This window comes from Lineus longissimus, chromosome 2 (assembly GCF_910592395.1).
Source record: "Lineus longissimus chromosome 2, tnLinLong1.2, whole genome shotgun sequence".
In the NCBI taxonomy this organism is placed as follows: domain Eukaryota; kingdom Metazoa; phylum Nemertea; class Pilidiophora; order Heteronemertea; family Lineidae; genus Lineus; species Lineus longissimus.
Window position 1 is genome coordinate 470,495 of NC_088309.1, and position 215,510 is coordinate 686,004.

General features: G+C 43.3%; 21 protein-coding genes and 1 long non-coding RNA gene across 37 annotated transcripts; 13 read left to right on the forward strand and 9 right to left on the reverse strand.

Moving 5' to 3' along the window:
• The first annotated feature begins 1,952 nt into the window (after positions 1 to 1,952).
• Positions 1,953 to 10,127, forward strand: LOC135483456 (RING-type E3 ubiquitin-protein ligase PPIL2-like). The gene is made up of 18 exons (XM_064764407.1): positions 1,953 to 2,065; positions 2,463 to 2,561; positions 2,780 to 2,842; positions 3,149 to 3,252; positions 3,485 to 3,576; positions 3,827 to 3,916; positions 4,062 to 4,137; positions 4,444 to 4,544; positions 4,787 to 4,831; positions 5,708 to 5,783; positions 6,076 to 6,182; positions 6,427 to 6,516; positions 7,114 to 7,147; positions 7,456 to 7,573; positions 7,946 to 8,002; positions 8,293 to 8,362; positions 9,014 to 9,216; positions 9,591 to 10,127. Exons 1-18 carry the CDS (start codon positions 2,034 to 2,036, stop codon positions 9,679 to 9,681), a joined length of 1,548 nt encoding a protein of 515 aa, XP_064620477.1. The 5' UTR covers positions 1,953 to 2,033; the 3' UTR covers positions 9,682 to 10,127.
• Positions 10,128 to 11,237: 1,110 nt separating this feature from the next.
• On the reverse strand, positions 11,238 to 14,758 carry LOC135500096 (GPN-loop GTPase 1-like). Its single transcript, XM_064791269.1, has 10 exons — positions 14,591 to 14,758; positions 14,101 to 14,194; positions 13,940 to 13,979; positions 13,652 to 13,718; positions 13,434 to 13,471; positions 13,082 to 13,160; positions 12,527 to 12,814; positions 12,205 to 12,287; positions 11,733 to 11,965; positions 11,238 to 11,526 (listed from the first exon to the last, which is right to left on the reverse strand). The coding sequence occupies exons 1-10, from the start codon at positions 14,750 to 14,752 to the stop codon at positions 11,441 to 11,443; spliced, it is 1,170 nt and encodes a 389-aa protein (XP_064647339.1). The 5' UTR covers positions 14,753 to 14,758; the 3' UTR covers positions 11,238 to 11,440.
• Positions 14,759 to 14,950: 192 nt separating this feature from the next.
• Positions 14,951 to 25,281, forward strand: LOC135500086 (serine/threonine-protein kinase 36-like). 2 transcript variants are annotated; one of them, XM_064791247.1, is made up of 24 exons: positions 14,951 to 15,109; positions 15,642 to 15,771; positions 15,946 to 16,086; positions 16,346 to 16,423; positions 16,506 to 16,753; positions 16,999 to 17,225; positions 17,351 to 17,514; positions 17,749 to 17,862; positions 18,022 to 18,168; positions 18,394 to 18,614; positions 18,868 to 19,065; positions 19,324 to 19,429; positions 19,617 to 19,773; positions 20,079 to 20,209; positions 20,396 to 20,761; positions 21,126 to 21,311; positions 21,500 to 21,834; positions 22,082 to 22,201; positions 22,494 to 22,792; positions 23,095 to 23,218; positions 23,530 to 23,587; positions 23,798 to 23,927; positions 24,164 to 24,333; positions 24,529 to 25,281. In XM_064791247.1, the coding sequence occupies exons 2-24, from the start codon at positions 15,688 to 15,690 to the stop codon at positions 24,697 to 24,699; spliced, it is 3,975 nt and encodes a 1,324-aa protein (XP_064647317.1). In that variant the 5' UTR covers positions 14,951 to 15,109; positions 15,642 to 15,687; the 3' UTR covers positions 24,700 to 25,281. The 2 variants fall into 2 exon arrangements, with proteins under 2 accessions (XP_064647317.1, XP_064647326.1); XM_064791256.1 differs by having other exon boundaries at positions 14,952 to 15,109; positions 19,617 to 19,767.
• A 2,135-nt stretch (positions 25,282 to 27,416) lies between these two features.
• LOC135483457 (GPN-loop GTPase 3-like) lies at positions 27,417 to 30,018 on the reverse strand. The gene is made up of 7 exons (XM_064764408.1): positions 29,857 to 30,018; positions 29,441 to 29,637; positions 29,156 to 29,235; positions 28,610 to 28,850; positions 28,249 to 28,348; positions 27,924 to 28,049; positions 27,417 to 27,658 (listed from the first exon to the last, which is right to left on the reverse strand). The coding sequence occupies exons 1-7, from the start codon at positions 29,902 to 29,904 to the stop codon at positions 27,602 to 27,604; spliced, it is 849 nt and encodes a 282-aa protein (XP_064620478.1). The 5' UTR covers positions 29,905 to 30,018; the 3' UTR covers positions 27,417 to 27,601.
• An 87-nt stretch (positions 30,019 to 30,105) lies between these two features.
• On the forward strand, positions 30,106 to 32,802 carry LOC135483458 (uncharacterized). Its single transcript, XM_064764409.1, has 4 exons — positions 30,106 to 30,315; positions 30,824 to 30,987; positions 31,576 to 31,810; positions 32,185 to 32,802. The coding sequence occupies exons 1-4, from the start codon at positions 30,264 to 30,266 to the stop codon at positions 32,406 to 32,408; spliced, it is 675 nt and encodes a 224-aa protein (XP_064620479.1). The 5' UTR covers positions 30,106 to 30,263; the 3' UTR covers positions 32,409 to 32,802.
• A 603-nt stretch (positions 32,803 to 33,405) lies between these two features.
• Positions 33,406 to 36,914, forward strand: LOC135483865 (uncharacterized). The gene is made up of 3 exons (XM_064764917.1): positions 33,406 to 33,495; positions 33,789 to 35,200; positions 35,811 to 36,914. The coding sequence occupies exons 2-3, from the start codon at positions 33,801 to 33,803 to the stop codon at positions 36,910 to 36,912; spliced, it is 2,502 nt and encodes an 833-aa protein (XP_064620987.1). The 5' UTR covers positions 33,406 to 33,495; positions 33,789 to 33,800; the 3' UTR covers positions 36,913 to 36,914.
• Positions 36,915 to 37,488: 574 nt separating this feature from the next.
• Positions 37,489 to 56,085, forward strand: LOC135500119 (protein ABHD15-like). Of its 3 annotated transcripts, none has more exons than XM_064791353.1 (2): positions 37,489 to 37,624; positions 54,428 to 56,085. In XM_064791353.1, exons 1-2 carry the CDS (start codon positions 37,609 to 37,611, stop codon positions 55,654 to 55,656), a joined length of 1,245 nt encoding a protein of 414 aa, XP_064647423.1. In that variant the 5' UTR covers positions 37,489 to 37,608; the 3' UTR covers positions 55,657 to 56,085. The 3 variants fall into 3 exon arrangements, with proteins under 3 accessions (XP_064647423.1, XP_064647433.1, XP_064647413.1); XM_064791363.1 differs by lacking the exon at positions 37,489 to 37,624 and adding an exon at positions 44,281 to 44,345; XM_064791343.1 differs by lacking the exon at positions 37,489 to 37,624 and adding an exon at positions 46,324 to 46,398.
• Positions 56,086 to 58,690: 2,605 nt separating this feature from the next.
• LOC135483459 (arrestin domain-containing protein 3-like) lies at positions 58,691 to 64,505 on the reverse strand. The gene is made up of 7 exons (XM_064764410.1): positions 64,251 to 64,505; positions 63,505 to 63,648; positions 63,095 to 63,309; positions 62,254 to 62,436; positions 61,771 to 61,953; positions 61,314 to 61,572; positions 58,691 to 60,966 (listed from the first exon to the last, which is right to left on the reverse strand). Exons 1-7 carry the CDS (start codon positions 64,399 to 64,401, stop codon positions 60,734 to 60,736), a joined length of 1,368 nt encoding a protein of 455 aa, XP_064620480.1. The 5' UTR covers positions 64,402 to 64,505; the 3' UTR covers positions 58,691 to 60,733.
• Positions 64,506 to 67,296: 2,791 nt separating this feature from the next.
• On the reverse strand, positions 67,297 to 68,451 carry LOC135483874 (uncharacterized). The gene is made up of 2 exons (XM_064764927.1): positions 67,952 to 68,451; positions 67,297 to 67,423 (listed from the first exon to the last, which is right to left on the reverse strand). The coding sequence occupies exons 1-2, from the start codon at positions 68,248 to 68,250 to the stop codon at positions 67,297 to 67,299; spliced, it is 426 nt and encodes a 141-aa protein (XP_064620997.1). The 5' UTR covers positions 68,251 to 68,451.
• Positions 68,452 to 69,058: 607 nt separating this feature from the next.
• LOC135500111 (uncharacterized) lies at positions 69,059 to 73,982 on the forward strand. The gene is made up of 4 exons (XM_064791328.1): positions 69,059 to 69,332; positions 69,810 to 69,875; positions 70,448 to 71,590; positions 72,973 to 73,982. Exons 2-4 carry the CDS (start codon positions 69,813 to 69,815, stop codon positions 73,147 to 73,149), a joined length of 1,383 nt encoding a protein of 460 aa, XP_064647398.1. The 5' UTR covers positions 69,059 to 69,332; positions 69,810 to 69,812; the 3' UTR covers positions 73,150 to 73,982.
• A 337-nt stretch (positions 73,983 to 74,319) lies between these two features.
• Positions 74,320 to 99,820, reverse strand: LOC135500103 (protein hobbit-like). 5 transcript variants are annotated; one of them, XM_064791294.1, is made up of 53 exons: positions 99,711 to 99,820; positions 98,840 to 98,963; positions 98,475 to 98,524; positions 98,010 to 98,166; positions 97,787 to 97,905; positions 97,384 to 97,432; positions 97,083 to 97,172; positions 96,883 to 96,928; positions 96,501 to 96,625; positions 96,262 to 96,320; positions 96,120 to 96,164; positions 95,468 to 95,630; positions 94,984 to 95,147; positions 94,637 to 94,791; positions 94,231 to 94,397; positions 93,722 to 93,980; positions 92,744 to 92,850; positions 92,433 to 92,519; positions 92,177 to 92,288; positions 91,827 to 92,065; positions 91,601 to 91,692; positions 91,401 to 91,470; positions 91,093 to 91,194; positions 90,818 to 90,877; positions 90,416 to 90,509; positions 89,917 to 90,127; positions 89,539 to 89,711; positions 89,064 to 89,162; positions 88,386 to 88,652; positions 88,120 to 88,216; positions 87,763 to 87,856; positions 87,388 to 87,540; positions 87,001 to 87,092; positions 83,628 to 83,880; positions 83,238 to 83,296; positions 83,041 to 83,125; positions 82,678 to 82,758; positions 81,120 to 81,293; positions 80,680 to 80,905; positions 80,267 to 80,433; positions 79,927 to 80,100; positions 79,576 to 79,695; positions 79,186 to 79,281; positions 78,896 to 78,961; positions 78,504 to 78,685; positions 78,071 to 78,216; positions 77,676 to 77,790; positions 77,245 to 77,341; positions 76,828 to 77,053; positions 76,463 to 76,629; positions 76,098 to 76,238; positions 75,540 to 75,647; positions 74,320 to 75,146 (listed from the first exon to the last, which is right to left on the reverse strand). In XM_064791294.1, exons 1-53 carry the CDS (start codon positions 99,767 to 99,769, stop codon positions 75,090 to 75,092), a joined length of 6,720 nt encoding a protein of 2,239 aa, XP_064647364.1. In that variant the 5' UTR covers positions 99,770 to 99,820; the 3' UTR covers positions 74,320 to 75,089. The 5 variants fall into 5 exon arrangements, 4 of the variants coding, with proteins under 4 accessions (XP_064647364.1, XP_064647353.1, XP_064647374.1 ...); XM_064791283.1 differs by lacking the exon at positions 92,744 to 92,850 and adding an exon at positions 93,322 to 93,443; XM_064791304.1 differs by lacking the exons at positions 92,744 to 92,850; positions 96,120 to 96,164 and adding an exon at positions 93,322 to 93,443.
• A 79-nt stretch (positions 99,821 to 99,899) lies between these two features.
• On the forward strand, positions 99,900 to 116,166 carry LOC135500127 (mediator of RNA polymerase II transcription subunit 13-like). 2 transcript variants are annotated; one of them, XM_064791375.1, is made up of 24 exons: positions 99,900 to 100,098; positions 101,451 to 101,706; positions 102,172 to 102,256; positions 102,564 to 102,665; positions 104,576 to 104,721; positions 105,028 to 105,195; positions 105,401 to 105,827; positions 106,260 to 107,030; positions 107,208 to 107,518; positions 107,871 to 108,013; positions 108,174 to 108,279; positions 108,569 to 108,717; positions 108,979 to 109,148; positions 109,275 to 109,993; positions 110,334 to 110,459; positions 110,629 to 110,891; positions 111,144 to 111,453; positions 111,584 to 111,754; positions 112,148 to 112,371; positions 112,586 to 112,768; positions 112,954 to 113,604; positions 113,899 to 114,330; positions 114,598 to 114,713; positions 115,013 to 116,166. In XM_064791375.1, exons 1-24 carry the CDS (start codon positions 100,030 to 100,032, stop codon positions 115,143 to 115,145), a joined length of 6,231 nt encoding a protein of 2,076 aa, XP_064647445.1. In that variant the 5' UTR covers positions 99,900 to 100,029; the 3' UTR covers positions 115,146 to 116,166. The 2 variants fall into 2 exon arrangements, with proteins under 2 accessions (XP_064647445.1, XP_064647452.1); XM_064791382.1 differs by having other exon boundaries at positions 107,208 to 107,455.
• A 1,132-nt stretch (positions 116,167 to 117,298) lies between these two features.
• Positions 117,299 to 120,654, forward strand: LOC135483460 (uncharacterized). Its single transcript, XR_010446323.1, has 2 exons — positions 117,299 to 118,234; positions 118,640 to 120,654. It is a non-coding gene; the product is annotated as an uncharacterized LOC135483460 (long non-coding RNA).
• A 630-nt stretch (positions 120,655 to 121,284) lies between these two features.
• On the reverse strand, positions 121,285 to 123,903 carry LOC135483461 (N-acetylglucosaminyl-phosphatidylinositol de-N-acetylase-like). The gene is made up of 7 exons (XM_064764411.1): positions 123,602 to 123,903; positions 123,337 to 123,436; positions 123,025 to 123,115; positions 122,636 to 122,703; positions 122,418 to 122,449; positions 122,085 to 122,221; positions 121,285 to 121,907 (listed from the first exon to the last, which is right to left on the reverse strand). The coding sequence occupies exons 1-7, from the start codon at positions 123,825 to 123,827 to the stop codon at positions 121,770 to 121,772; spliced, it is 792 nt and encodes a 263-aa protein (XP_064620481.1). The 5' UTR covers positions 123,828 to 123,903; the 3' UTR covers positions 121,285 to 121,769.
• A 273-nt stretch (positions 123,904 to 124,176) lies between these two features.
• Positions 124,177 to 133,938, forward strand: LOC135500141 (cilia- and flagella-associated protein 251-like). Its single transcript, XM_064791391.1, has 20 exons — positions 124,177 to 124,264; positions 124,593 to 125,827; positions 126,171 to 126,317; positions 126,584 to 126,687; positions 126,843 to 127,107; positions 127,343 to 127,671; positions 127,978 to 128,046; positions 128,497 to 128,626; positions 128,815 to 128,870; positions 129,180 to 129,319; positions 129,502 to 129,641; positions 129,969 to 130,136; positions 130,409 to 130,635; positions 130,782 to 130,917; positions 131,168 to 131,259; positions 131,510 to 131,638; positions 131,763 to 131,868; positions 132,161 to 132,251; positions 132,573 to 132,707; positions 132,879 to 133,938. The coding sequence occupies exons 1-20, from the start codon at positions 124,258 to 124,260 to the stop codon at positions 133,118 to 133,120; spliced, it is 3,948 nt and encodes a 1,315-aa protein (XP_064647461.1). The 5' UTR covers positions 124,177 to 124,257; the 3' UTR covers positions 133,121 to 133,938.
• Positions 133,939 to 135,087: 1,149 nt separating this feature from the next.
• LOC135500151 (SH2B adapter protein 1-like) lies at positions 135,088 to 147,198 on the forward strand. Of its 2 annotated transcripts, XM_064791400.1 has the most exons (7): positions 135,088 to 135,909; positions 142,428 to 142,529; positions 142,810 to 142,928; positions 143,249 to 143,319; positions 144,241 to 144,432; positions 145,984 to 146,189; positions 146,432 to 147,198. In XM_064791400.1, exons 1-7 carry the CDS (start codon positions 135,226 to 135,228, stop codon positions 146,795 to 146,797), a joined length of 1,740 nt encoding a protein of 579 aa, XP_064647470.1. In that variant the 5' UTR covers positions 135,088 to 135,225; the 3' UTR covers positions 146,798 to 147,198. The 2 variants fall into 2 exon arrangements, with proteins under 2 accessions (XP_064647470.1, XP_064647474.1); XM_064791404.1 differs by lacking the exon at positions 144,241 to 144,432.
• A 4,263-nt stretch (positions 147,199 to 151,461) lies between these two features.
• LOC135500162 (alpha-2-macroglobulin-like) lies at positions 151,462 to 170,883 on the reverse strand. The gene is made up of 37 exons (XM_064791412.1): positions 170,803 to 170,883; positions 169,308 to 169,465; positions 168,928 to 169,113; positions 168,613 to 168,665; positions 167,889 to 167,961; positions 167,557 to 167,676; positions 167,027 to 167,111; positions 166,509 to 166,617; positions 165,863 to 166,093; positions 165,370 to 165,543; positions 164,988 to 165,206; positions 164,536 to 164,698; positions 163,973 to 164,211; positions 163,387 to 163,536; positions 162,993 to 163,065; positions 162,533 to 162,657; positions 162,242 to 162,317; positions 161,068 to 161,203; positions 160,609 to 160,837; positions 158,768 to 158,914; positions 158,348 to 158,440; positions 157,866 to 158,010; positions 157,525 to 157,701; positions 156,938 to 157,146; positions 156,573 to 156,686; positions 156,172 to 156,337; positions 155,762 to 155,988; positions 155,346 to 155,555; positions 154,938 to 155,062; positions 154,647 to 154,737; positions 154,344 to 154,421; positions 154,012 to 154,114; positions 153,682 to 153,903; positions 153,188 to 153,387; positions 152,972 to 153,056; positions 152,582 to 152,731; positions 151,462 to 152,236 (listed from the first exon to the last, which is right to left on the reverse strand). Exons 1-37 carry the CDS (start codon positions 170,862 to 170,864, stop codon positions 152,067 to 152,069), a joined length of 5,373 nt encoding a protein of 1,790 aa, XP_064647482.1. The 5' UTR covers positions 170,865 to 170,883; the 3' UTR covers positions 151,462 to 152,066.
• Positions 170,884 to 173,290: 2,407 nt separating this feature from the next.
• On the forward strand, positions 173,291 to 184,098 carry LOC135500173 (transmembrane protein 132D-like). The gene is made up of 9 exons (XM_064791423.1): positions 173,291 to 173,473; positions 174,933 to 175,752; positions 176,122 to 176,271; positions 176,678 to 176,873; positions 177,920 to 178,063; positions 178,354 to 178,556; positions 179,333 to 179,633; positions 179,938 to 180,126; positions 180,391 to 184,098. The coding sequence occupies exons 1-9, from the start codon at positions 173,386 to 173,388 to the stop codon at positions 181,435 to 181,437; spliced, it is 3,138 nt and encodes a 1,045-aa protein (XP_064647493.1). The 5' UTR covers positions 173,291 to 173,385; the 3' UTR covers positions 181,438 to 184,098.
• A 926-nt stretch (positions 184,099 to 185,024) lies between these two features.
• On the reverse strand, positions 185,025 to 192,404 carry LOC135500182 (receptor expression-enhancing protein 5-like). Of its 2 annotated transcripts, XM_064791432.1 has the most exons (6): positions 192,209 to 192,404; positions 191,596 to 191,689; positions 191,234 to 191,372; positions 190,770 to 190,926; positions 189,058 to 189,090; positions 185,025 to 187,777 (listed from the first exon to the last, which is right to left on the reverse strand). In XM_064791432.1, exons 1-6 carry the CDS (start codon positions 192,342 to 192,344, stop codon positions 187,692 to 187,694), a joined length of 645 nt encoding a protein of 214 aa, XP_064647502.1. In that variant the 5' UTR covers positions 192,345 to 192,404; the 3' UTR covers positions 185,025 to 187,691. The 2 variants fall into 2 exon arrangements, with proteins under 2 accessions (XP_064647502.1, XP_064647511.1); XM_064791441.1 differs by lacking the exon at positions 189,058 to 189,090.
• Positions 192,405 to 192,575: 171 nt separating this feature from the next.
• Positions 192,576 to 198,523, forward strand: LOC135483462 (trichoplein keratin filament-binding protein-like). Its single transcript, XM_064764412.1, has 12 exons — positions 192,576 to 192,714; positions 193,337 to 193,556; positions 193,788 to 194,055; positions 194,410 to 194,478; positions 194,645 to 194,818; positions 194,952 to 195,064; positions 195,355 to 195,421; positions 195,618 to 195,790; positions 196,265 to 196,346; positions 196,669 to 196,854; positions 197,145 to 197,288; positions 197,632 to 198,523. The coding sequence occupies exons 2-12, from the start codon at positions 193,366 to 193,368 to the stop codon at positions 197,668 to 197,670; spliced, it is 1,506 nt and encodes a 501-aa protein (XP_064620482.1). The 5' UTR covers positions 192,576 to 192,714; positions 193,337 to 193,365; the 3' UTR covers positions 197,671 to 198,523.
• A 1,018-nt stretch (positions 198,524 to 199,541) lies between these two features.
• Positions 199,542 to 202,465, reverse strand: LOC135483463 (ran-specific GTPase-activating protein-like). The gene is made up of 6 exons (XM_064764413.1): positions 202,272 to 202,465; positions 201,672 to 201,793; positions 201,199 to 201,350; positions 200,854 to 200,982; positions 200,421 to 200,489; positions 199,542 to 200,221 (listed from the first exon to the last, which is right to left on the reverse strand). Exons 1-6 carry the CDS (start codon positions 202,296 to 202,298, stop codon positions 200,010 to 200,012), a joined length of 711 nt encoding a protein of 236 aa, XP_064620483.1. The 5' UTR covers positions 202,299 to 202,465; the 3' UTR covers positions 199,542 to 200,009.
• Positions 202,466 to 204,584: 2,119 nt separating this feature from the next.
• Positions 204,585 to 212,773, forward strand: LOC135483465 (tRNA (uracil-5-)-methyltransferase homolog A-like). Of its 6 annotated transcripts, XM_064764414.1 has the most exons (11): positions 204,585 to 204,714; positions 206,858 to 206,981; positions 207,369 to 207,434; positions 208,225 to 209,371; positions 209,768 to 209,871; positions 210,049 to 210,100; positions 210,327 to 210,387; positions 210,752 to 210,949; positions 211,231 to 211,347; positions 211,840 to 211,936; positions 212,165 to 212,773. In XM_064764414.1, exons 4-11 carry the CDS (start codon positions 208,250 to 208,252, stop codon positions 212,499 to 212,501), a joined length of 2,088 nt encoding a protein of 695 aa, XP_064620484.1. In that variant the 5' UTR covers positions 204,585 to 204,714; positions 206,858 to 206,981; positions 207,369 to 207,434; positions 208,225 to 208,249; the 3' UTR covers positions 212,502 to 212,773. The 6 variants fall into 6 exon arrangements, with proteins under 6 accessions (XP_064620484.1, XP_064620485.1, XP_064620486.1 ...); XM_064764415.1 differs by lacking the exon at positions 206,858 to 206,981; XM_064764416.1 differs by lacking the exons at positions 204,585 to 204,714; positions 206,858 to 206,981; positions 207,369 to 207,434 and adding an exon at positions 207,511 to 207,625.
• Positions 212,774 to 215,510: the final 2,737 nt, after the last annotated feature.

Below are 215,510 nucleotides of genomic sequence, written 5' to 3' on the forward strand. Positions count from 1 at the left end.
GGGGATTCATTTCTTGTCATTTTCTCATCCGCCCGGTGAGAATGAGAAGTAGATGAGTATGTTACTGGAGGAGATGACATCGCATCGCTATCATCTCGCGGGTGATACCAAGGTATTGGGGCACAATCATGTCAATGCTTGTGAACTATATGTTCCCGCACCGGCAGATTGCATAGTTGGTTTATCAGTCCGCGCATGGCATCTTTGGGTGTGGCCGAATGAATCTCGTTTGTGGGTGATGAAGAACAGGTCATTTTATATCCTCGATTCATACATCACAGATCTTTTATTGGTCGCGGTCAGTTTTGAAAAGGTGTCAACTCGTTCACATCCGCTGGAGGTCGCTGTGTACGTTGGAAGGTATGATAGACGCAGGATGATAGATCACCCAAGTGTGGCTTTGTAGTCCCCTATTCAATACGACTAGTGAATGAGACAAACCTGTCGCATCCTAATGAAGCAGCATTGAATTTGGTTTTGATGCTGTCATCAAAAATGAATATTTGTGGTGCCATCCGTTTATGATTACCACCGCGTGGAGAGTGACCTCTTATGGAACCATCCAGCCGGGACGTGGGAGGACATCCTGAAATTCAGTGTTTTTTTCACTCCTACGTCGTACATAAAATGAAATATCGAAAGGCGGAGTAACCCTGATGAAGGGAGGAAGGGTCGACCACCAATCATTCTCCACCAATCATTCTCCACCAATCAACTCATGAGCTCTGTAACTTAGCAATTCAATCTCAGCAGGTGGTTACTTTTACCGAAAGAAAGACGTCACAATAGTGCATATCATGAATCGCCCATGCATTAAGTGACAAGATATAGAAGTTCGGAAAATACCTAAAGGAAAATGATACAACATTGAATGAAATCATTGACCATTACTCGACCTACCTGCTGATGGAAGGAGACTCCGCTCAGCTGAATTTACGAATTCCTCAAAGTTGGGACCAAAAAGATTTCTGCAAACGATCAAAGATAACAACTAATCGTATCCACGCTTTAAATAATGCAGGGATTGCTCACTTCGCCGGGTAACAGACGCCGCACGAATGTCTCGCAGCATTTCGCGCGTCGACTTGACGCTCCCGATGAGGCAGGCAACGGAGACACTTACGTTATGTCCTCGCTTGTGAACTCTTTGTTTTATAGAACCTGTCCTTTATTAATGAGATTATTTTAGGTTTAAAATTGTTTCTTGGCACTGATCTGGCTTCAAGATAGGCTGTTCCACAAGGTCCACCCTGTAGAAATATGGTGCACTACGTTGGGAGAGTACACATCTAGATTAGACAAGAGTACGCATAGTGAAGGGGCACGGCACATCCAGCAAAGACTTGGTACACTCTCTGGCAACGTTAGTAGGATGGCATACCGGTGTAATGTTTTTGAGTGTTTCTGTGTTTGAGTGTTTCCCCTCATTGTTTGGGAACGCTCAAAAATAGGTTGACGAGTTTTTCTGTGTATCCCCCCTATTGAAAAGTCATGGTCTCTCTAGCTGCCTATTGTTTGGAAACACTGAAACATGGGGAACAACCACAGATGTTACACCGGTATACATCCCTATGACAAATCGAAGGTTTTCAAATATACTCCGGCTCTCGATATTTTAAACGATTGTATACGATGTAGGAGTATCAAAAACCTGTACCTCAGGATGGTCGATATACCGGTATTGGGTGTATCCATTGATGCCGCCGAGAACAATAAAGCTCTGCCTCTGCCTCACTGCTGTATGCAGTGTCTTATTTACAGTAGGCCCTACTGCCGCACACGTGTCATAACTTTAGTTTCATGGTTTCCCGCAAGAAGAATCAAACTCGCCCCGGAACGAAATTAGCGCCTCTAGTGTCAAGATTTGGAATTCTTCAGTCCGTCAGCTGATCCGCCTCTCGGACAGGCCAAGGCACAATACCACGGCCCGGTCGGATTCAGGCATTGACTTGTGAAATTGATAGTTAGTAGAAAAAAAATAAAGTCGAATATTTTTGTCTTCAAACTACATTTTCTCATTGAGTGCTAAAGATATGGGGAAAAAACAACACCAGAAAGATAAATTGTAAGTTTAATTCTGAGAAGTCGCCAAGTACGGAGATCTACCCTAAGCCGGGCATGTCTGATTGTACAGCAAAGCCACTTAACTTAAACTTACACTTGCAGTTACAGGGTGTTTCAAAATCCTCCAGCAATACTGATACAAGTAAAGACTGTGATTTCCCAAACTGGATGGGATGAACTAACTGCCTTATGTTTTATGTGGTCTCCATGATGTAACCATGAATGACGGTTATATATGATATATATAGATATATATGGTGACACATCCATTGCCTTTCGTTTCGACTCGAGTATGCCGTGGAGACGACAGAGGGCTCAAGGATAGCTGCTGTGTCTCATACATTTTCATCTCATGTCAGTCATAGTTGATATGTTTACATTTGACTTGTCTCTTGCAGATACCTCACGTGTACAGAATGGAGTACCCTGTACGGTGGGAAAAAGAGGGACGACAAAAGCAAGGGTGAATTCAAACGATTGCCATTTCACTGTTGCAGGTCAGTTGATGGCAAAGTTTGCAGTTGAGTCCTATAAATATGACCAATATAAGCAGTATTAATAGCCGAAGTTTGATGGGCTTGTCATTTCTTCAGATGGATGTCTATTTTTGAATTGGTTTGTAGTGATAACCTGTGTAGGCCCTATTGATGCTGTTTATCAGACTCAGAGTGTTTGTTTTTGTGCTTTTTAGTTATTCTTTATCATTTTGTTCCAGCCTCTCGATGCAGCCGTTTGAGCATCCATTGTGCACACTCAATGGTGTGATATTTGATCTTATGTAAGTTTATGGTATCACCTCTCCTCATCAAAAATGAAAGGCACCGAAACTCATATGACTATGATATGACTATCAATAACTGGACGAACCAAAAACTCACCTACTCCTTAGAGTGCAAAGTAAAACCATTTTGATTCCCTGGAGAGCATTCGGTTGACAAAATTAGAAATTGATGACTTTTGATGCATTATTGACATTAGTATATCAAATATCTTGACAATAATAAGCTGAAATATGATAAAGGATCTTGTTCAATAAGCGATATTAGCTGGCTATGTAACCTATGATGTTAGCCTTTCTTTTCAGGAACATAGTTCCATTCCTTCGGAAGCATGGCATCAACCCTGTCACCGGGGAGAAGATGAATGCCAAGGAATTAGTCAAACTAACCTTCTACAAGAATGCTGAAGGTGAGTCGAACCATAGGGATGAACATTATACTTCATTAGCATCTTGGGTCTTGTTTGGCATCTTTATTAGGTTAGTGCATCTCTGAAGCCATCGACCTGAGCATCTTTGTCCTTCTCACTATGCCAATGTGTTCCCCCAAGATGAAAGTGTCAAGTTGAATACATTGTACATCAATCCTTGTCTGCCAGTAGCCTGGAGAAATCTCTCTGACAACTCTGTTATTTCTTTCAGGAAAATATCACTGCCCTGTGACCTACAAAGTGTTCAATGCGAACACACATATTGTTGCTGTGAAACCTACTGGCAATGTCTATTGCTATGATGTGAGTAACCTTATAACATTACAAGCGTTAGATATATGTAATGGTACAGAGAGGTACTTGGTATGAGAATTCAGAAAAACGGTCAGCTTGGTATAAACAAATATTCGTACCCATCCGGCAACTTGTCAGTTGAGTTGTCCTGTAACCAGAGTTGTTGAGAATCGATTCAATGCTTCCTCTGAGCAAGACAAAGTGATATCTTGCTGTCATTGCTTGCAAGTTTTGAAGTATGTCCTTGTTTGTTTTTCAGGCTGTCGAAAGGCTGAACATAAAGCCCCAGCATTATAAAGACTTAGTCTCAGATGCACCATTCACAAGGAAAGATATCATTACTCTTCAGGTAAGAACACATTTTTGCTGCCCTTTTCCCTCAAAAAGGCAAAAATACCCTTCTCTTCAACTCCTGGCCGAAGCAGTTTGATGCTGAGGTTCTCTGTACGAGGTGGAGTAGCACATCACCAATTCTCTCTTCTTGCTTGTTACAGGACCCTTCAAACTTAGACAAGTTCAACTTCGCAATGTTTTACCATGTGAAAAACAACATTAAACTGGTCAGTGAAGGTAAGTATGCTAAGCACTTGAAAACCTTGCTTTAAACATGAAGAATGACCTCCATCTGTTATGCCTTGCTTGAACTAGCGCAGGTCTGTGATGTCATCATATCAACTGATCACAATTGGCGACAACCTAAATCAAGTCACGACATCGCCGCCTTGCTGCCTCCCGGATGACAAGCCCTGGCGACCAGCCACAAGCGTGCTATCAGAGAATCAGGCGTTGACTCGGTGAAAGCTACCACTTTCCAACCAAGACCCAAATGCCAAACCACACATCAACAGGTAATTTGCTAGTTATCTTTTATTCCAGAGGAACTCAAAGCCAGAAAGGATCCTAAGTATCACCTGAATGCGATGAGCACGGAAACACGGGATATCTTGGCTCAACTCGACAGAGACTATAAAGCACCAGTAGGTATTCCAGGTCACTTTCAAACATCTGGCTCATACAATAAAACAGTCTTGGCACTTCATTGGAAACATTCGAGATGCATTTTTAATTGGATTTGTCTTCAAACATTGAAATGAGAGTCGTTCATGTTGCCAATGTGACTGGGGAACTCATGGAATGTTTGACAGTCCCTATTTTACCAGCCAGAAGAGGTATCTGATTGATGGAGCATCCTTCTCAAGAAACCTTTGAACTTTTTCAGGAGAAGAAGACAGAAACAACAAAACATGCAGATCGTATAAATGCTGTAAGTTTTCATGATCAGACGGCACATTTGAGTTAAGTGGAGATGAGTAGACTGGCCTCCTCAGCCCCGGGAAACAACCAGTCCAGAACTCCAAAATCAACTGGATAGTCTGGGCTCATCAGGTGGGAAATGGTAACCAGGCTACGAGACAGAAACTGAAAGAAATCCTAGAATGCACTGGCCATCCTGGCATCTATGAGCTGTGCACACTAGACAGTCATAACGCCTGTGCTGACTACTGCATGTATTACACAGGCAGGCTGAACACATAATGCCTGTGCTGACTACTGCATGTATTACACAGGCAAGCTGAACACATAATGCCTGTGCTGACTACTGCATGTATTACACAGGCAGGCTGAACACATAACGCCTGTGCTGACTACTGCATGTATTACACAGGCAGGCTGAACACATAACGCCTGTGCTGACTACTGCATGTATTACACAGGCAGGCTGAACACATAATGCCTGTGCTGACTACTGCATCTATTACACAGGCAGGCTGAACACATAATGCCTGTGCTGACTACTGCATGTATTACACAGGCAGGCTGAACACATAACGCCTGTGCTGACTACTGCATCTATTACACAGGCAGGCTGAACACATAATGCCTGTGCTGACTACTGCATGTATTACACAGGCAGGCTGAACACATAATGCCTGTGCTGACTACTGCATCTATTACACAGGCAGGCTGAACACATAACGCCTGTGCTGACTACTGCATCTATTACACAGGCAGGCTGAACACATAATGCCTGTGCTGACTACTGCATCTATTACACAGGCAGGCTGAACACATAATGCCTGTGCTGACTACTGCATAGTTACCACAAGCTTTGTGATATTGGTCTTCTCTTCTCTTTCAGGCAACCTACTCTACTGGTGCGGTCGCAGCGTCATTCACATCAACTGCCATGACTCCAGCGACCGAACATGAAGCAGGTAATGTACACAGTCACATGTGATCTGGTCATTGTACCAGTACAGCTTGTGGGCCAGGTGGTCAGCCTAGTGGGCATCACCATATACACTCTCATCACTCTTGATAGCCAACTCCTTACACGGTACATGTTTTGGACTCAATAGTCTTCTTCTGTGTTCGATGTTGGCTATCATACTCTCTAGCGGTCATGAAGGTAGCAGTACAGGCAAGTTGATTCCCCCACAACTTGGTCGTTCTTTCCACTTCCTCTGGCCACGTCTTATGTAAGTTCTTCTATTCAATATCTTGCAGCCATTATTAATGAAGACTCGCTCATCTATGAACGAATCACGAAAAAGGCCTACGTGAGAATCGTCACGAACGTGGGGAACTTGAATGTGGAGCTTCACAGTGATATGGTATGTATATCTTGATAACCATTTACTGCCTTAGACCGCTTGATGTGGGCACCATGGCCAAGACTTTCTCTTTCTACTGTATAGCCTGTAATGGGATGGTGGAATCTGGTACATTCAGAGTGAAAAAGTTGAAGACAAATCCATTTGGTAAAAAAAGACAGCTTGCTTACTAACTACAGATTTGGTCAACAGGTCCCTGTGCTTGCACACGTGTCATCTTCCCATTTGACTTCTTTCTTGTCAGGTGCCAAAAGCATGTGAGAATTTCCTCAAGCTTGTCCAGAGAGGATATTATAACAACACAACATTCCACAGGTCAATCAGAAATTTTATGGTAGGTGTTTACAAAAAGGGAAAAAGTGGGTGAACTGGGCCTTTAAACTGGTGCCAAAGTTTCTGGTAATCCTGAAGCAATGGGTTAAAGATGTTTGTCATAGAGATTAAGTTCAAGGTCATCCATGTGTAATCTTGTTGCTTTCATCTCAAACCTTATCTGGTTTGTATCATGTCTCTCCAATTATGTTGATCTTTTATATGACCTTGGGCAAATTCACCGGATTAGGTGATGTAGGTTATTCTATCGTTAGATCCAATTATCCTTGAATTCATTTGAATCCAGTTGGCCATATGCCGTGGGGAAAATACAGCTACAAAAGACCATTTCAGTTCAAATACTGAGTGCAATTCAAAGCTCAGGCAAGGCCACACAGGGTGCTATCAGGCAGTGGTGTTGAGTTTTGTTAATCACTCTTCTATATTATGCATACAAGATAACTGTAAACACAACGATTTGAAATTCAGATCAGCCATGCCTTCGGGCATATATATTTGATAAGATTCCCAAGAACCATATCTGGTGTTGTTCTTGTCCATAATTGAATGCGATATCTGGGGGTCAAAGCCTGATGATTCTTTCCATTTACTTTCACAGATCCAAGGTGGAGACCCAACAGGTACTGGCAAAGGTACGTAGTGAAATATGACGCGTCTTCTCAGAGTTGAAATTCAAATGCTCACTTTCTGCTTAGTTTGTCTTGGTAAATCAGTAATATGTATGAAATGTTAGAATTGAAATGAGCTCCTGACCTCATTGACTTTCTCTCCAAATAACTTCTCATCCTGCTTTACATATAAGTGACTCTAAAACCTTTCTCGAAGCAGACAGAATAATCAACAACGCCACCAGTACCAACTAGAGTTCCAGTCATTCCCATAACTAGAGGCAATACCAGATCATTAAGAACATTCACACTGATCTTGATTTCTTGTTTAGGTGGCGAGTCAATATGGGGAGCTCCATTCCAGGATCATTTCAAGCCCAACTTGACCCACTCAGGCAGAGGGGTGCTTAGTATGGCAAACTCAGGACCGAACACTAATAAATCACAATTGTGAGTAATCAGTATTATTGTAAACACCCTCTTCCTCCCTCACCCAGCTTGCTCATTATAACTCAGATTCAGCTAACTACCAGTAGTGCTGATTCAGCTGTCATCTGATTTCCTTTGGCTTGGCCTCTGGCAAACATCCAATAGTGTTACACCACCGATGAGGATGATGATTAATAAGCATACATGTACTCAAATTGAACTGATAGGGGATTAGAAACGATTGGCACAACTTTTTTTGGAAACAAGCCAAGAAATGACTATGACTGCCTGTGAGTACGGGAGAAATTGCACAATTATTGGTCACGATAACATGCTCAAAAACATGCTTTTCTCACAAATTTGTTTAACATTTGATGTTTTTCTCACTTTCAGTTTCATAACGTATCGGTCGTGCAGACATCTTGACAACAAACACACTGTATTTGGCAGGTAAGGTTCCATCTTCAGATCAAGATATGTTCCAGCTAAATCCAGTTATTCATATCCTCTATCTCATTCTCCACTTGGGTGGCCCACCCTGAGTGTTTGCACTCAGATCAGCATGATTTTCTTGTTCACATTTTGTGCCAAGTCCTGTATAATGTAGGCCTACATCTTATTCCTCTGAAAGACTTCAGAGCTTCCTTGAGTACCTATAGGATTAGAGCACCCTCCCCTCTGGTCATATCCGCAGAGTTTGCATTTCTCGCATGTCTGATGATGTTCCCTTGCTTGTTTAGGATTGTCGGCGGCTTGGAGACATTAGACAAGATGGAGCGGATAGAGTGTGACAAACATGATAAGCCATTAGTAAGTAACCAAGATGCTTACTGCAATGTTGTTTAGAGGGTTTGACTTGTATAATGCATGATGTCTTCCCATAAGAGTTGATCACTGATCACAGTGGCAGAATAAGGGGGCTGCTTATCTGGAACACTTTTGAGATTGGGCTTTCAGTATGTGGTTGCGGTGTGCATTGGACTGTAAACTTCCTACTGGTCGAGTTCAATCGAGCGCTCAGTAGCTGCTCATTGAAACCCCAGATTGATTTCTGTGGAGACCGGGATGATAATAATGTAGTCCCAAAAGCGCATTGAGCAGGGAACCTGGAAATGCGCTATATAAGAACTCAATTATTATTATTATTATTATATAAGAACTCAATTATTATTATTATTATTATATAAGAACTCAATTATTATTATTATTATTATATAAGAACTCAATTATTATATTATTATTATTATTATTATTATTATTATTATTATTATTATTATTATTATTATTATTATTATTATTATTATTATTATTATTATTATATTATTATTACATTTACATGTCTCCTTAGATGTTTGTGTCAACATCTGTTCTCAGTCTGCTGAATGGGTCTTTTCAAAAGGTAAGGGATCTGTTCAGACTCCCAAGCAATCTTTCCTTCAAACATTGAATTGATCTTTACAGGAAGACATCACGATAGAAAGTTGCACCGTGTTTGTGAACCCGTATGAAGAGGCGGAGGAACAGCTTCAAAAAGACAGAGATGATGCATTGGAGAAAGAGAGACAGGAGAAGCTGGCTGAAGAACAACACAGGGTGACCATCAAGGGCTCAAAACCTCCCACGATATTCAAAAAGGGAGTGGGAAAATACATTAATCCCACCCTGTAAGTTAATGTCAAACTGACTGCATGTTGATTAAGTAATGTCAACAGTCCTTCAAATGAGACTTTCCAAAAACCTGCAGTAGATTCTCGAACCTGTCTAAATATTGAAATCCGCTGAAGACAGATTCGCTGCGCATACATGTACATGGACATGTGTATTGCTCTGTGTTAGAAACTTGTGCAATGAAAACTGCTGATGAAGGGCCAACCCCGAAGGAGACTCGGACAGTCAACTTGGGCCTGGTTGTTCAATGCTACTATTGAAAGTCACTGAAGAACGTCAAGTTGAGCTAACTCTGCTGTTGGTCTCTAACGCTGTGCCTGCTTTGACCAAATGATTTTCTTCACGTAATATATGTATTCTATCTCCACAGGAAAAGAGACGTGGTACCAGAAGACCCTCCCACAGCACCTGTAAAGAAAAAGTCCAAGGCGGTCGGATTTGGGGATTTCAGTTCGTGGTAAACAAACAAATACATTGGTATTGAGAACCAAGTCTTTTTACTGAACAATGGAAGGACTGTGAAAGGATAAATATAAGACACTTGTCTCGAAATGTGAATCGTGGATGTCTTCTTCTTTTGTGCAACATGATGGTTTAAGCCATCAAGGGGGGGGGGGGTATAAAGTGTTTTCTACATGTGTCCTTGTATATACATGGTGTAGTGGCTGATGTACATTTTGAATCATGATGGTTGCACTTCTCAAGTAGGTTCTCCAGCCTCACAACAGCAGACGGCAGGAAAGAGCTCTTGATGAATAACATACCCCAGTCAAGGTCTTGCTTGGGGACTTTTCCAATGTTATTCCTGGATGTTTCAGTGGTTGTAAAAGAATGTGTACCATGTATTGTCCTGTATTTATAGATTTGTATACCGAACAATTGGGTTTTACAGAAGAAGTAAATCCTGTTGCACTAATTGGTGTTGTTTATTTCCTGTGTAGGTAAATTGTGCATGCTGAGTATTGAAAACATTGGAGACGAGTTGAATCCTATCGGGAGAAATCAAGGTCTGTGTGGTCAACATAAAAACCTTTGGGACAGCCTACAGAAGACCATGAAGGACTGAGTGGGATGGACTCAATCCCCGAGTGAACAAGGACACTGGCACATCCCGTCATCTTGGTCACACGCTGAGGCCCCTCCATGCATCATGTATACACAGGAGTACAGTACATGAATACTCTCATACATGTGAGGGATGCATGCAATAGCCTGGTAGGCAAAGTTGTCCTTTCAACAAAACTTCTTTGGTTCTCACTTGCCGTGGTGCACTTTGTCAAACCAGTTGGCTGTTATGATGTCTCGCTATGCATAAAGCCATTGCTGTGTTCATGCTCCAAGTGACCCTGCTGGACATTTTGAGGGCATTTTCAATATGTCAAGACCGGTAGCTTTTGATTTCAGTTGTTGACTTCACTCTGATGATTAAGATGGTACCAACTCCATTGCACCCAATGTGCTGGGTCATAGCCCACATCCCATCATGTCAGGTGTGCCTGTGGCTCTTGAAAATGAAACCTTGCCATGTCTTCTGTGCCATGTCAAAGACGAACGAGAAGTCAATTCATCACAAAGCTCAACGGGTGCCGTTTCACTGTCCAAACCATGGATGGGAGTTCATGCTGCAGGGATCCTCTCTTTCATTGAGAGAACTTTCCAGACATGTGGACCACTTCGTACAATGGGTGTCCGGGCGGAACTTACAGACTGAATGAGGTCAACAGAATCGTTGCACATCCAAGCTGTTTATGTCAATGCGAGAGACATACACGTCACAACCTGTCCTTGTGGAGGACTACGATTCAATATTGGGGTCATTGAAGCCAGTCCATGTGGGAATTGTTGCACATCCAAGCTGTTTATGTCAAAGCGAGGGACATACACGTCACAACCTGTCCTTGTGGAGGACTACGATTCATTATTGGGGTCATTGAAGCCAGTGCATGTGGGAACTGACAGAAATCAGAGGAACAAACTGAAATCAACTTGATATTTATAAATCATTTGATGTATTTTGCACAGAAAATGCCTGCAGAATAACAATTATTCTTGAAGCACTCAACCAAAGTTATCAACGTTCAAGGAATAGCATGATAAAAAGCAGTCCTGTGTCTAAACAATGATCCTGGGTTAATCCTGTGCTTTTAACAGCAACAACTTGCCAAAGTCCCAGCCTTGGTATCTGAACACATTTTAAAGTTCCTTCATCAAGTCACAATGTCACGTCTCCCCTGGTTTACTGGGACAAGCTTTCTGACTTTCCAAGAATCTCTGAAACGACTCCTGCTCTTTGGACTCGTCCAAGTCTGAAAGACAAACAAAACATTGATTAGGGAAGGAAGTGATAGGAGTCTTTTGTTTCTGTTTGTCTTTTGTTTAAGCAGAAGATGGGTTACAGCCATTATTCAGTTGATCCCGAAAGTCCCACAGTCCCACATGGTATAGTGGTCAATGTGTGCGACTCCAAATCTGAATAGATGTTTATAAACAGACTGAGCCCTGTGTCTCCTACCTTCATCGCCTATCCTCACATCCTCCTCACTCTCCTCCTCATCTTCACCACCAGGGTGCAGCACCACTCCACTATGTTGTCGTTCGCTCCGTACTCTTTCTCGCAGACTACCCGGGGCAGCCCCTTTACCACCAGCCGCATCGAGCCGTAATCGCGCAAGTTGTTCTTCTTGATCTTTGAGAATTGACTCAGCCTTCTCTTGCTTGATCTTCTCATACTGTGGTCTGTACTCTCTGGAAGACAATCACTGATCAAGTCACAAAGATGGTGAGGTCACACAGATGTTTCACAATAAAGTGATGGACAACTCATCTGTAGTATACAGTGACACCCCGGAGACTGACAAATGCTCTCCATTGGAGAAAGGTCTTCCCATTCCTGATCACATCAGTGTCCTTCAGAGTGAATGTGTCCGGTTTACATGGATGTCCACTCAGTAAGGTTAAACTCCACAAGATGATAAGGATGTTACCTTTCATATTCTTCAGCTGCATCATCAATCGCCTTGAACAAGTCTGCCATGCCTTCGCCAGTCACAGCAGACACACCAACAGTCTGCAAGGAAACAAGGATTCATTCACCAAGTGTTATTCTACTTTCAGGACTCAGTTTCAGGATTTGCTCTAGTCTTGCAATCTTTCTTATGGGTTAGGGCCATCCATCGGTTATTGGCCTAGTAGATTGGCTTGCGACCACTACAAGTGATGCGACTGTGGCAGGTATCTTACCAATGATTTTCGCCTAACAACTTAACAATTCTTCTTCCTGCTGGATCTCTACTGAAGCCAACTTACCCTGAGGTTATTGTAGAACTCATCCAGCACCAAACTCATGGATCGTGTGAGATTTGACACATATGACGTCTCATGTTCCAAGGCATCTTGGAACGTCTCAAAGTCTGTCATCCAATCCACCGCAAACCGGTGGTCCACAATGTCTATTTTGTTCATGACCACCACAAATGGCAGTTTGGTTTTGTAGAGTATACTACATGCATAGAGCATGTTTGACATGAATGTGACAGGACTGACACTCCTCGGAGTATCCATGACATAAACCACGACTGTGGGGAAGCTGGAGGCCTGAAACAGAAACAAGTTCATGTCAAACATCACATGATGATCAACAAGATAACAGTTATATCTGAACAGGTCTTCTTAACTTTCTCGTATATCATCAAATGCAGGGGTTCTTCTTCAAGAGGCATTATTTAGAGACGATGTCACTAGCAAGTGAGAAGGACCACCACGTCTGACAAGGTCACAACCATCATGTCAACGATGAATGCCAAGTTGTCTTTTGTTGAACTTCAATTGAAACATTGGATCCCTCTGACAGATGATACATACCAGAGCTTCTGTGATAATGCTGCCAGAAGCTGACCAAGTGAACACTTCTATCTGACCAGGAGTATCTATGACAACATATCTGGAAGAAGATTTGAGGAACATCATTCAAATTTGCTGCAAATGACTGGACAAGCTGGTCCAACAAATGATATAGCATTGGGGAGTTTTAACTGGAATTTCTAAGGATTGAGCAGGACCATGAAATCTTGACAGCTCAAAGATTCCTTTAAGGCATTGCTTTTGCTTTGGCTCCTTATTACCCTGGGCTTTCTTACAAATCTTCAGCAGTCACTCTCAAATGGCACTAATATCAAGTCTCATGGTGGTTGAGAACAACCCATCAAGAACTTACTTTGATTCTGGTGCTCTCTTGTCCACAAACTTCATCACCTGCAAAGAAAGGGCAAAGAAAAGATTCCTTCATTATTGCTTGCATTATTAGAATAAGCAACTCATATGTAACACACTAGGAAACTTTGAAAGTATTGACAACAAACACTAGCGTTACTTACTGCCAACGTTAACCTGTACTTGTGCCGACTTGATTAGAAATTTCTGAGGAAATCTTACCTGATCAAATCTTGTCGCGAATAAATTCAGAGATGTGACAATCCCTCCATTAGGACCAAGGTTATATCTGAATTTTGGTAAAGGACAAAACTATTTCCTGATTTCATGTCCTGATATGGACATCTTTTTTGATACTAACTCTCCTCTTCTCTCAATAGACATATGTTCTTATTCCATAAATAACAACTTTGTGCTCCCAAATATCAAAAGAATGGAATGACGACTGCCCACTTCAAGTTCCTCTTCCTTTAAAACTTGATGGCCTGGTAACCATTTTGCAAAAGATACTGTTTCATAACTTCTTTGTAGTTCACTGTGTCTCTTATATCTGAAATGAGAACAGGAATGGTCCGAGAATGACAAGTAGTCTTTGAGTCTTCTGCTTCTTTTAATATGTATTTCACTCCAAAATCGGAAATTAAAAAGGAAGAAGTCATATCCCTACTCACCAATGTTCACTGGAAAAGGAACTTCATGAACAGCCGGATCAAGGTTAATGACGTACGGTGGCGTTTTCGTGGCATGAAGATGGGCTGTTACCCTCTGAAATATGCACAAAATGGGTCAGCTTGTCACAGTCATAACCATAACAATGGTGAACTATATTGTACTGTCTATATATCTCAAAAGCCTATAACAGGAAGCAGCGGTCAACGGTAATGATCGATTGTGACATTGTCTTTCTGTCGTTTTTAGGACTGTGAAGCATATTTCTGGACTCGAGGACTCAACACAGAATGGCACCTTCTTGGTATCAAAATGAAGCTGAACGACCAGACTCATGTGAAATGACCATTTCTGGACATGAGTGTTAGACTGGATATGGTCTGGTACAGAAATTGTATGGCTGTGTTTTTAGGGACACGCTGTAGACAGACACTTTTTCACTGTCAATCGCAACTTCAACACTCAAATCAGGACATCATACAACTAATGTACCTGGACAAATGTAGTTTTGCCAGACCCTGCCATTCCAAGAACAATTAGACATGTCGGTTTTTTCAATTTGACATCTGATGATTGAGTTTCAGTGCTTTTTTCAGAAGAACTTTCTGAAGACATGCTTTCCATTGAAGTAGCCATAGCCGAAGCTACGGCCATCCTAAACAGCGTCCACCAACGTCCACCAGCGCCCACCAGTTTAAAAGAATTATCTAAAGTCTTCAAAATAAAAATCTAATGGTCATAAACGAAATAAGCAGGACATTTTCAAAATTTCCTGATCGTTTCATGACATTTGTGTGCTAGATTAGCGAGTTGTTGCCTGACTTTAAACCTGGTGGACGCTGGTGGGCGCTGGTGGACGCTGTTTAGGATGACCGCTACATACCACGCTCAGGTGCAATGCACAGAAGAGTAATATTTGGCGGCGGCTTTGACAAGGCTATTTGGAAACATGAACTAAGTCACATTTTCTCTTCCCGAATGCTCCCTTGATTTTCTTCTTCGTTGATAGAGGTAATAATGATTATTCAGACATTACAAACATCACAGAAACACTATCATCTACTTTGTAAATTGTTGATAAATGGACCATAAAGTCGATGTAAACAAACTCAAAAATCAATGTTGTGGACATTATTTTTGCATGCATGTATGCATGCAATGTGCACTGTTAATGCTGTTTACATTGAAAACCTAGACCATCTCCTCCCTAAATGTCAGGATGGTTGTTATTTCGCCTGGTGATCATCATGAAAGTAAGTGGGGTCTGACTGAAGGTTGGTCTAATGATGGTCACGGTGTGTCTTATTTCGTCGCAGTCGACGGTCCCCGCAGCCGGCACTGGCATTGCTCTAGGCCTAGGCCTAGCCTACTCTCAGTCAGTCAGTCATAAGGCCTACTCACTACTCCACTGGGGGCGTGGCTCAATGAATGGAGGCTGGCAGTACACAAGCTACTACAACAATGTCGCTAGTAAACGGTTGCTGCTTAGGAGCCCCAAGTGATTAACTCTAGCCTCTGAATTCACATGTTCATGTTGTTTCAGGTTTGTGGTTTTATGGTGAATTAGGAACCAGATCAAAGGAAGCAAGATGGATAACTATCATGTCTTAGAGCTGATTGGGGAAGGGTCTTTTGGTCGCGTCTACAAAGGAAGGAGAAAGTTCAGTGGGCAGGTATGCAATAAATGTCTACCATAACATTAGCAACGGAGTTACAAGATGTTGACTTGTAAATTGTAAGCCCTGTTAAGTCAATTGTGCATTTATACCCTTCTCATTTTCTGTGTAATGGTTGGTCAATGGGCCGTTTCAACTTTTTTCAGAATCTTTAAAAAAAACTATTTGCAGGTTGTTGCCCTGAAGTTCATCCCAAAAGTCGGTCGGTCGGAGAAGGACTTGAAGAATCTGAAGAGGGAGATAGAGATCATGAGAGGTCTACAGCACACAAACATTGTGGAGATGATTGACAGCTTTGAGACGGAGAAAGAGGTGAGTTTGAGTGTGCAGGTTAGATTCATCGTCTTCATAATCACTGTGACAAGGGCTGGCACGTGGCAGTGGTTTGCTTGTAAGGAGAACTACTTTCTTCTTGGTTTTCAATGTCATCATCGAATTGGTATGCGGAAGTTAAAAATAAGGCTTAAGTCCTCAGGTCTCCATCCCCAGCATTTTGGTCTGGACATCAAGATAACCAGATGTTGTCACATAGTATTTCCTGTATCAATTCTTGTTTTCGTCCTCAAACCAGGTAGTGGCAGTGACTGATTATGCTGAAGGAGAGCTCTTTCAAATACTTGAAGATGATGGCAGCCTTCCAGAAGAACAGGTAAGTCAAATTTTAGAATCTTTTTACGTCTCCAAGTATTTTGTGTTTGGCCCATGCTTAATTCCTCGTCATTCTTTGATAGGTTCAATCGATAGCACATCAGCTGTGCTCTGCATTATTCTACCTCCACTCCCACCGCATCCTCCATCGCGACATGAAGCCTCAGAACATCCTCCTAGGGAAAGGTGGCGTCGTCAAGCTGTGTGACTTTGGCTTTGCCCGGGCGATGAGTATCAATACGTTAGTACTGACGTCCATAAAGGGGACGCCACTGTATATGTCACCGGAGTTGGTGGAGGAGAAACCCTATGATCACACTGCTGATCTCTGGTGAGTTGACCAACATTTCTTTTCTAACTTGGTCTGAGATCTCTAACTGTGTTTCAGTTTTCAGATATTCAACTTTTGTAATGTTCATGTAGTGTTTGGTATAGATAATAGGAGGTAAGCACTCTGCCAGAGTAGACTGTTCTTGCGCCATCTATGATCTAAAGTAAAACATGGGTTATGTAGTTTCAGAAGATGATGCCAGCAATAGTGTCAATGAGACTGTCATCACAGTACTCTTCTTTCAGGGCCCTTGGGTGTATATTGTATGAGCTGTTCACAGGCACGCCGCCATTCTACACGAACAGTATCTTCCAGCTCGTGAGCCTGATTATCAAAGATCCGGTCAAGTGGCCCAAGAACATGTCGCCGGCCTTCAAGGACTTCCTCCAAGGCTTATTGACAAAGAACCCAAGGAATCGCCTCCAGTGGCCTGATCTGCTCGTCCATCCATTTGTTGCAGATGGAATGAAAGGTACAGTTACTCTCATTGTCAATTGTAGGTGTTGTGGAATGCATATTTTACCTGTCTCTGACCTTAATCTATTCCAATGAAGAGTGTTCTAGCTTCTGATCTCAGCATTGCCCTCCCTGTTTCAGTTTCTGATGAAGACAAACATCTGCCCAGCCCCTTCACGAATGCCCCATCAGCCAGCCTGGTCTTTGCTAAGGAGCAGCAAGCCAAGGAGAAGGCACATCCACCTGGCACGTCCAAGATTCTAAGTAAAGCGAGGAAGAAAGCTCTGGAGGAAGAACAAAAGAAGGTTAGCTTGTGCTTGGGCAGTTGTTGTCAGGATATCCTTCTGAAAGTTGCTTGTCAGATCAAATGAGGTTTGAGCCTGATGGTCTTCTAGCAGGGTAAATCACTGAAAATTGAAACATTCCAATCTACACAAGAAACATCACACTTTGTTCTAACTTGATGCTTGCTCCAAGCTTGTTTTTCACGACCAGTTGCTCAGTGGTCTCGGTGGCTCATTCCACATCACCACTTTCAGGAGAAGACAAAGAAGGGAAATGCTTGGGTGAAGGATAAAAAAGACCAGGAACCATTGCCGAAACATCCCGACAGACCCCACACTGCTGAATGGACCAAAACAGGCGTGAGTGGAGTAAGTATTAGAACTTTGTGCATCAGTTCGAATCTTCATGCTCTTCTGGTTTGAGTATTTGCTGAAAGTCCTGCCCTGTTATTTAGAGGTCTTCGTCTCGGACCGAATTTCCTGAACTTGTTTTTGATGATTTTACATCAGAGATGGTTTGTATTTCAGGAAGTGACACCAACACCGCGGACTGATCGTATCAACAAGGACTATGAGAAGGACCATCCTGCTGTGGAGATTGAGGCAAGGAAAGTCCTCAACAAAGAGAAGAAGAAGGAGAAAAAGAATATAGAAAATGTCAAACTGGACACTGAGGTGAGACCAAGAGCAAGAAGATGGCAGATCTCATCTTTCTTCATGAAAAGTGGCAGCGGGGCTGCGTGGTCTGGTTGGAAATATATATCACATCACAATCAAAACATGGTTGAAAAGCCAGTGCCAGTGATATCCATCTCTACAGCCTGCAACAAAAGCAAGCACAGAAAAACAGTGAAAAGCATATGAGGGCATTGTAACTGACTGTATGGTTTGCATTTCTAGGAGGTTGACTCTGATGATGAGTGGCAGGGCTACGTTGATGTGACCGACACGGCCAATGATCCTGAACCGTCAGTCTCCCTCATGAGGGACAAGAACTTCATCGCCAGAGTGAAGTCTCGATTGAGTAGGGTTTCCACGCAGGTCTTAGATGGGATGCTTGATGGTGCTTCCAAACTCCGTCCGGTTCTACGTGTGATCACAAACCTGGTTACAATCAAATGGTAAGTTTTGATATCTTCATCGCGCTGCAATAGAAATGATTTGAGAGCGATTCAATATTACACCTTCTCTTCTCTGTCAGTATCTTGTAATCAAATCAGCACCTGTTTGTATCTGGCTAAACCTTTGAGATCGAACAGGTGGCGAGCACCTGCCTTGGTTTGTTCTGCTTAGTGTCGGCGGTGACAGGTATGTCTAAGATTATGTAAAGGAACCTTCATTCCTGTTCATACCTGTCATGTGATTTCCTTTCAGTGAACTGAAAATAGTGCTCCAGTTCATGAAGGCCGTGTCGATGCCGGACATGCCGTTCTCTCTCCTTGCTAAGATCCTTGACAGCTCCAAGGTGAAGCAGCAGCCATGGAGCCAGCAAATCCTGCTCGACCTCGTCGTGGCCATCAATGCTTACTTTGCAAGTGAGGTGATCTGGAATGAAAATGCAGACAAGGCAAGGTAAGCAACACATTCAGATTTCTACCAGTGTTAAGTATTTCTTGACCAATGCTTTCAGCCCTGTATGGTCCTATTCACATTTCATATAGGAGTGCAGTGACAGGTTGACTTACGTTTGAGCCAGTTATTGCTGTCCCAAGTCTACAGTGACAATTGAAGGAATGGAGAATGTACTTGCAAGTTACTTGGCGAAATCACTGCACAGCAATGTGCTTGCAGACAAACCCACCCACAATGATTTGCCCAGCTATTTTTCAGCCTGCAGAGCTACTGTGATAATGCTGTCCAGTTTATGAGTCTGTCACCCAAACTACTCACGCAGAAACTTGATGATGACCTAAAACTTCAGGAACAAACTATTTTAGTAAGTATATTTTTTGACCATTCAATGCTTCCTGACATTGTCGTTAAGGCTTCTGAAGAGACCCTAGTGATGCTTCAGCCCATTAGCGTAGCAGCCAGCTGTGTCAACCACTGGGCTATGGCGGTTCCTCAGTCATGCACCATCTTTTACTTGAGGAAGGATTTCAATATGTATTTGTTGTTTCCAGTGTATTGTGTATCTGTGTGAGACCATGGAACGTACCAAGGCGGGAATAGCCACATCGTTCTTCAGCGGTGTTGCCAGCAAGTCGGGAGAATCCCTCGAGATCCTACTACGCTGCACGCAAATTGATAGTGTTGTGCTCAAAAAGTTAGAAGGTAAAAGTATCTATCGTTTATTCAAATCATCTCTTCATCTTCCTCAGCTTTGCCTCTTGTGAGGGTTATTTGTGTGCCACTGTGGTCTGGTGCCGATAGAGGTTACTCAACTTTATACTTTATGTTTTCACTCAAATGGGTCTATTATTTTCCCTGGCATAGACACGAGGTTCATGACATCTCTACTTTACATCTCATTCATGGGACAGTGGAATAAAGTGAGGGTGATAAAGTGACTTGCCCAAGGACCACTGATGATACCGATCATATTCATATGTTAACATGTGATTTCTTTCCTTTGCCCTGAACAGACATTGCTGGCAGTAACCGAGATGCTGCTGTCCACCGCCAGTTAGAGATGAATGCTCTGGCTTGTGCTGGCCTCGCCGCGTTGGCTCATCTGCCTCATGAAACAGATACAGGGCTTGAGGGGAAGAGGAAGGTAAGTGACACGTCGCGCTGTACTCCTTGTTTAAACAGGTGTTGATGGCCTCCCTGTAGAATCATTTCTTCAGACAGAATCAATAAAATAAGTGGACAACAGAGATACTTGAGAACTATCTGACTGATAATGTAACAGAATATTATGTTAACAGCTCATTTTCACTCCATTTCGGTCATTTTTCAGGTGGCACACTATATCGGGGAAGCGTTGTGCGACAAGAAGATGGTGGACGTGCGTGATGATTTCCTGTGTATGATCACTCGAGAAGATACCTGTAATAACGTGTTGAAGGTTGTTTATGTTGGCTGTCAACAATCAAGCAATTTCTGCAAGTTCTTTGCCACGAACACGGATCACATGGACAGCTTGATTCATATACTCCAGGGGAAGGTGCCTGTTGCTGACATGGAGTTGAACTCGGTGCTGGAGCTTGTGATTCACATCTTGAGCACGCTGGTCGTCCAGCTACAGGATATCCCATCGACGCTGCAAGACAACACGACCTTGATGGTGACCGTCTTCCTCGAGTCACAGATCGCTAGTCACACCGTAAGTTCATGACATACAATCTTAAAACTGAACTGTCTATTCATTTTGCACATACCAAGATCTGTTCAGTAAAGTAGGCACAGTCCACTATCTGTCATATCATGCCAGATCTTGCAAAGCTTTGGAACAGGCCGTAGTGTACACTATAATAAATGTACCCTGAGAGCTTCAAAATTATTTTCTGCTAAGTTTAACGGTGATCTTTAACGGAGGTGATCCTGTGAGTTGATGTTTCTAGTCCTTGTACCCTTGCTTTGAAGAGAGTAACAACAAGATGATAAACTGACAACAGCCATCCCTTTCAGTGGTGTATGGTGTCTGGTCGTGGCATGCTTAATGTGAAATACTCTTCTTGTCTTGGCAGGCTGCAGCTGCCCTCTTGTTCAGCCAGCTGATCTACTGTGGCCAGAGTGTGGAGGTCCATCCTGAAGACATGTTGATGGCAGCATTATCGAGCTTCACTGATCTCACTCAGGTCCTGGTGAGGTGTCCGTTTGACTATGGAATATTTGATGGTGTGTTGCTGCTCATGTGTCAACTCCTGATGCAGGTATGTAAACATAGGAATGTGTAATCAAACTTGTCTGTGAACCACACTTTGAACATGTTTATTCAAGGATCTCTCTCAACTAAGCCAGGAGGCTCGGCGAGACTGGTGTCATATGTAAATTACCACTCATTTATCTCCCGGTGTGTTCCTGTTCCTATCTCATTGTACATTTTGATACTTTTCTCCAGGCTGAAGGTCCAATCGCCAAAGCTATCATCGACTGTGGCCTGTGGACCATACTATGGCATCGTCTCGTCCAGACGTTACAAGTGCGTAATCCCGACACCAATATGCCCATCCATGACATCGAAGTGGAGGAGAACGCAGACAATGTTGGCGTGCTCATCCCTGACTGGAGTCTTATCTCCCCACAAGGTGTCCTCTCTGCCCTGCAGCTGGCTGTCAGTGTCTTCACCAAGGAGTCATACCACTGCGTGCCCACGCTTGGCAAGCATAATGGCATCATCACACTGACTATCATTCATCTCCTGTCGAAGGATTTCCTTGATATGCTTGTCAAAAGGTGAGTTTGTTTCTCTTCAACACTGATGGCGACATCTTTTGCCAATTGGGGTACGTAGAAATTACAAACAAACTGAAGTGACCATTCCTGTTTATGTGGTCAGCCCTTGGATATCTGAAGACTGCATGAAGTTTGTGTCAGTATAAGTTCAGTCAGTATAATGACACAAGATTTCTTGATATTAAGTAGCCATTGTTTTCTTTGCCAGTGATTCGTCTTTTGTTATCAATTGCCTTTTGTTTTTCAGTCCCATGTCAGGAAGCAATAGCCATCAGTTAGCAGGTGATATAGTTATAGAAGCCAGCCAGCTCATGTGCTTCCCATATGCCATTGATATCAGTGAAGAAGTGGTGGCTGACATCAATAAGTAAGTTGTGGACATTCTGTCCTTCATTCATAAGTATACACTGGGTGGTGATAGAGACAGTGCCGGGTTGAGATCCCTTGTTGAGTGCCAGATAAAATACAGCAATTCCCTCCAAAAGGATCAGAATGGTCAAACCCTATTGACATGGCCTCATGTTGGATAGCTTGTGACCTGTACTGCCTGATGGTATCGTTTTTGGAGCATTTGATGTGATATTGAGAACACAACATCTCTAGAGAGCCACATCATAGGCAGCATGTACTTGTATTGAAATATCTGTTGAACCTTTCAGTTCGCTGTACCTGAACCAGTTCGTGGCACGCCTCCTGCAGGCCAGCATCCTCTATCTTGACGAGGACCAACACGACATGACGTTTGGCCTTATATCACGTCTTGTACTCGGGGATTTTACCTTCATTGAACAGTTTGCCAAGTCACTTGAGTCACTCACTGCCGTCCCGTTCCTTACCAAGGTGATCATGTCAGGGAAGTCTCCCTCCAGTGTTTGTGATATCGTCTCTCTATGCAGCCACATCTGTCGGAACACCTCCGACCATCTGGAGACCATCATTAAGGTATTCAAGGGAAAAGGTAAGACCTTTATCGTCTTCATTAGTTGTTGACAGAAGAACATACACGATGAGGACGGTTGTTTTTCAATGATTCATCGCGATCAATCCTTAGCTATTTTGAGATCTTCAGGATCAGTATTCAGAAGACTAGAGGGGCCTGGATGGTTCACCAAGATGTCTGGAAAACATTCTGGTTGGGCTGAACCAAATGCGATAATGATGTCTTAAATCACGTATTTGGCAATGAAATGAGATATAGCTTTGAATTGCCAAGAAAGTGGACTTTCATTATTTCTCACAACTTTCATGTCAATATTTCAGGAGACTTCAGTCCTCTGCTGAGTGTCCTACATCATAACTCAGCCGTCATCCGATCACGAGGTCTGAACATGGTCGGCAATCTGATGAAGTTCAACGATAAGTTCTATCCAAATCTCCGAGAAAAGTAAGTGAAGAATCTATTGAAGATTTCAAGTGTTGATAAATGTAAGCCCCTGTAATGCATTTCCCACACTCACCCTTGCTTTCAAATCCATGTCATATTACCAAACTGCCCTGACATCATACACTATTCATTGTATTTGAATTCTGTCTTTTAGACTAGAGGATGTTGGCTGGGGAAACTTTGGAAGCAAGTCAAGGCTCCGAGTGTGGAGGCCTAGATGTACTTGAATATTGTCTATCAAAATAGAGAGCTTGAATGACTGGCTGTTAATTTTGCCAGCGAATTCATTGTTCTATTCTTCTGTTCTCCAGAGACTTGCTGTCGGCTGTGACTGAAGGGTTGGAAGATGAAGACATTAATGTTGTCAAGGTGAGGTTCCACGTTCAGACTTCTTGTAAGGGCCACCGGGTCAAACATCATCAATGACTGATGACATCTGTCGGATGCTTTTACACGGCTGTGGTTAGCGGCCTGTTCACAGAGAACCTGCCTTGAACTTAGTCAGTTTCTCCGGTCTGTTTTAACATTATTTGTGACCACTGTCTTGTATGTCCATCATCGATCTCTTCCTCCTTGCAGGGAGCATGTTTTGCCCTGGGAAATGCTGCCTTCCACAATGACAAGTTGTACCTGGTCCTGACACCAACCATACCCAAGGTCATCAAGCTGCTCAGGAATAGTAATGCAAAGATTAGGTGTCATGCTGCTAGTAGGTGTCACAGTTACTCTATTGTCCAAGTTCGTTTAAGGTGTTTAGGAGCATATTTGACCTCCAAAAAACACTTCGTGAGGGTCACCCAAAAAACCGTTTGAAGTTTTGACCAGACAGTCCACTGACAAGTGTTGTCATGCTCATTAAAATGATCAATTGTCATGCTCAAAATGAAATACAGGCTGATGAACTTTGAGACCAGTCTTGCTCTAACTTCAGATGTCTTATTCCAGGTGCATTAGGCAATCTCGGCATGCATTCAGGCGCCTTGGTTGAGACTTTGCAGAAGCATAAAGTTATTGAAGGTTTACTTGAAGCAGCGTGTCATGATGGCCAGTCGAGTGTCCAGGAGTGTGCGTTGGCAGCCATACGATCTCTCATCTCTCAGGACAAGTTGAAACAGGTTGGTAAGGGACACTTGAGAACAGTGAAGAGACTTCATGTCCTCCATTTCCTTATTACTGCAGCATGTCATCATGTGTAATCAGTCTTGTCCAATGCCAAGTTCTGCCTAGGCTTGTTGGCACAAGTTAAGTATGACGTTATGGAGAGGCCCCCTAAGTAAAACAAGGTTTTCAGCTTACCTTTTCTTTTCCAGGTCCTTATTCGATCAAATGCGATAGACAAGTTGAATGAGCTCCACCAGACATCAACCCCTCGACCATCCAGTGCTCGGCCATCCAGTGCCCTGAGTGGACGCAGTACCAGTGCCACCACTGTGTCTCATTACTGCAGCCGGCTTGTACAGATATTGGACAGTACTAAATGAAGGGATGTGTGAAGAAACGCTTGTCTGAAAGTCTTATAGTTGTGTAAATACTTCAAGAGGCTTCTACATGGAACACACATTGAATGAGGCATGGCAGTTAATTCCTGCTGCTAAACTACTTCACAGATTTCTTTGAGCACCGATATAGTTTTCACACACATGTTCAAATCATCATGTCTGTACGTTTCCTCTCAGTGCAGTAACCAGAGTGTATTGACCATGTTTGTTATAGCAATGTAATACTAAAACATTCCATTCTAATCACATGTGAGTGTGATAGACCATGCTGTTATCTCTTGTTGGGGATTGATATGTGAATTGTAAACAGACTGAATTGATTGAAGTAAATCACTTTTCATACATTGATGTGTTGAGATTTGACAGGTGCAGCTTACTCTGTGTCACCTTGAGAGATTTGACAGGTGCAGCTTACTCTGTGTCACCTTGAGAGATTTGCTCTGTGTTTGGTGCAGAATTGTCCTTGTAAATGTCATTGTTGTTGTGTAAATGTTATTGTGAATACAATGGGTGCATGTTTTAGTGAGTGCTGGCCACACATTCAAATAAATACTGTAAAATTGACATCATTTCTGTTTGTTGTGTCTGTGACGGCTTGTGACATGGAGATTCAAGTTGTGGCAATGATGGTTCTTGCACAGCCAGGTCCAATTCAATCTGGTTGTGACTGTCTCATCTCGCTTGCCAAGTGGGCAAGACGGTGAGGCTGCCAGAGCAGATTAAGTCTGACTTTGACTTGTGACTGTCTCATCTTTCTCAATGTGTTGGCAAGACGCCTGGCTGTCCCAGATTCCCCTCCATCCAGATTCGGACTGGCTGTCACTGTCTAGTATCTCACGGTGTCGGCTAGTTGACCTGGGGCTGCCAGGGCCTTCTCGGTCACGTTGAGGCGTTCTCATCTCTCAACATGTTGGTGAGACAGTTAAGCTTCAAGCAGGTTCCATTCGGTCTGGTTGTGGAGTCACCATCTGTCACGAGACGTGTCGGAGCTGCCAAACCGAATTCGGTCTGGTTGTGACCGTCTTTCTAACGGTGGGACAAATAATAGACCAACGAACCTTGCTGCTCGATTGTGTCATTAACACCAAGGCCAATTGGCCCGGCTGCCCTTCTATCTCGACACCACAGTGACAGAGATGAGATGGTCACAATGCAGACCAGCTCGGGCCTGGCATCTCCACCGTCCTGCCACCAGTGTAATGGAGACAGTCACATCCAGACCGCATCAGGCCTGGTAGCTCCGCTAACACGGTGAGAGCGACGAGGTGGTCACAATGCAGACCAACTCGGGCCTGACATCTCCACCGTCCTGCCACCAGTGTAATGGAGACAGTCACATCCAAACCTAATCGGGCCTGGTAGCTCGGCTAACACGGTGAGAGCAACGAGGTGGTCACAATGCAGAACGAATTTGACTTGGCGGCTCCACTGTCCGATCCAGTCAACACAGCGAGAGAGAGATGAGAGAGTCAGGACCAGACCAATCGATATGGGCTGCCCCACCTTCCAGTCAACACAGCTAGAAGATGAGACAGGCTGAAACGGGGCAGACTTTCCATTGTGTCGCCTAAACTATGAGAGATATGAGACAACAACAACCAGAGCCGCATGGGTGAAACATTCACATCCAGAGTCGCCTCTGACTGGTCACCGTCCGAGGGAAATCAGACCATCAATGCCCGACCGAATCGGGCCTGGCTGTCCCACAATTCCCCTCCATCAAAATCGGCCTAGTTGTCTCATATCTCATATCGGGGATTCAGTCTGTTTAAGACTGTCGCATCTTTCTCACCGTGTTAGCTCCCAGGTTCCAGTTGGTCTGGTTGTGGCTGTCTCATCTCTTAAGGGGACAAGGTGGAACTGCCAAATCCGATTCTGTCAAGTTGTGACCATCTTCACCATGTTTGCAAGGTGGGACACTTGGACTGAATGGAACCTGGCTGCTCCATTGTGTCACCTACACTGTGAGAGATATGAGACAGCCACAACCAGACCTGCCTGGCACCATCTTCCCAACGGGCAATGAGCAATGAAGCAGTAACCAGCAGATTGAATCGAGCCTGGCACCTATCAAATGGAACCTGGCGAGAGAGACGAGACAGTCACATCCAACGGTTTTCATGCCAGGTTCCATTGATGTGGTGCTATCAGTCTCAACTGTTTAGGAGATGTGATGGAGCGGCCTACATGCTAAGAAGGACGAGACGTTCACATCCAGACCAAATCGGCCCGGGAGCCTCTCGGTCTTGCCAACCAAGAGAGAGAGATAAGACCGCCCAATCACACTGACCCTGACTGCCTGTTCCACAACGTCACTCCATTCAAATCAGACTGGTTGTCACTGTCTCATATCTCTCACAGTTGCCGTGGCGTGGTGATGTGTCTCAACTGTTTAGGAGATGTGATGGAGCTGCCAACCTGTATTTGGTCTGGTCTTTCTCACCATGCTGGAAAGTCAAAGGGACTGCTGAGCCAGATTTCATCTGGTTGTGACCGTTTCATTGCTCAGACCGTGATGGAAATATCAGGTGGTTGTGACTTTGTCTCCATATCAACAAGAAGGACCACAGTCAGTCTCTTCAAAACAGACTGTTCACTGGTGAATGTAATGAAGATTTAGCAGACAAGCCGACTTGATTCCATTTGACATTTGCATTGAGGTTGTCCCCACTTGAGGCAATCAAATAACCAAACCAAGGTTGTATAAAATAATCATTTATTTACAACATTTCCTTAAAAAACAATCGAGGACTGGCAACAACTTTCAGAGACAACTCCTCATCTTCATCATGGTGTGAAATATAATCCAGTTTAGCGGCCCAAAACTGGGATCATGTCTACAATCAGACTCCAAGAGAGAGAGAGCAGTGAACACATCCATCATTCAATCAAAGTGTGTTAAGTTTTCTGATGTCGACTCTGCCTCCACTTCATCAAAATCCTGAAAGACGAATGAGTGATAAAAGTCAATTGTGTCTCTGCCAGCCTACACAAAGCCTGGTCTACTGCAATCAACAAAGGTTTGCACTGAAATCTACAACAATGACATGACCAGAGGCTAGGTGCCTAGTTCTCACTCGTGGCCAGGAATCATGGCTTTAACTGAGGACCACGTCGGCCTAATCCATGTGCATGTCGGCCTCATTCATGTGCCTACAGATGGAGGTTCCCCAAGATTTCACTCGTAGTAATGAACATGACCTCACCTTAACCTTCACATCCAGGTCCTCTCCATATTGTATAGCATTATCAATGTGTAACAACAAATCGTTTAATGAGTCTTCGTCTGTCTGATCGAGGGGCATGAACTTCACAAGGCTGTAGTCTTCAACCTATAAAAACAAACATGACGTAAGGGAGCAGAGTTAGATCTAGAAAGACTATGAATGACTTTTACAAACAGAACTTGTTGAATTGCCGCACAATGGGGCCGAATGTCCAAGGAAAACTATCAGTGAGTTGACTGTCGAATCAAGGAGACTTCGGAACCTTCGTTATTCTTGACCGACAGCAACATTCCAAACGACTTACCAATGTTGCCATAGCAGCATTTAACTTTTGGAACTTCTGACTGGATGTTGAATGTTCGAATTCCTCATTTAGTAAGAGATGGAGGTCTGGTTCTAAGAATCTGAAGAAAATTGAAACATCTTCAGACACATCGCAAGATATCATAGCATTCACCTATATTCAACACATTAAACAGCTGTGTAAAATGTGATATGAAGATACACCTGGTGCTGTAAAAAGGAATGGAGATGGTGTGACCTGAACGCCAGAGACAAAGTAAGTGAGAATCACTTCAGTCCTTCTGACAGGCACTATCAAATAAGAACAGGAGAATCTGGTACATGGGATTCCAAAAGGGTTAACACTAAAGTTTAAATCTCACCTTTCAATATCTTTTTTGTCCTTTTTACTGATTAAATCTAACTTAGTCATCACGTTTACATGCGGAATCTCTAAATTCACCATTGCAGACAAGGCAGCGAGAATCCCGGAGACTAGTTTGCTGGACTGGACAAGAAATTGTGAATCGATAAGGAAAACGCCGCAGACTCGGAAATCCCACCGCTGTAACTGATCCACGAACTGTCTCATGACGGGAAGGTGGGAATAGAGCTCAATTTGTCCTGAAAAGTAATCAGATCTACAAGTTGTAGCAGTATCATCATGAATAAAGTCCCCTTTTCTACTTTCAGAAAACATACGTTGGGATTGAACAAAGTTGACCACCTGCAGCCTCCTTCAGGCCTTTCCTTCAATATAATCTGGACACTCTTCTATCAAACAGTCTGGGATGGCCCTTCGATCTTTTACTCGAAGTTTGCTTTTCAAAGGAGCAAGGTTTCTTTCAAACAAGCTATGTTTGTTTGAACACATTAAAGGGTCTGCCATAGTCAAGTTAACATTCTTAGCATTGAAACAGTTATCTTACCAGGACAGTCAAATATGACATAGTCATCATCGATGTCATCCAACTGTTCCTCCAACCATTCAAGATTCTGAGCAAAGTATCTGAAATGAAATAGAATATGTTCAAAAGGAAAGATCTAGGTCTAGGAGGTAGACTAGCCCACATATGAGGTTGAAATTATTGATTGTGATTATGATATTATCTCTAGTGTTCCACTCTGGTCTCTTAACTTGTTGCTTCTGAGTGTAGCACCCTGCTTGGGTTTACTGACTTGAAGGGCAAGGATCTCAACAACAGTGAACTTACTCCATGCAAAACACTAATCCACCATTCGGCCCAAAGTGAAGTGTCTCATCTTCCATGGCATCGTCCAAGTGGATCAACTCGCGAATATCTGCCAACACCGGGTAGTCGAAGTATTCAGCAGCCGGATCCAAGTTCACAACATGAACTGTTCTTCGCAAAGCTTCACAATGACGCACCAAGCTACTGCAGTAGGTTGACTGAAATAGATATATAAAGAGATTAAAAGCAGCCTATTTTACGTGTAGTAGGCCTATACGCTATTATTAGCCGGTTATAGCGTCTCAGTATTGTCTAACTAACTCAACTGTGGCTGTGTAGGCCTAGTACTAGTAGTACTAGTAGGCTGTGTGTCTGTGTATGCATATAGTGCACGCCTGATTGAGTGTTGGTGGACAAAGAATGAAACAATTGGCTACCTTCCCGCTACCAGCCGGACCCATGACTAACTGCGCATATTTAGGCATTTCGATTGATCGCGTGTGAAAGCAGGACAAATGCAGAAAGCTGTGAAATACACGTCGAAAAATATCAAATTTCGTGAAAAGTTTTCTTCTTCTTTTTTTAATGAAATTTGTAAAGTGACTTGATTAGTTCCAGGTCTGCCGCGGCCTGTCAGCTGCAATGGCGAGTCATCAAGAAACGTCATGTGCCAAAAATAGCGACGGAGCCAAGTAATATACAATAGCAAATAGACGGCCATCATTCAATGCGGATATGCTTCTAGTGTTGAGCTGAACATTCTTTTTTGTTTTATTGAAACAAGACCAAGGCCTTCACAGCTCCCATTTCAGTGTCCGAAGACGAGCGCGGCGGTGCAGGAGAAATGGGTCAGGGTCTTGAAAAGCCCATCGAACGGGAGCGAATTATCCTTTTAGGTATTAAAGGCAAAGTACATCCAACCTTTTCCATTGGCCAACGGAGCCACTGTCTCACAATCCTTACCAGGGCCTTTTTGGTCCTGGGGGGCAGTAGGTCGGCTCTCTGGGGGGGAGGGGGGGGGGACACCTCATTTCATCTCAAAAGACTGAGCCCAACCCTTTTTGGGGGATATTTTGCGGGCAGTTGCCCCGTCCCCCCCGCTAGATACGGCCCTGCTGACAATGTTAGGAAGAGGGTGATTAAGGGTCTATTGGGTTGTCTTCTCAGGTGGGCAATTCATTCCTGGGCAGTTGCCAATTTTTAGATTACGACTGGGGGGGGGGGGGGGAGGCGAGTCATTCTGAACCTCATGGTCTGGACTCCCTCTAAACATAGCCGGGGTGTATCTTTTAAATCTTGATAAGATGCAAAAACCTTGGTGGTCAAGATGGAGGTGAGTTGGCTGTTATTGGGATTGTGAACCACCTTACCCCTTACTAGACCTGGTTTCTTTCCTCCCTGCAGGTAGTTATGCGGGCGGCAAGACTTCCATCCTCCATTGGTTGATGCATGGAGAATTTAAAGAGCAGTTGGAACTAGGCCCGTGGGTTGACCAGGACGAGGAGGTGACTTACAAGGGGATGAGTGTGTTTCACCCTGGAGTAGATGCAGGGGGTCGAAGCCTCACGGTAAGTCAGAAGGCGATGGTGGACAACCCCCGGCCAGGTGCCAATGTCCATCTTCAGGTGCCTAGTCGGGTGCCAACGTCCTTGCCATAGTCCCTGGTCAGGTGCCAATGTCCTTGCTCAAGTCCCTGGTCAGGTGCCAACGTCCTTACTTAGGTGCCAACGTCCCTGCCCAAATCCCGAGCCAGGTACCAACGTCCATTTACAGATGCCAACGTCCCCGCCGAGGTGGCAACGTCCCTGCTTAGCAGCCAACCTCCCTAGTTAAGTCCTAACATCCTTGCTCATTTGCCATCATTCCTAACACCAGCTAGAAGAGTTTTTGTTGGCAATGTAACCTACGGTTTACGTAAGAGGAGGTCGCTTTTAACGATGGTATTCGAGTTGACCTTTAACAGCACCTCGTATGCGCGAGAGCGGATGCCACGTAGCTGTTAATCAATTCTTGCTGAATGTTCCTCGCCACCATCGAACTTTGCTCGGTGCCCCTCCCCACCGCACGCTCATTCAGAGCCGACTACTGGGATACGTGTATACATGTATATTCGTATGTTTCACTCAACTGACTGGACTCTACCCGGGGACTTTCAGCGGCCTTTCCTCCCTCAATACTTCCGCTCCGCCTTGGCAATGGTATACGTGATCGACGCTAGTCGTGACGGGCTGGACATGGACTACACGCAGTATGAACTGAGCGAGGCTCGTAAAGAACCCACCCTGAATGATGCCGTTATAGTCGCCATAGCCAACAAGCTGGACATCCCTGGAGCAAAGACCATGGAGGAGATCGAGGAACTCATCAATGCAGGCGAAGAGAGGAAGATCAGTAAGTTTCGATCATTCTTTTCTGTTTAAAATGGAACCCCTGTATCAGCTGTGTCAGCTTCTCCTCAGATTCGCACTACACTCCGGACGCATTGGACCGGCCTCATCCTGCGAGATCCAACTAGGATGACGCAATGGACTGCCCCGGGATTCTAATTTGCATGGCTCGTTAGGCAACTCTGTGAACTATACGAAGGTCTGCGCGTGTCATCAAGTCCTGGCAAATTCATAGATTCCGGAAATAACACGGACGCACCTAGCGGGGACCTCTACAAAAGCAAACCTTTGAGCATTTCGTATCGCAACGATATTGCAAACGAACTGATAAAACTACATTATGTCATGACGATGTACTGTACCCTCCATACATTTCAGAGATTTTCCCAGCGGCTGCCTGCAAAGGCGAAGGTGTCAACGAGTGTTTTGATTGGCTGATAGACGAGATCACCAAGCAGCACCTTACCAAACCCGTGACCGAGCCCTGGGCAGATGTGGCAAAGGATGTGACAAAAGATGGGAAGGCGGGATTGAACAAAGCGAAGGGAACCTGGAAGAAACTGGTCGCCCGGTTTTGCCGTCCAAGCTCGAGAACTAATTGAACCAAACCCGTATAAGACAGTCTGCGATGGTCATTGCAAATTATATTGACTGGCGTTGCATGAAGTTCTGTGATAAAATGCAATGGTGATACAAAACAACCTTCTTCCCTGATTGTAGCTTCGGCCGGGAACATCGGACTACATGACTGGTGTCAAAGAAATGACATTGGCATGGCCGTCAGAATCGCCAGAAGAACTGCAGCCGTATAGTTAATGGGCGGCCCGCTGGAAACATTGATATCAGAACCATGCGCGCGATGCGACCAAGTATCAATTATCAACATAGCATTAGTCGCGGAGTAATACTATGAACAAATCACGAACTTAATGGAAATCTAAGATCTGCTTTCTTTGTTTGATACACGTATAGGCCTATAGAAAATAACAATAAATATCTCACAGATTTTCGTTTTCTCGTTATCTTTCTTTGCGTGGGAAGAAACGAGAGATTTTTGAAGAACTTTTTGGTGAAATCGAAACAAATATAAAACTTGATATCTATCGTAATCTAAATGTCAAATTTGAACTCCAATCTCAACCAAAGTAAAAATCTTCCAAGCCTTCATAAACAGCATGTACTTGTACAACAGTGAACTATGGACCCTCACCAAAGAGCAAGAACGCAAAATTGATGTTTTCCAACGAACCCTTCTCAGGAGAATCCTAAAAGTAGCCAAGCTAGACAAAATCACAAATTAAATGAAGATCTGTATGAGCGAACCTATACGAGACCCTGGGGCCATCTAATCGAGACAAGACGCCTGGGATGGCTGGGACACCTACGGCTTGACGAGACCACACCTGCCCGTCAGGCTTTGGAAGAATTCGTCAGAAAATCAAAAAGACCAGGGGGAAAACCCAAAACCACCTGGATAAAAACAATTGAGAGAGACCTGGGAACGAGTTTTCAGCTCGATAAACTCGTGAAATTAGCCAATGATAGAGCGGCCTGGAGAGGTCTGTTTTCGGACATGCGCAATGTCAATCAATGACGGAAATGTTTTCGATGATGTTGATGTCGTAATTGCGATTCGGCGAATCTCATCATTGCAGTACTGAGCATACGTGTACTACACGAGCATAGCAGGTTAGTATTTTATGAGTTGTAAACCATCGTACATAATGTACAACACACGCTAACGAACGCAAGAGAGGCATTCCAATGACTCCTTGGCAGCATGGATTTTAGTATTCTTTCTACCAGAACAAACGTTGGGTGCCTCCGAGAAGCCTTCATGGCATCTTTGACATTGGATCAAACCATCACTGGGTGTGCCGGAAAATCATTACCGAGCCTAAAACATGTAAAATATAACTGCTATATAAGTCTATCAAGTCCCACGTGATGTTGACTTAAATCTTACTTTCACTGTTTTCCAGGAGAACTTCAAAATGCCGCTGAATACAATCCTTAGTTTTGATGTCCTCCAACCATGGACTCCAGAAGAGCTTGAAATTCCTGATCAGTTCCTCAAAACGTTTGAAAACATGCAAATGCAAATGATCGCAGAGAGGATGAAGAACGAACCATTTGCGCAGGGAGATTGGTTGAGGAGGATCAGGGAACGTTTCTTCAAGTCTGATTGTGGACCTATCGAACAAGCATTCCTACCGATGTTTTCAATGATGGAAATCGTCGAATCTAAGGCAAATCCTGGAGGAGGTACCATGGGAATGGATCCTCACTATGATGCCAGGCAAAGCTATTATGCTCTAGCACGATTTGTGGAAAAGAATCTCAGTCCAGTTTGTATTCTACTTAAAAATGGCAGTGCAACAGCGCTAATAAACTTAGACATAATTACCTTTGAAGGTAATAAGGTCTGGTGCCTGAAGGAGTACCCCAAAGAACCAATCATATTCGTTCGATGTACATTTCTCCCAATGAGAACACCATTGGAAAAGGACCCATATTGGGAGGGTAATCCAAATGGTGTCGCTATTATCAAATGTGCGAGCAAGGAAGAAATGGACATACATCTCAGAGTGTTTCGGGAGAATGCTTCGAACATTTCACTGGATTTGAAGGCTAAGGTTGACGCTTGCGTTGAAAAAAAGCTGCTGGATATTGCCATGTCTTTCACATCTTACTTCACACTGCTGCTCCCGGAAGAAAAGTCGAAGTTGCCAACGTTTTGTAGAGTGTGTGGTGCTGAGGGTCGGAAGACCTGCAGCAAGTGCAAGGTGGCAAAGTATTGCAGTAAGGAGTGTCAAGTGAAGGATTGGAAGGCCAGCCACAAGCGTGAGTGTCGTCCACCAGAGGAGGTCGCAGACGTGGAAGCTGCTACGTCAGATGCGGACGTAAAAGGAAATGGGAGGAACATGTGGATTGACATTGATCCAAGGGCTGAAGTACCAGTACCTCCGGAAATGGAGGGTAGTAATGTGGTCAAATCGCCTACACAGTCATTCACAGAACCACTCCACAGGTTTGAGGCCCGGGTCACAAGAGCAATGTCGAAAATAGGGCATGAAGGAGAAATGCTAGATCGGGTCAAGCGAGATGTGATTATGATGGTTAAGGTCCAAATCATTCTCTGTTCAACTGGGAATCAGCACGAATGTAGGCCTATTCTCATTTATCCCCAGGGAAAGAGATTTGAATTGGACGCCGTCCCCGAAAACATGGGCAGAGGTGTTGAAGATTACTCTAGGCTTCAAAATCTGATCAAGGCACAAGGAACCGATTCTGGCCTGGGCATGGGAGGCTGCAAGGTTTTTCTGGATGCTTATGTCACTTCGGAAGGAAAGTTACGTGTTATGCTGAATAAGGTCAACCCTTTGCAGACCTGGTAGACATGTTCTGTGTCGACGCTGGACTTAACAATGCCTGTTACACGTCTCATTATATACTCTCCGGATGCAGACGCCGTCACCATGCGTAGAGACTATAAGGATGACGAAATTGACTGCCCCGGAAGTCTGCTTAAGATAGACCTATTGTACAGTCGTCTCTTAACAGGTTAAATGGCGCCCACCAAATAGCGTCCGTGACGGAAACGTTTGCTTGTGTATTTGATCGTATGTGATACATATCGATTCGATGAAAGCATTCAGTACGCGACATGTTTAAGGACCAACCCATTCATAACTCAAAATGTATGCCTATCTTGTAAGCATCGGTAGATTCGGTGAATCTTTTCCCCGAACGGATGATGTATAAACTATAGGTATGTTAATACAGAGCAAAATGTTTATGGATACCGTAATTGAAGTGTTGTATCCGCCAGAGCACTGTCGTGAAAAGGTAGGTTGGCTGTTCTTGTTGACCGAAAATGTAGTTTCATTTGGTAGGGTCATCATGACAACTTAATAATTAACACACATTCACTCGGTAGGGCGGTGAAATAGGAAGGGGTTGGGTGTATAAAGGGTACGCGGAGTGTCATCCACGTAAAAACACCTCATGATCATTCGTTTGCTTGCAGGCAACGCTAAAATGCCAGTGAGTTCTATATTGGGGATTGACAGCCTGCAACCATGGCTTCCAGATAAAGAAGACGAGCAGATGGCGGCACGGATAGAGATATCGCTCGAGAAGTTGAGTGTTGATGAGGCGGAGTATGGACCACTGGCACAAGAGATACTGCGGCGACGAGCCAAAAAAGGACCAGTCGAACAAGCGTTCATCCCGATGTTTTCGATGGGGGAATGCGAGGAATCGTTTGAGCCAGGGGGGACCAGAATGGGTGTGGACCCACACTATGATGCGAGACAAGGCATTCTTGTTTTAGCTGGGATGGTCGACAAGCAATACTCTCGTGCTGCTATCTACAAGATGGGATGTGAGAATACCATGGGAGTACTGAACGTAGACATTGTCTCTCTTGATGGCACAACAGCCTGGTGTTCACCAGACCACCCAAAAGAACCGATCATCTTCGTCCGGTGTGCCTTTTTACCGGGAATGACAAATGCCGAATCGGAACCCTTTCGATATCACATGCATACCTGCATAAGTAAGACAGTTCCAAGCATTGGGTTGAATAACATCAAGTGCACCAGTCGGGATGAGCTAGATATATACCTGCAGGTTTTCAAAGAAAACGCTACGAAGATGTCACCTGAGCTGAAGGCGAAGATTGAAGCCGGTGTTGGTAGAAGCTTGTTAGATATCCCGACATCTTTTACCTCATTCTTCACGCTGCTGCTCCCTGACCTAGTGCCAAGGCCCCCAACGTTTTGTAGAGTGTGTGGTGCTGAGGGTCTGAAGACCTGCAGCAAGTGCAAGATGGCAAAGTATTGCAGTAAGGAGTGTCAAGTGAAGGATTGGAAGGCCAGCCACAAGCGTGAGTGTCGTCCACCAGAGGAGGTCGCAATCGCGGAAGCTGCTACGTCAGATGCGGGTGGTAACCATGACGGCCAGGACCTATGGCTCGATGTCGATCCAAAGGCTACCACTGCTCATTATCCAAATATGCCCGGACAGAATGTGGTCTCATTTTTTAGGTCGACCTCGAACAGAGATCCGCTCTACAGGGATTCACGCCGGAGGCCAATATAAACAGTGGATGAAGCCCTGGATGGTATCAAGCGCGACAAAATGATGGTGGTCAAGGTCCAGATTCTAAATCCTGGTTCCAAACCGGAGGACCATTATGGAGTACTCATTTACCCTCAAGGTAAACGTTTTGAAATGGTCGCATACCCAGAGAACACTTGTAGAGGATTTGAAGGCTACGCGAGGCTTCACAATCTGATCAAGGCTCAAGGAACCGACTCTGGTCTTGGAAAGGGAGGCTGCAAGGCTTTTCTGGATGCATACGTCACGTCGGAAGGAAAGTTGCGTGTCATGCTGAACGAGGTTAAACCATTACACGACTGGTAAATGGAGAACTCGGGCGTCCCCCGGCGTCATTGTAATATAATGTAGACTTGCCTAGTCCCCCCCCCCCCCCATTAGTGGAACCAGGCCTTTAACTTTAGTGGCAAGAGAGCCACCACGCGCCGCATCCAAAAGTTCTCAAATATTGGGCGCGCCAGGCAGGGGCTGCATCCTCGACTCATCGCCTTGTTCACTGCGCCGCATCGCCTGGTCTCGTGTCGACAGTCAGCTGCTAGTCATGGCGGGCAATAGTTTATCACCGAGTCACTCCACTCGGGCCTAGGACGATATATCGGACTATTCATTAATTATTGATAGATTTATAGGATATCACTGTGTTATTGAGGTAATGTCCGATGAGGCTGTCTCTAGCGGATGTTAGGTGAGAAAGGTAAGCTTGTTTAACCTTACTTTGAATGAAGTACTGGTCATTTGTGTTGATGAGAATATCTTCTCTTTGGCGGGGCCTTTGATAGTGATTAAGGTAGAGATACTGCCGGAACGTGTAACTGTGTTTACTTTGTTTATTGACCAGCTTGTAATTGCAATTCATTCCACGTGCCCGTTGTGTGGGAATGGCAAGACGGAAACGTCACTGACACTTGTCTTGTAAACTCACTGCACTCTCCCATCTCTTTGATGCAACAGTGTGACAGAATAGGAAGTGTGACAGAATTGAAGTAATAATGACACCGTGGGTGACCGACTTGATATCATATACATGCACTATTTATATACTCCTCTATATTGACATATTCCTTAGATTCGTCATAAAATAGCAGTGATATTTCAATAACAACACTTGTACTTAATGACTTTCATTGTGTTTGTCAGAGACGCACCGACTCTTGTAGCCCACATATTCTATATATACGAGGAATATCATTAATAAAGCATCAAATATTTACGAATAAATGTGACGCTTTCATTCTGTGACGAATTCGCCGGATCAGAAAATGGCACCTACTTTTGCAATAACAGAAACACATTTTTGCATGCACCTATTTTCGACCATAAATCTTCGGTTTCTAGTTTATAATGGATGAGTTTAATAGCCGTCCTCATTTCGTCTTTCTAATTGTACCAAACCCGTGTGTAAATAGAAGAATAATACTGGAAAATCAGGTTATCAGAATCAGCCTGCGATAATGTCAATGTTTGCTTTTGGTGCTCGTCTCTTGTGGCATCAGGAGAACTTCCCTGGTTGTATCAAGTGTGTAGGCCTACTTTGATCTAGTTCTGAACTTCCCCGGTAAGCTGTCTAATATGATAGTCACCACTGAGACATCTGTTACTAAAATCACCTGTGCATGATCATAAATCAAGTATTTATTGGGACATTTTTCATTTGTTATGGATGTAGGCCTAAATTTATCTTCTGATTTCAGCCTGTCAATGCTACTCCGTACTCAACCCGTCTCAAACCCTGGTCTTGGCCATTAGGCTGTATAATGTACATCATGCCCCTGACAGATTACGTTTACCCTACAGGGAACTGAGCCTTGTTGGCAAAGTGTGTTTGTCATTAATACTCATATTACCAGTGTATATGAACATATTTCCCCATACTATCACCATGGTGCCATAATCTAAGAATACTTTAATGTATTCGCACGACATCCTCTACAAATCACAAAACTGTCAAGTGATTTTAAATCCACTTAGAAGGAAATCAATGAACGAATGACAAATCCCACACCAAACGAAAGACTGATGTAATTGGCTTTATCAAAAATTTATATTTGAATCTGGTTTTGTCCTGATAAATGTTCGGTTTTATTCACATCAGAAAGTTATTGTCTCTTGTTAACCGAAACCTTGCAGAGATTTCGATCTCGGCACAGCAGCATGATGTGGATTCGATGTCTCGGATCTCACCCAGGTCGACAATTCTCAGTTCAGTTTCGTGTACATTGAATGTGTATTCTTCTCAAGATTCTTGAAACGATTTACTAAGAATCTTTCAGGAATTTTATCAAGATTGTACATGTACGAATGAAACACAGTCAAATCCTCTGCCGTACACATCCATCCCTTGCTACCACCAGGTCCTCATGCATAGGTCAAGGCAACACGTGGTATCAGGATTAGCGGACGACCGGCGAACAAAAGCGTTTCGTCAACCAACCTGAGTGATGGCGGTAAAACTGGGCAGTCATGATGGTTAATAGATATCAGATCAGTCCGCCATTTTCCCGTAAATCTGCTTAGCTAAAGCCGCATTACGTTAGAAGAGACGCATTTGACTACGTCAAAAGTCGACTAAAGAAACTGAAAGCTTCTTTAACTTGCAACCATCCAGAATAGCAAACATCCATCTTTTATCAATGGTTGTGTTGATCTGATGGTAATGCCCGCGTCCTATTGAGGCTTGACAGTTATAGTATTGGCCGACGACTTTCTTTGAAAAAATTTGCCCGCCTTCGATGTGTTACTCTTTACCATCGGATTGATGTGTTTTAGTATAGTAAAAAGCTGACCGCATTGTGACCTCAAGTTTTCAGGTTGGTCTTGGCGACGACAGTATATAGCACGACCGGGGAGGTGAACTCTGCAAAAGCCATGGAAATCTTCCCAGGTGTGAATATGATCTGACAAAGTTATTCACAAAGCAATCCTAACCACTGCGATTAGTGGAGCAGTTCGTACGATTTGTTGGCCACTGAGTGTCAGCAATCTGGGGAATTAGAAATGTGTTTGAAGTGGGATTATATTCGTTTTGTCAACGCATGCATCAAACGCTTTGTTTGGGTTTTGCTGCATGCGTTGACAAAAGTGATAAATAACGTGCATAATTTCATTTGGTTTCATTTTGTTCTCCCTGACAAGAGATGCTGAGTCAGGTGGAGGGAGGAATGTACTGCACACAGCTGCCAAAGACCACAGAGAGTAGAGACGTGTCCTTGCCCAACTGACGTAGACAAACACGCCACGTTGCCGCAGTGAATGAGTGAGTGGTTCTACCTCTGAACACAACATGTATAGTGCATGACTTTTCAACCTGGTTGCTTGGTTGTCCTCAGTAAATGAGACCAAAGGTGTCGAAGGCAAACGAAATTCGTCCCAGAGGTGGCCGTCCGTGGGCAGAGAATGATGATCTTCCATGGTCTGTGATGTCAAGGGATTGTCGTTTATCGGGATAACTAGGTATATCATATCCCAAACTAGCATGGCAATGATGACAAATTACTCCTTGTCTTTTTGTTACGATATAACTGAACCCCGGGAGAATATAGTCCAATCTCAGCGAGGGCTGCTCTCAATATTGCATGAGTTGTATTAGCAAGGGAAATTGCCAGCATCAGTGATTCTGAAATATCCGTATGGAGTTCGGTGGCGAATAAAGATAAAGCCACAGAGACTGCGTGCAGGGGAGATGATCAATCCGAACCAAATAAGGAGATCCTCTTTCGGTGAGGTCAACCAAACCACAGGTCAGGTTAAGGATACTATCAAAAACACGTTCCTTTATAAGTGAGTTACCAAACTGCAGCAGCTCGGATCCCGTAAGAGATATGATATAGGAACATCCTCAGAATAACAACACTACAATGCAACTATTAAGGTGTTTTAGAATTTCTCTCCTTTTCAAAGAGTCTGGCTGATTTCTGACTGAAGATCATTCCTTTCCAAGTCAAAAGCTGATTTTCTTTCCTTTCAAGAAGCCTGAATAACTTGTTCAGTGATGCTTCTTCTGTCGATGACAGATCTCTCACTCTCCATATGAGCGATCAAAGAACATCGTCTAAAGCCAGAAAAGATAGCTCGATAAATACCAAGTAAATGCCGATGCTTTGTCGATAGCGGACGTTGTGTCGTTGAACCGTCATCTCTGTTTTCGTGTTCTGGGGTAGTTGTCAAAGAATGTGAGGGACTTGCACGCCCGTGAGTCTCCCTGGCTGTAGGATGGACCAGTTCGTGCGATGTAGAGTATGTATTTGTTTTGGAGAGACTGGGTTAATTTTGCCAATTAAGGGGATGTGCAATCCCACTTATGTGTGGGTTTATGGATGTGCTCGATAGATAAACTCTACTCACACTAGTAAAGGACAGCCAAGTCCGTGGAGGTCGACCTTTGTGTCACTAGTTTAAACTCCTTGATCCGCCAGTCCGCCCCTGGCACTTATTATCTATCATGAACTGCTGAGACCTGATGAGCCGTTGTCCTTGTGGTTTTCACCGTGGCCAATTCAGGTGTTGTCTTCCAGCAGTGAAGGGTCCATTGATTATGTTATTTGTTGTGAAAGGATGACAAGTGCACATTTAACTGTTGCGGCCGATCGGTATATTACCTATCAAACAAGAGGTGGCCAATGGACTCGTCTTCCCTGTAATCTGTCGACCTTTTCCCACAGTGGTATTTGTCTCACCCGAGAATGCTGGGGACGTAACCTTCAGTGTATAGCAGCAAAGGGCAGTTCTGCTTGCTTTGACCTTTCCATGAGAAGCAAACAAGTGTTTTGCCATACTTTGCTATTGCCGCCATTCGTATGGGTTTCTGCTACCACCCAGTCCAGTCTGTTTTTTTCAGATCATCCCCTAGTCCATTCCACATCTCAATCATTATCACCAACTGGTAAAAAATCTGGCCATCGGAACAAGTTCCGGGATTTCTGGTTGAATTTCCAAGATCCCCCAGTCCACTCCACATCAATATTCAATCAGCAGGTGATGGGGATAAGTACAACTTCTGTGGTGGAGTTGTGCTTGCTTGCCTTATTTGCTCAACCTCAATCGGGCAGTCGACGTAACCTCGAGTCGAGTAGACCATTGCCAGATATTCCTGGTTGTAATATCGACGACACTTCCATGGGAAGCAAACACATGTTTTCCCATCATTGCTTTTGATGTCAGTATGGATTTGAGATGTCTTCTGTCGAGGCAGATACTTTAACGTTCACCTTATCAGTTTATGGGTTGTTGCCAGTAAACCCCGTGGGTGACTTCGGTATTTTCTTACAAGGTTTTGATCCTGTTTAGTTGTTGGTCTCGTTTACTTAATGGAAAATGGATAAGAAGCTGGCATAACATTCTTATCTATCGTGACAATATCTGTGGTGATACCATTTCAAATGGCAACTGGGCTCTCAGAGGGGTTGATGTAGTGGCTTATGATCGAGCACAAGCGACTGTTGTGGGTGCTGCTGCCCTAGCATGGTATCGAAATTCGAGATGACAGAAATCTGTAAGAGTTTTTCAAACGTTTCCCATAGCCTATGTCTCCATAGAATGGTCAACCGGAGAGACCATGGCCTTTCGAGAAACACTGTCACCTTTGTTTCCAGCATACACCTACACAATGAAAGGAAACGGTCAGGAATGGGACCACTCGAGTCAAAAGCATTTCACAGGCCTGACAAATCCCCACATCGGACTTCCAACAGACTATTTGAGAGTGCCCGGAAAAGCAGCGGGTACGCACACTCCCTTCTTGTTTTGTCAGCGCACGTTTCTGTTTTTTCGCTGCACTGCACCTACACAAGCTTCTGTCGCATCCGTTGACGAAACGGATAATAAAAAATGTGCACGGTTTATAATTCAAACCGTTGAGTCCAGAATCCAGCTGAGCCAAGGGCTACACAATTTATTCACCAATATAGTGATACCGTGAATGCTGTTCTCTCAATCTCGTATCTTGAATTATTTAGTGTCTAATGTAGACTCACAGCGTTCATGGAAACCTAACCCAGAGCGTTTACTAACACGTTCCTTCGATCTTTAAGATTGAAAGCTGAAATCGTGGTTTGATCGAGAAGATGTGTTTACAGACCAATAGATGCATCTCAGCTGGAAGCATGGCAAATATTTTATGAGAAAGTCGTACGTTCTTTCATACCGGTATCAGATATTTCTATCCTGGGAGGTGTCGTTATAAATCAGTTAAGTGTTCTTTTACTTGAATGCGCTTAAGCATCCTCGTTTTATCATACGTTTTTGTCAACACGTGCAACAAAGGCTTGGTTTGGGTGGTGACAGGTAAGTAGTGAAGCAATTCCTGCTTCCATTAACAAAACAGATGATAAGACTCTGGGGTGAACCAGCCCATCAGATTGAAAAGAGTTACAACGGTTACGATGTGGTACAACGACGAAATGAGAATGTGTCTTCCATACTGGTCTTTTCGTGACCAAGATGGATAGTTGTCATTGAAAGCTTGGAGTTTAGTAACCAAATCATGTTCTCGATTCTGGAGTAGGTGCGTTGTAATGAATTGCTTCAAAGGCGTCTTACAAGAAGTAACTAGTCGCCAGACATTTTAAAACCACATTGCGACACATTAAAGACACATTGCGCTGAAATCTGTGTCAATAACATCGTTCTCATAGTCGCCTCATTAGGTCTTGAGAACACGATCGTGCGAACTGAGAAATTCTCTCACCGCGAGTCCATTGATTGAAACGGATCAGATTATATCTAATGAATGCAGCAATGAGTGCGGTTTTTTCTGTCTCCGTTTTCGCAGTCTAAAGGTATCTATAGGAATTGACGCCTACACGATCTTACAGACATGACATTGGGTATGCGGAGTAAACCCGTCAAATTGTGTGACAATTTCAATCGTGCGTAGGTGTTTGGAAATATCTGAAGTTTAATGCTTTGTTCATATTACTGCATGATTCGATTATGGCAACAGACCCGTCTCCACACAGTTCCTGTCTGTTTGAACAACTATGCTCAATTCTAGATATACGCGTGGATAATTTCTTCGTCGATGTCGTACCAGGGAGAGGCTAGTCGACAGATGTCTTCACATTGCGCTGAAATCTAAGACGATTATTCGCTCCATTATTGAGAACACGGAAAGTGCGAACTGAGAGTTTCTCTCATCGCGAGTTCATTGATTGAAAAGGATCAGATTAAATCTAATGAATGCAGCAAGGAATGCATTTGTTTTCACTCCACGTTTTCGCAGTCTAAAGATACCTAGGAACTGACGCCTGCACAGTCTCGAATCACTTGGGTATACCTGGGTATACCGAGTAAATTTGACAAATTATATGACAATTAGCTGGCGGCTAACCAACCAACCGGCCGCATCGGAATGATCCACTCATGGGCCTCGAACCTTCGACCTTCCGTTCACAAGCGGACGCCCTAACCATCGGGATTAGGTAATGTAATAGTTTAAACATTTTATCATCGATTTTGTTCACAGATGTGTAAAATTTTGTATGGTGCAGTGAAGCATTAAAATCCACTGCCGCGTGCGTTTACAAAACAGTGGCAGACATTTACTGGTGTCTGGGAAGCATGGTGAAGAGGCCACCGGATTTAAAAGACATACCTGTCATTGCCACGGCACTGACAATAAAAACAACTCATATGTGTTGAAGCTATGGCTTCTTCATCTACTGTCTCCACACAATAAATCTATCTACATCAATTGATGTAGCATTTACTCAGCTCGACGCTGTATCTTATTGAATGACAGCTTCCCCTAAAAAGACAGGACGCCGTTCGCGTCTATTCCGTTTCATGAGGAGATAATAGTTGTATTGAATATGAACGCTCTGTCGTCACCAGCGTTAGTTCATTAAGTACAACGCCAGTGGATTGATTGATACATTCATGAGTGCCTGATCTCGCACCTGATCATTGTGATCGTGATAGCTGTGTTGTGCATTACCTGTTAGTAATCAAATTACACGTTATTCGTCGGGACGGGAATGCTTGGCTGCATTCAGCTAATCGTTATGATCTGGCGATGGGCCGATTATAGATTTCTGTCATACCATACCTTCAGCGCATGGAAGTGGACAGTGAATAAGATGTTGTGATTGAGTACTGCCCACGTTGCAGGCTTTGCTTCCGTTGACGAGGCGATGCTTTTTATTGCCCGGGTCACATGTTTACCACACTCGATTCGTTGACTCACCTGCATGTTATGATGTTGGCCACTGTCGGAAGTGCTGAAGATCGTCGTTTCGTTGATGGGGTGGCACGGTATCATTTTGTTTTGCAATGTCTCTTTACAATGATGCTATACGTGATCTGCAGCGTGAGTAGTTCGCAGACTAAGTCGGAGATGAATGGTTACATTTTATGATGTTTGCCCCTATCGGATTGGTATGGTGTTCACATAATTGGCAAGGATCTATATTATGCTTTGTAACGTGACGCTCTTGCAAACTGCTATGCTGGTGTTGAAAGTGGTCGAACTGAAACAGGTATTTGTTTACTGGTCTGGTAGCATTCTATCATGAGATTATTAATCAACCAGTTTACAATAAGAATATAAGAATATAGTTCAGTCAAGACCATCACGTGAGTTAGAGCAGAGACTGGTCTTGTGACAATTCTTGGGGTATGTGGTCTCCCTGGATAAGCATCAACACTCATGCCAAATGAAGTAGATCCACTGTGACAGTGCAGTAATACGGTTGAGTGGTGGGGTATCGAAGGAATAAAGACAATTGATGGGTTGGCAGTGGGTTGATCATGTTTTGAGAATACTATCAAGCGAAGTATCAAATGAAAGCCGCATCTCATTCGTCAGTACAAGAACAACTAGCATGCAGACTCCATGTTGTCTCATACGAATGGCGGTAATTTGCATACTATTATGCAGATAATAATGAAAGGATTCCCTCATTTATTCATGTGGCCGTCTGCGGATTTACTCTGATCATGTCTCATTCTCAACCCTAGAATCTCGTTGCTCAGTCCAAGCTAAACGTCCCCGACTCTTGCCTCTTTCAAATGCTGTAAGACTAGTAACCTAACTGATCCCTCTCCAGCCGCCAATTGCTTATTAATCTGCCATGTCCGCTGCCTTGTTAACATCGACAGGCAACATATGACTTGGCTAATGAGGTGCTAGTGAGGTTAAATATATGTCTTCGGAATCTTGGACACTCTATATCGACGCTCCTAACGTGGCGCAGGAGAAAAAAAGCCACTCTCGTGACAATGAAATGTAATCCAGACTATATCGTACGGACGTAAGCCGATTTCCCAGTGGGGTATGTAGCCATGCGATGAAGATACTGACTCTCACGTTCCTGGCGTAAGAACCATGTCATTCCGAGTACTTTAAATTCAAGATCAGAGATTGGGATTTAGTCTGTTACACGATTTATGATCAGCAACATTTTATGTCAATGTGGAAATTTCCATGATACGGAGCTGAAGGCATGAACACATCGACTTTATTCAAGGGAAGAGGTTAAGTCTTTCTATAACTGCATTTCATTTTGACCACATTCAACTAAGTTCCAGTGAAGTTCTCGTGAAGAGATTGAGACGAAGCATGTGTCAACTAGCCAGAAGCCATCAGCTAACTGCAGTTGATGGATTGCATCCATTGATAGTTCCGCCTGTCATAGCTTAGCGGTTGACTGCTCCATCTCAATACCTTATTGTAATGTACCTTAAGTACTGGTTACACCCTTAATGTAACTTACTTACGATGGAGTGCACGTACATAAAGGCAGTGGTGAAGACAGCCTGTTTTATGACAAGTTGTTTCGGTAGAATTGCGTTTGCTGTGTTCACAGTCCTAGATTAGTGTAAATATGATGTGAAGCTACTATCACCTTCAAAATGAAAGAGTTTGAATATAATGATTAATCCATAATCCATTACTCCTCATTCCATCATAATTGCCACCAGTTTTTATTGCAATTAGTTTTCCTATCATCGATTTCTGCTGACCGCATAAGGAGGCCAGTCAATGGTATCGCCAATCACTGCTGTCCGCATGAAGCGGTCACGTGATATTACCAGCCAATCAAGCTTCACATAGTTTTAACGTTATTTGTTTTGAACATGGCAGCCGATCATTTCCTCTCGTCATCCCCCTCGTGCCTTACTCTTCCCCTGGTTTTCAGCAGATAACAGCTTCAAAGTAGAAACTCTATTGCTTTACTTGCTCTGTGACCTTTATCTTACCAAACCATTCAGTTTGCTCATGATTGGTGTACATGGTGAAGTAGTCGATTATAATGATGATTGATCAATGGCTTTGGTTGATGTCATGGTTGGCTAATGACTTCAGACCTCCTGTCTTTGCAACAAGATTGACATTCTCTTTGGAAGACACCGCAATAAGAGACGCTTCTCTTCTTTTAGTCTCTGCTCAGAGTCATTCTAATCAATGAAGTTCCAGATAGTATACGCTCGATGTCAGAGGACAGAAAACCTTACTGAATAAGTTCGTCACCTTCTAACCGTTACATCATCCATGTTTGCAAGGAGAAAGATACCTGATGGAGGATTTGATAAAGAATGTCTCTGGCTGATTTTAATCCAGTCAGTGGCAGATTCAGGCTTCTTAAGACGACTGTTGTGGTAATGAATCAACGTCTCACTGCCTTAATATCCGTTCGCTACTGGAAGAAAAGTGTTTCAATCAATACACACTGGACAGGTTGCACTCAGCAGTTCCTGCTCAGGAAACATGTTGACGTGGCTTTTTCCATCTGATATTTGCGTTGCGTTTACTAGAAAGTATTCCAAAAAAGATTACAGACTTTGCACAAATACGGCGACGATGGGGACGTCACATCTTTTCACCTTTGGACTTACTACGGTAGTTTAAACTTGGCTCAGGTTTGAAAACAAAATGTTATTGATAGGTTAGTGAATCTGTTTGATGAGCCAATTTTGTCAGGCCTAGTTGAATGACGAATCACTGCCGGGCTCTCTGTATCTGCTGATTAACGGAAGGAAAAACTCTACAAACTCATCAAGTTGATCGTGGTAACTCGGTTATCATATGATATTTTAAAGCGTTGGCGTCCCTTCCGTTTACCTTGATGTATTCGTGTAGTAGGTCTCCGAGGACTGCAGCATGTGATTGTGAAGAGATTTGTCTCAGTAGATTTAATGTGTTCGCAATAACCTGCTTGAGATATCTTCAAATAGTCGACACTCCAACTCTCCTGAGTCGGCCTACCTCTCCAATATCCCTTTGCCCTTTGTTTGGCTTTCTCCACTTCTTCAGCAGTTTCCTCTTCACGTCTGCTCCACGTGTCCGCTGCTAACAAACAACAACTGGACACGGAAGCACAATGATGTCTTTGATATATTGTTTCTCGAAGGAAACGAACATAAGAAACAGTTGCTTTAACCTCGGGGAGTGGCCTAATTGACAGACGAGCTAAATACAGGCACCGCCGAGCAGAGGGGATGATTCATTTTAACATCCTTAGGACAACAGAATTACTTTCGGAAAGAGGCTCGAACCTTCGACCTTCCGTTCATGAGGACGCCTTAACCTCTATGCCATCGGGATCATCAAGTATGATATTCCCAACCGGGACTCATATTGCCAGAGAGGTTCTGGGATGTTCAAAACCATCAACATGAATGTGATGCTTAGAACAAACTTGATCTCCTCATTACTCGTCTGGATCCTTGTCTAGTATCTAGTGGGACTAGCATACTCCTTAGTCACCTACCTTTAGTTTCCCAGCATTTAACCAGAGGCATGTATCAACACCGCCCTTTGTATGTTCCTTGGTATACCGACACTATAACCCTTGGCTATAAGGGTTTACCTTGCTACATTCCGTGTTAGATAACTGTTCCCAACCCATTTCCGCGCCGTCTTCACCACTGGTAGAATAATGTTGGAAACTGGCACAAATGCACGTTTTCTTATCAGTTTTGTCAACGCTCATTCCAATCTAGGCTTAACTTTTTGCCTTTAAACGATGAACCTTTATGTATCCGTCAAATAGGGTCATAGAATGTGCAGCATAAGAATTCACTTGATAAGTTCATCATCCTTTCTCGTTCTTTCTTTTCGTCGTAAGTTGAATAAGAGGTTCAGACATACACCATGTTATGAGTAGCATCCCCATATCCCTAGGTTCTCCTTTGAAGCCAAGAGAAGTTCAACCTGATCAGAGTGCGGAGTTTCTGAATTCCACCTTTCTCTGTTTGATGTGGTGGCTGAAGGCGTCTCGTTCCGTTTTCCAACATCATCACCTGTTAGCAAGACATCTGAAGGCGTGAGCTGTAAGGTGTTAACTTGTGCTTGTTCGGAACGATATAACGATGAAGATGATGTTGGTGTATGATGTTAAAAAGACTAGTCACGCTATAAGTCGCGCATATCAGCATTAAGAAGAACTAAGGAGAACTTGCCAGAAGGCGTCACTCAGTGCATCAGGTGTTTGTTTAGGAATGTCACGCTGCCGATGCTTAACCAGGTTATCTGTTTCTATTCCAGTGAAAGACACTTTCTCTTTTTTATATTTTGCTGCTCTGATTGAAAGAAGTTTCGTTCGAGCAGTTAATGGCATCTTCAATTGATCATCTTGAAATAAAATCCGAGTTCAACAACCGATCTAGACGCTCATAAAAAAGTTTTAAGTAACATGAGACGAGGTTTCTTAGATCAGTAACAGGATGAAGATTATGTTTCATGCTGATTTAGTTGACATTTGAAATATTGATCTTCAAAGTTCTGAAAGCCAATTTTAATGCATGTCACCACAGATTGAAGCCATTGATTACCCATAGAGACCGTACACGACGAGCGGAAATGGTAAAAATCAATGACTTGTTGATAGCATCAAGTCACAGTGCATTTTCAGTGAATGGTTGCAGTGCATTTTCAGTGAATGGTTGCAGTGCATTTTCAGTGAATGGTTGCAGTGCATTTTCATTTCGGAGCAAAATCTGAAACCAGCGGAACTATTCACATGGCTTAGTAGTCATAAATCACCACACCACTGGCTTGGAGCAAATATAGCTTTCTTTCATGAGTCTGCTCATCCTGAGATTCAGGTTTTTGATACTCACTCCTACGTCATATACAAAAATATCGACAGGCAGAGTATCTACTGAAAACAACTTGTGCCAGGATGGAGGCTGCTGTCATCACGGAAAGGGCAAATACTTGATATCATGAAAGTCGTATATGGTAAGTTAAAGAGATTGATGTGAAAACATCAACATCATCAGACAGTAACAAAGTGCGTCTGTCTGTCTCTAATTATGCTAGTATTGATGGGGAATGCACTTCTTTGAGAACATCCAGCCGGTGGACAAAAGTGACTGGCATAGAGTATCGTGTCTTCTATTGTATAAATTGAGTAATAAAGTTGCGCCTGAACTAAAGATAGCAGTGGCATTTTGAATTATGTGTCTACTAATGGGTCTAATGATAAAAATGATCCATTCATGAACTGACGGAGTCCACCCGTATTCACTAGTAAATGTTACTCGTGTGACTTAGTAAACCACGTACATGTACCGCGCGCAATAGATTACATGTATAAGTCATGAGCATTTTTGTGAATGGGTAAAATTTTCGCTCACCTCCCACATATCAGATCAAATGCAAAGCTGGATCAGAGTCTTTTTGTGTCACAGAATGGAAAAAAACTGGTCAAGACTGGTTCCTAATAACTTCAGCCTGGTCAAATACGTTAAATGGAAGTTAGTCAAACATGAAAATTGCCCTTAATTAGCGAGGACGAAATCAGCGCTATTCCTCTACTAGTTTGTACAACGTGACGCAACGACAGTGTCAATATTAAGTCAGTCGTATTCTTAGTGACGTCTTAAACTAGTGGACATTACTCCTTCCATGTTTTATTCAGCCGTTCATGTCTAACCTTGAATAGGTCAAAACCTCACGAAGAAGACACTCTACTTGCTGAAAATTTGACTTTTGCGGCTCACCTGTAATTAGCCTTATTGTACTATCAAACCACCCATGTACTACATGGACTCATCATTATTTTCCTCTCAGCAAAATGTCACGTACTTCCTTCTAAACAGGCCAGAGTTTTCACTTCCCTGCCTCGGGCGTCATTTGCTTCAATTAGGAAGTTTTCCAGTCATAACTGGTTACTTATTTCTACATATAGAGTTGGTCTTCGATTTCTACAGAAAGAACAATTAGCTATAATTTGACCTCTTACTTCTACATAAAGAGTTACTGGATTTTAATACATCCAAGGCTACTCTTATATCATGTTAGTATGTACGAATAAGGATCCCTGATAAGTCGCTGTTCTCAACCTCCCTGTAACATCTTTTATTCGTATAGGACCTATGACTGCGACACTGACAAGTCCGTGCATAGAGTAGAATGGCAATCATTCTGCAGTCATTTTGAAAGCAGTGCTCTTAGCGAGGTTCGTACCACAATACACTTCATAAAACATTAATTCGATAACTCTACACGAGAATGGTGTTTCTTAAATCAATGTGACATTTACTTTCTGGTCGCTTTACGGTGTTGAACATAGCTGGAATAGTTGAAGTGCTAGTTTTTACACGATCTTTGCAATCTTGCAATATGTTACCTGATGTGCTTTCCACTGATATAGGTAAGTGCAGATTTGCTGAGACACTGTTTTTCCTGAATTCGTGAAACCATCTTGATACTATTCAGTGTTTTCTGTTGGATTCTCCACGAAACGTATAAGCTTGTACAAGTAGTTTCTCCCAATTGACATCATTGTCTATCCCCCATTCAGCTGTCCTTTCTGCAGTCCTCTGCAATTTTTGTGCAATCAGCCCGAAAAAGTGTTTGTCTCAATATGTGCAACCCCAACTGGCCTGCTGCTCCACCTCAAACCACAATTCGTCATGACTGTACGTGACTATAGCCTCTCATGATATCAGTAATCACGTTGACTCTGAAGGGAGGATGGTTCCTTATCATCTCATTTAAAGCCGATCTGTCATCAATATAAGCACTGATAATAAGAGAGGGATTACACAATCAGGCGTGGGACGCGAAACATCACGACTACAATGAGGTTGACAGTCACCAGCCGTCAGTTGACCTCAGTGATCGATGTCAACCATTCTAGCTCCCATCATACACCCGATCAGTGAGTCTTGCGCAAGAATTGATTCGCGTCATGAATGAGAGACGTCAGCAGCAGACACTTAAACTACAAAGTGACCTGGGTAGGCTGTTTGCTTGCCTCGACTCGATGTTAATCTCTTAACAGCTGTTGCCCTTCCCTTGCCCTTTCACTGCCGCCTTGTCACAGTCCTATCCTTATCCTGTCCTATCCACCTATGACCTTTGTTATATGTAAAGTAGTGGCCTTAGTTTCTCTGCCTTTTCATTGCCTATCCATTGCCTCCTAAAACCCTATATCGACGTCTATAGTTATATGTAAAGCAATTGCCCTTCCTCTGGCTTTTAATTGCCTCGCCATTGTCTCTTTGACTTATCATTGTCTATCCATCGCCTTCTTGCCACAACCCTTCTCCACTAGTCTTTTGCTCTCTGTCGTAATCGCCTCTCTTCTGTATTGCTTGTCTATTGCCTCATTGCGGCTGGGTGATAAACAGACTTGTAACCTTTAGGCACTAATTCAGATAATTATGAAGAGTTTCTGAATTTGACGAAGAAAACGCATCAAATCAGAAACCAAGGAAAGAAATGTCTTTCGTTGTTATGCGGACTGATGAGAGGTGATTGAGATAATGATGTACGGACATATCAGGAGAGTAAATTAGATTTTGCGTCGGCATGGATATATGCCGAGATCAAAGGTAATGTCCGGTGGCTACTTAATTCCAAAGCTTTGACATCGCGCTGGAATCCGCAGGTAATTCGTGTTTTCTCCTAAAAGTGGCCTGTACTGTTTCTTCATCGTCCCCTACATAGCATTGAGGCTTGCAGTCTGTCATCTTTTTGGTGGTCGGGGTTCGTGATTAATGATCACGATTATCAGCAAAGAGACATTTTAAAACATTTTCTTCTTATAAAGAGGCAGGGGAGGATAATATTCTCGCATTTGCTTTGAGTTGGGACCTTCGAATCTCTCTCTCTCTCCTTTCCATTGTAACCAGAAGGCTGAATCGTCACCTCATTCGCGTCCGTGAACTGATCTCCAAGACAAACACTGAGGAGGACGTGCCCTGGCATTTTATGAAAGTTCAGAATGGTTTTCCTCCCCAGGATATTTCCTCCCCTATCTGGCTTGGGTTCAATTATTTTCAGTGAAGTCGATGGAAACCTTCCAACCATATTTCCTTAGAGTATAATCGTGCCACTCCCAGACCACCTGATGAGCCAACCTGGAGCTTCGTCTGAGAGTGACGTTATTGTTTCAATTACCATAACCCATTTCCGGCTTTCACATTGTTAAAACATCATACACCAGCATTGCGCCTCCGCCAATTCTTGACGCAAGGTTAGAATGAAGCTACGTTGACCAGGGCGATCGACCACCAAAATACAACATCTTCTACATGTCGTTAGCTTCCCCCTGACTAGGCTACATAGTATGCCGTGTTCACCTTGGACTTTTTTTCTGGCGCATTCGCACGGCGAAGCGGAAACACTGTGACTAATTAACGAATCCGATGGGTAAAATACAGTAGTAAGACTAAAAGCCATTAGCGATCTTCCTCGTTGATTTGTCATTAAAAATTCACTAAAGTGGGTAGCACATTTCACGTTTTATTACCAGTTTAATGACAGTGAATAAGAGAACGTTTTTAAGGCTTGTTTACGTCGGGGTTCACGTTGTCACTTGTAACGTATCACGTTAAGATGTATTGAAACGACATGGAAAAGGGTCCGCTGTAAGATATGTCACGAACTCAATCTTCACACAACTGGCACTGACATCTTCTGGCTCTAGCAGCTTCAACCTGCACTGACCGTTTCGTCGCGAAGTTACTCATTGCACGATGGTGAGGGCGCCCATCAGACGGTGTCTTTAGCTCGGCGAGTCAAATGGTAATATCATCGATTTGTTGAGATGGGATGCTGACACCTGGCATGTCAATAGGTGTTCCAGAGGCAGATATGGTTTTTCTACCCTGCGCCTCAGTTGAATTCTCCCATGACATCCCGCAATGTATCTTGTACCAGTCTTGTAGAGTGTCTTGGTATCTCAACCAAGAACCTCCTGGATAATGAACAAAGCCATTTACTGATAAAGGAGGCATTTTAGAGCGAGTCTTGTACGGTTACTTTGTCAACGCATGCGTTCAAAGCTTTGTTTGGGCACAATGCAGCAAAGTCACCAAAGATTTTGTTACATGCGTTGACAAAACGGGCATATTGATGTTCCATTCCCCTTTACGCGAGAAAAATATAGCATATTTCAGATTTCGTTTGTACGGCGTTATTCGATGCTATGGCTCTGTTGTTATTCGACCTGCTGAAGAGTTCAGTCTCCCATGATACCACACACCATGGATAACTACTGTTCTAAGCAATGACTCACTGACATTTTCTACCGTCCTGTTTTTTCAGATGTTGCTGACGTCATCACACAGTGTGTAGATGAAGAGATGCTGACAGTTTCCTGGGTTGAATGGCTGCCTCGCTTCTTCGTCGCTGGGATCATGCTGTTTCTTATGCTTCTCATCCTCGGCTATCTCATCGATTCATTCATCTGCCACAAGGAGGAGCCACCTACTCTATGCTACAGAAACTCACTCCTGTCAAAATATCTGCTGAAGAAATGTGAGCGTCTCCGTCAGCCTTATCATCCTAATGTCTTCTTGAGGAACAGACACATACAGACGCTGCTGTCGCTAGTCATTCGTCCAATACATTGTCGATTCGATAGGACTTATTTACAAATGAAGGATAAGGGAGTGATTGCTTTAGACTGGTTTATCGGAGAGAGAAACCGAGATATTGCAGCTTGCTTGAATATAATACTCATCATTCCACGGATACTTGGGAATGCTCTGTCAGTACATGGTGCTTGTACAGAGGCTTCGAACTTAGGGTATTCAGCTGTTGTCTTCAATAGGCGGGGACAGGGAGGCAGTGAGCTCACCACACCTTTAGTGAAGCCTTATAGTGACCATACGGACTTGGGTCAGGTCGTAGCGTATCTAAAAGACATGTTTCCAAACGCCACTATCACTGCCATAAGCTACGGACTTGGTTCAGGTTGCCTTCTCTCCTACCTCGGTGAGTATGGGTCGTCTGCTAAGATTACCACCGCTGTGTGCATATCACCTGTTTATGATGCTAAAGAGGTTCTACGCAGTGGAATACGCAAACCTTATTCTTGGTTACTGTTGTGGCGTCTCAAACAAATATTAAGACGCCATGCGTCTGCTTTCGAGCGTGTCTTGGACGTCCAGAATGTGTGCCAATCTAATGATCTACTAGAATATGATTACCGTATTTCTGAATGTAACGGATATTCAAACTTTGATTCTTACTGGGAGGAGAACAATCCTTTCCGGGATGTTGACGATATTGCCACGCCTATGCTTTTCATCAACAGCTTAGACGATCCAGTTTGTACGAAAGACACCATAGCATTCGACCTTTTCAAAGCGTATCCCAATTTCATTCTGTGTCTCACTAAATATGGCGGCCATTGTGGATTTCTAGAGAACATGTTTCAAACAACCTCCACGTGGGCAGAATCGTTAGCTATACAATACATCCGGGCTTCTCTGAACTTTATTTGGCACGAGAAAAGAATTAACCTCCATTTGAACAACCATCGGAGGTAACACGTGACCGTACGCTAGCGCCATCTTGTTGCACATGACACCAGCTTGACACGTGACCGTATTGCTAGCGCCATCTTGTGTGTTGTATGATAGGTTGAGATTATATTGATATACTGGATAGTGTACGAGGTTCAACCTGTTCTTTCATTCCAAGCAACAGTAGCAGTGTTCTATTTGCTTTGTATCCTGATGTCATTTATCATTTATTGTTTCCGATTCAGTGGACTAGGTGCTGATCAACGGCTGCCTGAAAAATACTAACCAGAGACTGTTCAACACTTCGGAGTGAAACGAGAGAATGGCCTCTGTTGCATGATACTGGTAACTGATTCTTGCCGAGTTTTCCACAGCGTCAAGTTGACACGAATGTATTATTTTCTCATTAAGTTAATTAAAGTGATTTTTAAAATAAATTCGAGAAGAGACTTATAGAGATCTTTTCCGATACATTTGTTTGAAGTGTAGCGACTGGTGGTTCGTTGCAAGTCCTATCGAACTTTGGAACGCGTGAACAATGAGCGATGTCACAAAGTTCAAAGTCATGTGTTGCCACTTTCTCCAGGACTAATAGTTAATAGAGTTAGCATTTTAGCATGGAAAATATGCCAATTAAGGTTCCATTTTTCCATTAAACCCACCATCGGATGGACCTGCAGTAGCAACTGCCTGTCGTGAGGAGGATGGACGTGCAGGAGCTACTACCTCTCGTGACGAGGACCTAACAATACCAACAAATTTAACAACTCCAGAGTTCCCGACAACCATCCACCGCACCCTGTACGGGCTCAGATGATGTCGTAGGCCCCCAAAATCACTATTCACCAACTCAGACTCTACCTCAAACGAATTATGGTCACAACCGCGATAACGCGCTATGAAATCCCATCATTCTCATTCTGAGATCAAACTATACGGGTTGACTTCAAATATCGATCTACACACACGGCTCAGAGATCACAATTGGCCTCTAAGGAGACTGTCTGCTTTAAAAGTGGGACTTGACTTACTGTGGGTAAGATGCAAATAGCTGTCTTGCATCTCGATCTATCCAGAGCGGGTCTCTCCTTCTAAGAGGGAGTGGAACCAAGTAGGGGAGTGACCCGAGACTCTGATGATTCAAGACAGTTTCAACGACATTTTTAAACCAATCCAGATATCTGAATATTCCTCCATATACCCTAGCTCCATGCATACATTCTCCAAGCAATATCCTTTCTCCTCCGGCGCGAACTCCTATAACTACTGTTCGACTCGCTTCTTACATCCAAACAGTAATAGAAACTCGCGTCTAAATTTTGCAATCGGTAAATTGTAAGCATAAAAGTTCATACCGTAGTTGCAGTATAGAGAAACTGTTGTCAAAGAATAGACAAATTCCATTTCCTCCCGCGAATGTTGGCCTTTTCTTTCAAAGAAGTACAACTGGCTGGCAATGAATGGGAGGATGAAGACCATTGATGTGGTGGAGACTAGTAGAAGCATGACTGTGATCGATCCATCCTTACGGCTCTCCTTGGTCATCTTAGCTTTGAGATGCGTTGTTTTCAAATGATTAGATGTAAGGGTGATGCCAATGCCGACGTTGGCCACAAACATAATAAGAAGAGGAATGATATATGAGGTCGCTGCATTGAAGTTATAGTAGAGATACTGCAAAGATAGTGTCGGGAAATTGAAGTTGCAATATCGTTTGGCATGGCTCGGGGTAGGTTTGCGACTGAATTGAAGGCTTGCATGGACGATGATAAGCACTAGTGTGCTGATACCGACCGTCAACTTGGCTCTGCGAACAGTACAGAGAGATTTAGCCTCCAATGGCTTCGAGACAGCGATCAGACGATCCACCCCCATTGCCGTCAACAAGACCGAAGAAAGTGCTGATGCAACTTTAACGAAAGAATTAACCGTGTTGCAGAAGATCATTGATTCGTTTAGTTCTTCAGATAAAGCTGGTGAGAGTTTAAAAAGTGTCAAGAAAACGAGTGATAGCGTGTCCGAAACTGCTAGCGCTCTCATGTAGAAGCAGGTCGAAGTTGACTTATACTGTGGTTGTGAGAGAAGCATGAACGATAGCACATTACCTGTTATACCTATCACAACAACCACCTGTTGGAGGTAGAGTTCGATCACTACGGTGAGACGATCTAAGATTCCCGAGAACTGTCTTGTCTCATTTGTGCCAGCTGCTGCTACAAGATGGTTGGTATCAGTTGAACGGGCGTTCAATAGCTGACGGTCTCCCATCATCATCTGGACAACTTTCAGAAGTGACTTTGAGGTGAAATAAGATCAGACACAGACTTCTGTCAAAGGATATTCGATGCGACAAGACATAATGTCCTGCCTACTTGAACCACTCGATCACCCACTTTCTCAACGCGACCTCTAACAGTTAATGCGGAGACTGTCACATTACCTGGTGATGCTTCTCGTAAGAGAAAGAAATCACCTTGAGCAAAAGACAGCCTGATTTAAATGCGCCGTTTTCTTTGTTCGATGTTACATCCATAACAGTGGTTTCTATTTCAAGAACTTTATTTGTAACCTCCTTCTATGAAATATAGAAACAGATTTATTTTCGTTTCCAAAAAAGCATAGGATATTCAAAAGAGTAAGATAACTTATTTCATGCCATGCAACCTCATTACCATTAGACAAATCTGCAATAAGCTCGCTGCTTTGATTAAAACGTTTTTGTCCTAGATCCTGTTCAAGATGATATAGTTAGCTTAGATATGTTTCACAAGATTACCACCAGTGATACTGGGTTTCCTGTTTCTTAATCTAGCTGGAAAGAAATCTGCTTTTTCAGAAAATATTTTTTGCTGCGGATGAGCTACGAGCAGTCAGAGACAGCTCCAGCTCCTGTTTTGTGAAGGAAGATCTGGAAGACAATGAACATTGGTGTAAATGGTAACAGAAGGATTGAGAGGTGTGCTACAACGCAATGAGATCGGAATGAACCGGAACAAAAGATACATTTAAATCATACATTTCAATTTTATTTCCAAAACATTATCATTGTAGACATTTACAAGGAAGCGACCACCAGGTGGTATATCACATACCTCACCATACATCCATTTCTCAACGTATATTAAACATACACACATGTTGTGTCTTAAACAACTTACCATGAATTCACCGTTGCAAAAGCATGGTAACTTTTGAGTCAAAAGTTGATTTGCCGTGCCTCATCAGATTGGACCAACCCACCCCATTTGCAGGGGACGAATGACCGAGTTACTTGATTTGTCCAACCATGAAGGGAGTGTGATGTACCTCAACTACAAACTACAGATGATGAATATGAATTACATAACATGTATTTATGAATCCACGAAGGTTACGTCTGCCCCTTTCAGCAACGCACATAGTGGATACCGCAATGGACGTCATTGTGCGGGGACCCAACCCGGCCACCGTCAATGTTTGCCTGCATTCGAGAGAACTGGTCCAGCCATGGATGTAGTGCACATCCGTAGTCCATCTAAGTGGATTTGACCCATAACAAGTGACCAAATTGGAAATGATGATTGGTATTCACGGCTGTGGTAACTGATTAAAGTTGATGGCATACGCTAACATGATTATGAGGAGGACACGCTCTCTGCCTGATCAATCAGAACGGCCGTGTCCACATCATGAACTTTGTTTTGACTTCCTTCTAATCTAACAATAAACACAATAATGCATGTGTCACCGTTTTGTCAACGCACGCGGCGAAAGCCTTGTTTGGGTGCAGTGCAGCGTGAAATACTGAAGCTGTTGTCCTCCTCATTATTAAAGCACATTGGACTTACGTTGACGGGCACAATTAACGATGGCTATAGCGAACAATGACCAACCACAGGAAATTGCGTTCTGTTTGAATATGGTTAGATAGTGCGTCCTCCTCATAATGATGTTAACATATGTGATTAACTTGCGTTCCACTTAATGGGTTGTCGCAGCCTTCCGTACCAATCATATTCCCAATGTGATGTGCATGATGAAATCAAGAGAGAAAAAAGAGCATCTTCCAAACGCAAAGAGGCGATAATGACTTTGTAGTGACGTCATCAATCACAGACCATCTTTGAAAGCCAATCATCATCGTACTTAGTAAGATAATTGACTGTCACTGAACACATCGTTTACCTTCAACGACTCCTGCGTCAATGTTTGACATTCGACCTTTAGACCAGAGACATGATCTTGTTATCAAATTGCACCTTGATTGATTAAATGACTTATCTGCGCACATTCTAACATTATCAGCAGAATCTGATCTGACAAGCCAGTCTAACGATTTGATGAGGGGCACTGACTGAATGCATCGGGATTAATAGACTGGTACCAATAGATGGAGCCACCAACCCAACGAATCTCCAGTAGAGCTTCATTTACTCATCATAGGCAGAGTCACCAACCAAATCAGTCTCGTGTATAGCTCCATTTTCTCAGCACGTCCTTTAGAAGGATAAGAAGAACTGTAATCTTGAAATTCTCTTGAATCTTTCTGTAACTTATGAAAACCTCTTTCTCACGAGGTTTCGCTGACACTTCGCTGTTCCGGCTGCTCTCTTCCACATGTCCCTCACCAGAGTGAACCAGGTTGACCGAGTTCGTTCTCGATGTTGGTACTAAGATTCACAACCACCAAAACATAGTAGAACTCTTTACTACAAGCAACAACAAAACGTTCCAACGACGACAAAATGTTTAACTTTAACATTTGTTACCTTCAAAAGTAGATCAAATAGAAAACCCAGATGATGGGATGTATAGCCTTCAGGCCCTACAGATGTAGATGACCCGCGCCAGCGTAGAAACTCTAGCTACAATACAACCATTGGCTTCAAAATGACAAACAACTGTGTTTCAATATGGCCGCCTGGAGGCCATATTGCGCAACTATGTTTGAATATGGCCGCCTGGAGGCCATATTGCCATAGTCCACAATCACACCGAATTCCAGCGGTTACGAAACGTGCTCCGCTATTGGACGACGATAGACAAGGGACGCCACGGCATTGTTCAAGCTCCTCAACAGCCAAAAGGTGTGCCAAAGACGCCATGCGAAATGGAAGTGTTCTTATAAAACCCCGTCAGCGTGATCGATACTGTAATTCCAATCATAAAATGCATATCTTGGTGAATACGTGACGTCTTCTGAAGTTCTCCTTGACTTATCCGAATCCTTCTCCTTCTTCTTCAGTTTCTTGCTGTCCTTTTCTTTCTTTCCATCCTTCTCCTCCGCCTTTGGCTTCTCGTTATCCTCTTTCTCTTCTGGGAGCAGACCAACGCATTCTGCATATGACGGAGGTGCTGCAAGTCAAATGGAATGCGAAACTATTCATCATAATAGAGCACAGGATGAACGCGCGATGCCGAAGGTACTGAGTTCGAACCCACTAGGACCTGTCTCGTCGATGAACCTGTTGTTTGTGCTGTCAAGTGAGACCAGACAACGGATGTCTATCATGTTTTAAATGCTGTTGGTCGTTTGGGCGGCCCGTTTGTACCTTCTATTGACTGCAGGGGAAGGGTTTGCATGCTTGTCCGCTTAAAGTAAGAGACGGACAAGAGATTTGGGGGTGCTCGAGGCTACGCGTTTGCAGACCACCTCCATGCCAAAAAGCATAGAATTGTCATAGCGAGTAAGTATAACTTACGGATGCCATCGGGTAGAGACGTGGTAGACGTTGGTTGATGGACAATGGCATTGTTGACATTGTTGGTGGCCGCCTGTGTCGCAGCTTCAGCACCTGGTGTATCCTTCGAGGTGAGAGGTGGGATGGATACTGGTGGCACGGTGGCTGTGGCTGTGCCCGGCGTGTAGGGGAAGAACATTCCCTGTAGGGGGATCGTACCGATCACCAACGGCACGCTCATTTCAAGGCACGTGGCAAGACCAGATGGAACGATTTTGAACTGAAAATGTAACAGGGCGCAAAATCAATGGTCAGCAAAGATTACGGAGAAAGGTTGTCAACCAACATTGAAGAATTCATAGTTACTGGTCTAATTCAATGTGCTTTGTGTGGTGCAAGCTGCAAGATCTGATTTTCACCCGAAAACGAGGGTTCGCAAGGATGAACCATGTGCTATAGTTCTGTTCAATGAACTTACCTCAAGTTCATATCGTATATCAATAATACTACAGTCCTCCTTGTCATTAGTCGGGGGGATAGACGGCACCTGCATTTGGTCGGTCCAGATACACGAACCGCCAGGTTCAATCTCGGGCTTTTCGACATCGGCCATTGTCCATGACCTTCTCTTCACGTGACCTTGAGCTCTGTAGGTCACGCACTGTAAAATGAACATGATTTGACGAGACCCCTTGGTACACTATATGTTAGTTCAAAATGGATACATTGGTGTTGTTTTTAAACATTGGTGACTTATCATCCTTGGGCTAGGTATGTCTGTGGTCGAGGTCATTAACCTCTAACGACTGACATTTTCGAACACTACGAGCGGATCGACGTGTGCCCTGTTGATACTTATTGGGTTCATCGACATTCCATGCTGACTTATATGTGGGTGGGCAAATCCGAGGCTGCAGTATCTAGAAACTATTCTCAACATCAGCAACAGCGCAACACCTACCTGTTTCAGTCCTGCCTTACTACGAAATACAGTTCTATTCGAGTTGTTCGTAATTTCTGCATTCAGTGGTATCGCCTCCCCTGGTACATAGCCCGTCTTCTCCATTCGGAAGACAACCTGTATCGGCCCGGATTCACAGCACAGGCAACATAATGTTTTCTGCTTTTCCCTTTGTTCGGGACTCTAGAAATGAGGAAACAAATCAGAAAAGTGATTCGATCGACCAGTTGCGAGGTTTGGGCAAGAGTTCGCTAAGCCGCCTTGACGCCAACGCGGATTTGCGAACGCGAAAGAGTTGCGGGCTACTAAGGACAGGGTGTCTGCTAATAACGAACGTTTTTCTACGACAAGCATGTAATGCGAGTTGCACCCACATTGGAAAAATATCAAACACAGAAAAATAGTTTAAAAATGAAACGGGAGACGAACAAAGATACTGAAGGGAAATTCCGCCCACTCCTTTAAACCCCGGTATCGGTAATGTTCGTGTCGGTGATGGTATAGATTTTTCACTGACACCAAAACGAGATGGAAGACCAACATCAAATACGAGTTCTAACTGGTTGTGTTTTGAGCTGTATTAGTGACAGCGCTGTTTCATATTGTCAAGATTTTAAAACGATTTTTACAATTATGCGGTGTGTATACGAAAGGTTCGATGGCTTTGATGCCAAAACGATATGTAGAGAAGATTCCAGTTTCCACACATTATAAGGTCGCTGGTTTTGAAAAACGAAATCGATTTGAAGTTACGTTTGATGTGTTGGGCCGCGAAGAAAATGTGACTGGTCTGGCTTTTCCTAAAGGGAGCGGTTGCCAATTGAGACGCAAGACTACTCACGCTCAGCCCCTCGATCTGATTCAGGTCTTTATGGGCAATCACGGTGAACGGTCTCGACACAACCTTGTCACGTCCGTCTATTATCTCACAACGGGCTGTGGCTTGGAAGCGGATCTTCCCAAGTAAACCTTCGTAGGAGCTCGGCAGGTTTTGGGGCAACGTATAGGAGAAGTTGTGGGTGTATCGGCCAGGGGTGATTTTATGATCTTTGTTATCTGAAAGGTGTAACTGGGTTTAAGTGACTGATATCATACTGGAGGCAATGATTTTCTCACCGAACTACGCGAGGGTGGAGCTAAAAATAAAGGCTGGGCCAAAATCGAGGCGGCAGCCAATATAGAAATAAAACATTCACGAAGTCATCATTGTCATTTCGGCCTTAAAATGTTTACATTACCAAGTTAGCCTACCAAGTGGGAAATCGATCTTTTGGGTGAAGTATCCCTCGTGGGATTTGTAATGTCTCGTCTCGGTCCTCCTGCTGTCTCCAGTCCCCCGAGTCACCTGCTCTGTCCAGTGGCAGTAAGCGCCACCAGTGAATAACACGGTCACACCTGAAAAGTATCAAAACGTTTGAGATACATCACCGTGTATGATGTACCAGATATGAACAAAAGAGCGTATACTGCGTCCAGGTAGATTTTTCTATTCACAGCTGGAAACGGATTCAACATATCTGAACACTCTAGTAAATGGAAGTATTTGGTATAGTAGAGTATAGGGATTGTAGACCTGGAACAAAAAGTATTCAACACCCATTAGAATAGAAGCTAGCCAACACCAGATCCGAGCCGCACAACCAAAACCGTAGACACCACATGTTCTCAGGACCGCATACCCCGGGCCGATACTGCTACCCCTTCAGCCCTGCCCTCGTCGTCCATGTACAAGACATTGGTCTCCACCAAACAACACGTTCACGAGCCAACATACTAGAAACAGCCTCCGCCATGCAGTGCAGCTGTATAACACAAAGAAATGTACTTTAAAGACATTCCACTTTCACATTCTTAATACATACATTGTACAATACGAGTCGTTCTCACATCGCTCCATCTTTACTTAAAGGTCAAAGGGCAATGGACAACAAGATGTAACTTCATACTTAACAACATAAGAATCCACCACTGATTGCGATAACATTCTCTTGCCTTACCTCTAACAGCGATCTCATCTAATACCTCCATATTGAGGTGGCCTTTCACCAACTCTCCCGCCTGGTAAACCGGTTCCTGTCGATCGTACGCAATGGCAAAAACACTAATCTTCGCCGCCATAGAAAGCGTTGAAATCTTTCTCGTCGCCATCTTGGGGCCGAACGATGAAAACAATTGATAGAAAAGTTGCAATCACCCGCCTCCGAGATTTAGAAAGTTCCCGTCAAAGCATGAGACTGCCTGGCTGTTGTCTATAAGGCATACTAATGGCGCTCCCGCAGTATTCAAGTTAATTTGATGCAGATTGACGTCATGCGCAAGCTCCCTCTTTTAGCCACAAAGGCGCCAGGGGTTACTGTAGTATCTTATCTTCTCGATGTTTGTTGCCATTGACAACATCTCCAACTAAACATCGTATTCTTTACGTGCTGCTACTTACCTCTTTGATGTCTGGGAAGCTTTGTTACGGGGGAGGCTGTAGCGAAAAGGACGTCTTATGATGACGGCGGGTATGTATGGATGTATTTGCTGATATGCTGATATAGGTTTACAATGAATACAAACCCTCTGGAAAGAAGGAGCGAACATTCGCTCTTTAAAAGCTAGTTTGGTGATCGCTCTTTGATATGTCCACTCTGCTATATCTTTCTCTTGTTAGTTTCACCACATCAGAAAGTATTCTCCGATCACTGACGGTTAGGCCAATCAGCACATCAACGTTTCCCTCTTCTGTCGTCTGACGAGCGATTACTAAATGAGCTCTTCTGAGCGAATTTCGATTCTTCTTTTAGGGTCCGTCCTGGGGTAAGGTTTTCTCTGAATGCGATTTTTCTTGCAACGCACACGCGGAACCAGCATCATTTGTCATGCGATCACACATGCCCTGCGCGATTCCAAAGCAAAACCGCGTTCAGTGGAAACCTATGGACCGCGTTCAGCTGGCCTAAGCCTGGAGGAGTGAAATGTCACCGGATTTCTGGGTAATGGACTCAAGACACATAACAAACTGTTTACAAGTTAACTTGATGTTGACTTTAATGCAACCAAAGATACATGTATAGACGTTGTACTTATGCAGTAATGCAACTTCATAAACATAGACACAAGAATAACAATAAGAGGTAAATGAGTATGGCTGTCGACTGAGAATCCCATTGTGGACGTGACTGAGATAATGTTTTCCCTGGTTTCTTAGTGTTGTTCATCTTCCTATACCCCCTGATGCGGACAGCCTCTCGGATCAAACTCTTCCTCCGTTCCTCCTTTTTGTCAACAATGTTAATATGACAATCGCACTTCTTGCTACCAAGCATAGCTAGGTATATGTTATTCGTTCTATCGTCTTGTCATCTAAATGCACTTTGATGTAGAGTCGGTCGTCGATGATGTACTTTCCGCCCATCAGTTCAGACAGTGGCAGGAATCGCGGAAAACCTGAAATAACACTTCGGATAATGCTTAACTGCGCAAAACTATCGTCTTACAAATTTCACTATCTTATCAAGCACATGATGATGTAGGCAGGTTTATGAATGATGCAGATAAACTTCCATGAGTACGAGCGCTATAGAGATGCTGAACATCTTTATCAAGTGTTTCTCTGGTGTTCAACTTGCCTATGCTCAGGTTTCTCTGTAGACCTGGTCTGCCAAGGAACAACTCGTTCTCTTTAACTGGGTTCGGCACAAATGTCCTTGTGACGTGGCATTTCTCTGCCTCCTCTGATTGGTCGAGAACGGAGAAGGTGAGAGGAATGATGAAGGGCCACGCGAGCAAGCCATCATATTCGCCCTTCATGATGCAGAAGAAGAGCGAGACAAACTGGCCTTGAGCTGAAGGTGGAGAAGAGTTCTTTGATCAGAAACTATACTGTCAGGATGGTCGCTGAATTGAGCGGCAACAATCTATAGATAAGGCAGGTTTCTTATCCCCTACGAACGACAAAGTACGAAGCAGGAAAGTCTATCATGCCACCATGTCCTGTGTTAATAATTCATTTACGCTACACTCATTCATCGGCATTACGTTGTTTCGCCCCCTTACCTCGATGTTTGATAGAAGTATTCAGACCGAGTCCAATACACGGTCTATTGTCATCAACAAAGCCCGCTCACACCTAAGCCTCAATTCCCATTGTTCGACTGTCGCTTCACTGGGGTCGATTACAGGCCAAAACCGGCAAGGGCAAATCACCGTTATGGGCTAGAGAAATCTTCAAAAACCTGGGGTGATACAATACTTTTCAATAATTCCACGCTCAGTTGAGAGAGTATACCTTTTCCTTCGCCATTTGGGCAGATGCTGCACAGCATTCTGTAACCACGAGGATGACTCAGAAAAATAGGGCTGTAGATGATCCGTCTCGTCCCCGACATGGCTTCCGTCAGTCTCTGGCGGACGTTATCAATGCGCCAGATGAGCTGGTGTTTACCGTGGACTACCTTGAACCTCCTCACCCGATGTTCAACCTACAGAGCAAATGAAAAGTGGTCATAGAAATGTATCCCTAACCGACCTGACAACACTTCAAAGAGCCCAATGTCTCAGTCAGTTGTACTAAAACACCAGCCAGAGACTGGGTTTAGCACAAGTTCCCAACAGGCATCCGACCCGAGTCATTCCACAACCATCGATATCAGGAAGGGAACAGGCCCGTTATCATACTGGCGTACTGACCCACCAACACTTGTCCTCAGGCTATATTGTACGACACTCTGCCATTGCTCCCATCAATCAACCCAAGGGGTACAAGGCGGACAACACCTACGACCTGGTCACCGCGCTTTGGACGAGAGGTGAGATAGACTCAGTCGCCAGTCACGACAACCAAATAGCCAAAGGCTAGCAAAATTGCCTTGAACCCAGTCCTGTATCGCTATCCCAGAACAGAGGGACGTAGGGTATGCAGTTGGGTATTCGTGTCGAAGATGATGCAAAAGATGGCATTTCTTCGAACATGTAAATTGGTGAAAACGAATACTTGAACCTTTTGATAAGAGCCAAGTGGAGAGAGAATTGATACAAAAGTGGTGATCGAGGTGGTGATCATACCTTGTTCACTGTGTCAAGCCGTTCTGTGAATACTTCTGAATGGTTGGTAAGCATGCGCTTGGCCTCTTGCAGATCGAGAGCTATCTGATACAGCGTCTCGGCTTCTTCAGGGGAAAACACCCTGGAAAATACACGCACTTTTAAAAAACACCCTGTAATATTTTCCAGGCCTCAGGCGCTACAATAGTTGCTCTGAGTTTCACTGATATGACACGTTCAATCCACTTGAAAACCACTTTCACCAGTAAAGCGCGAGGTTGCCATGGAGGCGTGCCTCGTTGTAAAGGTTCCGTACCGGCAAATTGAATTTTAAGTCGCTCTCCAATTTCTCACCTAACTATTTTGCAATATAAAATTAAAACACTGCAACTTGTCGATACCGGTATACGGTATCTGACCACTCAGTACTTTTATAAGAGACTCCATTGGTAAAGTCCCAATGAATAGAAGCAATGCGCAGATAACGACGTAACATGAGTAATATCTGCCTGGCACGATGATCTCGATGCGGGAAATTGACACTGAAACCCAGCCAATTGGCCGGTATTAAAGCAAGGTATTAAAGTCATGATTAATGCCGTTTTTCTACTACGCCCGGGTCAGCAAGAAGCGACAAGGAAGAACAAACATTTGATGAATTAGGACTTACGTTGCTCCGTCAGCGTTAAGCCTGTCCGCAGATGGGGTAGAAAATTCTCTGAGCGCGCTGTCCACATCATCATCCCGAGACAGCATACTCAATGACGAAGCTCGCTTCTGTAGTTTCCTGGCGTTCTTTGGCTTGATCTTCTTCCGTTGGGTGGTGGACTTGCTTCTCCCTCCTGCTGCTGACGGTCGGCGGCTACCCACAGTGCTTCCCTTTCGTTTCGGGGTAGTGGTCTCCTTCGCCTTGACTTTCGCTTGTCGCGCAGCCCTCAGGATGGATGCAGCAGCTCCCGCGTGAAACATATTGGCAGGTTACGTTAAGGCCGCAACAAAAAAAGATTTTTCGTTTCGCTCAATTAGTTCGAATGAGTCTGTATACACGTCAGCAGTGATTGTGGTTACAATGCGATACTTTCAAGGCGTCGATTCCATCGTTGAAAAGAAGTAAATTTTGTTCCTAAGTTACTTTACCCTAACTGCGCACTATGCACACACGTAGCCTTACAGGAGCACGGACCGGACAGAAATGCGAAAATTATCCACTGGACAGGTTTGAAATAACCATTAAGAAGTATGACGTAGGACGCTGTCGAAATGTTTCAAGTATAGAACTGCGGTTTGAATTGATCGATGAAACACCTGAATCTAACGTTAGTAGTGGCTTATGAATTTATTATCACCAGCAGTCCCCCGTGTCCCATGCATGTTCAACATGATGACATGATACCGATAACATTCTTAAAGGATGTGCCTACAATGATAACCCCCTAATACCCGCCTGCTGTGACGAGTATACCACTGGAGTTTCTAGCAGATATGGTATCAGTCGTAACTGGGCCATGGCAGATCTAGCAGGCATGGAGAACTGGTATCTGATTGGTTGTCATTGATGTGACGTCATCCATGATGTTGGCCTCAGGCATAGCCGCGTCACACCTTAGTTAAGAGCGCTTTGTACTGCCTCTCTCTTAGTCAGCTAGGCTGTTCTACCACCATCTGCGATGAGAGCTGGGGAGTTTCTGCCCCATCCGACCGCGTCGCCTCTGCAATCACCAAGCCAAACAATCGCCAATCGATCGGCTTTCATCGTTCATTTACGACCCATGTTGAGCCAGCACACGGACGGTAAAGGCATTGTACTGATCGCTGTTACGGTATTTCAGGCTGGAATTGAAATGTACGAGCGTTCAGCTAGCTCATGAGAGAATCATCGTAGCAATATATAATTCAGTACTTTCTGGGCAAGGCTGCATACTTTCATCACTGGTATAGTTATCGTATTCTGATATGAATATGGACTGGTGCATGCGAAGGGAGGTCCACTGTTACAACTAGGTAGAGATTCATACAAAAACACTGCGGATTGCCTTGGTTTTCCTGGCCCGGTAAGTTGACTTTTTAACTCATACTTTGTGTTTCAAATGGCAGCCTAGTCCGTGTTGGTGTATACACATTGGAGAGTTTTCGCAAAGCAACCGAAACGACGCCAACCCGACCGCCTATCCCATTTGGTGACAGGCAAGTGGTCGAATAAAGGGATTGGCGTTCGCGTTCGGGGGCCTTTCGAAGACTCTCGAATATAGTCTTTGCCGGGAACGCTTCATTCTTACCACGTCAGTCTCAGATAACCTGGGGAGACAATGACCATGTGGTTGCCAAATATCCCGAAGCTACATTTCCTGATGATATTCATACCAGATACAGTGCGAGACAGTATGCTCCAATAACCAATCGCATTCCGTCCGTCATGCCACGATCACAAACACTTTTTGAGTAACTGCTGTATCCCATGACATCCCTAAACTGTTTTCATCACCATCGTTGTAAGCAACCTGACGATTTTCTCCCGTTTCTTTCCTCAGAGGATGTTTTCAAGAAGTGGCCACCTGTCATTGGTCTCCAACGACGATGGTGATCTCAATTTTACGGTAGGCATTCTTCTTGACGCAACAATGCTTCAAGTTCCTCCGGCTACAGTATAAGTTGTCCCGGGATAAGTCGTCCCAGTGTAACATCTGTCAGTGCTTCCCCTATTTCAGTGTTTCCCCTCCAGTCCACTAGTAAGGGTAAGGCCTCCACTAACCAAACAAACAGATACCATACCGCGATTTCGTCCCGGGACCATTCGTCCAGAGAATGATTCGTCCCCGGAGATGATTCGCCCCTGGTTCATTGCATGAAGTTAATACTCAGTAAAGGGGTAATAATCCATCTTTGAGTACCTTTATGTAAGCGTTTGAGTTGACCTCTCTGGAATATCATTTTTCGCAATGACATTTTTAAACTGCTTACAATGCTTGTATCAGGGACATCAGCTTTAGATGTTGCATATCAGGGACATCAGCTTTAGATGTTGCATATATACTTATCTATACAGTTATGTGTCGGCAATATCAACTGGCATGACAGGTTCAGTTGTCTAATTGTACCATCTTCACAAGTCCATATTAAAACTCATTTTCATTGGCCCACCCGAGAAATGATATCCGAACTGTTTCAGTCCATCTTCGGAAGAAAGCGTGGTAATGACGATGTGACATGGACAACACCGGCGAGAGATCAACTCCCCAAGATAAAGGTGGAGCCGATGTTTCGGGACAAGTTGGAGCATATACTGCGGCATCGTCCAGAGCCTGATCCTGGCGAGGAGGAGAGGGATGAGGCCAGTAGTGAGGGCGAACACGGTGCTCAGGTTTCGACTTTAGATACGACATGTAGTACTTTAGACACGAGTGCCTTTGGTCAGTATGATCTTCAGTCAGCTGATCGTGTTGAGGGTCCGACCAGAATTGCTGACGACGAGAGTGAGGGGTCCTCGTCTGATACCGACTCGGCTCCCATTAGAAGTCCTTTTGATATTAGGCTCTACGCGGGGGCTTTGAGCTATAACAGTTGGGACAGGCCAAGGAATGGCAGCGTCTTTGACTCGAATACCTTTGACACATTTGAGACGTTTGAAACAATAGCATTTAGCGCGGAAAGTTCTGTGTCGGATACCGATTGGCACATCATTCCGGAGCCCGCCTCCGCGGTAACAGCACAAGACAACACTGAGTGGGATGGAAGGCACATGGCGGCTTATGGGGCGTCTCTTCACGTACCCTCCACTGGTGACGATAGACGAGGTAGTATTAGGTCGAGTTCTTCAAAGAAGTCAGTGACGTTTTCTGAAACTGCGCCGGTGTACATCGAAAATGCCCCGGTGTACATCGACAATGACCCGGTACGCATTAACGTAAATGATCCGGAATACATCGATGTTGAACCGTCACCGGATTACGAAGACGAAATCAAAGTTCCTGCGGCGCCTATGCAAGACAGCCACAAGAGACAGGGCACAACAAGAGGCAAGGACATCATACGGCTGAGGGAAATCTACGGCAAACCCATCGTGTCCAGCACTGCTGTGGCCAAGGTGAATCCGATATATGTCGAAGATCGGTTGGATTCGGCTGAGGAACAACATGAATCTCTCACAAAGCCGGAGGTGGCACTGTCCATCAATGACACCTACCTCAAACAACTACGGATAGAGAAATATAGACTCAAGTCGGATGTTAAGAATAATAATGATCCATTGGTCGACGTTGGAGGGAAGGAACCTCACGATATTGATGGTATTTGGACAATCGATAAAAAACAGGTGAGTTCATTTCAATCTTCCATTGCCTCCTCCTCGGGGGTTTCCATCTCAACAACAACAACAACGACTGCCGCGTGGGGAGGTTGCTTATACACACACATCTTCTAATCTCTCATCAAATTCAGATCAATGAGTTACTGCATCAAAACCAACAAACGAAATGTATAAGAATGTTGTTTGAGACAATTCGAATATAAAATAGAGTGATATGTTGGTGTGGACCTATCTGAAAGCTACATGTCTATAAGCCTTTGAACACCAACATCTCATCAGGGTGGTATAAAACCATGAGCGTCAGCATGGAGGAATTTTGACTGCGTCAGTCGTGTTCGGACAATGGCGTCTTGACATTATATTTCAACGCTATCGAGTGAATAACCTTGCCCGATATTCCGCCCAAAGTTGGGTGCGCCGGTTTAGGCGGTAACCCGCCATGCTGCCAATCAACACTGGGCAAAGTTTCCGTTCAATGCGCTGCGGTGTATGGGCAAAAGTACTGCTGAGTCAGCCAAAGTATAAGTACCCAACATGATTAGTATGTTGTCAGTATAGGCAACCTCCGGAGTCCATCTCAGACATCAACTGACGGGGAAAAGCACTCAACATGCTCATTAACCAGTAACCAGAATTTAAAATCGATGCATACCGGTACATTTTATGGTCACGATGTATGCATAACGGAGGGGTTGGTTAAATCGATCCTTCAGTATATGTATCATTAAACCAAACTCTCAATGGACTGTGTATAAGCAAATATTAATGACTATACTCATATGTGGGGAAGTATTGAATTCACCATGAGCACCATGAACAGGACCATTGCAAATTGCCATCCACCATCTACACACTCAGGCTATACATAAAATCATGTCAGCTAAACATGAAAGCCCAAGGTGAATTTTAGGTGGAGATTTTACGTACAACATACGTTTGGCTTACAAGAGTGGGAGAAGTACAACCGAACAAATCTTCCACATCAGGTGATTAACCGAAAAACATGTTGACGACCAGAAGGAACTACATCACAATTTCATCGGCTCCATGAGGGCTTTTGACCACGTGTGGCACGAAGGCCTATGGACGGTCATAAGGGACAACAACACAACATCGATGAACCCCTTGTCAAAATCACCAAAGCGCTCTATGAAGACGCAACAAGGGTAGTGTTCCAGAACAACCAATCCGGCGAGTTCTTGGAGTCCGACAAGGATGTCTTCACTCCCCTGCACTCTTCAACAACGTATCAAGCAACGTGCGCTTTGCAGACGACATCGACCTGACAGCAGGCGACGGGGGAGAACATTAAGATCTCTCTGCATACCCGGGTAGAGAGATCTTTTTAAAGAAAAGAGAAGGTCACTTTTTTCATTTTCTCATTTCAGTCAATCTCGAATTCGTTGGACTACGAGTTGCGGGGCTATGACACACTCATCAAAAAGACATTAGACAAGGAAAGAAGGCGCAAAACTGGTCTCCTTATCGTACTGGCTATGCTTGTGTTCCTCTTCTTAGCTTGTGGGATAGGTATGATAGTATACTTCGCTAAACATGCTTCGTGATGACGTTTTCTGTAAATGCCTTCCTGAACATACGTTAGGCGTTTCTTGCACCCTGCGCTTGATTGCCTCTCTAGTCTATATTTCTCAGGCAAAGCGAGGTGAGTAACAAAGGCCGATGCGCAATGTACGCGGCTATAAATTGACTGAGAGACAGTATCGAATGATACATACTAAAAAGCCAGTTAAATCAGCATGTACAACCACAGGCATATGAAGATCAAAACTCCGGCCCAACGTTTAACACTCGTGATGAGTGTTGTCAGTTGAGCTGGAGTTTTGACCTTCATGTGCCTGTGGTAACCTTTCCGAGAATCTCCCACCACTCAGAGGCACGGCAAGCACCTCTCAGAGCGAATTCAGTCGCACACTGAAGGCCATATTTTATGCTGTAAGCTGTATATGCTGGGCCCTAGAGCCTGGACGTTGTCGGTGCCCCTCCTTCATGAAGGAAGGAAGGAAGGCGGAGACTTTGACGACTGACTCACACCGCCGCCGATAAATCGCTCGGCCTATGTGATGGTGAAAATGAAGATGCTGAATATGACATTCATAAGTAGGGTATGTTTGATCAGCGAAGCTGCAGAGCTGCCTGGCCAAAGCACGGAGCCCATTCATTGCTTGTCCGAGAGACACGTTCTAAAGATGACCACGGACATCTGCGACAGTTACCTTTGTTAAGGCGGTGCGCCAACTGCGTCTTATATTGATGCAGTTTTCGTTGGCATTGTATACAACGTATTGCAATAATCATAAACATATCATACTGGTGAAGACGCTGGGTTGTATGAACTAATGGCCTTGTAAAATCGTATTTGAATGTGTCTTAATCTATTGATACAAAAGCTGTTCTCGTGTCAAGAAGATGTTATCGATTTTCTTACTAATTTGTAAAAAGGATTGGAGCGCATTGCTTCCGTTTAATTGTCAGATCATTGGTTTCAAAGGTATCCATGTTAATACAGTGGAGGCCATTTTTAACCAGGGTTAGCAGATGTGTCAAATGCTGTCCTGGATTATGAATTGGCCTTTGTTTATTTATGATAAATCATCAAAGCAACAACAGAGATTGTGAAATATTGCATTCTTTATTTGATATGTTCAGGACAAATTCAAATATATAACTTACTCATAATCGGTGTCTGTCTACATTTATATACACACTTAGGTCTAGCACAACTTCTTTTTCAACCTGAAGTTCTGAATGCCTAACACCAGTGAAAAGGTCATCATGGTGGTTCTCTGGCAAACGTATCGAGCACTGTCAGAATCAACTCGACCATCAGCTGGGGCAAGTCCTTATTGTACAGAACGTCACAATCAGCTGGGGCAAGTCCTTATTGTACAGAATGTCACAATCAGCTGGGGCAAGTCCTTATTGTACAGAATGTCACAATCAGCTGGGGCACAGAATACTCCACAACCACTGTCAAGTTACGACACGTTCAAAACTGTCTCAATACTTTATGGGGGAGTGTAGGTTTTACCATGCTCACCGTGATGAAATATTTCAATGTCCCAATTTACCATAGTGAAGTGTTGTCAGTTGAAGACACTTGGGACCCTCTCTACTTGAGGCGTCACCTGTTTCATGGCCGTAAGTTGGAGACAGTGTGGCTGGCAGGCCAGGATAATGTTCTGGCTGAGGGTTGCATGGAATGAGAAACACAGCAGTTGTATTTACATGAATATAATTTAGTCTGTTCTACATGGCCCAATCAAAAGAACAGTACATTAGTGTTATTTTACAATGATTGTCAAATCGTCAACCTTACTATGACATCTTGACATTATGTTACAGGTTTCTATGGCATTCTGTGAGGCATATCTTGGCTCACATCAGAATCAGCACATAATTATAGTCCAATGCTGTTTGTGTATCTGGATGATTTGAGAGTTTTTTTCTGAACAAAACACGATTCTCCACCCTTCTTTGTTAGAATTCATTTGGCTGTTTTACCAAAGAGATTCTTCTTAGTCGAGTGCTTTTCACTGCCGGACTGAAAGCAAGCAATACAACACGATGAGATGTGGAGCAGCAATGACATATGTTTTACGGATGAAATAAGAATCAAGGGACACGACTGTGCTCAAAGCAGTGATTGCTAGAGAACGAGTAGAATGTACACCAAGTGTTCTTCACTTGACTGAGATAAGAGGGAGCCACTGGCTCATGACCGTGTTCTTCACTTGACTGAGATAAGAGGGAGCCACTGGCTCATGACCGTGTTCTTCACTTGACTGAGACAAGAGGGAGCCACTGGCTCATGACCGTGTTCTTCACTTGACTGAGACAAGAGGGAGCCACTGGCTCATGACTGTGTTCTTCACTTGACTGAGATAAGAGGGAGCCACTGGCTCATGACCTGATACACCAGGAAAGCCTCACTCACCAGTAATTTGGCGCCCAACAACATCTTGGCCTTGTCCTCTTCCTGTTGGACGTCAGTGACCATGTCATCACCCATCCGTGACCTCATATGAAGCTTTTGCTTGATCGCCTGAATAAGAAAAAACAGGTGTCGCTCGTAACGTCTCGCCTCACAGCTAGAGAGGATTCGGTCCAGTGCCACTACAGCTGGGGGCCGGTTGTGGTTATTGGCCTGAGGATCTCATCTTTGGCGAGGCCAGAGGTGGTCATCATCACACATGGACCTGATCTTGAAGAAGCTGGTGATGCAGTTAGTCATATGGTTAGCAAGCGATGGGACGTATCACCAAATGAGTAGATCCCAATTCATACTTGCAAGACACAGCAGCGTCTCTAAGCAGATGCTGGACCAAGTAATGAAACTAATCATGGACTATTGGCTTTTATGGCTAATGAGGAACATTCAACATAACATCCCTGCATGGAACAGAGGTACCTCCAGCATTCACCTGTTCAGGCACTTAGAACACTTTTGACTTCAGAGCACAACTTGTACTTAGTGGATTCAACGCCAAAATACCTGAGTGAGAAGAGCCTTCTTGCTGTTATTCTTGATAGCTAGCAGCATATCCAACCAAGTCCACGTCTGATTATGAAACTCAACTGGAGGCAAGACTACGGCGATGTCATGGACATCAGAGATGTTCTTCTCCTTCTCACCCTGCAATTAGATTAGAATGAATCAGTAATGCAATGAGAATGGAATGAGTATATACTACACTAGTACAATGGCTTATCTGACTCAACTCTACTGTCAATATGATATCACAACTTTTTGACAAGCTGCCTTTATCAGTATGATATTGTCATGGATAGGCATCAATAGTGAAGATCCAATGCAGGAGACAGAGCACTGCCCCCAGCGCCGAGACATCGTAATGTTACCTTGTAACTGATCTTCATTGGTACTTCTGGAATCTTCACGTAAAGGAATGTATTATTCCTGGCTGCGCGTTCCTTCATCTTATCGATATCTGTGTCTAACGGCACATACGCCTTGAAGCCAGACTTGCTATCTTCCTTCTTTTTACTCTTCCCAGATGCCTGTTCATCTGATGAACAAAACATGGTTTAGTGCTTTGGGTGAAAGGGAAATTGACAAAGACCAAGAAGAAACGACAAAAGCCAATGATGTCAACACAATAGAGCCAGACATCAGGCTCATGGCCTACCACAGGCATTACCAATAGGCTGGATTGATTCATTATCTCCTACTGCTAACCAAGAAGCAAAAACAGAATGTACCATACCATGTTTTTCATCCTCTGCCTCGACATTTCGGCCCGGGAAGAAAAATTTCATGAGCGTTCGGAAGAACTGATTAGTCATTTGAATAGTGAGGGGAACAACGTTGACTTCGACATGCTCTTTCACCGAGATGCCACCTACTGGTGGTTTGACACGACACAGGATTCGAAGTGCGACCTGACGCTCTAGGTGACCTTTACCCAGAGGGTCTTGTGGGACAAGCACATCCTGAAAGAGTCAATGTTTGAAGACCTGACAAACGTTGTCAAAAAACAGGGTGCAATCTAAGTGTTTACCAACATTGAACCCATTGCCTCTCTCATTATCAACATTGTCTCATCAGCTAATGGCAGCAATACTTGGCTATAATCAATGGTATTGATGAAGACTTCTGCACTGGGGAAAGTGTATACATTTACCTTGTATATAGAGTTAGGTAACAGGTTCTGCATCTTTGCCCATCCGAGCTCAAGCTGATGGCAGCCAGAGTCATCGTTGTTGTTGATTTTACAATATCTGGAAAGGAAAAGTGAGACCGGAGGAATAAAACGCACATATATTCAGTAAGATGACTTACGTGCCATCGCTTGAATAGCCTCTGAAGTCTTCCGCATCAGAGTTTGTCCCTCACTAAATGCATGGTTGTTATACAAGTGAAGTGATGAGATCATGAGTGAATACGGTCCCATACCTGCTGGTGGTAATCTGACATGTATATGGGGGGTGTTAAAACATGGCTGCCCCGCGCTATGCAAGGTGGGCCTTGTCTAAGCATATACCTGTACCTCCAAGCATATGTTCGGGTCATGAGGCATTGGTAACAAAGATGAGAACTCCTTTTAAAACTTACAAGAAGTTTCTAAGCACAAGGTCAGCAAGGCCTATCTGTCCATCGGATTCTGTAAGTCTCCACTGGGCATGTTTGAAACAGACTTCATTACGGCGCACGACTAGCGATTGTTTGGCTGTGAAAGAAATGAAAGACGATTATGGAATACATTCGGGCAATCGTAGATTCTAGTACAACGATCTGAGATGATATTCATAAACTATATCCCAGGGTCACGTAGGACAGAATACAGTCACACAACACTGATGTCACGATACGTCCACAGATATTGACTTTTCAATCAACAAAACAGTCAGTAATACACTGTACCACTAGATTTTAGTATCAACATGATTGGTAAAGCAAACCCTCGCAGACATTTACAACTCGAGTCATGTATTTCATTTGGTACTCACCATTCTGCGCCTTCATCTTGTGTTTGATCTGAAGCTGGCTCTCCATAAAGCAGCTGATCATGATCCCGAGCTCCTCAGATTCATTGTTCACCTGTTCTTTCAGGGCGTTGAGTGCGTTGACAAGAACCTCACACTGCTGAAGGGGCCTGAAGCAACATCAAACACATTTGAAGTTCATAAGTTGTAATGTGTAATGTGTATGTGTAATGAAATGAAACGTCCACTCGGACCATTGTGCTCACAAGATTAAAATAGGATTGAGCAATGTGCCATACATGTATTTACATCCAAAACAACCAATGTACACCATTGAATCTCTGTGACCTCGAAAAGTAGGGAAAATTGAATGCTTGTGTGAATAATGGGCAACAGAATACAAACTATCATGTATAATTGGTGGGAAAGTAAGTTTGGTCCAAGAATGCCAGCTTACCCCTCTGCAAAAGGGTTCTCATCGAGTATCCGATGGGCAGTATAGAGATCCCTCTCGAGCTGTCGTAGCTTGACCATGCTCTGTCTCAACTCCTCCTGCATCTGTAGAATGGGCGTCTTCTGGTCCTCGATACTCGACAACTGCTGCTTGAAGCGTCTGCTCTGGAGCTTCTCAGTGAATTGCTGAAAAACAGAGAATGATATGAAATGTGATTTAACCAATGTACATTCAACATTGGATGTTTATTTTGTATCTCTAACCATGCTGTGTAACACATTCAACAAGTCATACACTGTTCTCCTCTCATCAGACATACACCTCCAAAAGGTTCATGTTCCCATACAGAGCGGGAAAAATATGATTCGCTTGTTAAGAATATGTATGTAACTTACCTTCTTCTTGGGTTCCACATACAAGAGGAGGTTGTTGACGATATCTAGGACCATAGCGTACTGAAGCTGAAGCCAAGACAGGATGAAAGTCTCTTACAACATCAAGCATCGCGGCTAATGGTCACGAGTTTTCTTTGTCACAGAACAGTTTCCAAGAAGCACCAAATGTAATACATACAACATGTCAAGTTGACCCTGACTATTACAAAGTCCCAGGTGTAATGAATCTGCATCATCACACATATTCTGTCACTATTTGTTAAGCACTGTAACAAGAGAGTTAAACTCACCGAGTTAGTACAGATATTGAGATCATGGTGGAGCAGGGTAAACGCATCTACTCCTTCTTCAAACGTCCTCTCGAGATATTTGTCATCTTCACTCGGCTAGAAATAGAAAACATAACACAATTTGGCTCTGTTCAAAACCTTGGGCCTCTTTTAGCCAAATAAGTCTTGAGTGTATAGTATGACAGGAACCTGCACCCCAGAGAACCCAGAAATGCCAGAGACCAGTAGACACCCCAGAGCATTTGGGAAAACAACAATACTAAAGAGCTGCTGACTGGTTTATATCTTATGTCTAGATGTCTAGCTATCACGATGGGGACAGACTTTCCCAGTGACTACGAGTACCACTGATGCTCTTGGTACCATCTTGGCATGATACAGCAGACTTACTGGTGGTGGAACCTCGGGAAGTGTGTTAGGATCTGCCTCGCCGTAACTCGCATAGAAAAACTGGCATTTACACCGTGATATGATGCGCTGTAACTGGACACTGTTATTGTCTGTGCATTCCTGAAAAGCAGCACAAGTTTTGATATAAGAGTGACAGTCCAACTAACAGCAAGTTTAATGATAAGGAGCATATTTGAGGTGGAATGCAAACATCGTATCATCCTGAAAGGCTCATTCTCAAATGAAGGGGAAGATTCAATCAGAAAGTTTAATAACCTTTTAACTTTGATAACTAACATATCATTTACATGAACTTCCGCTAGGGGTCTGAAATGAGAATGCATGCCTTACCTCTCCAGATGCACCTATCATCTTTGTGACCACCCCACCCACACTCTGTCCGCTGCCAACCATCTCTGGCGTGCCTTCAAAGTCCTCCTCTGCCCTGTCCTCGATATTCTCCATTGTCAGCCACACGGGATCATCAAAGTCTTTGTCTAGGCCACCGTCAACGGTTGCATAGTACTGAAAGGAAAACAGACATCAGTGAACTCAGCATAAACCCATCGACCTGTATCTTCGTCAACATCTAAAGAGGGCCTAATAGTAGATCATATTGCAACGAAAATGGACATCACAGTTATGTATAAGCTCCCCTAAAGGTGTACTAAAAGGTTATAAACCCTGTTACCTGCATGCATTCAACTGATCCCATCCATGTGGTCTTTGTCTTGAGCTGCCGGTCCCTCCAGACAGCTTGGTGCTGGCAGGACAAGATCTGTGCCTTGGATGCACTCACAATCACATAGCCGGCTGTCTCACAACCTTTCAGCATCATCTGACTGTTATGGAGCTCAACTGAAAGACACCCTTCACATCCCTTTATCAAGTAAATCTTCATTTGTCCATCAAAACCGAACTCATTTTTCAGGATAGCCAAGGGCAGGCCGGCTCAGCGAATTGGGAGGCCGACCTCATTCTCCAAAATGGCCAGCATGATATAGCAAATACTGACTGTACCATCATTGTATTTGACTCGAGGTCTGAGAGCTGTGTTTAGAAACGGTTCCCCACAGTGAAGCAAAAGAAATGGAAGGCACGTACTCAACCAGTTCCTCTTGAGGACATCATCCGTCTGACTCGCTGAAACCCCATGTAGTTGCTCCATGTTCCCACCAGAGGGCTCTTCTGTAAACGCCACAAACTTGCTGTCTGTTTCAGAGACAAGTTTTTGCAGTAGGGAATATGCGTGTCCTAGCTGTATACGAGACTGTGGGCTTGGGGTTGCTATGCATGGTGAGGAAGCAGTCAGAGAATGTGTACGGCCCTTCTGCAAAACAAAAAGCACCATTCAGTGAGATGACACGATTTCATAATTACCCCCGATATACCACAAAACACTTGGATCAATCGTCCAAAGTGTTTGTTAGATAATACGCTGAAATTGAATTCAAGTTGGCTGCCATAGTTGGTATGTTCCTGAAATGTATACGACAGCAACACAACATGAGTGTGGCATAAGACAGGCCATTCCATCTACTTACCATAGGTGTTTGAGTTCCCTCCACCTTGAAGCCCTTCATCGCCTCAGATGAGAGGCTTCTCTTCAACGCCGTTGCTTTCAGATAGCCATCAAACAAACCAAATATCACATTCCTGTTGCTAAGCGTCCATGCTCCCTTGAGGTCGTAGATGCGGACACGATGTGTGGGACGTTCCTGGACAAAGAGAGAGGTGTCACCAAAATAAAAACATTCAAGAAAACAGGTTTACTAAACAGTGTAAAGATATATATGTAATGGATAAACATGTGTATTGTCAAGAAAAAGTAAATTTGAAAAACTGCAGATGAATAAGAAAAGCAATTTGAAAAGTGGCCAAGAAATTCATATAAAAAGCAAAAAAACAAGTATCAATTAATTGTAAAGAGGTAAAGTGTAGTACAGTTTACACTGTACGAAGAATGTCAGTTAACATAACCACTGACAAGATCACATACAGCAGGACTTGAACTGACTGCTACAATCAAGAACAAATGGTGGGACAACTATTTGACAGCCAGAACCAAGAGGAAGAATATACTGACAAACTACAGTGGAACTTTCAAGTACCGCGATTACACCAACAACAGAATGGCACAACAACAATCCAAGGTCCAATAGGTTCATCAACTGTCATTCAAGTAGAGGCCCATGACTGGATACGCTTACAACAGGTCTTCATGGTCACAGAGCCACTGGCTGGTGTCTTGGACCATGGTCACAGAGCCACTGGCTGGTGTCTTGGACCATGGTCACAGAGCCATTTGCTGGTGTCTTCGACCATGGTCACAGAGCCATTGGCTGGTGTCTTCGACCATGGTCACAGAGCCATTGGCTGGTGTCTTTGACCATGGTCACAGAGCCATCGGCTGGTGTCTTTGACCATGGTCACAGAGCCATCGGCTGGTGTCTTTGACCATGGTCACAGAGCCACCGGCTGGTGTCTTTGACCATGGTCACAGAGCCACCGGCTGGTGTCTTTGACCATGGTCACAGAGCCACCGGCTGGTGTCTTTGACCATGGTCACAGAGCCATCGGCTGGTGTCTTTGACCATGGTCACAGAGCCACCGGCTGGTGTCTTTGACCATGGTCACAGAGCCACTGGCTGGTGTCTTTGACCATGGTCACAGAGCCACTGGCTGGTGTCTTTGACCATGGTCACAGAGCCACTGGCTGGTGTCTTTGACCATGGTCACACAGCCATTGGCTGGTGTCTTTGACCATGAACACCCATAGTAAACATGTTGTGTTTTCCTGACTCTAGGTGCTGTGTAGGTATCTGGAAAGGGCCTATTGCCCGATTCGCAATTGATCACTGTGCCAAAATGTCATTACTCATTCACATTTTTTGGCAGAGTTATGAGTGTTATTTATAATCATCCTTACAGTACAGACTCCCCACCATTGTTTCATACAAAGCCCATGATAGTTGGACATGTAGCTCGTGAGAAATGGTAAGCTCACCGCAGCTGAGCTTAACAAGCGAACATCATATAAGGAAAATGAAACAATGCCAGCTAGACTAACATCAAAATAATGCTATGGGAAGAAAGCGTTACTTTGTTTTTTGACAACTGATTCCATTTGAAGTTAGAGAAGGTTGTCGTGTTGGAGGCAAAGTTGAAGAAAAATTGGTTGCCCTGAAATGGATTATGGACATCAACAAAAGTCATCAGAACAAAATATTGAAGCGAGTATCAAAACAACCAGGACGTGAACCAAGATGCTCTCGATCACAAGACCAATTCACTACCAGACCCCAGCCCCATTGCAGAAAATGCTGCCTGAGGCTAGAAAACAGGTCGAATTGTGAAAACGGAAGTAAATCTGGACACATGGGCATCATCACACCAAGTGTCAGTCAAATAGCTGCTGCAGTTCTAACACTCAGCAGATGTAAGACAAGGATTGAGGATTCCTACCTCTTCCTCCTCTTCCTGAAGACTTTGTTCTGCTTCCAGTGGTTGCTGTGCATCACCTTTCTCTTCTTCTCTTTCATAGAGCAGCCTACAAGAAAAAACAAGTCGTATATTCATCACACCCAATATCGATCACTGGAGAATCAAGCCCTGGTTTCTTATCATCTCACATAACAAGGAAAACAAAGAAAAGTTTTTACCTTGAAACACTCAGGAAATAGCTTCGGTTGACCGGATTTCGCATGGACTTGTTGAGGACCTGGATCAGGCAGAAGAAACAAGAACTAGTTATGAACTAAAATATCATAACGATTAAGTCGTACCAAGAATCTATAAAGACTAAGAGTATGGAAGCAATACCACAGGACCTTGTCAAGCACTACGTTACAAATTTTGAAACCAATCAGGTCCCATGTTGTGGTTGATTGCTCCTATTGGCTGGTTGTCACTTGATTTCTGATAAAAAATACATGCCTCAAATAGTTCAACTGGTTTACAAGTGCTGACTTAACTAATAGTAGTTAAAATACCCCTCTGTTACATGCGAATAGTTGAGTAGCCATCATGCAATATGTCATTTAGTGACTTACATCCTCCTGTTCCCCTAACAACGTGCTACAGAGCCATGTCTGAGCCTCGTGGAGCTCACAGATGAGCTTCTTGATACTCCAGCTGGATTGTGGACGGCGCTTGAGTAGTGTATCACAGACAGGGTTCACTTCCAGATGCATGCCTAGACCAAGGTTGAAGTTATCACCCAACATCTCCATACCCAGCTGCTTGGCAAATGACGCCCAGTAACAAACTTGGCACATGTGGAAGTTGAGCGAGAGGGTCACATTCCTGAAAGCAACAAAGATCATGAAACGTTTGGTGAGGTGAGCAGCAGATGCTAGCTAGAACATGTCATCCAGCTTGTGATTGGCCAAGACAGGTAACATTGAGCACTATCATCTTTCATCATACACGTCATCTCACAACTAATGGAGGAACTACTCAGGTATACAAACAGTGTCGCAGATTTCCCTGCAAAGGTTGTTTCCTGCAAACTTTTCACAAAGCTATCATCAACTGAGTGTCTGTTTACTTTGAATGTTTGACCATTGTTGACCGTCAATGCCAGACACGACCGAATAGCTTCAGCTAAAACCCATAATTTGGATTTTGGCTGAAGTATTTTGGCCTGAGATGTGATGGACCTGGGGGCACACATCAAGCATACTTGGTGGTATCCTCTCTCTGTGTTGTGAAACCAGAGCAGGTCATCACTCATACTTACTTGTAATGTCTGCATACTTGGTGGTATGCTCTCTCTGTGTTGTGAAACCTTCCACACCAGAGCAGGTCATCACTCATACTTACTTGTAATGCCTGCATACTTGCTGGTATCCTCTCTCTGTGTTGTGAAACCTTCCACACCAGAGCAGGTTATCACTCATACTTACTTGTAATGTCTGCATACTTGGTGGTATCCTCTCTCTGTGTTGTGAAACCTTCCACACCAGAGCAGGTCATCACTCATACTTACTTGTAATGCCTGCATACTTGCTGGTATCCTCTCTCTGTGTTGTGAAACCTTCCACACCAGAGCAGGTTATCACTCATACTTACTTGTAATGCCTGCATACTAGGTGGTATGCTCTCTCTGTGTTGTGAAACCTTCCACACCAGAGCAGGTTATCACTCATACTTACTTGTAATGTCTGCATACTTGGTGGTATCCTCTCTCTGTGTTGTGAAACCTTCCACACCAGAGCAGGTCATCACTCATACTTACTTGTAATGCCTGCATACTTGCTGGTATCCTCTCTCTGTGTTGTGAAACCAGAGCAGGTCACCACTCATACTTACTTGTAATGTCTGCATACTTGGTGGTATGCTCTCTCTGTGTTGTGAAACCAGAGCAGGTCACCACTCATACTTACTTGTAATGTCTGCATACTTGGTGGTATCCTCTCTCTGTGTTGTGAAACCAGAGCAGGTCACCACTCATACTTACTTGTAATGCCTGCATACTAGGTGGTATCCTCTCTCTGTGTTGTGAAACCAGAGCAGGTCATCACTCATACTTACTTGTAATGCCTGCATACTAGGTGGTATCCTCTCTCTGTGTTGTGAAACCAGAGCAGGTCACCACTCATACTTACTTGTAATGCCTGCTGGTGGTATCCTCTCTCTGTGTTGTGAAACCTTCCACACCAGAGCAGGTTATCACTCATACTTACTTGTAATGTCTGCATACTTGGTGGTATCCTCTCTCTGTGTTGTGAAACCTTCCACACCAGAGCAGGTCATCACTCATACTTACTTGTAATGCCTGCTGGTGGTATCCTCTCTCTGTGTTGTGAAACCTTCCACACCAGAGCAGGTCATCACTCATACTTACTTGTAATGTCTGCATACTTGGTGGTATCCTCTCTCTGTGTTGTGAAACCTTCCACACCAGAGCAGGTCATCACTCATACTTACTTGTAATGTCTGCATACTTGGTGGTATCCTCTCTCTGTGTTGTGAAACCTTCCACACCAGAGCAGGTCATCACTCATACTTACTTGTAATGTCTGCATACTTGGTGGTATCCTCTCTCTGTGTTGTGAAACCTTCCACACCAGAGCAGGTGATCACTCATACTTACTTGTAATGCCTGCACACTAGGTGGTATCCTCTCTCTGTGTTGTGAAACCTTCCACACCAGAGCAGGTTATCACTCATACTTACTTGTAATGCCTGCATACTAGGTGGTGTCCTCTCTCTGTGTTGTGAAACCTTCCACACCAGAGCAGGTTATCACTCATACTTACTTGTAATGCCTGCATACTAGGTGGTATCCTCTCTCTGTGTTGTGAAACCTTCCACACCAGAGCAGGTGATCACTCATACTTACTTGTAATGCCTGCATACTTGGTGGTATCCTCTCTCTGTGTTGTGAAACCAGAGCAGGTCATCACTCATACTTACTTGTAATGCCTGCATACTTGGTGGTATCCTCTCTCTGTGTTGTGAAACCAGAGCAGGTTATCACTCATACTTACTTGTAATGTCTGCATACTTGGTGGTATGCTCTCTCTGTGTTGTGAAACCTTCCACACCAGAGCAGGTGATCACTCATACTTACTTGTAATGCCTGCATACTAGGTGGTATGCTCTCTCTGTGTTGTGAAACCTTCCACACCAGAGCAGGTCATCACTCATACTTACTTGTAATGCCTGCATACTAGGTGGTATCCTCTCTCTGTGTTGTGAAACCAGAGCAGGTTATCACTCATACTTACTTGTAATGCCTGCATACTTGGTGGTATCCTCTCTCTGTGTTGTGAAACCAGAGCAGGTTATCACTCATACTTACTTGTAATGCCTGCATACTTGGTGGTATCCTCTCTCTGTGTTGTGAAACCAGAGCAGGTTATCACTCATACTTACTTGTAATGCCTGCATACTTGGTGGTATCCTCTCTCTGTGTTGTGAAACCAGAGCAGGTTATCACTCATACTTACTTGTAATGCCTGCATACTTGGTGGTATCCTCTCTCTGTGTTGTGAAACCAGAGCAGGTTATCACTCATACTTACTTGTAATGCCTGCTGGTGGTATCCTCTCTCTGTGTTGTGAAACCTTCCACACCAGAGCAGGTTATCACTCATACTTACTTGTAATGCCTGCTGGTGGTATCCTCTCTCTGTGTTGTGAAACCTTCCACACCAGAGCAGGTTATCACTCATACTTACTTGTAATGCCTGCTGGTGGTATCCTCTCTCTGTGTTGTGAAACCTTCCACACCAGAGCAGGTCATCACTCATACTTACTTGTAATGCCTGCTGGTGGTATCCTCTCTCTGTGTTGTGAAACCTTCCACACCAGAGCAGGTCATCACTCATACTTACTTGTAATGCCTGCATACTTGGTGGTATCCTCTCTCTGTGTTGTGAAACCTTCCACACCAGAGCAGGTCACCACTCATACTTACTTGTAATGCCTGCTGAGCACCCTCTTCTTAGGCTTGATCGTGTTGTATAATTTACCACGTTTGATTGGACGGCTAACCCTCAACATGCACATCTGCAAGGAGAAGAGCATAATCGTCAGCAGGGCTTAAATCATTTCAACCAGCCTAAATATGTTCCAGAACAAGTCCATGCTTTGCCTAATGTTTACACTCACCTGAAAGACTAGTATCGATCTTGTCTGTAGGCAAGGTTAATCGATGAGGGACCGTGTGCTCACCTACAGCTAAATGAATTCTCTAAGTAGACCACAATTGATACAAGACGTAGACAGAGAGTTCAAGTTATTCATTATGACACACATGTTGATCATGCTTCACAGAACATGAGTGGTATGAAATCAAACGAACCTTAATTTTCTCCAAGAACCTGAGAGTGCTGGCGTAGAAGAGGCAGCATGGGATATCATCAAATCCCTCCTCATCTGTACATGGCTTCGTCTCGTAGCTGAGCGACAGGTTCAGGTTCTGGGAACGGAATGCTCGATAGGAGTCATGTTCTTGCTGGGGAAAGATACAAACAAACATAACAATTATTAACCCTTTCGCAAAAGGTACAGGTAAACGTTGAACCACACACAAACAAATAATTTAGCATGAAACAAGCTCTTGTGACACAGGCACAGAAGAAGAATAGGCCAACTGCGAGTACACTGGATTGAAGAAGAAGACGACACCTAAACTGCCTATATTCTTCATTTACTATTCTCTACCTTTTCAACTAACCTCAAGAGAAAACTCAGGTTTCTTATCTGGTGCACAAGGCATAACAGAATGGTGATCCATCGGGTCTCCTCGACACAACCACTGCAGGTTGATACTGGAAGAGAGTTAGAAACTAAGGTGAAACACACGTCCAAGCAACTTTGAGCGAACAAGGCAAACTCTAGAGCTGGATGGCCGTGCTCTCTGCCATCATCTACAGAACCTAATGGGCAAGCCACTTTACTTGACTTCCACCATAGATGTTACAATATCCTTAAACAAGATCAATCATGTTGAGGTCAGAGGTGCATCCTGCATTCTGTGCATTCCAGTCTGCACATGATGGGCATTTCAAGTTTACTTATGAAAGATACTAACCAGAACCTAAGATTGGGCAAGTGTAATAAGCGACAGTCATCATACTTTGAGGCTGTTCGAAGATAGATGTCGAAGTTGCACTTGAAGACAAACTTGGCTGCAAGGAAAGAATAGGGACATCATTTTAACAAAGAAATGCACTACCACATAATGAACATTGGTTAGAAACCTCTCCTTTGATTTGTGAATAAACAGGGGATATCATTGAACAGCAGGTTAACTACACCTCGTTCATTCTCTAGTTTTAATGAGATCAACAAACTTACCACTTGTCCAGTCCAGTATGAGGTCACTCCAAGTCCAGTCCATGAACTCAGTCCTGTTATAAGGATCAAGAGAAGCATGGTAGAGCCAACTCATCTGCTGGATTGACATGGTTAAGCGGCCATGCAACAGCAGACGGAACTTGTCCCAGAATGGCATAGGACGACTGGGGTCAACGGAAGGTTTGTTGATCAAGTCCAACGCATGGTTGAACTGAGCTATGCATGGTTCCCACGCAGCACCATAGGCTATAGTGATTGACTCGACATCTGCAAAACAAAGCATAAGAGATTGACGCGATGCGTTACCTTGCAAACTTCGACACAACCTATGAACGCAAATGTACTGAAAACCTGAGTTGAATCTATGAGGTTGATGAAAGAAACTACACTGGAACCCCGGTCAGCGACCACCCTGGTAACGCAACCATTCAACCCTGGTCCCATAAGTGGTCATGTTACCGGGGTTCCACTGTAGTCCTCAACCATAAAACTTGCTTAGGATTCTAATTAGGGGACCACCAAAACCACAACACTCAAAAACCTCATGATCTCCATCGGGTCTGGAGATTAAGTGTACTGATCATAATCAGCGGCATGGCAGTGTCGTTTGGTCTCATGTAGTTCCAAGTAGCAAGTGGGCGATGGGTAAAAGAGTAGACGATTGATGGGGTGTCTTACCGCAGCTGAAGTCATGGTAGAACTTGAGAGCCGGCATGTTCTTTTTGACAATCATATCCTCCCAAGGACTTGCAATCTCAACAGTCGCTTCTCTCTTTGCTGAAAAGAGTATTGTTTACGTTACATGTTACGATGAACAAAAAGGTTTCAAGGGCTATTATATGATAAAATGGGGCCTCCTTGAAGAACAATTCAAGCTCAACCATGCCATCTTCCCTTTACTCTTCCAACTGAACTATGCCAGCAATGTTCACCGGAGCTAGATAAGCAGGCCATCCATCAGTCAAGCTGTGTCATGTTCAAGAATAGGTATGCCCAAAGCTGTGAGTTGCTGAAGTTAACGATGAGTACCCAATCAGCTCCGTCAGTTGGTGAAAAATCAGTTGAATATTGGTAGGATTCAGCAAGATATCTTACATCAAAGGTTGGCAGGGGGGTCCTGAAAAACTAAAGGATCAATCTATGTTATGCTTACCTCTTGGTGCGCCCTCCTGCTCTGCTGCCATGAACCGTCCCCAGACATGCATGTCCTTGTAGTCAAAGAACGGCTGTGGGTAGTCACGGAGGCTAATCGTCCATGTCTTCACGCTCGTGTTGATCATGCGGCAGAACAGGGTGTTGAATTCGAGGCCCTCCTCTGGATAGGGACTGAACGGAAGAAACGAGAAGAAAAATCAATGAGTATGCCTTACAATCTTTCACACATACTCCAAGGCCCTTCACTGATTCAACCAACTCAGTAAGTTGGAGGTAACTTGTTGTGATGGGCTTTCAGCAAGCCATTCGTATTAATGAATCGCTATTTCAAACGAGTGTAGTAGAAAGTCAGGTGCTGTATGACATCTTCACCCACCTATCCTTGTCAATATCCTTCATATGCTTGACACAGTTTTCCTTTCCATGGAAGGCTCGATCAGCCATTGCTATCAATTCAAATGCATCCATCTTCCACGTGAATAAGGCTGTTCTCAGTGGGTGGGTCGTATACTGTCCTAGTGACCGCTTCACATAGATGTCCGAGTTCCGCTGGTGCAGGGATGAATACAGTTCATCCACTTTGCTGGCTGAAATAACAACAACAAACTTAGCTAATGGAATCAATACCGAAAGAGGGTATGGGTTGTTGCATCCAACACTACTGCCGAGGTGGACAGGGCTAAACAATTAGTTACTGAGCCAAAAATGTTGCATGTTTGGCAATTTCATATGTGAAAGGTTGGCCCAGGGGTAACCCAGAGCTGGGAGTGATATTACCACTATCATTGAAGGTACAGGCATCAGGGCGCATCACAGTAACAAGCATGACTGGAGGCGGTTCAGTAAGAGATGAACACAGGCTTCAATTAACTCACCCGGTAGTAAACCATGTTGCTTTCTCAAATCCTGGATACGCCTGTCCATTGCAGAAATGCGTTTGGCACTCTCTCTGCACTCATCGACAAGTAGCTGCAAAAGAAGTTTAAAGTTTAGCCACACCATCACTGCGGCTCCTCACATGAGCTGCATGCTTATCAGTCTTGTCTAAGGTCTCAAAGAAGCTGAACCACTCACTGGATTAAGGTATTGTATCTCATCAGATCAATCCCAGTAAACATCCAAGATAAGCTTTTTTTTCAAATGTTCAAACTCCTACAGATTCCTAAGTCAGTAACGCTCTCCTCAGCTGAATGTATCCACTATAGTGGCAAATCAATGCAACCGAGGTCACGTTTAGATCAGGGTGGATCAACGAAATGAAACTAAGATCAACTTACAGCATAGTTATCAGCCAACTTGACCTCGAATGGATCATCACAAACTTGGATGCTGACAGTCTGAAAAGGGATTGTCATCTTGACCTCATGATTTACACAAGTGTGTCACTGCTTCACTTGAAACTTTTCCATGGATTCACACTATTTTCTATCATGTACGGTTATGGATACTTTTAAAACTTGTAGATGGACACAAATTTCTATTTCTCTCATAGTGAGAGCATCTTAGCAACCAGTCATCCTGTTGAATCTGTGAGACTAGAAGACTCACTCACCTTAGCCCTGATAACGATATCTGGTGGTAAGGGTCTGTCAATGGTGAACGGTTTCTTAGTCTTGAAATGTAACATCTTTATGAACTTCTTGATGGCCAGAACCTGAAAAACAATCATCAGATTACTCACCAGGCAGACAAAAACTGAAATCTAAGCACATTGTTGAAACACTTGGCCAGCTATCATGTCAATATTTTGTCATCCAAAAGTGGACTGCAAATATGGCTGCATCTGCCACTGGCAGCAAGATGAACTAAAAGAGTTCAATGGTAATTGTCATGTTATCCCTTCAAGAGTTAAAAACTTACCTCTGACAGACATTTTGAAAAGTGGTATTTGTAAGGGAAGATGATACCGAACTTGTCAAAAGTGATTGCCCTGGAAGGTAAAGAAAACCGTTTAAGCAGAAGCACATCATATGTATACCACCACACTTCCATGAAATGAAATATAGTGATATATATGTAAGCAAATGTTGTAAATTGTAAAAGTAGCAGAGAAAACCTACCACGCTTTGTTTGTGGGTAGTTCTAACAGATCGAACGTCATCCTCTCAAGCTTGAGTTCCTCACTGTGATGCATGGTATATATGGATGCCCCCTGCAAAGCAAACAACTACCAATTAAGAAAACCTGCCCTACTACTAGAGGTAGCGTTGTCCCATTAGTGCTATTTTTATGTTGTAGAAAGTAATGACACCATATTTGCTGAAAACTGGTGAAAGGGAAACCTACCTGCATTTGGAATATGTCGTGTTCATCAAAGGCAATGCTGCATTGATCAGAGAAGAGTGAGATCTTTGAACCTTGTACACTAGCGCTGAACTCTGGTGTGCTGAATGTCGCCTTGTGACCTCGTGATAAGAGAGCCCTCAACATCACATTGGCACGCATCTTTACATTAATACATATTGGAGGTTTCGACGCCAGTGATGTCTGTTTAGGAGTAGACTTCTCTTCTCTCTTTGAGACTCCTGGAAATATGCAAAATGAGCAGCTAAAGTCTTGTCCATAGCTGGCTTATAGAGAATCTACCAACCAAAATGTTGACATTTTTGTTCTTGAAAAATGAGAAATCAACTCACCCACTGTCTTCTTCTTTAACTCGAGTACATCTTGCATTATTTGATAGAAACACATATGTAGGCTTGTATCCCACTGCACATAGACCTCTTCATTCAGGGTGATGGAGACCTCCTGCAATCAATCAATAAATCAATCAATCAATCAATCATGCTCACCATCCGAGAAAAAGGTTTTGATCTTATCAATGACCTCAACCAAGGGATTCCAACAGATCCATCTATGGAGTCGCACCTGAGACGAGGTAGACTGACTTACCCTTTGTTCGCCTCTGATGTGGGCTTTAATGTCTTTCAAGTGTCCCACATACCCCTCAATTTCCGCTGAATTTCGAATTCGATAAGACTGAAAGGAGACATCAAACCAATCATCAGACCACATAACTAAATTGATTCAAAAAACGCTACCGGGGTGGTCGCCGACCGGGGTTCCACTGTATTTAGATTTGGGAACTTATGATATAATATCAACTTATGTCAACGCACTGATGAGATTTTCAGTTTGATCCCTTGACCCAGTGTAGGGGGACTTAGAAGTTCTAATTGAACAATAAGAAAGGTTATACCTACCTTGTCTTTCTGTAGACTAGATACTAGTTTAGCACCAATGATGTTGAGATTAGATTGTTTGTTACTCAAGTCGATGTTAATGGAGTCAACACGGAGCATGGTAAACACTGCAAAGCAACAGGGTTCAGAAGAGTGACGGAGAGCGTGTTAAAGAGATCAGGAGGAGGTGAGCATCTCATCATGTCGTCACTGAAACAACTAGGTGTACACAGTATCAGTCAGTGGGTGTTTGTTAAAAAGGCAATCATATTCACGTTTTATGCAAGGTGCAATTGTGATCATTATTTGCATGTACGATTATTATGTTTTCTTATGAATTTTGACTTCTCTGGTGAAAGTGATTGAGATACAGTGGTGAGGAGAGAAGAAATTAGGGAGAAGAGTCCTTATTAGTCAAGAGGACAAGAGATCAGCAAGCTTTCTTCTATGCTATTTGACTCCATGCAGCAAGTACTAGAACCTGTTGACAAAGCTTGAGAAATCTAAATGGATTTATTAGATTAAAGTGAACCTCAGACATGATTAGGCACACAGAGAGTTATTTGGTGAGAGAAATATGTTTTTCACTCATAAGTTACCTCCATGTGTGCAGGCAATTGGCCAAGGTAGCCAAGTTTGACTTCACAGATTAGTAACGGCAAACTGGAGAATCCTTTCAAGCCGTTCAGCCGGATTTCATTTATCGTGAGGTGTAACCAGACTAAGAAAAACATACACGTAATCAGCATTCAAAAGTGGATTGAAAAAAGTCTTTCCTGACCAAACACTTTCTTTTGAAATTTGAAACTAAGAGCAAACGACTGTAAAAAGTGTAATGAGAATCATCGTTTTCATATGTTTCAAATGTTTTCAGTATCATCCCAACACGAGTGCTTGTATAACGCATTCACATCAAAAACAAATGGGGTCCCCAAGCTCGGTGCATACTATCCTGCATGTCACATGACTAACAACTAAAATGATATAAGACCAACCTACCTCGCTTGGCATTGCAGGCAAACACATTGACATTTGAACATTTAAACTGGACAGAATATGACTGCATCATTGATTTCAGTTCTGGCGACTTGGGACTGGAGACTGGCATGTCCCCTTCCTTTATTGTTGGTACTGCTGGCTGTGTCTTCTTCATAGCAGTGATGAGCTGTATAGCGACATTGACAGCAGTTGTTGACCATTCGAACTGCAAGTCGTGTAGAGATGTATCCAACATTATATCTTGGTGACTCTTCCTTAACTGGAAAACAATTATATGAATAGGTAATGCAGTGAGAAGTCATGATCAGCTATGCTTCCAAGACCAATCACAAGAAACAGTGAAGTAAGTAATATCAAGTTTGGAATAATCTATACTTGATGTTATTCATATGACAACAGATCATTTGAACAGGTGTATATGTGATGAATGTGTTTCTCACTAGTTGTATCACTTTTTCATTCAAGTCTACAACTGTACATGGTACTAATGATACAGAGATGACACGTACATTACAGCTTATCAAGCCAAGGTAAAGCAGTGTGTTCCAGTGGTGTTGCTTAGCATCCAGTTGATCCACCGCAACAGAGCAATCAGCCAACTTGCAGTAGAGGGTGTCGAGCTGAAAGTCAGTTAGGATTATGCAGTTCCTCCAGTAAGCCACTGAGCTGCCGATGCCTGGAACGAATCATACACTTCAAAGAAGTGGAGAGATAAGGAGCAAAACAAAACAATGTTATTGAAAAAGTGTAAGGAAGGCATCCACGCCCAACCCCAAAAGGATGACATTTTCCCAATGGAAATGGGTTAAACCCGATATTACATTTCTTGTTCAAACACCAAAAGGTTAATAGTTGGTGTCACCTCGGAATGTCCTCTAGATGTGAGTCATTAGTGGAAGTTTAGGCGTACTTTACCTGATGCACTAGGTTGGATGCTCAGTGTCATCTGCGAGTGCCTCAAGCCGCCCACGTAACCACTACAGGTTGCCATGGCAACAGAGGTGGACAGATCCCAGACTTGGATGTCTGCTTTGATGGTTTTATTGGAGAGGAACTCGGTCATTGTGTTTCTGGAATGCAGATAAAAGTCACCAAGATAATGGACTTTTTCCCCATCTGTTTAGCCACGTATTGTTACTAACATCAGTTATGGGCAAGTTGGTAGCACTTTTGATGATGCCGATCATGTGGCAGTGATACGGCGATCTGATGTAGGAGTTGAACTAGTGAAACAGCACAAGCTGTAAACAACATTGGTTTACCTTCTCTCAGTTCTCGATCTCTCCGTTGAGACATGTGTCTCTCTCTCAAGTTTTGGAGTGCTTAACTTCCGCAGCACAGCTGCCCAATAGAGGATCTCTTCGTGGTGGTAGACTAAGTAGGCAGAGTAGACCTGGCAGCCAAGCTCTAGCAAATCACTGCGCACCTAGGAAAAACAAGTTTAGGTCAAGTTACTCTATGGACACACTTGTTTTACGGCCCACAGTTCTCTCACCCGAGTCCATTGTCCAAAACAATTTAGAGGGGTGAAAGACACTCTCAGTTCCTTTCACCCCTTAACTTCATCACACACAATAGTGCCTGGCCAGTCTATCATTAACCAGTATATCAAAACTCGATCAGTGGGGGACCAAAGTTGTGCTAAAGTTGCTCTTCATACCAGTGAGCCAGGAATCTAACTGTTGTAAAGATGATGCATAACACTGGTAAACAATGCCACGGCAGTCTCTATATCTCATATCCTACCTTAAGAGTAGCTTCAATTCTGTTGAGGATGGCAAACTTTGCTTGTGGAGAACTGGTATGGAAGTCAACCAAGGTGAAAGCACAGTCGCCGTAGAATGGTGACGTCTCCGTCACATCCTGATTGGCTGACAGTTGAACTGATTTGATACTGACGGAGAGATTTCTGAAACAAGAAAATGCGCCATCTTAAAAAGGGAAAGAAAATGACACTTATTGGATTGAATTATTAACACAAAATGAAATTTCAGCACAAAAAGTTTGACATGCATGAATGTTTCCTCAACAATCTAGTCTATCAATTCTCAAAAACATGCATGATAGCATGCTGATGTTGATTGAGCTGGACATTGTTGGGTCACATAATTACTGCCTCATGTAGACACACTCCAGGCACGATATTGGTCATTTTGAAATGATTGATAAGACATGCAGGCAGCGAGTTGCAATCTGAGGTACAAGCAGAAATATATAGCAAGCGAGAAACATCTAGCTCAATTGTTGATTCCTAAGTCATGATTGAAGAGGCACAGACACTCCTAAAGATGCTCACTTTCTGGTAAAATTAAAGGCAAAGCAAATTACATGTGATAACATAAGCAAGAGAATGGAAAAGAAGCCACGAACAAATACTTCATGAAACATGCAATGGTACCTGGTTGGCAAATCAGGTGCTTCTTCTTGCTGAAGTAGATCAGGGCTGTTGAGGAAATAGGAGAATTTTATATTTTTGTGATTTGTACTGAGCCAAAATATGTGACTTTTGTCCAATCGGTCAAAAGGTTCTGCGTGCTTACCTTGGGGTGGAATCCCTGCATATCACCACAGAAGTATTCTCGATTTTCCACAAAATATTCTGAAATATGATAACGTTATGAAAATGATAATAAGAAATCATTAACACCTGCAAAAATTTCTTAAGTGTGGTCGATAAGAGCAGATTGATGCTGTCGGTACTACTGATTTGACTTTTTGAGACAGTTCAATCACCCAGAAACTATCACCCAAACACATCACTAAACCGCACGATACGTACCCTCGGTAAGAAACCCGATATACTTTGCAACTTCTCCTCCAATGATCTTGAACTCTGAGCTAGACTCACAGCAGGGAGAGACCTTTTCCTCTGTTGTCTGAGATGCTGAAGTTGGGCCAAGAATCCTGAAAATGAAAATGTCACATTTTATACATGTTGCTACTGAAAATTGAAAATTGGTTGTAAACTAAGTAATAGAGAAATTTTGGGCTGGTCCTTGTGATTAAGAATTTCTCGACACTTATATGGGTTGTGTCGTTTTTGGGTCACTTTGTCCAACAACTCATATTGACTAATGACATCATACAGCACAAGCAGTAACAAGTTGTCTTGACATTGACTCATAACTATGTCTGTGGTCCTTGGGGAATATGAGACCTACCTTCAGTGAACTTCATTTGAGGTTTAGCAATAATCATCTTCAGACTCTGCAATTAGAAAATGTGCCATAAACTTGAGGGAAATATACACAGCAAAGCCTACTGGAATGCCCAATAAAATAAACATGTAAACAAACCGTATAAAAAGCTGATTTTGTTGGACACCCATTTTGTTGGACACCCTCTATGTGAAGTGACTTACCTTTGGTGGCAGTATTGTACCACTCTCCAAGTGCATGAAGACTGTTTTACTAAACGATACCTCCGCAATACACGGGTGGCTTGTTTGATCCTTAAATTAGAAGTGGCAAAATCAGATACTTCAGTCAAAAGAAGATTAGTTACTAAAAGATTGCAATCTTTAAACCTTGAAGAGGTAAAGGCCCGGGCCATGCCTAAATGATGATGATGAAGAAGCAAGCCTTGCCATTCACAAACCCCTGGAGATGTATCAAGTCAAGTATGTCTGCAATAAAGTAGAAATGACAGCCAATTCAACTCACCTTTAGAACTTTACAGCTGACAGACTGTACATTCAGCATCAAGCTTTGGCTGGAACGAAGGAAAGACAACATCAGAGTGAACTCGATCATTCAGTGAGTGATTGTTGGCATCACTGAGTACAGTGGAACCCCGGTAACACGACTACTCATGGGACCGAGGTTGAATGGTCGCATTACTGAGTGGTCGCGTTAGTGAAGTTGAAAATCTGGGGACAAAATGCGTGATTAGGTTTTCCCGCCGCACTTCTTCATAAGTTCAAAATTCTGAAAAATTTTCAAAGCCTAAATGTTTTTTTGGCTGATGCTTCTTCATTTTGAGAAGAAAAAAAACAAGTGATAAAAATATTTGGACATTTTGAGATCTTGAATTCCCAGAACTGATTGAGTGTTGGTGTGCACATACCCCGTCTCCTCGACCGGACAGTCTAGGCCGACCTCCTGTATGGTAATATGGAACAAGCATTCTGGGAAAGGGACCTTCAGCAGCATCACATTGACCTTATAGATATGGATACCAATATACTGAAAATTGAGAATACTGTTGATGAACTCATGATATTTTGGATAGGAGGCAAAAAATGTGGAAGTAACTACTGTACATTGCAGGTTTTCTTTCAACATCTTACCTGGAGAACTGAAATGATGGCACCTATTTTGGCCTTTTTCTTTGGAGCAGAAGTTGTTGAAGCAGGTGCTGGGGTCTCCACTGCCATTCCTGTGACTGAGGGATCCTGGGCCTCTGTCTGTAGGCGCACGTCACCAAGACAGAGGGCAATTGGCTTCCTGCAAAGAAACAATCTCCTCTCTTATAGATGTAGGCACCTTCTCACTCCTAGATGAAGAGTGCATATCAAAACATTCCGATTCCGTCTGCACAGCTCAGGCCACCATTTCGGTGGCCGAATGGGCTGCATTCCCACTTTCAAGGGGGAAATGGGTGTATTATCTAATGAAGGATTACCATCACAGTTCCAAAGGGAGCACCTGCCTTGCTGGCTTCTGCGACATGAATCGTTTTGCTGAAAGTGTTAATAAACCTATGCCAACTGGTACCATCCAATTATGTGGATGACATTGCAAATTTGGCTTACCGTATTTCATTGTTGATGAGGCTGCTTGAACACCACACTCGGTCAATGTCCTGAAGAATTGGGGAAGATCATTCATTTCATAAAGAACTTTCACCTCTTCTGGTTACTGTATCAGCTTAGTTATCACACTTGAACAAGTGTTGAAAGCTTCAGTCAACTTGACTTATAAGGGTTGTAGACAAACTCTCCCTGATGAGGTAGGGTGGGGGTCCAATTGACATAACTTTAACTCTTTAAAGTCTGTTAAGTGGTCACCTAAACCTTCCAGGACCATCATTATAATTATCAATACCGTTCTTCTTTTCTCTGAAAACACAAGAATCAAGATGTTTACTAACAAGCTTCGTTCATGCTCAAATACTTACTAAAGTCGTATTCTGATTTAGGATTATCTTAATCTTTCTTATTGTGAAGAATCCAACCTTGCCGACCCGCAGTTCAACCTTCAGGTAGCGATGGAACACCCAGACAAGGATCCATGCCAGGAGCCTGAGAAAGAAGAAAGCGTTCATTTCTTGATTTCAAAAGACATTTACTTCCATATAACTAACACAACATAGCAGTAATAATAATATAAGTTGCATTAGAAATATGCTTGTATATCATTAACCATGAAACCTTCAAAAATTCTAACATTCTTGCGGTGCTTAATTGAAATAAAGCTGCAAAAGGTGATCACCTCATCGGTAAAATCAAACCCGAACGACTAATTGTGTACCCTTGAGAGTTAATCTCCTACTTTTACAGTCCAATACATAACCATGCCTTTGTAATGTGGCATAACTTTATTACTGGGGCTTTTGAGCCTGGGGTTGGTGGGGCCTGGGGTGGTGGAGCCTGGGTTGGCGGAGCCTGGGCTGGCGGAGCCTGGGTTGGCGGGGCCTGGGCTGGTAGAGCCTGGGCTGGTGGGTCTTTGGCAGCAGCCTTGTTTCCTTGAGTTTGTTTCCACCTTGAATCCCGAGCTGGGGCATGCGACACCAGGCTCATCATTACAACAAACTCTTACTTTTTTAACTTAGTGGTGTAATAATAACTGGAGGCTGAACCTCAAGGATCCCCCCTTAAAAAACTTACACTCCTACACTACACTACACTACAATACACATAATCGTACACCTTATACACACTGACTATGTATATACAGTGTATATGTCTATGTCATGGCAATGTCATGTCACAATCATTTTTATCATGTTTTTAGCATCGAATTATGGCATCGAATCAGGAGCAACAAACCTGGTGATGAACCAACAGGAGAATAATACTAAAAGCAACACCCAGACAATGGATGGCATGCTATTTGCTTAAAGTTAGACAGCTATTTCATGATTTAATTTTCATGTCATGATAAGTAGGTCAATGTGGGCCCCGTGACTCAATGGACGAATCAGAGCCAAGTATCCTTACCGCCTTGTTGTTCTTGCAGTCGCCATTACCGTCGCCATTTTATGCAAAAATTTTGTGGATTCCGTGATTTTGAACATGATAATGGTCATTTTCTCATCTTTTCAAGGTTAAATAACTTCTGAACATAGTTTTAGATCATGGAGTGACCATGAGTCACCCGAATACATTGCTGAACGGCTGTAGCTTGGAGGATTGTTATACGAATTTGTTTGCTTTGGTGAGTTCTCTCAATCTCTGGTCGAACAAAATGCGATTGATTGTGATAAACATGCATTGCAAATCAATGGAGCGACTGCAGTGCATGATAAACTACACAGCCGTAGTCGCCCTGCTCCAAAATAGGCCTCCACCCTGGCCTATAGACACTACTTGTTGGTGGTTAACCCCTGGAATAATGAATAGACAACAATTTCGACAAAGCCAGCAGAAGCCATGTCTCACACATTCACACTGAGCATGATGATCAGCATGTCATCAGGCAGAATGACATGAGTCTATGATATGAGCTGAGATTCAAGATTCACTGCCTACTTTGACTTTGCTCTGAATCTGATTGCAAATGCCTTTGGTAAATGCAATGGTGAATTATTAAGCCTCTTATCCAATTATCATGAACATCATCACACTCAAAAGTGCATGTGATTGTGAGATGTGAACATCGGTGATTATGTCTCGCATGCATTTGTAGTTATTAAGTAAGTTATGGTATGCACAGGATTCATAAAAAACATAGTTGATAGGGTTAGGCCAGGTGAAAATAAAAACTTGTTTCCTATCCCTGCTCATCACATTTTGCCGTCACATTTTTAGTCCCAGGAGAAATTGGATACGAGTTTGAATTGATTCCTGACAACAGTCTGAAACACCATCTCAATTTAGCAAGAATCCCTTTTCCTTTTAGTTTTCTTTCTCCCAAAATAGATTGCCTGATCCAACTGATACAGCAGTTTCACTGAATCAATTCTCCAAAAATGATATCTTGATATTGACTGAGATGGCATAAATTATCAATATCAATATCAATAGAATGTGTACTCTGTAGTATTGCATTTTTTTATAAAGCAATTAGCAAAACGAAACTGGCATGTCTGTGAATTTCAACTTATTTTATGAAGCAATTAGGTATTATGACATCTAATATTAGGATTTTGCCAGACCAGAGTATTCTTTTTACAAGTGGGGGAGATTTGAAAATATGCCATCTCTGAAAACAAAAATGATGCAGACACCCGAGTTTAAGAACTCTTTTTTCTCAAACTGTTACTGACTGAAAGAGATGGGGCTTTCGCGGTGTCAGAGTAGAGAACCGGCCACCCAAGGTCAAATCTCCATAACAGCAAAACATGGCGGTTGGCTTGAGAGGGCCTGAAAAACCTCTATGCCAACCAGGTAGGTGCGATCGATGCAGTGGATCAGTGTAAAAACGTCGCAACTAATGTATCCGACAAACGTCCCAACACTTCCTCCCACTCTTCCATGTTTTCCCAACCTGGTATGTGGGAGTGAGAGTCAGCATGTTAAAAAGCAGGAAACAGTGAAATAACAGTTGCATACAATGTTCTCTTTCAGACGGACTTGTGTGGGATTAAATGGCGTAGATACAGTACTGATAGTGGTCATGTGGTGGAACCCTTGGAGGACCCGGTTCTGTCGTCGTTCAGTCGATGTACCAAAGCTGATATTCTCTGCTGTTGGAAGAGGGTGCAGAAGTCCTCGTCAGACTCGCGAGGCAATGAACAGTACTCCTTTAGTAAGGAGCTTTGGCTGTTCTGGTATGGAGGACAGCCGTCCAATCTGCAGGAGCTGCTTTCTCCAGAGTTGACAGGTAATGTTCATTGTTGTATGATTGTTCAGTGTCCATTCTGGAATAAAAGTGGCCTGTAACACTAGACTGATACAAATAGCAGTGTAACAGTGTGTATTTCGATGTTTGCTTAGCTTCCAATGGCAGCATTTAGCAAAAAACAAAAAAATTATAAAATGGGGAAATGTAATGAGGCTTTATGACCACTGTTTTTGGGCTAAATGCCAAATGATAGTCAAGGGCCCATTTCTCATGCACAGCAATGATTTATAGTATACAGATTCATCTGAGTAGGCTTAATGTGGGCCATCAATAAGCATGATGACCAAGGCCTTGGCTGAAACTTTAAACGGTTCACTCATTCGCCAGTGATAGTATAACCAGTCATTATTGAAATAACACGCGTTGAGCACATGGTCCATGAAGCATTCCATTTCAATATTACCTGTTCATTTCTGAGATACGATTTTATATTCCTATTTTCAGAAGCGGAGCAAGGCAGCTGGGATGCTGGTCTCTCCTACGAGTGTCGTACATTGTTATTCAAGGCTCTTCATAACCTAATAGAAGGGTAAGTTGCCACTTTTTGGCTCACAAAGACAGCAAATCTGCACAGTGAAGTGTCGGTCAGTATTTTCACAAACAGTGGTACATTTCTTGACCACAAGGCAGTGGTCAATGGCTTGAGGCCAAGCTGCCAGTGGGGCAACCTGCCAAGTAGAGCAGGTCATCCTTCTTCAAAAAAAGAAACTACTTCTAATGAGGTTGGAGTGTATGCCAGACAAGGGTTTGATTCAGGCTTCTCTACTTGTCACGTGGTCAGTCTGTTCTGACAGCCAAATGGCAAGGTTCTACTGAAGATCTCTTTGTTTTTGCAGGTACCTTCTCCAGAGAAACTTTGTACGCCTTGGAAAATGGTTTGTGCAGCCTTACGACACCTCATACGACTGCTCCTCCTCGGGTCTCTCCACTGAAAAAGGGTAAGCATATTTGCATAGTCTTAAGCATGAATGCATGAAATATCCGTAGTTGTTACTATGTAAATCATTTCAGGTCAGAAGTTTCGTTTGCATAGAAATAATAAGCTGTACTTGGGGTCCCAGGATGATACATGTATGTCTGTGGTGTAAACGTTTGCCATTTTAGAGTAGGTTCTCCGTATTGGCTACAATTAGTTCACTTGAAATGAAGTTGATGTATGCCATTGTCACCTTTATTGTTCTGGCATGGACTGATGCTTGCAGTATTACAACTGGCAACACATGATGGTACACACATCATTCATAAAAGAACCGTTTTGGAGGCTCATTCAAAGCCTTCAACAGGCCTTTCAGGGATTTATAGCCAATACGAGGCAATAAGTGGTCCAATACAATAGAGAACCTTTTATGAATGAAATTGACTCGTGCTGGAAATCTATTGTGTGTTGGGTCTCTTTTATAACTACTGCTGTTTACTAGTAATCAAGTTCTCCATTACATACCATTGTACTGTTGTCACCTTGGCTCTACTAACAGCTTGATCACACATTGTATTTGTTCAGTCTATTTTGGGTGATGTTAGTTTGGCTATTCAGCTGAACATGGTAAAGATCACTTGTTACAGTACCATTTGCTTTTGAAAGTGAATGTGTCGTGTCAGACCCAGCATTTCAAGTTTTTGTAAATTCTAATTTGATATTTTGCCACCCCCTGCCCCTGACCACCACCTAAAGAGAAAACACTGCCCTGAAACTCCACTACATAACCAAGCAATGAGGGCTTCATGGTGCTGGTGCTGCCATAGACACTGACACACTGCTTTTGTGCAGGTTTCCCCTGTCAATCTTGTCACAATGGAACCAAGCACCGTGACACAATGACCAGCAATTATGTTCACTGACCCTTTTGTGAAATGAACATTGAAAAGTGGCAGTCATCACTGTTTTAGAATTCCTCAGAGCTGGCCATTTTTAATCCGTTTGGCTGCCTGTCTGTTCTCAAAGTCTTTGGCTTATGTCTCCCAGAATTTTATGGAAAGTAATGTTTTATAAAAGACTTATAAAGGTTTTTGTGTGCACAACAAATCAGTCTACCTTTTAGAGGTACCGACTTGTGACATAAGAAATGCTGACAAATGCTGAGAAACTAACCAAAGAAGTTGAAATTGTTGCCCTCAGAAGAAGCCATCGTAATGAGTGAAGTCTGTTTCACCATAATCAATATCCAGGGTGATAGCGACAGTCTGGTTCGATGGCCTACGAATGTCGCAGTCGAGACATTGCTCGACTCGGCCATGCGGTTTGCGGCTGTGCAGATGCACGACTGTCATAGTAGCGTGAGTGATATTGGTGTCGAGCATGTTCAGCCTTCCTGCGACTCCACTGCTACTGTTCCACACTAAGACATTTCCAATTATGCCAAGTGCATCAGCAGCAGTAGAACAGAGGTAGAAATCTCTAGCAGTTGACAGTGTTGCTATGGCGACCATAATGGACTGATGGTGAATCATGCTTTACCAAGAGCTCGGTGGTGTCTTTTAAACCTTTGGTTTGCTGAATAGCGCGCTGATCCTGCTTCTTGAAAAACTGAGATTTCTTCTCATACTGGCGTACGTAGTGGACATAGTTGTTGGTTGGCTGTTATGGCCTTTTATGAGGTCAAAGACGCCAAATCTCTGAAATTATATCAATGGTAAACTGGAGAGAAAAAGTTTTGCTCAAAGTTGGTTGGTAGGCGATGGGTTGACCTTTGAGGATGAAGTTTTTTCAAATTTTTAAAGGTGTCTGCCCACATTTGGCAGCATTCAAAACCTTAGCCAGGGAAGGCACTGCAGAATTCAAACCTTAACATTGAAGAAATTATCCGTCATCATCATCATTTTAAAAGAGAATATTGTTTGTGTGTTTCAGGCCACACCTGTCAATCTCATTCTCATTCTTTCTGCACGGGGAAAGTACAGTATGTTCAAGTATAGATGTACGTCAGCATCCACCTGTACGCCCATTGACCATGAAACAGGTGATGCTATGCCAGGAAGCTACCAATGGGGTGCAAGGTAAGTCCCGACAATGGGTCTTTTTCCAATGTATATGTCTGAAAAGATTGCTGAGCTGTCAGTGCAATTTTCTGAACTGTGGCTTAATGCCGGACCCATGTTCGTGTACTTTTTCAATTGTTTGTTTCCACACTGATGAGACATTAGAGCAAGTCAAGGAACGAGGTTGGTTTTCAAAATTTTAGTCACTGGAAAGTGGTTGGCCGATTATCCTCAAAACTGTAAAAAAAAAAATGTTTGGTTTTTGAAAAATTCCAACCATTGTTTGTTGATTATGATAATAATTGTGAAATTGGTATGTTTCAGTGCTTCTTGCACCGCATGGCCTGACAGGTGTCCTGACTGGGCAGACGTTTAAGGATTCAGATCCGGTGGTTCGCAAGCTCTTGGAGGAATGGCTCCACTTCTACATGTCTGAAAGAATTGAAACGGCCAATGAACAGAAGGTGCCAAGTATGGTCGAAGTCATTGTAGGTGGGTTAATTTCTGATGAAATGTTACTTTTGACTCAATGCTGATAGATTTTGTACAAAATTTGCATCATGAAGTAAACTTAGTAGAAAACTAAATGTCCTCAGTGTACCTTTATATGGCTCAGTAAGAGCCATGCACTCGAGTCTCTAGAGTTCTCACATTGGGAGATGACTTAGAATAACATTTCAATATGTTTGTTGTTTAGGTGGTGTCCATATGAAGTATCCCTCAAGATTTGTCCTAGTCACAGATTGCGATGAGCCTCATTACGGTAATCCTGCAAACCTGACATCAAATCCACAAATGCCAAACGTCAGCCGGATGACTTCACTTGTTTCTTCGTTGTCATTGACACCTCCGACATCACCATGTGACGCTGCGTCTGCTTTAGAAGCCAATATCAAGTTAGTCCAGACGTCGTTATATGCACAAGGCAGTGTGGATCCTGGCGGTGGTCTCCCGGCTGCTGACACGATGACCGATTGCCTGGTGGAGAAGGTATGGCAGGACGGCTGTGTGTCTGCTGGGATGAAACGGACACAGCCTGTAGATGGTTCTGGAGACGAGAACGGAATGCTCGGGAACTGGGACTTCGGAGAACCAATACAGAAAAGCCATTGTGGTTGCTCGAAGTAAGTAGATGGCAGATGATTCACTTAAACTGATCATTCAGATACACTTAACCATGAAAAGTTCACTGTTTTGCTTACATGTAAGAGTTGGATGGTGTGTAGAGGTATTCAGTCATCAAAGTGACTCAAATCTTTGTCGATAGTTGGTTCAAAACAACTTTTCTTATTGCACTATAGTAACAGCAGTGCTTGTTGCAGAAAACCATGAAAAACATGCAGGCTTCAATCTGGTCAGTCACTGAAGATACAATTTTACAGAGCCCACGAAAATTTTGTGGTTAACAGAAGAATTGCACATGAATGAAACATCTGCAAATTTGAAATCTCAATATTATATTCCACGCTTAGTCTGCTGGAACAAGTGTACATTTCTTCCTGGATGTATGTAGTCCAAATGAATTTCTTTATAACATGAATCATTCTATTTTGCAGATTAAAGAGCAAAAATCGGTCTGCACTAAGTGCACAAAATAAGGAAAAAACATTAAGTAGCAATAGTAAATATATGAAGTTAGAAAAGGTGGAGAAGTCTGATAAGCAACAGTCAAAACAATCTCGGACACCGTTTCATCGTAGGTTAGAACATTCTGAGGATGTGGTGCACAGCAATGACTTGGACTTCGTGATGCAGCGTGTCCATGTTGCTCCACTTACAAACTTTAAAGGGGCTGTGACACAAGCAAATGTTAGCCTTCCTTCATTGAGGACTACGAATTATGATCAGGCAGTGGAGTCCCCTAATTCCGCAGTTCCATCGCCTTTAGTGGCTTCGCATAGTCAGCCAGCCATCACACAATCTGCATCGGATCCAACCATGCCGACGTTGAGTCCGCATCCACCTGTGAAAAACAATGAGAAGGATCTAAGTCATACGAATCATGTGCAACCTGAATCTCAGACTATTAACGGTGTCACTGGGGGTAACGTGACTATGAATTCTAGTGGTTTTGTTGGTGGCCAAGCAAGTGCTGATGTTTATAATAAGCCACTGGGGTCTGTGCCAAAGTGTGAACCATTATCTATACCATATCAGGCACCAGTGGAATCAAAACCAGATGTCGTGTCGAACTGGTTGGATCTTCACAAACATGAAGCAACGCATCATCCTGGTTTGAAGCGGCCACAGTTGCCGGCGGCTTCATATGAGGAAGACGAGGAACCAATGGGAAAATCGTTGTACGATTTTGCTACGCTCAATGCATGGTAAGTGTACCTCTCCTTCCTTATCAACGTCTCGGCACATATTTGAGGTTGCCTGTAAATCTGGGTGTAAACTTACGATATACTTGTGTTCGGTTGAGGTAAACCACTGGTGTGCCTAAGCCAAGAAGGGGGTTTGCAAGTGTGAGTTCTGATTGGGTGATCTACTTTTATCTCCAGGTTATTGCGGCCTGTAAAGAAAGCGAGGTCCAACCACAGGACAGACGGACATTCAAATTCTTCCGGATCAAGATCTTTGAGTTCTCACAGCACCCCATCGCCTGTGACGAGTTGCTTGCCAATGCATGACCCTTACGAGTTCTCTGATGAGTCTTCAACAAATGCAACAGGATTCTGCTCGCGGGGCTTCCGAGCAAGTCGCGATGATAGTTTCCCTGGTGGGCGACTTATCAAACAGGAGGACGACGGTAAGGACCATCGGAGGAGCTCCGAAGGACCATTTGGCTTCAAAGAGGAGCAGCCTAATGGAGGTATGTGTTGACGTTAGTCTCCCTCTTGAAGCCAAAGCATTCTATTCAATGTTGTCTTGTGTGCTCATCAGATTGAGCACAAGATAGGAGGCAGCAGTCAGGTGGGTCAAATGAAGTTGCCAATAGGAGTCTCTGATATATCACAGTATATCAGTAATATTAACCCTAGTATGAAGAATGATGTTATTACCAGAAGAACTTGACCCAGTTCATATGTCACCCTGAGACCAGCATTTGACCCCAGCTTTAGTCCAAATATTCAAGGTTTATTCCTGTAATCGTGTACACCATCATGATGCAGCTTGATATGTAGTTTTTCTGGTGTGATAGCTGTTGAACTGTTCGATTGCAGACATGGGAGACCTGGGCTCACCACAGACACCTGGTGCCCAGCTGGGGACAACCAGCCTCATGAGTGAAAAGGATTTGGTGCCAACGATTACCGACCTTGATAGGATATTTGACACTTCTGGCGAGGAGGATAACGATGACACTGTAAGTTTACCACATGTTTCTACTCACTTGTCACATCTCCATGGTCACTCTTGTTCCTGTTGTTCCTTGTCTTATCATGGTTTTTACTGATGATGTAAATGACATATGTGATTGCAACTTGAATGTTTGTGACAAGTTCTACATGTTTGCCATCCATTAGTTTCAGGAGCCCATGGGCAATGGTGGCAGCAGATTGTGTGATGATGCAGTGATAAAAGGCAGCAAGGGAACCAGTTTGAATAGCAGTACAGGAGCTGGCATTATAGGTAAGAGGAATCACTCATCTGTTGTAATGATAAAAACACTATGGTGTTCCAGGCTTGGACGACATCGGTGCTCATCAGACACAGCTCGGTAAAAAGTATGCTATTCGTGCTCATTCTGCTAAAACAACAGGCAGAGAACGACTGGTTGAAACACCACAGCCAAACATACCCTAGGAAGAGACCAAAATGCTTGTCAGTATGACTGCTATAAGCTCCCCTAGCAACCAGACAAAACGATCTTGGCTGTTACCAAAGGCAAAGCCTGTAACTCTAATTCCCTCTTGTCCAGGTACAACAGAGTTATCTCGGATGTTTCCTACTCCACCGTCAATGGAAAATAACACCTCACCGTGTAATGGACAGGCTGACCCTGTTCATGAGTTGGACCCTGTTTGTGCTCCCATGGAACATATGGCTAGTCCAGAAGCTCCAGTTAAGGTAAGTAAATCACTCCTTCTTCATCGAGGGCGGTTGAGCCACTTTAGCCATTGTCCAGTCTTCTGTAAGTCCGATCCAGGCCTAAATTGTCGGAAGTTGGCAAATGCCAGATAACTGCCAACTGTTTTCTCACTAACTAATGGAATATGTCCATGCTGATACTTTGCAAGTCTTCCAAAAGATAGGTTCATCTTGCTAGGAGCTGTGTGAGGGCTCTATCCCTCTGTCACTTTAGATAAGATTTCTCATTTTCCTTTACAGGAGTGCCTGTTCGTGCACAAGTCTTTACCATGTGGTCAGTTCATAGGTTCCTCCAAATACAGTCCGATTGAGTTGCCAAGTGGGAAATTGCCATCGATTGAGTTAAACTGTTACTACAAACCATCTTGGCACTATCCATTACCCATGATGGAGAAACACCCACAGCAGAGGTAAGTTTTTAAACTCTTACCCCAAATTTTAGTCGTATCTGATTGTCGACTTGACCACCTAGGGGCAAGAACTGAAAACAAGTGCTGCAAGTCCTAAACTAATGGTGTTTAACTGTTGTTTTTCAGTCAGTACAGCCATATGCCGTCTATGGAGAACGTGGCTAATATGGCTCGCTTACCTGTGGATCGTATGCTGTCTATCCCAGCATCACCAGCAACATTCCCTGGAAGTATGCAGCAACGGACACCAATGAGTTACGAACTGCAATCGCCTGCCTCAAACGCCTCGTCATATTTGAATAAAAACTTGAACTCCATAGACAACCATGGTACAAATAGTCAGGTACCAGAGGCTCATAGTCTGACTGTGAACTTAGTGCTTTCAGACACGATACTCAATTTATTCAAGGATCATAACTTCGATAGTTGTAACATATGTGTGTGTAATATGAGCATAAAGGGTGCTGACGTTGGGATATATATCCCAGAGTCTTTAGTGTCTCAGGAACCGCAATATAAGTGTGCTTGTGGCTTTAGTGCAGTGATGAACAGAAAGTATGGCCACAACTCAGGGTTATTCTATGAGGATGAAGTAGACATCACTGGCATTAGAGACGATCGCTTCGAAAGACATAAACCCTCTTTGTTGCTGACTGATAATCAAAAAGACCCCAAGTGTGGGCCGAATCGTGAACTTGTGCCACATTCGATACTTCACCTGCTGCAGGCGCAGTATGCGTGTCCATTCCCTGGGAGTACAGTATTACATCACTCGAAGAAGATCAAGGTCCATTCGTCTCTCGTCACAAACGTCAATATCGTACCGAATACGCTGGAAATCCAAGGTAGGCATTTGTAGTTTATGTGCGGATGATGTGGCCGCCTCATTGAGTAGCAAGGGCCAGTGATGGCTCTACAACATTGCACTTTGTGATTTCATATACTAAGTGAAGCTTGATGTGTACATTAGTGGTGTCTTGCTGATCATCCAGTAAGGCAACGGTGCATTTCGGGCAGTGATATGTTTCTATTGGGCAAGACGTGGTGGATGGATAAAGTGACAGCTTGTTGACACTATCAAGCTGCTGTGAAATAATCCTATAGTGTTTGCCACTGTGCAAACTTCCGCTGTGCTCAATCTCAAAACATTAAGATCACCTAACAAGTTATCGTTTGTCATTTCAGATGCATGTGAATCATGTATGAGAGCTTTAGAGCAGGGTAAACAGGTCATGGAGAGCTACTCGGCCACCAAGTTAGATGAACCACATCACAAAGCAATGTGCTTACACAAGTGGTCATTTTTGAGAGGTAAATTTGACTTGTCTTCATAAAACATGACCAGGAGTTCTATTTGATATAGCGGTAGCCATATGATCAACTCTTAACTTGAATCTTTAACACGAAGATCACTGTAAAGAGAAGCACCAGAAAGTATTCATGCTGTTCATGTACTATAAGGTTGTTCTTTCTTCTCCAGCTGAGGTGCCAGCCAACAGTCAAGATCTAGTCCGTTTATTGAAGTCATTGCAGCCTCTGCTTCAAGATGCCATACAGAAGAAAAGGACCACACGGTTATGGGAGTCCACGTACACGATCACTGGACCACTCACGTGGAAAGACTTTCACAAGTTGGCTGGGCGAGGCACTGATGAGGCATGTGAGCCTCAGCCGATCCCAGCGATATTAGTCGGCTATGACAAGGATTGGTTATCTTTAGCTCCACATGCTATCAGATACTGGGTGAGTTATCGAATCATGGCCAGTCTTCAAAACCGATGCTGAATCACAGATTTTACTGCCAGCTTACTTTGCTATCTCTTGTGATTGTGTGCCTCTTCCCTCTTTGCCCTGCTTGTAGTGTGATTGCTGGTCTTATACACGTCTCCCCCTTGTAGGTCAGACAACCTCAGCGAACCAAAACACGACTTCTCTGTGTGTTGATGATTGCAATACAATGAAAATGTTTCAAATTCTTTCTCATGTTGTTTTTAGGAAAAACTCCTCCTTGAGCCTTACGGCAAGGCAAGAGATGTGGCCTTTGTCGTGGTCGCCCCTGAGAATGAATTCATCCACAATAATGTCAAAACATTCTTCAAAGAGCTCAGCACCGTGTACGAACTCTGTCGCCTCGGTCGACATTGCCCGATCCCCAAGTTGAAGGATGGTATAATGCGTGTTGGCAAGAAGTATGGACTATCCAAGGGATTAGATGATGAAGTCAGTGAATGGTTTACCAACGTGGGGTCTTCACTCGTGGCATCCAAGCTACGAATGTATGCCCAGGTGTGCCGGCACCATTTGGGTAAGTTGTTCATGAATAGCTATTTGGTGTGTTCTTGATTAGTTCCTCAGTGAAACAGTGGTTGTGATTGAATTAGGATTTATGTCACCCAAGTCTTGTTCTCTAAACATGTTTCACTTGGCATTTGCAGCTCCCTACCTGGCGGACCAATCACTGGACAAAGCGCTCTTTGAGAACCACAGCAATAAAGCAACACCAAAACCTCAGCCACAGCCACAGCCCTCACCTTCTCCTCATCCTCTCATGTCAGATGGACCGGCCTCGGTGCCCACCCCTCAGTCCACCCATGGAGATGAAAGAGGTAAACACTCTTCTCTACTTCATACTGCCAGTTTATATTTCATGTTGTTGCTGCCTGAGACATTTCCCCCACAGCCCATTAAAATTGAACAGCACGCATGAAGTCCTCAACGGCCAAGTGAGGAAATAAAGTGGACTTGGAGAGAGGATCTCAAACATGATAGACCTGCACTATGCAGCCACACTTGGTTTGGGAAAGGAGCCGCAGTATATAGTGGCTTGGACCTCTGACTAGACAAGCTACTGTAGAGTGAACCGTGTCAACAATGTATTCATTATTTCAGTTGAATATAAGGAGAGCTGCTGGGATCTAAATTTATAAAACTTGCTGCACATGTAGAACAAGAATACTAAAACCTTGCCGTTTCCAGTACACTGTGTTTTCTTTCTGCAGAAGGTTGTGAGTCGACTAGTCAAGAGAAAAGCCTGATCCTGCAGGAGCCCGAACCAGACGAAGATGCTGAGATCCCAACCATCGTTGTTTATATGGTCGATCCGTTTACATATGGCAATGAATGGGATGAGCTGAGCAGACTGTCCACACTTGGCATGTTGAGGTGTTACCAAGAGATGGTCGAATCATTACCAGAAACCATGCGTGACCATGTCCAATTACAGGTAAATGTCAGCCAGAATATCCGAGCTCTTCAGCAGCTCGAGGGTCCGGCTGCTTCATCAGCTTGAGGCTCCGGCTGCTTCATCAGCATGGGCAGTATGCTAAAAGAAGTTGTTTTGCATCCATTATATAAGGCTGAGAGTCGCCATCATAGAATCTATATCTAACGACTGTTTACGGATCAAGCAACTTGATTGAGTTTGTTCTTCATTTCAGGTTGTGCCTCTTCAGAGTATCCTTGATCACAATGGGGAAATGCGACAACTACAACTGCTCAAATCTGTCGCGTTTTCCGTGTATACACAGTGCACACAGACCATGCATCACACGTACATGGGCAGGTCACTCACTGGCTTTGGTCCAGCTGCATCTGCTGACGCATTCCTCAAAGTGAAAGAGGTGAGTTCTCTTACTGTACCTGTATACAAGTATTTAGCATGTTAGAATGGGTTGCACCAGCATGCACACTTGTGAATAGAATGTGAGAGTGTTTCCAAGCCCCCGATATCCAAGCTGGCATTGACGTGTTGAAATTCACAATACGTTAAATTTCTTCTGACTTGTGTTGTGTGTTTTGTTTTCAGGCAGACAAGGCTGGTCCGACGAAGCTCTTCAGCCCACCATTCATTATAGCTGCTCAGAAAGATCATCAGTCTCAGCTGGCTGAGTCGTGTGGTGAAATAAAGGAACGCTGTGGTATTCTCATGGTTTCTTACTGTTTGTCGGAGGACCAGAGATGGCTTATCGCCACGTTGACAGATGAACGCGGCGAAGTGTTAGAATCTAGTACAATCAATATAGAAATTCCTAATCGGAATAGACGAAAGAAGGCATCTGCTCGGAAAATCGGTCTTCAGAAACTGTGGGATTTCATTTGTGGTGTGATATCCATGACAGCGTTGACATGGCGGGTAGTGGTGTGTCGATTAGGTCGTTTAGGACATGGTGAACTCAAAGGTTGGGCTGGTTTGCTCAGCCGTAAGAACCTACTTCGTGCCTGCAAGCATATCCGAGACATCTGTGGTTTGTGTAGCTCCTTGTCAGCGACATCAACGGCTGGTGTGCCAAGTATTCTCAGCGCATGCCTCATCTCCATGGAGGCGCAGCCAACATTCCGGATCGTTCCTGATGTGGTCAAGCAGGAGGAGGTGCAGAGTAGTAACTGTCCACTGAGCACGCCCAAGGATGCCACCGTCACTCACATTCTTGTGTTCCCGACCTCAGCCACTGCAGCGGTAAGCATGATACTACTAGTCTTATTGATTTCCTGTAATGTGCACTGACTTGTGTCGCTTGATGATTTTGGTGGATTTACTTGGAATGATCAGCTGTGATAATGAGTTGCGTCTAACCTTGGATCAACAGATTCTTGGCCCAGGAGGTTTTCTGTCCACCTTGGCAAAGCTATGAACCACAGTATGGCAAGCAAATTATGGACCGACTAGAATATTTGGTGATTTAGCCTTAGGCTGATAGGTCATAACTCAGTTTCGATTTACCCTTGACTATTCTTGTCCTCTTATCTTCAGGCCAACACTGCCCCGTTGCAACCTGAAAGCCATATGGATATCACAGCAAGTCTTGGGGCAGACATCGATGATGATGACCCACTCTTCTCTGGCTTGAAGGAGGATCTCAACATGAACATCGACCAAGATCTCAATAGCTTCCTTAGTCTGGCTGACAGTCCCGTCCCATCGCCTGGATCCCCTGGTCGAGGTGGCCAGGCGTCACCCTCGCAGTCACCTGGCTTGGGCTTGGGTTGTTCCACTTCTCCCATGTTTGCTGTGGGCAAAGGCAACTCAGGCTTCACCTGTGATCCCCAGGATGAATCCCCCAATCTGCTCCATCAGCCTCTTGCCATGGGCTACTACGTTACAACTGCCAAAACCGGCCCCCTTCCCAAGTGGTTCTGGTCAGCTTGTCCACATGCGGAGGGGATTTCACCCACTTGTTTCAAGGTAAGTTCAATCCAAAGTGATTCACATGAAACCAATTGTCTTCTCGGAATCATGTTGCTCCACGAGAGGGCTTCACCTCACTTCACATGTACATCAGTTGTTGGCAGCTTATGCAAGCAGAAGGTACGTCAATAGTAACTTGCAATGTTCAGAACAGGAAATTGCTCGTGGAGAATCATTCTCAACGCGAGGGAGGCGATTTTCATTGAGTGCATTGATTTGCATTGTTCGTAATGACTGTTACAACTGGTTTTGTTTTCTCTCCAGTTTGCCCTCCATGTGCATTGTCCGGCTGTGCAGCAGAATCCAGATGACCTCTTCCATGCGTCACACACCAAGCATACTCATTCGTTGGATTCTAATTTCACCTGTGATGTACTCAGGTAAGAACTCGCGTCTCCTTCCTATAAAGTCCTCAAGCAAGTTAAAATGTGCAATATATCCTACCGTACCTAATTTTAGGCCTTGAAGAAAAATATATGCAAATGAGGTAAAATTCAAATGCTCTTCGACCGTCTTGTTCCTCTCAGAATGGATGGCAGCATGAGATTGTTAGTTTGTTGGACATCATAAATCCTCTTGGGCACTGGTCCCCAACCAAGGGGTAGGCCAGTTATGATCAAGGATGACACATGGTAAAACCATTTCTGACCAACCCTAATTCTTCTTCTCATTTCTTCAGATATGTGCTTGAGACTTACAACTCGCTGTCTTGGCTGACGATGGACGTGGCAACGAATGATCGAAGGTCGGCCCTGCCGATCAACTTTCTGGTGCTCATGCAGCTCTACCATGCTCTCAATGCCTTTGTGTAGGATGCGCATGTTCACACTGTGTCTGTGATTGTTGACTGCTTCAACTCAGGATGATTTCAAACATGAAATTTTAAATTATATGCAGCAGGTTTCTCAAATCCAAAGGATAGAAAACTTTATATGATTTCGGGATCGTGTTGCGGCTGTTGGACATTCTTTCATTCGTGTGGGCAGATGGATCAGCCATCTCTGACTGAACGAGGAACCTCTTGAAGAGTGTGGTTTCTCTATTACGAAGGAAATGTGAGGGTATATAATACTCTTCGAGGATTACTCCATTCATTTCAAAGACGGCATTATTCTGGACTGACAAATTCTTGTATATTTCTTACTGGGGGAATCACGTTGATATCCTGGGGTGACTGATGTAAATAAAGATGATCTTTCTCAAGCCTGTGCCTGTAGTGCAGGAGTGCATCGACGGGTTTCAGGTGCTCTCCCGGAAAAACTTGACCCGTACCAAATTCCTTGATCCGCACCTGTAGTCCAAAGTGTCATCAGTGACACATGAAACATAACTATACTCCAGTCTCAACTAAACTTTCTGCTATCGACCTTCAACAGTGATTGTTTCCTCAATTTCCTTGCTTATTCCCAAATTCCCCTCCTCTTTCAAATTTCTGGAAGAATCACGCCAGACTGTGTGTACATGAGGTGGATTGAGCTGGTCCCACTCTGTAATCAGGATGGCAAGTCTGATATTTCCACTATCAGTTAAAAAAAGTCTATAGAATCATGTCAAAATAGCCTCAGTTTCTCAGTGATGTTTTACTGTGAACACTCGAGTTGGAGGCCACATTGGTTAAATTCATGAATGTTTGTTTTTTTAAAGGAAAACAAGAATACTCCGATTCAGCTTTTTAAACAGGTTAAATTATTTTGATATTTAATTAAGTTATACATGTAAATCGTTTGAACATAATGTGTGATTTAACTGCATGTTCAGAAGAAGTTATTTATCAGTTCTGATGAGTTGTCATTTTTATGGTCACAATTTTTGCAGATTGGGTAGCTGGGGGGGGGGGGGAGATACTGCCAATTGTTTAAAATGAATGGGTTTGACTGTTCAGGTATTCCAGTCGGCATGTTGCTGATTGAGGCCTTGGCCTGTTTACACAGTGTTGCCTATGTACTATTGACCAACTGAAAACTGCCAAATTTTCCCGCCTCTTCAGTTTTGCAATTTGTTAAAATTTCTTGAAATTGAACATTTCAAGATTTAATTTTAGCGGATTATAAAATTTCGATCACTTTCCAATCGAAAAATTATTTTGGTGATTTTTTTTGTGGGTCTTGGGTGATTTTGGAAATCCACGGAAACGCAATGCCCCATGAAAATTAGGCAGTTCACAATATGAATAACCTGATGGATTTGCCTTTAGCACACAATAATAAATACGATGCAGATAAGATGAATTCACTGAGTTATTGTTCATTTCTAAATTAGGCAGCACTGTTGGTATCTTCCATTACCATCTCGACATGTTCATGCTTGGTTTCCAACAGATATGATCCGAATGAGGTATTTGAGAAAAAGAGCAAATTTGTTTTACGTGATGCATTAACACTGGCATAGAGTTTTTGATGATTTGATACTCCAGTGAGAAGTATAAAGCACCTCAAATTGGGTTTTAACTCTGTTTCTTCTGTTTGAATTGGAATCTTGACGCAAGGGCCCAACGCGCCGCGTAGCGGCAAAAAAGCGAAGCTGGCGAAACATTTATAACGGGTCACCGTCACTTATTATTGGACTTATAGCGCATTTACGGGGTTGCAACTATTTTGCTTTATAGTGTCACCAGGAAAGAAAAGCATGCGACCTAACGCCGATCTATTTGTATAAAGTGATAATTGGAAGGTATATAGTAGGAAATATCAATAAAATAATCATTCCATGTCGTCTTTTGAGGGCATTTTTGATTGTAAAAAATATATGTGTACGTCACCGTAGTCTCTGCAATGATAATTTTATCAGAGCAGTCTCGCGCAAGTAGAAGTTCTTCACCTACTAGTTCTTCACTTATTAGTCTCAACGTCTGGCGCAAAGCCAGACGTTTTCCATTACGATTTCACTACGATGTTTGACAATAAGGAGCAGTGCGCGAGATATGCTAATGAGCAGACTTCCCTCGCTTGAGTTTCTGAAGAATGTTCCATATCGCGCTAAGCTCATCACTGCTGGTTATGACAGGCGTGCAGCGGTAGGTATCTGCTCCCCAACTTCCACCCTAATACGGTACAATAAGTTACCATTTGATGAGAATGGGACAATGCCCTCACTGTGTATGGAGTCATGGGGATAAGAAGACATTATTCATTAGTGTTGGTACAAGTGATTTTGCCCAAAAAGCATGCGCATTCAAAAAACAAAATATGCAAGGTATCACGTACATGACCATGACGACGTGCAGAAAGTGCACTGGCCAGTGCATACCCTATGGCTATGTATAGTAAACATGGTAAACATGAACAACATCATTATTCATCGGCAGTTCATTTTACTCCGAGCTTTTCCTGAAACTAATTGCCATGATGATTAGGCCTACCATGTACCATGACCAATAACGGCACTAGATCATGTAGATGTCAACAAGTTCACATGAACCGTATAATCCCGCATAATCCCGCATGGCGCATGTGGGGCATGCGTCTAAACCAAAGCCCCAAAATCACTTGTTTTGGTCTATTTCACTTGTGTTTCCCCCGTCTCCCAGTCCATAATACATTTACAGTTTACAATCCCCGATCATGGCCCAACAAAAGGTCATCGGTTGACTAAAGCCAAGGAACACAACTGTTCAATGGATTTATAGTTGAATACGATCAAACTACGTCTTTTCAATCGTGGATTGTAAATTTAACCCCATGGGCCTAGGGAAGGCCCTATAACAATACTTTCGACACAGTTATTATCTCCGCTGCCTTCACCATGTTACACACAGTGCTCACTGCTGATTCTAAAATGCGCCACCTAGTCAATTGCACTATCGTCATCACCTCATCATACTTCATTGACATTACAGGCACACATTGACATAGACCACTGTTGCAATCAACGACACAGTCGCTATCCAAGTAGCATTATAGAGGTAATTATCATTATCATACCTCATTAGCATGTGAACCAATCGCGTCGCGTCCTTTGCGATCACGGCAAAGCCTCATGGAATAATGTCTTTCAACGTTGAATAATTTTTCATATTCCATGCCTACAACTTCAATTTCTTCATAATCCATGGCTAGAAGTTCAATACTAATATAATATCCAAGATAAAGTTACAAGAAGTAGTCAATAGGGGTCTCTCACCTCTCACTGTATGTCCACACTATTCACGCTTGTACGAGGAATACATTCAATGCTGAATCTAACAACACCCAGTGCCCTTACTCTGTATATTAGTCACTGGAAGATGGCCCATTTCACTCCTTGCTTCTACTTCACCTATAGTCTCATTGCAAACGCCTCAGTTCTATGATATCACATTCACTTTCAGCTGTCATGCAACGCAACAACTGTGCTATCTGCCATCGCACATCAACGAAGAAGTGCAGCCGCCCACATTCCACCTCACGTCTGTCCGACCAGCTGCAATCCTCGAGGACGCCCCACTGTACCACGATTTCACTACGATGTTTGACAAGAAGGAGCAGTGCGCGAGATAGGCTAATGAGCAGACTTCCCTCGCTTGAGTTTCAGAAGAATGTTCCATATCGCGCTAAGCTGACCACTGCTGACCATGACAGGCGTGCATTGGACTGGTACAGGTTGGAACTGAACATTGAATATGCTGGTGGTGACGCTTTCTGATGAGAAGTTGGTCGTGACTGATGCAGTATCCTTGGACTTGTCCACAGCATCGTTCAATCATTGCTCTCTGAGCTGCCTTGATTCTGCCTTGATTCTGTACCCAAATACTTAGACCAAATGCCTGTTGACTGTGCTTTAAGAGAGACTGGCGCCATACCTAGAGATATGACTGACCCGTATTGGCAAATTTGTATGACTGTATCTTGCCTACCTAGCTGCTGCCTATAGTCTCCCTTTAACTGCGGAACACTTCAAAGTCGATAAAATGCCATGTTCCACCTTTTAATGTGTTCAGACTGCCATTTTCAAAATAATCAAGTCAGGACACTGCCTTCTAGTCTCATAATAAATTTGCTTTCCTCAATATATAATAACATTTCTTCTTCTTCAATGCTTTCATCATTCCAAACTTCTCCTCCTCTGACTTTTACAGGGGTACAGTCCTGGCAATCAAAACCCAAATACTGAGACCAAATGCCTGTTGACTGTGCTTTAAGAGAGACTGGCGCCATGCCTAGTCTCTCTTAAAGCACAGTCAACAGACACCAACCCCCTCAGACTCAGAAACCACAAACGCCCAACCCTTCCTGCTACCCTAATACTTCTGGATGAATGGTTTCACTTGAATGATTGGTATAGTCTTCTAGTCTCTCAACCTGTGCTCTGAATAAGATTCAATACAAAGGCCACATCTACAAGAGCATGCAGCTGTCGTCTCCTTCATAGTTAACAACTTCCTCTTCGATATCCAGTATTCCAGTCTGACGTGTGATGGCACGAACTGCACACCAAAATACTGGTTCAAATGAATGTCGATATCGCGAATGATGATCTTTAAAGCTGAAAACAAAAGAATAAGGTCTTGAACATCTTGTAATGAAGTGGTGAAGTTGGTCGAATGCAATCTTCACAATAAATAAACTGCACCCAACAAGACATACACTTGCATACTCTTAGATACGATTGGTAGTCTTGATAATTTTCTAGTTTTGTACCGAAACCCATTTTAGTTGTACATGTACGTATTAAAGTAAAGATCAGTTGTCCTGAAAACCATTTTACTTGGTGAGTTTTCAAGTATTCCTATGTCTATCTCCAAAACTGATTACCATGAAGAGAGAGGTAAGCTAGTTGGAAATCCATGCGTGTGAAATAAATCTCCCTATTTTCAGTTTCTCAGGGATGTTACACCCAATGGTAGATATCATAATGAGCCTCTCCCCTATGGATTGGAACATGCTTGCAACCTCTGAAGTGTCTCACTAGCAGAGCCAGATACACAGCATTCTACCAGGATTTTCCGCTTACCCTATTCAAGGTTACAGGGGACGAGGTTTGGAGTAAACTATTGTAAAAGTGCATTGTACATGTTGACCTGAACACATAACATGGCGATTTGGCATGTGATTTCATGATAAGCAGATCGAAGCCAAGTGTGGTGAATTTCTCAGACATGCTGTACATCTTTGATGCCATGAGTGGTCTTTGCAGTTTTTGGTTGTGAGATTAAATTGATGCCAAAATCTTTGTAATAGGAGTTTGTACATAAAGGTTGACCCCAAGTTGTGTACATTTTACCCTTGCACACATACATTATTGAATAAGGTGTATTCCATACAACTTAATGTAAGTTATTTTTCGTAGCTAGTCAATGACTAATGTATGCTAGCTGATGATAAATAAATGTCTATTCTAAGTAAAGATAGCCTTTGCTTCCGACTCTACTCTTGCCATGAAGAAGTCGTGCTGTGGAGAAGCCCTTTGTCTGGCTGTAACAAGCAGGTCCAGTGTTGTCCAACCATATGGGGAGACACACAAGCAGACCGAAGTGGATCTGTGAGCTGGACAATGTCGCCAATAGGGCGAGAGAATCAGTCACAACCAGCAGTCCTGTGTTGCCAACATGGTGAGAGAGACATTCACAACCAGATTAGAATTTGACCTGGTCACCCAACTCCGTTCCAGACACAGCGAGAGCTGTGCTGGCAAGACAAGGAGCGGCCAGGTCTGATTCGGTTTGGTTGTATCTGTTTTATCTCTTTTACTGTGTCAACAACCAATTCAATCTGGTTGGTGTTTCACTGTGTTGAAGTGGTGGGGCAGCCAGGCTCATTGCTGGTGCTGTCTGCTCAGTCCCAGTATGTTGGCCCCATTTGGCAGGCTGTATGTCTATAGCTTGTCATCTGCAGTCGTACAGTGCAGGTGTACTGGCTTCCTGGCTGGCGGAGACTCCAGAGTCTATCTACAGACACAACTGATCATTCCAGTTTATACCTGACAAGAAGCTTCATGGACACAGAAAGAAAATAACCTGAGCATTTTATCCATTTCATGGTCAAGTAAATGTTTTATTATAAATTCCAAGGAGCAGACTACTGTCCACCCAAGGCTTTGAATACGTACAAGCACTCAGTTTTTCCTGAAATGACAAATATGGTTGAAACTGAGATATGTTACCCTATACAATCTTCAAGGTCAGAAGGGAACAGCCTATGGATAAGCAGCTTAATGCATTTCTTAGTTGAGGCAACCAAGAGTGGCCCAACTGGCTGCTTATCATCAGTGCAGAATTGAAATAAACCCTTAATGATTCCTCACAACCTCACAGAGAGGTAAACCAACCCAAAGACTGATCACTGAGGCACTCCTCTCATCACTCAGATACTCCCATCCACTCAAGTGTCCATCTTTCAGGGCACAAATAGAACCTTTGCAATACTTTTCCCTGCCTGGTAGTCTCTGTAGACCAAGGCGCTCTCCTGCCTCTGTTCGTGGATATCACCAGCCAGATATAACTCTCAATGTCATCAACAGTTCTAAGACTTGTTTGGTGGATGGTGTCTTGGTCTTTCTAGTGATAACGGCTTCAAGGTATTGATCACCATGTACCCCGAGAAAATGATATAGAGCATCCTAAACCAGGTGAGCTGACTCCAATGGGCTTGCATTGCTTTCTGAAGTAAACAAAGAAGAATCTGGTTACTCAAGTGAGTTTCCATGAAAATGGTTGGATATGGTGTCCCTCGGCCTTAAGATTGCCGAGAAGATGTACACCTGTTCTTCTGTGTTCAGCTGGTTTACAGCTTGCACATAGTTCTTAGGAAGCCAAAATGGAAAACCTATCAACCTACCTGCCCTCTTATGACATTTTCCCAGTCCGATATGAACACAAATTTGAAGCCTGACGTCAGGAGGCTGATTGGCAGATCTAAAACAGATATATACTTCCGCAGGATATTCGTGGTCTTCAGACAGTAGAATTCCACCCCTGGAATGGAAGCAAAGTGTTAACTCTGACTCGGAGGTTCATGTGGGTCAGTACTGGAATACTGAAGGTACAACAGAAAGAGGCCTCATAAAAGCATAACTTCAGTTAAAATCACAGTCTGTAAAAAGCAGATGAATAACAAGCTCACCTCCTGAATGGATACCATAAATGTGAGAGAAATTTGAGGGATACATACCTTGAGGCAAATTGTCCTGGAACAAACATCGCCTGCAATAAAACAAAGTTGGAGGTAAGTGGTATGACCTGGGTTATTTACCCTCCCACTGAGACTTTTAGACCTCCTCCACTTCTCATCATTATTATCTTTATTATTATTATTATTATGTTTCTTCAAAACAGACTTTGGTGACTTGGTATCATTCATACATACATAGTGAAAAAAGTATATCTTACCAAAAAGCTCTATGTGTAGCCTTATGATTCATGTGTCCACTGACCCCACTTTCATCAAATGTGATTATCTGCAATAAAAAGGGGAAAATCACACCTACATTTTTCATCTTTAAGTTGGCATGACCCCACAGCCATGAGAATGCATTCAATGAAGAGGTACAGGTAACTGCAAGGCGATCAACACGGAGACATTTCCAGCTGAACATCATACTAATGGGTCATCCATAACCCACACTTATCAAGACATTGTCCTTTTTGATGTAGCACTTTGAGCCAGATCAGTCGGGACAAAGTGCTATATAAATTCCATTATTTATTAGGGTAGATCTGGGACCAACTTGCTGCACTGCTATCCAGAATGACAATTCAAGAAGCTGAAAGAAACTTACTGTATTGATATCTAACTTTGTCACATAATCATAAGCATAGAAACATATTCTCTCAGGATCCCAGTTCACTTTTGGATCATCTGGTAATGCTCTGTAAAAATGAGGAGAAGATTAAAAAGTTAATGTACGGGTTACTCATGCAAGCGCTTTTCCACAGAGCAATTGGCCACAATCTTCCTGGGATGTTGAAGGAGAAACAAATAACCTCATCGTCTCATCACTTTTCAAATTTCAAACCATATGATCTTTGATAAGGACAAACTCACCACCTCAATAACACCTCACAGACAACTTATTGACAAAACAACTTACTTATCATCCACAATAAAGACATGCTCCTCTGGAATACCTAAAACTTCGCAGCTTCTAATGAGCTCCACTCTCCTTGTCTCCCCTTGGCCATAGAAGTCACCTGCAACAGAAAGGATATCTTCTTTTCGGTGCTGAACCTGAACCTGCTGAATTCATGAATTGTCATCTCATCCGTCATCAGGTTCATCAGGGCAAGGCAATAGTGCCAACATCAGCTACGGACGATAAAGTCTCATGTTCGTGTCACTATCTTTTCTGATCTTACCTGTCGACAAACACAGCAAGAAAACTTTGTGTCCAGCAGATGTCAGGTGAAGAATGGTTGGGCTGAAGAACATGCATTCATCATCAGGATGAGCAGTCACTAATAACACCTTCCTTTTCCAGCCTACTCTTGAAAAGCGACTCACATGGACAGGGTTCTTGCTTATGAACAAGTACAGTGCAATGCAGAAAAGGCCATAAAGACCAAAAAGAAGTTCTAACATCATCTCCTCTGAAAGTGTCCCTTGGGAAACCCCATGTGCAACTTGGCCTATTTCGATTGAATCTCATCACCGGCCCCATCTGATTCAAATTGATTTATTACACTAAAAATAGTGTAATAAATTACACTGGCCCCCATCTGATGACGTCATTAGGAGGATTTCCATCATATAAAAAGCCAAAGAACTAGTCTAGTCGCAATCGGCGGAGGCTAAATTCACAAATTAAAAAGTTTATCGAGCAACTCAGCAGATTATGAAAGTTAAGCTGAAAACTTCTGATGGCTATTTATTTTTTTCACATATATAATTTTGAGCAAATGCAGTTTAGCGACATCAAGAGCCCAAATATGGTATTTGACGCATGCGCAATTTCATGTAAACAAAGTTTCCCTGGCGACTGGACTCTTTTCATTGCATTTTCACATGCTTCACAATGTCAAGTATGTTTCTCATGTAAAAGCAACCGATTTTGATTATAAATACCAATCAACTCTTTTATTCTATGATATACTTGCTGGTTTACTAGTGTATGACCGTAGGCATTTTTTTTGGTTCAGGTTTCTAACGTAAATAACATCGAAAAAAACTTTACCCAAAAAAAACTGTGCAGTCTGTCCAGGCCTAGTGTCTGTACTGTAGTGTTACTGTACGTTAGTGTGATGATAAATAGGATCACTAACAGCCGATGGCGATGACAAGATATACTTAGGCCCCTTCATGTAATGGCATTGATTAGCTAATTTAAGTTTTATGACTTATATTTTGTAGCTAATGGTGAAATGGATAACACCGGCACGAACGGGATGGCTGATGAAGCTGACATTGACAAGCCAAATGAAGACACTGAGCAAAATGATGTGGCTGAATCCGCCAGTGAAGCGCAGGCAGATGGAGAATTAGGTCAACAAGAAGTCGAAGGTGAAGTTGAAGAGGCAGCTGTTGAAGAGACCAAATCAGCAGAAGATGCACCAGCCTCAGAACAGGGAGGAGAACAGATGGCTGCAGGGGAGGATGTTGCGGCTGAATTCCAAGATGCAGACACTGACGCTATTGAACCAACATCCCAATCACAAAGTCCAAAGGTTTCTGCACCTCCAAGTCCAAAGGGTTCTGCACCTCCAAGTCCAAAGGGTTCCGCACCTCCAAGTCCAAAGGGTTCTGCACCTCCAAGTCCAAAGGGTTCTGCACCTCCAAGTCCAAAGGGTTCCGCACCTCCAAGTCCAAAGGGTTCTGCACCTCCAAGTCCAAAGGGTTCCGCACCTCCAAGTCCAAAGGGTTCCGCAACCCCTGCCGGAAGTGGCAAAGGATCTCCTCTGCAGAGAACACCAAGTCCACAGCAAGCTGAAGATAGTGAGGGTTCTCCTAAAGGAACACCAGCACCTGGAAGTGGCATGGTATCACCTGTTGTGGCTTTAACATCCCAGGTGCTGGCTGAGGCCACGCGAGAAGCAGCTGAGGAAATGGTTGAGCCTGCTGAGGGCAGTCCAGTTCCAACAGAACATTCAGTGGAAGACAAGGCTGATCAGACGGTTGAGGAACTGGAAACTGAGGAAGCTACTGAACAGGGTACTCAAACAGTCCAAGAAGCACCACCATCTCAGAAAGGAACACCACCTCCCCAGGACATGACTGAGGAAGTCTCTCAGACACCAAAGAGGACTCCAACACCACAAGGTTCCCAGGAAGCCAGGACTACAACACCTCAACAAACTGGTTCAAATCACGGGTCACCTTCTTCTAGACAGGGGTCACATAGATCTACAAGGAAGACACCAACCCCGGGGACACCTCCGGGTGGGCACACTCCACAGAGGACACTAACACCCCAAGCAAGCAAACCATCAACACCTCAAAAAGAAAGGACCCCAACCCCTGGCCAAGCAAATACACCAAGTGATGTCCCTCCAAATACTGCTGCAGAAGAAAGAAGGGTTCCCACAGCTCCTCCTGCTCCAGAACTAGCTCAAGAAGAGGCCACTCCAGAAAAGCCATCAAATCCGTTGGTAAGGATGTGTTGAACTGTTTTCTAAGGCATCACAAGCAAGTGAAATGTACTTTAGGCAAACAACCCTGTTGACCATTGTTAAGATTGTGTATGAATCATGGATTAAATTGTGGTGGCCAGAGGGGCGTGTTAGAAAAACTTACAAATGAACTGTCTGGCAAGTAGGTTGAGACAGGCTTTACGTTGAATTATATCTATTATGGTAGTCGAGTGTCTGCTTGAGTTTATTGTGGTGGGGTGTGCTCCACAGCAGATGACCGGAGGCACAACTATTTACACCCATGTCATTGATTATTGTTCTTTAAAATGTGCCTTTATGATGAGTTTATGTATATCTCCAGAGTCTGGTTTGGTCCTTTGGAATGAACCGCCACATTCCCGTTTTGAATATGACCGACGGCAACAGAAAGATGATCATGTACGCCAATGCACACACGGGAATCCTCTATGATATCGAGAAAAATACACAGAAGTTACTTCAAGGCCATGTAAGTCATGTTGAGTAGTATTGGTTGTATGAACACTGACCATTTCTATCCAGCCTCGCCTTGCAACCAGACAAAGATACAACACACTCAGATTCAGAGACAAGTCTTGCCAGATCCATTGTGACCTTTCTCATCCATGAAAGCCTGTTTGATACATTCGGGTAACCAGTTAGTCATGTTTTGGGGCAATCTTCTTTTCTGACTCGGTGATGGCAGTTGGTTCATTCTTGATTCACTTCAGATTTATTTGGTTTTCACTTTTCCAGTCGAATGCTATCACGTGTACCTGCGTGAGCCAGGATAAGAGATGGGTTGTGACGGCTGATAAAGGACAAGACAACACTGCGATTATTTGGGACTCTAATACAGGGTAAGTTTGATCTATTGGCCACATTCTCCGACCTTGGTTTGATCAACTTGTTTGTAAAGAGACAAATCAGGTTCTAATCTATCCTTTTACATGGACATAATACAGCCATATCCCTGTGATTGTAAAGCAAAGGTGTGTTTCTCTCTCTAATTCAGGTTTCCCGTTCGAACAATCTTTGAACCTCACAAGGAAGGAACTGCTGCCATTGCTATAACACCAAATGCCAAGTACCTTGCTACACTGAGTGCTGGAGCGACACAAGTGCTTGCCATCTGGGACTGGACGACTGGTGATGATAATCCTGTGTGTACTGCACAACTCAAACCCTCATACGGAGTGCAGAACTATATCTTATTCAATCCCGAAGATACCACACAATTGGTCACAAACAGCGATTCTCAAGTTATCTTCTACTCCTGGGTGAGTGTTCTTTCAATCTCGATGAAAAGACAATATTTTGTGCTGCATTGTACATTTTGCGCCGTCTTGAGCCATGTCATTTGAACAGATGATTTATGTCCTTACCAATCAACAATCAACATAAGCAGGAGGAGGAATGTTAATAAACGTCAATGATCCCTCCGTCTAATACCTCTCAGCATTATCTGATATGGTTGTGAGACAGGTGTTTTAGTATTTCTGTTTTTCTTTCCAGAAAAATGAAAAGATGCAGTACTTTGCACCACCTCTGTCTGACCGTGATTTCAACAAACCTGTTGGAAAGTACAGTCAAACCATTTACCAGCGAAACAGCAGCCGTGCATTGACTGCCACCTCCATTGGTAACCTTGTGGTTTGGGACAGTAACAAACCATTGACCAAGGTCGCTGCTTCTGAATCAACTCCAGACAAGAAAGCACTGAAGCTGGTGAAGATGCAGGATCGTGGCTTGAATGTGCTCACAACAACTGATAACTTCATTGTGATGGGTGATGCTAATGGACATGTTAAATTCTTTGACCAGACGTTGAAGCTGGCCAACTGGTAAGATATCTCATGTGTAGACATCAATGTGTGTACATGCTGTGCATTCACAATTGCCTCTTAGAAATTACGCTCTCCATAGTTTACAGCATCATTTATAGTGGTCATTCCATAACGACGAGGTCAGAGGCATGGTTTGTCGAGAGAGTTATACAAGTTTGTCCATATATGTTGTTGGAATTGATTCAAAACAAGCCAAGGTCGCCTCTCTTACGGCAAACAACATGGTGCTCCTCGGTCAAAGTTGTGTATATCACTTTATCTGTACAAGTCGTTTCTCCTTCAACTATGTGTTTTGCATTTCAGGTATCAAGATTTTAACATTGGTCCAATCAACTCCCTCTCCTTTGCCTTCGTGCCTGAGTTTGATCTCATGTTAGTATGATTTGTATAGATTGATAATGAACTTACCAGGCGTCAGCCTGTTGGGAGAACTGATCACAGAACTGTTACTCTGGAGCAATTAGTAATCAACTTCGCTTGGATTCTGTAAACCGGAGGTCTTGGTCAACAAATAGTTTAAGTTTGAGCACAATGCTGCCAGGGCGACTGAAAACCTTATGAGCATTTCATTTGAATGATCTGCCGTTCGGATATTTTCAACCTTGAATGTGACCTTAACCACCTTACTATGAGAAGTTCCATGACCTTATTTGATGAATACTGCTTTCTTCAGCATCATTCTAGCAATGCCGACCATCATTCATTGCATCATGACGCTGTCAGACCAACATTTCGATCTACCAGAGCGTGCATCATCACACGTCTGATTGGAATATCTGTCTTCCGTCATGAAGTAGTCAACAGCAGTTTTTTTCTTTCCAGTGATGGGGAGAATGGGGAGTATCCTCCAGATGCCACCATCTCTGCTAGGAAGTTTGTGATCCGAGATTACGCTGTGGGGACGATGTCAGCCGTATATGGTTACATCACATCAGATGGAACCAAAGTAGATGTAAGTTAATTCATCTTATTCTAATTAGTCATAGTTTGTAGCGCATATTATTACAAAATTTTGAAATCATTAGTTTTTATTAGCTTATCGAACTTGGCGGTTATCCATAACTAGTGACTAGTGCCTCAGGAGGGGGCTGCACTCTCTGACATTCTAGTTTTGACATCCAAACAACATTTTTATTTCAGATTGTCCATCGTGATCATGATGCAGCAGTCTTTGCCTTAGCTTCGCATCCTTTTGAGTGAGTATGACTCATAGCTTGTAATAATGTTCTTGTGTCACTTCAGCCAGCTACAGCTAGCATGGGAGTGGGCATTTTATAAACAGCAAACTTAGCTGTAATAGGGACACCCTTGCTACTGAAAGCTGCTGTCCTGGATAGGTGTCCTGATTATCAGAGGTCAAATTGTAAGGAAATGACCAATTCAGATCAGAAGCACAATGTAGTGACCATAAAGTGTAGGGTGTCCTGGTAACATAGGTGTCCGGTAAGAGAGGTCTGCTGTATTTCTATTGACATTACAAACACTTATATCATTGACTGTTTCAGACCAAAACTAGCTATGGGAAGTTATTCTGGATTGTTGAAGATCTGGGACTATGAACGAAAGTTATCAGTTGCTTCAAGATACTTCGAGAGAGGCAACATGATACGATCTTGTGCATTTGATCCCAGAGGAGAATACTTGGGTTTGTATCACTTTTTGGTTCACATCAATTTCCTCTTCTAATCCATGAGCAATCAATTACTGACTATATATATTGTTGCCCACATTAGCAGCACCGTGCGACATCAGGCAGCTCAATCATTACGACCTGTCATGTGTACAGCAGTGCGTGTTTCCAGTAAGTGTTTCTTTTGAACATTTCAGCTGTTGGGTTCATAAACGGCAGTGTGAGGATCTTAGATGCCATCACTCTGGAAGATGAAGTCAGTGAACCATTCCGATACGCTCGTGATGCCATAACGCATTGTGTCTTCAGCCATGATTCACAATATCTGGCCACTGCGGTGAGTTCTTATCCTCCTGTTTGAATCGTGGCCATTAGAGAGATGACACACCATCTGAACTCCTAATCCAAACGATTTTATACCAGGTTTTAATGGTGACTCACTTTCTGCTTCATTGTAGTCGTGCAGTTAACAAACTTGTGATTTAGCCTCATGATTAAGATACAATACAGTCAGACTTTGACGTCTCCCTTTCTTCATCAATACTGGGCTGTTTTGACCCAAAAGTACGAGAGTATGAAAGGATCATGTTGTGATAATGATCATACTCGGATACCCAGGTGGACACGTGGTCCATGGACCATTTGATTTCTCGTATTATTTCAGGATGCAGAATTCACAGTGTCAGTGTTCAAGGCATCGACTGATGATGAACCGTGGGTTTACCTCGGCCGTCATCGGGCTCATTACAAACTCATCAAGGACGTCATCTTCACCATCCAGCTGGATTCAAATCTTCCAAGACTCATGTCTTTAGGTGAAGATCGCATGTTGGTAGGTACTTCACTTGAGGTTTACCCATAACTTATCCAAATATATTGTCTGTATGTCAAAACAATTTTACATGACACCCAGTAATCAAATTTGCCTATTTACTCAATAGCAATGACTCGCGCACCAGTTTTGGGGTTTTGGGTCATTTGTCCTCGATTTGATGGTGACTGAGGCACAGGAGATAAATGCCCCTTGTATTGAGGCCTGCCTAAAAGATCCCTTTATCCTAATGATCACACTTAGATACAATGTCATGATGTTTTCTTGATCAGGTTGAGTATGACCTTGTGAGCAGCAGCAAGGATGACCTTAGAGTCAGCAGCACAGATCGCATTGAACAGAGTGCTGTGCCGTTATCAATCACCATGTATCCAGCAATCACCAAGGAGCAGTTCATCCTCACAACGAACGACCAATTCAAATTCAAACTCTACAACTCTACCACAAAGATGTGCCGAAAAACATTACTTGGTCCGACATATGGAACACCTCTAGAAAAGTAAGTTGACTCTACGTGCTGAAAGGAAAATATGATATACTGGTAAATAACAGTGAGTGTCAAATCATTTTGGCTGATGATTGTCCCTGTACCCAGGATGGGCATGATTTCAACAGTGATGTGTTCATGTCTTGTTTCCATTGCAGAATGATTGTCATTCCTGGGAGCGATACTGACCGGCGATATCTGGCCTACATTACCTCGGATAAAGTTGGTCTCAGCATCATGCCACTGACGGGCAATCCACACAACGCAATGACTCTTATTGCCCACCCAGGAAAGGTACGCTGACCATATTCCCCTATCTCATGTTGCTTTGATTTATACATGTAGTTATCATGGATGAAAAACAACCATTAAAGGAAGATAACAAAGTTAGGTTTTCCATTGTAGGTGTTAGGTCAAATCTGTAAGATCACCACAGCACCTTTTGTCCTGTTCGTGCCATTTGCAATTCTTGACATTTTGAAAAGAGTTGAGTAGAGAGAGTAGACGTTGTGACGGTGGCATCTCCAACCATTTGCTTTTCCAGATCAGTAACTTGGCATGTAGTTACGATGGCACATACATCTTCACAGCAGGCGGGGCAGATGCTACTGCACATATGTGGAGCACAAACTACTCGTGAGTTTCAGTATTTTAATTCGTATCTTAGTTGTGGTGTCAGCTGATTTAGGTGACGAGCAGTGTTGTAATATTGCCAAGCATCAAGAGTGGATAAATGGTGCCATCAAGTCATTTCAGGGCCGTATCTAACTAAGAGTTTGGTCATGGGTGCAATAGATTCTCTCGAGGCGTCTTTTTCCTCCAAAATCTGCTAAAAAACATGTTTCTCAATAACGCTTAGGACCGTGCATGTTTGTTTCTATTTCAGTGCACTTGAAGCTCAAGGGGTCCTCGGGGGTGAAGATTTGATCCCGTTCTACGGACTCCTGGATGGGGGACGAGACGGTGAGCTGTTTGCTGAACTGGAAGACTACTTCTACTATGCACAGATCAGAAGGTGAGTGAGAAAGATCCATCTCAATTGGCTAACTTTGATTTTGTCCTTGCAAAGCTGTCATTGAAACTTGTTTAATAGTCACTTATCTAAAAACGTTTCTTAAATCTCTTTGGCTTTCTTGCAGCCAAGATGTAAATACTATGGACACCCGGCAGGTATCTACCCACATTCCTCTCTCCGAGGTGCCGTTCGTCATGAGAGCTATGGGATTCTACCCGTCTGAACAAGAGGTAAGTTATGATGGCATTCGGGTTGAGCTTGGATATCACTGGAGTGAGGATTATCTGCCGAGTTTAGGAGTGGTCTTAAATGTGGGGCTGCATTTGCACAGAAAGGTGGTTGGCCGCTCGGAGAGGTGAAAAACACTCACATATGTTGTTGCTGATTCCAGGGTGACTTTGTTCACTAGGGTGTGACGATGAGATATTCTAATTGCCTTGTAGACAGTATTCTTAACAGAGATGAAAGTTGATAAATCTCAGTACTCTTGTGTATATACTTGACCTTAAACTTACTTTTTAGATCATGGACATGTTGAATGAAGTCAAATACAGCAAATACGTGGAGACCGGCAAATACATTGACAGAATCGATCTTGGAGATTTCATCAAATGTAAGTGGCCAAGGTGGATCAATGGCATAGTGGTTAGAGTGTGAAACTTATAACCAGGAGGTCATAGTTACGACTATAGGACAAATTAGCACTCTTTGTGTCCCTGAGGCACTTATTAAACCTTGCATGCTTCTCTCCACCCATGAGGTACCTAGCTGGCAGAGGTGGTCTACTTGGAAGTACGTCCTTGAGCAATGATATGGGCAGCTGGACATCAAAAAGCACCTTCATAAACATATAACACGGCCGTTATGCAGCGTTTCTTGCCAGACCATTGATAGACACAAAAAAAGACTCATTTGATTCATCTTTCTACTCTAGTGTATGTGAACCACCGGCCAGCATTTGGTCTCTCGCCAGATCGGCTGAAGTGGGCGTTTGAAGTGCTTGGACTTCCTGGCGACCAGGCTGAATCAATAGAGAGAGGAGAGATGTTGGATCTGCTTCAGAGTAAAGGTACGCCACTTGATTCATCTCAGAGTTCATCAATATTAGCAGAATTAACAAAATGAGATTCTGAAATTGACTGGTTATGAATGGGCCATAAGGTTGGGCTAAAATTTACAAAAAAAGGAACACCCATTGTATCTTGCGGAGATGATGATAAGATTGAAATCCATTTTTCAGGAGAACACATGACTGAGTATGAACTTGCTGAATACCTGACCACATTGTTAGGGTGCAACCCAGAAGGTGGCAGCAGCGAGCAACTGGAGTTTGATCCTACGACAGCGGGTGATCTCATTGCTGATAATCTACCTTTCGAGATCAGTGCGGAGATGTTTGCTAATGAAGTACTTGGATTCTCCATGTACTCGGATGTCCTCAACCTGGAGAATGAACGCACCCTCACTGGTCAGACTGTTTGAAACCTTATTGGTGTGAAATGAATTAAGTGTCAATTATACTGAACTGAAATAGGTGACAGTATTTTCAGAAAAAAACATTATTTACCTTGACAATTACTATTTTTGTCAGGTTAATTATTTCTATATAATATTTGTTATTTGACACATTGCCTTGATCAGAGGGGCACCTGGCACTCACCTTTCGCGGTAGTTCACAGAGAGTTGACATTTCACAGTCAATTTTTCTGGTGTTGGGGTAGGGGGCCTCTGGCCAGTAGATCCACACCTGCTCAGTGGTGTTTGAGGCAAGTCACATCGGTTAAGGAGACAAGGAGTTTGAATATTGTAGGCCAACCAAACAAGGTGCTCCTCATCGAAGGCTCACTTGGGGTTTGTTTGCTGGTTGATTCATGATTTCACTGTTTTGTTTTTTCCAGATTTTTATGTATTGAACTGAGGGACAAGATTCAAATGACCTATTGATTTGTATGATCATTTTGTATATTTGTTTGTTGATTGTAAATAAGATGAAAATGCACATTGTAGCTTTCTGTTAAAGCATTCTTATCCCAGCAATGTGATCAAAAGCCACCACCACAGAATCTGTGCAGGACTGTCATCGTGAGGATGTGATGTGAAGATGTGTTTCCACCACCACAAGGTTTGTGTTGTACTCACCAGATCTATAATTGATGAACAGAAAGTAGTTGGTTCATTTTTACAGCCAAAGAAAGTGTCCTTTGTTAGGAATAATGTAGATGGCCGGGAGCAGGCCACCTTAACTTGTCTAGTGACTGTGATATGTATTCAGTAATATATTGTAATAAAAGTGATGCAGATTAAAGGAGCTCAAGTTTATTCGTATAGTATAATTAGTAGCGCATCTTCTTGGGGAAGACAAGGCTAACTTCATAGCTGCCTTCATCAGTAATGCATGGGAGGATGTCTCTAGTGATGTGTCTTCTTGGAGGAGACTGTCTCCATTAGCCACCTTTGTTAGTTAAGAGGTGGATGTCTCTAGTAATGTGTCTTCTTGGAGGAGACTGTCTCCATTAGCCACCTTTGTTAGTTAAGAGGAGGATGTCTCTAGTAATGTGTCTTCTTGGAGGAGACTGTCTCCATTAGCCACCTTTGTTAGTTAAGAGGAGGGTGTCTCTAGTAATGTGTCTTCTTGGAGGAGACTGTCTCCATTAGCCACCTTTGTTAGTTAAGAGGTGGATGTCTCTAGTAATGTGTCTTCTTGGAGGAGACTGTCTCCATTAGCCACCTTTGTTAGTTAAGAGGTGGATGTCTCTAGTAATGTGTCTTCTTGGAGGAGACTGTCTCCATTAGCCACCTTTGTTAGTGAGAGGTGGATGTCTCTAGTAATGTGTCTTCTTGGAGGAGACTGTCTCCATTAGGCACCTTTGTTAGTGAGAGGTGGATGTCTCTAGTAATGTGTCTTCTTGGAGGAGACTGTCTCCATTAGCCACCTTTGTTAGTTAAGAGGTGGATGTCTCTAGTAATGTGTCTTCTTGGAGGAGACTGTCTCCATTAGCCGCCTTTGTTAGTTAAGAGGTGGATGTCTCTGGTAATGTGTCTTCTTGGAGGAGACTGTCTCCATTAGCCACCTTTGTTAGTTAAGAGGTGGATGTCTCTAGTAATGTGTCTTCTTGGAGGAGACTGTCTCCATTAGCCACCTTTGTTAGTTAAGAGGTGGATGTCTCTTGTAATGTGTCTTCTTGGAGGAGACTGTCTCCATTAGCCACCTTTGTTAGTTAAGAGGTGGATGTCTCTAGTAATGTGTCTTCTTGGAGGAGACTGTCTCCATTAGCCACCTTTGTTAGTTAAGAGGTGGATGTCTCTAGTAATGTGTTTTCTTTGAGGAGACTGTCTCCATTACCCGCCTTTGTTTATTCCTTTTTTAATGGTAGGCCAGAAGTTTCAGTTTATAATGACGCCACGAGGTGCCGCTAGTAGTACATGTGTAGTTAGTGGTGATAGCATGTCTGGCACTATGTCTTCCGGTTTGAGTGAACTCGACGAGCTATCCGTACATTTCATCCATGTCATGCAGGCATGTGGTCACATTTATGCCCGCAGATCTTGTTTTTATGATATTTTATAATGCCTCAATGGTGTAGGACATGGCCTCGGTCAATGGGGATACCAGCTATATCAGATGGTCGGATTTCTGTGAGCAGAATGCCTCCACAGCTGCGGTCGAGTTTGCCAGGAACTTCAGGTTATTTCTCTATGATAATCCAAGCATAGACAGGCCTGGTGTTGGCTCAGAGTTCGCCAGTGCTTTTGTCACACACTTCCTTGAACATTTCCATGCCCTGGTGGAGCCCAAGTATGTTGAGACGTGCTTCCCCTCACCCCTGTCGCTACCAAAAGCCAAGCGGACGAGCAGTTTATCACCGACGCCACATCGAAGCCGACCGCTCATTTTCGATGAGGATTATTCAGAAACAGACGACCAACACTCGCCTGTCAATCACAGCAAATCTCACAAACCATTTTTCCGTAAGTTGTCGTTTCGCCACTTCAAAGGAAGTGTACGTGGCTTATTCAAACAACACAGCGACGAGGTCGAACTGTCTTCCGAATCGAATCGACCTAATTACACTCGGAAGAAACACGCGAGACCGAAAGAAAAGCACGATAAAACAAAGTTGACCAAACTGATTGTGGAATGTATCAAAAAAGGAATAGTGAATCAGTTGGTTGGTGAAGACTATTGTGGTAAATCAAAATGGGATCGGTGTCAACTTGTCCTCGTCAAAACAACAGGCGGACATATGCTAGAATACTACACACCACCAAAGGTAAGTCGAGCAAGTTCTCATATCAAACTGTCTGCCCGAAAGGTCACCGTTGTGACTCAGTCCGAAGTGGGAAGGACCAGTCACTTACACCAGGCGGAGGAAGCTACTGCTAGCCAAAACAAACCTAGGCAACTTGTGGTGTGCGACCATGCGGTCTTTTGTTTGCTGCTTGTTTGTTGTGGCCAGCAGTGGCTTCCTCCGCCTGGTGTAAGGGCGGCCTCTATATAGTTGATGTTGTGCCAGTGGTAGGTGGCTAAACAAACCAATATTGGCACTCCACAACAAACAAAAGAACATGTGGTTGGTCTTGTCTGCTGGTTAGTTGTGGCTGAGCATCTTCCTCCGAATGACAAGAATGACGGGTAGTTATTTGTGACCCGTCACAGCAAAACCAGGCTTGGCAGGTTGAGATGGACTGGTTGTTCATTTCACTGTTGTCTGCCTTTTGTGAAATCTGAGTACGTGTATATCAATTTCTTCGATTATCTCCTGAGGAGTGTCATCTTCTGTGTGAAATGCATCTCGTTTTGCTGTGACAGGTCTCATATGGAGTGCTTGTGACCTCCCTCTCAATCACATGTAAAGATACGTGAACTGATCATTTTGATATTTGAGAGCCATAACTTCCGATAAAGCTCACCCACGCTGAAATTCTAACAAATTTTTCTTTCAATATTTCCACTCATAAAGATGTTATTGCTGATGTAACCCAATGTTGATGATGTCACACCAGCATGCCCAAGTATGGGCGGTTATTTCCGCATAAATAGAGGTTGTCTCAAATAGACATTTTATGTCGTGTTATGACTCGAATAGACGTTTGGTGGCGCTCGTTTTAACGGAGACGTACCTGAAATAAACATATTGTGTCGTATCTCAAATAGACATACACTCAAATAGACGTTTGGTGGCGCTCGTATCTCAAATAAAGCGCCACCAAATGTCTATTTGAGTTATACACACAAATCAGAAAACACGACAATATATGTTTATTTGAGATACGAGCGCCACCAAACGTCTATTTGAGTGTATGTCTATTTGAAAAGCGCCACCAAACGTCTATTCGAGTCATAACACGACATAAAATGTCTATTTGAGACAACCTCTATTTATGCGGAAATAACCGCCCATACCCAAGGTAGACTTGTCATTATGACTATGAGCCATGTGTCGTAGTACTGTCAGACATGTCCGATCGCTGTTGTTGAAGAAAATCATTCATTCTGGAATGCAGAGACACCTCTCATACATGTGCTACAGACAATCGACACTGTTCCCTTGTCATCCCTTGCTCGATTTCATCATTTCCGGGTGAGAATGTCATACCATACAACTTTCTCAAATGACAAGTACCCATTTTTCGTAGAGTAACCGTTAACGTTGTATTGGAATTTTTATCAACTTTTTATGGCAAAGGTCCCTGCCTGGGTCATAAAGCTGAATTTGATGGTCATGATGAAATAAACTTTTGAAAAAAGACTAAAGAGTCAAAAGTGTCTGTTCACCAAAGGCTATATCTCCCTATTGAGATGGCTCTGGTTCGAAGTCCAGAGTTGGCGTGAGTCTTTAGGCAGGTCTCTTTGTCAAGCCTCACTACCCCACCCACCTGTATCTAAAGAGTTCTAAGGAGAGCTTACAGGGTCCCCGCAGATGACAACCTCTCCCATTGGTGATATCTGACTATAAACCATTTGTAACTTTAGATAAGGTGAGAATATTGTAATTGACCAATTCCTCCTTACCCTGAAGTGATACAAAAGGTGTATCTTGAATATAAATCCCAAAATATATACTTAAAATGTGTACCACATATATTGCAGTCATCAATTCTTTTGGTGTCTGGTTAGTTTGATCTCATAATCTGCATTAGTTGGTGTGCAATAAGCAGACATTTTGCGATATACATGCAGCCAGGCAGGTTTTATTGGTCACCAATTCAGTTCTCCGACCGCAATGTGACAAAACTAGCCCTGATTATTTTGATGTCCTGAGGGTGGTGTAACATAGACGTTTGTTCCTTTTTCTGTCAGCTCAACCAAACCCTCCACGATACACTTTATGAATGCATTATTACTCTGGTCTAAGTGTTTGATAGGTGACTAATGACACCCAATAAAACCTGCTTAGGTGCTGAAGTGCCAAAAATCTAAATGGCTATTGTGATGATTGTGCATTTAAGAAAACCAGGTAATGAGATTTTAAAAGATGGATACAAAATATCTTGATCTCAGCTACATGTGGCAGAAATTTGGTGAAAATTAAATTTGTATTTGATGGAGTTATTCAAGATCAAGTGTATACAATCGTTTTGGTGTCACCTGGTACGTTGTCATGACTGAACATGTCATTTTATACCGTCCACTTTGTAATTTCTTTTCAAACAATTCAACCTGTTTCAACCTTCTGGAATTACTGTAATTATTTCAGAAGGGGCTTACTGTAATCCTATTCCCATTCATCCTTGGCTTTAGTTGGATTTTGAATAATTCCAACTCCACTGTTATTTGGTCACATGGGTGAGCTTATATCGTACAACTTGTAGTTGTCGTCCTTAGCATGGATTGAGTATCTACAATGGGATGGGCAGGTAGATAACTCTCTCTGCAAGGGGAGGAGCAAGAGAATGACTCTGTCTGCACCACCGTCTTCGCCGAAAAACAAGCCCCCCCCAGATAAAAATATTTGATACAACCCTACTTCATGTACTTCAGAGCTGCAATATTGTTGAGGAAATGCACTGGCATTAGTGTGCCCATGCTGATCTCCACTGCTGCAGTAGACAATCATTAGCCCTGCCCATCCCTCTCACACAGTGGCTGTGACACGGAGGACCTCTATACTGCTTTGATCACTGCTCCCACAGTGGCTGTGACACGGAGGACCTCTATACTGCTTTGATCGCTGCTCACACAGTGGCTGTGACATGGAGGACCTCTACACTGCTTTGATCGCTGCTCACACAGTGACTGTGACATGGAGGACCTCTATACTGCTTTGATCGCTGCTCACACAGTGGCTGTGACATGGAGGACCTCTATACTGCTTTGATCGCTGCTCACACAGTGGCTGTGACATGGAGGACCTCTATACTGCTTTGATCACTGCTCACACAGTGGCTGTGACATGGAGGACCTCTATACTGCTTTGATCACTGCTCACACAGTGGCTGTGACATGGAGGACCTCTATACTGCTTTGATCGCTGCTCACACAGTGACTGTGACATGGAGGACCTCTATACTGCTTTGATCACTGCTCCCACAGTGGCTGTGACATGGAGGACCTCTACACTGCTTTGATCGCTGCTCACACAGTGACTGTGACATGGAGGACCTCTACACTGCTTTGATCACTGCTCACACAGTGGCTGTGACACGGAGGACCTCTATACTGCTTTGATCGCTGCTCACACAGTGGCTGTGACACGGAGGACCTCTATACTGCTTTGATCACTGCTCACACAGTGGCTGTGACACGGAGGACCTCTATACTGCTTTGATCGCTGCTCACACAGTGGCTGTGACATGGAGGACCTCTATACTGCTTTGATCGCTGCTCACACAGTGGCTGTGACATGGAGGACCTCTATACTGCTTTGATCGCTGCTCACACAGTGGCTGTGACATGGAGGACCTCTATACTGCTTTGATCGCTGCTCACACAGTGGCTGTGACATGGAGGACCTCTATACTGCTTTGATTGCTGCTCACACAGTGGCTGTGACATGGAGGACCTCTATACTGCTTTGATCGCTGCTCACACAGTGGCTGTGACATGGAGGACCTCTATACTGCTTTGATCGCTGCTCACACAGTGGCTGTGACATGGAGGACCTCTATACTGCTTTGATCGCTGCTCACACAGTGGCTGTGACATGGAGGACCTCTACACTGCTTTGATCGCTGCTCACACAGTGACTGTGACATGGAGGACCTCTATCCTGCTCTACTCTATGTGCAAATAGTAAATCTCTGGCTTTTGTCATTCTGAATAGAGTTGATTGTGAAATACTGAAACGTTCAGTGATTACAATACAAGCATGACTTTAGGCCTGATCCTTTCTTTTGAAAAACCTCTTAGAATGAGGTGTTAAGAATATATGTCTGTAAGAGGTTTAGTATTGCGTGGGAAAATTTTATTAGACATAGTTAGATGATAATTTTGATATTGCAAACTTTATAATAAACATGTACTTATCTGGACCACTTGGGCCATTATTGTAAAACAATATGTGATGAAAGTTTATTGTCTAGAAATTAAAAAAAACTTCTCTTGGCAAACTTGTTGGAGATTTGCCCTTTTGAAACTCATTGGTGAAACACCCTGGATGAAATCCCTCCCACATTGAGAAAGACTTATAGCATGTATAGACGTCCCCATCATAGCTAGCTCTCTACCATCCACCCAACATGATCATGGAGACACACGGTTTCCTCGACTGATGGGAACGTGGCACTCCTTCTCTTCGCACTACTGGGCAACATCCAATCTTCAAACATCAATATCATTCATTAACACAGACTGTGCGTGGGCGTTCGTATAACGCTGCACTTGGCTAATATGCTACACATCACCGTCGCTGTGCCGTGTTACGCTATAGTGCGCTCATGTCAAGAACGGGAGATTTCAAAGAATTCATCCCTGAATATTGGTTTTGTGCAGTAACAGTGCTACACCTCAGGAGTTATGGCGCGGTTAAGTCAGGCTAAACCCCCGCATTGATTTGCCGATGGTGTAACATACAAAATGAACATTGCGTCTCAATGACAGGAAATCTGACGAGGAAGTGGGAGTGAGGGGTCAAGGTCATGAGATAGGATGGTGAATCAAAGCAGAATAATGAATGAGCTGCGGTGATAGTAAACATGATGGTGATGACCTGTGTGTGGGGCTGTGGTGTGAGGTTATTGCCCCCTTCCACGAACAAGCAATGGCATTGGGGAGTGGGGGAAAATCCTGATGGCAGGTACAGGCAGGATATTTAACGGATGCTGAGGTCCTCATAATGTGTCGCGCCAGGGGGAGAGGTACCAGTTGGATCAGTGGGTCCTACGTTAGGGCCCAGTTCACGAAACCCTGCAAACTTCCATGTCATGGGAGTCAGTGAAGACATACCTGTGCTTGATGTGGGCATTATGATGATATCCTTGAATGTCTTATTCTTTCAGTCGAGGAGAATTTAAATAAATTGAAATTCCAGCTGTGGCCTTGGATGGTGTGAATGGGAAATGACTCATCCATGAGGGCTGATGATTGGAAATGACTCCTCCATAAGGGATAGGGCTGGGGATGGATATTGGAAAAGACCTTAGTCATCAGGGCTGGCCATAAAGGCTTTAGCCATAAAGGACAGCACCGTTTTATGGGCAGGTGCCATGATAGCGCTTGTTCTATTTCTTGAAGATTCTTTAGGTCTTTATTGAAATAAATGGTTGATATTCCAACAATGGAAAATTCTTGCTTGGCATTCCTCCAGTTCTTGCCATAAGTGCAGGAGGTGTTGACTTTGTACATGAATTAAACGAGGTGAAGTGAAACTGAGAGGAAGTGAGGAGTAAACTTCCATGGTATTTACCTGTCGATGCGCTGAAAGGAAGGTATTTACTTTAAAATAACATTTTGATGATGCAGGTAGACGTGTACAACACCATTGCAGTCCAGACTCCATGTTAGATTTATTGAAACAGCAAATTACCCATTCTGTGGGCATGTTGAGATATGTAAAACCTTCAATGAATGGATCTGTGAACTTGGTCCTTTTCCTTTCTGATCTTGTGACTATTTCCTATTGTTTGCGTCGCATACTTGAATTGCTCAGATTATGTTAGGCTTGTTATTTGAGCTGCTGGTCACCTCATTTCAGTGGAACCTCCCTTGGCAAAGACCCCTCTAACTCCTCTTCATAACACAATCGTTTTTGTCAAAAAGGTGGAGATCTGAAAAAGACCCAAAACATTTTTGCTTCCTTCGGCAATCATCATGTGATACATGGTATATGAGGTATTTCCTGTGAAGCAATGGTTCCCACGTTGTTCTTGATGTTTTTGGGTTAAGAAAACATCTGCCTGTGGAGGGAACGCTGAAAACATTGAAACAAACGTTTTCATATTCATTGTCACATGGATAAAATAAGCCCTTTGAACACCATTTAATCTTTGTCTCTAGAAAGGAGAGGATCAGTCTTCCCAAGTTAACAGTACAGGTGCTGCCATGGTTTGTCAGAAAGTGGAACTGAAATAAGTCAGTGTGGGGGGGGGTGTTGGTGTCATGTCGGAGACTTTCCAGGGAATTCTTCCTGGTATGATGCACTAGAGTTTTGTTGACTTGGTAATGTGGACCACTTGACTCTGGCGGAGGGGAGCCTCCCAAACCTCACATGTTAATGAGGTTTTCTAATATAAAACCTACTCTGTGAAAGAGGGTAACTATCAGGCATGGTCATCTGGCCTCGTTTCCTCGGGCTTCACATCTGTTTTTGCGGTGTCCCTTCACCCAATCTCTTTAATTCTCTCATTGCAGTCGATGAAGCCAAAGGGAGGAGTTTTCTGCTACCTGATCACAGAAGCTAGAGAAACGACAGCGCTTGAGATGCCGGACCATGAGAACACATTTGTGTTGAAGGTAAGGAGACATTTCAAACAATTCTTTGTGTTTGGGCTGTCTGAGGGCTCTATCGAGTGCCAGGGGCTATTGGCCTCATGACGTTTTATTCGACCAGGGAGTACGAGGGCTCTATCGAGTGCCAGGGGCTATTGGCCTCATGACGTTTTATTCGACCAGGGAGTACATCACTAGCTATACATGTTTCTCTCTTGAAGCATCTTTCCCTCAGGGGCAATCGAAATAAAGAGACTTTCCCAAGATCACAGCCCCTAATGTTCAATACTGTGCTCTCTTTCAGGCTGAAAATAATCAAGAGTACATATTTGAGGCAAATGACGTGGAAGAAATGAAATCATGGCTGTTGGCAATACGCCAGTTTACGCGGACGGAGTTGTTTGATCACCAGGCTGCCGGCAGGTTAGTACGCCACTGAAAACCAATATATCCACTCTTTTTGATAAAACGTTTCTTGCAGAATTATTTACTGGTGGTGATATCATTATTGCACTGATTGAGTTCATCTGTCCATGGAGACAAATACAAAACACTATTTAATATACAGAACAAGTCCTTTGGGGGGAATATTTCACTTGGGGATGATTTAGAGCTTTTTTGTGTGGTTTTTGAGTGGCTATATCTTACCATTTAAACTAATCAAACTCAAATCTTGTTATTTATACTGTGCGTCCATATTGGCATATTTGATGAGTTTTGACAAAAATCTCCTTATTTTACAGTCTTCTTGCTGCTGCAAGTGGTAAAATCCAGGCTGGGCTTACAGTCAACTTGCCGCCTATCAAAAGTGCAGGTACGTTACAATAGTGTCACAAACCAGATTGAACTTCCTCAGTTTCTCATTCAAGTCTGATCATTTTAGTGTAGATATGTTTCCCATTAAGGGAAATAAACTGGTTCAAGTTTCAAAAAGGACGGATGGAACGTGTGGCCAATAAATGTGCCTTCGGCATGTACATGTATCAGCCCACATGGCTGCAGATAGAATCAAAAAATCACGCCCGGTTCAATGTGTGCCCATGTTTTGCTCCTGTTTTACTAACAGTGCATGTAACGTGTAAGGTTCTTTTATTGAAAGAGGGTTAGTTAGAACTGTGTGAATGTTAACCCTTGAAAGGTGTGTTGGACGTAAGAATGTTGATGACTTTTTTGACATCTTGGACCAAGACCGAGGAGAAATGTTTGTAAAACTCCCACTAATAGTTAAAACACTTGATGATAGATGGCTCTTCTGGTATGAAGCCACAGACACTCGTGAATACGTAATGAGTCGGCAACCTTCTCTCCTAGTTCAAAACGTCATAACATCCTAAGTCTCCCATACTTTTCAAGAGGGCATATTCTCTTGCCGTGGTTTGATCCATTATCATTCATCTTTATGTTGTTGACGTCTTCTCTAATTTGATTGTTTTGTTTTCCATCAATGTTCAGTTCAAAGTTAGATCACCAAGTACAATCATTTGGCCTCCTCTGTTTCACTGACGGCAGCTGAATGGATTTCTTCCTGCATGTGAGGGCCGCACTTGGACATCTGAATGCAGTATGCAATCAAACAATAATGGTTCCTGGAAGATTTTTCATGGTGTTCAGTGGTCAACTGCAAAACAATTACTGTTGGTGAAGCTGTTAATGTTGAGAATTCTACTGAAAACTGAATTGAACAAGCTTCAAAATCGTCTCAGAACTAATGCAAACTTTCACTGATGAATTTCAGAAGCGGAAACGATTCATGTTTTCCACTCTCAGCGACGTTCCTCCCATGGCAGTGTAGCTAGTGATAATCCACCGGAGGTGCCTCCGAGGACACCCAGTCGACCTTTCAGCACAATAGCAACATCCGGTAGCAGTGGGGGACTATCTCTCAGGTTCTCTAATACCCCCAGTGAAACAGGGTCCCCAAGATCAGGTTCGTACTAACAATGTCAAACAAATGTGGAAAATATGAAGCGTTAGATTGTCCTAATCGGGATTTGTATTCACCGGCTAAGTTGCGACTTTCGTGGTCTTAATTCCTCATCAATACCAAATTTGAGAATTGCTTCAATCTTTTGCAACATATACATGTTCTAGGGGGTCCAGTAGACAGTGCTGCCACCCTCCCTCATATACATGTTCTAGGGGGTCCAGTAGACAGTGCTGCCACCCTCCCTCATATACATGTTCTAGGGGGTCCAGTAGACAGTGCTGCCACCCTCACTCATATACATGTTCTAGGGGGTCCAGTAGACAGTGCTGCCACCCTCCCTCATATACATGTTCTAGGGGGTCCAGTAGACAGTGCTGCCACCCTCCCTCATATACATGTTCTAGGGGGTCCAGTAGACAGTGCTGCCACCCTCCCTCATATACATGTTCTAGGGGGTCCAGTAGACAGTGCTGCCACCCTCCCTCATATACATGTTCTAGGGGTCCAGTAGACAGTGCTGCCACCCTCCCTCATATACATGTTCTAGGGGTCCAGTAGACAGTGCTGCCACCCTCCCTCATATCCATGTTCTAGGGGGTCCAGTAGACAGTGCTGCCACCCTCCCTCATATCCATGTTCTAGGGGGTCCAGTAGACAGTGCTGCCACCCTCCCTCATATACATGTTCTAGGGGGTCCAGTAGACAGTGCTGCCACCCTCCCTCATATACATGTTCTAGGGGGTCCAGTAGACAGTGCTGCCACCCTCCCTCATATACATGTTCTAGGGGGTCCAGTAGACAGTGCTGCCACCCTCCCTCCTTTCATCTTTCCGTAAATTTGTATTTTCACTCATCAACTGACGAACCTTGTCATGCCACTTTTTATTTATCATTCATTTTGTTCCACATCCTTCATACAGTCAGCGATCATTTGTGAGAGCTTGCTTTTGTCCATTATCATCTGTTAGCCATTCACCGATTTCCGAAAGCAAGTTTTAAAGCCTCACAGTATAATCTTCTTGGCTCTTTTCTGTGGGATGCATCATGTGCTTCTTCAGACATACCTATCATAATCTTCATGGTCTTTTTGCAAGATATGTTAGATATAACCACTGAGGCAATTGACAGAAAACTTTGTGAGCCCTCCAAAATTGGCTCATAAGGCATGTGGCATTAGAATGAAAAAAAGTATTGTTCGTGAAGTTACACAGGTCATGAGGTGAGCTCATGGTCCCTGAACCATTTCACTATCCACCCTTGTTTTCCTTTACTTCAGGGTGTCAGTCAAAACATGACCTCATTGAAATACCTTGCAGCTTTTGACTGAAGTATAATACCATCATAACATGTGTAACCAGCTGGTGTAAGGAATGTTAATTGACAGGCATGAGAACACAATGCCTCCTGGCTTTTCATTGGTAAACATTTCCTAAAGCTCTATAATCCATGATGGTATTATTCTTATCAGACATTGTCATTCATAACAATTTGGCGTTTCAATGTGGCCTTGAGTTATACCTTGTCACCCATGTTGACTGCTTGCTTTTTCAGTGCCGAGCCATCTGCGTTCAAGTGACTCAAATATCGATGTGGTGTTGCGAGACTACCCATGGTTCCATGGCACCCTCTCACGAATGGATGCGGCCACCTTTGTACTTCAACACAACATGAACGGCCATGGCATATTTCTTGTTCGGCAGAGTGAAACACGGAAAGGAGAATATGTGCTCACATTCAACTTCCAAGCCAGGGCAAAGGTAGCCTTCTAGTCTTATCTAATGTCTGATTTAAAGGTTGACTTGGGCCAGGAGCTATAATGGTCTTTCAATGACTCTGGACAAGGCTGTATTGGTTTCTGTGTCTAGATGTGGCTATAGTAATGGCTTTCTGGTCTCTAGACACCTATAGACATGGCTATAGCAATGGCTTTCTGGTCTCTAGACACGACATGGCTATAGCAATGGCTTTCTAATCAAATGTGTTTCTGCTCTCTTTTCAGCATCTCCGTATGACTATCAATAATGAAGGACAGTGCCGCGTGCAGCATCTGTGGTTTCAGACAATATTTGACATGCTCGAGCACTTCCGCACGCATCCAATCCCGCTTGAATCCGGTGGTGTGTCGGATGTGACGTTGACAGATTATGTTGTCTGTGTGGAGAGGCCTCGCAGCATGTCGCACAACACCACGCATTCCTCGGGCTCAAGTCAGTCTGGATCTGGTGCTGTTGCCATTCGTGTTGCTGACAATTCAGTTTGGACAGCTGGTGGTTCGGTGCGCATGCGTACAGAATCGCTGGAGAATATGGCGCGAGAACAGGCCGGTCATGGAAGGGCAGTGGAAAATCATTATACATTTGTATGACATGAATCTCTGTTGACGGTGATGATACCCAAGAAATCTGCCACCTTAGCTTGGAATGGCTGAGGTCATGTGCCTTCTTCATTTGAGCATCAGGAGGAGACATTGCCCACTCGGTTATTTTGATCAAATATTGGGTGCGGATTCTTCTCTGTGAGGAATGGTGAGAAGAGACAAGTCGAACATTGGATGAGTTGCCTTTCTGGGAACTCTTTATGACCACATTTGAACGTTCTGATCATAACAACTGTGTTGTAACCATATAAGACAGTGTCAATGTTCCTGTATTGGGTTGGCTGGAGGATACGATAGTTGTGATTTGGAGGCCAGTTTGTCCTGCGTGTGTGCAGGTCGTTGTTAGTGAGCCTGAAAGGGCGAGAGTATGTTACAGTTGTGATCGAGGGGATTAGATGCTGCTTAAGTAGAGAGCGAATATATTCAGGTAGAGATCAGGGTTGCTGTGAATAGACCAGTTTTATTGGTCATTGCTTGTGATGAGTAGGGGTCGCCTGCGTTGCATTGGTCAGTTTAGCAAAACACATCGACAAAAGTAAGTTCCTCCCTTAAGTCCTTGTATTCTCTCATAACACTTGATGGGTTGGGACCATGATTGCAGCGGAATTTGATGATCATTTAAAATACAGACAATAGACAATCTTATGTAGTGAACTTAAAGTTTGATATTTTGCGCCAAAGTGAGTGTATGTTGTCATTGCTATAAGGGAGGACTTGCTTTTGTTATGCTGTGTTTCACATGTACTTAGTGTTCCTCTATGATGTGTTAATCCTAAATATCAAGCCAGTATAAAGTATTTTGGAGAACCGGTAGCATAAAACGACAAAAAAATCAAAGAAGCTATGCTTGATCCCATATTTGATAGATTTAGTATGTCAAGATTTAGTGTGTAATCGAGGTTTGTTTCTTGTCTCTGATACACCTGACAACATCTTCATGTTTTAGGTAGTTACAAGGTCACTTGCTTTGCTACGTATTGAAGTCAACTGTAAATGATCGTCTGAATGCCTTGTTCAATATCAGTTTCAATTGCTATTAATTTTGTCTAATTCTTTGAAATGGAATATTCAAAATATGTGGAACATATGTATTTGATATTCATAAGTATTGATGTGTTGGTATAATCTGGATGATAATATTACAACTGATAATTATAGCTGATGTACTGGAAACCTGGAACTATTTGTGTGCCTTTATTTTCACATTTACAGATACAGTCCTAATCACAATTGACATCCTTCCTGCTTCGTGCGAGTTGCGTGCCAGTGACACACCAGACACACGCTTATCTCTGTGTTTCGCGTGAATAACGGTTAATGATTGTAAAATGATAAATTAAAGGTACAGCGTCCCAATTTCATGAGATACAAAATCAAATGTTTGCGAATCTTTCCAGTTTGACATTACATGTGGAGTGCCATCAGGTCATGTTGTCATTTTCCAGTCGATAAGGTTTTTGAATTGTAGTGGTAGATCAAAGGTACAAGGTACTTAGGCCTTCAATATCTATTTCATATACATTATTTATATTCCCACCAGCATATGTTTGGGGGATACAATGTATGCTATAAAGTGTCTGTATTGACATGTGTTGTAAAGGGTGCCAAACTTCATTCAGTTAATTACTTTCTCTAAAGAATAATTGTGCCATCGAACTTGGTTGGACATACTTTGAATAGAATTGGGCATACAATGTACATGCAGCCAAGGCTTGTGACGCGAATGACTTGAACAGTGGGCTGAAGATGAATCTAAAAGACGAATTCATGAATATATCCAAATTGAAAAAAAACATGTACTGGATTGCCATTAAAACACCCTGTACTAAAGGGTTGATAACTCGATACATATTTACAGTTAACTAATGAACGTCAGCACACACAAAGATAACTATTTTTGACAAAGACATTGTAAAAAGTCATAATAGCCTTCTGATTCTACACAAACTCAACATTTGTTTGATTGCTAGAAGAGATATTTGTGCAGGTCACTTTTCTTTCAGACAAAACTACGAGCTGTGGCGGTCATGGAATATGAAATCCATCGCCAGGTGATGCACTCTTTTGTGTTTATCATTTAAATTCTTGTTGTTGTAGAAATATATTCAGCCGAAAATGATTCAGTTTTGATGGTTTGATGTGATATCAGATACAGGCTTCAAAATAACCTGGGTGAGGGGAGGTTTACACTGAGTGTGATTTCACGTTGCACTGCAGCCAGACAAATGAAGAATCTCACGTGGATGCCTCAAATCACATCCAGTGAAAACCTACTCTAAGTTTGTTTTTGTCCCCATTGACCATTGTTATTGTTTGTCTAATCAAATTCATTGTTGGCATTGTTATAATACATGAGGTGATATTGTTAACAATTATATAAAAAGTCTGTTTATTCTTGGTATATGCATCATGGGTGATTGGTACAACCCTCTCTCTCATTCTGTGTAAGTGTTAGTGTGAATCTCATAGACAATTAAAACTTCTCCTCTTTCGTTGTCCTCCTCTTCAAAGCTGACAAAGCGAACACACCGAGTCAGTTTCTTCCTTTGCAGATCTTTCTTATATGAATACTCAAGGATGCTAGGATCTGATATGAATTGACCTTACTTTATGATACCTTAAAACAGAGCTAGTACTTCACCATCAGAGAAAGACTTTGATGTCACCTATTGTTTTATTCTCCCAGTGAGACCAGAATGGAACTAAAATTGATTGAGATTGATTTGTCGAATCACATGGAACATTTTCACATGAATTCAGCTTGTTTTATGGTATGAGTCGTTTAGTGTAGTTGATAGATAATCACACCACATTGAAGAGACATTTCACGGGTTGCCACCACCTCCTTGATATTCTTCAGTGACAGAGTTCCTAAATAGAGGGCATTCGCAGATTACATCAGTAACTGAATCATCGGATCACTGGTTCTTTCCGATGAACAATGGAGTTTTCCCTAACTTAACATTTCCGGCTCAGCGATGGAACCTTGAAAATTCTTGCCATTGTTTCTGAATTGTCATCTGCTTGTGTGAAAACTATATAATATCAATAAAGTATATTTAAATGCAAAAAAATGTTTTTGTTTTCGTTGAAAGTCCCAATCCTCCCAAAGACGGGTCATAGATTATGTGTATTCACTGCCAATCAGTGGTATCAGTTGCTGGTTTGAGGTTAAAGGTCATATTATGACCTCCCAGGAGACTTAAAGTTCAAGTGCATGGTGAGACTGAATCCCTCCCTAAGGCAGGAGGGTCGTGATACTGTCCCAGGAGTACACTGTATCAGGTACAACCTCGGGGGACATCAAAGCCCAGTGTGGACCTGTCTTCAAGTGCTTGGTGAGATTGAATCCTTCCCAAAGGCAGGAGGGTCGTGATACTGTCCCAGGAGTGCACTGTATCAGGTACAACCTCGGGGGACACTAGGTACTCGAGGTACGAGTTGTCTCAATGGTTTGGCTCGACCAAGTGCACAGTGAGACTGAATCCCTCCCTGAGGCAGAAGGGTCATGATACTGTCCCAGGAGTGCACTGTATCAGGTACAACCTCGGGGGACACTAGGTACTCGAGGTATGAGTTGTCTCAATGGTCTGGCTCGACCAAGTGCACAGTGAGCTTGAATCACCACCTGTGGCAGAAGAGTCCTGATATTGTCCCATGTACTTGAGCTGTACAACCTAGAGGACATAAGGTGACTCTAAGGCCAGTGTTGACCAGTCTTCAAGTGCACTGTGAGATGGAATCTACCCAAGGCGGAAAAGTCCTGATATTGTCCCAGGGACATACGCTGTATCAGGTACAACCTGGAGTGACACTTGAGGTCCATGCCTTGTCTCAATGGTCAGGCTCAGTCTGTCTTCAACCTGGGGGGACATGAGTTGTCTCAATGGTCGGACTTGACCTGTATTCAAGTGCCTAGTAAGATGGAATCAACACAAGATAGAAGGGTCCTGGTATTGTCCCAGGCTACATGGGTTCCATCAACCAGAGGGATATAAGGTGCCTCTATGACCAGTTCAGACCTGTCCTCAAGTGCACTGTGAGATGGAATCTACCCAAGGCGGAAAAGTTCTGATATTGTCACAGGGACATACGCTGTATCAGGTACAACCTGGAGTGACACTTGAGGTCCATGTGTTGTCTTCTTGGTCATGGTCTTCAAGCGCACACCGAGATTGAATCTAACCAAGGTAGAAAGTTCCTGATATTGCCCCGGGACATGGACTATATGGGGTACAACCTTGAGGGACATGAGTTGTCTCAATGATCAGTTGGGGCATATCTTCAAGTGCACAGTGAAAAGCAGAAGGGTCCCGATATTGCTGTCCGACACAGGTGAGGTACCGGAGGCACAAAGGTTACTCTGAAGTAGGTACGTAGGTTCCTTGGGCCAGTCTTCAAGAGCACAGTGAGATACACACTCTACCAGAGGCAGAAGAGTCCTGGTACCGTCCCGTGGACAGGTACATCATGGTGGATAGTGGGGGGGGGGGGGATCTAAGGTTGTACCCAGTGTTGACAGTTATCAACCACACAGCTTGTGAGATCCTACACAATATGAATATAAAAACTCTGGATTCTGATAAAAACATTTTATTAACATTCCACATCCAATCACCTCCATCCACATGGTCCATGCATGGATGATCCAATCACCTCCATCCACATGGTCCATGCATGGATGATAAATTGCCAGAATTAACCTTTGTTCATACATTATAATACGGAACAGGACATTCCATGATATTTTTCTTTTTTGGAACAATCTAAAACAATTTCTTTGTTCACGATGGCGAATTCAGTCTGTGGCAAAGGCATAATGACATAAAATTACAAGAGTATAAACATTTTGAGTAAGAGTGGATTAAAAAATCACAATATTTTATAAAAATGATAGAGATAGGCCTACGAAAAAGTATGATATGTGTATCAAATGATCTTGGCCTACTACTACACATGCATACAGCCAGTAGGAGTTGATACTGAGTGTAGACTTGACAAATAATATACAAAATATATACCGGGATATGAGAGTCATTTCATATCAAGTAATTAAATTGATTCTTTAGACGAGATATTAACCACTTTACTATGATGGATCAATATTTTGGTACGGCGAATAATTACGCACACTATGACAGACTGAAATACTGGTCTTATAATGTGATGATGCAGTCATCGACGTGACTGATGCTGTTATTGCCGTGAACAGAATAACAGTGAGGAACGTTCCGTAGCAAAGTGGTTGATAAACTTCTCAGCCTCTCCTTGAGCAGCCCTGTCGTGCTGTACGGAAAGCTAGTCTCTCCAAGTCTCGGGTAAGAGCCATCACCAACGTGTGATCCAGCATCGTCAGACTGCCACGGTTACTGTCCAACATCTCTAGTTGACCATCATTGGCAAGGATCAAGAATTTGGCATCTCTCTCTGAAATTATGAAATGTTGAATACATGAATACCGGTACATATATCTGGTCTTACTGCTCAGCACAGAAGGGGTTAATATTAACTTGTGATGATTACCAACCGTCTTTAGACACTGAAGTGGACACAGCAGGATGTGGCGCCACCTATTCCACAAGTGGAATACGCTTGCAATACGGGACAGATGACAACAAGACATGTTCTTTTACAAAGAACTGCGCACCGAACGAAGCCCTCCGACAGTACACCTGGTCAGATGGTTTGTCTCAATAGGTTGGTTACCTTTCACCAGCTGCTAGGAGATCGATACAAGTGTTTGATGAGCTAAGAAGAAAGTGTATGACGTACCTGCCAGAGAAAATGCTGAGCAACTGCAATTGGTGGACATTCTGTATTTGGCAAAGACGTTCATGGCCACCTTTCCAGTCTCCGGCCTCAGGTCGGTCATCACCTTGAGAGGGTAAACACTACTGCTGCCCTTGTAGTTAACCTTGTATACTGAAACATGGAGATAAATCAGTTAAGAAATGACACAACTTTAGAATCCCAGCCTCCTCACACCTTAAACTGATAACTGAACAGGTGCTTAGCTCAGCGACAGTCTTTTAGATCAAACATGTACAACATTCACAAGCCATGGATAGGTAGAAACCTTTGACGAGTACATCACTGATAGTCAGCAGATAGGATGGAATGGAGGGGAACAGTACAGAATGGAAGCCAAGAGTTATAACATACCTTTGTCGTAAGTACAGAATCGAGTGACAAAGTTCTGCGGCATGGCATCAGGACACATGGGGCACCCGGGTTCCAACTGACCATTCTGCAAAGGAGAGCACATTCTTTTTGAAAAACAAGACTAACTAGGATGGGAATCCTCTGTACTGGAATGAGAAGACTGTCTGGCTAAAGTGTTCACACAAAATGCTCCTTTCTCTTCTCATTTGGTCCTACCTTAGTTGTCTCTGGTTCTGGTTGACGTGTAGAAGATGAAGGCTGTGTAGGCTCATCAGGTTCTGTCGTATCGTCATCTTTGTCTGTTGACTCTTGTGCCATGTCTGTAGGAGTTGGCGAAGTTTCCTCCTCTGTTGGCTCTGGCTTCGATGGCGTTGGCTCTGGCTCAGTTGGAGAATCGTCTTCTCCATCAACGAAGACTGAAAGAGGACTTGCTATTTTGAAAACCGAACCAATGAGTTATACAGTGCTGACGCTATTTAGCCTGACGCTATTTAGCCTGATGCTATTTAGCCTGACGCTATTTAGCCTGATGCTATTTAGCCTGATGCTATTTAGCCTGATGCTATTTAGCCTGATGCTATTTAGCCTGATGCTATTTAGCCTGACGCTATTTAGCCTGACGCTATTTAGCCTGACCCAGTAAACCACCACACATAACATTGATAAAGGATTTGTTTGCTAAACTGGTGTGAAGAATACAAACAACGTACCAGTGACCTTATTCTCTTGTGCTGGTTCTGGAGGAGAATCAACATCTGGAGACACTTGGTTGTCACCTGGTTTGCCCGGTCCAGCTTGAGGCCCCATTGGTTGGATAGGCAGACGCATCTCAGTAATCTCACCACCGTCTTCGGGAAGCACAGGATTAAAAGGAGCCTCCTCCTTTGTTCCGCAGTAGGGTCGGATCACGTAGGCGTGGAGCACAGAGTTTTCTGAAATGGATAAAGATGATGAATTAACAGGTCATCTACAAAAACCACACCGCAACGCTCACATTTACTGGATTGCTAACTATCGTGTCTGACTTCAGTAGCTCTTACCTGTTTGATAGTAATCATAGACACTGATGAGACCCGGTTTAGGCGACTCCACCTCTATATCCTGCACAAGTTCAATCAGGAAGCACTTGATTTCACTATCAAACTGGAAAAACAACCACAACAACATAAAATATGACCATTGTAACAATATCAGCATAAACAATACAAAGATGACGAAGGTGCTCTCAATGAAGTAGCATCAAAGCCTTACCACAGTGTTATCCTAGCAATTTTATCATGCATGTGTATATTGAACGGCACAAAAGCTCTTAAGTATTAGCAAGTATTGTACTTAATTCAGTGGTCAAAGATTTGAAGAATTTCACATTTACCTCATCAAAATATAAGTTCACCATGTTTTTCTCGACTTCAATTCTCTTGAGAAGAAGGTCAGATCTCTGTACTTTCAACTGAAATAGACGAGCATAACACAATATGTAAACTAAAGGTTACCGTAGGCCTGTAAGCTTGGTATCCAAAGTATCCACTATATTTCAACTTTTGTTTCTGTGTGAAAAGTTTCCCAATAGAGAGCAGAACATCTGGGCAATAACTAGCCAGGGAAAGGCATAACAACTGCGTGCAAATATGTCACTTCACAGGTTTCTAGTTTTTGATGAGTGCAGGGCGCTTACCGCTGTGACCGACTCCTTCACTGGGACCCATCCGGACACCATCTGTATCTCAACAACAGCCATGTTGGAGGCACCATCATCCAAGTTGTACCTGGAAAAAGGAGATATGATAGCGTCATAGAGCTTAGGAAAAGACATGTCCAACCGTGGACTCTGTGGAGAAGTCTCCTAAGTTGAGTTGAGGCACACCTGTCAACCACCATCACCGAAGTAACACTGAGAGAGGTTAATCAGTGGATGGGTGAAGAGAAAACATTTCCTAAAAACTTCCTTCACTGTTATGTAACTTACTTGACACAAATATCCATTAACCTCTTCCTACAGTCATCTCCTTGCTTAATCCTGATGATGTTAGCTGTGACATCGAAAGCTGGCGTTGTAGGAGGTGTCACTTCAACATTGAATCGGACGTCTGCCTGAAAATGAGACAATGATGGTGCTGAACAGCCTGTCAGAAACTCCTTCTATTCCCTGAGAGATTGTCCTCTCATACTAGAGACGGGTATCTTCAGGAAGGAGTCACAATTTGAAGAAGACTGTCCTCACTCGAGCTGTCTAAGGAGAAGCTGCCACAAAGTTATATCTTCACTTTTCGTGTCTTGTCCGACTTCATTCAACAAGTGGGCAAGATGCATGAAATGTATGGGGTGAAAGTACACAGAGACAACATACAAACATGCAAGTGTTATTGTCACTTACCTGCACAAGTGCACAGCCTGTTCCACTTGCATTAATCGTCAAGTCATTGGGAACCTGGATAGGTTTCTTCTGCAGCAATAGGCTGTTGTCGTCCCTCACAGAGAATGTCTCGTCTAGGCCCTCTCCCATAATTCCAACATTTAGATTGATTCCATCACTGTAGGCGAGACTTGCATACTTGGCAAGAGCTTGAAGGGCGACCACAGTGTCCTGAAGTAGGCAAGAGGTCACTGGCTATAGTTTGTGTCATGGAAACAAATTCTTGGAAGTCAGGTCATATCATCTGTTGACAATCATAAAGAAGTAATACTGAAAGGCATTCAATCACTGACAATAGTGTGACCAGCTCTAACAAGAGCAGCACCAGTTGCTGGGAACCTGTTCTTGCTTATATTCACACCAATAAGTCTATTTACCTGAGTTGAGCTAAAACCTCCATTAGCATTTCTCTGTTTTGTCAACCACTGGACGATGGGAATGAGAGCAGCTATGTTCGACCTCCCAGCACGGACCACGGATGCCATGAGTGCATACGCTGTCATCTCAACATCGGTTGATGCAGCTCTCTTGTACGGAGATTGCCAAAGATTATCGATAACCTTCGAAGTAACAAGTTGTGGGTTCTTTTGCCAATGGATAAATCCTGGAACGAAGAGTGGACATTGTGTGAGAGTAACTGTGGTAAATAGCAGAACTCTAAGATCACGATTACATGCATCAGATGAGCAATCTTTTTACTGCTCATTGCAGAAATAATTGTTGCAGCGATGAAAATGACTTGTTCTTTACGTATGGGAACCTGAAGAAATGACAACAATAATGTTACCTTGGTCATCAGTGGTGGCAGCATCTCCAAGTCTCCTCATCGCTAGACTTGTCCTTGGATCGGTCGGATCATACAGACTATAGGCATAGGCAATGAGGGCAATGGAGTAGGTATCAGTGACTGGGTTCGCCTCCAGACATTCCAGGGCAAGATGCACCGATTCAGACTGCAAGGAGAAGACCGATGGATGTCAAACACCATAACAATGTATGATACAGCTTGATAGTTCGAAGTCAACCATACATCAGCAACAGACCACATTTTCCCCACATCTTCATTTTCATTATCCAACTGCGGCATTACCAGGCCTAGCTGTCTACAGCAAATCAATTCCATCAATGTACCGTTCAGCCATGTGGCCAGTCTCATATCTCTCCCAGATTTGGCGGTTCAATACTCACCACTTGTGTTTCCCCAGCTTCAAGCATCGCAATCAGAACGTAGGCTGAGAGTGCAGCAGATGAATCACCATCAGCCAGTCCACCTTTCATGTCTTTATGAAGAACCCTGCCAACCTGAAATCAGATTACAACCAAAATCAGGCATACAAAAAACCAGTGAAAAAAAATGTAGGCCCTTTGGTCAGGTTAGAGGGGTGAATTTGGTCATTGGGACCTCTCAATCCAGTGGTCGTGGCCTGGGTACCTGCCTGTCCGGGGTCTCATGCCGATTGGGGGATATGAACCAGGGACCTCTTGACCAGAAGCTGAGAGTCCAAGCAACTAGACCACAGGGTTAAGAATCAACTTGAGAGTTGGTATCCTACCGATAGAAAGCATCCATCATCGCCCTGCAACGATTTCAGCCACTCGACACTTTTCTTCACATCCTCATCATCAATCGTGATATAGGGTCTGGCCTCCGAGAAGGATTTGACAACAAATGCCGTTAACCAGGTGCTGCCAGAGGGATCATTGCTTCCAAACGCACTGTAGGAGCCATCCTCATGTCGATACGTTAGTTCACGCTGATAACCTGTAATAGAGTATTGTACAGTGTTTTCAACAGTTAAAGCTTTGTGATGATGACATCCTAAGTATAAGTCAAGACCACATTAATTTCATGACGAGTCCATTTCCAAAAAGTCATGCAGACTAAATTTGTTTGACGAAGCTCTGGTGCTGCTGAAATGAACGACAGTTTGCAGTATGGCCGGGCATCTGGCTTGCCGATCAGATCAGTACTGCTGAAATGAACGACAGTTTGCAGTATGGCCGGGCATCTGGCTTGCCGATCAGATCAGTACTGCAGGAACCATAACTCTGATGCACTGTAAGCAAGCGACTCCACCTGGAGATAATATTGGGAACAGAATGACTTAAAGGAAGAGAAAGATAGCACATCAGGCCCTACCTGTCATCATGAAGTTAACCGCCTTAGTCCTGATCTCAGTGGAGAGTTGGCGAGTAGCTTCCAGATACTGCATAACAAAGATATTGGGTGCGAAGTTCAACATGTTCTGTTCGCCACAGCCAGTAGGAAGGCGCAGAAGCTCGTCTAGACCATCCAAAGTCGGGCCCATTATGTCACCTGGAATAATGGAGTAGCAACAATTGTAACCATAAGGCAGCTGGCAAATGTCCTTCATTCTCAATGTCCAGGTGATGATTGTTACATTCCTTCTCAGAGACAGGCGAGAGGCTGTTCGATTTAAGAAGACTTCACTTGCCACACATTCCTTGACTTAAACTTACCGATGACAGAGACGAATCCTCTAGCTGATCCATTAACGAGGGTGCTCGGGAGAGGAAGCTGGATGGTTTCTGTGAATGTCCCCTTATCGCTATCAGAAGGACACACTAGAGTACTGAATGTATACTCATCTTTGGCACCTTCAGGCTAAAATATTAAAGGTTTCAGGACCATGGTTATAACTAAGCTTTCCCAATGAATTGCTAAATCCACATAACTTTTGTTCGTTACACTATTTGACTAGCATTTTTAGGTCGTGTAGCTTATCTTCATGCTATTCACAGTTCAAATTTCCAATTTATTGTTGGTCCAGGTCGGTTGATGCTGAACGTATAAAGTGTGAGACATAGATCTACCTCGTTCGGTGCTCAAAGTGAACTTGATAGAATCTTGAATGGGATCTATAACTTCTACAAGGCATGTTTTTGTGTATAGTTTACAGACATTGTTGGCTTAACAGTAAAACCAATTTCACATTACCAACCTGAACAATGAGCTGTCGCGTTACTGCGTCGCTGGCCACAAGTGTCGATAAAGGTTTGGAACCGCACACATCACTATCAGGGTTACTCTGAGCCTGCGGAAGAAAGAGATGATCATTCAAATAGTGACACTCTGACACTGCCATTTTCATTGCACCAGAATCATGGCATTATTTGGCATGTGCCTCCATCATTCAAACAGGCCATGCAAGTTTAAGTTAGCACCACTTCTCAGAAATGGCGCTTACTCACTGTTGAAGGTGGTTCTCTTCCAAAATGAGTTGCGGAGGTTGAAAAATACAAATGCTGAAGATTACAATGTCAGCTGTAGAGGGATGGAAATACCGGCGTCCAATGAAGGGGGCCTAACGACCCCAGAGTTATTGAGTGTCCCCCCTGTGGCCTCGAGTAGCATATCTTACCATAACAGTGATGTTGACATTCGCCAAGGTCTTGGGCGTGACCTTGAACGTCACTGAGCTGGACTCATCGCCACAGACACATATCTGCTGCAGGTAATTGTCATTGGTCACATCAAAGTCTGCTGACCTTGTCAAGGTGAGATCGATCTGAAATGATTGGGAATTAGAGGATGAGTTGCTCGACATAAACCTGAAATACTCCCAGGAGATTTACACCCCCAAAAGCAGTGCGACCGCTGAAGGAGAAGAAAAAATTCCGACTGATAGTTTACATGGCTGAGACTTACCACAAGGCATTCAGACTGATAGTTTACATGGCTGAGACTTACCACAAGGCATTCAGACTGATAGTTTACATGGCTGAGACTAACCACAAGGCATTCAGACTGATAGTTTACATGGCTGAGACTTACCACAAGGCATTCAGACTGATAGTTTACATGGCTGAGACTTACCCCAAGGCATTCAGACTGATAGTTTACATGGCTGAGACTTACCACAAGGCATTCAGACTGATAGTTTACATGGCTGAGACTTACCACAAGGCATTCAGACTGATAGTTTACATGGCTGAGACTTACCACAAGGCATTCAGACTGATAGTTTACATGGCTGAGACTTACCACAAGGCATTCAGACTGGTAGTTTACATGGCTGAGACTTACCCCAAGGCATTCAGACTGATAGTTTACATGGCTGAGACTTACCCCAAGGCATTCAGACTGATAGTTTACATGGCTGAGACTTACCACAAGGCATTCAGACTGATAGTTTACATGGCTGAGACTTACCCCAAGGCATTCAGACTGATAGTTTACATGGCTGAGACTTACTACAAGGCATTCAGACTGATAGTTTACATGGCTGAGACTTACCCCAAGGCATTCAGACTGATAGTTTACATGGCTGAGACTTACCCCAAGGCATTCAGACTGATAGTTTACATGGCTGAGACTGACCACAAGGCATTCAGACTGATAGTTTACATGGCTGAGACTTACCACAAGGCATTCAGACTGATAGTTTACATGGCTGAGACTTACCACAAGGCATTCAGACTGATAGTTTACATGGCTGAGACTTACCACAAGGCATTCAGACTGATAGTTTACATGGCTGAGACTTACCACAAGGCATTCAGACTGATAGTTTACATGGCTGAGACTTACCCCAAGGCATTCAGACTGATAGTTTACATGGCTGAGACTTACCACAAGGCATTCAGACTGATAGTTTACATGGCTGAGACTTACCCCAAGGCATTCAGACTGATAGTTTACATGGCTGAGACTTACCACAATGCATTCAGACTGGTAGTTTACATGGCTGAGACTTACCACAAGGCATTCAGACTGATAGTTTACATGGCTGAGACTTACCACAAGGCATTCAGACTGATAGTTTACATGGCTGAGACTTACCACAAGGCATTCAGACTGATAGTTTACATGGCTGAGACTTACCACAAGGCATTCAGACTGATAGTTTACATGGCTGAGACTTACCACAAGGCATTCAGACTGGTAGTTTACATGGCTGAGACTTACCACAAGGCATTCAGACTGATAGTTTACATGGCTGAGACTTACCACAAGGCATTCAGACTGGTAGTTTACATGGCTGAGACTTACCACAAGGCATTCAGACTGATAGTTTACATGGCTGAGACTAACCACAAGGCATTCAGACTGGTAGTTTACATGGCTGAGACTTACCACAAGGCATTCAGACTGATAGTTTACATGGCTGAGACTAACCACAAGGCATTCAGACTGGTAGTTTACATGGCTGAGACTTACCACAAGGCATTCAGACTGGTAGTTTACATGGCTGAGACTTACCCCAAGGCATTCAGACTGATAGTTGAACACAGTTACAACAACTGGTACAATCTCGCCACGGATGACCGAGTAGGGCAGCGTGAATGAGGCGAAGAACGGCTGGAAAACTGTCATATAAGCAGTTGGTGCCACACCAAAGCCAGACTGCAAGTTTGTGCAGAATGCAGCACCGACCCATTGCGTGATGGTATCTGGGACCTTCTTCGTCAGTGTCATCTCACCGCTTGAGCTACAAAATACATGCAGGTTAAAATGATCATGATACAACCGTTGGATGGGTAGGCCTAATCAGCTGCAGTTGATATGGAACAACTTCTCAGAGCTTCTAGCTTATGATATCATTTCACATTATCCCTGCATCTTTAAGATTGATTGTGATGTTGTATTCAATTGTAGGGCCTGTTTTGAAACTTATGGTTCACAGCGTCACCAGCTGCAGACAATAGGACATATTCTTACCCGGTTGTTTCTAAATCCCAAAGCCAGGTTTCTGGGAAATATCTGCGGACTGTTTTTGCTTTGGTGGACGTGCCTTCTTCCTCTTCAATGTCAGCATCAACAGCTTGTTCTGGTTCGACGACCGCAGACTCAAGAACTGAAAGATATTCCATAGGATTACGCTTATCAAAAATGAGGATATCTTTATCAGCATGTTATTCATGCATGGTACATTTCAATCCGTTTTACAGACACACCAGTTAGCAAGATGCCCTCTCTATATAGACACTGGTTTGAATGACATTCTGGTCATCCTCGCATACCACAGTCAATCGTATGGTCATCCCCTCACACATGTTACATAAGCTTTAGTGCCGAGTGTTGGCCTGAGGTTCAGGCTGCATTCTGGTCCGACCAATCAGTTTGACTGCGTGATCAAGGTGCTTATCTATTACGTTTAGTATAGTCAATGATTAGATAAGTTCGTCTCTGATATCATCAACAAACTGGGTAAGTGGTACATGCAGATAAGGTGACAAACCACCCTGGGTAAGTGGTACATGCAGATAAGGCGACAAACCACCCTGGGTAAGTGGTACATGCAGATAAGGTGACAAACCACCCTGGGTAAGTGGTACATGCAGATAAGGTGACAAACCACCCTGGGTGAGTGGTACATGCAGATAAGGTGACAAACCACCCTGGGTGAGTGGTACATGCAGATAAGGTGACAAACCACCCTGGGTAAGTGGTACATGCAGATAAGGTGACAAACCACCCTGGGTAAGTGGTACATGCAGATAAGGTGACAAACCACCCTGGGTAAGTGGTACATGCAGATAAGGTGACAAACCACCCTGGGTAAGTGGTACATGCAGATAAGGTGACAAACCACCCTGGGTAAGTGGTACATGCAGATAAGGTGACAAACCACCCTGGGTAAGTGGTACATGCAGATAAGATGACAAACCACCCTGGGTAAGTGGTACATGCAGATAAGGTGACAAACCACCCTGGGTAAGTGGTACATGCAGATAAGGTGACAAACCACCCTGGGTAAGTGGTACATGCAGATAAGGTGACAAACCACCCTGGGTAAGTGGTACATGCAGATAAGGTGACAAACCACCCTGGGTAAGTGGTACATGCAGATAAGGTGACAAACCACCCTCACCTGGCACTGCGGGATATCTACCTCGGTAATCATAATCCGGACTCTCGCAAGGCCTTGTATCCACTTTAAGATCTGTCATGTAGATGAGACCAGTGTTCTGTAAAAGCATGTTTGATAGGTTTTATGAGTGCTGTATGGAAACAGGAGATAACATAGAGAGATTATGCTTGGATATTAGGTCTGCTTTAGCGAATGGATAGGCCCATTATCATTGGTGTTATATAGTGCTTGGTTGTTGTTGTTACAGAATGTTCAGAGGCCTTGAAAACATAACAGACTGCAAAGATATATTTAGTTGTTCCTCCGACTTACCTTGAATGCAGTAGACGAGTCCACAAATCTTGAACTTGCACTTGGCCAGTAAATGTCGCGTTTCTTACGTTTGAATGGCTGTACTTCCATATCGACATCCCATGGGTTTGTCACTGGACCAACCTCTGCAAGAAACACATTGACCATCAAAATGAGCTGCAAGCCAAAAGCCAACATTTTTTGGGGGCTGATGATGTTTCTTCATGACAAGTAAAAAAAATATTTGGAAAATTTTTTCATCTGTAGCATGAAAAATTTTCCACAATCAATTTCTTAACAGAAATCATGGCAGCATTCGTCTTTTCACAGCAATTAGGCCCTTTGGTCGGGTAAGAGGGGTGAATTTGGTCATTTGGACCACCCAATCCAGTGGATGTGGTCTTGGTACCGCCGGTGTGGCCGACCGGGGTTCCACTGTATACCGTGCGAGTTAAAACCCACTCTGGATGCAGGTACATACGTTTTTCACAGTATTCATCTCTATAGCTGTAACCATCTGGCTCCACATCAAAGGCAGCCAGAGCTCCAAACACCTGAAATAACAACAATCCATGAAATATTTCACAATGTAAACTGCCGTCGCTAGTTCGATAGTAAAATCCTTCACTGAGTCAATCCCATCTAAAGTTGCTAAAGTGCTCATTTTCAAAAAGAGGGGCCTAAATTCAAAGCAGGTCTGCCAGTTAGATGGCTGGCTTCCCCAAATCACAGTTGATTCTGGCTGGAAGGAATCCATTCTGTGGCTACCTTTCCATTGCTAACTTTGATCATTGCAAATTGAGGTAAATCCACAAATATAAACCTCTGGAAAGATCTGGTGGTTTACAGTAAGAGTTTAAGGAAAGTGTTGCTACCTTGGCTGGATTAAGCTGATTACTCTTATCCAGGAGATGAACACTCTTATCAACAACACCGATGTTACATAAAGAATCAGGATCCGCACGCATCTTGATATTTGCATCATCACCTGGACGGTAGAATTCCTTTTCAAAAGCGAGGTCAACCTGAAACAAATTGAAATGGTGAGAGCCTGCGACAAGGACGTTGAGTGTTTTTCAGATAGATCTGGTTGACCTGCTGTCTGTAGACTGTATTAGTCTGATCACATATAGTAATGTTACACAGCCCTGGACAGCTGGTGTCCTAGTTGACTGGCTTTTCAGCATTGGTTAGGCCTACCCTAAGGATAATCTAGTGTTGTGCAACACCACTTTCTTTCGGTAAATGTGATCTGGCAACATTCCTGAGTTCAACTAAGTAACTTTGGCCAGAACGATATGAAAACACTTCATGAGATAGGCTACTGAGAGGCTGCTACTGAACATCGACCCCCGAGGGAATCACGTGATGCCGAAGATCATTTAACAAGGACCTGTTGATGGAAAAGTTCTAAATAACACATCAAACTTGACATTTTGAACATTTACAATGAGGCCATACCTTGTTGGCGAAGCATTCCTTGACGTTCAACTGGAGAGTATCAGCAACAGTCTCGCCGTCATCTCTGATGTAGTAGACGAGAACGCGGGCTAACGGCGCCATCTCTGGCAGTATCCTGATCGGGATGGTAAACGTATCGATAAACTTAGGTGGAGTTACCGCGGGAAGTGGAGTTGTCGTAGGGGGTAACCTCTTTTTCGGTATAAGGAGCGGAACATCTTCTATCTCCTTCTTATCATCTGTCAAATGATGAATGTTTCATTGAGATTTAAGAACATTTGACAACTTGTTACAGAAACATGTTGGCAGAGCACTTACAAGATTGATTAGTAGCAGCTCGGTCCAGTTTCAGTAAGAAAACATGAGGCCTAAGTGCACCAAAACAGATTTTGCAGAACGTTCGTAGAACCTCTTAAGTGACGTAACTGATGGGACAAGTCCTGATTATTGACACCATTTCTGGGCAAAAATCTGAAATAGATATTGCTGTGCAACAAGTGTACTCATCCTTCAAGGGATTTCCCTCGACAAGAGGTAAAGACATGCTGCAGTTTGAGCCTTACCTCTAGGGCTGAGTGGACCTGCTTCGTCATCACTGTCATCATCGTCTTCATCATCCACAGCCCGTTTACGTCTTCCTGAGAACAGATCCCAGAGCGACTTTGTTTTCTTCCTGAAGTCACGTACCTGCATCCCCTGGCTTATGATAGCGCCACGGGCCATGACCTGAAAATATCAACACATGGTCATGGAAACTTGCGTGAGACTAATAGTCAAAGCAGAAACGTGCCACATTCACATCTTTTATGCCATTTCTCTTGATGTTGTTATGCTTCGACTTTGACTGACGATGACGATGATGGTACACATGACCAGGTTGGTTTTGAGCAAAAGCATTGCTGCAAGTGCAAACTACAAAATGTTTTCTTTCAACAAGACAGACTGTGGGAACTTGAGTGGGTGATGATCAGTAAAACAACAGGCATGCTGAGTGAGAGATGAGGTCGATGTTTACCTCAAAATGGAATGTGGTTCTTGAGGGAGAATCCGTCAAATACTGAATGCCGACTTGGTATTCTGTGCCACAATCCACCTTCTCGTCAACAGCTTCGTTAGTGACCTGCATGCCGCTGCCTGACGGTGAGTACCACTGCTTCACTTGCAGATTGGTGCGAGTTGTCAACATCTTGTAGCAGTCGTTACAGCCGTCTTTCATCTTCTCAGGAGATGATGCCTTCAATGTAAAGAATGAAAAGAATCAGTCAGAAAAATATCAGGAATATGGAGTAGTTAGCAGTAGTTGATAGTCGTGAGAGAACCAGAATCACATTGGTTTGAAAACGGGACTCGTCATCTACTTTACTGAAGAGAACAAACAGATCGATCTCTATACTCACATAGATACTGAATTCTCGGACCTCCCTTTTCATCGGTGGGAAAGTATAGACGAAAAAGCCTTCATCATCACTCCTGACAAATCGTTTGTATTGAATATCTGGACGGTAGGATGTGACTTCCACTTTGATGTTGACACCTGCCGCTGGTCGACCGTCAGGGTAGGTCACTAAACCCTGCAAATAGAAGTTCATAATTTAAGGCATTTCCTTTAACAATAAGTCGCAATTCGACTCGTCAAGTCACAAGGCTGGTGCGATGCAATGAGATCAAGCAGCAAGAATAGCCAGTCATGGGAAAATGTATAACAAGCATGATTCTGTGACTTATTGTAACTTGCACCAGAGTAATTGAGCTTAATGTGACATTCAGTGGAAAAACCACCGAAGCTGACATGACCTGTAGTGTCTTTAGTGTTTTGACAAAATGAATTGCCAGGACAGGAGACCACGAAGCAAGTTGATTGCATCATCAGCCAGTAAATGATTACCGTACCTTGGTTTTCAATGGAAGTTCTGGTTTGAAATATTTATCTGTGTAAGAGATGATGTCGATTTCGTAGCGTTGGCGATATATTTTGCTTGATCCATTGCCCTTGAGCATGATACCGGTGGCCTCCTCTGTGACAATAGCATCAAAGAATATACTCGCGTCCCAGATTGGGAAGCGATTGGATTTCAGACGCAGTTCTGTCCCATTGATGGTCAGTTTGCCACAACCATTGATCTGTAACAAATGGACATATTAAACTCGCTAGCGAGGAGCCTAATAACCCAGCAGTTGATACTGCTGGCTAACATGCAATTGGGTTCGGGTTCAATCCAGGGAGGAATACCCTCACCATGATATGCCACAGGTTGAGAAGTCTCATAGACATGTTAGAGATTTATTAGACAAATGAGGGATCATCAAAGAAGACGCATTGCTTTTTCGAAACCAACATCACAATTTATCCAGGTTGGGAGTGCACCGTATGGTTCAATGACTGGCACTGACAGATCACTTCAGACCTTGGGTGAGGGACTTTACTCTGACTGCCATACTCGTACCATGAAAGACGTAAAACAGAGATTCCTTGAACCTAGTGTTTGTGCCATAGAGGCGAACACAGGACCCTATTCCAAATAGAATAAGTACTCACATCAAGTCTAGAGAGGAGGATCGGACGAGGTCTACCGTAACTATAGCCTGTTGTCTTAGCCTGGGTCACAACTTCAGCAACTCCCTTCACAGGTTTACCATATGTATACCTAAAAAGCAAAACAAACTGTAGTGGAATGCAAGGGAGGCAGGTGGTAGAAGGTTAGACATGGTAGAGGAGAGTGGGGTAGAAGGTTAGACATGGTAGAGGAGAGTGGGGTAGAAGGTTAGACATGGTAGAGGAGAGTGGGGTAGAAGGTTAGACATGGTAGAGGAGAGTGGGGTAGAAGGTTAGACATGCTAGAGGAGAGTGGGGTAGAAGGTTAGACATGGTAGAGGAGAGTGGGGTAGAAGGTTAGACATGGTAGAGGAGAGTGGGGTAGAAGGTTAGACATGGTAGAGGAGAGTGGGGTAGAAGCATAGACATGGTAGAGGAGAGTGGGGTAGAAGCTTAGACATGGTAGAGGAGAGTGGGGTAGAAGGTTAGACATGGTAGAGGAATATGAGTTAGAGACTTACTTGGCACATATTTCCACATCGATGACATCATCATTGATGTAGACAAATTGAGGAGACTTGACTGTCACTTCATACTTGGGGAGAACTGGCAAAGAGAACAAAGTTCAAGAATCACGAAGATTTCCTGATTGAAATACATGTACTGGTACAGTGGGACCCCGGTAACACGACCACTCATGGGACCGAGAATTTTTTTCATCTTTCAGAGTTGAATTTTTTCATAGAGGTTGGTCGCCGCCCGGGGTTCCACTGTACACCAATGATTGGACCCAGAGCAACATGGGGAATCATATTTATGATGGATGAATGTTCTTAGAAACTGACAAGCACCTTTCACTATGCTAATTAGATGGATGACATTTAATCTAACTACAGGGTTATCAAAACCACCTTGAACGTTATCGCAAAGTTTAGCATTCATGTTTTAAATTCACTAGTCGGACGTTAAGGATCATTCCACCAAATTGATAACACCTATTAAGACGATAAAGAAAATCGATGAAATATTTCATGATAGAATGTGTACCCACCATATTCCTCCACCTTAAACACCTGCTCAGTTGCTTCCATGTCTTCTTTCAGTTGAACCGTGATCTTCCAATTGCCCAGCACAGGTTCTTTAGAGAGGGGCAGCTTGAAGGAGGCCAGGCCTGGAATCACACCACAGATCAACTTGACATTATGTTACTTGCCCTTGAGTCAAACACAAATTCATATTTCTCCTAATGTATATATACTACAATTAAAAAGTGATCTCATACATATTTTAATCAGTGCTATGTGTTAAAGTCACAAGCTGTACCCAATTAGCAAACTGACTTTGGTAAGTATACAAATGATAGAGGATGTAGTTGAATCTTACCTTTCTCTGTTTTGATGTTTTTCCATTGTATTATCCTAGTGCCTTTAGCATCCTGGATATACACTGCAGAAATCTGCAAACAGCAAAGACATTTGTGATATCGGAATTCAATTCATTATAACAGATACAACAGAGACCAGGGACAGCACCATCTAAGTCACATTTAAACAGATACAAGAGACCAGGAACAGCACCATCTAAGTCACATCTAGACAGATACAACAGAGACCAGGGACAGCACCATCTAAGTCACAACTAGACAGATACAACAGAGACCAGGGACAGCACCATCTGAGTCACACCTAGACAGATACAACAGAGACCAGGGACAGCACCATCTGAGTCACACCTAGACAGATACAACAGAGACCAGGGACAGCACCATCTAAGTCACATCTAGACAGATACAACAGAGACCAGGGACAGCACCATCTGAGTCACACCTAGACAGATACAACAGAGACCAGGGACAGCACCATCTAAGTCACAACTAGACCAGGGACAGCACCATCTAAGTTACATCTAGACAGGATTCTCGCCACTTGATGCAGAGTGACAAGAGACCAGGGACAGCACCATCTAAGTCACATCTAAACAGGATTCTCGCCTCTTGATGCAGAGTGACAAGATCCAAGAGTACTAGTAGCTACTAGTCATGAATCTGTTCTCTGGTGACCAAGATAGAATTTCTATTGAAAGTTACGGGAATCATAAACAAACTCACCATCTGGTCCATTGGAGTGAGATCTGGACTGAGACTGAGAACCCTAAACTGCACTGAAACAATGAGACAAATTTTATTCAATAATCATATTATTAGGCTTGTGGGGCAAAACTTTTTACCAGACCGAAAGCAATGACTTAAACCCAAATAAAGAAGTTTCTTTACTATAAGAAAGTTTCTTTACAGTATTGCAAGGAAGGTTTGACTTTATTGTAATGAAAACCTTAGTATACCTCCCAGCTTCAAGTTCAAGGATACCACATCACATATATGGACCTACTTATGTCGAGATACTTGTAGATAAAACTGCCTTACCTAGCTGTCCCGGTTTGTACATCGGTTTATCAGTCTGGACAAACGTCAGAAGAGGATTCTGGGTGCGAACCTGGACCCATTTACGATTTTCAAACATGTAGTCACCAGCTTCTCCTCTGATAGATAGTTGTATGAGTTTGCCGGCCAGATTGCTGGGCACATCATGCTCCACACATGCCCCTTCACCTGATTGAGAAAAAAATCATGGGATTGGTAAATATTGAGTGTGCTTCAACCTTGAGACTCATCCTTAGTGCTATTAATGGTCATCAGTAGGTCACAAAAGTAGCTGAGCTCAAACTTGCATAAGCTAGTTACTCCCTTAGCTCTAATGATCTTTAAGGAGGTTAGTAGGTGGCAAACCTGCTCCATCTACTCACCATTAGGGAAGTCATGAACCATGGAGTTGATAGTACTGTTGTCCTTCTCTAGAAATTCCATTGCCACGGTAACAGTGGTATCTAAATCAGTGAATGTCAAGCACATGTTGGCCATTCCACCAGCCTTTAATTCTCGCGGGAACGTCAGAATATAGCCTCTGAAATACACAGCAATCAAAATATATCACAGAGATACATTATATAATAATACTTTATATAATATAACTTATATAATATTATCACAGAAATCAACAGCCAGCACTGAAGAGTAGGCCTTGGACTGGCCCAGGTCTGACTAGACCCGGCTTTGTCAGTCGGTCCAGACCTGTTCTACCATAATTTGACTGGGGGTCAAGTTTCTCCCAGGCCTTCCACCAGGGAGCAATGGTGTCACCACTAGAGAAACAACCCTGAAAGAAATGAAAAATACCCGCAATTTGTACTTGAGAGAAACAAACAATGGTGTGGTGCTGAAAAATAAACTAAGACAATCTGCCTGCATCTTTAACAAGTAGGTGATACAAAATATGATGCATTTTTCTTTCTTGACTTGCTGTATGGCATGTATAGGTATTTCTTATACGAATAAACTGATGAATTCCTACTGCATTTTTTTTTTTAAAGACGTTCTTGCAAATACAGGTCAAGATACCGAGTCAGGTCTTGGCCAGAGTTAAGCCAACCCTCAGAGAGCTATCATTTCATCTTCTGTATGAACAAGACCTATTTGGCCTTTTTAGAGTCAAAAACAGACCACTTTAGTAAGTGAGCCTTTAGTTGTTCTTGGAACACTTGGGTAAACTTTCATTTCCTTGTCTCATGTGACGTGTCTGTGAGTGTGACATTGTCAATGTCAAATTGTAATAATAATAATATATCAATGTTGGCAAATTAATATGACCTCCACTAGAAATGACATAAGGTATTACAATAAAGTAATTTCAAGTTCGCATATAAATCACATCAAATTGTTTGAAGTAGTTAATATTCAAAATTAAATGGAATATGTAATACCCCAATACATAGACTACGACCCCGTGTTCATACACATGAATCCACTTTTTGGACAATAATGGTATAACCTCCCTATTAAGGACACCTCTACATTACGGACACCATCGCCCAGTCCCATGGGTGTCCGCAATAGAGAGCTTGTACTGTATAAGAAGGCGTGGAAACATTCTCATTCATATATGGGCCTATTACACAGTTCTAAATGTGTGAAAGTAATGAAAGTAGATTCTTCTAGAATGTAGGCCTACCCAGCGCAGTTACGATCTGCACCGCAGTTCATAAGTTAGGAAGGATTTGTGGTCTATGACTGGTCTCGCTTGCCATGCATTGTCCCTGGCATCGTTACAAGCGACACTGTGGTCTTAGAGTGGTTACTCCATTAAGACCTACTTCAAGAACCACCGACACAGCATCGACCGTCAGTGTCAGGCCAAGGGCCTAAAACGTCACGATTAAGCTAACACGAGGTAGAGTCACTTACTTTCTGGCTGTGGCACACCCACTAAACGCTACCAAAGCCGCGAGTAGCAGGAACCTCGACATCACGTTATCACGTAGTGCGCTTCAGCAGTACCAAGGAAAGTTCAGTACCAAGGAAAGTATCCACGCTCAGCTAATCATGTAATGCCTGCTTCCTCGCCTCTCTCCACACTTATACCAGGTCATGATATCCGGCGCAAACGACAGGTGAAAGTCCACTGTGTAATTAACGTTACAACCCGGTATCTTTCTGGTTATGTAACCTCCAAGGCCATCAACACTTACTTTATATCTGCTTATCGCAATGCCTAATCCTTTACAGACATAACAAAGATGTACAAGAAAACCTCTTCTGGTAAACATATAAAAAGATAAGATAAATCTTTCGGTGGTTCCGTCATATTTTTATAGCAAACAGTAGACTCCCGGGGCGGTCAATTTCGTCATCCTTTAGCGTCGTCTTTAAGCGCCCCACTCCCGACCCCACCCCCACTTTTGTCATGGTGAATCCCTGATCATTTTCGTAAGGGTTTTCTCTCCAGGGTATACACACTTATTTCTTCAGTGTCTGACAGGTCTTCCCTCATCCTGAGATACAGGTTTTTGATACTCCTACATCGTACACAAAAATTAATATGAAATCTGAAATATCGAGACGCGGAGTATATTCAAAACCACTGGATACGTTAGGATGGTCTTTCCTAAAATGTGACGACAGGGTGTAACGTGTCTCCAAAAGATTGATGTGTCATGCAATCTTGTCTCGACTAGATGTGACATGATCCAGGTTATTTTTACTCCAGGATTGAGTCTAGTTTTGTGTATAGCTGTCCTTCTGACTGAGGAGAGCAGGAGATCAAAGTCACCCTCAATTACATAAAGAGACTACTCTGGACCAGACTTTTAGGACAGTTATACCAGGTTCTGGTCAGTTTAAACGAAAGTCCTTCCTCCCCAGCTCCCCTGTTGTGTACATACCATGTTCTGGTCCATTCCCTCCCTGTAGCTCCCCTGCCGTGGACCATTAGTACTACATAAAACGTATAGACGACATCCCCATGGGAGGAATGCTGGGAGAAAACATCTTGGTATGGAAGTAAGACATACCGCAGATTTGAACCAGGTTCATGCTTGCTTTGACGTGATGGATAACGGGTCTGCGGAGCTGGTTCAGGGGTTCCAGCTGTAAATCCTCCCCGCCCTAAAAACGGGCGATATTTTTTATTTTAGGCAAATGACTAGTTCCAATGTCTTATCTCAGATGGCGGCACCTGACAGTGACGGAGACTTGTAAAGATGTGCCAAATGTCATACGGATTTACCGTGGCTCTATGTTAATCTGCTGGGGAGGCCCCATATTCGTCAGAAATGACTTTTGCCAATGCGACAGTAGATCGACTGGCCTTGCTCTTCCCTCAAATGGATGTTCCTTTTCGCTACCTTGTGCGCCTTGTCCCCAATGGTGTGCCATTGCTCTGATCTGCAGGGTGTGTCAGGTTCTACATGTGCCCCATGTCTCTTCTGAACGTGCACTACCCTTCATAGCGCACGATCAGTGTCGCTACAGAGTAAGTGTCCCAAGTCTTTGCTGGATGTGCCATGCCCCTTTACTAGGCGTTCTCTGCAACTGGATGTGTACTCTCCCAACGTAGTGTAGTGCACCATCTTTCTACAGGGTGGACCATGTCTCTACCCTTAGTGAAAAATGTGTCTCATTTTCACATGGTAAATCCACAATTCACCATGGTGATCTTTCTGCACATCACCATGGTGAAATGGGGCGGTGAAATATTCGCCATTTTTTTGTCTCTTAGCACCTTCTTATGGTAGACTCCCTGGGCAGCCCATTAATTGTGTCATCCTAACTGGTCTCCGTATGTGAGGAACGAGGCCGGTCCACTGCATCCGGAGTGTATCTTATGGAGGCTTATTCCTAAGCATTTCGGAAAATTGCTCTGGTAAATACTCCAATGGTTCAATCCGCAGACTACCCGGAACTGCACATGGCACAACGAGATAACGTCTGAACTTTAGATTAGGCCTAATAATGCAGTTTGATTAGGCTCACACCCTGCATGACATAATATCATGATATACTGACACACCGGTTTAGAAGTTTGAAATGTCCTTGTATAGAATGTCCAGGGAACAAAGAATTGGCCTATACTATTAGGCCTAGTGCTACCTTAGAGTAAGAATCAACAATCCCAGAGACAGAAACAGGTCTAGTTACTCTAAGATCTCAAATATAAGAATATCGGTAGTTGATATATAATAGGCACATTTCCCCGAGAAAGCATTTTCTAAAGAAATGCCAACTTAAGACCCCCATTAATGACCCCCCCCCCCCTTGTGTGACTTTCGACTGCTGCATGCTGTATAGCAGCAGCATATAGCAGCATATAGCATAGAGCAGATACCATATCAAGGATAATGTATGCGGAACTAACAGTGATACGGCGCAATGATATTCTAATTAATGAAAGTAGTGCATGTAACGCAGCGATGCTGATGTAGACGTTTGTCAAAATACTCGAACTCCCACAAATACCCCCGTTGGAATACAGTTGTGGACATTTATGTAATGGCTGTGGATATCCTCGACATCAGGATGATTTCGATACGGCTCTTTTGGAATGGGCTATGGATATTACTGGGCCAGGTTCTAGCAGGTATGTCGCTTACATCTATCTACCAGTTAGCATACACGGTGATGCTAGTAGTATAGTATAGCCAGCTTCGCTGTGTATTATACAGCACGCTAGCAGTATATATGTATGCCTTCAGGTTTTGCATGTAATATATATATCGATTGACGCACGGGACAAATATCGGCAATGAAATGTGTAGGCTGTAATAGTAGGCCAGGCTGATCTGCTAATACTAATAGGGCCTAGGCCTATATCCAATCCAATGGCAATGGCCAGAATGAGTGGATGCAGATATCTATGATGTTGCCATTTGGCTGGGCTAGGACAAACTTTACTGGTGACCTGCTCTGGCGAAAGGAAGCTATCATAGGGCCTATGGGCAGAATTCTTGAAATATAGTAGAACCTCCATTAGCGGACACCTCTCTACTAAGGACACCCTCTCTAAAGGACACTAGTTTTGGGTTAAATTGGGTGTTTCCCGGGCATTCAATTTGACCTCTCTAATCAGGACACCTCGCTATTAAGGACAGCACTTGTTAGTCCCGAGGGTGTCCTTGATAGAGAGGTACTACTGTACTGCACAAAATATAGATCTTTTTAAAGGGGGAACATGGGCAGTTCAAGCTGTGGCGTTTATGGTGGTCTTCAGTTGACTATTTTGCACAGTAGCCTATAGGGTTTGGTTTGACTTAGTGATAAAACCCTTCCTCATACAATCTGTATGAATAGTGGTGATGTAATATGATGAGAAAAGCGAAACCTATTGGCAACTTTGTGTAACTCGACCCTGTTGGCTCCTTCCTATAGTCCCCCTCAAAATGATGATTTAGGCCTGTGATGATACTGAGACCTACAATGCTCTGATTGTGCCCTGCATGAGCCTTCACCAAATGAGGGCAGATGTCTCGGGGTTTATGTGCAGGGCCGGAGAGGCAAACATTAACCCCTGATTCTTTAGGATGCGAGTGAGGATACTGACATAAATGGAACATGATTACAAGGCCTATGTTATATCTTGTCTCACAATCAATGATTGGTCAGGTGAGATGCTACAGCACTGTCAGCTCAGAACATGGTCTCCACATGAAGGCCTACTTCCATGATTGAAGAAACACTTACAAATAGGGCATGTTTATATTCTCAAGGCCTATTTGTATCATTTGTGCATAGGCCTCATGAGATCTTCAAGAATGCAACTGACGTGACTGTATCAGATTTGATTTAACCCATTCTGTGATCAAATCATTTATCAGATTTGAGATGACCTACCAGTTGTAAGGTTATCATGTTTGCTATCAAAGTGCAGCTAATAGAAGTCTTTTTCAGTTTATATTTCATGCATCTTTTTGCTGTTACTCTAAAATATATTTCAGCTGAGCGCCAGGCACGGGGCTCTTGTTTCTCAGACGATGGTAAAAGCTAATCTAATTGGTTGTACAAAAAGACTTGTAAAATAGTTTAATTTTTGCTAATTTCAGGTTGTGCTCAATCGGTTGATGTTTCATTTACTCAAAGAGATCGAGCATACTTCATCAAACCATTGACTTTGAAGAGTTCTATCTTTAACCCATTATTACAAGAAGGACAGTTTGCCATCACACACCCGTCACCATTCAATATGGTCAAGGCAAAATATGGACAGTTTGAAGCGGAGGGTCTAGTCAATCAGAACAGTTTCATCACTAGTCATAAGAATGAAAGCGTCAATTTAGAAAGCTTAAAAAATATAGAGATAAGTGCACATATAGTATCGCGGTCTCTGACTCGAGAGCGGCCGGTCCTTCAAGTCCTGTGCCATTCTAGTCAAATAATCCAGGTTCCACCGAACAATGCTAAATCAAATAAGAACAAAAATGCTCAGTCTAAGCCTGTTATCTCCGAGCAGAGATGGTGCTTGCAGGTCCATGCCCAGTTCAACATGCAGAGAGCCGCGTCAGTCTGTATTTTAGATGGACACAGAAACAAGTGCACAGCAGATATTGTAATTCCCGACTTGTGGTGGAAGGATCCTTATCGCAGTGCGGATGTTTACTACTCATATTATCCGATCGAAAAGAACGTGGAATGTTCGAGCTCGTCCAACATCATCAAATATGACACAGAAGGAACTGTGGAGAGTTTGCAAAAGTTTTATGTTGGTGCGGTGCGTTTGGATAAGGATACGACCCGCTATAAGGAGCTAAAAGAGGACCAACACATCTTGCTCTATGTGCCGAGGGATCCAGTTCTACCTGGTACGAAGTTTAGGGGAGCAGTCAAGTTGCAGGCTGAATCAGATGTGCAGAAATTCACTGTCAGGTAGGTGTTCTCTCATTTATACCAAGGTTACTAATAAGTGGTGGAGATATTTGGAATATTTTGCGATTTTCGGAAATATTTTTGCTATTTTTTATCCATTTTGGAATGTGTTTATTTGGAAAAGTGGAGGGAATTTTTGTTAGATTAGTTTAAAAAATTGTTTTTTTTAAGAAATAAATTTTTGTTCAAATTAGTAAAAAATGCTAAAATTTGGGATTTTACCATTGGGATTTTTACGGTTAGGATTCTTTACCTTTAGGATTTTTACCATTAGGATACAATATGCCTTTCAATGTGTCTTTGTCATTGACCTCTGACACAGTAACTGGAGATTGTGACGGCATCGTTGCTTCTCTCTTCCATCTGCAGAATCCGCGTGCGACGAGGAATTAAAGTGATTGGTGTGGAAGCGAGGGATCCTGATCGATGGCATCTTGACGTCGACCTCAACACTAAACGAAGGGGAGCGGTTGTCGTGGCAACAGTTAATAGCGACAAAGTGTACACCAAGGCCTCTAGGTAAGGGACTGTCTCCAGTGATCGGGTGGTGGCCATTGCTTCAATTTGTCGGATGTAATTAGGTCAATGTTGGTGTGGGAAACTTCTGCGACCTTTATTACATGCCTCCTACCATTAGTGCCTACACACTTAGAGTCACAACGTTGGTATGCAGACCATTTTAACACTTTCTGACACTGCAATGAGAGCAGTGGTGCCACCTGTTGTTATGCCCAGGAACTGCCTATCACAAATAATGCCTATCGCGCCGAAACCGATAAAATAGAAGCTCAGGAGAACTTAGCGCTTTGCAGTATTGTGCGAGGACACTCAGTCTCCATGTCTCTGGTCTACCGAGCTCAGAACTCACTCAGCTCATAAATCATGATGAAATACTGATCTCAATTTTGTACGTGGTACCTTTCAGGATTCAAGACATATATGATTGGGTGTTCGAGGTTGAGGAGGAGACTGTCCGTGACGGCGATATAGACGGGCGAATCTTTTGGCAGATCCAGTACATGCCGAGTCACCTGGCTGTTGGTCCGGTGAAACAGCTAAGGGCGTCGACAAGAATTCCTGTCAGTCCAGATGAGGATTATCATATTGTTCCTGTTCTCAAGGTATGTTGTCATGGAAACATTGAAGGCCTACTCTGCTTGGTGTCAACTAAACTTGGGTGTCAGTCATATCTACTGATCAAACAAACTGTTCACTTTCTGATGAAACCATTCTCTTGTGTGAAAAAGGCGTAGAGTCAGCCCGATGTCAGCTTATTGCAATACACATGATCCATGAAGATTAGCTTTGAAATTTCAAAAGGTCACAAATAAATTGGAGCTGCAGAAATGCTGGGGGTGGTTTGAGATATGATCCTTGTGAGTTGGTGGTTGGTGTCGGCTCCCCAAACAAGGTCTGTCATTGCGACACAGCATTGACACCATGACGAGTCATGGTGATTTTTAATGGCGTCTGCTTTCCAATCCCAATTGTCATGTTACCACCCCTTTAGTCACATCACTGTGAACATGTAGATTTCAAAAAAATATCCCAACACAATCAATGCTCATGTTTCCGGTTGGCAGAATGCAAGGAAGGAAGCCATCTATTCTGTTCTATTCTACTATTACAAACCTAAAATGGTGCGAACTTGAATGTTGCATCTTTGAAGTGTTGCTGTGATAACAGTCTTGCGTCTGCATGTTGTGTGCAGACGTCACTGGTAATGCTATTCTGGGTAGAACACACCAATCCAGATCGTGGATGTCATACATATGGCAAGCCTGCGAGAGCTGTAGTAACTGTTGCCATGGAAACGTGATTTTCTCTGTGTTGTACCAATATCAGAATCTGCATAAGTTTTGGAAATCAATACCTTTGTCTATGACTCGAATGAAATAGTTTCTAGCGTTTGGTTCACTGCTTTGACGAGGGATTAAAAAACACGGGGAGTCCTACACACTCGCCATTCAACTCACTGGAAATGTTTGGGTTGGTTTAGCTTTTGATGCTCAAGATAATGTTTGCTACTGTTGCACTGATGAGAGTGGTCTTGCTGTGAGCTTAGAAACCAATGTTACAGTTGGTAGGTTGTCATAGAGAGACCTTTAGGAGATATCTAAGGGATTGTTTTGACTGGTGAAAACCCATCTTTATTTTGACTTTATAGATTTGGGAAGTGCTCAATCTTGCTATCCTGACTGGTCGACGACAAACATGGTCAATCCAGGTGTACGCTGTGAGAACATCCGGCCACACTGATGACATCACAAAGCTGTGCAGCTGTCACTCGATGGATGAAGAAGTCATCAAGGTACAGTTCTTCCCTACTGACTGCTCAAGCCTAGTTTAAGCAGACGTACTCTGATCGTCATGATATTCCAGACGTACAGCATGGTCTAGCAGTTCAGATTACATACTCATCATCAGATTGTTGTGGGTTTGAATCTTGTCCTTTGGCAAGTCACTTGACTTTGATTGTCACGTTCTCTGAATGAGATGTGATCTCCTCTTCTCTTGATGAACTGACTGACACCAAGACGATTTATACTGCACTTATTTATATGCAGTTTTTATAACTTATGTAATCATTCTTTTGCCCAGGTGACTTTGGATTGTTCGCATGTGTACGTGGACGGAACAGAAACAAATGGAGCCAGGAATGCCACTATTATTCTAAAACATGCCGATAAAATCCAAGAAGTTCAGCTGACCGTTTGGATCCCGGAGGTGCCCGTCAATGTCGAAATATCCGACACAAAACTGAGTCAGATAAAGCTGTGGAAAGCACCTGATGTTCATACAAGGTAACGTCAAAGTCTTCAATAACTTGTGATGTAACATTGATCAACTATCAAAACTCATAAGGGAAAGGATCAAGTGGGGAAACCAAACCATAATGCATTGAAAACAAAGATTGTAGGTCATCCTTTATAGTGGCTGGTTCTGGTGTACTGTTGTCCTTGCGTTAACTCCTCTTACCTAAAGCTATGCAATACTAATTACAGCCAGCATATTCAAGTATGTGATACTCAGCGTCTGCCAGTTTGTGCCATATAGCTATAGGGGATGTCTGATCTATTTTCAACTCGCAGTATGGCCACAGAAGGTGCCATGCCATAAAACCGTCAATCTGTCAGGATTAAGTAATTGGTCATGTTAGGTATGTTGGTGGTGAACCATTTGTAAACGGAAGCTACCAGCCAAGATTCCCTTTCCTCGAAGTGTAATAGCCAGCCACGTGGGGGGGGGGTGGTGCCAGGTTGACAATTCTAGAAATTTTCAAAGTTAAAAAATTTTGACTTCTTTTTTTGCTAACCCTTACCCTAACCCGAAAAAAATTTCTAAGTCCAAAACTTTTTTTCACTGTTTTTTTTTTCCTGCTCAAAATCAACCAACATCATCAGTCCCAAAACTTTTTTGACTTTGAAAATTTTTCCAAATTTGGACTTTTTTTCTGCTAACCCTTACCCTTACCCTTACCCGGCGGGGTAGTCGCTGACCGGAGTTCCAGTGTAGTTTCTAAGTTTGTCATATGAATGTATGTATGTATCTATACAAGCGTATTTCAAACTTGTTCCAGGAAAACTCGGGGCACTGATTTTGGTAGCATGGACAGCCCAGCCTCTTTGCCGGAACGTGATACCAAGAACAGTGATGATGATGGAAGTACTTGTCACCTGCGTTTCCAACAAGCCGACATAAAAGTGTACACCCGCTTTGTTCTTTCCGAGATGGGAAAATCGACATATTGGTTGAACAGAAAAGCCCAGCTTGATATTACGGAGAACGTAGCTAATCGCCTGAGGGTGTCTGACCCAAGGATCGCCAGGCTTGATGGACGCATTATTGAAGGGCAGTCAAAAGGTCGCACTGAAGTGCAGGTAAGTTCATGACAAGACCTTCAGTTCAGGTTTGCTGTAGAGTAGATTGACTAGTAGAGGTGGCCTACCACACACATTCAAGACTGTAAGTCATAGAACTGCAACGTGCCATGGTTCTTGGGATTGTGAAACAACGTCTCCAGAGGCCTGGTTGCGTTTCTTGCACTGGGGTAACAAATTAAACTTATCTTTAATTTCTTGATGACGTATGTCTTGCACAGGTTTGTAGAGGCATCATGGAGCGATTTTCGAGGCCTTGTTCCTTGCAACCATTTAGATTTTTTAAATGGTTTTATGAATTCAGGTAATGTCAAGGACAGGACGAGTAATCGGTGCGAAGGAAGTGCGTGTGAGCACGGACAAAGTGAGCATCAAACGTCTTGAAGCTACTCTGGTCGCTGGATTGGATGTCGAGGTTCAGGGACCTGGAGATCTGCAGGGAACATACATAGCTCGGGTCAAACTTCTCGAAGATCTAAAACATGTTGGTCAGGTAAGTCCTCGATACACATTCAGAGGAGTGCTCCTGCCCTCCTGCCTCCATCAGTCATCTCAACATCCTTTGGCCGAGCAGGCCCACCTGTGTGAAGTGTTCTGTCACTGCCTCTCTTACTTATGGCTTGCCCACTACCTTAGTCCAAGAAACAAAATAATAGCTAAGAATGATATTGGACACGAATACAAAGTTGGTCATGTTTCAACAGAGCTCCAAGGCATAGACTTTTTATAAAACTTTTTATCTTGATTTTACTTCCAGGAAGGATTCCTTGACATAGCTGTTCACTTCACGGACGAAACCATCATCCCTCTTCATCAGATCAATCCAAACGATTACTTCCTTGAAATGGACACCATTAATAATCACGTGGTAGCATTTGGCCCTCTAATGACAGCTGACCGTCCAAGAGTGAAGGCGATGGGCCCAGGCAAGGGAGAATTGCTCAAACTCTCTATGGAGCTTGGGGACGAGTGTCGTCGCAAGGTTTCAGATCCCCTCGCTGTGAGTTACGTATACGTTAATGTCGAGTTAAAAGACTTAGACAAGGAGTTGCAGAATGATGATTTCTTCAAGAAGGACAACCGTGCCGGTGGTCGTTGGGATATAAAGCCCTCACAGGGCAAAAAGGGCATGTTTGATCTTAACCTTGGCCCAGAGAAGAAGCATTCGGCACAGGATGATCTGAGAAATGATCCGGAGCAGAATGCGCCTGATTTAAGCGACATGGATCTAGATCTTGGTGAACTATCAAAGAGCCCTGAGAGCAGTGCAATGCAGGAGGCGCGGCGGCAACGCATTGATCAAATCGGTGGAGTCACACCGCTGGAGATCGGGATGTACACACTGTTGGCCCTGGTCTGTATGGCAGTCTTTGTTATCGTATCGTATTGCGTAGTCTTCGTTGTTCGATATCGTCGTAAGAGGTTACCAAAGGAACACGGAGAATCAATTGCCCAGGCAAAAGACTGGGTGTGGATTGGTCGGGCGACTCTTGAGCGCAATCGTGTTAACACCCAGTGTTCTCAGACACTCATGCCACCTGCAGACTTTAATGGCAATCAGACTGTTCGTCGTGGGAGTAACCGAAATTCCGCCGACAGCAGCAATCGTAATAGTGGTGTATCGGAATACAAGGGCTCCGAGTGTAACATCCGCATCACATCCAACCCGATACCTAACGGAGGCAATGTCGAGGAGACGGCGAGTTTAACCCGGAATGAAGTGCAATGGGATTACGAAGCTATGGGACTTACATATGACCAATTGATGGAATATTTTGACAACCTTAAGGAGACCTCTGCTTAAACATGTCACTTCATTGACAGTTAGAAACATTTCATATTGCAATGGACAAAAATTATTTTAGTACGATCACAAGACTTCATGTATATACAGAGTGTCTCTGAATGTCACATGGCTTATGCACGCTTATGAGTTGGATCAAGAATGGGAATTGATGGGGCTATATATTTTTTGTTTTGAATAACTAGAGGTGTTGCTAATCATGCTAATGGTTTTATTAGCTGATTTGAAAGTGACGTGGGTCTGTTTTAAGAGTTTTCTAGACCTGCGATGTTGGGCACACATGGTGTGAACCATCAAATCCCATTCTTGGTCGAGTGGTCTGTCGAATCTGCTAGGAGGTGCAGCGAGTCTATGTACTTGTTCAGGCTCATACGGAGGTAGGTTTTTTCATCAGAAAGACAACAAACAAGATGAAATGACGAATGGGAAAGCTATCACCTCTCGCAAGATCCATTCCATCACTGTGCTTGTATTGTGACAGCTCATCCTGCGTGAAGGCATTTTAGTCACGGAGTTCATACGGGCCTGAAAAAGGTACATGACTCACAGCACCATCTACCAGGCTTGGTCAAAAGTCCACATTCCCATTACATAAACAACATCAAATGACCCGGGACACTCTGTAGTGATCAGATCAATTTTACTCAGGATGTTACTGAGCGTCTCAAACAAATCTTAATTAGTTGTGCCAAAGGGTAAAAATCAAATTCTCTGCTAATGAAACAAGGAAGTGTTCATTTTGACCCAAATTTTTAAGCAAATATGTATATTTTGTACCCTGGATGCAGTGCTTCAATAGCTAGATCCCTCTTCTGTGGTTTGGGCGGTCGGTTGCCGTCAGCTTACGCCGGTAGAGTTTGAAATCAAAGTAGGTCAGCTGGACTGCAAGACCACATTATCTAGTTGACAGGACGCGCTGTGTGCTGTAGCACAGTGTCAGGTTTTCAATGCTAGTCAGCAACTTCTAATGGAAATTGCACTCCAAATATTTGTCGTATTGTAATATAAAGTAGATTGTTATAATCATTGTCATTTTGTGCGTATGGTCCTTTCAGTTCATTGAGGAAGTCCAACTAATTGCGATTAGTGAACTGAACTTTGGTGATATATTGTACAAAACTACGAAGTTGCATTTCTACAGCACTCCTGGGATATTGTGGTGGTCATGCCATGTTCTTCCCTTCATATAAGAAAACTTTTAATTGATCGAATTTGGTAGGCTTTTTGTGGCAAAATCTAAATCTAAGATCTAGTCTTATAGAATCAATTAACACAGGGTCATCACACATAGTCAAAGGGTCAGTGTAATACAGGTTGGTCCCCTCATTTATTGATTTGTAACATTCGTACAAAGCTGGGGGGGTTAAAGAGCCTTTTAGTAGGTGAAGGTCACAGTCTTCTGCGTATGTTCTGAAGAAGGAGCCCGATATCATTCACAGTGGCACTTGAAGCGCAGTCAATCACCCGCTGGAGCTGTGACACTTAAAGTTCACGTTTGTTGGAACGACTCAAAAACCGTGATTTCGTACTTATTTCTTGCTGTAACTAGAATGGTTTATCGATATTGTGTGATAGTTAGCAGTAAAGTAAACGGAAAAAAAACATTTTTAATGCAAATTTCAGTTGATTTTGCACCTTATGAATTCTTCCAATTTTTTGCGGCAAAGTATCTTGCCAATTTCAGTGGAGCTGGCATGTGAGCGTGTGAATAAATGGGTAGCTCTTTACACGCCTTGGTCAAGCTCTGTTAAGCTGAGAGAGATCTCTTTTCAAAGGTGTAAAGAAAGTGTACATACATGTAGGACAAAGATTCAAATTTTGCACTGTTAGAGAAAAGTGGTGATCTGGGGTGGCAAGAGTGAAACAGCAGTTAGGTTTGGATTCTCCTCTTGACTTGTTTCCACATCGTAAACTCTCTTGTCGTATGGGACTGACTGATGACACGAAACTAGCATGTTGTTGATCAAGTTGTAGCGGGAAGCACTGTAGCAATACAATTGCTGTTGTGGCATGAACAAGGAACATCAGAGGAAGCCAGCCTGTGGTGTAACCTGTGATAAGCATGGTGTGTGGGAAATGTAAGATCTGCCAGCATTCTCATCATGGGATGAACTTTGCCTGGTACCTTATTCACAAAACGCATGTTGGTAACATGTGTGAGTAGTGTCATTGAACCTAGACAGAGTTAAACCTTAAACCCTTAAATCTTATAATCGCACCACACTTTGTCAAAATGTTGTCTGAAGTTGATCTAGTTATCTTTCGACAAGGTGGCAAACACAAATTCTGGTCTTAAAACAGCTATAATATGTGTATTTGTATAAATGTACCTATATATAACTGACATACAGACTGATTGAGCATAAGTCAAATTTCTCTAAAGTTTCTATTGTTTCTAGATGTGAACTGTAAGTTAGGGAACGAATAGCTAGATGTGTCCCCAGTCATCATGCTCGTCTCTTCACGTGGCCCTCTTACTTGGCATTTGTACATGACATAGCCTGTTATATAGTCGGTACTACCCCAGATTGAAATAGTGCTAGCAGTGTTCAATGTGGCCATTCTCTTTGTTTGGCTGATTCACGCGGCTTTTTGTCTCATCATTGTATTTCTTTATCCGTTGAAAATGTGTTTAATTCAAGTAATAAATTGTTCTGTTATAACAAATCTCAGATTGTTGGTTGTGTCTTGTAAGGCTGGCTTTGCATAGAGTTCACGTTCTCACTTGTAATGTGTCACTTTAAGACAAGTCATTTCCAATGAGCAGGCTGCACAGCAAACAAGATCATGACAATGATGTGACCCTGGTAAACTCAGCTGAAGGAGCGCATCGCAGTGTCCCACCCCCCATTTCAGCTGTCTCTCGTAACGAAGAAGCTCTTGTGGATGGCAGCATCTATACTTCTTATTGAAGAACCAGTTCCACCTGATTTATGTACATGTACACTTTGGATGCAGCGGCCCAGCCTGGTCACCCGGTAAGGAAGGACAATCGGTTGACGAAGTGAACTGCAAAGGATTCTATCCCTGTGAAATCTGCAATGCTCTCCATGGGAACTTGGTGATTGCGACTCCATGAAGTGAACTCTGAGCCTGTCCCTGCATTCTGGTTGTGACTTGTCCTCAAGAGACCAATCTGGGACAAATGGATATTATAATGACACAGCATGGATCCGTGCAACCCAGCAATGATGATTTCTTGTGTCTCTCTGCATGTCAGACAAATGCTCAAGGCCGAGTCTCACAGTCCAGAGGTCCACACTATTGGCTACCAGGCAATAGGGTTCAGGTTCGATTTGGAGGAGCCAGAAATCATAATTCTGGATGAACTGCCGTCGCTGTGGTTTGAAGGAACTAACAGTGACATTCAAGGCTCCTCACAAGAAAATTTGAGACACCATGCGAGATAGATCAATGAGTCTCTGTGAGATGAGACTAAAAGCTATGGTCCTTCGTGTCTATGCCAGAGCAAGATCCCACACAGGTCGACTGCCGCCCATAGAGGACACCACATCTCTGGCAAACATCCAATAAGGTTACGATGTCGGCAATGATGATACATTGTAATGATATAAAAACAAAGGTGATTTGGACTAAAAATGTGTTTTATTTGCCTCGTAATTGGGCCCATTGAATGCAACACATGCATAGATAGACACGTAACATGTACAGAGTGTATGGTTACATAACATTTTATAGAAAATCTGTGACAACTGGTTACAACAAATGGAAGTGTGAGGATTTAACAACTGTCAACATGTCACGAAAAAAATCAAGATGCCGCGTGGTTCAACATCAGACTGTCGGGTGGTTCTAAAATCTGTAAAAGTTTGCTTACTTTTTAACATCACAGCTTAATCTTAATTTCACTTTGCCTGAGATAGTACATGTACTTACAACGATTTTGAGCTTCATTTAAAAAGGGCATCTGCTCTTTGCTTACAAAAGGTAGCAAGGTCTGCAGTGTAGAGCCACTTGCAAGGTCTGCAGTGTAGAGCCACTTGCAAGGTCTGCAGTGTAGAGCCACTTGCAAGGTCTGCAGTGTACAGCCACTTGCAAGGTCTGCAGTGTACAGCCACTTGCAAGGTCTGCAGTGTACAGCCACTTGCAATGATTCCACTGCAGATTGTATGTGGATTATCCTTAATACTTGGGTTTTGTGCAGCGGAGTATGTAGGCCCTTATCACTGGGTTTTCACAAGGGTATTGGGGATCAATCATCTAAAATGTGGAGACCCCAAGATGGTGTCACAGATCAGATAAAGTATACACTATACGTTTCAGGTTGTATTACATGTGAGGTAACGCTCAATGAGTGTAGAGAAGCTTAGTCAATTTCTACAAGCGTGATGAATATGACAATGCATATTAGGCTGGATTATATAAGGTCCATGTAACATGTCACTTTTCACTTGTCATTTGTGACATGAAGAACAAGCAAGTCATTTCCAGAGAGTGGGCTGTGATTCACGTTGCCACTTTGTGCCACGACATGTTTTCAAGCCGGAGTCAGTCAACAAACATCCTCGTGACAAGTCACCCCATGTTCAGGGCCAAGGGACAGCATGAATCGAATATATACCCAGCCCGAGGCACAGGGCCAAGTTTTGCGATGATCAAAGCTGCACTAGAGAGACAGATATTTGTCTTTAAACCAAGAATAACTTGACACTAAATTCAAAAGTGGATCTGATGAAAATACACATGCAGTAACTTTCATAATAACTTAGATTCCTTTCCGACACAGAATTATTTATAATAGGAAAAAGATCCCTCATATCACTTCTAAAAAATATGGCATTCATTCGAAATTCATTGAGTACGACTAGTTATTTCATATGAATAAGGCCCATTTAGACTTGACAAATCCTAAACCGATTACACAATCTTAACTTGAAAATGACTGTAAACAACACGTCTGCACATTATGAATTGGTGCAGGACACGGCCACCTTTATAATGCAACTTGGGCACCTACGTACCATCTGTGAACAAGAAGTTAAACTCTGATTTCAACAATTCAAAAACTAACATCTACATGAAGACCTTTAATTGGCTGAGATAAGAACAAGATCACCGACAGAAACAATGCGAGAGGGACACACAGGACGGGACACACACAAGTCATACTATTCTCTCTACACCCCACATAAAACATTTGTATGGGGCAAAACAATGCACTCTTGGAGAATTCATGTTGTTTTTACAAAATACAGATCAACAATATGTTTGAGAAGTGTCCAGCTCATAACCTTCACCGATTTGAACAATTTACGACTGCAATAAAACACAAGAGTGTCTTCCCAGTGGCCGTCCTTGGACGCTTGAAGGAAGGTTATGCTGGCTAAGATCTCACGATGATAAGTAGTTCATAAAACAAGAATTATCGATAACTGCAAAAGGCTTCTGTCTAAAGCAGATATTGCAGAAAATGAAAGAATGCAAGTTAGACTAGGGGCCTACCCATATTGAATATAATACTTGAAGGCAGCAAAAGACTCATTCCCTTCACACCATGTCATATATGCCAGATTCTTTGAGAACACCACAATAGTCAATGCAAATAGAAACCGTATTTAGGCGCATCATCAAGGCTGCAGATTATCAGGCGGATTTATCTGGATTGAGCCAACGCAAGCCCAATTGCTCCGAGCGACTGCAGTCAGTCAGACCGTACAGGTTCATACTTTGATTAAAAAGCACCTCGTATTTACATCCTTTTGGAGAGCTTTAGTTCAATACTGCAGCGGTAGTATCATGGAAGATATTGGCCTCACAGTTGAGAGGATGTGCGTTTGTCTCCCGACCGAGTCGCCCCGACTGGTCGACCTCAAATGATCACTTTGTAGCAGCTCTTTGAAAACAGTATGATTTCTGTGAAACCAGGATATCATTCATTCCAAACAAGCACTATCAAAGAGTTTAAAAACCTTATTGTTATTACTGCCAAGGTTCAGTTATGTACACATGCATCCATAGAGCTCTTAGTTAAACAGTGGTGTCCTTCCTGAGGACCATCTTAGCAGTACTACAACAATTAGTTTGGCCAAATAATTAGGCCCAGTTTCAGCAGCAGACACCAATAAATGATCACAAACCACCAAAACACCTCTTGACAAGTTGGACCACCATGATTTAACTAAGAAGCGTCCATATCTGGATCCCAAATCCACCGTGTAAACATGATGCGCCCAAATACGATTGATATTATTGTTATTGTCCAACCAATATAAAACACGTCGTAGTTTCACCGTTTAATCGGTTTTAGATGAGTCAGCAATGTTCCTCTTGACAGCTTCGCTGATGACTTCACTCGCGGCATCACTCGCCACATCTTGAGCTGCAAAGAGAAAAGATGGTCAAATGAAATGACGATTAGCCAGACGATTCATCCCGAGAGGATCAACAGGTACATAAAGGAAATTGATGACAGCATAAGATTTTCAAAATTAAACTTCAAACCCACTCGATCAGTCACAACCATCTACCTTGTTAAGCTGGTGTGGACAACATTGTTCCTTCTTGTTATAAAATAGTTTTTCATTAGATCATTGAACTGATCCGCTCACCAGCCAGAAAACTTTCATATTGTTTCAAACAAACCAACAGACGTGCCCTGACATCTACATGTAAGAGAAAAGCAACATGCTGGTGAAGTTCTAGCCCATTAGTTGGGTACATGACTGCAACTGGGATCCCATCAAGCAGTACCCAGTGGTGATAAAAATCCTGGTAAGATACCAGTTTACGAGTGATAGAGGGATGGAAGTGGGATTGGATTTTAAGCAATTTGAAATCCAACCACCAAAACATTTATCGGAAAATTTGAAATTCAATCGTGTGCTGGCATTCAGGGCATCATAAGGAAGCCAATAGCAGTGGTGCCTGTACCACGACTCTGAAAGATACTGAAATTCAAAGTGGAAACCCTAAAAATCACACTACATACTAGCAAAAATCACTAGGTATTTTACACCAAGCGTACAGATGACCTCAAACAGTTGGAGCTCCACCGGTTTCATGAATCCAAAGCGCTAACATTGACATGTAACCAGCACCGAAAATTCATGAATCTTTGGCGAGTTGAGCGGACATGCAGACAGCTCCTTAGGGTTTGGATATTGGAATCATCTACACAGTCCCCCTCAAGCCAATGCCAGCGACAGAAGGGTATCTACAAATAACTCCTGATATGACGCCCATACGAAGAGAGACAATGCGAGACACTATATACATTTTGTATCTATTTGTTCGGCAGATGGTTGTGATAGACATCGCTAGATCAGAATACTGCGTCTTATATTGAAGACATAACATTGTATCGGTATTCCTTCTGCTAGAAGCAGGCAGTTTCACCATTGGGCTGATGGTACATGTACAATGTATATACATGTTGCCATGCTGACTACTATACTTAGTCTAAGCCCGTATTCGATTTAAGGGATGTTATTTTCATGCAATAATGCGGTCTTAACAGATTTGTCGTGTACTTTTAGGTCCGATTAACATAGAAGTACAACCCCAACTTAAGTCAGCCATCCATATCACCAGGCCTGAAGCATCCACCAGAGAGGTGTTCAGCTAGTGGGTGATGTGACAGTGGGGGACTGAAAGCCTTACCTTTCTGGGTCTGCATTTTGGCAGCACGCAAAACTTTTAGAAAAAGATGGAGGAAAATTGTTGGGTGAATACTGCCAACGAAGGCAACTGGAACAAGTCACTGGGCCTTGATGGTACAGCAACAAGTCACTGGGCCTTGATGGTACAGCAACAAGTCTCTGGGCCTTGATGGTACAGCAACAAGTCTCTGGGCCTTGATGGTACAGCAACAAGTCTCTGGGCCTTGATGGTACAGCAACAAGTCTCTGGTCCTTGATGGTACAGCAACAAGTCACTGGGCCTTGATGGTACAGCAACAAGTCACTGGGCCTTGATGGTACAGCAACAAGTCTCTGGGCCTTGATGGTACAGCAACAAGTCACTGGGCCTTGATGGTACAGCAACAAGTCTCTGGGCCTTGATGGTACAGCAACAAGTCTCTGGGCCTTGATGGTATAGCAACAAGTCTCTGGAACTTGATGGTACAGCAACAAGTCTCCGTCACAGTCAAATACATACTTGCATTGACATGAGACCATCACATTCAGTTCGAAATGACAATTTCAAGTCCTTTATTTACCACTTCAGTTGAAGTACGGTACTCAAAGCCAGCCATCTCAAATGATGACCTCATTTCACAGCTTGTACTCTGTACGTTTAAACTTATTGATTTTAAAATCGAACAAAGTCCATAATAAAGTTGTGTTGTCTAGATATAACTCTAGATCAAAATGTTGTAACAATTTACTGTCATATTTTTGCCTTAATCAAAAGTCTTTTTTAACACTTTTATTATAAAATTGTCAAGCTGGTCTTACACAAAAAACATGGGGTCAGAGAAACATCAATAGCTGAACTAACCTGACAGCTCAAATGATTAAAGAAGTGATCCATGCATAACACTGAGACAAGCTATTTAGACAGTTGAGCAGGTCTGTACATACAATAGGCCAGACACAACTCGTCTGGCTGAATAACATGACATAGCATATTACATTGTCATTGTATTGTTCACTAACATGGATAAGTTACACTAACACACAGTGAGCGTTTATGTGGAAACAACCTCCATAACAGGGCTTTGAACAGGACTAACATGACAGAGTATAAGTATTACAAGGAAGAATAGTGATTGACTGCACTTTGGACAGTGAACAATGCATAAACAGGTTATTGAATGAATGACCATCAATTAACAATGCAGGCAGACCAGAAAACGCCTCAGTTAGATGGTCTTTAGTTTAAAGTTACTTTCACATTGTTTTCCCTGCCAACTGAATTGAACGCGTCAAACTTACCAGCATTTTAATGAAGTTTTTTTGCACGAATGGCAATGTTGTTGTTTGATACCTGTAGTCATGTCTCCATAGTTTCATGGAAACAGATTCAGAGCTTCCACAATCAATAAGTCATCGAAGGGTTAAAACGTCACTGAAAGGGGAGCGCAGCCTAATGCATGTATAAAGAGAAGCATGGTCGTTACCTTGGTGGCATGTGAGGACCAGAGCTTGGTTTCCACGGCAGTAGAAACTGACAGACAATGCAGGAAACTGTGGTTTTCACACACTATGATTATTTTGTGTGAGTTATTTGTTCAGCAATATCGTAACACACCACAATGCCTTGGGAATGTGGAAAACTAATACGCTTTCCCAATGTAATGGAATAAGCCCTTCAAGATAAAATTACTTTGCTGTCCATTTGTCATTAATCATAGCATAAACCTTTCTCACCTTCATTGAGGGCATCGCCAGCGATTTCTGTTGCCTGGTTCAACGCCTTATCGACTTGGTCCTGATGCTTGAGGACGAACGGACGAATGAGACGATAGTAGATGAAGATTGAGCCGTTCCAGGAGGTAGGCACCATGCAATAGACAAGGAAACCGCACTGCAAAGACACAAATGAAACAATAACTAGTTAGTCATAAATGTAAAATCCATCTAAAGAGGAAAGTCAACTACTGATTGGCGACTATTCTAAAAACCTAATCATCCAATTACAGAGCTCACACCAGGACTGAGTTTCAAATAAGACAGAAGACATGGAAATATTTCACCAGGTGAAAGCTGTCTTTTTTCAAGGACCGGCTTTGAGCTCAGTTCAACCATAACCTGATATGTTGTATGAAGTTACAACCGCCTTGAACAGCACAAATTGTAATATTCAACATCAGAAGATCAGCGGCTTCACTCACCTTGAAAAAGGAGTAGAAGGGGATCCAGAAGAGGAAAATGTCAGTAACAGTCTCAACTAAGCTGAAGGCACTGTAGACGACCCAGTAGGTCAGCCACTGGGTATCATCATCTTTACCTTTTGATTCAATCGCCTTAACCCTGCAAGTAACAAGTATGAACAATTATTAAACAGAATACTGTGGAACTGCACAGTTTGAGCTAAGGTTGGCCAAAACTTTCGTTAAGTCTCAGTTTTGTTCAACATTTTATCTCCATCCTTGTGATTTTGATAAGACAACCAATACCTCTAATTCTGTATCAATCTCGTAAACATACAGCTTTACTATGACTAAACAGTGAAATAAGGTTATGAAGTACTTACGAGGCATATGCAGGATAGAGAAAGCCGATGAAATTACACAGGAACTGTGACCCATACCCGATCATCAAGTAAAGGGCAAGAAATGCAATCAGACCTGTAAAGTAGAAGGGAACAAAAGCATCAGAGTGGGAGAAAAGTCACAGTGATTCTAACAGAGGTCAACCGACAAAATAGCCAATTTTTTTCATTCTCTTCAAGTTTTAATCTCAACTAGTTCTGGTGGTCCAAGCCTATAAGAAATTTTTCATGTGCTGTACCTAAAGTAATGCTACTGTTAGTGCAGTAGTGCATGTAGCGGCAGCGTAGTGCTGGTATTTATAAAGGTCTATGTATGTGAATCGAATACGATGTCAAAGAAACAACATACATCGAACATGCAGGCATAGCCCCACTGCACTTTTACCGGCCTAGAACATGCACACAGGTCGCAGTATACTGAAGTCTGAAGGCCCTGTGTACATGGTGTACATGGTGTACATGGTGTACATGGTGTACGGTCTGGTGAACCGCAGTTATACAATGTGTAGGCTTAGCGTGTACATCGACCTTGTGTATGGATGCATGTGGATACACGAAGTGCCAACCAGATGCGCTACGTAAAAAAAATACTCACCCAAAGCAATATACAGACGTCTTACACCAGTTTTGGCTTCAACTTTGGCAAGAACATCTGAAAGAGCATGCTGTTCATGCAATGCTTTGTCAAGCTTGCCCTTCCACGATTCGATATTTTGCCCTATGTTTGCCATTTTTCTCACTTCTTTTTCCAGGTTCCAACTTCGACAGCTGCTCCTCGTAAACAGATCATGTGATCAATACGTCACACCACCGCCTTCAGCCATAAGAGGAATTTCTATTTTTAACTCTGCCCCCACCCCCACCCTGCCATGTGACTGGTAAGCTGTCTTCTCAGTATACTGAGACAATGTCATTGGGGAAATCCCTCCCTCCGCTGGAATAGCCAAAACGAATAACGGGCACTCAGCCCGCGCTGGTACATGAATACTCATTTCGCGTTAGGGAATTCCTATACGTTCTGTTCATATCAACAATCCCATCAACAACTTCTTGCATTTCATGAATTTTTAGTGATCAGGATTCAGGCTATACCCTAAATCTGTGAGTTAACCCTCATCTGAATCAAGGCTCTGAATGGTTACTCTCTGTCCTCTCTGTCACTGCCCCTCGCATCCCCAACAATAACATGCAGTGCAGTCAACAAGCTAGCAATGAGCCAAAAACTGAAAAAGGGCAAAAACTTGAAAAAACAAAAAGACGGGGCTCAAACATAAAACAGATCAAGTATTACAAGGCACGTTTCTTGGACATACTGTCCGCCGCGCTGACAGAGAGGATTGTCCTGATGATCATGATGATGTCCCATTCATTTTTGGGGATTTTAAAAGTGTTTGTTGATAGCGACTAGGGCCTTCTTATAAAAGCCTAGTATAGTTAGTATTTTATAAACTAAAGCGTGCCCGTCTGAAGGCATCGACGTTGCATTCAGCATTGCCATGCTGTGCGTATAATCGTTATTCACACCATGATGACGATATTTCCAATGAAATATTTTTGGTGATAAAACTATAAGTAGGCCTAGTAGTAGGCCTACTTAGTTACAAAGTCCTGACAGATGAATGATACAGATAATCAACTCGATTCTAATGGGTATGACGTCGTCCATGATCATCCTTACCTTAAAAACAGTTCAAGCAATTAATTTTCTTCTTATCTGAATTAGTAAAGTGCTGTAAGTTGCAAAGCTTTGCTATGGCTTTGCCTCACATGCCAACAACCTACACAACCAGAAAGAATCCCCATGAAGCCATTATCATCCGTCGGAGGAATCAGGATGAAATGTTTCGTGACAGTTGGTCAAAAACTGTCAGTTATTTTCATGATCAAGACATAAAGGCATCAAAAGAGAACTTCTGGACCTCGAATAAATCATTTAAGGACAGGTAAGGTGAAAGTAATAAGCATAGTTTTTATCATGTAAGTTCTGAAGCAAAAATTAAGAACGCATTTGAAAGTGAAAGTCCATGCATGCTCAGGCATTAGCAGATTATCATGCAAGTTGATAATTGACAATATTATAGATGTCTTGATATGATCAACACTCTGGGCCATCTCCTCAACCTTCATGCTGTTGGTGGACATAGTTTCAATCTCCTCAATCAATATTCTTACAGCATGGATGCATTTGGCCAACAGCAAGAACGAGAAATCCGGGCTCTGCAATTACAAAGACGCCGCACAAAGTTAGCGGAGATGCTTCAAAAAGAGAGAGATCAACTGGAGGCTGAAATGCACGGCGTTTCAAAACATAATTATATCCGTTTGAAAGATATGAAGGAGAGGACTGAGGAGTTGAAGAGTGCGAGGGAGGAGAAACGTCAGGCTCTCGCTGAGGAGCTTGCTTATGAACACTTCAAGCAAAATAATCCAGATCTGAGGAGAGTGAGTAGTGACTGGAGTTGTGTCCATACAAACCTTTTTGATGTAGCTCTTATTTCTATACTACTTGTTGTTCAAGTTATAAGAGAGCTCCCTCTGATGAATCTCTTCACAGATCTTTCACCCATGCCCAACTTCACTACGACCATGAATCTAGCAAAAAAGCTGATATAGCAGCATAGGAAACTCCAGCGTGCAAAGTTTATCCACGGCTCATGAGCCTGAACTACAGTGACATCATTGTATGATGTGGCTTACGTCATTGACAACACGCCATGGCCTGCTGTCCATTTAATGAGGCTTGGCATAAATTGTAGTTGATCGTTCCTAAAAAGGTTATCGTTTTGACATTTCCAGATCGAATCGGACTTGCTCAAGGAACATGTCATTGATAAATGGGCTGTACAGAAGGAAGAGAAGGAGGCTGTAAGTTTGAGCACCGATCTGGTTGTGGACATTTATATTCCTGTTCAGACTTAAATAATTGTTTTGACATGTTGATACTGTCAATTTAGATAATTGGAAAATACATGTAGTAGAGAGTTGTGGTAAAGAGTGTCGACAGGTCATGTCAATAATCGTATAATTACAGGTTCTGGCTAATGCCCGGGATGCTGAACAGAGGTTCTTGAACGAGTATGAGAGGAACAGGGTGGAAGCAATGGAACGCATGAAGAAGAAGGAAGAAGAGAGGTTGGCTGAGAAGAAGGCACTGCAGGCTGTACTCAAGGACCAGATGAACGAACTCAAGGAGAGGGATAAGGAGGTAGGAGAATGATGTGGTCAATATTGCATGGAGATTCATTACCTACAGTTAACAACATGAATTTGTATTGGTCAAGTGATACATTTGTGGTTTGATGAAACCTTCTGATAATTGCTTTCCATCTATCTTGTAGTCGTCTGCCTTGAATAAAGAAGAAGATCGTTTGTTGAAGGAACGACTTGAGCTTGATAGAATGGAAGAGGAAAGGAAGAAAGTCGACCAGGCCAGAAAGAGACAGGAATTTGGGTAGGACTTCCATGTAGAATTAGAAAATAACGTCTGCTGAGGGAAGTGCTGTTCATAGCTGCTGACTCTTCTTACTGATGTCATCTACAAGAATGCAGTTTTCTTCCAAGCCTGGTCAAAGTATTCATTTCAGGACATCAAATTAACCACTGATGCTGTATAGCAAAAAGCCTTGAGTGTGGAAGGCTCAGCTGTTCAGCCAGGAGTTTGAACATGTATTCTGTATCAGGCTAATTCAGGTCAGAAGGATTCGAGAGGAGGCTTCACTTGCATTATTGATATCATTTCAGAAAAGTGTTACTCAGGCAGCACACAGCCCAACTAAGAAGGAAATCAAAGAAAATTCAGGAAGAATTGGTAAGCAATGTTCTGATATGTGTTGCTTTTTCATTTTCCACAATTGTTGTCATCTTAAGATCGGACATGATGTCTTCCTTGGTGGAACCAAAGGGTAGAAATAGGTGGCAGGGGTTAAGACATGATCACTAACATATTTTTCTGCCAAAGGTAACGAGTATATAGTCTTTTCTCTCTCATTGCTTGTGTTGTTTAGGAAGATGATCTGAAACTGCTTGCTGCGCTGGCTAAGAAGGAGGAGGAGCAGAAGGTAATACTGACGAGCAGACGTGAGAAGGCACATGCAGACGCCAAATGGATGAAGCGGGTAGTAGAGGACCAGCTCAAGTTAGAAAAAGCCAGAGAGGCAGAACTCGATATGTTATTCCAGTAAGAATCTTTCAAACCCATCTATTGGTTGAGTTTGGTCACATGGTCCTAGTTAAACAGGCTGTCAAGTTGAGAGTTTCTGGTGTTCTGATCTGCTGTCCTCTGGTGCAGAGTTTTTTGGTTGAGTGCGCAGTGGTATTCTTGCAGCGGACCTTGGTGACTGGTATTGTGTCTGTCCAAGCTGCAGCGGACCTTGGTGACTGGCATTGTGTCTGTCCAAGCTGCAGCGGACCTTGGTGACTGGTATTGTGGCTGTCCAAGCTCCAAGTGATGAAGACCGATACCGGATGTTTTAACGGCACTGGCGATGCGCTTTTCAATGCGACTATTGTTCAAGAGACATCAGAAGCATTGGGGATGATTTTCATGGGCTTGCTATAGTCAGTGCATGGATGAAGAATGGATGTCGATTGGACCAGATCACAAAAATGCCCCTTGTGTTTTCTTATGGACTCTTAATCTTGTTTGTTCCAGGGAGGAAGCAGCACGGTTATGGGAGAAAAGGGAAGCTGAGTGGGACAAGGAGCGGCAAGCCAGGGAAAGACTCATGCATGAGGTAGTTTATTACTTCAAGAGTAGATATCTTGGAGGGTTCCTGTTTTAAACCATTGCCTTGTAGCCAAGTTTCCTGCAGAAGGATCTGTGCGTGATAACCACGGTCATCAGCTACTCCTTTTTTTAGCGGTGTGCAGATTGGTGCAAAAAGCACAGACTCCTTCAAGTGGTTTCAATCAGTGGTTCTAGAGATATCTTGAGTGTGCCACTGGCATTGGGAGTGTAGAAGAAAGCAAGCAATAGGTAGAACTTGTAATGACTCGATATAGTATAATTTGGACTTCTACGTAGGAGCATGTTATATATTGTTTTCCATTTTGCAGGTGTTTGAAGGTCGCCAGGAGCAGCTTGATCTCCAGATGGATGAGGTTAGGAAAGAGCAGGAGGAGTCATTAATGAGGCGTGAAGAGCTACTGAGGGAGATCGAGGTGGCCAATCAGCTCACTCAACGGGATATTGAGAAGAAGGAGGAAGAGAAGGCTGGAAGGAAGAAAGAGCTAGAGGCACAGGTAAACACAATGCTAATCAGGAATTCTGGCATTTGCCCTTTGGAGGCCAAGTTTCCACAGAAATACCACCCCATGAAGCCTGAGCACTTTGGGCAGCCTTGATATTAGGAAAGAGGCTGTCTTTTAGTGCCTGGAGAGAAAGCCAGCAAACATGTACTCTGTCACATAAGACCTGGCTGATAGCAAACGTGGCTTACCACAGCTCCACGGCTCCACCCCACATGCCTCAACCTCTGGGCAAGTTTTTCTTGACCGACACACATTAAAGACTCTGACTGTACTACTTGCAGATTACCTCACGACGGACGGAAGCCATGACTGCTCGAGAACGCTTAGCCAAGGAATTGGAGGAGGAGAAGATAGCTGAGGATGTTTATGAAGAGATGTTGAGAAGAGAAGCAGAGAAGATGAAAATCGATGGATTCCAACCCAAGGTAGGTGTCTCTTCAACAAACACGGATAGATCTTTTCAGAAAACACTGCATCTTAAAGTGATGACATGCGTCCGGTGTGATCCAACTTGATATTCTTCTTTAACTGAGCGCTTTAGACTGAAATAGGATGGGAATCTGACACTTTCCTGCTGTCCACATATTTGGCACTATTGATCTGATCCATTATAGGTATTACAGCTTAGAGATGGACTTCTTGTCAACCTGAAGCATAAGGGTTGCCATGTGTGGTTCAGTTTCTGGTTGGGCTGCATATGGATGGTCAACCATAAGATATTCTGTACTGCTCCATCAAGCTTAATCAATGTCCTGTTCTTCTTTCCAGGACCATAGTAGAAAACCACCTCGGAGTGCTTGGATGTGATCGATGAATAAGGATTAGGATTTTAACTAACAACTTGCCGTCCACAAAGTTGCTTTTAGGACATTCCACCAATTTCTGCTGGGAAATATTGAGTCATATCAATAGCATGATAAGGAGTGATCATGCATGATAAGGACTGATCATGCTTTCTGAGTGGAAGTTCATCGACTGCTTTATCCTCTCGGTATTTGGCTCCAAAATGATTGCTTCACTTTGTTGGGAGCCCTTATTTTCCTAAATGATGTATTTTATTCTTCACTTTGCTGATGTTTTTCTTTATCCAGTAACAATATATGTTGCTCTGAATATTCTGAGTGGACTCGAGTTCTCTCAAACATAACAAGCTTCCTCTCTATGGCAATATTGTGAACCTGAGATTTTACATTTTTTAGTTTCTGTCCATTTTCCGACGCATTGTTTTGGCTGGCCGTGACCGTGCTTGGAGATTGTCAGTGAGTGAAGTTTGCTGATTACGATGTTTTAAAGTGACAGGTTTTGAAAAAATGTCATGTAGTTGTAAAATATATCATTTGTCACGACCACTCTGTATACGTACATGTATTTGATAACTGTTGGTTACGTCAGGGACATGCAGGATGTCTCAAATGGTACATCTGTTCTGCATGCAGTGCACATTGCTGTTTATGTGTGGAGCATGCAGGCATGCACCGACTGCATAATATGCCAAGTACTACATGCCAGTGTATCCAACTCAAATCAGAAAGTTAGCCTTTGTACTGTGTATGACTCACAAGAGAACCCTGTCTATTGTATATGACGAGTACCACATCAGCCTCATTTCATGTAGACATGTGTTACACCAATTGATTTTACATGTACAATAAATTCACTATAAAAACTGATTGTTTATTGTCAGTGATCTGTTCCAGTCCTTCTGAAATAGCATGCAGCGCGTTCATTCTCATTATGGAAGTATTAGCAGGCAGGAGTATTCCAATTCCAGGGATAGGTGGGGGGACAGAAGTCGTGTCGAGTCTGAAAAAAGGCAGTGATGGGCAGAATGACGTCATTGAAGTCAAGTTGTGACATCCCTCTTTATATTGTCAAATTGACAGTACAGTTCTAGTATAACCACACAGGAGACAGGTTGTGACTTCCCTTTCATACATGTACGCTCGAGAGGCAGTGTCTTGCAGTACAGCACACATTACTGAAGGTGACCTTGATCTCCTTTGTATTGACCAACAGGCTGTGACTGCCAGGAAAGCTTTAGTATGGCATCACTGAAGACTGGTTGTGACAACCCCTTCATATTGTCAGACAGGCTGTGATAGGCAGTGTAGGACACCAGTGGCAACTGGTTGTGACAACCCCTTCATATTGTCAGACAGGCTGTGATAGGCAGTGCAGGACACATGTGAAGACTGGTTGTGACAACCCCTTCATATTGTCAGACAGGCTGTGATAGGCAGTGTAGGACACCAGTGAAGACTGGTTGTGACAACCCCTCCATATTGTCAGACAGGCTGTGACAGGCAGTGTAGTACTAGGACACCAGTGAAGACTGGTTGTGACAACCCCTTCATATTGTCAGACAGGCTGTGATAGGCAGTGCAGGACACATGTGAAGACTGGTTGTGACAACCCCTTCATATTGTCAGACATGCTGTGATAGGCAGTGTAGGACACCAGTGAAGACTGGTTGTGACAACCCCTTCGTATTGTCAGACAGGCTGCGATAGGCAGTGTAGGACACCAGTGAAGACTGGTTGTGACAACCCCTTCGTATTGTCAGACAGGCTGCGATAGGCAGTGCAGGACACATGTGAAGACTGGTTGTGACATCCCCTTCGCATTGTCAAATAGAAATCATGAAATTTCAGTGATCTTGAAGGAAACAAACAAAAACATTATCACAGTATAAAATCTTTTTTATTTCTTTCAATGTGGATTTCAGTAGAATTCAGGTTTTGCCTATTTCATGATATCTTGATACACAACAGAGGTTCACTGTACATAGCTCTCAGACAAGATTGGCTATATTCACAAGTGACTTCAAAATGCATCAAAATGCAATTCTGGTCTGGGGAACAATAGGGTTGTCTCTATTATGATAGAATCACAATGAGGTGACTACCTACATGTAAGACTATTGATATGAAGCAGCACAGTTCTGATTGGGCAGAAAGAAACGACAGAAAAGTCTTGTTATTTCATTTGCACCCCTCGTGCATAACTCCTACGTGATCAGCAAGGGAACAGTCACATTCAAGTGTCTATTCACCTGGAGTCCTTCTGCACCACACTTGAAAAGTAACGTCAAGTTGAATGACGGAAGTAGCACTAAAATAACATTCAGCAGGCTCTTGAGTTCCATCTTAAGTATCAGTTGTTTGTTCTGTAGCTTCTGTTTTTGAGTCAGATTTGTCCTGATCAGACTCAGACTGGTCTTTCTTAACAGTCATTTCCCCTAATTGTTCAGCGACTGAGTCAACGTCAGGCTTCTCCTGAGACTCACTTTCCTCCTTCGCTGCTTCGTCATTCTTTTCATTGCCTCCATCTGCCACAGCTTCTCCACCACCATCAGGACCTGAGAATACCAAAACCATCAGAATCAGTACTGGAGAATCTGTTGACCAGTCCCCGTACTCAGGTGAAACCCACACTATCCCCCAATTGGAAATGAAACTCTCCCCTTCAAACACACATCTACTTAATGATATAGCTGTCACCTCTTGTTAATTTGCTAGTGTACCGAGTCAACGTCCAACATAAAATCAAAGTCTTACCTTCCTTTTCACAAGTATCTTTTACTTCACCTTGTGCACTTTCAAATGCGGCTTTGAACTTCTGTGCATCTGCAATGACAACATTGGTGGCATCAATATGAAAGTAATGCAGTTTGAAACCAATTGTCGCTAATATCAACGCCAACTAAACAAAATCTGATGTGTCCAATTTGGGAATGGAATTTATCTTCAGATGAGATAACCAACCGGCTGTCATCATAAAGCACTATCTTCTGCTTTAGTGATTGTGCCAAAAATGCCATTTCCCAACAAAATTCTTAAAAATATTGTTGAAATCAAAGCATTGCAGTTCCAGTCCCATTTCTTTCCAATACCAGTTTGTATGATTGTTTTCAGGCTAGAATCCCGACCAGAACGACATTGTCTCTTGATGACAAGATGAGTTGATTCTCTTTCAATCTTTGTTACTTACTATCAGCATTTCCAAAACGAATGGCTAAGTGTTCCTTTTTGGCCTCTAAATCAGCGAAGTCCGCTGGAGTACTCCAAACCCAGGCTCTGTTACTGCCAGCACTAGGAAGAAGTTCCATGTGTGGGGTGACTGCAGAGAAGAACACTCACATCATTACTGAGATAAAGCATATTGCTGAGGTTTCAACATGATAACCTTTGAGCTACATTTTGATTTTTCAGTCCGCAACTTCAGAAAGTTATATCCTAAAAGACAGCATGGCCACTAGGTGCCATTTGTGACCCGCCATGGAGAGAGGCACTTCCGTGTGGGTAAGGCGAGATTTGGCAAGCAAAGTGAACTTACTATAGTGATTGGCACACATCTTTAACGTTTTATCCCTTCGCATCAATATACGGATCAAATTATTCTGTTTATGTTTTAAAATTTTGACATCACCAGTGCCGCGTTCCTTCCACTCAGAATCAGTCGCATCAAATCTGAATAACTTGGCCCTCCTAAAACAGTAAAAAAACAAGATTCATAGTCTCAATCAGAAAAAGCATGGGTACCAATTCATAGGCAGGGTATAACTAAATGCTGGAGGTGAAACTACCTTGTTTGATAACGTATTATATTACTACTTGATAACGTGTACTTCAACTATCCAGACAACAATTGTCAGTCCTGGCCAGACTTTCTTCATCAACACAGAGGAAAACATGGCTTTTCAAAAGGATGCAGTGTCTGTGTACCAATACAGGCAATAGATAACATTCATACACGTAGGTAAGTTGGCCATTACAATGTGCAATGTCCTACATGACAGGACAACATACAATTTGATGAGTTCCTCTTCATCTTCTTCCAGTGTTTTGGTCTCAATTGGTGGAGGCAGTAGCTTCACCACGGGCTCAAAGTGGATGTTCACCCCATCTTCTTCACGACTGTCGTCCAAACACTAAAAAACAATCAAAAAGTTTGAGATGAGATTACTGATTAGGCCTAGCCTATCAGTATAAGTATCATTGGCCTACCTTATGAAGAAGACAACATCGTATGCATACCAGGTGTTACTGTTCCTTCATTGTAATTGTCGAGCGCCCAAACATAAAATAAGGTCAAGGATTATAGGCCTAATGCCCCTGGGGGACTTCACTTGGCCTTCGTCGTTGGCATGCCATCGCCATGCCATCAGACATTAAGTTCGTTGTGTTTTTTTACATAAATATGACAGCATATTGGAATAAAATGAGAGATGACACATGAAGGACCTCAGACCAAAGGCACCCAACCAAAGCACTATAATAAATATCATGCATGTACTGTCATGTACATTGCATGTATTGTCAATGGGTGCCCATGCATGCGTGCACTCATGCAGAGGATGTAGCCTAGCGCGATTGCGTTAATTTTTGAAAACCGATCCGAAAAATCACCTTCGTAGTTTGATCTTCATCAGTCATAGTTGTGTTTAACTGTGCGATCAAGCAGGCAGTCAGCTAGTTTATGTTGATAAGTATTTATCGTTTGATTGAAAGCTTTGAGAGCAAAAGTAATAGAACAATCACGCAAATCCGCCGCCACTTTTCAGGTTGTACATCGTTTTCAAGTGCGTATCTTTGATCGTTCAGTTCCCGTTCTGGACGAATGGTGCAAGCATCACGTGACTCACAGGCGGAGTAGGTACATGGCGGTGAATTTGAAAACAGGAGGAGTGGGGTAAAGTTGTGCAAGTAACGGGTACGTTCCCGGAGTAAATTCAGTGCCACCCTAATCGCATCTACAGGCTTCTCGAATATTAGAGGGACGCTAAAAAGGTTCAACTTACTCGTGCTTCTCCAATACATTTTCTGAATTCTCTTCCTTTTAATCCTTGGTGTCCGCGCCGCCTGACTCAATCGGCGATACTTTACACTAGTCCAGCTGCTAAGCTCCCAAAAAGGCAAGAATTGTGCATTTTAATGGGGAAAGCATGAAATTTGGCAGGGTGGTAGAACGACCACTAGGGGTCATTTATCGATTAAGACCCTAATTTTTACGCCCCCTGGCGGTCGCCATCTTGAAATCCAATATGGCCGCCATTTTTGGCCCGTTTCCTGCAATGCTCTCGGAATCTATTGCACGTACGGGTATAATTTTGACGGGTAACCCTAGGTTTTCAGGTATAACGAATTCAACGGAACCAATGAAAATCATGCCGTCGAAGCTGGTGCTTTAATTAACCGTCTTTACCCCAGCCCACCTATAGATTGTACCAATATTACTATAAAGAACGATTGCGAATACAATAAAAGGAACGTGGCGATATGTAAAGGTGAAAGACTGTTTGTGATCTTTTTGTGTTTGATCGGCCGGCCGACAGGAGAAACATCGTTAGGTCCAGTTGTCACAACTATTACGATTTGAAAGAAGATGACGATAGATTGTAAACAGGCCTTGCATGTAATGACAATGAGATCAAACTTAATGGGTGACCAAACATTTGCCGTTTCACGTCTTAAAGACCCTGAACTATTTTGCCTATAAATCGTATACTATATTTGCATTAAATCATATGATATACATGTATTTGTCAAATAATATATTTGCAATTGGTGAGCTGTAGAGCTATATTCCACTGCCTACGTTTGTATATACAACGTAGTTTAATAGTAGATTTGTTAGAAGGGTAGCAAGAACTACTGCTGACTTCATCACTGTGTTGTCAGTTGCTGTACATAATATTAAAGGAGTAAGCGGATTATCCCTTCAATTTATTTGTTCTTCTCCTGTTTCATGAGTAGAATTTGGTGATGAAACTATGACTGTGTTGTGGAAGGTGGTGACATGGCAGCTGACAGTATGGAACGCTGTTGATTAGCCACCTATACTCCTTTGAGCGGGCGGTTCTGAGCTGCATCAGACAATCTCAACTATTTCCACTTACGCCATCTACAACTACATTTGTATAGAGGCTGTCAGTCACTTTGACCTTGACTGTGCATGCTGTAAATACATATCATGTAGTTTCTTTAATGAAATAAACATCCAAGAGCTGAATTCCGAGTTGGTTGTTTCTGGTATGCAACAGACACTTCTTGCGGTGACGGTGTAGAAGTTTAAAATGTCCCTGGATAGAATGTCCGGGGAGCGAAGGATTCTCTTAGCTTTGGCGGGAATGGCCTCCACAGATAGAACCATCATAATCTGTCAGAATACAATAGGACTGGGCACGTTTTCCATGAGTACGGTTTCCTCCTCTACACCGTACGGCCTTGGCCGAAATGGTAAATACGCAATGTACGTCATTGTCAGTTCAAGTCAGTGTGTGTGATTTTGACAATATGCAGGTTTCGGCAGCTATACGACTGACGAAATACGAAGTGCAAGGATCTATGGAATAATCTAGTCCTAAGCTAATTCATTAATGCGACACTCGTAAATCATCTTTTGTCCGATGTTGTAGGAGTAATCGGCTAAATTTTTGAAAATCGCCAATGAAATGCATTTACAAACTTTGCCCTTCGCAGCTCTTCGTAAGGCTTGCGAAACCTGCCTTGTACATGTATATATTTCTATGGCCATATAGCTCCGTTCATGTGCATGTTATGCAATAGCCCAGACCCACCTTAGACAATACCATCCAATTGGTCTAATGACATAACAATACAAGTTGGTGCTAAGCCGCCGGCCTGTCTTTCGCGGGGTGAGGAATAGTGCACGGATGGTGTGACGTCAAATGTATTGTCTTCGGTCATGATCGGTCTCGGTTGATTTGAACGCAAGTCAGTTGGTGTGTGAGTGAACTGCGCAGAACATCGCTGGAAAACTTTTTCCGATTTCAAAGGTAAAATTCCCTTCAACATTTCGGAAATCAAGTTAAAAGAGCTGCAGCAGAAGGTAGGGCCCAGTATCTATGATTGATAATTGTTTGAATTGGTTTCAACAGGTTTTTATTGCTGTAAAAGTAATGCAGTCGAGCCGAGAATGAACTCCGGAGTGAGAAATTTCAGTCGCAAATTCACGGTAAAGCAGGACTTATGTGCATGACTGGAAGGCTTTTGACCTCCAAACCTTGTCATATGATTTTTCAAAAAATGCTTTAAATTTAAACAATCATTCACGTGGCTCCACTATCCCGACTGTGGTGTAGCACCCGACTGTAACTGGCATGAATAGGGAATACGCTGGTTATGGATGTCAGATCGTGGTTCCTTGACAATTGCAAACAATTTCACTGGACGTAACCCACGCGGCGACACCAAGGACCGCTGGCTGATCTATTGATATGTTCGCAGAAGGGTGTCAAAGTCGGGGAGACGAAGAGCCACTCGTCTCTTGTAGGGGGTTCATTGAAAGTGTTTGCATTTGTTAGCCTATAAACACAAGATTTTAATCCTTCAGTCCCGTGTTTGGCGGAGAAACTAATCTTACAGAAGGCCCAGTCATATTTCGTCATTGACGGTATCTCTGGGAGGCCCTGTGTGCCGTTGATCCAATATTCATTGAGGCTGTTGGAGAGACTTCTTGTCTGAGCAGTACCATTCCGCCCCCTCTAAGGCATACAATGGTAACTTATAAACTCAAGATTTTAATCCCTGTCATACACAATTCCCAACCTACTCGTCAGCCAGCTGACAGATTCCCTGGGTCGAACGTGTTACTGTGATGTTTTCGAAGAGATACTTGTGGCTGTTGGAGAGACTTCTTGTCTAAACAGTACCATTCTGCCCTCTCTAAGGCATACAGTGGTAACTTATCAATCAACTGCGAAATGATCGCAGATTGAATACAGTGAGTTAATCATTCAAACAATATCAAATGTAACCATGATGATACTTTTTACTGGGTGACCCATGCCTGTTGGATGTTTGATCCAACATACTTTGAGGCGGTTGGCGATCATTCTAGTCTATTGTTTGCAAGCATAGCGCCTCTTGTGATTTAAAGGTAAGGAGGCATGACCAAAAGTGGTCAGCATGTTATTGCCAGGCAAGTAGATTCGGTAATTCTATTCAAACTTGGATTGTAATTGGTGTCGTATCAAAGGGAAGCTTTCACTGTGGTCAAAGCACTGAGAGTCTCCCTCCAAGGTAAGTTTAGGAAGGCAGGACTTATGTGCATGACTGGAAGGCTTTTGAGCTCCAAACCTTGTCATATGATTTTTCAAAAATGCTTTAAATTTAAACAATCATTCACTTGGCTCCACTATCCCGACTGTGGTGTAGCACCCGACTGTAACTGGCATGAATAGGGTATACGCTGGTTATGGATGTCAGATCGTGGTTCCTTGACAATTGCAAACAATTTCACTGGACGTAACCCACGCGGCGACACCAAGGACCGCTGGCTGATCTATTGATATGTTCGCAGAAGGGTGTCAAAGTCGGGGAGACGAAGAGCCACTCGTCTCTTGTAGGGGGTTCATTGAAAGTGTTTGCATTTGTTAGCCTATAAACACAAGATTTTAATCCTTCAGTCCCGTGTTTGGCGGAGAAACTAATCTTACAGAAGGCCCAGTCATATTTCGTCATTGACGGTATCTCTGGGAGGCCCTGTGTGCCGTTGATCCAATATTCATTGAGGCTGTTGGAGAGACTTCTTGTCTGAGCAGTACCATTCCGCCCCCTCTAAGGCATACAATGGTAACTTATAAACACAAGATTTTAATCCCTGTCTCGGGTGTCTTTGAGAGAGCTGATCATACACAATTCCCAACCAACTCGTCACCCAGCTGACAGATTCCCTGGGTCGAACGTGTTACTGTGATGTTTTCGAAGAGATACTTGTGGCTGTTGGAGAGACTTCTTGTCCAAACAGTACCATTCTGCCCTCTCTAAGGCATACAGTGGTAACTAATACATTAACTGCGAAATGAACGCAGGTTGAATACAGTGAGTTAATTATTCGAACAATATCAAATGTAACCATGATGATACTTTTTACTGGGTGACCCATGGAAAGTATGGTATTAAGGAAATCTTGCTTTTTATAAACATGACCCTGAAACCCACCTTAACCTTTATCTGTCTCATAATTTCAGAGGCTTAGCCCAAGGATGAGTCCGATCCACGAGATGTGAGAGGACGAATGTTGTCAGTCTTCAGCAGCAGTGCCCAGCAGTCCAGTGGCAGTGCCCAGCAGTCCTAGGCCAGCAGCTCAAACCGGTAGGAATAGGTAGAATCCGTACATAGAAAACAACTTCTGCTAGAATGAGAAAAAGTCCCCCTGATGCAGTTAATGGTATTTCGCCGTGCAAGCAAAAGAAACAGCTAGCCAAATGAGAAACACGGGTGTCTAGTGATGGTCTGTTCGATAGACTCAGGCTAATAAATGCAATCCGTGTACAATTGGGCCATGTACTGTAGAACAAATTCACATATTAGACTGGGGAGACTGATCGTTGGGGGGGGGGGGGGGGATACCAAATACATGACGATTGAATAATTGTTTCTATTCTCCCAAATCTGCAAGTCTGCTCCCAGTTGCGCTAGAATAAGTTTTGAACTAACACTCCATAACCCTTATATGGATATATTTTCTCTCATCTTCAGAGGGATGGACCGACTCCCTTCCCTTCCTACTTGACAACATCACAACAAGTAGTACACTTGGGCCATGTGAGTATGTAAATTGGCTGTACTGTTGACCAATCAGAAAGCTCGAAATAAATCTTATGACTATCCTGTATGGGAATTGTAAATTCGCTCCCGGGATGCGTTCTCAATCTCCAACAAAAAGGCCAAGGGAGCGAAACGACTGGGTGCGAAAAGGTCAAGGACCGAAACAACCGCAATCGATCGCTGGATTGGTATGTATAAACTTAGAGTAAAGTCTGGTTACTCTAAGGTATAAAGCACGTGCGTTGAAATAGGTTATGATATTTACATCCATCCATCATGAGCCTTTTAAGAGCAGAATCCTGGATCTGGAGCCCCAAAACAATACCCTTGCATTATCCTGATCCACGCTTTCCATTATGATAATCGACAAGCCTACAGGCGGGAGAGGTTCATAACTCTGGTGGCATGCTTTTTGACTGTATTCCCCTTTAGCACCCCCAGGCTCTCACAAAAATAATGGGCACTGTTCTGGATGCATCAATCAAAGTCTTGGTCAAGCTCAAAGACACCGAGCATTGGTTGCCGTCTTTGTCGAACGTTGTGCGAAATTGTGTATAGCCTGCGGTTTATCGCCATACGTCATGACGTTAATTCCCTTTAAAGTGGCGATATAGCGCACAATCTTTTCACGATGTGGCGATACAAATTACAATATTGTGCAACGTCACTTGACATCTCGGAGCACTACTTCTGGCAACTGTAAAAAAAACATCCAACTCGACCACTGATAATGATGCTCATTACTGTTTGTGTCTATTTGTTTAAATTGTTTCATAACTATTTTCAGGGTTTCAGTTTTTAAGTCGTAAGTTATGGAGGCTGTCAATTCAATTACAGCTGGAACCGAGATGGTCCAGGAAAAAGCTCTGTGCCCCGAGGATGATGCTGAGATGATAGAAAAGGAAGCCCTCTCTGACGTTATTGAGGCTGAAGTAAAAACAGATGATGGACCCAGTTCAGTTCATCCTGTGGAATCTGGTGATCAGCCGACTCCAAAAAATGAAGGAAACCCTGATTCGGAGATGAACGAGTATTCTTATCTTGATCGAGAAGGTTTCACGTCCGAGCTCTTTAAAGTAAAGCTGACCAACCTAACAAGGCATGTGAGTTATTCAAGTCTCAAGAAACATGTCTCGGCAATGAAATTGCAACCAAGAAAGATCAAGATCTTCAATAATGATGATGGTGGTGGTGGAGCGTTTGCCTTGGTAACCTTTGCTGATGAGAAGAAACGTGATGAGGCGATTACGGTGTTAGACGGTCATGAGTGGAAGGGACGTACGGTGGCTGCAAAGAAGGCCAAACCTAAACCTGACCCTCTGTGGCGAAAGAGGAAAGGTCAAGCACCTGGTGGTGAGGATGAACCCATTGCGAAGAAGGAGAGGAATTCAGAAGATGATCTGCCTCCAGACATCAGGCTCAAAAATAGTGTTATCCCACTTTGGAACCTCTCCTACGAGGATCAACTGAAGGAAAAGACCAAGTCGATGGAAACATTTATAAAGAAACTTGGACGAAATATGGACAAACTTAATAAGAATCTTTCTAAGTGGGTCGCTCAACAGCGTGCGGCTAATGGGAGTTTGTGTTGTAAGCTAGAGCAGGTTAAACCATCTCCAATTCAAGATGGCTATCGGAATAAATCTGAGTTCACAATTGGAAAGTCCGCTGACGGCAATGAAAGGATTGTTGGCTTCAGATATGGCAAATATCGCGCTGGTACATGCAGTGTAGGAGAGCCTTCACCGTGTCGGAACATCTCCGAGAAGTCACTCGAGCTTACTCAAGCCTTTCAGAGGTTTGTGCAATCACAGAAATGGGATGTTTACAATCCGGCGACTTCTGAAGGTCACTGGAGGATGCTGTTGGTCCGGACAACATGCGTTGGTGACATGTTAGCGTGTGCTGAGTTCCATCCCCAGGGTATGACACAGGTATGTTCTCAATGGCTGTGGGGAAAGGTGTTGACAGTCACTTTCAACATGAGTAAAGACCTAGTTGACTTTTGTGTAGCAGCAACAAACCTACCGGGTTGGTATGACTACTGGTCTACTTGTCAAGAGGGCTGAAACATCAGTGCGGACACCTCTGACGCCCACGTTTGATTCATCAATCAAAGGTCACTCATGCGATGGAGGGCGACTCTCTTTGACGGCATACTTGGTTCTCCTTCGACAAAACAAGAAGTGCTAGTTTGAATCCATTGATTATGATGTGCATTCCTGGCTTTTTACACAATCTGTCTAATGAGACTGCAAAGAGCTCACACAGTGGGCAAACGTGTGGCCTGTTGTCATTGTCACTGTGATTGTATCTATTTGTTGTTTCAGGATGAGCTTGCGACTGTGAAAGAAGACCTGAAGCAGTATTTCACAACTGGACCTGGAGGAACTGCTGGAGTCACTGGAATGTTCTTTCATCTCAGTACTGAAAAGTAAGTGGTCATCATCGCGAAACCTTTCACTAAGATGTTACCTTATCATGTTCAGTGTACATTAAGATCAGGAAGACACCCTATTTTAGCCATCCAGAAACAGCATGATGTTTTCATAATGTTGACATCAACCTTGTGGTAAATGTATTTCACGCTCTTTTCATCTTTTCTTTGCAGAATAACTGGTGCTGGTGGAAAGTTGAAACGAGAACTCTTATTTGGAAAACCAGTAAGTGCATGTATTGTCATTTTATTTCAGTTTCTAGATATCTTGTGGATGGAATTGAAAACATGTGATCCAAAACATCCAGAAACTATCAACTTTTAGAGTAAAGAAGTCTAGCAAACTGCCAAAATTGCAACTTTTATGGGCGGGAAATATCAATACAAGGGACACATTTTTGCTGCATATCGCCTTGACGTTTCATGACGATTAGCTTTCATTTCTTTTATAGCACATACAAGAAAAACTTCTTGAAATGACATTCCAGATCTCACCTGATGCTTTTTTCCAAGGTAAGCCCTTGATGTTGAATAGAGCCCTCAATTATTCAGAGGTAATCACGAGTCATGGTACCCCTTCGATTGGTGAACCCGCTCCCATTACACTCCTATAATGTCATTAATTATGAGCCAAGAGTCTCACGCTGACACTTGGGTTTGAACCAGGGACCTTATGACCTCTAGTCAGAGTCCTGAGCCACTACACGATGTCTCCTCTTGACAGTGTATATGGTAAGGTGGTACAGTAAAACCTCCGTATACAATTATAGTCTCGGGATGTAGTTCATGTACTGCCTGCCATTTTCTATCCTGTTGGGGCTAGAATGTTACCAGGGGTGTAACTGTTCCACTTTGATGACAGTATTGCTTGTTTCAGTGAACACCCAAGGAGCTGAGGTCCTCTATTCAACCATCAACAGCTGGTGCAATATCGATGCAGGTGCTACTGTTCTTGACGTCTGCTGTGGTACGGGGACTATCGGTCTCACCATGGCGAAGCATGTGAAGAAGGTGATTGGGATTGATATCTGCCAGGAGGCCATCAATGATGCTAAAGTGAATGCAGGCCTGAACGGTGAGTTCGACAACTTGTATTGTCTTGTCAACGTTACATGGCATCCTCATTAATCTGCAGATGTCAACTACATGGTGCGATTCTTTATCACCAGAAGTTCATCCAAGTGATGTGTGATAAAGCACATCCACCTCTTATCCTGCTGAAGCTCCCCCTATTTCACAAGGAATTGTTGTGGCCAGAATGGCCCGTATTACATTATTTAAACCAAATTGCTCCAACGAAGTGTTTCATTTTGGTCGCCGGGTAAGCTGGGCTTGATGAGCTGGTTTCTCTCGCAGGTGTGAAGAATGTTGAGTACCACTGTGGAAAGGCTGAAGACGTCCTACCGGAGGTGATTCGGAATCTCTTCACGAGGGACATCATAGCAGTCGTTGATCCACCTAGAGCTGGGCTCCGTAAGTGTGTAAGGCCGAAGTTACATAGACCTCATTCGTTCATTTCCCAGGACTCATTTTCCCCTTTTGCTTTCTTTCCCCTGTGAATGCACGGCCTTGTGGCGTGCATTCACCGAGGAATGAAAGAAAAACCCGGAAAGTGACTCGTGGTAAATGAACAAATGAGGTCTATGTAACTTCGGCCTTATACTCCTTTGAGGACTTTGAAGCAGAGCCACGATGGCAGAGTTTGGAACAAAATGTCCTGACTTTGTGTCTGGTTACACATCTGCATGAATGAGTACTGTAGCCAAGTGTGGTGTGCTAATACGTAACCGGATACAAAATCTACAGAATCTCAAAACATCAATCATTACGTTGATTCAAAGGAGTTTTCAAGTGAATTTTCTATATTGTTCACTTCACCTTCGATGTTGTTGCATTTCTCTTATCATCGGCCCACTGTGTTGTGAATAGGAACAATTCCTTCATTCAGATACGATTATCTTTCAGACCAGCGTGTGATTCAATCTATCAGAAGATATGGTGCCATAGACAGACTTATTTACGTCTCCTGCAACCCACCATCTGCCATGCAAAACTTTGAAGAGTAAGTGTTTTGATGTTGTCTTGAACGAAATCATGTTGGGCTGGAATAGTCCAAAACTGCATTTTCTCACACCCGCAGACTCAGATCACCAAGCGACCATAAGTTACTGCTGTGGTAACTTGGCATACATTATAAGAATGACTTTCATTAAGCCTTGATCAGGTAATTTGCCTCCGTTAGGTCTAGTATTTGTTGAGAAATGACTTGTTCAATATTTGTTCATTCCAGTCTGATGCGGCCAGAGTCGAAGAGGATCAAGGGTAAACCGTTTGTTGCCATACGTGCCATACCGGTTGATCTCTTCCCTCACACGATGCATTGCGAGTTGGTCGTCTTATTCGAACGATACAGTGACAAGCTTTTAACGTCTTCAGTAGAGACACAACCACTTGTAAAGTCTGACCTCTCACAGCAAACTGCTCAGCCAGACTCGACAGTACATGCTGCTCAGTTACAGTCGGACATTACTGAACAGAGTTCCCAGTTAAAATCGGACTCGACACAACAAGGTTCTCTGACGGCGCAAGCGAGCCAGTCACAGTCCGACTCGGCCGGACGTGATTGACAGTTGGAGTGAATGTCTAAATGGAGAAAGTACATAACGAACAATGTCTTTTGTAATCATTGTCTGCTTAAGGAAATGATACCAAATAAAGTAGAGGTATTGACTGCCTCATCTAACACTCCAAGGGTGAAGCTCAAATGTAGGCCAAAACTGAGGCCGCAGTCAAAGAGGCAGCTCCATCGGAATACCTCCAGTTCGGTATCAATTCCTCCTGAAGTCCTACAGTGTTTTATGTATGTTATCTTCAAACACTCATCAGTAAGAGTTCAAGATTAAACTATAAAATATACAATTGGTCTTTACATGTTATGTCTAGAATATGATTGTGTGACTTTGACGATGCAGCTGGCTCGTCATCATGCCTTGTCTTGGGAGGAGCATCAGCCTTGTTCAAGTAGCCCAAGGGCCGAACATGGGCTGAGAGTCAAGGAGTCGCAACCGGAACAAAACTGGCCTGGCTGCTCCACTATCCTGTTGCCAATACATGAAAGATGAGAAAGTCACAACCAGATCAAATTGCGCCTGGCTGCTCTGGCGTGTTGCCCTTGTGGTAGGAATGGCAAGACAATCACAACCTGACCAAATTTTGCCTGGCTACTCCATGGTGAGCGAGTTGAGACAGTCGCTACCTGACCTAAATCGGACCTAACTGCTCCACTATGCTGGCATGGTAAGAGAGACGAGACAGTCATAACCTGGCCTAATCGGACCTCACAGCTCCACCGTGTAGCCATCATGGTGAGCGAGACGAGACAGTCACTACCTGACCTAAATCGGACCTAACTGCTCCACTATGCTGGTAGCATGGTAAGAGAGACGAGACAGTCATAACCTGGCCTAATCGGACCTCACAGCTCCACCGTGTAGCCATCATGGTGAGTGAGATGAGACAGTCACAACCTGGCCTAATCGGACTTGACTGCTCCACCGTGTAGCCATCATGGTGAGAGATGGGACAGTCACAACCTGGCCTGTTCGGACTTGACTGCTCCACTGTGTAGCCATCATGGTGAGAGACGAGACAGTCACAACCTGACCAAATTTGGCCTGGCTACTCCATGGTGAGCGAGTTGAGACAGTCACTACCTGACCTAAATCGGACCTAACTGCTCCACTGTGATGGTGGCATGGTAAGAGAGACGAGACAGTCATAACCTGGCATAATCGGACCTCGCAGCTCGACCAGGTTGACAGCACGGTGAGGGAGAATAGATCATGAGGTAGTCACAACCTGACCAAATTCAGCCTGGCTGCTCCACCACCGTGTTGCCAACAAGGTGAGGGACACGGGAATTCACAACCAGGCTGAAACGGGCTGGGCTGCTCCACGCTAAGGGAGATGAGAGACTCACAGCCAGATCGAATCGGATCTGGCTGCTGCAAAATGTTGACTGCATGGTGAGCGAGATGAGACAGTCACAACCTGGCCTGTTCGGACTTGACTGCTCCACCGTGTAGCCATCATGGTGAAAGAGATGAGACAGTCACAACCTGGCCTATTCGGACGTGACTGCTCCACCGTGTAGCCATCATGGTGAGCGAGATGAAACAGTCACAACCTGGCCTAATCGGACGTGACTGCTCCACCGTGTGGCCATCATGGTGAGGGAGGTGAGACAGTCACAACCAGGCCTGTTCGGACTTGACTGCTCCACCGTGCAGCCATCATGGTGAGCGAGATGAGACAGTCACAACCTGGCCTAATCGGACGTGACTGCTCCACCGTTGTAGCCATCATGGTGAGAGATGAGACAGACACAGCTTGACATATTCTTGCTGGGCTGCTCAAACGTGTCGCCAACATGGTGAGAGAGATGAGACAGTCACAGCTCGACATATTCTTGCTGGGTTGCTCTACTGTGTCGCCAACATGGTGAGGGAGATGAGATAATGACAACCTGGGTGCTCCACTGGCTCGGCAACAGTGTGAGAGATAAGACAATCGCAACCAGATCAAATCGGGCCTGGCTCACAGCCGTGTTGCCAACATGATGCGATGGGAGAGAAAGTTATGACCACACTGAATCGAGCCTTACTGCTTCACCGTTCTGACAACATGATAAGAGAGTTAAGGGCTGCTGCCTCATTCTGACAACTCGGTGAGGGTGATAAGACAGGTACAACCAGACCGCATCAGGCCTGACTGCTCAACTTTGTTGCCAACGTGGGTGAGTTGGGAGACGAGACAACCACAGCAACACCAAATGGGGCCCAGCTACACCATCATGTTGGCAACATGATGAGATAGTCGCAACGAGACCTTATTGGCCTGGCTGTGTCACCGTCCTGCCACCACGGGGCGAGAGGTGTGACATCCGGGACCTCAGGCAGACCGCATTTGGCTGGACTGCGCCATCGTTTTGACAACACGGTGATGAAGATAGGACACCCGTAATCAGACTGAATCGGGCTTGGCTTCTACTGTTTTTAGATTACAAGGAGAGGGATGAGACACCCTTACACAGTCCGAATCGAGTCTAGCTTCGGCACCGTGTTGCCAAAACACGTAGGCCTACACGGCATGGACCGAATCGGGGTTTGCCTGTCTATGTCAAAAGAGAGTTGAGATAGCAACAACCAGTGAATAATTTCTAGTTTATTTCAAAATACTTATAAAAGCAGCAGTCCATGTTCACAAAATATGTTTATATAAAATAAAAAGAAGGGACAGCTGTATCGATACATGAAAGTGTTAGGTATCTGCTGACTTTGAAATCTTAGTCAGCAAACGGACAAACTTAACAAGTCTTACATCAATCAACTTAATCACAACAGACATTTTACACCATAAATAGTTTGGAACTTTACAATTAGCCCCAGAACATCTTCACCCTGGTTAACCTTTTAAAGCTGATACTAAAGCTAACAGTTCCGCGATTGGTCAGCAATATCATTTCAAAATGACCTGCAGGTTAGGAATATGTAACTTCTCTGGTTGTGTGATAATGTACAATAACGGACAAGTCACAAGCTAGGATTTGAAATAAGTGAAAGTGACATCACATACGC

Coding starts and splice junctions, on each gene's coding strand:
- LOC135483465 (XM_064764414.1), top strand. CDS start 208,250: ATGGAGGCTGTCAATTCAATTACAGCTGGAACCGAGATGGTCCAGGAA. Junction 210,101..210,326: donor AACTCTTATTTGGAAAACCA/GTAAGTGCATGT, acceptor TTTCTTTTATAG/CACATACAAGAAAAACTTCT. Junction 211,937..212,164: donor GCCATGCAAAACTTTGAAGA/GTAAGTGTTTTG, acceptor TGTTCATTCCAG/TCTGATGCGGCCAGAGTCGA.
- LOC135483462 (XM_064764412.1), top strand. CDS start 193,366: ATGGCTTTGCCTCACATGCCAACAACCTACACAACCAGAAAGAATCCC. Junction 193,557..193,787: donor AATAAATCATTTAAGGACAG/GTAAGGTGAAAG, acceptor ATATTCTTACAG/CATGGATGCATTTGGCCAAC. Junction 197,289..197,631: donor TCGATGGATTCCAACCCAAG/GTAGGTGTCTCT, acceptor TCTTCTTTCCAG/GACCATAGTAGAAAACCACC.
- LOC135500182 (XM_064791432.1), bottom strand. CDS start 192,344: ATGGCAAACATAGGGCAAAATATCGAATCGTGGAAGGGCAAGCTTGAC. Junction 190,927..191,233: donor CCTTCTACTCCTTTTTCAAG/GTGAGTGAAGCC, acceptor GTGTCTTTGCAG/TGCGGTTTCCTTGTCTATTG. Junction 187,778..189,057: donor CAAAATGCAGACCCAGAAAG/GTAAGGCTTTCA, acceptor TTCTCTTTGCAG/CTCAAGATGTGGCGAGTGAT.
- LOC135483458 (XM_064764409.1), top strand. CDS start 30,264: ATGGGTCAGGGTCTTGAAAAGCCCATCGAACGGGAGCGAATTATCCTT. Junction 30,316..30,823: donor GGAGCGAATTATCCTTTTAG/GTATTAAAGGCA, acceptor TCCTCCCTGCAG/GTAGTTATGCGGGCGGCAAG. Junction 31,811..32,184: donor AGGCGAAGAGAGGAAGATCA/GTAAGTTTCGAT, acceptor CATACATTTCAG/AGATTTTCCCAGCGGCTGCC.
- LOC135500141 (XM_064791391.1), top strand. Junction 127,672..127,977: donor ACGTTGAAGCTGGCCAACTG/GTAAGATATCTC, acceptor TTTGCATTTCAG/GTATCAAGATTTTAACATTG. Junction 128,627..128,814: donor CAGATGGAACCAAAGTAGAT/GTAAGTTAATTC, acceptor TTTTTATTTCAG/ATTGTCCATCGTGATCATGA.
- LOC135500111 (XM_064791328.1), top strand. CDS start 69,813: ATGTTTTCAAGAAGTGGCCACCTGTCATTGGTCTCCAACGACGATGGT. Junction 69,876..70,447: donor ATGGTGATCTCAATTTTACG/GTAGGCATTCTT, acceptor GAACTGTTTCAG/TCCATCTTCGGAAGAAAGCG. Junction 71,591..72,972: donor GGACAATCGATAAAAAACAG/GTGAGTTCATTT, acceptor TTCTCATTTCAG/TCAATCTCGAATTCGTTGGA.
- LOC135483459 (XM_064764410.1), bottom strand. CDS start 64,401: ATGGCGACGAGAAAGATTTCAACGCTTTCTATGGCGGCGAAGATTAGT. Junction 63,649..64,250: donor AGATGAGATCGCTGTTAGAG/GTAAGGCAAGAG, acceptor GATACTTTTCAG/GTGTGACCGTGTTATTCACT. Junction 61,573..61,770: donor ATATACGATATGAACTTGAG/GTAAGTTCATTG, acceptor TTACATTTTCAG/TTCAAAATCGTTCCATCTGG.
- LOC135483461 (XM_064764411.1), bottom strand. CDS start 123,827: ATGATGTTAGAACTTCTTTTTGGTCTTTATGGCCTTTTCTGCATTGCA. Junction 123,116..123,336: donor GTCTTTATTGTGGATGATAA/GTAAGTTGTTTT, acceptor TCATTTTTACAG/AGCATTACCAGATGATCCAA. Junction 121,908..122,084: donor AAAATGTCATAAGAGGGCAG/GTAGGTTGATAG, acceptor TGTTTACTTCAG/AAAGCAATGCAAGCCCATTG.
- LOC135500086 (XM_064791247.1), top strand. CDS start 15,688: ATGGATAACTATCATGTCTTAGAGCTGATTGGGGAAGGGTCTTTTGGT. Junction 16,424..16,505: donor GCAGCCTTCCAGAAGAACAG/GTAAGTCAAATT, acceptor ATTCTTTGATAG/GTTCAATCGATAGCACATCA. Junction 18,169..18,393: donor ATGTCAAACTGGACACTGAG/GTGAGACCAAGA, acceptor TTGCATTTCTAG/GAGGTTGACTCTGATGATGA.
- LOC135500103 (XM_064791283.1), bottom strand. CDS start 99,769: ATGCCATCCATTGTCTGGGTGTTGCTTTTAGTATTATTCTCCTGTTGG. Junction 92,289..92,432: donor ACATCAGAGGCGAACAAAGG/GTAAGTCAGTCT, acceptor GATTGATTGCAG/GAGGTCTCCATCACCCTGAA. Junction 89,712..89,916: donor AAGGATATTGACAAGGATAG/GTGGGTGAAGAT, acceptor TCTTCCGTTCAG/TCCCTATCCAGAGGAGGGCC.
- LOC135500127 (XM_064791375.1), top strand. CDS start 100,030: ATGAGTCACCCGAATACATTGCTGAACGGCTGTAGCTTGGAGGATTGT. Junction 105,196..105,400: donor TATGGTCGAAGTCATTGTAG/GTGGGTTAATTT, acceptor TTTGTTGTTTAG/GTGGTGTCCATATGAAGTAT. Junction 109,994..110,333: donor GAATACGCTGGAAATCCAAG/GTAGGCATTTGT, acceptor TTGTCATTTCAG/ATGCATGTGAATCATGTATG.
- LOC135500162 (XM_064791412.1), bottom strand. CDS start 170,864: ATGTCGAGGTTCCTGCTACTCGCGGCTTTGGTAGCGTTTAGTGGGTGT. Junction 169,114..169,307: donor GGTTCATGACTTCCCTAATG/GTGAGTAGATGG, acceptor TTTCTCAATCAG/GTGAAGGGGCATGTGTGGAG. Junction 154,422..154,646: donor TGAAGGAGTCGGTCACAGCG/GTAAGCGCCCTG, acceptor CGTCTATTTCAG/TTGAAAGTACAGAGATCTGA.
- LOC135483865 (XM_064764917.1), top strand. CDS start 33,801: ATGCCGCTGAATACAATCCTTAGTTTTGATGTCCTCCAACCATGGACT. Junction 35,201..35,810: donor GTCAACCCTTTGCAGACCTG/GTAGACATGTTC, acceptor CACGTAAAAACA/CCTCATGATCATTCGTTTGC.
- LOC135500151 (XM_064791400.1), top strand. CDS start 135,226: ATGGCCTCGGTCAATGGGGATACCAGCTATATCAGATGGTCGGATTTC. Junction 135,910..142,427: donor AATACTACACACCACCAAAG/GTAAGTCGAGCA, acceptor CTCTCATTGCAG/TCGATGAAGCCAAAGGGAGG. Junction 142,929..143,248: donor GATCACCAGGCTGCCGGCAG/GTTAGTACGCCA, acceptor CTTATTTTACAG/TCTTCTTGCTGCTGCAAGTG.
- LOC135500119 (XM_064791343.1), top strand. CDS start 46,368: ATGAACACATCGACTTTATTCAAGGGAAGAG. Junction 46,399..54,427: donor GACTTTATTCAAGGGAAGAG/GTTAAGTCTTTC, acceptor CTGTTTTTTCAG/ATGTTGCTGACGTCATCACA.
- LOC135500173 (XM_064791423.1), top strand. CDS start 173,386: ATGGCTGTGGATATCCTCGACATCAGGATGATTTCGATACGGCTCTTT. Junction 176,272..176,677: donor GTGTACACCAAGGCCTCTAG/GTAAGGGACTGT, acceptor GGTACCTTTCAG/GATTCAAGACATATATGATT. Junction 178,064..178,353: donor TGGATGAAGAAGTCATCAAG/GTACAGTTCTTC, acceptor TCTTTTGCCCAG/GTGACTTTGGATTGTTCGCA.
- LOC135483463 (XM_064764413.1), bottom strand. CDS start 202,298: ATGACTGATGAAGATCAAACTACGAAG. Junction 201,351..201,671: donor GAAGAGGAACTCATCAAATT/GTATGTTGTCCT, acceptor TTACTGTTTTAG/GAGGGCCAAGTTATTCAGAT. Junction 200,222..200,420: donor AGATACTTGTGAAAAGGAAG/GTAAGACTTTGA, acceptor TGGTATTCTCAG/GTCCTGATGGTGGTGGAGAA.
- LOC135483456 (XM_064764407.1), top strand. CDS start 2,034: ATGGGGAAAAAACAACACCAGAAAGATAAATT. Junction 2,843..3,148: donor GGTGTGATATTTGATCTTAT/GTAAGTTTATGG, acceptor CTTTCTTTTCAG/GAACATAGTTCCATTCCTTC. Junction 4,138..4,443: donor CATTAAACTGGTCAGTGAAG/GTAAGTATGCTA, acceptor CTTTTATTCCAG/AGGAACTCAAAGCCAGAAAG.
- LOC135483874 (XM_064764927.1), bottom strand. CDS start 68,250: ATGTTTCACGCGGGAGCTGCTGCATCCATCCTGAGGGCTGCGCGACAA. Junction 67,424..67,951: donor CTTAACGCTGACGGAGCAAC/GTAAGTCCTAAT, acceptor TGTATTTTCCAG/GGTGTTTTCCCCTGAAGAAG.
- LOC135500096 (XM_064791269.1), bottom strand. CDS start 14,752: ATGGCCGTAGCTTCGGCTATGGCTACTTCAATGGAAAGCATGTCTTCA. Junction 14,195..14,590: donor GCAAAACTACATTTGTCCAG/GTACATTAGTTG, acceptor TGCATATTTCAG/AGGGTAACAGCCCATCTTCA. Junction 13,980..14,100: donor TCCTTTTCCAGTGAACATTG/GTGAGTAGGGAT, acceptor TTCTCATTTCAG/ATATAAGAGACACAGTGAAC.
- LOC135483457 (XM_064764408.1), bottom strand. CDS start 29,904: ATGCCTAAATATGCGCAGTTAGTCATGGGTCCGGCTGGTAGCGGGAAG. Junction 29,236..29,440: donor GGATTAGTGTTTTGCATGGA/GTAAGTTCACTG, acceptor ATTTCATTTCAG/ATACTTTGCTCAGAATCTTG. Junction 27,659..27,923: donor ACCTGGATGTGAAGGTTAAG/GTGAGGTCATGT, acceptor TTCGTCTTTCAG/GATTTTGATGAAGTGGAGGC.